Here is a 278,983-nt window from a genome sequence, read left to right on the forward strand (position 1 = left end):
GTTGAAATATAAAATGGAAGAATGGTATAAAGGGTTGTGGGATATAAATTAAGAAGTGCTATTAAAGTCAGATGGAGAAATGATTTTGAGGAGATATGGAAGGCATTTGTTAGATAGCTAAATAGTTATAATGGAATGGTCTCAGAGGTGGGGTGCACATTTTTCTTTATTTTAATTATTATTACTTTGTTTAAATACTACTACAACAACAACAACAACAACAACAACAAACAACAACAGAAGTAAAATTGTGAAAGCCTGTGTCTCTATTATTTATTGTAACCAATAAAGGTAATGGCCACTTTCAACTCCCCCCCCCCAAAAAAAACACCCTGTGAGGTAGGCTGGTAGAACTGAAAGAGGACAGCTCATGGGCAGGAAATGTGAAGATGAGGGACCAAGAGTATTGTTAAAGGTGGAACGGATGAAGACATAAATCACAGGTGATCTCCTATCCTTGCTTTTATTGGGCAGGCTGAGAGGCTGCAACTAAAAATACTTGGAGGAAAGACATGATATAAAGATGGTAAACAAAATAACAGTGGTAAATATGGTCAGAATAAAAACTTTTGCCAATACTGCAAATCACTTGTAGGTCCCGATGCAGCTTTTGCCGATCCCTGGCCTGATTGGCTATTGTGGGAAACCGACAGGCCTCTGTTATGGGGCGCCCGTTTGGTGTAGTGGTTAGTGACGGACTAGGACCCGGGAAAGACCAGGGTTCAAATCTCCCCTCAGCAATCAAGCCCACGAGGCATTCCCTACCTCTCATCCTAACCAGGGTTGTTGCGGGGATTTAAATGAGGAGGGGGAGAACCAGATATAAACAAAAACATTTTGCCAATACTTCAAATCACCGAGAGATCGACCTGTAGATCTGCTGATTGAGCTTTGTCTATTGGGGGGGGGGGGAGGCACAGATGAGCCCTATGTCCGAACATTCAATTCATATTAATGTCCACCTTTTCCCCTGTTGCAACAACTTAAAAATGCAAATTGATGCAGCAGCAGGTTAAGCTCTGCTTAGTTTTTGGCTGTTTTGTTCCTCTCCTCCCCACCCACCAGCTCTCCCTGCGCCCTCTGGGGCCAGGCCAGGCTCCTTTTGCAGGAGGCTCCCTCGCTCGCTCTTCCAGCCCGGCGCTCGGAGCTGCTCCTCCCGGCTCTGAATTATTCATCCTCCCCTTGTCACGCCGGCGCGCCTCTTGCTTGGCAGATCCGCGGCTGCTTCGCGCTTGGGGCGCGCGGAGTCGTCCTCCCAGCAGAGGTCCCTGCTGCATCCGAGCGAAAGGCAGGAGGGAGAAGAGCAGAGGCTGCAGCAGCCCAAAAGACGAACTGGGAGCTGGAAACTCGCCCAGGTCCCGATCGGGGGCGTCCACACGACCGGCGCGAACCTTGGGGGGGAGAGGGCCAAACGAATACACTGAACTTTTTTGGGGGGGTTGGGGAGGGCGGGGAGTCGCCCGCAAAAAAACCCATAGTATATATATGTCATGTGGCCTGAATATTCCTAACTTTATGGCTAATAGTAATATTAATTTATAATTTAAGATGTTTTGAAATCAGTAAATTATATGTAGGAGTTATGCCCTATTAAAATATAGGGTTGTCGATACCATTATGTGAAGAGGAGGGAGAAACAAACATTGTTATTTTTTTAACGTATTTCACATCTTGATGCCTTCATATACCTGGGAGTGAGCTGCACTGATTTCAGATAAGCCCGCATAGGCATGCATAAGACCAACCAAGTGTAATCCTATCCTAATATAACAATATAATGCTGTTCTATAAAACTATAAATACGAAATATATGCTAAATAAAGTGGCTAAACCTTTAGGTAAGCCCCCTCCTTGAATGAAAAGTCCACCAAGCACTTCTGGGCAATAGTTTCGTTAATAGGGATCGAGCTCGTGTAGATTTTATTGAAACAACTTCAATTGGTTTAAATGTTCAAACGTTTCACTACATTTCTGGTTTGCCTCACAAAGATTTCTGTGTATCTGAAGTGTATCTGAAGAAGTGTGCATGCACACGAAAGCTCATACCAAAATATAAACTTAGTTGGTCTTTAAGGTGCTACTGAAGGAATTTTTTTATAAAGATTTCTGTGTAATAATAAACCTGCACGCGCTACCAACTAAAGACGATTCCTGTCACCAAATTTACTTTGTGTGTATGACCATCGAAACAGCTTCTGGCTATGCTAGAAAGTCCCTTTCCCACACAACACATCCCCATCAACTTTTTAAAAAAAAAGATGTGGGGAGAGAAAAAGATTTAAATATATGGAAAGGAGGCCATGGAATTAGCTCTTGCTGGGAGCCTTGTTTCTATTAATTTCTGGCGCCTCGCAAACCAGGAGATCCAAAAGGCTTCTGGTTCAAAATAAGTGAATTGAAATCAGAAACCTTTCGTTTGAATAAAATTAGGGGTGAGTTGCATCCGGTTTAATTGTTAAAAAATAACATCCAAAACATTCCTGCAACTTTTAATTAACGGATTTTAAAAAGAAACACAGAGGTTTTTAAAAAATCCAAACCAATGAAGCTTCTCTTCGGAAACGTGTTTCCAAATTCACGAAACGCTTGTCATTCACAAGTGGAGTTGCGGGTAGTTCTGTTTCTTATAAGGCTGGTCGGCTTACCGTGGGGGAGAAAACAATAAACATATTTTCTAGGCGAATTGTTGCGGCTTTTCAGAGTCCCGAGGCTGCAACACGACAGGAGTTTAACCATTTCCATGGGTCAAGTAAGCAGCCGGGAGAACGTTGTGATTTTAAAAACACAGTAAATAAACTGGGATGAAACACAAAGAAATCTAGAAAATATGCCAGTATTTGTCTAGGGAAGGAAATGGGGAAGAGAAAATACGAAAGAAAAACACGGACTTTCCCACGCTTTATACCGCCATCCTATGCATGCAATATTCAAAAGCAGTCCCCACAATCTGAAAAGTGTTAGCTAGGAAGCGTTGCCAGGGTTGCACAACCTGCTTCACAGGGCTGGGTAAACGAGTGAGGGAATGAGTCAATCTGGACTTGATGGGACTTACTTCTGGGTAAGGATGCTATGGGATTGTGCTGTTGTGCAGATTACGCCTGCAGTCCTGCGCGCTGTTACCGAAGAGTGAACGCCATCAGATAATGGGACACTTAAATTGGCGCCTGCCTTATCCTGGGTCAGATCGTTGATCTCTCTCGCTCAGTACTGTCAGCAGGATTCCTCCAAGATTTCAGGCTGGGGACATCCGCAGCGCTACCTGGAGATGCCCCGGGGGATGGACCGTAGGAGCTCCTGTTAGCGGCCCCACGGCTGTCAGGACGAGAGCACTCTTGCTAAGGAGGACCCTTCCGTCCGGTGTAGCAGGAGGTGCCGTAGGTGAAGCAGGGGTCAATTAAGCAGCCCCCTCGGTTTGGGGCTGAAGGCGGTGAGGGAATCTAGAAATAGCCTCAATCAATTCGACGGGATTGTCAACAAGAAGCACCTTTTTGTTGCTGGGTTCCTTGCTGCCCATTCTAGTTGCACTTTTTAATTGCAAGAATACAAACGAGAGAGAGAGAGAGAGAGAGAGAGAGGGAGGGAGGGAGGGAGAGGAATACCTTCCAGAAGGAAGACGGAGGGCGAAACACTTTTTTTATTCATACCCCCTTCCAATGAATGAGATTTCAAGTAGAGCAGTTGTTCCCACGGGATCTCCTCACTGGTGGGGAACTGGGAATCCGAGGGGCCACCGCCATAGTCCGGCCGGGTCTGACCGGTCCCTCACCAGCAGGAAGGTGCGCGCGGGAGAGACTTTGCGCGAAAGCGCGCCGAGGGACCCCATCTACGCGCCTTTCTCCTGCCAGTCGGCCACCACGTTCTGCGTCCCATTGTTCACTCGGGGCCAATCCGCGCTCGCCGTCTTCTTCTCGGCCAATCGCCTCCGGGGGCTACTGGAGCAGCCTGGTGAGGTCACCGCTCTGCCTCCTCCTCCTCCTCCCCCTCCCCCTCCTCCAGGGCTGGTGGGTGGTCTATGGCGTGCTGACGTCATGCTGCGTATGGGACAGAGCAAGCTGCCCTCCCTGGTGCTCCAGGGTTGGAATAGTTAGTTAGGAACCAGCAGGCTCCGGGGCTAGGAAGCCTTTTTTTAACCCCCCGCCCACTTTCTGAATCATAGCACTTTCCCACATCTCCTTCTGCATGGTGGATATTATTTTTCCTTATTCTTTCCTGGGTGATATGGGGGATCATTCCAAAAGTAAGTGGATCTTGTTCTTTCTCTCTCTCTCTCTCTGGTCGGGATGTTGTGCGTAAAGATTTGGGTGCATTGGAATGTAGTTTCCTGCAAGGGGCTTTGCTTTTGCGAAATCCCTTTCAAGGAGGGCGGGGAGAGGGCCAAAAATAACGAATATTGTAAAAGTGTTCTATCTATATATCTACGGCTATATATAGATATGCATTTATAAGCATAAATTTTCCCCTCTGCTTTACGCCACCGCTTGCCTTTCCGTTGTTGGATTCCTATCAAAACCTGGCAGTTGCAGAACTTGCTGCTGGCTTATTTTTAAACGAGCATGTTTTTATTCAGGGATTTGTCGCCCAACACTTGAACGATCCTCCAGAAAATTGTAGGGAGAATTAGCAATAACTATAAAGATAGCAATTATGATAATACAACGAAGTCATGGAAAGATTCCCAGATTCTCTTTCTCTTTTCATCATTTCTTCTGGGCGTATTAAATGCGTGGCCGTTTGCTTTTATTTTCTGCGGTGCAATCGGAAAACAAACAAAGTTATACGGGAAAGTGCAAAGATGCAAAATCCCCGGGTTCTTCCGTTCTTATTTTTATCCCCTTGCTTTGCTGGGGCGGGGGCGTTGATTTATAAAAGAGGTGCCGCCGCAGCACCCAAACCTCTTGTCGTCACCGGTGCCTGATTTGGGGTTAAATTCTACGGCTTGATTTGTTTTGGTTTTAGACTGATTTTTTTAAAAAAAGGGAAAAAAAGAAAACTTGTTTCCCGCCACCCTTTCCAGAAAGTCCTGATGAGAGATTCTGTCCGTTCTTAGTGTCCTTTGCTCCTTTCCACCGGCAGAGAAACCCGGGATTGCCATGTGCGTGGGCTGCGGGAGCGAAATCCACGACCAGTACATCTTGAAGGTCTCCCCGGACCTGGAGTGGCACGCGGCGTGCCTGAAATGCGCGGATTGTAGCCAGTATTTGGACGAGACCTGCACTTGTTTTGTGAGAGATGGCAAAACGTACTGTAAAAGGGATTATATCAGGTGATGATGACCTCCTCCCCCTCTCGGAGCGGGACGCCCACCAAGCGGAAGAAAAACATGCGTAGCAAATCCAGTTGCACCCACGCTTCCCTTTCGTTTTCTTTCCTCCTCTTCGGAGCCTTTTTTGTTACACAGCCCCCTTTTATTTATTCGATTAATTGTTCGCAAATGTTTGCTTTCTTTTGGCAATTTTCTTCTCCCCCTACCCTCTCTTCTCTATGTTGTAGAAATCTTGCTTGCGGGGGGGGGGGTGTCAGGCCACAGAGGATGGAGGGATTTTTTTTGGTCTTTGAACTCCGGACGGCCGGAAGTTCAGAGAAAGACTCGCCTGTGGAAGCGTCATTTTGCACAATCCTCTCTTGGTGATTTCCCACCCGACATATGCGATAAGAGCGAGACATTTCACATAGAGTTCGGAGGGAAAGCTGGGGATTTCATAGAATCATAGATTTGTAGAGTTGGAAAGGGCCCAAGGGTCATCTAGTCCAACCCCCCATGGAGGAATCGACTACTATCCTAAGCGGTGCCGCTTATTTGTTTTGTTTTTTTCCATTTCCGATCTAGGCTATACCAAGCTTTGCCTGGGTCAGACACGTAGGCCAGACAAATTCCTGGGCATCCTAAAGCAAACTCCAAAGCCAGCTTGGCAAGAAGGATGGCTAATAACCAGTGTGCCAATGAGAAGGCGGAACTGACTCTCCGTAACTCAGTCCGCGAGAGCCGATTCTTATTATTTTATTATTCTTAATTTGGCACCACTCATGTGCAATTTAGGTCTCTGTCTGAAGAGACTTGAAATCTAAATTGTTATTTATCATAGTATACCATAAGAGCTGCCGAGGAAGTTGCCCGTTATTAAGTGAGCGGCTTTGGCAGCCTAGGTCCCCGCCTCGAGGAGCTTACAAATCTTCAAATGCTTAATGATGGATACCTTTACGGATAGCGTTGAGTATCCCTAATAGCAGCCTTCCAAGAGGCTAGAGAAGAGGCCGCCCAGGCTGGTCCTTTCCTTATTATTGCTGCTTATTGTTAAATGAGCGGAGGGAAAAGCTAGGCTCCTGCCCGGAGGGGTTGCGGTGGTAATTGCGATCCAACCCGCGCAGCTCACCCGAGCCTCCATTGGCCGCCATGGGATCATGGAATGGTAGGGCTGGGAGGGTCCCCAAAGGCCATCTAGTCCCTGTAAGGCAGGGATCACAGTCGTCGGTGGGGTGTGTGGGTGTTTTGCTTGGGGATGGCGGGAGCCAGTGGTGCCCCTTTCCCTCCTGCCTTCCCCGCTGACTGCTGCCCCTTCTCCCTCCCTCCCTCCCTCCCACCCCTGCAGGCTCTTCGGCATCAAGTGCGCCAAGTGCGCGGCGGGCTTCAGCAGCAGCGACTTAGTGATGCGCGCCCGGGACAACGTCTACCACCTGGAGTGCTTCCGTTGCTCGGTGTGCAGCCGGCAGCTCCTTCCGGGAGACGAGTTCTCGCTGCGGGACCACGAGTTGCTCTGCCGCGCAGACCACAGCCTCCTCATCGACCGGGCCGGGTCAGCGGAGAGCCCCCCGCGCAGCCCTGGACACCTCCAAGGCGCCAGGCTCGCAGGTAGGCGGTCACCCCCAGCAGACCCCGAAAGCGGCTGGCCGTAGAATTGTAGAGCTGGAAGGGATCCCGAGGCTTATCTAGTGCAACCCCCTGCAATGTAGAAACCTCAGCTAACGCTCCTTCCCTCCCTCCCTCCCTCCCTCCCTCCCTCCCTCCCTCCCTCCCTCCCTCCCTCCCTCCCTCCCTTTCTTTCTTTCTTTCTTTCTTTCTTTCCCTCCCCCCTCCCTTCCACCTTTCACCCTGACTCCTTTCTCACTTCCCCCTCCGTTCCTTCGTTTCTGATTCTCTATTTTCTCTATCCACATCTCCACCCTCCCACCCGCACTCTGCATCTTCTAGCCTACCCGCTTCCCAACCACCGCAACAGCCGAGGGAACTCTTTCTGTCCTAGGAGTCTCTCCAGACAGCAGACCCCTTCTGGACCCTCCCATGCACTCTATACGCACGTGTACTGAGGCGCCTTCCAGACGAACAGATGAATTTAGCTTTAGGAGACCGAATGCAATCATTTCTGCTGTCATCAACCACTCAGGAGAGGCGCAAAAGTACCCCAGAAGGCGAACCAAATAGTGAAGATCCTTTGCCCCCCAAGCGCTTGCAAAATGGAGTAGGACAGAGAAAATAAAAGGAGGAAGCAAAGACCTTTTCTGCTTGGGAGAGACCGTGCCAGTGGGGGGACGGGGGACGGAAGGACTGCAAAACATCCCTGGGGAAAATGTTGAGAATCTTGCCACCTATCCAAAGTTAAAAAGGTAAAGGTAAAGGACCCCTGACCATTAGATCCAGTCGTGACCGACTCTGGGGTTGCAGCGCTCATCTCGCTTTATGGACCGAGGGAGCCGGTGTACAGCTTGCAGGTCTTGTGGCCAGCATGACTAAGCCGCTTCTGGCGAACCAGAACGAAAACGCTGTTTACCTTCCTGCTTGGAGCGGTACCTATTTATCTACTTGCACTTTGACGTGCTTCCGAACTGCTAGGTTGGCAGGAGCTGGGACTGAGCAACGGGAGCTCACCCTGTTGTGGGGATTCGAACCACCGACCGGCAAGCCCTAGGCTCTGTGGTTTAACCCACAGCGCCACCCGCGTTAGGTGGATTAGGAAGTTAGGAAGGAGTTATGTGTAGGGGTCCCAAACTTTTGATACTCTCCAGCTCTGGTCTGATGGGAGCCCCCCCCCCACGCACTTGATCTTGCTTTTTTAAACCTACAGAGAAGTCATTAGGAGGTGATGGTGAACCCACTGACCCCCCCCCCCAATCAAGACTTTGAAGAAAGTAGATCCTGCTCACTTCTGGGGAATGTACTGTGAGTGCATGCGACACATTTAAAGCACTCTCCTTAAAGAATTCCCAGATATTTTGCGGGCTCTGTGTGTGTGCTTTAAATGGTGTGCACCCAGACTTAGGAGTGCTGGGTGAATGGATTCTGCCTGAATCCCGTTCCTCCAGTCTCTCCCAGTGACAAACTTTTGTCCTAGTCCCCCCCGCCCCTCAATTACACACGTGAAGAACAATGTAGGCAGGGGAAGTCCAAAATACAGGGGGGGGGAGAGAGCTTCCAGATTTTGTTGAAGGCGCTGGTTCACGTCCAGTGTTTGGGCCTCCTTGGACAGCCCCATCTCCGCAGCTGGGGGCTTTTTAGGAAAACCAGAGTGGGACCATATCAAACATCCCACTCCAGGCCTGGGCAGGGGGCTTCCCATCTGAGTGACGTCTCTGCCAGCGCTTGAGTTTATTCTAAGGAGCCTTGTGAAGTTTTATTGTGAATGCCCCTGGGCATGTGCGAAGTAACCCTCTCTGTTTCTCTCGCACACCAGCTGAGGGAACGCATCCCTCGGCCACTCAATGGAGAAAAGGGTGCTGCAGAAGAGAGTGAACCAGCAAGTCTGAAGCAAAGTTTATTTTCAGACCTAAACCCCCAAGCAGAGTTGATTCGAGTTGCCAGGCAGGCAAGTCCAACTGAATGGGGCGGGGGACTTGCTTCTTCAGGAAACAGGATCGCGGTGTAAACACAGAAAGTTGTGTCTCGCACTCACTTAATTTATTAAATTACAGATAACTCTGTTGCTCCACGCGGGGCGGGGGAAATTCCAGCTCAACAGCAAGGGAATTCCTTCCCGTGTGACTGTTGAATTAGTCCTAATAAAGGCATTGTTACCCCGCGGTTAGTTTTCGGAATTAATGTATACCATACATACGGTACGTACGCACACATATACTTCTCTTTTAGAATATTGGGATTTTAATTGCTTTTCACACGGGCTACTTAAATTTATTGCTTTAATGTATTTTTTGCAAATTGTCCTGGGATCTTAAATGATTAAGGGGAGGAGGCGGGGTTAGAAACAGACGAAAATATGTTTATTTTACCCTTCTCACCCTCAAAACATCGATGCTGTTCATTTACTCTCGATTTAATCAGAGCCCATGTATCAGGTTTGAAACATAAATTCAAGAACAGCGCCTGACCAGATTTCTTGTTATCTTTAAAACAAAAACACAAGAACAAAAATAGTTTTCAAAAGTTAGACATGATGGGGACTAATTTTACTATTCTTACAGCCCAAACATCCCCGGATTTACTTAGAACTAAAGTCCCCCTATGACAGCGAAGCTGGCTTTGCAACTGAACTGAGCTCTGAATCAACTCTGACGTTTACGCAGAAGGAAATTTCACTCTGCTCCATCTTGAGGCTTACTCTCTAGTAAGTGAATAAAACATTTCAGCCTCGAGTTCTCTGACGTTGGGTTCACTTACAAGGGAGCAAGCCAAATTCAATACAGTGAGGCTTACTCCCAAGTAGACATACATGCATAATAAGATTGTGCTGGCAATTTCTTAACCCTGGGACAGTTCCTTCCTTCCTTCCTTCCTTCCTTCCTTCCTTCCTTCCTTCCTTCCTTCCTTCCTTCCTTCCTTCCTTCCTTCCTTCCTTCCTTCCTTCCTTCCTTCCTTCCTTCCTTCCTTCCTTCCTTCCTTCCTTCCTCTCCAAACCACAGAAACTATATTGAGTTTTTGTAGTTTATTATTATTAATTATTTTTATCATTAATCATCTGTATGTGATGCATTGTACCTGTACGTTCCAAAGACCCGGGTTTAGAATACAGTAGTATAGCAATCTAATAAACAGATAAATAAATAAATGAATGATTTAGTTTTAAAAGCGTTGCGGTGGGATAAGGACGACGACGACGATTCATTTTTAAATACGTCTCTTAACATTTGGCCGCAAAGCGTCTGTCTGTTGGAGCCGGTTCCTCGCCCGGAGGTCGCGGCTACCAGGGTCGGAAAGTGCAGGCAATTCCGTTTGTCTCGGCTTTCCTCTCCCGCCGCCCGGTCGCCCCCCCCCCCAGCCCCGACATCTGTTTTGTGTGACATCGGATGCGTCTCCTTTTCACGCCGGGCTGTCGTCTGAGTCATTGTTGTGCTAAATCCCCCCCCGCCCGACCCCCTCACACGCGCACCTTTTTAAAAGGACATAAATATCCAAGGCCAACATTTGTTTGGGATTTGTTTAATAAAAATAAATCAATAGAATAATAGTAATAATTGCAACGATCGGATTTATTGGTCTAAACTCTCTCTTTGGCGTACCTTGATTTTTGCGCAGTCTGATCGATAGTGTGTGTGTGTGTGTGTGTGTGTGTGTGTGTATGTACAGAGACATATTTTGCGAAATTCAAGGCCGGCCATTCCTGAGACTGTCCAGTCCCTCTCCAACCCTCGGCTTGTACGTTTGAAATGACATCTTTAACATTATTTGGAGAGCCGGTGGGGGTGAGGGTGGGGAAAAACAAGACTACTTTATTTTAATTTAAACATGTTTCTTTCAAGTTGGTCCTTTTCTAAGATTCGTGGTTATTTGTTAGACTTGGCTAAAAATAAAAATAATGCAGGGAGCCCCTGTTCTTTAATTATTATTTTGATCTTCAATGGGAAAGCTTTGCCTGATGTGCCAAGGAGGAGACGGGGCTCCCGAGCGGTGGCGGGGATCGGGTTCGCTGCCTCTTGGTGCTCGGCGGAGCGAGAGGCAACCTCTCCGTTTCCTCCCAGGAGTGGAGCTCAACCGGGAGACGGGAGCCCTCTTCCAGTTGCAGCGGCCGCTTCGGGCCGGACCTGCGGGAACCGAGTAGCGGCTGGGACGGGGAGACTGCGCAAACGCTGCCCAATGGTCTCCCTACACCTTGTTGTGCGTTTTTTTTTGGGGGGGGCGGCGGCATTCCCTCCCAGAGACTTAGTTATGGGGTGTGCAATTATAGTACAACTAAATGACAGTTTAGAAGCTGCACGTGTTGGTTTTGTTTTGTTTTGTTTTGTTTTGCGCCGCGTTTGCCTTCCCGGCCACGAGTTGAGAGCCTCTTCCTACTGCGCCCGCCCTTTGGGGAACAGGGGGCGGTGTAGTAAAATGCCTCTGCTGTCTCTCAAGGAGGAGCTGCCAGTCACTCCTCCCCCCCCCCTTCCGAGAAAGGGCTCAGTTTTGCATTGTTTTTGTTGTCGCTGCTGCTGCTGTTAATTTTTGGCATCAATGTGACCTTCGCAAAGTATAAGAAGGCAGGTTCACTACTAACTAATGATCTGCGAAGAACTAGGAAAAACAATGGCTTTATTAATTATTTAGTTATTTATAAAAATATATTTGTATACCGCTGCATCATATTATGATACAGAAGTATACAAATATTTTACGGTTTACAGGAATAAGAATATAAGACCATACAATAAGACCATTAAAATAAGTTATAAACATTAGCCAAAAATAGTTTTGAACATCTTAAAGAGCTCTCTAAGGCGGTGCATACACAATAAAATTGTAAATAAAACACATCTAAAAGCCACAAAGGGTAACCCAAGAGGGCTTCTCGTCTCCCTATTGCCAGACTTTTTGGGGGACATGGGGTGGCTTGAGCCCCGGAATGCGCGCCGTTGAACTAGCTGGGCGGGCGTCCCAACCTTTCCCCCGAGGGGCGCAATCTTCACTCCCCCCACTTCTGATCAGTCTCTCTCCCCCCCCCCTCCCTTGTGTGGCCTGCCATCTTCCCCTCCCCGCAGATTCATTGCCCGGGCGCCAACCCTCCTTGCGTCCACACGTGCACAAGCAGGCGGAGAAGACGACGCGCGTGAGGACGGTGCTGAACGAGAAGCAGCTGCACACGCTGCGCACCTGCTACGCGGCCAACCCGCGGCCCGACGCGCTCATGAAGGAGCAGCTGGTGGAGATGACCGGCCTGAGCCCGCGGGTGATCCGCGTCTGGTTCCAGAACAAGCGCTGCAAAGACAAGAAGAAATCCATCCTCATGAAGCAGCTCCAGCAGCAGCAGCACAGCGACAAAGCAGTAAGTGCAGGGGGCGCGCGCAGAGGGCCCCCTTCCTTTACTCTGCATTTCTGAATAGCCGTCGCCCTCCGTGGGGCATAAACTCCGGTTCCGCATCTTTGGCGCATTGAAATAAATAGCTAGGTCTTTTCTAGGGGGTCGGGAGAGCCCCCCTCCATCTCGAGAGACCCAAGTCCCCAAGTCAAGGGGGAGGATTTCCTAGAGATTTCGGGGAGAGGATTCGAACTGGCTTCTTGACAGGCCTGATCCACCAGCACGAACCCACGCTTTGCATGGACGGTTTGAAATTGGCAGACTCTGCAATGAACATCTATGGATTAATTGGCGATAGGCTTCGCTTCCTCTCTCCAATCTCTCTCGATTTTGAAAGGCTTCAGCTCGCTGGCATCTGAAGATGTAGGAAGATAAATGTTGTGTACGTGACCGTTGTAGAATCCATTGCTACATCCTTATAATCTGGTCTAATCGGAGCGAAACTCAAATGTATATTTACAGGTTTCCAATTTCATCACAGCAGGTGGGGGGCCACAAACTGGTTTTTCTTTTTTTGCATTTCACATCCCTAGGTCCCCTCTCCCGTCCTGCTTAACACCCCTAGACACTCTCTCACACATAGTGTTTTGGATTACATTTTATTTATGTAGATGCCAGTGCGTTGGTCTTTAAAGTGCCACAAGACTCTCTCTCGTTTTTTGGTACAACAAACTAAGGCCCCCTTTCTCGAAGCTGGACTAGGAGAAGGTTTCATGACACCAGATCTCTTAATATATCCCTAATACAATGTGTCTCTAGACTAGAGCGTCCCTGGAAATGTATTCGGGTGATTTTTTAAAAAAATAATAATAATCGAAAGTTCTTTAAAAAAACGAAGTGTTTTCTGAGCAAAATCTATTGCTAAATTAGTTTAGTTCCGATTAAATAAGCCTGGCGCCCCATCTTAAAAATAGAGCAACAATCATGTTTTTGCTTTCAATATATAATCTATTTTTCCAGGGCGCTTGAAACCCACAAAGGGGCACATTAACAGATCCGGGTGTCACGAACAGTGTAATCCTAGCCGTGTGCACTGGGGAGAAAGTCCTGTTTAGTTCCGTGGGACTTATTCCCAAGTCCCAGGTAAATCAGGTGCAATCCTAACCCCATTTTACCTGGGAATAAGCGCCACTGAATTCGATTACCCAGCTCTACAATTATTTGATTCTCAGAAAGGTTCTCTGTGCGTAAACTACATTGAAATGAATGGGAAAGATGCAATAACTCTCAATGTGTGGAAATGTGGAATAATTACCCGGTGGATTTTGTCATTCCATCGATACTGTTATGTGAAACCATCTAAATGCATTCATTTATTGTTGCATTATAATAGCTGGAAGCTATACGCCGGCTCCCTCGGCCAATAATGCGAGATGAGCGCGCAACCCCAGAGTCGGTCACGACTGGACCTAATGGTCAGGGGTCCCTTTACCTTTACCTTTTATTGTTAAAATGAAGTATATATATAAAAACACAACCACCATTTCACCGCTTTCCCCTTCTAGAATAATTGTTACTTTTTGGCTGTAGTGAAATTGGCGAGTAGAGGGATGAGGGAGAAAATATATGGCTGTACATTAAGACTTCAATGGGCTTTGCCACGTGCCTGTCTGGGAGTAAGGCCCGTCCCCGTTGAACTCAAGGGCGCTTACTTCTAAACAGACGTGCAAACGGGTCTCTGTGAAACGGACGAGCTCGAGGTCCCTCGCTGGAGAGGAGAGAGAGGCTCGCTCAGGGTAAAGGGGAAAGATTTCGGAACCTCGTGCACTTCGCTTTCGTTTTCACGGGAGATGGTTATCGGCATAGCAGGGAACACGTTGCTCCTGGAATGTTATCAATCATACTGTTTTTATTATTGATTAATTAATAATTACCCCGGTGGCATTAAACATTGCATTTTCCCTTGGTGGTTCACCCCCAACCCCCAAATATTTTTAATTGGCTTCAAAACCATGCTCATGGGCGTTGTAGAGAATGACAGCAGGAAGCTCCAGCCCTGAGGGTAGACACGTTATAATCTTAGGGATCTTGTCCGGAGGGAACCCTCTTTTGATTGGGTTTCATGCAAAACCTCCAGGCAAGCTCAAGCAAATGAAAAAGAATGAGAAGATAATGCTATTTTAAACTGCTTCTTGGCTTTTTCTCTCTGTCCAGAGCAATTGTTAGTGCCACCACCCATATAATTAAGGGTCTGCATAGATAATGTCATCATAAATAAATCCTATTACTTTTAATAGATTAAAATAACATATTAAAATTATGTTTGAAAAATGAATTCAAATTTAGCCCCCACCTCTTTTATTGGCCAATTAAACTCTTTTGAAAACTACTGTATATGATTGAGTCAGGGTGGTGTAGAGGTTAGGACTAGGACTGGGAGAGATCAGGGTTCAAATCCCCTTCTTGGTCAGGAATCTCACTGGGTGGAGTTGGGGGTCAATCGCTGCCTCTCAGCCCAACCTACCTTGCAGGGTTGGTTTGGGGCATTAATGAGGAGGGGCAGAACCATGAGTTCCTTGGAGCAAAAAGTGGGATAGAAATGCCAGTGAATAAACAAACTTTTTGCTCTTTCCTATAAATAACTGTGTGAAGCATAATAAAAAAATTCCTTCAGTAGCACCTTAAAGACCAACTAAGTTTTTATTTTGGTATGAGCTTTCGTGTGCATGCAGATGAAGTGTGCATGCACATGAAAGCTCATACCAAAATAAAAACTTAGTTGGTCTTTAAGGTGCTACTGAAGGAATTTTTTTATTCTGTTTTGACTCAGACCAACACGGCTACCTATCTGTGTGAAGCATATTTGATCTGGGTAAGGGGTTTGAGGTGGGGGTGAAAGCCTTGAGAGGAGTGGGGTCAGGAAGGCGGGCAGGAGACTATCTTGAGCATCAGAGGTGGAAGTGTTGCATAATTTCTTTAGAAACCAAATCATTTAATGTTCATTCCATTACTGCCACAGATCAAATTGAGAGAGGGAAGAGCACTTGCTCTCCTTGTGGGATGTGGAAAAACCAACTGCTGCCCTTCTGGAAAAACATGTGATTGATGGTGAAGCCAGTTTTGTTATTAGAAAGGATTTGGATTGGGGCAGGAGGAGAATAAAGAGAAACTTTCTTTCACTCTACTCCCTCCTTACTGCCAGATTTTGTAGGCTAATCCAGCATTAATTAATGATTAATTGCTGATTAGCCCCTCCCCCATTTGGGTTTTTCCACTTCTTTCTGTTGGCCATTCTTCCTGGATTTGGAGCACTTTGGAAGAGAATTCTCCTCCCCCCTAACCTCACACATCCCTTTTGCCATCATAAGCAGCTGCAAGTTGGGGTTTTCCAAAATACACCAGCCTTTCATCTGAGTATCAGTGGGTGAGGTGGGGGGGTTTGAGGTGGGGCTCAGTCCAAGGCTTTGCAAAATACCAAGTACGTAATATGAAACAGGAGATTGTCCCTGAACATGTAAAGAGTTCTTGCTACTGAGCAACCATTAGTCAGCCCCTTTACACTCAGCATCTGTAGGCATGGCTTATCACAAGGGTGAGCTAAAGGTAGAGCAGGATCTACTGATAATATCTCTGAGGTGACTTGCAATGAATCTGAAAAAGTTTCTGACAACATATATGCACATACCCTAGCCTTTCCATGGGTGTTTTGGGAGTGAGGTGGGAAGAGACTCCCATAGATTGATTTCTCACTACATATGAGCCTGAGAAATTGTTTTGCTTCATTGTAAAGTATTGGGACTATATAATTTTTAAAAAGAACCAGGGTGATTTGCTCTTATCGATCTGTAGCGCATGGTTGGATGTGACATTGGGACATGATGATGCATCCAAGTCTTTTATCTGTCACTGCTGCCAGATTCTTCCTCTGGGGGGAACAGGTGGGTTTGGCTGAGTCTTTGCTGACTGTTGCTTTCTTTTCTCTCCTTCAAAAGAGCCTTCAGGGCCTGACTGGGACCCCACTGGTGGCCGGCAGCCCAATCCGCCATGACAGCACTGTGCAGGGCAATGCAGTGGAGGTGCAAACCTATCAGCCCCCCTGGAAAGCACTCAGTGACTTCGCCTTGCAGAGCGACTTGGACCAGCCAGCCTTCCAGCAACTGGTAAGGGACCGGGAGAGTGGGAACACACAGCCAAGAGGACCAGGTCTTCCTTTGAGCCAGCTTTGGAGCAGAGTGGGGAAGGCGCACCTTTGTGGCCCTTGTGGCTCAAGCCTAAGAAAAACATCACCACCTACTCCCAGACTGTAGGTGAACAGTTGAGTCCTCCTTAAATGCTGTGCCCTCTACCACACATGGGGACAGTCAGGTTGTTTTGGGGGCACAGGTAAAGCCACGTGGGGCACACAGCTCTGTACTGCAGCTCCCTGCACTCAGGCCCAGCATCTTCCACCTGAGCCAGCTGCCTCACTCTGCCTCCTGGCTCGGCTGGCCCTCCTCATTCCCTTGACACCCAGATCACCTCCCTGACTGGGACGCATCTCCTAAGCAAGCCTGCTTCAAACCAAATTCTCCTTGGTGTTGACTCAGACTTTTGGGGATCAAAAGGAGGTTGGGAGGACGGTGGTTGACAGCCACAACACAAGAACCCCCCATGCTTTGTACTGCGGATTAAGCACTCTTGAACAATCACTACACTCTGTATAGGATGAGGATCATTGTGGACATAAGTGGGAAGATGGAGAGGGCAGGAATTGAGACCCCTTTAGCACTTTTTCCTACTTTTGTGTGATGGGGAAAGAGCTCTTCAAATTGTGCTCATGGTAATCATTGTGTGCTAAGTGATCTTGAGTGCAATCTCACCTGTGCTAGTATGTTTGAAGTATGTGCTGCTTAAAAGAAATTCAAACTGGCCCTCTGGGTTTATGTACGTATGTGAACAGGTACCTAAGTTTGGGTTCCCATTGCAACATCAGAGAATCCTTTAATGATTTGTTGGAGTACTTGCACCATTAGTTAAAAAGGGGTTAGGATGGAGTTGTATCAAGAACCGCCCCAAGGCAGCATCACCAAATGTGATCCTACGTTGGCATCATGAGCAGATGTTTAGGATTGTGGTGTAAGATGCACTTACCTGTACATTTGGTGCAGAGTCTTCAGGCAATGGTAGATGCCTAGACAAAATGGGAAAGGGGCACAGCCCAGCAGTAGGGCATGCAGAAGGTCCCAGGTTCAACCCCCAGCATCTTCAGGTAGAGCTGGGAGACACTGTCCTATCTTGCAACCCTGGGCTGCTGCTGCTGCCAGTCAGCGTAAACAGTACTGAACTAGGTGGACCAGTGGTATGAATAAGGCAGCTTACTGTGCTCACAGAACTGTGTGATGAAAACATTGCTGGGATGTATTTGAAAGAAAAGCCTTATCATTACCTGAATACAACAGAATAAGGTCATGTTAATGCTTGAGGAAGAGGGATAATTTTGGAGTGAAAGAGACGTAAGTACAAAATGTCAACTCTGTGTTGGACTGAGGCTGCAGTTTTGTCAAATACCGTACTTAGCACAGGCACACTGAAAACGTAAAGGTTAATTCACTTCAACTTGCCTGTTGAGCAGGCATAGGCAAACTCAGCCCTCCAGAAGTCTTGGGACTACAACTCCCATCATCCCTGACCACTGGTCCTATTAGCTAGGGATGATGGGAGTTGTAGTCCCAAAACATCTGGAGGGCCGAGTTTGCCTATGCCTGCTGTTGAGCATGGAGCTACTTAACACCTTGCTAAACTATGCCTACTGCTGGTGAGCTCAGGGTCCTGGGTTCAATCCTGGCATTTCCATGTAGGGGTGGGAAGGATTTTTGCCTGAGGAGCCTTCAGTGTACCCTTCAGTGTAGACCAGTGTTTCTCAACCAGTGTGCCTCCGGATGTTTTGGGACTACAACTCCCATCATTCCTGACCACTGGTCTTGCTAGCTAGGGATGATGGGAGTTGTAGTCCCAAAACATCTGGAGGCACACTGGTTGAGAAACACTGGTGTAGACGGTATTGTGCTGGATGGACCAGTGTTCTGATTTGGTATATATCAGCTGGCTATGAGTGAATTGGCCTCAGTTCATCAGCTGTGATGTTTTGCTGCAATGCCAAAACTGCAGCACGGGATTCCAGTTTCCGTTGTTAGGTGTGTCAGGCTAATGGAAATGAACAGGCTTAAAATAGAGTTGTCCTCCTGCTGGACCATAGCTCAGAAGTGCTGATGGGAGGCCCATGAAACTGTAACGTTAATTACAAAGGAATCCTGAGGAATGTATGCACATCGAAGGGTTCTCCCCCTCCTAATGCATTCTTTCCTGTATCATGATTATGCTTTAGAGGATAATCAAAAATGAATCTGGTGCAATATTTAGTTAAGATAATGGAGAATTGAGACGGGTGAGCTGCCTGCATAATTAAATGGTCATTTGCTAGAAACGGAAGTGCCACTAAATGAAATATGGGTCTTATACATCAGTTTATGAAATATGAAGCCCGGCTCTGCATAGCTGCCACTGGAGCATTGCCTAGACAGAGAGGAGTGTGCAGGAAGTCTGTCAAATTCCTTACAGAACAGTTTCCTCTTTGCAGGAGAAAGGCTCAAGGGGGCTCTGCAACTGGAGACCGTGAGTGAAAGCATCATAACACCACTTTAACAGCCATGGCTTCTTCCCCAGAAACTGGGAACTGCAGTTTCTTAAGGGTGCAGAGAGTTGATAGAAGCCTCCCCTGTTCCCAAGAACTACAATTTCCAGAGTTCATCAGGAAGAGGGATCAGCTGTTAAACCTGGGAGAAGCAGACCATTTGGATCCCTTCCAATCGGGATTCAGGCTTCACCATGGGACTGAAACTGCCTTGGTCGCACTGGTTGATGATCTCCGGCAAGCTAGGGGAAAAGGTGAGAGCTGTTTCCTAGTTCTACTGGATCTCTCAGCGGCCTTTGACACCATCAACCATAACATCCTTCTGGACCGTCTAGAGGGTTTGGGAGCTGGGGGCACTGTCATGCAGTGGTTCCGCTCCTTCCTCCTGGGCCATGTTCAGAAAGTGGTGGTGGGGGATGAGTGTTCAGACCCCTGGGCTCTCACTTGTGGGGTGCCTCAGGGTTCCGTTCTCTCCCCCATGCTTTTTAATATCTATATGAAGCCGCTGGGAGAGATCATCAGGGGGTTTGAGCTGGGTGTTCATCAGTATGCGGACGATACCCAGCTCTACCTCTCTTTCAAATCAGAACCAGTGAAGGCGGTGAAGGTCCTGTGTGAGTGCCTGGAGGCGGTTGGAGGATGGATGGGGGCTAACAGATTGAGGTTGAATCCTGACAAGACAGAAGTCCTGTTTGTGGGGCACGGGGCAGGCAGGTGTGGAGGACTCCCTGGTCCTGAATGGGGTAACTGTGCCCCTGAAGGATCAGGTGCACAGCCTGGGAGTCATTTTGGACTCACAGCTGTCCATGGAGGCACAGGTTAATTCTGTGTCCAGGGCAGCTGTTTATCAGCTCCATCTGGTACGCAGGCTGAGACCCTACCTGCCTGTGGACTGTCTCGCCAGAGTGGTGCATGCTCTGGTTATCTCCCGCTTGGATTACTGCAATGCGCTCTACGTGGGGCTACCTTTGAAGGTGACCCGGAAACTGCAATTAATCCAGAATGCGGCAGCTAGACTAGTGACTGGGAGTGGCCGCCGGGACCACATAACACCGGTCCTGAGAGATCTACACTGGCTCTCAGTATGTTTCCGAGCACAATTCAAAGTGTTGGTAATGACCTTTAAAGCCCTAAACGGCCTCGGTCCAGTATACCTGAAGGAGCGTCTCCACCTTCATCATTCTGCCTGGGGACTGAGATCCAGCGCCAAGGGCTTTCTGGCACTTCCCTCGCTGCGAGAAGCCAAGTTACAAGGAAACAGGCAGAAGGCCTTCTCTGTAGTGGCACCCGCCCTGTGGTACACCCTGTGGAAGGAGAACTTGCTAGAGTAAAGAAGGGAAAGTGTTTTGTGCAGCCCAAGGGCCACATTCCCTTCTGGGGGCCACAAGGCACTGCTAGGCAGTGCAAGAGGGCCCAGTTGCTATATATTCACACCCACCTCTCTATCCCCCCAAGTGGCAGGATCACGCCACAGTCAGGCAAGAGCACTTGACGAGTGTGCAGAGCAGGGTTGGGGTGCAAGCAACGTGGCCTGAGAACAGTCTTGAGGGCCAAATAGAGATCTTTGGGGGGTCACATTGGGCCCCAGGCCAGAGGTTCCCTCCCTTTGTGATACAGTATGGCAAGTTATCTGAATGGGTTGGAGAACACCCCAGACATCTAAATCCAGGGGTATGTCTGCTTGATAAATCTAGCCTGTTCAAATGGACTGAATCAATGTTGTTGGGGTGGGAGGGAAAGACATTGTAGAAATCCTCAATTGCTCTGCAAGCCTTCCACAAAACCACCTGAACAGAGCTCACAGACTACCAGCAACCCACAGACCAAATTTTGTGAACTTCTGACCCTACGCAATAGGTGTGTTTAAGGAACAGTGCTTGAATTAATCAGTTCAAATAATTTCAAGCACTGCCCTTTAATTGCACCATTTGGTGAGCGAGGGTGATCTGGCCACAACTGGAGAAACTCAGGTGGGGAGCCTCATGAATTTTGTTAACGGCCCCCGACTTTCTCCCCATAATTTGAGTCCTTTTAGGAAATATATAGTGGCACACCTGGCATTTGAATAATGAAGAGTTTGGGATCCTGACAGTTTGGGAGAAGGTTCTATCACTCGCAATATTCCTTGGAGAGCCCTTTTGCGCTTGTTCAGTTCCTTTTCATTCCACTGGATTGTGCTCTAAAGCAGCGTGCTCCTGCTTTTCATACCAAGCGCATGAAGGGATGTGAATAGACGTGTATAGATTTATTAGAGATTATCCTTCCTTCCTTATGTTTGTGAGTTCAGCAGAGTGCATCCCTTCGTAGCTTAAAAGTGAAGCTTAGATAGGTTTCTTGTTGTTTAGTCGTTTAGTCGTGTCCGACTCTTCGTGACCCCATGGACCAGAGCACGCCAGAGCACGCCAGGCACTCCTGTCTTCCACTGCCTCCCGCAGTTTGGTCAGACTCTTTTTTTTATTATTAAGGTTAAAATATACTTTATTGGAATTATAAATTAAAAACATACATCATTGATCAAACAAAAAACAAACATATCAGTTATTCCAAACAATACATACAAAATCAAGATCCTACACAGTTAGCCCCCTCCCCCCCTCTGACTTAGAAGAGACCACAAGGGCCATCCAGTCCAACCCCCTGCCAAGCAGGAAACAACATCAAAGCATTCTTGACATATGGCTGTCAAGCCTCTGCTTAAAGACCTCCAAAGAAGGACTTCCATCCAATACCTTATCAGCTTCTGTCCTAAAGCATTATTTCACTATGCATTTCGTATTCTCTTCTATTTCTTTGTACCATTTTATACCTTTTTGTCTAATCCTCATACTTTCCCTCTACCTTCCTTCATATCCCTTAATCTAGGCACGCAAGCATATCGTCTTTCGAGCAGTATTTTGCCAAATAGTCTTTGTAACATTTCCATTTGTTTTTCAAATTTTGCTTCGATTGATTCCTTATTGTTGCCATTAATTTTGCCATAAATAGGAATTCATTTAATTTGCAAATCTAATCTTCTTTCGTTGGAACCTCTGAATCTTTCCATTGGGCTGCTATCACTACCCTGGCTGCAGAACTGGCCTATAAAAATACCTTTTCCATTCCTTTCGATATTTCATCATCTATTAGACCTAACAGATACACCTTGGGCTTTTTGGTAATCGATCTTTTCAACATTTTTAAAATTTCTTCATGTATCGATTGCCAGAAATTTTTAATTTTCTCGCACTACCACCACATGTGGATTAGAGTTCCTATTTCTTTATTGCACTTCCAACACAGATTGGTTTTTGATTTATATATTCCGGCAATCTTTACAGGCGTTAGGTACCAACAATAATGCATTTTAATAAATTTTTCTTTAATATTATATGAAGCCGTAAATCTGATGTTTCTTTCCAAAATTTTTCCCATTGCCCAAGATAGATTACCGAATTGACATCCCTTGACCATTTTATCATTATTTCTTTCACTGCCTCATCCATAAAATCCCAATCCAGAAGATTATATGTTTTTGACAATAATTTCTTTGTGTTATGAATCACTTCTTTCTCAAATTGGAATTTTCTTTCGGAAAACCCTTTTTTTGGTCTGCATTAAATATACTTGTGAGTTGAATATACTGCCACCTATCAATCTCTAATCCTCTTATTTCATCAAAAGGCTTTAATCTCTACTTATCCTGATTTTCCTCTACCAATTGTCTATAAATTGGCCAATTCTTCTTTGTATTTAATTTTTTCATTCCTAAGGCTTCTATTGGTGAGCTCCATAATGGTGTCTTAGATTCTATATACTGGTATCTTTTATATTTATTCCATACTTTATATACGGCCCCTCTTATAATATGGCTGGTGAAATCTCTGTGTACCTTGACTTTATCATAATTCAAATATGCATGCCAGCCAAATCTGCAGTTAAAACCCTCGAGGTCTAGCAACTTGGTTTTCTCCAATCTAATCCATTCCCTTATCCAGACCAGACATTCTGCCTCATAGTATAGCTGCAAATTTGGTAATGCCAGACCTCCTCTATCTTTCCTGTCAGTTAGCAATTTTTACTTCACTCTAGGTTTTTTCCCTTGCCAAATAAACTTTCTGATGTCTTTTCTCCATTCCCCAAAGCATTAATCCTTTATTATAATTGGAATAGTCTGAAACAAATATAACATTTTTGGCAAAACATTCATTTTAATTATTGACACTCTCCCCAATAATGATAGCTGTAATCTATTCCACCTTTCCATATCCTTTTTTTATCTCTTTCCAAATTTTCTCATAATTGTTCTTAAATAGATCAATATTTTTCATCGTTATGTCTATCCCCAAGTATTTGGCTTTTTAAACTATTTTTATTCCCACTCTCTTTTCTAATTCATTTTGATATTTTTCAAATATAATTTTTATCAGAAATTTAGTTTTTTCCTTATTCAATTTAAATCCGGATACTTTGCCAAATTTCTTTATCGGCAAGGTGATGTTTCTGCTTTTTAAGATGCTGTCCAGGTTTGTCATTGCTTTTCTCTAAATAAGCAGCCGTCTTTTAATTTCATGACTGCTGTCACCATCTGCAGTGATCATGGAACCCAAGAAAGTAAAATCTCTCACTGACTCCATTTCTTCCCCTTCTATTTGCCAGGAGGTGATGGGACCAGTGGCCATGATCTTGGTTTTTTTGAGGTTGAGCTTCAGACCATATTGAAAGGTTCTTTAATTCCTCCTCACTTTCTGCCATCAAGGTTGTGTCATCAGCATATCTGAGGTTGTTGATATTTCTTCCAGCAATCTTAATTCTGGCTTGGGATTCATCCAGTCCAGCCTTTCGCATGATGAATTCTGCATATAAGTTAAATAAGCAGGGAGATGGCCATGTTCAAGTATATAAAAGGATGTCATATGGAAGAGGGTGAAAGGTTGTTTTCTGCTGCTCCAGAGAAGCGGACACGGAGCAATGGATTCAAGCTACAAGAAAGAAGATTCCGTCTATACATTAGGAATATCTTCCTGACAGTAAGAGCTGTTCGGCAGTGGAATTTGCTACCAAGGAGTGTGGTGGAGTCTCCTTCTTTGGAGATCTTTAAGCAGAGGCTTGACAGCCATATGTCAAGAATGCTTTGATGGTGTTTCCTGCTTGGCAGAGGGTTGGACTGGATGGCCCTTGTGGTCTCTTCTAACTCTATTATTCTATGATTCTATGAGACAATATACAGCCTTTCCCAATTTTGAACCAATCAGTTATTCCATGTCCAGTTCTAACTGTAGCTTCTTGTCCCACATAGAGATTTCTCAGGAGACAGATGAGATTAGGTAGGTTAGCTTTAGCTTTTTAGTTTAAGTAATCCAGGATGCCTTATGGCAGACTGGATTCTCCTGGTATTCCCCCCTTAAAACAATAATCATACAAACATTATTGTAAACGGTAGAAATAACATTTACTGACTGCACGTTTCTGTTGCAGAATAACAGATACAGCAGCTTTGTTCAGACAGACTTAAAATGGTAATTCAGTTAGATAAACGTAAAGGGACCCCTGACCATTAGGTCCAGTCGTGACCGACTCTGGGGTTGCGGCGCTCATCTCGCATTATTGGCTGAGGGAACTGGTGTACAGCTTCCAGGTCATGTGGCCAGCATGGCAAAGCTGCTTCTGGCGAACCAGAGCAGCGCACGGAAACGCCTTTTAGCTTCCTGCCAGAGCGGTACCTATTTATCTACTTGCACTTTGACGTGCTTTCGAACTGCTAGGTTGGCAGGAAATTCAGTTAGATAGATATGCTAAGTTTAGCATGTCTGAGCAATGGAGCTCAGACATGCAGGTTGTTCTCACCTTTCTAACTTGGTGCTGAGATGAAGAGGTAAGAGTGAAGAGAGGCCAAAGACCCAAGAGGAAGTTTCCAGCCTCCCCCTGTCAGGGCACAGAGGGAGTGTCTCTCTCAGAGTTCTGTCTAGGAAACTTACAGGAAAACTCTGTGATCTTCAGCTCCTATCATGTGCCTGTCTAGCAAACATGCATTGTTGGTTTGAAGAGACTCTGGCAGGTCCCCCCTCCTTCTCAAAGATGGGCAAGCCCTAACTAGGCTTCGGGAAGGAGGACCCTGCCAGAGCCTTATGCTTCCTTACCCAGCTTTGGGAAGGCAGCATGAGGGCTGGGGGAGTGGGCATCAAATGTTGCTGAGTGCTGCCAAAAAAGTTCTCGAGGGTCACATGTTGGACCACCTTGCTCAGCATCAACTGCTCCAAAACACTTTTTGATAGAATTCAAATCCACTGTATCTTCTAAGCAGCTTCTCATTTTGCCTTCAGCTGTGTTTCAGTTTGCCCTGGTATCAAGGAAGGGGTTGGCAATATTAACTGATACCCGTTTTCGGGATGAGCTTTTGGGGGATGGGTACCATAGCATCTGCTTTGCATGAAGGATATTAAAATGGATCAGGTAGCACACTTTGGGAAAGGCTTTCTCTGCCTGAAACCTTGGAGAGTTGTTGTCGGAAGGAGTAAGCAATACCAGTCCAGAGGGACAAATGGTCTCACCTGCTAGAAGACAGAGCCTCCTATGAGTTAAGTTTAAAAAACTAAAGAACTGGAGCAAATAAAGTGCACCCATTGCTGTTCCTATTTATAAATTCCTGCATCCTTTCATCAATAAATATTCTCTGGGTGGCATAAAATCATTTAAACATAAAAAAATAAAAATTAAAGTGAAAGAGCAACAGAGACAGCATAGAGCAGATTACAATCTGAATTAAACTGCCAAGCTCCCTGCGTGAATAAAGACATGTTCACCATTACCTGGTGTTACAAAGACCATAGAAAAAGTGTTGGCTGAGCCTCTTTGGGCAGTCTCTGTGGGATGAGTTTTAATGCAATTAAATTGGAGTTTATCCCTCCAGGCACCTGCATGTGTGGGTTAAACAGAGTTTTAAAATCCCATCCTTGGAGCTGTAAAATCTTGTTTTGAGCAAGTCCTGCTACAAAGTAAGTTGGCTTCCCCATTCTTACTCCACTTAACAAAAAATCAGGCAGCAACTCACTTTATATTATATACATTGGTTCACAGCAATGGAAGCAGTAAAAACTATGCAGGCAAAATGCTTACAGTAAAACCAGCTCCAGCGAGGGGAGGCATGTCTGCTTCTAATGCTAGTCAGAGGAGGGGAGGGGCAGGAGGTGCTCTCTGTTTTTCCCTCTCCAGGAGAGCAGGGCAAATGGAACCACACCCAGCCCTCTCTACTAATTGCATTTCTATGGGCTGTGTGTCTGCCTCTCAGCAATACAGCTCTGTGATATTAGCGCCTCCTCATGCTAACCAGAAGAATATGCATTTGTTAGGTTTTGCGGCTCATCTCCCATAGTCTGTTCTATAACTCAGGTCACCCCCCTTTGCATCTGCCAGCTCCCCTCCCCCAGTGGCATGTGTCCCCCAGAAGTTCTTCTTCTTCTTTGGCGATCACTCAAAGCTGAGTAAGATTGTCTTCCATAAACACGGTTTTAACAATGGGTCCGTAAGTGACTGTGGAGGCCGGTTCTGGATCCACACATCCTTCCACAGTGGGGACATTGTTTTCCAGGTAGGAGTTGATCACGGTGTGGATTTGCCTAGCGTGCCTTCCTCTTAGCACGTTTCTCCCTTGTGTCCTGAGATCGAGTTTCTTCAAAGCCCATGACATCTTTGCTAAAGGCTGTTCTCCAACTGGAGCGCTCGCAGCCCAATGTTTCCCAGTTGTCAGTGTTTATACTACATTTTTTTAAGATTTGCTTTGAGACAGTCTTTAAACCTCTTTTGTTGACCACCAGTATTACGCTTTCCATTTTTAAGTTCGGAATAGAGTAGTTGCTTTGGAAGACGATCATCAGGCATCCGCACAACATGACCAGTCCAACAAAGTTGATGTTGAAGAATCATTGCTTCAACACTGGTGATCTTTGCTTCTTCCAGTACACTGATATTAGTTCGCCTGTCTTCCCAAGTGATGTGTAAACATTTTCGGAGACGCCATTGATGGAATCTTGCGAGGAGTTGGAGATGGCGTTTATAAGTGGTCCATGTTTCACAAGCATATAGTAGGGTTGGTAGTACAATAGCTTTGTAAACAAGCATTTTGGTTTCCCTGCAAATATCCCGGTCCTCAAACACTCTGCACTTCAATCGGGAGAAAGCCGCACTCATAGAGCTCAGGCGATTCTGGATTTTGGCATCAATGTTGGCCCTTGTGGAAAGGTAGGAGAAGTGATCAACATTTTCCAACGTTACACCACTGAGTTGAATTTGTGGCACTGCAGAGGGGTTATTTTGTACTTGTTGGTGCAGCACTTTGGTTTTTTGGATGTTGAGTGATAGGCCAACTTTTCGTAAGCTTCTGCAAAGATATTTAGGGTGGTTTGGAGGTCATCCTCTGAGCATGCACACACTACGTTGTCATCAGCATACTGAAGCTCTATGACGGAAGTTACAATTTACAGTGTCGAAAGCCTTAGTCAGGTCAATAAACGCCTTATACAGGGGTTGGTTTTGCTCTCTGCATTTTTCTTGATGCTGTTGAGCGGTGAAAATCATGTCCACTGTCCCCCTAGAAGGCCGAAAACCATTTTGGGATTCAGAAAGGGTCACCTCGGATATTGTTACCAAGCGGTTTGCTAAGATCCTTGCAAGAAAGATGGGCACCACTTGAGTAATCCCCAACCTTGTCCCCTCTCTCTCCACAACCCACAGGTCTCCTTCTCAGAATCCGGCTCCTTGGGCAACTCATCTGGCAGCGACGTGACCTCCTTGTCCTCTCAGCTCCCTGACACCCCCAACAGCATGGTCCCCAGCCCGGTGGAAACGTGAGAAGAGCCTCCTTTTACCACCCCACCTCCCCATGGACTTTCGCATGCTCCTGATCCCTGCATGAGATCTCCTGAGCTCCGAGCAAACTCAACTCTTTAAATTATTATCTTTTATTTAAAACCCAGCTCCCCGATCATGGCTGTAAGCGGCACCCGCGTCTGGACTGCACCGCCCTCGGGGAGCAGAGCAAGACTCCCGAGGGATTCCGTGTCCCCACCCTCCGTGAATACCTCTGGATTGTACTAGAATGACTTTCCTGACTCATGTAATGGTAGCTTTAGAGTACGTTGGTTTTTTTATTGTTTTTTAACAAACAAACAAACAAAACACTTCATTTGGAAGAAGCAAACCTGATCGTCTTGGAATTGCCGGTGCCATTTGCCACGCTATGCCAGGAGCCTGGACAAATCTTGAACTCCTTTATATTTGTTTGCTGGCCCTGGAAGGGGGGGGAATCTGTCTGTCTGTCTGTCTGTCTCTCTCTCTCTCCCCCCCCCTCCAAGCCTGCATGATTGCTGGAAAACTATCTGCAAGACTTAAAGTATTCCCCCCACTTCTCTTGCCAATGTTAAATTATCTTCTGGATGGAGGTGAGGTTTGTTAGGCCATTGCAGACCAAAGTAAGTTATTGTTATTATTATTTATTGTTACAGCAGATGGTAAAATGGTTGGGATTGATATTTTGATCTTAATAATAAAAACGAACAAATACCTGATGAGAAAGTGCTGGAAGTCTGTGTGAATCATTGCCACACAGGATCAGAAGGCTGGGATTAAGGATCATCACTGCCATCAGATATGGAGGCCACATGAACATTCCCTGTGTGTGTGTGTGTGTGTTTGTGTGTGGAATGAAGCCATCTTAACACGGAAGAGTTTCCCCAGGTCAGACAGACTGGAACTATATGAAACCTGCTTCTCCTTCAGCCACACATGTCAGACTGGAAACTTACCATATATAGGAGCTGGAGGCTCCACCGCCTTCCTGGCCCTGATCAGTCCATGTGTCTTCCCTGTGGAAGGTGAGGAGGCTCCAAGATCCAGCCAGGATCTCACGCAGCTGGTGCCAGAGGCTCCTGGGACAAGAGAGGAGCAAAGTGAGGGTGCTGGTTGAATTAGTGCAGGGACATGGACCCTCAGGCTCAGGGGCCAGATGTGGCCCACCTAGGCTTTCTCTGTAGCCCTCAGGACTTTCTTGCTCCCCAGCCACACTCCCTTCTGAACCTCCTTTGCCCTTCCTTGTACGTTTTTGTCTGGCTGGACTGTGTCCTTGATCATGCCTCTTGTTTGGGTGAAACGGGTAATGGAGAGGGATGTGTGCAGGAATCAACCCTCTGTGCAAAGGTAAATTTTAAATTCCTTGCTCCATGCATGTTTGCCTCTGGCCCCTTGTGTTGCTGACATGTGGTGCCTGGAAGCTTTCTAGAAGGGAATGTGGCACCAGGGCTGGTGCTAGGGTTTTTTGCGCCCTAGGCAAGATCACTTTCTGGCCCCCCCGGGCATCTGCCTCCTCCCTGCAGGCCTGGCCCAGCCTTCACCCCCTTCCCAGCGCCCCTCCCGCTTACCTGCGACGCTGACGGCTGGGTTCCTCTGGCCGCTCTCGGGCTTCAGCCACAGACCCCCGGGTGAAACAGCAGCTGCTCCCGCCTGCCCGAGAAGTAGAGCACGGCGACGGCGCCTGGAGCCAAAGGCCCGGCTCTGGCACATGCACGGGAAGCGGCTGCTCTTGCCCCACATGTCCTCCACACGCTGCTGCCCTTGGCGCTCCGGGCACGCCTGGGCTGCGCCACCGCTGCTGCCCGTCCTGGACGCAGGTAGGTGGCATTGGGGCACAGCGGCCGTGTGGCAGAGCGAGTCCTGCGAAGCCAGCAGCGCTCCCCGTCGTGCCAGCACCCCCTCCATTTTGGCGCCCTAGGCAACTGCCTAGTTCGCCTTAATGGACGTGCCGGCCCTGTGTGGTGCTTGGATTGAAAAAGGGTCCCCAGCCCTGAATTACTCAGCAGTGTTCACAAATTGTTTCGTGCTTTGAAATGCCTCTGAGAAAGCCTAGTGCCAATTTTTAGCAATGTGATGTGCTCAGAACCTGTCTTTTCCAGGGCTGGCTTCTGCACAAGCTGAGTCTACCCGCTCAGGATTTCAGTGGCACTTTCTGAATAGACGTATATGCACTTACTGGTTGGCTTTTGTGTCCATTTCCAGCTGCTCTTTGGATGTTTCCTCTGTCTCTGAGCAGTGAAAGATTCTGGGGTTCTAGGCACTTAGCCAGGGTTTGGTTTCCTTGGAATGAAGGTCAGCGGAGGCTGTGGTCTTTATTTACACATATATGCACCCTCAGTGTGGGATGGAGGGACTCACTGCATCACCACTCCAAAAGATCTTGCTTCTCCGTGAGTTACAGCTTTGGCTCCAGCGCAGAGCAGGCTGGTCTCCATGTCTCTAGCTTCCAGCCGGCTTCCAGCTTAGCTCCTACCTGGCACCTAGATGAGGGGGGTGGAGGAAGACACCATCCCTTAGTTGCAGCATGTCTACTTCTTTTGGGATGCTGATGAGGACACTGTTCAATGACCATTATTTGAAATGCAATTATTTCTTTTCTTGCTATGTAGTCTTTATTGGAGGGGTTGCAACCCTTCTGGTGCATATTATTATTCATTGTTATTGTATTTCTTTGTATACATACCGCCTAGTGCTAAAGCCTCCTCTGTCCTACAATGGAGAAAAATACTGTTGGTCATATTGAGTGCATTAGCAGAGACCTGACCTCCTGCGTTACAGCAAACCTGGAACCAGCTGAGCCATCAGTGTGATTCTCCAAACATTTAGAAACAAAATATGGTTTATTTTTCACACATGCAAGAAATATGCCAAAGTCAAACCAGTCTCAGAGTCATTTAAACCAATTGCACTTTCCCCCCTCCCTTTGGCATTAAATTATTATTTGTTGTTGTTGTTGTTGTTGTTGTTAAAAACTAAGATCATGGCCACTGATCCCATCACCTCCTGGCAAATAGAAGGGGAAGAAATGGAGGCAGTGAGAGATTTTACTTTCTTGGGTTCCATGATCACTGCAGATGGTGACAGCAGTCACGAAATTAAAAGACACCTGCTTCTTGGGAGAAAAGCAATGACAAACCTAGACAGCATCTTAAAGAGCAGAGACATCACCTTGCCTACAAAGGTCTGTATAGTTAAAGCTATGGTTTTCCCAGTAGTGATGTATGGAATTGAGAGCTGGACCATAAAGAAGGCTGATCGCCAAAGAATTGATGCTTTTGAATTATGGTGCTGGAGGAGACTCTTGAGAGTCCCATGGACTGCAAGAAGATCAAACCTATCCATTCTGAAGGAAATCAGCCCTGAGCGCTCACTGGAAGGACAGATCCTGAAGCTGAGGTTTGAATACTCTGGCCACCTCATGAGAAGAGAAGACTCCTTGGAAAAGATCCTGATGTTGGGAAAGATGAAGGGCACTAGGAAAAGGGGACGACAGAGGACGAGATGGTTGGACAGTGTTCTCGAAGCTACGAACATGAGTCTGACCAAACTGCGGGAGGCAGCGGAAGACAGGAGTGCCTGGCGTGCTCTGCATAGCTGTCAACTTTCCAATTTGAAAATAAGGGATCAGCAGCAGCCTCACCTGTCCCGGGGACAGTCTACAGTATATCTAACAATCCAGAATAGCAGTGGGAAACGGCGCTGGAATAAGGGAATTTCCAGCAAAAAAAGGGAAGGTTGACAGCTGTGGCTTGGAACAAGGGAGTTTCCTGCAAAAAAAGGGAGGGGTGACAGCTATGGTGCTCTGGTCCATGGGGTCACGAAGAGTCGGACACGACTAAATGACTAAACAACAAAACAACAACAATCCTTTTTAAAAAAGTGTTGGCTGCACAATAGTGAATAAGAAGAAAAGAAAAAGTGGCTGCTAAGGGGACAACAGGACTGCGGCCTTAGCTCTGAGTAAACTTGTATAAGATCAGGCTGTGCATCCCATGAGTTTCACCTGCAAATGCTTGGCCAGGAGAAATCCTCTCCCTACCCCATCTGTCTAGCCAATTTCACAACTCAATTAGTAGAAAACTTGTCTGTTGGATTTTCTTTGCTCTTTAGGAAAAGAAAAGTCTCAATAGCCACCATCCAACTATTCAAATTATGCAGCAGTAGCAGCAGCAGCAGCAGCAGCAGCAGCAGCAGCAGCAGCAGCTAACAATTGCCTTTAATTGTTAAAGACAAATCTGCAGAATTTTTTTACATTTTCATTGCTTATTACTAAGAAACACAACAAATAGCTGTCTAGGGATTGAGTACAAATTGTTCCAGGAGAGGAAGTAATTAATTAAGGAATTTAAGTCTGCAGTGTTGCCAAGCAGGGAGCAAAGATTAAAACGTCCCTCCTGGCGTCTGATTCCCCGGAGTCTACATTTTCCAGTGTTTCATTGCTCTCAAACATGGAATCTATATTATTCCTCTCCCCTCTTCAATTTTCTTTGTCCAGCAACCTGCAGGGATAACTTAACCCCCTCTGTTAACTCACAAAGACAGCATAACATATTTATTCAAATTCAATTCCTGGAAGAGAGTTTTCAAATACATAAGAGCAGTGCAGACACACTATTGCACAGTGAAGTAGGACAAGACTCCCTTCCTACAGATGTTAAATGTCAAAAAGTGGCTGGGGGAGGAAGTTGGGGAGAAAGATACTCAACTTGTTCTGCAAGATGAAGGATACTCCCACCAATAACAGCAATAATATCATACTGCTGGCTCACTTGGCAAGGCCAGCTGAAGTAAAATGCAATAGCTCAAAGAAGTTGGCATAAAACTAGTCTGATAAATCCCAGAAAAAGGGTCAGAAATAATGGTACCAGCATCTCACCAGGGATGGATCATTAGAAGGCAAGAAGCAACAATACTGGTTAAAAAACCTAAAAGCAGCTGGCCTAGGCTGACATTTTCATTAACTCTAAGATTTTTTTTTGGGGGGGGGGTTTCCCCCAACAGCCTTAGCCCCCAGAAGGCATAGATGTGAATGTGCATCACTCTGCACTTCCTTATGTTGTATTACATTTCCTATCATAATGCCCATTCCCTCCCTGCAATCCCTCCTTGTTCTTACCTTGAAAAATGTGGTGTCCTTGGGACACTTGGCCCCCTCATTGCTCACCCCTGACTTAAAAAGCACAGTTCCAGTTCCCATTCTTGATCCTTGGAGGAACCCACTTCTCAGATCTGTGCATTTATTTCTCCTCTCCCCTAATGGTGGGGGATGTTTCAAAGCCTAAGCACAGAATGTGGGCTGGATCTTACCTAGCAACAGGCTTATTGACACACTCAAAGAACGCTAAAAAGTTCGAAAAGGACTCATTCTTATGGAAGCCAGGTTGGTCCTTCTTCAGCAATACTTGTTCTTCTACGGCATGTGCTTGGTAATTCTGTCTCTAATCCTGCTTTCCACTAGTATTCCTAGAACAGACATTAAGCTATCTAGCCTGTAATTTCCTGGAACCTTCCTGGACCCCTTTTTAAAATTGATGTCACACTGGCCACTTTCCAGGTCTTGGGTATGGAAGCTCTTCTTAGGAGCTAGATCTATTAGATGACCAACTGTTTAGGAATTTTCAGATGGATGCCATCTACACCTGGTGATCTGCTTGCTTTCTAGGCCTTGTCACTAAAGGCCTAGAACTTTGTCTCTTGTCATGACTACTTGCCTCAGAACCTCAGACCATGAGCTTAGCCCAAGGGGGGGGGCAGCTGCCCCCTAGATCAAGTAAAAAGAAAAGAAAAGAAATACTTTAACTAATTGACCAATCACATTGGTCCTGCCCCAACAAAAGTCCTGCCCTCACCCCACAAAAATCCTGGCTATGGCCACAGCCTCCCTTCTTGAGAAACAGCATCTATGGAAGAGCTATTCTGCATGGATTGGTCATCTGATGGCAGTGAAAAGTTGTCACTCAGTGGTAGAGCACATGCTTCAATCCCTGGCACCTTGACTTCTTGGAGAGCCACTGCCAGTGAGATAGCTGGACTTGGCCCGGACTTGGCATGATGAACACCTGTTGCTGGGAATCACAAGCAGGGAGGATGAGGTTACACTCAGGTCCTTCTTGCAGGCTTCTCATGGAGGCACCTGACTGGCCACTGTGAGAACAAGTGCTGGACTAGATGGGTTGTTGCCTTGACCCAGCAGCCAGGCTCTTCTGAGGTTTCTGCTTAATACAGAACCCTTTATTCAGAAGCACGAGGACTGGGATCTGAATTGGATTTTGTGAAGCCCAGTAGTCTAGTGGCTTTGGGAATTGCCTGCCCCAGGTTCGATACCTGGGATCACAAGGCAGGTCTAGGAAAGAGCCCCCTCTGAAGCCACAGAGAGAACGGCTGCTTTCTGTGGTGTCTATAGAGCTGGCTGAACCAGTTGACTGACTTGTCATAAGCCTCATGATCTCTTTAAAACACACACACATAGGAAGCATCCTGAGGCTGTGAGGGACCAGTTCAAGGGCAGAACATCTGCTTTGCATGCAGAATGTCCCAGGTTCAATCCCTGGCCTCTCTGGGCAAGACTCCCATCAGAAACCTGGAGAACTGTTGCCAGCCAGTGTATGCCACACAGAGCTAGATTGTTCTTGAACCTCCAGGGCTCTTGCTTTCCATCAGACAGCCTCACTGATGCTCCATTGTCACCTGAGAAGGAGCCATTATCTGGGAAGAGCCTCAGCAAAGCAGCAACCAGCCTTTTATTTCTATGTTATTTATATAAAAAATAGTTCTATACCACTATATCATACAAATTTATCATCACAATTGCAACAGTATGAACCCATGAAACCAAAAGAAGTTAAGAACAAGTTAAAAGCCAAAGAGTCTAAAAGCAAACATCAGGAGACGGGGGCGTGCGCTCTTGTTTGCCGGCACCTTTGGAGATGCGTTTGGGCATTTGCAGGCAGAGCCAGCCAAGAGACGCTGCCGGCCAGTGCCTGGCGCGAAGCCGCTTCTGCAAGAGGGCGCCAGGTGGGCGCGCCTGGGGGCTCGTGCCCGCCTCCGCAGCGGCCGGCTGCCCTCCGTGGCCCGGCTTGCAGCAGCGCCCACGTCGGGGAGGCGCGGCGCGCTTGGGGCTGCGCGTCCCCGGGGCGTTCGGAGGCCGCGATCAATCTGGCGGCGCTTATTAAGGCTCCTGTCTAGACGGCGGAGGGGCCGGCGGCTCCTTATCTGCGCCTGGCATCACCTGCAAAGCGATCCTGCGGCCGGAGGGGGGGCGGGGGGGGGGGGCGGGGAGGCCCCTGTGACTCGGCGGCTGCGTCTCCCGGGAAGAAGCGCTGCGCCCCGTGGCTTCTCCGTGTCTCGCTGTGCTCGTGGCATTGTTTGTCAACCGCTTGGGGATTCCTTGGAAAGAGCAGCGACATAGCATAGAGATCCAATTCGTCAGTCAATCTCCTGGTGGCATTTCAAAGCGTCCGGCCAGGACAGGATCCCTCCCTTCCCTTCCCTGCGAGGAGAACATTTATAAAGGGAACGTCAGGCCGAGGTTGTCAAAAGGAGTTTCTCTCTGGGCCTTGGGACTCTCCTTGAGCTCTGAAATGGCGCGCGCTTTTGATTCACAACATACCTACTGTACCAAGGTAGAATGCAATTTCAGAGACACACGCAAGGGAGGGAAGCCTTCCGCGAGGACACTACCCTTGCATTGGCCCTCAAGCCTTGCAGGTCTCCTGGCACACATGAAACTGCCACCAAGTTTGTCCATTCTCATCAGTTTTGAGGGAAGCCTCTTGCTACCAGGCCCAGCCTTGGAGCACACATGGAGGGCAGGCAAAACAGGAGATGTCTCCCCCCCCCCTCCCGATTCCTCTTCCTCGCTTAGGGATCCAGGCACCAGAGCTCTGAATTTGGCATCCTGATCGCTGGCCAAGCTTAACATTTATTATTTTAAATTATTTTTTAATTTTTATCTCTTTTAACCACCTTAACCTAACAACTCAACATTTTTGCAGTGGTGCAGGCCTATAGGTGAACTTTGCAAAACCAGAGTCTATGTGCTTCAACACCCCTCCCCCCAAATTAAAATCAGAAAAATATTACTGACATCACAAAGATAAAACTTTGCTGAGCCAAATTAAGATACATAAGGGTACAAATTACCAGAAACCTCAACAAGCTTTGTTGTTGTTGTTGTTGTTGTTGTTGTTGTTGTTTAGTAGTTTAGTCGTGTCCGACTCTTCATGACCCCATGGACCATAGCATGCCAGGCACTCCTGTCTTCCACTGCCTCCCGCAGTTTGGTCAAACTCATGTTCGTAGCTTCGAGAACACTGTCCAACAAGCTATACCTTCAAAACTATACCCCTTTCTGGTGGGAAATCAACAAAGAACTGAGGAGATGGAGTAGAAGCAGTGTCACTTTCTCAAACTAGCCATGATCAAAATAATAACCCTCCCAAAATTAACCTACTTATTCCGAACCCTCCCACTTTGGATCCACTCAACTCCCTAAGTGGCAGAAAAAACTACACTCATTTCTCTTCTTATACAAAAAGCCACCTTCCCTCCTCAAAAGAAAAAGACAGGGAATTCCCATTATAGAACTAGACTACAACACCAACCAAGTGCACCAAATAATCTCATACATCTTACAAGACAAAATGAAACAATGGAGATAGGTATAATTGGAAACACCCCCACCTCAGTGTATCCGTTTCTCCAAAAACAAAGTAAAACCCCATGACACACAACAGGTTCACACAGACCATGCTTAAAGCATGGAAAGAAAAAGTAGGAACATTGTCCCCAGGTTTACCACCCTCGGTTCCACATAGCTTTCAAATGAGGATATGGCAAGCCAAAGGCCTACACCACCTTACAGACTTCTACAAAAATGGCAACCCCATACAAAAACACCGAACGAACTAGGAGACACCCAAATATTCTGGCTGACCCGTCACCAACCACATGCCTTCTTAAACCACCCAGAAACAAAGGCAGCAGATACTAGGCCATTGACTAACTTTGAAAAACTGCTGGCAACAGAGTGACACAGCAATATAAAAAACATAGCTCCAAGACACTACAGGCTCCAATACCACAAACAAAGACCAATGGGAACACGACATAGGATACAAAATAAACTCAACCCAATGGTTGAATCTGTGGACTAAACCACCCTTTAAAGCCCTCTCAGCCAACAGGTGGGAACTCACTTTGAAACTTATCTACAGATTGTACCTAACACCATGTAAGCTAGCAATGATGAACCCAGGAACCTCACCTAGGTGCTAGAGAGGCTGTACCGCCATGGGCACATACCTCCACAATGTGGTGGGATTGCCCTAAAATTCAGTGCTTTTGGATATCTGTCTTATAATAAATAAATCTGCAAAATAATAAAACAGGTAATAGAAACGCCAGAATTGGTCCCACTAAATATCTTCTGAGACAATAACGCACACACTCACATGACAAATAACTCACAAGTCACTTACAGCAGCTCGGAGTGTCATAACTGGAGAGACCTATTGGGGGTGTCCATGGACCACTGGTACCAAACAGTATGGGAAATCGCCATACTAGAAAAACTAGCCAACGAAACCACAGGGACAAGCGAAAGAGAATGCCTTCACCCCGTGGGGCTTCCCTTTTATCACACACACAGGCCAACAAGACAATGACCAATCCCCCCCCAGACAACATACAAATAAATATGGCTAACTGAAGCCAGCAACTTCAAAACACACTGCAGCCAATCAACTGCAAGCAACCATGTCTTAGTCCCTCTGACCTCTTGCTCTCCCAACAAAGATATGACACCTATCCATGTGACGCTGACAAAAAAGCCACTCATATAACCATGTAAAGAATGAAAGTTTACTTACCTTGCCCCCTTCCACCATTTTTTCTCTTTATTTTCTCCCCTCTCTCCCCACTTCTCTTTCCCCCTCAACAAAAATGTCTCAAACTGACTATAACTGACCTAAGTGAAGGATTCTACAATTTGAAAACAGTGACACTGAATGTACTTTTGTTCCTTATGGAAAATCTTTTAATAAACACACATACACAAACATACAATTTCAGAAGCAAACTCATTTTGTCTAATGGTAGGGCTGGCTGTGGAGCTCCACGGACCTGTGTGGAAAGATTCTGACTTCAAGCTTTATTGCACACAAAGATGGGAGCCCCCTTGAGCCCCAGGGGGATGGACTGAGTAAACGTGCTTAAGATTGTTCTATAAACTACTAATCCTGAATCCACTTACTAAGGTGTTTACACCATTACACCATTGGGCTCAGCGGGGCTTAATTCCAGATAAACACACCTATGAATGGGTTATTGTCATGCTAGCATTTCCCAACCTGGGGCTTTCCAGATGCTTCATAGCAACTCCCATCAACCTGTCAGCATGCCTGTGAGGGGGGTTATAGTCCCAAACATCTGGAGGGGCATTAGGCTGGCAAAGGGTGCACCCTCTTCTTCCAAGGTGGGCAGGGAGGGGCAGCTGCTCCGTGAAATCAATTGAAATACATAGCAAACTGAGGTTCTGCCCCCCTAACAAAGATCCTGGCTATGCCTATGTCCCCCTCATGATTCTATCAAGCAATGAGACTTGAGGAAAAATTGCAATCCTGGCGTGGTTTATCGGGAGGCAGCCGTCTTATGGTTTTTTTTTAGCAAACCTATCCTGATCAGAAGTATTTCAACAGTTCGTCTCAGGCCACATCTTGCAGGAAAATGCCACCAGCAGAGAATTCTTGCTGTTATCTGGGTCATCCCCTTTTAAACAAGCCACATGGTGGAAGGAAACTTCTTTGCACAGCTCTGCCCTTTTTCAAAACCGAGCCCAACCTCATAGTGCTGTGAGCAATTAGATGGGCTTAATGAGCTCTCTTTTCCTGGTACAGGATTAAGGAACACCTGCCAGCATCTCTGTCAAGGAGCCGAAAGGAATTGTCGGAATCCCACTTGTCAGTACTAACACATAGGCCCCCTCCAGTCCCTTCCTTTTTGGTATATTCTTGCAGGAAACTATATCATGGATTCTTGATTCAGCCAGGACACTTAACTCCATTTTGTTGCTCATTGTGGCTTTCTGAAGTCGTTTCCTGATAGTCAGAGCCCAAGCTGAAATTTATAGGCATTAAATAAGACATCTTGGGATGGAAGGGCAACAGTATTAAAAGCAAAGCAGAGACTTGAGACGAAGAATGATGACAATTTGCTAGAGCACATGAGTAAATATAATTGACAGACCTTCCTTGCTCTGCAACTGAACGAGGCTTTCAAATTTATGCTAGATTAGCATAGAAAGAGAATGAAAATAATAAAGCAAAGGCTGAATACTACTTTCCTTTTCTTTGATGAGTTTTTTAAATTTCAGACCAGCACAGAGCCAGGAAACTTCTGGTCTATGAACCCAACTAGGTCTTGCGCAGGTCCCAGTTTGGCCCATAAAGTTTTCCTCAAACCACACCCACAGCCTTACAGCTGACAAAAGTGACATCAGGTGTGGAGCAAGTAAGACCTGGCTGCAAAAGAAAAACCAGGAGCTTGAAAGTGCACTCCAGATGGTTTCTTGGCAAGCAAAGCTTGCTGTCTGCTGGTGTGTGTGTGTGTGTGTGTGTGTGTGTGTGTGTGTGTGTGTGTGTGTGTAGCAATAGCAAGCCCCGTTGTTACTGGCTGAGCACTGCAGTGTTTGCTGTAATAACTTGCTTGCAGCAAGTCTTGCTGGGATGGCCCTCACTCTAAGTCCCAAAGAGTCATGCCCACAAATATTTTTCTAATGTTGATTCACCTGGCCTTGTGACGTCAGGTGACTGACAGGTGGGTGGGGACAGGCTTGTCAAAAAAGACCACAGGGCATGGTGTTCAGGAGTTTAACACTTCTTTGCAAGGTAGTTTGTATTTCTAATTAAAAACCAAACGTTGCATTTCAGAGGGTCCAAACTCATTTTTAAAAAGTTGACTACATTTTACAATTTAGATGTGCCACCAAATTCAATGGAGCTTCTCCCCAGGAAACTATAGCATAGGATCACTCTCTTAATCAATGCACTGCACATATCTCTTAATCAATGCACATATCTCTTTGATATCTCTGCCTGCCTGCAGATATGCAATGCATCAACGTGGCTGCATGGGGGGGGGGGCTCTCTGTGGCAGCTAGCACCTTCACTTCAGAATTTACCTCTGTGATACTGCTGCTTCCTGCAGTGCTATTTTGGAAAGATGCACTCTGGTTCTTGCCCCCTACATTGATAGACAATGTTCTGACAGCTGTGATTTCCTGTGAGAACATTCATAGAATCATAGAGTTGGATGAGACCACAAGGGCCATCCAGTCCAACCCCCTGCGGAGCAGGAAACACCATCAAAGCAATCTTGACATATGGCTGTCAAGCCTCTGCTTAAAGACCTCCAAAGAAGGAGACTCCACCACACTCCTTATTAGCAAATTCCACTGCCGAACAGCTCTTACTGTCAAGAAGTTCTTTCTAATGTTTAGGTGGAATCTTCTTTCTTGTAGTTTGAATCCATTGCTCCGTGTCCGCTTCTCTGGAGCAGCAGAAAACAACCTTTCTCCCTCCTCTATGTGACATCCTTTTATATATTTGAACATGGCTATCATATCACCCCTTAACCTTCTCTTAAGGTTAAAGGGTGATATTCTTGCCTTTAAAAAATAGTGCGAGATGGGCCCTTTCCCCAACCAGTCTAAAACATATGTGAAAATGGAAGGAAGTGCTAGCGGGTTGCATAACTGAGATGTTTTAATCCTTGGAAATACTTATATCAGGGAGGAGGGCTATCAATTCATTCAACAAATACAATGGAAGGGAGGATGGTGATTGTGGAAGTGGGAGAGAGGGTCAGAAATAAGGACTCTCTGGTCAGCTGCTGTTTTGTGCTTGCTGACGTGGTTGTTTCTTTTCCAACCCACCCTTCTTCAAGGAACTCAGGAGGCACACAATTCCCTCCCTGCTCCCATTTTATCCTCACAACAACCCTGTGGGGAAGATTAGGCCAAGATGTGGTGACAGGCTCAAGGTCATCCAGTGAGCTTCATGGCCGAGCAGGCTATACAGTAGAAGTTAACATTTTACTCAGGGGCCAGGCATGCTTGAAGAAAGGGAAAGAGCATCTGCTTTGCATGCAGAAGGTTCCAGGTTCAACCCCTGACGTCTCCAGGTCGGGTTGGGAGTGACTCCTGTCTGAAAATCTGTAGAGCTGCTGCCAGTCTGTGTAGATAATATGGAGCTAGATGGACCAGAGTCAGACTCAGTATACGGCAGCTCTCTATAGTCCTACGATGGTCATATTCGACGGTCATATTTCTAATGCTGAGTTTCCTGCAAGGTAGATAACGAGAACAACAACAACGACCTCAACAGTTGTGATATTGCTTTTAATAAGTTTAGTGAAAACTCTTGCCACATACAGACAATTCAGAACAACTGCTGTGACTGTACACATTCTTCTGCAACGTTCCCACAAAATGCAAAGTAATCTGGAAACAAAGCCCAGGAGTCTTAAATAGCTTTGCCAAGCATTTGGGTTAAATTTCCATAGCTTATTTATCTAAATTTAGGATTTTGTGCTTTCTAAGTAACTGAATATACCAGGAGCATTGTATAAAAAGTTATACAAAACAGACAATGAAACAGAATAAATTATTTTATTACAAGTTATACAGAACGCAACCATGGGTATATTCCACTGGGAAATTTTCCTGGCACAAAAGCCCACAGAAATGAACGGGAGCAGGAGAGTGTTAGAACTCTCTAGCACAGTCCCCATTCAGTGCAATGGGATTTCTTGATCCATTGTGCCCATCACCAATATTTAGACACAAATATCAGCAGCTTTACAGACATGCTACACCACAGAGTACATGGTACAAGGATCCTTGATGTGGCACATATTAAGGGGGGGGGAATCACCTTATTTTCAAAACACCCATTAACAGGATTTTAAAGTGTGTACAGTTCTTCTGACTGAAATAGTGCAAATTATATTTTTATATATAACTATCTACAGTATACGCATTTTTAGTATAAAAGGATCTTTAACAAAAACCTTCTTAAAGAGAACAAATTACTTAAAAACGGGAAAAGGTAAGATGCTTTCAAAGTTTAAACACACGCACACCGCTTATTTTTTTTCTTTCTTCAAGAAGAACTGTCGTGCCTCTTCCCACGTCTGGCGAGGGAACCGGTTAGAGAGCTCAAGGTAATCTTGAGAACTGAAGATCTTTTCTGTCAAGCAAAGAACAAAGAACATCATCATAACTATTCTGTTATAAAATGAAAAAACAGGAGGGTAAAAATGCTTGTGTTTATTTTGTTTCTGGATAGTAAAATGACTGGGCATGACTGTTTTTCTCTCTGTCAGGAAATTAAATTTTCATCCCCATTATATGTTGGAGAACAGGTCAATGTTTCAGAAGAAGAAATCGAAGAGAATAGAGGTGCACCTGGCCCACCTCCGATGCCCTTGCAGGTGTGGGTTACATTCAAATAAGTCCACAGTCCTGTAGTCAGTTACCAGATTTTATTAAGGAAACCGATTGCATTCTTTTGGCCTGCATGCATAGATTTTGCACATAGGAGAGACATAATATCTAAAAATTTGACAAACAGATGCATCATCCTTGTGGGTGGTACAAAAATCAATGGGAAGGAAGAAAGCTCCTAAAAAATAAATTATGGATTGCATCCAATGAAGTTGTCCCATTGAATCACAGAACTGTAGAGTTGGAAGGTACCCCAAGGGTCATCTAGTCCAACCCCTTGCAAAGCAAGAATAAATTGGTGCAATGACTTCTGCTTGTTGCAAGACTATGACTATGACACCTCAGCCATGCTGGCTGATGAGAGCTGGAGTCACAGGTTTCCCCACAGCTGCTTTGAAAATTACAGCATAAGCATCATAGGCTGGCTGAGGGGTAGGTAGCCAACATTGTGCCCTCTAGATGTTATGGACTGCCCTAAGACTCAGACAACACAGCCAATGATCAGCGATGCTACGAGTTGGGAATCTGCAGCATCTTGACTATTGGTGGGCCAAGCCCACTGGAAGAAATTCTGTTAAGTCCATGAAAGATTATGCCAGTAACAAATCTGTTAGTCTTCAAGGCAGCCCACAACTCTTTATCCCTTCTGCTGTGGGCTAGTCATTTCCCACACAATGCCATTCAAATCAAACATTCAAATACCACCTGGTAACTCTCTGGCTACACAGTGTTGCTATGTTTTATTTGGCTGACAATCCCTTTATGAAGAGTTCTCCCAGGTTCTTTCAGAAGGCAATGACTTTCCCTCAAGGGCAGAGGCTACATGATCCATGATGAGCAGGATGCAATCAACACTTTGGTCTGTTTGCCTCCTAAAAGCTACAAGGCACAATTGCTATGTAATTCTAAATGGGCCATATTATACTTACCCCTTTGTTGGGAAGACTGGTTATCTGTCTGGCTTGAACTTTGTGTGGAATCCTACAGAAACAAAACCCAACAATGTTCAGTACCACAGATGGGAGATCAAACACCACCCTCTCACGCAATTTTTAAAAAGAGTGATGTCCTCACAGGGGCCAAGTCAATGTCCAAGGGAAGCCTGCAAGCAAGACCTGAGTGTAACAGTGCTCTCTCTCCCCACTTGTGGTTCCCAGCAGCTGAGGATCAGAGGAGTGCAGCCTCCAGCACTGAAGGTAGGATGCAAAGTCATCACGCTGGAGGACATTCAACTAAGAGAGCCAATGTGGTATAGTGGTTAAGAGCGGTGGACTCGTAATCTGGTGAACCGGGTTCGCGTCCCCGCTCCTCCACATGCAGCTGCTGGGTGACCTTGGGCTAGTTACACTTCTCTGAAGTCTCTCAGCCCCACCCACCTCACAGAGTGTTTGTTGTGGGGGAGGAAGGGAAAGGAGAATGTTAGCCACTTTGAGATTCCTTTGATAAAGTGGGATATCAAATCCAAACTCTTCTTCTCTTCTTCTTCTAAGTCCACTGATTTCAGTAGGTATGACAAACATTGGCTATTACCAAGGTACACCATACAAATGTGATTTTCCTGGCTGGTGTACAATGCAGCAGGCCTGAATCACAAAGAGAAGTTCTACTGTAAGACTTCTCAGCTCTGTTTCTCAACACAATTTACGAAAACAACTGGAACTGTCTCCCTTGGGAGGTGGAGGTTTTTAAGCAGAGGTTGGATGGCTATCTGCCAGGGATGCTTCCACTGAGATTCCTGCATTGCAGGGGGTTGGACTAGAGGACCTTATCATTCTATGAGTCTATGTATTTGTGGAGTGACTGAAAAGGTCTCAGTGGTGCTGCAGGAAACAACAGCTTGGAAAGAGATAATCAACAACAAACTGCTTTAAAATGTTTGCAGTGGTAACAGTATACAGCATGTTGCTGCTGTATACGCAGTCAGACCACTGGTCCACCTAGTGCAGGGTGGCCAACACTGACTGGCAGCCATTCTCCAGAGTTTCTGATCAATTAATATCAGTTACAACAGCAGCAGCAGCAGCAACAACAACTGATACCAGGTCACTTTCCTGGCTCATAACCATTCTCCTCATATGGGGCACTGCTGGTCATACCACAAGCCCCAGTGGTCGGGTCTGGCATGCACTAAAACCAGGTGCCGAAGGGTTGCAGCTCTAAGTCATCTGGAATTAGTTACCAACTTAAATTAGATGAGCTCCTACTGTCTTGATATTTAGGTGGATACTGAAGACTTATAACAAGGCTTTACCTGTAGTGTGACCCAGTCATATTAGGAAATATTAATTGTACAACTGTAGATATGCTAATAGTGCTTTTAGTTTAATGTGTCTGTAATATTTTGTACTTTTTTTGTACACTACTTTGGTAGCTTTTGGTTGTGAATTCATTTATAAACCTGTAAACAAATAAACAGCAACAAAAACGATAAGAGTGTCTTATACAACAATTGAGAACAAATGGCAGTGCTTACTGTCCTGAGGGGTTTAAAGATTGAACTGCTGGGTTAAGGCTATTATGGACTAAAAATGAATCATTTCTCTACATGACACAAATATTTAAATATATTATTGTGTTTTCACTGTTTGTGCGCGTGGATTTTTAAAAAATGGTTGATGTTCTTACTGTGAAATCGCTTTGAGATATTCTATGGGAATAGATTCTTAAATGGAATCCAACCCAACAAATTAGCTCAGGGCAGTAACTTCTGACACAAAGAGTGCTTCCTTGAGATGGGATGGTATAATTATGGCACACTGTGCTTTTGCCCTATTTCAGTCCTGTGAAGGCATCTTTACCTCATGTTCTCAGGAGTCAACAGGAGAACCACAATTCTGGGCTTTTAATGCTTAGATTATGTACCTTATGAAGTGTAACTAAGAGACAATGATTCCCTAGGCAGCAGGTGAAAGCTGAATTCAAACATTCTTGCTAAAATAATACAATCTTCTATTTTAATATAAGTAGTTTTAGAAACAATAAGGAAAAAACGGCTGTTGTCACAGACAATGAGAGGAAAGACGCCATACAGCAGCAAGGTTGTGAGGGTGAGGTTTTACTAATAATAAGACATTTATACGTTTTCAGTATTTTACTGCAGGTTTATACTGTACAGCCCCAGATGCATGCAACCAGACCATTTTTTCCTCCCCCATTTCTTCCATATGGTAAACATTTATTTTCCAATCCTGGGGTCAGCTATCTCACATTCCCCCACAGAGGGAGGACTCTCCCTGCTGAAATAAATAGGATATTTGCCTCAGGAAGGCGCACAGATTGTGTCTCCCCATGATAGCAAGTTGAAATTTAAGAACAAATGCATGCCTGTTTTTCATTCACAATATCTGGGGTGGGGGAGGTTTTTTTTGCATTTTCTACAGCCTGTTTGTTTGTTTGTTTAATATTACTATATTAGAGTTTTGTTTCCGATGGCTAAACCATTCTCCCAAAGTCTGGGAGAAACAAACATATATTCAGGCTGCTGAGCTGGATATGTTCAGGCAGACCAGAAATCAAAATGCTGAAGTACCTAAATAAACGCTCAGTAAAATTAAGCTTGATTTTATTCGTGATCTACTTTCCAAATCAAATAGTTGACTGCCAGCTGCTTATTTGGGAAAGCAAAGAACTCCTTATGTGGCCACATAAGGACCAGCACTCCTAGGTGGGGTTTTCTTCTTGCAGCATCTGCTTCTGAACAGTACTATCAGAAGCATTTAAAAAAACCCATTTTGCAAGCTGTTGCTGTTTTATGCATTAAAAAAAGGTTTCAGGAGCTAAAATGTTTCAGTTATGTATGCATATACTACAATTTTCTATAGCCCTAATATCTCGAGCAGTAAAACTATGAAGCTACCTAAAAGCTGACGATGCATTTAGCCTTCAGGCATTTAGCCTGTTTGGATCAATTAACAAACAAGCTTAATTTTCTTCATTTGGCTGCAGTTGTCCAGGCACAACCCCTAAAGTTCAGCTTCCTTGCAAGCACCACTGAGGTGGAGAGAAGCGGCATGAGCAGAGGGCTTGCTCAATGGCAGAGATATGCTATCAGCTATGAAGGAAAAAACACTCCACAGCTATTAATTCCAACAATTCTAAAACATGGCACATTCAGAAATTAGAAAAAAATAGTAATTCTATAATATACTGTAAGTATGTAGCACCTGATTTTAAAATAAAATTACAGGATGCAGAATGATATCGTAAACATGCACAGTGCAAGTAAGCAGAAATGGCTGCTTTCATAAATTAGATTTTAAAAACTCTGAATATTTAGCATAGTCGGTATAAACTGTTGCCAACCCTATCAATAGTCAAAATCTGTGATAAAAAGCATTGTTTCTCTATGTATATATGTACTTCCATTTATCTTTACATTTGAGTCTTATTATATAAAAATGTACACTTATAGGATTGCAGGCTGCAACAACTTGCCCATCCATTATTAACTATAAGTTCCTCAACATTTCACTAGTCCTGCTAATTTTAAATAAAAATGGAACCTTATATTAACATGAGTCCAAAATACTCTGCATATGTTTGCTCCTTATGGGGAGAAACTCTTGGACACATTAGATCTTTCATTTTGGAGAGAGAAGAAAAGAAACCCTGGTTTTATTGTAAGTTAATGCATATTTATTTCATAGGCACAGAAATGGCTAAGCAAAGACACACAACCAAACCACGTACCTGGATGAATGTGGCGAGCAACACGCAGCTCATCTCCTGCTCCAGGATCATCTTGTTCTGGGGGTTATTGTAACAAGCAGCTATTAGCGTTGGAAAGAGCACTTTGATTAGGCGAGGATCGCTGAAGTACTGGAAAGGCAGCTGGCAGAGCTTTTGGAGAACAGTGGGATGGCGGCCCGACTGCACAACCACCTGGAAAATGGAGACGGCACAATGTTAGAGGAACAGGGGCAGATTTCCCAGATCAGCTGGAAGGAGGAAGCTATAGCAAAATAAGGCACAAGGGTGATAGAAAAATGTTAACAGAGAGAAAACCAAGCTGAACATTTTGATTAAAAACAAAACAAAAAACTTTCAGCTCAAAATGTCGTCCTCACAATTTCTTTTCATGTACAGTAACTGCACAGGAGAAACTAATTTTATCTTTCCCCCAATTATATTTTATTAAATTTTCATAAAGTTCACATATACACTCCAATACATAATAATTTTTTTATTTTGTTTTGTCAACTTCCCACCCCGTTTCCCATGGTGTTCTTTTATTTCTCCCTCTTGCTGCACCCTAACTTATCTCCCTTATACCATAATAACACAACAATAACCGAGAAACTAATTTTAGGCAATACATGACATGCTAAAGCAATGATGAAAACCTTACACTTTTTCACTCAAGGTGTCATAAACAAGACAGAAATATTGCAAAGAGATGATGAATACCTGCAGCAGGCAAAGCAAGCTATTGGAGGGCAGGAGACAGGATTCAAAGATGGTCAGAAAATGGGAGCTGCTACTATAAAATGCCTCTCCAGATGTGTGTGGGAGGGGGGGGAGATGAGAGGAGCCTGCGAGCGACACAGAACCAAAAAGGGAAGGAGACTGTATGCTGTACTGCAGTGGGACTCTTACGCACAGTCAGAAAGATCCTCCCATTTGCTCTTTTATCTGAGTTTCTATCAGTGCCATAGACTTTAAAAGGGGAATAGTTTAGATAAATGGAACTGCTGTCATGTGAGTAGGGTTTATAACAGGACACATCTTGAGCCACAGAGTGATGCTGCTAATGGCATCTTCCAGAGAAATTCTTAAGTTACTAGTTTCTTCCATAATGTCTTAGCAAGAATCGTCAACATCAGAGCTAGACAAGGGAAACTTGATATGTTGATGATGATGACAATAATAATAATAATAATAATAACAATATTTTTATTATATATTATTTTATAATAATATAAAAGAGCTGCTTGACCCAAATTTGGCTTTTTGGCATCAGAGGAATCTATTATAATTTTAGGACTGCTGTAAAACCCTATGGCTGCAACCATAAATTGTACTTTGAAAAACCAGCATTTTACAGGTATGCACACTTGGACAGAACAGTACTCAAATTAAAAACAGAAGGGGAAAAAGAAGAGGTGGAGACCAGAGGAACATAAATTACGGGGATTTACAAGTTTTCAAAGAACTTTTAACAATTCACTAAGAACACATTCTCAGTTCGTAATGCAGTTCAGGTCAAGAACAAGATCAACAAAGTAATAGTTCACATTTTTTAGTTCAATAGGCAGAATGAAATTGAAAACCCTTCAGTGAACACAGATAGGAACCCCTTAATTCTCCTAAATCCAAATGGAATTTTAAAGACAGCCAAATATGTGAGCATGCACACCGCATTTAAGGCATCACTCTTCTGACATCCTGAAGGGACCCCCATTGAAGCAGAAGTCTTATTAAAATACTAAAAGTGTTATCTTGAAACAATATTTTGACAAATGTTGCACATTCCATTTTGTATTTTAAATCATTGTTTTGGATTTGATTTTTCATTTCCTTATAAATGTGTAGTTTTAGGGGAGAAAATAACTACTCCCATGGTTAAAAAAGGCATCCTGATTCACAACACTGCAGCAACTGTAAGTGATGAGCACAAAAAGTCCGTCACAATGCCCCAAATTTCTCCTTTTATGAATCCTGAACTCCATTACATTACCTACTGAACCCTAGGCTTGATTTGTAACATTTCCCTAAAACAAGCTCACAGACAACCTGAAAACATGTTTTTACCTTCCCCTCTGTCTCATATTTAAGCCTGGGTTAATGTGACAGTATCGTTACTTGGAGCTAATGTTTAAGAAGGCGTTGGTTTTTGTTGGTCTTGTGTTTTATTGCACCAACATGGCTACTAAAACTGTTAAAGCTCAAAGCATGCAATGGGACAATAACCTTCTTAACAAAGCAATGGAAACAGCGACTCTTCCTCATTCCATGCCAGAGTGGGGGGAAAGTAGCATTTGATCCAAAACACCTTGCCTTGGACTCAACAGTACCTTGAGTTACAGTTCACATTATGGTCCAAATTCTCACTTTCTACTGTAGGGACTCAGATGAAACTAAAAAGACCAAGCAAAGTATACCTTTCAAGATGAAAATAAGGACATGTGTGTGTTAACACCTCTGTTTTCGGAAGAAGAACCACACTAATATACACCACTGGAGGCTTTTTTCCTGGCTGCTGCAAGCTTTTTAAATGCACCTCTCTTTCGGGTGTGTGTTTGTTTTCAGATGAGCACTCTCATCCACTTCAAGCATGTCTCAACGGGTTGTGTGGGCACGTGATCCCAGCCCTTGCTGCCAACGCACCTGCCAAGACAGGCCTTCCCCTGGCCGCATGTTTGGGAACCGTGAAAGAGGATGTCCACATGCAGCTCTCCTCTGCATGGAGATTCACGATCTCCTCCTGGCATGGGGCTGCTGAAGCTGTCACCAGTGGATAAGGGTGTGGCTGGCCCCCAACTCTCTAATGTGTAGCTCTAACAGATGAGGGGGTTCGGCCAAATCTGCCTTCAGAGATTTGACTCTGAAAGACCCTGGAGAGGGAAGCCTGAAGAACAGCAGCAATAGCAACTCACTCCAATATTAAAACATTAAAAAGGCAGCTCCACATAGTTAAAAAAAAAACTCACAATAGCAAGGGAATGGTGATTTACCAGGGAACAGATGATGATGATATGATAGATAAGATAGATAGATAGAATCAAGATTGTTTCTGGAAAAGAGGGAGCATATGAGAGAAGAAAATCTGAGATACATCCCCCTTCACCCCTAAATGCACTTCTTATTATTTCACCAGCCATTATGAATTATTTATCTGTATTTTTTTGTAATGTGGTGTCAGGAAGCAATGTGGTGTCAGGAAGCAAAAGATAGATACTGTGATAGGAAGTCAAGTGATAGGGAATTTGTTTATTATACTTATATCCCACTCTTCCTCCCAAAGGAGCCCAGGGCAGCAAACAAGCGATAGAACAATCACTATATCTTAAAAAACAATTCCAATAAAGACACAGACTGGGAAAGAGATCAACTTAAAAGGCTTGTTGCAAGAGGAAGCTATTCTGTAGTTGCCAAAAAGAAAACAGAGATGGTGCCTGAAGGGGATTCCGAAGGGCAGGTGGCATGGTGCTAAAGGTCCAATTCCTACATTGTGTGAACGGACCTCACCTGCAGAACACCATCTGCCAGGCATCCTGGTCCCCAGCTGCATAGGGCTTTGCACTCCAAACCCAGCATCTTGAACTTAGCTCAGTAGCCACTTGCCAACCAGTTCATGGGGGTTCTGGAATCCTTTGCATCCACTTACTGTGAAGTATTAATGTTTGCCTTTTCTTACTAGAAGTTAAACCCACTGGTTTCAGTGGTGATATTTAAAGCATGGCTGAGTTATACCCAATGAGAAAAAAGCAAAGTTCAATCACTTCCTCATGGTAGGGGCAAATGCCTATGTTGCAACGGGTACTTTAGGGAGGGCCACAGGGGCCCAAGAAAGCTGAATTACTCTGACTGATTCCTCTCACTTTTCAAGAATTGTGGATGCTTAATGAATTTGCTTATCATTATTGAACAAGGACCATGCTAGTTTGTGTTAGCAATTCGAGCACTTTACACCAGAAACTACTTAAAGTTGAAAATGAAGATTCAACTTTTAAAATATTTTGCCTTTGTGGGGGTGGGGTGGGGACCTGTAAATATAAATACAAAGTGAGAACTGGTGTAACATGCACAACCTGAATCCGGAAACTGACGCAGCAGTTAGTATCATAGTTTCAAACTTTGTTCTTACAAGCCCATGGGATCTAAGGGCATGCCAACAAATTATCATTTCCTAAGAAAGGGTTGAGTAGTGTCCTGTGTCAGGGAGTGTCTTTAAAATTATAAATCAACGCTGCAGCCATGACCTAAAGCTCTCACTGGGGCATCTTGGATACTGATGGTACCAGAGGGATGGCATCATTCAGAGGCCTGCATCAGAGTAAAGGGAGCAGCCAAACTGGAGATTCAGATATACTACAAAATCAGTGCCAATGGGTCATGATGGATGTTTCTGCATAACTGCAAGTTATATTCTTTTCATGGCACTGGTTCAAGTATATTTATGCAGTCCTTTGAGAATGACAGGGTTAAAAGAATAGCTTGTAGACACACTTTGCAGTAGTTGCCCCAGAGTTAGCAATGCCTCCTCTTCTTTGTTTTCCGGGATCACATTTGACCCTGTTCTTAAACAATTATTGCACATGCATCCACCCCACTCCACTAGATTACATGGCCCCATATGGCTTGCAGTTCCAGTACCTACAGTAATATTCTAAATCATAGAATTTAGAATCAACCTCCTCTTCCCTTCATGTATTCTATGGTTTTCTTTGTTCCTCTGCCATGAATTTATGTTCAAAGCACTGCATCTCTGTTTCCATTTTCCACTTCTGCCATTTCTCTTTGGCTGCTCCCTACCGTAGCATAGGAATGCTCTCCCATGACAGCCAATGGGCTCCCACAATGGTATTTAAGCCTTATCTTGCTTCCCAGAACTTCCTGGAATTATCTTTGCCCTTCATCCGTGTCCCTTCCCTTCCCCATTCCTATTGCTTCTTGTCCTTAGACTGGAAGCATGTAAGCAGGGATGGAAGAGGAATTCTTAGAATTAACCAGAGGCGGATTTAGGGCAGCACAAGCACTGTAGCAGCACTGGGCACGCAGCTGAGGAGGGTGCCTTCTTAAAGTGCTTGCCCGGTTTTGGGAAGAAGGCATGGCAGCTCTGACAGCCTCTTGACAACCCCAAACCTCTCTGGTCTCATTTCCAAAGCCAGGCAAGTGTTTACCAGGGTTTGGAAAGGAGGTAGGAGGGATCTAGCACACTGCCAGAGTCTCACACCTCCTTCCCAAATCCCAGGTTAATTTAGCACAGCAAGGACTGGGGGAAGGGTGTCAAAAGTTGGCCTCACATAGGGTTGCATATTACCAAGGTCCACCCCTGAATGAAAAAACTTAATTCACCAGTCCCAGACTTCTATGTGAAGCCAGAATACAGCTGTCAATTGGATTACATATTTCTTTGAATATTGCAATACCATTTTGGTTCAAAATATGCTGACAAAAATGCACATTTTACAGGAAAATAAAATGAAAAGCATACACAATGCATTGTCTAGAGCAGGGGTGTCAAACTCAAATTCATCGGGGGCCGCACCAGCAGTTTGGTCACCCTCAAAGGGCCGGTTGTGTCTGTAGGACTATGTGTCCACTCTTTATTATCATAAATTATTGTCACTGCATTCAATTATTGCTGTTTTTTGTAATAATGTAAGCTCAATCCCGCCCCCACGCGGATCACATTCCTGCGTCGTGGCGCGTGTGTAAACGAGGGAAATTTGAACAAAAGGTGGGGATCAACGGCTTCGGGGGGGGGGGCTCAACTAAACCTTCGGCAGGAAGGAGAAAGCCACTGCTGGGATTAAAAACCTGCAGATGGAAAGAGGGCTTCCCTCTCCCGCCCTGCACACACCCAAACTCCGCTAGGCAGGATGCCACACGCTGCAACCCACCCCATGCTTTGGAGAGGGGCAGGAACATGCGGTGCAGCGCCAACTCCCTGCTTTGCTTTTGCATCCTCCCTCCTCAGCGCCAGAGTCCCTTCCCCTCGCACTGAGGGAGGGCAGCGGATTTCCCGAGGAGGAAGGCGGCAGCAGCCCCAGCGGACGTGCATCTTCGCCTCAGAGCTGCTCTTCCCCCCACCTGCGCTGTTGTTGTCTTCGCCGCCGCCTCTCCCTACCGGGACTGCAGGCAGAGGAGGCTTGAAAACCTCCCTCCCCCCAAAAAAATTCCCCTCCCACCTACTCAAACCGCGAGGCGACTCCATCTGGAGCCCTACATCATGAGGGGCTGAGAGGAGGCGGCGGCAGAGCGGGAAGAGCAGGAACCCGTGCCGTCGTCGCCGCCTCCCTCCCGGCCGCCCCCCGGGGAGCAGCTCCGCCGGAACTGAGAAGCCAAAGGGTGGCTCGGGGGTGGGGGGCAGAGCAAAAGCCAGGCACCCTCCCGAGTGTCTATGAGGAGAAAACGGGGAAAGAGGGAAGAGAAACCCGGCTCCATCAAGAGAGCGGCTGTTGCGCTTCGCCTACTTCGCCCTCAGGCTCACTTCGCGCCCCTTTCGCCCGCTCGCTCGCCCACCTCCCGGATGCAGCCGAGGAGAGGAAGGGAAGCGGCGGGCGGCGGCTCCCCAGTGCCGCCTCACTCGCTCTCGGAGACAACAGCAAAGCCCGCCAAAAAAAATCCAGCGCTGCTCCGTCCCGGCACCAACTTTGCCGGCGGCGCCTGTAGGGCTTTCATACCTCCTCGGCGGGCTTCCTCCTCCTGCATCTCACTTCCCCATCTGGCCGCTGTGCCACTGCCTCCCTCAGCCTCATTCGAAATTGAAATTCCCTGGCCAAGGCTGTCAGCGCGGCTCCAGCGCCCCGGACTCCGCCTGCAGCCCCGCCCCTGGTTTTGACCCTTGGCCAATCGCAGGCTCCAGAACTACTGTCAGCGGTTGACACCCATAGTCTAGAGAAAGAATGCATATAAAAATTCATAATGTATGTATAATTTAAATGCATTTTTCCCTTTTTTTAATGTGCCAAAATTGGGATGAAATGGACCCTTGGTTGAGTGCATTTGAAACTGACATGAAATATAAATAAGTTCATTTGCTCATCCTTATTTATAAACAAGGGCCCATCTACGATGTGTCTTTGGATAGCACTGAGCTGGGTTTCAGGTGTTAAACTGATCAACACAAAGCTGGACAAAGTCGCATAGTAACTTTTGAATAAATGTTTTAAATAAAAATAAATCAATACATAAATAAATACATGCAGTTACATATTAGCCACAGTCACACACGCCTTGGTAATATCTAGTATACTTCTGACAACACAATTCAGCATGGGGTTTTGGAAAACCATTTGGAAACCCAGCCAGATGGGCGGGCTATAAATAATAAAATTATTATTATTATTAAATTTGAACACATGCAAAACACTCCTCTTTCAGGCACTCCCTCTCCATTGATGTTGGAGCATTTTGTTCTGTTCTACTGGACCTATGGCTTGCAGAACCTCTTACAAATGTCTTCCCTTTTTGGTTTTGCTATTGGCACATCATTATTACTTTGGGTTTATTATTATTCATAATGGTAAAAATAATTCAATTATTGCAGCTAATGCTGTTTGGTGCAATTTGTTATAATCTCTGAGGCTTTCCTTTAATTTGTTTACTAATTTATAACTTACTGTTTTATGGATGTTTCATAGCCAATAATGCAGAATGCACAAAACAAAACTATTCCTCCCTCAAAAAAGCAATAATAATTACTATTACTCCTCTGTGTGGCTCACTTTTATTTTGGTTCAGTAAAATTAACCCCCCCCACCAAATATGGCTTGTTAGCCACCCTGGTGGGACTGGGAAGCTAAGAATGCTTAATTCAATCTCTCTCTCTCCCCCCTCCATTTAGCCCTGAATGTTTCATCTCAGTCCTGGAGAGATACCAGATAACCGTCCCTCGTTTCAGCCTTTAGTAGATAGCTAGCGCTGCAACTCCAGCTGGTTCTATCAGAGTATCTTGTACTCGGCCCATCTGCGAAAGACTAAAGGAAAGACTATAGGTAGCAGGAGAAGGTTCTCTCACTCACCAGATCTGAGCAGGTTGAAGCAGTGAGTGAGAATAATCTCCAGCTGTGCTCTTTCCATAGCTGCCAAGTTTTCCCTTTTCTCGCGAGGAAGCCTATTCAGCATAAGGGAAAATCCCTTAAAAAAGGGGATAACTTGGCAGCTATGGCTCTTTCTAGAAAATCTACTTGCAAATTAAGGTCAGTGAAGTGACTATCTTCTTTGGGTGCAGCGATTAGTTACAGGGAATACTCCTTCCAGGTCACCTGGATGTCATTTTGGTACTAGGCAAAGGCCATTTTATTTTTCCAGGTCTTTTAGTCCTTTTGAGTTCTGCATGTTTTATCTTCTTATTCTAATGCATTTTACTGTAATTTGAAACATTTTGTAAGATGCCATGCGATAAGGTCTAAAACACAAATAAACAAATCGAGCGCCTGTTTATTCTATCTCTGCCTCCTTTCTCTTTTCCTGTTGCCTTTCCTGTATTGAAATTCTAAGTATAAGCTGCTTGGGGCAGAAATCTGTTCTCTTGTACTTTGTGAAGTGCCTCACACATTAATGGCACATATAAATCAACTATCAGGTAAGGTGCAATCCTATATACATTTCCTCAATTCATAGAATTATAGAATCAAAGAATTGTAGAGTTGGAAAAGGCCCTGAGGATCATCTAGTCCAACATCTGCAATGCAAGAATAGGCAGCTGTCTCCTATGGAGATTGAACCTGCAACCTTGGCGTTATCAGCACCACACTGTAACCAACTGACCTATCCAGGCTGACTTAGGTAAAGGTAAAAGGTGAAGGACCCCTGGACGGTTAAGTGCAGTTGAAGGCGACTATGGGATGCGGCACTCATCTCGCTTTACTGGCTGAGGGTGCTGGCGTTTGTCCACAGACAGCTTTTCTGGGTCATGTGGCCAGCAGGACTAAGCCACTTCTGGTGCAACGGGACACAGTGTCGGAAGCCAGAGCGTACAGAAACGCATTTACCTTCCTGTCACAGCGCTACTATTCATCTACTTGCACTGATGTGCTTTCAAACTGCTTGGTTGCCAGGAGCTGGGACAGAGCAACGGGAACTCGCCACTGTCATGGGAATTTGAACTGCCAACCTTCTGATCGGCAAGCCCAAGTGGCTCAGTGGTTTAGACCACAACACCACTTGTGTCTCCACTGAACTTAAAGACACTTACTTCTGAGTAGGCATACTAAGGATTATGCTAATGAGCTGTACTTTATAAGAAGAAAGCATGTACGGTAATTATGCTTAGGGATTGTAGCATGAATATTTTTAATGCCCTATCCTTCTGGAAAAAGTGGTGAAGACCACAAGATTATTTATCTTTATAACGCTTCTGCTAGCATTTTTGCGCACATGTATCAATGATATGAATGATGTGATGAAGGTGAAGAGCTGCAGACAAGGGAACACTTTTTTCCGTCACCTTTCTCTGAGGCTGGAGATTTTTAAGAGAGTCAAATGTGGCCTTATTTTTTAAGAATATTGATCTAATTCACATCTCCCTGATTAATTAATACATAGAAAATAAGGATTTTGTATTTCTTCAAATTTTGCAACACATTTCCCAGTTTAAAAAGTGCATAAAATAGGGTATTTTAGGATAAAATGCAGTTCAAAAAGTGCACATTTAGATAAAAATGTGGATTTAAATGCTACTTTGAGATAAATTTCCTAATTATGAATTTAGATACAGCTTTCACACAGTTTTACCACACCCACACCCACATAAATGCTGAAATGGGACGGAATAGACTTATGAATGAACACATGCAGAACTGTTATGGAATGGAATCCATTCCGAGTATATCCGCTGTCTTCTGATTCCTCAAAAAGCACTTGCAGAGTTGCAATGTGTATATTAATTGAAATGTAATAATTAGCCGTCAAAAGCCAGATGATCTATGAAAAAAAGTATTTCAACAGTTGGCAGCGGCAAGAGTCTGGTGTCAGAAGAGGAAGCACAAAAACATTAATTTAATCTAATGTCAATACATGGCACAGGATGAAACTTCTAAGTATGAAATCACCAATAGCAATTCTATTGCCTCTGCTAGATCCAGACAAAACCCCCCACAACACATACGTTGGAAGGTCTGTTGTGGTTGAGTCCAGTAATTTGTAATGTGGACAGGGCTGAGAGTTAAGGTACAGGTAATTGTTGGAGCCATACATCCTCAAATGCAGATGGCAGAGCATATAGGTTGGTTCTCTCTGTGACTGTCATTTCTCTTTCGTTACTTGGATTTTTATCCATGTCCAACCATGATGGCACTGGGAGCTGTACAACAATGTAAGCTTTTATTTGTTGGGAGGAGGTTATCACTACAGATACAATGGGCTGAGTTCCGTTAGATTCAGGTTTGTATAAGATGTGGATTATAAATATGGTGGGCCTTCTCGGTTGTGGCACCCGCCCTTGGAATGCCCTCCTACCAGATGTCAAAGAGAAAAACTGCTGGAATGGAGATCTCTAGCAAAAAGAAATACAGACAGTGGACTAAAGATGAGCGTTGGACACTCTAACTAAACATACATACTTGGTAAGGTTCAAAGGGCATTTTGAGAATGAGAATTTGTTTTCTCTTCAAACAGACGATAGAAAAAATGTTCCCACTGTTATTTCAGTATTCTCATTATCTTTTGTAGTTATCAATTAAACAGCTACAGCAGAGTAATTCGCTGGGTGCCTAAAAGTTATAAATGGTGGTGCTGGTCGAATTTGCCGAAGGAAATAATTCCACAATGGGGTACTTTCACAGAAAAGGCATCTCTCTGGTATTCATCCACCTAACTCAGGGGCCAGCAACCTTTTTCAGCCATGGGCGGTCCACCATCCCTCAGACCATGTGGTGGGCCGGACTATATTCTAAAAAAATATATGAACGAATTCCTATGCCCCACAAATAACCCAGAGATGCATTTTAAATCAAAGGGCACATTCTACTCATGTAAAAACATGCTGATTCCCAGACCATCTGCAGGCCGGATTGAGAAGGTGATTGGGCCGCATCCGGCCCCCGGGCCTTAGGTTGCCTAACCCTGACCTAACCCTTGAAGGAGGGGCACCTGGAGGAGGTCATTTGAAGAACTTGATGGCTGAGCAGCTTTGTATGGGAGAAAGTGGTCCTTCAGTAGATGCAACTGGTTCCGTCTGCTGTCTGTTTTTCTAACTTTTATATTCAAAAAGGAAAATCCCTACTGGAGACATTGAACATTTCTATACCAGCAGTTTCAACTTATTTCATGTGGTATAGCTGTTGATTCTTGGGGGGATTGAACTAAATGCTGCAGAAACATATTCTTTGCACCGGAGTTGAATTCTATGTTGAATAAAGTGCCAAAACACGCTCTCTTCTACTCGACTGTGCTCTTTTGCAGCTATTTATTCCCTATCCAGATGCTAGTCTCTTAGGGATGCTCAGGCTAAAAAAAGCTAATGGATCTAAAAGGCCACTGGCAGCCACTCTCAAATCCTGCCATACAAATGGGAACACGACCATTAGGAACAGTTCAGCTGTTGAACTCCCAGTGAGGAGTTTGGGGATTCTGACTATTTCCTTTTCCACATACTGGCTGAATAAAGGATATAGATAGATAGATAGACAGAGAATTTGCAGCAATCACCAGCCACTGCAATTTGTGCAGAGAGCACAGACACAAAAACACAATTATGCAGATAAAACTGCAATATATATTAAAAAAAATAAAACTCATAATCATGGCCATTATTTTTATGGTAGTCACTAGAAATTCTGTGGTCTTTGCTGTCACCAGCTTATTTTGACCCATAAGGGGCAAGTCACATCATAATCAGCTGAACACCCTGGATGAGATAGCAGTGATGGGTGGATTAACTCCTTAGCCCAGGCTTCCTCAACTTCGGCCCTCCAGATTTTTTGAGACTACAATTCCCAGCATCCCTGACCACTGGTCCTGCTAGCTAGGGATCATGGGAGTTGTAAGCCAAAAACATCTGGAGGGCCGAGGTTGAGGAAGCCTGCCTTAGCCTGTGCCAAAAGCAAAGTGGCAGCGCTGGAACCAATGTTTTAGCGTGACCATCATGTCAACATATACAGTGGTGCCTCGCTAGACGAATGCCCTGCTAGACAAAATTTTCGCTAGACGAAAGGGTTTTGCAATCGGAGATTGCCTTGCAAGACGACGAGGTTTTCTATGGCCGTCGCTTCGTCTTGCGAAGCGTGGCCATAAAAAGACGGAGCGGCTGCGAGTCAACCTCTGATCGGAATCCCAAAAGGCATTTGTCTAGCAGGGAAGAGGCAAAGGAAGAGCAGCTGTCAGCGCCTGTCAGCTGATTTTCCTTTGCCTTCTTTCCGCGCTACAGCTGGTTCCCCTTTGTGTTCCGCTGGTCTCTGCCAGTTGCCACGAGTGGTGAGGGGTAACCGGCAGAGACCAGCGGAACACAAAGGGGAACCAGCTGTAGCGAGGAAAGAAGCCGCTGTAAGGCTTCCCCGAGCCAAGGGGAAGCCAGGCGGCGGCTGCCGAGGCAAGCAGCTGTGTGCCAGACGGTGGGGGGAGAAGCAGAGGAATGGATCATTCCTCCGCTTCTGCCCGCTTCCTCGGTGAAGGCAAGCAGGCAGACAGCCCGCCTGCTTGTCTTCGCCGAGGAAGCCGAAGCGCAGGCGGGGTGGGGGGAAAGCGCAGGATCTTTCCTCCGCTTCCCCCCACCCCTCCCAACACATCGGGGATCGTACAGGGCTTCTCAAGCCCCGTATGATCCCCTCTGTGTGACAGGCGCCTTTCCCCCACCCCGCCTGTCACACGAAGATCGGCGGGCGCTGCTTGCCAGGGCTTGTCAACCCTGGCAAGCAGCGCCTGCCGATTTTCGGCTCTGTCCCCTGGAGCTGAAGAGAGGCAGGCGCTGCTTGCCGGGGTTGACAAGCCCCGGCAAGCAGCGCCCGCCGATCTTCGTGTGACAGCGCCTGCCTGCCTGCCTTCCCTGCTGCCAGTCCCCCGGAGCCCATAGGAACACATTGATTAAGTTTCAATGCATTCCTATGGGAAACCGGGACACGCTAGACGAATTTTTCGTAGGACGAATTGAGTCCTGGAACGAATTAAATTCGTCTAGCGAGGCACCACTGTACCATTCTGAAGCACTACTGAAGAAAGTTCTCCTATATTTTAGAATCCTTAGATCCTGTAGACAAGATGCCATTGTATCAGGAGGACCATTTCAAAGACAGTCATACCAGGGAGTGAAAGAGTTTCAAAGCAACAGGAACTGAACTTCAGCAGTATATTGTTTCTAATGGCACAAAACTCCATTTAACAATTAAAATGCTAGAGTCTATGGGAGACTATTTATAACTATAAAAGAAGTTGTTTCTTGAGTATGTCCCTCTCAAGTCAGATCTGCCTTATTTCTTTGCTACTCTATAAACAAATCCCAGACTGTAAGTGTTTAATCAGAAGGGCATGTCACTGCTTAGGTCAAGCTCTGTACCTTCCCATTTCTCTGGCTCCACCATTCGGAAAGCTCTGATTTTCCGGGCGGGGAGAGTTCTTAGTTTTCATCTACTATTTATCTTGTCTCTCCACCCCCACCCCCCGCCCCCATGCTGAGTTTCACAGAACTGGCAATTGTACTATTTCATGAGTTTAAAAGATCATTTAAAAAACTGAATGCTGGTTTACATTTTTTCCCTTGTGCTCAGTATTTTGAAAAAGGCAAGACTTCAAATTGAATGCCGCTGAGAGAGCATGCAGTTGAAAAGTCAAGCTTATTTTCAAACTTAATTCCACCTTCCAAAAAAATATTATATTACCATATTGGCCCAAATATAAGCCTCACTTTCCCCCCAAATTCCAACCGCGAAAAGTTAAAGTGCAGCTTATATTCGCGACCTTAGGGTATGTAGCCAGGAGCATGGGGCAAAGCAGTGTCCGCCCTGTGCGTAGTTCCCCGGGAAGGGGGAGAGTGAGGAAGGGTAAAGGCCACCGGCAATGCAGTATCCCCCCCCCCCGAATGCAGCCAGAAGCAGCGAGGAAGGGAGCAGCTTATATTCGGGTATATTTTCTTTTCCCCTTCCAATTTTAAAGGTGTGTCTTATATTCGGGTGTGGCTTATATTCAGGCCAATACGGTAAGTCACAAAAAAGAAATAGCTATCTATAAATACACTGAAATGCACATCTTTTTGCTCATCTAACCTGCAGGCTCTGTGCACTGAAAGCAGTATCCTAAGCACGCCTACAAGAAAAAACAAACTAATATCAGTAATATTTTAAATAATAATTGGACTAGCCCATAGCACCAGGAGAAAGAGGATGAATCCTTATTCCAGTATCACTATTCCCATTAAATTTGTGTACATTACCCCCAGTCGCTGTTTGGCCCCTAGGTTAGGAGGAACATGGACACCCATACAAGGGTGCTTTAGGGCTAAATACAGGCATTGTGTGTATGTGTGCAATTTTAACTAGGAAAGCAGCATGAGGGGAAAGGAATAAACCTCCCTTCCTTTGTGCTGCAATCCTGATCCAATTCAGCCCCACTCCATGACTGGTATTGCACTTTTTTCATTTAAAAATGAGGACTATCATAATAACAGATCTCCCCTGCCATAGTGAGTAATATTGATTTATTTACCACTTCCACATTTTTAAAAACCATTGTAAAAACAAACAAAGAAAACCAGTATTGAAAGGACCAAATGAATTTCTGTAGAACTTGGCATTCCCAGTGAGTGTGTTTGGGACTCCAGTTAAAGATCGCAATCCTGCACGCAACAGTATGTGCAGGCTGTTTTTGTGTACAAGTAGGTGTTCCTAATTTTCACTGACTTCAAATGGCCTTAAAAGGGGTGGGATTGCAGCCTAAGCCTGTAAAGCAATGAAAACTGTGACACCTTTTAAACGTTGTTTAGATAGCCATCTTAATAAAATTAAAAGGATAAACAGCCCTGCATTTAAAACAGATAAACTAGTTCTAAGAAAAACGGTATATAGATAGGTAACAGATGTAAGAAAATATACAGCCAAAGGGGGAAGGGAGGGAAGGAAGGAGAAAAAAGTTTGGAAATGGACATGCACACACAAAGAGAGAAATATCCCCCCCCCCGGTTCTCCAGTTATAAATGTGGGCAAGGGTCTGTGCCTTCACAGGCTGCTCTGCAGATGTCCTGCTCTCCTAGTTCTTGTGCGAATGCCATGGGAAAAAGCAGAAGGGCCACAGGATGAATTATTTTCTGGCATTAGAGCTGCTTAAACATGAGTGAGCAGCGTTTTCAGTGCCCTAGTGATTTCACTAGTGAAATGTTTCTTGGTTCAGTTTTCTTTCTTGTTGGAACTGTTTGCATTTGGGCCTTCAATATTTCAAAACTCCCATCCATTTTGGACTCCCTTCTCTTTGAGTATTTCTGACCATGGGATCTCACCCAGTAGCTCCTTAAGCTTTTTGAATTCAGACAGCAGGTGTAATAAAAATATACAATCTAAAAATAAATGCCATGCAAATAACGCACCTGACCATAGGACGCACCTAGTTTTTAGAGGAGGAAAACAAGACATTTTTTTTTTGCTTTCTTGAATTGTCCTAGGCATAGCAGCCAACTCTTAGAGGCCTAGGGTGCCTTTGCCCCTCCCCCATTAAATATTTGAGGAAGCTTCTTTTGCAAAGGGGGAAAGCTCCATTTTTGTTAGGATCAGCTCAAAGTTGTGTAGCTGTTTTTGCAAATGGGAAAAGCCCTGTTTTTTTGGGGGGGGGGGTCAGCTCAGTGTTGTGCATCTTTTTTGCAAAGGGGGAAAGCTCCATTTTTTAGGATCAGCTCAAAGTTGCTGAGTTTCCTTGCAAAGGGGAAAAATCCTGTTTTTATGGGGTTCAACTCACAGTTCTGCAGCTTCCCTAGCTTCTCTGCATTTCTACAGTTTCCAGACAGATAATCTGTCTTCAAAGGCCAGTCACATGTCTCCCTCTACAGACAACAATTGAGGCCTAGGCAAGGGGCTGGGAGGGGCCGGGAAGGGAGCTAGCTCTCTTATCTCTCTCCCCGATCTCTTGCAATCAGCTGCTGAGCAGGTTCCTTTCAAAGGGCTCATTCCCTCTTGTTAGCCTTTAGCTCTTTCCTTAAAAAAAAGAAAAGAGCTGCCTTTAGCCCCTGGGCAATTCGGCTCCAGGGACCACGCATTTCCAGGGACATTTCCTCTTACTTTTTAGGAGGAAAAAAGTGCGTCTTATGGAACGAAAAATACGGTAGAGAGTCTATTTTTAAAAAACAGAACAGACTATGGATAGGAAAATGAGCAATTCCAAGAACCGTTCTTTCACAGGGTGACAAAAGGATCAGGTGGAATGGACACTACAGGAGATAGGTTTGGGAGGGGAGGGTCAAAATGGCAACTGGCCCCAACCAGGTCAATAGAGAAGGCCCCAGTGTCTCACTTCCGCTGCTGATTCAGCCATGAAGAATGGCGGTGAATGGAGACAACTCTAGAAAGGGAAGAGCCAAATGGTTCTAGCTAGGTTGTTGGAGAAGCCTCTAAGCACACAGGAATTACCGTAGTGATATCCCAATTCAGTGAATGTGGACTGACATCACCATCAGAAAAAAATCCCCAAATGGTGGATACGTCCATCCATTGTCCCTGAAAATTCGAAATATAGCTTTCTGCAATGCTATTTTTCTAGAAAAAGAGGTGCCGGAACTCACCACGAACACCTCCCTTGTTCTCTTAGAATGGAATTGGCGCCCACCTGAGAGGGGATGGAACTGAGTCCAAGTGAGCTCTGGCTGGAAAAAATCCCTGGCTTTCTGTTGGATTAGAATATCCTAAACACAGAGCAAGTCACTGTTTTTCTGCCTTGCTGAATCCACTATACTCAGAGAGAAAGCCGAAGATTTACAGCCTATAAAGCTGTCACATGGGTCAGAACAGACAGCGGCTCTCATCATCATGTCAGGGCTGACTTTTTTAAAAAATTACTGTTTGATGTCAGGATTACCTTGAAGGGAAAGGAATGACAGGCTTGGTTACAGGCCTAGCAAGTAGAGGCAGGATTATGGACTCCAAACTTTTGAAAATTCTGATATCTCTATGGCGGTTTTTGTTATGTGAATGGTGCTACAGATCCCCTGGGTGGGCTATGCAGATTCCCTGGGGTCCACAGACTACCAAATGTGCACCACTGCCTTAATTGATCTATTTAGTTGTAAAAACTCTAGTGTTCAAGGCTTATCATATTTCCTCACAAGAAATGACATATTCAATGGAATTACAGTGGTACCTCAGTTTAAGAACAGTCCGGTTTAAGAACGATTTGGTTTATAAACTCCACAAAACTGGAAGTAGTGTCCCGGATTGAGAACTTTACCTCGGTCTAAGAACGGAATCTGAACGGCAGAAGGGCACTGGTGACGGGAGGCCTCATTAGGGAAAGCGCACATTGGTTTAAGAACAGTTTCAGTTTAAGAACAGACTTCCGGAACGGATTAAGTTCGTAAACCGAGGTACCACTGTATGCCTAAAAAAGACTGGTTTTTGACACTGCCTGACACTATTGGCAATCACCACTTTCTTCAGAAAGGCTACTAGTAGGCCAGAGTGATTATTAGTTATATCCTGCAGAATAAGACTACAGCTAATGGAAGAAAATATGATCCAATGAAGGTATGAGTTTACATCACCACCTCCACCATTAAAGTTATTTATGCACCAGCTGATTTTAGTGTTTGTTAGCTTAAAGAAACAAGAGTATGCCCATTTCACATAAAATTCAATTTTCAGTTACTTTGTTGTTGTTTAGTCATTTAGTCATGTCCGACTCTTCATGACCCCATGGACCAGAGCACGCCAGGCACTCCTGTCATGCACTGCCTCCCGCAGTTTGGTCGGACTCATGTTCGTTGCTTTGAGAACACTGTCCAACCATCTCATCCTCTGTCGTCCCCTTCTCCTTGTGCCCTCAATCTTTCCCAGCATCAGGGTCTTTTCCAGGGAGTCTTCTCTTCTCATGAGGTGGCCAAAGTATTGGAGCCTCAGCTTCACGATCTGTCCTTCCAGTGAGCACTCAGGGCTGATTTCCTTCAGAATGGATACGTTTGATCTTTTTGCAGTCCATGGGACTCTCAAGAGTCTCCTCCAGCATCAAAATTCAAATGCATCAATTCTTTGGCAATCAGCCTTCTTTATGGTCCAGCTCTCACTTCCATACATCGCTACTGGGAAAGCCATAGCTTTAACTATACGGACCTTTGTCAGCAAGGTGATGTCTCTGCTCTTTAAGATGCTGTCTAGGTTTGTCATTGCTTTTCTCCCAAGAAGCAGGCGTCTTTTAATTTCGTGACTGCTGTCACCATCTGCAGTGATCATGGAACCCAAGAAAGTAAAATCTCTCACTGCCTCCATTTCTTCCCCTTCTATTTGCTAGGAGGTGATGGGACCAGTGGCCATGATCTTGGTTTTGTTGTTGTTGTTGAGCTTCAGACCATATTTTGTGCTCTCCTCTTTCACCCTCATTAAAAGGTTCTTTTAATTCCTCCTTCAGTTACTTACTACTATGTAAAAGTCTAAAATGTAACCAAAATGCATCCTATTCTGTGAGCATCCAACAGTAGTGTAAACACTGGAGGTTGGATCCCAAGAAAGTAACTTTAGGATCCCACCCAGTTTTGGGTATAAATGAGATATGAAGAGGTCTCTCTTAATGAAATGCTTCCATCAGACGTGGTGATGATGCCCAAAGTGTTCCATAGCAGTTCTGCACTGAATTGCTCATTAAATCTAACAGCAAATGATTCTGAATATTTATTCACATTCTTCCCGAAAGATTATTGTATTCCAATCAATATTTTAAAATTAGAATAATTTAGTTAAAAATCTTTTCCCATGCCACTAATTCTGAGTCAGCCTGCATCAAATACACAATTCAGAACAATAACATTTCTGCATTGCATTTCCAGAGTCTTGGAGCTGTAAGGCTGACAAAAAAGAATAAAGCACAAGGTTGATGTTTTATGTTGAAGCACTATGCTGTCAGATTAATGATTTGGGGCACTGTGGGATAAATGAACCGTGCCAGCCATATTTGCATCCTGTCATGCAAGTTCATGTGTCCAAGTACTTCAATCTGCAAAGATTTGCCCAGTTACAAAATATTTGTAATGAATATGCAAAGGTTTATTTCTTTTAAAATTCCCAGTACGGTAATGTGGGGGAAGCCAGCTCATCTGTCATTCATGTTAATTTAATTATCAGACCACATTCAATATAAAATGCAAATGAGTTCATCGGTTGATAACACATACTAATTGTGTTCATTAATTAGATCAGATAGCAAGGAGAAAACCAAAAGTGCTACAAGTTGCAAGGGGGTTGTTAATTAAAGACAACGTTTTGAATTAGAAACTGTAATCCCACAGTAAGCCCCTGATTGGCTTACCCAAAAGCAGAAGGATTACTCTTATTACTCCGGTTTCACTTGTACACCCATCCATGGTATCGTGGGACCTGTTAAGCCAACAGAATTAATGGTGGCTAATAAAGTGGGGAGATTCTGCCAGATTTGCAGGTGGCAGTGTGAAGAAGGTGGAGGAAATCCTGACCACCAAACAGCTGACTTGGGGGCAAACAGACCCTGAACCTTCCCTTTCTCTCTGAAACAATGATGTGTGCATCAGTGTGTGCATCAGTGTGTGCATCAGTGTGTGTGTGTGTGTGCACAAGCGTGCATAGTTCTGGGCTCAGATAATCTGCTATGAGTTGCCCTCCATAGTTGGAGCAGGGCGGGGGGATAGAACACATTTTGCATGCAGAAGGTCCCAGGATAGTCTCTGGCAGGCATTGGCAACCTCCAGCCCACGAGCCGCCTGCTCACCAAGCCGCCCGATCAGCAAGCACCTATGGATCTATTTTCTTTTATTTATGATTTCATTTATACCACAACTTTCCCTCAAGGTGCTCAAGGTGGCGCCTGTGTTTCTCCCCCTCCTCATTCAATCGCCACATTGACCCTGTGAGGTTAAGTTACCCTGAGAGATTGCAAGTGCCCAAGGTCACCCAGTGACCTTCATGGCTAAGTGGGGATTTGAACTCTGTGGTCTCCCAGGCCTTTACATCACACTGGCTCATGGCCTCAGCCAGGGACGGAGCTGGGGGGTGTAGGGGGCGGGCCGCCCTGGGTTCCACTCTGGGGAGGTGATATGAAGAGGTCTCTGCGCCGAGCAAGCTTTTTACCTGGAGACTGGAGGGTCGGGAGTTGGGGAGCGCCGACTGTCACCCCCCATCCAGCTCCAGGGTGGCACCCACCCGCCACGCCGAGCGAGGCTTTCTAGGCTGGAGGCTCCGTTTAGGCTCCATTTTGAAGTTGCGGGGGGGGGGGGCGTGATCCCCCTCTACGTAGCACGCATGTGCAGCGGGATGCTGTGCATGCGTACAACGTAGAAGGGATCACACATCCCCGCGACTTCAAAACGGAGCCTAAACGGAGCTTCCAGGCTCCAGGCAGATAGCCCGCTGGTGTGATGGGTGCGCTGCGCCAGTGCGCTATCTGCCTGGAGCCTGGACGCTTTGTTTAGGCTCCCTTTTGAAGTCGCGGGGGGGGTTGCGACCCCCCTCTACGTTGTACACATGCGTCATTACGTTGCGATGCATGCGTTGTTACGTAGCGACGCCACGCTCCCCCGGGTGCATGGCAATTTGCTGCTCCGGGTGTCGCAGCAGCTTGCTACGCCGCTGGCCTCAGCCCTTCGTGCTATACAGGCTGCAAAGCCTTGCAGCTATACAGCCTCTAGCACTCTGAGACTAAACACAGCCTCAGACTCTGCCTCTTGGCTGCACTCACAAAGGCCATCTGCCATGGTGGCACAATGCCTACTCACAAGGTGGTCAGACCTTTGCCTCGGGGCACAAGTGTCAGCAGTGATGGGCACAGAATGGACTTGTCTTGGGAATCTCTGTTGTCTGCTGTTCCTGGCACGCTCACAGGGCCCAGCCCTTTCTAATGAGCCACATCTGTCGCTAAATTTCTGCCAAAAATAAAATAAAAAAGCTAACCTGTAAGAGGAATTTTGGCACTTCTGTATGCCAACCAGGCCACTTTTATTTTGCAATGGGAATTCAAAGAGTGCAGTCCTGCCTCTTGGGAATTCAACACAAATGCATAACTAAAATACAGTCAGAAGGGTGTGTGGAAGAAGTGGCAGAGGCCTGTTTCTGGACCCCTGCTTCCCTGGAGTTAAATGATGCTCCATATTCCAAAATGCTGCTTTTAGCTCTGGAGTCAGCATTCTGAAGGACTGGTGCCAGAGAAGGCAGAGTCTCAGCTTCTAGTTATTGTCATGCTAAAAGGATGGCGACGGGCTATAGATCTTGAGCTGGGTGAAATAATGTGTTTGGCAAGCAGAAGTTCCCAGGTACAATTCTTCCACATTCACAGGTATTGTTTTATTTTATTTTATTTTTATACTGCCCTTCATCTGAAGGTCACAGGGTGGTTTACAAAAAAAGCACAAAATGCATATAATAATAGTAATAATAATGCCACCTCCTGATATTCATTTAAAATGCCATTGATTTAACAGCCCAAGACTTGGTTGAAAAGGAATATTTTCACCTGGTGCCTAAAGATATGCAATGATTTGCCCAGAGAGCCTCCCTGGGGAGATCATTCCATCAATGGGGACCCACTGCAGAAAAGGCCCCTTCTTGTGTTGCCACCTTCTGGACCTCTTGTGGAAGGGGCGGAGGGCCTCACATTATGATCCCAGAACCTGGGTTGGTTCCTATGGGGAGAGGAGTACTGCAGTCCTGGGCCATTTAAGGCTTTATAGACTAATTGGCAGCCAGTGCAGTCAGAGTGCAGGTAGGGCTGGCAGACCACTGCCTGAAACTATGTAGAGCTGCTGCCAGTCAGAGTAGCTGAGCTAGATGGGCCAATGGTCTTGACTCAGTCTATGGCAGTTTTCTATCTTCCCACACAAATTGCACACATTGCTCCATGTTGGCCTGAAGGTATTGCAGCACCAAAGCAGTTCTCAGGAAAAATTCACTTGTTTCAATGTTTACAGGCAATCCATGCATTTAGTATAAAAGCATTCAGGTGCTGAGGAACTTATGTAAATGAATGGGAGAGGAGAGGAGCACAGAAAAATATTGGCTAACTAAATGCCCAAATACTTCAACACATAAACCAAAAACCATATTCCGCTCTGAGTTAATACATTAATAAACTTCTTTTTTAAAATGGGAACTAGCTATCATATTCTTTGTCCCAGCAGCTCAAGTGAAGGTCCAACCAGAGATCTGCACAGCAGCTTGCAGAGTCTGATCCAATTAACAGTGCAGCACTACATGTGTCTACAAAGTCGGAAATCTCCTCTTACCCTTCATTTTAACATTAAGTGCCAACAATGTGGTTTCAACATCAAGTCAACTTTTCCTCACTTACCCTCCCTATCTTGCTTACCTTTCTGTAGACTCAAATTTCATTGACACTTTGGTTTACATTACAGTCATACCTTGGGTTAAGTACCGGTATGCTTCAGGTTGAGTACTTTCAGTTTAAGTACTCCGCGGCCCCGTCTGAAACGGATTAATCCACTTTCCATTACTTTCAATGGGAAAGTTCGCTTAAGGTTAAGTACACTTCAGGTTAAGTACGGACTTCCGGAACCAAATAAGTACTTAACCTGAGTTACCACTATATTTATTTATTTGAAAATTATACACCATGTTTCAGTTCTCATAAAGATATTGCCCAATTTCAGGTCCCCTGACCTTTTGGGAACCAAGAAGGCCTCCTCTTCTGTTAATGGTGATATTGGAGGTTTCAACGTAGAACAGAATCTTTGGACTAATTCCAAAAATACATTAAATCTTGCAGTTTCCTTCCAATACAGTCATACCTCGGTTTAAGTACGCTTTGGTTTGAGTACTTTCAGTTTAAGACCCGTCTGGAACGGATTAATCCACTTTCCATTACTTCGAATGGGAAAGTTCGCTTCAGGTTAAGTACAGACTTCTGGAACCAATTGTGTAGTTAAACCGAGGTACCACTGTATTGCAAAAAGCATGAAATCCAGTATAAGCCACAGTTACAAGAAAGTGAATGTGAATTCCTAGTCCGTCACACAAAGCGTTTAATTCAACTGATATTTAGGTGCAGGTTTGGGGGCAACCTGCATAAGAAGAAGGAATCTCTCTAAGCGCCATTCTTCAATGTAAGAAAAATAACACGGCATCGTTAGCAATGCTATTGACAAAAACTGGGATCAAATTTATTACTGAGAACCACCACTAAATTAAATCCCAAATGCCCCGTCCTATTGAATGCAATTTGCACTAATACCTGTACTGTTTGTTGGTACTAGTATCTTCTATCCTTTGGGAAACTGTTTAACAACGAAATTCTAACCAGGTTTACTTCTAATACATTCTGTTGATTTTTCTGGGGCTTACCAAGTAAGGAACCCTAAAGAAAAGGCGATGCTATGTTGTGGCTTCTCTAGGACAAGTCTTCTCTGTACTATTTTGCTCTGAGAAAGGCAAAAGGCCTCCTCAGTGGCAACCTCAGTTGAGCTGTAATCTGCAAATGGATGGCCTTACCTGATTATCCGGGTGCTTTACAGTGAAGTAGCCAACACACAAAATGACTTCATGCAAGAGGGCTTCACAGGTGTGCTGGGAACAGTGCCACAGCAAAGAGCTTATAATGTGTCGGAACGCAAGGGACAGTCCTTCAGCGCCCACGATAGACTGAAAAACAAACAAAGAAGAATTAGACCTTTTTGCAGATGCCCAATGAAACCAAAGACTGGTTTTGCTAAAAATCACATGACTTTGCAACCCTTTACATTGGCTTGTGCCTATTAACTTCAGAAAGAACCTTGCATCCCAAACCCTGCAGTGTAGGAGGTTGAACTAGATGACCCTCGGGGTTCCTTCCAACTCAAAATTCTATGAAAAAGCACATTTTGTTACCTCAGAATTTGTAATATGCTCAGGATGTAAAAATTTGATAAACCAGTCATACAGTGCTTTAGGATTTGTGTTTGTTTTTTGGTTAAACGAACCAAAGAGTATCCTCTCAATTTATGTCTCGCTTCCCTCCACATGATATCCCTTATATGCACTACTGTAAATAAAGAGTGAATTTTAATTTCAAAAGGGCAGAGATGACTTTGCTGGCACTCTCGTTAGCATTAAAAACCCAATTTAATCAGACCAATTTAACAATGTATCTTCCAAGAAAGCATACTTCTAATAAAAAAATTTCAGTAAAAAAGTAAAAGAAGAAATACTTTTTTATTTTACTGATGCTGTAAAATATATGCTTAATTACTAATTTGTGAGTGCGCTGAACAGCCACCCTCATATCACATATAAACATTATTACTATTTATTAAATAGCTATACTGCCCTTCATCCGAAGGTCAGAGTGGTTTACAATATAAAAACGCAAAAATACATGAAACGATAACTCCCCAAATTCAGCTGAAATTGCAGCTTATTCTGGCTTCTCCTGAGCTGGCTAGGGGTTTGCTGAGTGTCAAATTAGGCTGCATGCTAAAAATATGGCTTAGTCCAGAGAATGGTCCAAGGAGGTAAGAGAAGAGATCATCACTCTTCACAAAGAAGAAGCAGGATACCAAAGGATAGTGAAAGCACCAAATGTTCCAAGATACCAGTAGTACTTTAAAATAATTATTTGGTAAGGTATAATCAAAAGAATAAGATCCTTGTTAGCTTGGTTGTGTGTGTGCGCGCACACACGTGAAATGATAGTTAGCTGAGGGAGAAGAAAAGGGGCTCCCTGCTTATTCTGGGGAGGACTCTGGAAAAGCCCACTTTATCTTCACAGCCCCCAGCCTCTATTTAATAAACATGTCAGCCAGAAAAAGCGACACAAGGTCAAAGGGGGAACGTGATGTATGAGGAAAGAACATCAAAGTCTACTAGCTTGAATGGAACAACCCTATAGGCCTGTGGGAAAATATCTGCCATCTACAGTTCTTAGCTCCCTGTCTTGGAGTTTGCATAAAATAGATGTGTTTAACCTACATGGCAGAGTGGACACATGCCAGCCCAAAATTCAGCAGAAAGCTGGGGTCTTCTCCCCTCCCTCCTCCCCTCCCCCAACAGCCATATTTGCTTCAACAAGATACACCTTCCATCACCCAAATTAATATGCCATGATAAAACATTTCCTAGTGTAATTTCACAAGAACTTAAGCTCTGCTGGATCAGACAACAGTCTCCCCTAATTCAATATTCAGCTAGATGTCCCCAACAAGATCAAAAACTGGGCATGAAGGCAACAGCCTCCCTCCCTTCTGGGGCCACAGCAACTGGCATTCAGAGAAACATTTCCTCAGAAATTGGCAGTCTCAATCAGGACCATCCTTACCATTAGGCAAAATGAGGAACCCTGTACTGGGCATTATGAAAGAATAGAAAATGGCTAGTTATTTAATGTGGTATTACTGTTGTATTTTTAGTAGCAAAACAGCACTGAGTGGCCCTGAGTGGGATGAGGCGTGACCCATTGAGTAAGGCCCATTGAGTTCAATAGGTATAGCCACCGAAATGATTTGGAGAAACAAAGTTGCATGTTGACAATTTTATTAAGCCCTTCCCCTCAACTTACTGAGTCATTTCACTAAATCTCTTCCAAGTCCCAATACAAGACAGTTGGCAACCTTGCTTGCTTGACCACCATTGGGCTCTGAGAGGGCTACCGTACATGTACTTTCAAAAAGTGGAAGGTGTAGCTCTGAATTCCAGAGCCATGTCTGATAGCATGGTTTCCAGGACAAGGTTCCAGGCTGCAGGTATCCTTGTGCAGCAACTTGACCACTGACTCTCTGGATTTGGCTTCAGGCAGAGGGATCTTTTGGTCTCTCCTGCCGGTTTTTTCTGGCTGTGCTCATCAACCCCTTAAACATCATGGCACTTGAGAGAGTGGTCAGACATAAATGTTGACCACCCAGCAGCCAAAACAAATTTGAGGGCCAACCCCCCTGTGACCCAGGACCAGGACACCATTGGTCACCAGTCTAAGGAGCACCTCACTTCAAAGTCAGAACCAAGCGAGCAGCTGCCTGCCTTCTGAGTAAGCAATAGGACTGTGAAAGATGGAAGAAGCCTTATGTTCTGTTTCTGCCCATCCTTCTGTAGGGGTAGGGTATGACCGCTGGGTCCATGTCTAGCTAGACTGCATCAGGAAAAGCTTTTCTGGCATTCATTTAACTGGTTCTTGCATTGACGTCCCCGGGAGATTGTCTCAGAGTCATTTACTACAGTGTATTACATGCTGACATCTTCTTAGGTTTAGTCCGTTTTCCCCAACACAGGTTCCCATATGTTCTAGTGGTCCATGTTTAACCTTCTCTGATAACAACAGGCACCAGAGTTTGTATATAAATGTTAAAAGTAATTTTTCAAGGAAACAATGTATTTCCCTTTTAACCAGTTTTAATAGCACTTCAGAATCCTGCACTGCTTCTCCCTGACGCCTTCCAATTGTTTAGACTCTGAAGATAAATGGAAAATGTACCTATGAACTTGGGGATTATTTGTGCTTATCTGAATCTTCATACTGCCCATAGTCCTGCACTTGGGCTCATCACCTTTTGAGAAAAAAGAGCTGCTTGCCCCAATTGCTTAGCCAGCACACCCTTAAAAAAAAGAGGGGGAACCACAGTACACATGACTCTGCACCCCCCACAAGTTCCAGGAGCTTTTCAAGGATGCACATGTCTGGCACCAAAGGGGAGATGGGTGTCAGGAAGTCCTGCTTCCAGTTCTATGGATTTTGAATAAACACATACACATAACCAGGGGAAGTCTCACATCCCTCAAGCATTTGGGTGGGGGGTTCAGGTTGAGTGCAAGTGAAGTGTGGGCTGCATTATGTCAATGAGCAGCCTTGGGCTCCTGTGCTCCCCCCGCCATCCAACCCTAGTTTCCAATCCTGGATGGCAAGGTAAGTGGAAGCCATAATTTACCATCTTAGGTAGGACTGAAGGTACATAGTGTGCCTACTTCAGGTTCCTTGCTACTCATCCATGTAATGCCATGCCATGGGTGGTGGGGTCTGAACCACCTCAGTGTGTGCATACGTTGAGGAGTGGTGGAGAATATTACCTGGAAAGCTGGTAGATCCAGAACTGCAAAACTGTTGAAGAAACGTAAACTCTTGAGAGCCACTTGAACAGTGTTCTCAGCGTAGCTCTCTTTTGGGCTAGTCGTGCTCAGGTCAGCAATTGTGCCATGAAAAAGAATGCAGTATAACATGTGCAACACCCCAACCAGGTCTGTAGTCTCAAGAGCGGTTGTTAGCCCTGTGGGATCCTGATGAACACCATCAAATATACTCCAAGACCTGCTGAAGAAAGCAACAAAGGATCTTCTTGTAAACCAGCAATGTGAGCTAGGATTATTTATATCAGGCTTTTCTATTTAAAAAAAGTGCAGTGCCTTCATAAGCTAGGTAGGCTTTAAGAACACAGAAATATATAAATAAAAATATGACATATTTTACAGCGTTTGACAAGCAAAACCAAGGATATACTAGCAAGCCTTCTCATCATTTTATTGCAGGAATGGCTTTGATAACCCCCACCCCTTCCCATTATGCATTGCTAAAAGCTCAACCATTTGAATTACAACATCCACTTGGTGGGTGTGCTTTCTCCTCAGGTGCTGATCTCTCTCTGCAAACCTAACGAATTAAAAGATGAAATGGGAAGGAACGACATTCCTCCCACCTCCTCTCTCCAATCTCTCTAGCGTTCCAGGCAAGAGATCATCCTCACTTCACTTTCAAAGGTGAGAGAGGTGGAAGAGTGTTGAGGGCAATGAGGTCTTCATGGGTGCCATGTTGGGGATACTGCCTGTTGGGGGTGAGAGACCAAATTCGGTGCAGCCAGCTTGGCAATCCCTGAACCACACAGAAATCTTTGCCAGAAGAAGCCGTGGATTAGCATAGTTGACAGAGGTAAGACAGGGGTCAGCAAACTTTTTTAACAGGGGTCAGCAAACTGTCCCTCAGACCTTGTGGGGGGCTGGACTATATTTTGAAAAAAAATATGAATGAATTCCTGTGCCCCACAAATAACCCAGAGATGCATTTTAAATAAAAGGACACATTCTACTCATGTAAAAACACCAGGCAGGCCCCACAAATAACCCAGAGATGCATTTTAAATAAAATAACACATTCTACTCATGTAAAAACATGCTGATTCCCGGACCGTCCGCGGGCCGGATTGAGAAGGCGATTGGGCCGCATCTGGCTCCCGGGCCTTAGTTTGGGTACCCCTGAGGTAAGAGGAAAGCGACAGCACTTGGCAGGCTTAAACCCCATGGATTCCAATCCCGCCTAGTCAAGTGGCATGGGATTAATTCCAATCTGTTGCATCTGAGGATGTGGATGGGCCGCTTGGAAGAGTTAAATCAACCACCTGTCTCCTTGTTCCTTGCACATCCTGGCTCATAAAAGCGAGCTGGGCAGGGCTGGGCGATGGGCTCTGCAGGGTGGCGAATGCTTCCCTCTGTGAGGGAGCGGTTTCCTCACTGTGAGAAGTGAAGTTACAGGGAACCAGCCAGAGGGCGTTCTCAGCAGTAGCGCCCTCCCTGTGGAATGCCCTCTCATCAGATGTCAAGGAGATAAAGAACGACACTACTTTTAGAAGACAGCTGAAGGCAGCCCTGTATTGGGTAGGTTTTAATGTCTGACGTTTTACTATGTTTTTATACATACTGGAAGCTGCCCAGAGTAGCTGGGGAAACCAGCCAGATGGGCGGGGTATAATAATAATAATAATAATAATAATAATAATAATAATAATAATAATAATAAAGCCTCTCTATGCATTGTGCCCAATACCAATAGTAGTTAAACTGTGCACTCCACTTATCTTCCAATACAGATATCAGAAAGACCATTGAATAGGTCCAAAATGCCTTTGGCCCCTTTTTATGAACCAGGGAGTATTTGTGACACAATGCTAAACTCGGATAGTGTGGCTTACATAAATATGATGCTCCTCTGGGGCAGAGGAGCACATCCAAAAGGAACCAAGAGTTCATGGGCATAATGGCTTTCCAGTTGCCTATTTCCCTTCTAAATAAGCTCACTTAATTCTTGCCTGTAGTCCTTAGCATTTGGTGAATATGCTGTCTGCCAGCAAAGGAAGGCAGAACAACCAGTTGTCAAGAAAAATTGCATATATTTTATTTGTCACCCAGCAGCCAAAACAGACATTACCTTAATTACTGAAATAAAACACAAGACAAAGGCAGCCCGTATCCCTTTGATCTTTTTGACCTCAACTTTGATTATTATTACAGTATTTAAAAAAACAACACAAAAAATTCCTAGCACATTCTGGGGACACATAGCCAACAATTCAGCCTCTAGCTTAATGAGCATTCCATGTGCTGCCCTTTCATTACAAAATTCAGCACAGTGAGAACAAAAGAAGAATAACTGTGCTCACTCTTACCGGTAAAGGCCAGGTGGATGTGCAGATATACTATTTGGAGATGTTTTGTATGCATGTGATTAGCTGAGAGTTTTTATTCTGCACCACCAAGCTCTTCCAGTGAAATGCCTCTGAAATGTCCCTGTTTTACGGACACTGGCACACAGATCTTAGGAGGCTTCACGAGAAGCTTGCTAATGCCTCTGGAACAATTCCCACTAACTTCAGTGAACTTTGGAGTGGGCCCAAACAGTGCTACAGCCTTTAACACTTGTGTCTGTTACAGAATTTAACCATCTTCATCCAGGGCTCATAAGAAGCCAGTAGCTTTTTACTTAAGAGGTTCTCACAGGAAAAGGGGGGGAAGAAAAGAAAAAGGTCTCCATTCTCAAAAGCGGTATGACAAGCAGCCCCAGGCCTTCAAAATATATGGGTGAGAAGCTACCAGGGAACATAGCTGCCAAGTTTTCCCTTTTCTCGCGAGGAAGCCTATTCAGCATAAGGGAAAATCCCTGTAAAAAAGGGATAACTTGGCAGCTATGCCAGGGAACTAGACAAGGAAGATTAATTGCTCCCTACGCCCTTCCCAAAAGAGGAAGCTATGATAACTCTCGTCTTCCTCTCACACCTAGAAATTTGGAGTAATAAAGAGGTTAAGGATGCCTCAGAAGATGTGGAAATGATCTTCCTGAAGGTGGGTTACCATACTACAGTGCATACATGCTGCTCTACACCTGTGTATTATTTATCTATTAAAGCATTATTCCATCCTTCTTTGACCTGGGGTCCCCAAGTGCTGTTGAAGTACAACTCCTGCCACCCTGATCATTGGCTAAACTGGCTGGGGATGATGGGAGCTGAAGTCCTGCAACATCTAGAGACCCAGCATTGGAAAACTCTCCTTTCCTCCAAGGAGATCAGGGCACCACATGATTCCTTCCCCCCATTTTTTCCTCACAACAACCCTGTGAAGTGACTTTAGGGTATATGTGACTGGCCCAAGGTAGGGATGAACGATTCTACCAATGACACTTACTTTCAGTTTTTCCATTAAGATCCATTTAGCCCCAGTTCTGTATCAGTTGGCAATTTAAAAAAAAATTGCACAAAAGGTCATGTACATTTTCATGTCCATTCCTCCCAATATAAATATACAGTTTTGCCTAATCTAGGAATTTTTACAAGCAATTTCCCTTGCTATTACACATTTTTGTCTGCACTTTCCCCTAGTGCATGCATCCTTTTGTTTGGAGAACTTCACTGCAAAATTAAGAGATGCATGAATTTCAAAGAATAGTTGCATTTTGGTTTGTATTATTGTGACCCGAGAGAGTGGGGATTGGAACCCTCACCTTCTTGGTCCAAGTCCTAAACTCTACCCATTACACCATCCTCACTCTTGGGACAGAACACAGGCTTCTAGCATACCAAGCAATGAAAACCGAAGCATTAATATACCAGTGAACAAATGGAGGCGCAGGCTTCATCAGAAGCATTAAAGGTTTATCAGCAAGCTATAGCTTAGGACAGTGATGGGCAACCTTTTGAGCTTGGTGTGTCAAAATTCACCAAAAAACCGAGCATAACTCGGGTGGTGTGTCACTTCGAGAAAAAAACCATAATTTCACGATATTTATAGTTTAAATAACAAAAATGTATAATTGTAATATATAACTGTATTTAATAAACCAAAAACTAATTATTTAACCAAACCAAAAAAACCTTTTTTATCACAAAGTGCCCAGAGTTGTTAAGCTTTTTTGGGGGAGCTGCTGATCAAAGTTTTGGAGGTTTTTGGGGGAGTGCAAAAGTTGCTTCGCTTTTTTGGGTGGGATGCCCCAAAGCTGCTGCGCTTTTTTTCGGGTGTGGGGGGGGGGGAAGAGAACAGAAATAAATGACGAATAATACATTCACTTGAACTAACATGCAGCACCGACATAGTCTGCCAAAGCGCCAAAAAACCCCAGCACAGAACGGGTTAAAAAACGAACGCTGTTACACCCAATCATAGTGTGCCAAAACGCCAGGGGGAAAAAACAGCACAGAAAGGGTTTAAAAAACCAATCTCTGGCTACCAGCAGCAACAACAACAAAAAAGGATCCGGGTTTTAACAGCGGAGACAAGCTCTAGCGGAGACAAGCTGTAGGAGGAGTGGGAGAACAAATGGGGGAGAGGACAACAACAACAGCACGAATGGGCCGATGGGGCGCGTGCCAGCAGTGAGGGCTCTGCGTGTCACGTCTGACATGCGTGTCATAGGTTCGCCATCACTGGCTTAGGAGGAGGATCAGTTTTTTTAAAAAATAGTACTGGATTCCAACTTGAATGAATAGACTATTTTGAACTGTTAGTTTTTAGTATTTGAAGTGTGCAGTAGATTAGGCTGATATTTTGCACCTTTGGTGGAATTGTAATTAGCTGGTAGAATATTGGCTAGATTTATTGGGAATAACAGATCAAATAGGCACAATCTTAATTTGGACTCTTTTGTTGTAATGTTTTGAATGATAGGATTCAATCCTCTTTAAAACTGCTTGTTGGAAATCTTCTGAACACTGCAAAAGTTGTATTTGATATTATTATCGGACTCAACAGGGATGCATTTTTCACTGAAATGATCTTTGTGGTCGCAAAACATATTTTACTCCACCCCACCACCCTGCACAAAAGTTTCAATGGGGTAGGGCAGAGGTTTTCAACCTTTCTGAGTCCACGGCTCCCTTGACCAACCACTGGTACATTCTTTCTGCAGCTCCACTTTGGCCTCCGGGGCAGAAGGGGGGCGGATTGGGAACTACATTTCCTGTCAGGCGCGCTTTGCAGGTGATGCAGGTGATGCAGCTTTTGCCATGCGTGGCCACTTCTATTAATATAATCTACGCAATCTATTTATTAAAAGGAGGGAGGGAAAGAAGGAGGGACAGAGGCTGGTGCTGTTCATGACTGCCCCCACCATCATTCAAGGCGTGCCATGGCACATTGGTTGAAAAAAACACTGTACTATGGGGATGGGGAAAGAATGGATCCAAATTCAAATATTTCACCATGTTACGTTTCCCAGATATAAATGGTGCTCCTTCCAACACAAATGATTTGAGAATTAGACTGAAATGATTGAAAACTACCAGGGTAGGATAATGGCACACAAACAAACAAACAGCAGCCACTTACCTGCCATTGACTGCCAAACACAGCTGGCACATCCCATGCAGTACTGCTGTAGAGTTCTGTAAGAAAGTGGCTATTTTGGGGTTTTCATCAATTGGGCCTTGGACGGAGAGGAAACAGCAACACAGCTTTTCAATTAATCCCATATTGACCACATAGCTGGCAAAGGAAAGAGAAGGGGGGGAATGCATTAAAGCAGGTCATGGTGCCCCGATTGTGATATTCCCAAGGAGTATGGCAATTTCCCCCAGTGTGGAAGCACTATACAATGCAGTGACTTCCCGGTGGCAGCACCTTATCTATGGAACTCCCTCTTAGTATATATCTGATTGCCTTTCATGCTGTATTTATTCAGGCATTATCTTAAGACCAACTTATTTTTGTTGGCCTTCAGAGTATAGTGAGAGAGTCCCTAGTTGTCTAATTTGTCTAAAACACATTTATTTCATCTTGAATACCACTGACTGTCACAGGTGACTGTACCTGGATTTTATTGTAAATTGTGGTTTTTATGCTGATTTTTAAATTAATGTTAATAGCTGTCCTGAGCTTGTATGAGGGTGGGATAATAATAATTCTGTGTCGATCACATATATTTTGCCATTATCAAGTTGTTTTATATTTGTAGACCCTAATGTATTACTTCAAGATTAATGGACGTCTTTGTTTTTATATCTGAATAAGTGATTCACAATCGCTTTTGTATTTAAGTAATAGTTTAGAATGAGAAAAATAAACTAAAACACACAAGGCACAATATGATCAAAACACAGTCTTCCCCAAGTCTAGTTTCTACATTCTCTATCTTTTTTAGCTGACAACAAATGATGAACTTCTTTGTTGTTCAAAGAAATATCCTTTCCCCACGGATAAAAGCAGACATTTCAAATCAATCCTAAGGCATAACCTTTACTAAAAACTGACTCCTGAACCTTTCCCTGCTAACTTTTTGCTGCTGTTGGCCAGTATTGTCCTGACAATTCAAATTTGGGAGCATCCAGACTGTCGCTATTTAAGGGTTTGCTTCAATCACATGCTGGCAAATTCAAGGTGCAGAAGTAAAGTTGATGGGGAGAACCTGTGCAACAAACCTGCTTCCTGAAAGACTGGAAAGTTTGTGATATGGAAAGTGACAGGAAGAAGCAAAGGGAAGTGTAGGATAACCCACACTTAAAACATAGTCTAATTGCCCCACAAATAAAAAAGGTACAGGTAAAGGTACCCCTGACCATTAGGTCCAGTCACGGACGACTCTGGGGTTGCGGTGCTCATCTTGCTCTGTAGGCCGAGGGAGCCAGCGTTTGTCCGCAGACAGCTTCTGGGTCATGTGGCCAGCATGACTAAGCCGCTTCTGGCGAAACCAGAGCAGTGCACGGAAACGCCATTTACCTTCCTGCCAGAGTGGTACCTATTTATCTACTTGAACTTGCCGTGCTTTCGAACTGCTAGGTGGGCAGGAGCTGGGACCGAACAATGGGAGCTCACCCTGTCACGGGGATTTGAACAGCCAACCTTCCGATCGGCAAGGCCTAGGCTCTGTGGTTTAGACCACAGCACCACAAGCGTCCCTTCACAAATAAAAAACCTCCCTGCAAAAAAAAAATCAGAGTGAATGCTTAACAAACAGGTTGTCTGGAAGCAACCACCATCTCCCTAAATTGTTCTGATCACTAGAAGACAGAACTAATGTGGGGTCTGAGAGGTGGAGTCTTTTTGCAGGAAAGGACTGTGGAGAAATCAGTTAGATGCAAATTACCTTGCAATAGAGATGTAAGAGGATCAAAAGTCAAGAGCAAACCAGGAGGAAGTGCCAGCTTAGAATCAATTTGGCCTTCAGAAACATGTGGAAACAGCTGAAAACATCAAACACCCAATGTGCTTTAGTGACCAAGTCACTCTACTCAGAGATTATCTCAGGCTGTGGCAACAAGATTTCAGAAAGGCAGATATAGATACACCTTGAAATCCTGATGCTCCAAATATTTCACCAGGTTCAGTCTCCTAGATATAGATGGTGCTCCTACCAATACAAATGATTTGAGAATTAGGCTGCCTGATGCTGAGGGGAATTTATCTGCACTGGACTACGAGAATTAACCTAATAAAAAAATATCACTTAAAATGCATTTTTAAAATCTGCCTTGCCCCTCCTGTGCTCTCTAGACAACTCATTAAAATAACAGGAAAAAACTGAATAGAAAAGAACACATAAAACACATTAAAAATAGTGCAAATACTATTCAGGCTCAACTGTCTACAACCCTTCTGGAATGCCAGCAAAGGCACACTGAGGGGGTTTAGTTCAGTGTTTCTCAACCAGTGTGCCTCCAGATGTTTTGGGACTACAACTCCCATCATTCCTGACCACTGGTCTTGCTAGCTAGGGATGATGGGAGTTGTAGTCCCAAAACATCTGGAGGCACACTGGTTGAGAAACACTGGTTTAGTTAGAGGTGCTAAGCCGCAATCCTGGGAGCAGCCACCAAGAAAGCCCTGCTTCTAGCTGACATCATTACTTACCCCTTGCATTGGTTGAGCATGAAGCAGGGCATTTAACAAAGGGTTTGATGTGGGAGGGAGGCACCTATGGGGAAAATGATGGCACTTATGGATACAGCGGCAGATTCTCTTATCAGCTTTTGTTCTCCTAGAAAGCCCTTCATCTGACAAGAATTCATTAGCTTCCCACAACCTTTTTAGTCATCTCTTGAAGTGATATGCTACAGTCATTTTGATGAAGCTATTCATAGGGGTGCAGAAGTGTAGGAAAATAATAGCTACAATTTCTCTAAAGAGGAAAGGTGTTGTTGCAGTGTGGTGGTTAGTGTTGGACTAGGAGCAGAAAGACCAGGCCCACTTCCTCACTTAGGCCAACTGCCATCTCTCAGCCTAATCCTCCACGTAGGATTGTTGTGAGGAGAAAAGGGTGGTGGGAGAACCACATAGGCTGCTGGCCTGTGTCGAGGAAAGCTGGGAGGCAAATAATGGCAGAAATCGTGTGTGAATGGTTCCCTATTCTCATATTCCCCATTTATATATTTACTTTTATTTATTTACTAGGATCTTTATGAGGAAAGATAGACTAGAAAAATCTGTAAGAAGTGATTAATAAACACATTCATGCCCCATTCCCCTGCTGATACACTTGTCAGGCTTTCTTCTCTTTATGAGTCCTGCTTATGTGGTATGTGCAAATTCTCCACGGATGAGCAATGAACACACAGTGACGTGATTAAGAGGAGAATAGCTGCTGTTCATAATACCATCCTGCCTGTTAGAGATTCCTTCCCGCTGTCCTGTTGCCTTGTCACCATGCCTTTCATTCCCCTGTTGGAATCAGATCCCTCAAAATATCTCTGGTGAAAGTCTCGGCTTGCTTCTCAGGCATCACCTGAGCTGGTGGGGAGCTGGTGGCGCAAGCATGCACTCATGCACTCAGCCTAGTCAGTGCCAGGTGTCAGCAGGGTAAAAGTATCCATAAGCAGACCTCCTAGTTGGAGACTGCAAGAGCCTGAAATGTCACACTCTTTGAAAAACCCATTTGGAAAGGGAGCATTGATACATATACAAAGGTAGCAGAAAGGAACTAGGTCTGGATCTACAGCAGCCACTGGCTTTGCCTTCCTCCTGCAGCTTTCCTCTTCAGCTCAAATCAGCCTTCTTTTATGGCAAATCTCAACATTATTTAAATGCACTAATTTTAAACTGGATGACAAACGTGCTTTAATATCAATTGTTCTAAAATGCACCATCCTTTTCTGATCTGCACTGATAGGAAAATCACCCACTGCTTCAGCAACAGCAGAATCTCTGTGCCCTAGGAACTGTGTGTACTGAGCATTTCCTGCCGCGTTTAGGGAGCAGTCCTTGCTTGTGAATCCTGGCATATTCTATCAGTGGACCTCAGTCATCAACTGCATGAACACAGCCCCTCTGGAAGTCTTGTATTAAAACACTAGCCTGGCAGGCACTGGCAACCAGGTATTCCATGCAATCAAGTGAATGAAATTCCATGCATGTGAGTAAGGGAGCTGGAGGAGAGGGGATGGATCACCTGCACTGCTAACCTGGCTTCCACTCCTGCATGGCCAGCATAGAAAGGCAAGCTACTAGCCTCTTTGAGGGCTAGTAAAAATAAAACAAAACTGCTAGCTAATAACTTCTGTGGGCTTAATTACAAGGCTAGGCAATCCAATAAAGATCTGTGATTGAATGGCCCGTCGCTTTATATTTTTGTAAAAAAGCAGCCACTCTCCCCATCACATCAGCATTGCAGTGCTTTTGGGTTTAACCTCCCTGCAATGCCATTAACCCAATGAACCCCAGGCCCAAACTATTTGCCCAGTTGGAAAAAATGCCAGTGTACCTATTCATTCCCCTGAGTAAAGAGCAGCTTCAGTGGGCTGGTTTTCATTGGGGAAGTGATGTGGGAGAGTCATTAATTCTCTCCCCAAGACTTGCAGCCCCAGCCCCAGCTGGGATAAGAACATAAGATGGCCCACCTAGTCTAGCATCCTGTTCCACAGCCAACCAGATGTCTGTGGAAAACCAGAGCAAGAGTACTTGCCCCTCCTGTGGTTTCCAGCAACTGGGCAGAGCAGAGCCGTCATGGCTGCTAGCCCATGGTCACCTTATTCTCCACATATCTGTCTAATCCTCTTTTAAAGCCATCCAATGGACCTTCACGGCCTTCCAAGAGAGCAGGTTCTATAGTCCCCAGCAGCTGTTTTTGACAAAAATGTAACAACTGGCTCATGAATCCCCACTTTGGCCCTCAGTTGCCTCCCCTCGCTATGCAATCCCCCCCGCCAGGGGTGGCTAAACTGTGGTCTCCCAGATGCTAATGGACTACAACTTCATTAACTCTGTTCATGGTGGCTGGGGTGATGGGAGTTCAAGTCCGGCAACATCTGGGCAGCCAGAGGTCGGGCACCCTTGGGCTGGACATTCACCAAAGTCCTACCTGAGAACCTTTCAAAAGCACTGTAAAATCTGTTGGTTGGAACAGGCTTTCAGGGTTAACAGCAAGATGATGAACTTAATGATATTTTAATGTGATGTTCTGTTTTGTCTGCTTTTGTTTGTTTCTGTTATCTCCTTGGGAGCCTAAAGGATAGGGTGGGCCCAAGATCTATATAAACAGCCAATAACGATGTTTCTAGGATGTCCAAGAGCAGGGATCAGCAATTTTTTTCAGCAGGGGACCGGTGCACTGTCCCTCAGCCCTTGTGGGGGGCCGGACTATATTTTTTTGGGGGGGGGGAAATGATGCAAAAGCAGCATAAGCCCCGGTGGCTGCTTACCTGTCTTGCGAGCAGCAGGGGCTGGCGGCAGCGGAGGGATGATGAGCGGCACATGAAAGGACTCTGGAGACGGGCTTCTTAAAATGGCTGCTGCTCAAGCGCTGCTGCTGCTGGCACCAACAAAGCCCAACCCCCTTCCTCCTCTAGGCAGGGCAGGGAGAAACCAGGAGGAGGGAGGGAGGAGGCGCTGCCACCACCATGTGAGGGAGAGGGAGAGGGAGAGAGAGGGGAAGAACACCTGCACTGGCAATCCATGCGGCGATTCCTGGACCGTCCGCGGGCCAGATCCAGAAGGCAATTGCGCCTGATCCGGCCCGCGGACCTTAGTTTGCCAACCCATGTCCAAGAGACTCAAGGTGTTGTGCACAAATCAACCTGGTTCTAGTGCTGGGCGCTGATTTTATGAAGGTCAAATCCAGTACACTTGGTTCAGGAGGCTAAGTGAGCAAGTTCTTTGTATATGTTTCTCGTGACAAGTCATGCTAGGTGCAGATGTATCATGGAATCTAATTTAATAGATCTGTAAAAGAGAACCACTTTCTAAAATGGAAATCTTCACATTGTCAGTGACATATAAAAGCTGAATGCCTTTCAGTGCCCTAATCCTAAATGAGGAAAGTCACCCTCATAATTTTAATGGGGTAATTTAAAATTCAATATAACATTTTAGTGTTTTCTATTTAAGAGATGGTTAGAAACCTTGAGAAAGAGAAGAATTAGAAATGTAACAAATAATGTGGAACAATGGGTAACATAGTACTTTAAAGTGTGGTTTTAAAATGTATAAAATATCAATTAATTTATTAATTAAGGAAGTAATAATACATGATCTAGCTGTGTATCATAAGGGCTATGATTCCTGGTTTCTTTGCCTAAGTGTTCATTTTATTTCTCTACGCAGTTCAGACATTTCTCCAAGTCATGTTTTGCATTAACCATCGTTTAGAATTGAAATCATTTTTTGAACTATGGTTTATAGCTGCTTGCTTCTTTTGTCTTTTCAACTGCTTGGCACTCCCATCTCAAGAGGTACAGCATATTCTGGCATCACAGTAAAGGCCACATTTTACACATCACTTGGGAAGACAGGCAAACTAATGCCAGTGTACTGGATGAAGCAAAGATCACCAGTGTTGAAGCAATGATTCTTCAACATCAACTTTGTTGGACTGGTCATGCTGTTTGGATGCCTGATGATCGTCTTCCAAAGCAACTACTCTATTCAGAACTTAAAAATGGAAAGCGTAATGCTGGTGGTCAACAAAAGAGGTTTAAAGATTGTCTCAAGGCAAATCTAAAAAAATGTACCGTATTTTTCGGCGTATAAGATGACTTTTTAACCCAGGAAAATCTTCTCAAAAGTCGGGGGTCATCTTATACGCCGGGTATAACTGGACTGGAGAATCTGCGGTCGCCGCATACGGTGGGGGGAGCTAAAAAATGGCTGCGGCCGCATCCCCGTGGTATGTGGTGACCGTATGAAAACAGCAAGGTTGGCGCTGTACAAGTATAGTACATCCACTCACCAGGAGCGGTGCTGTGCCTACGGAGGCCCTTTATCCAGCCATGAGCCGCCCGGTCACCCAGCTGCCTGCTTGGCAAGTCCCCGTGCTGCACCACGCTGCACCAGCGCAGCACGGCGCGGGGACTCGCCGAGTGGTGCCAAAAATGGCATCTGCGCATGCCCAGAAGCAATTTCCGGCTTTTGGGCATGCCCAGAAGCTGGAAATGGCATCAGCGCATGTCCAGAAGCAATTTCTGTTGCCGCACTGCCCATGCCCAGAAGCTGGAAATCGCTTCTGCGCATGTCCGAGAAGAAGCGATTTCTGGCGCCCCAGATTTCTGGCACCGGGAATTGCTTCTGCGTAGTCTTATATGGCGAGTATATTTCAACTTCTATATTTTAACTGGAAAAGTGGGGGGTCGTCTTATACACCCAGTCATCTTGCACTGCATTAGAAAAGCACTCCACATGCACCAAGGTAAAGAAGGAATACCCCTGCGTCTATCTGGAAAAACAGCAAGAGGTGGCAAAAGTGCCAATTTAAATAAAAATGGTATAGCACATAAGAAAGGATGTAGATAAAATACAGAAAGATAAAGAGCTGTGCATTCAAGTGCAGTTCCTGCCATCTAGAAATTAATGTATTGAGAAAGGAATTTCAAGTGCATCTAGTGCCAGAGGTCAGAGCAAAAGGAAGGCCAGGGTCAGTGCAAGGGGCAGAGTGGGGTTGAAGACATGGCAAAAGGTAATTTATTAAGAGAAGAGGGAAATCTCCTTGAAAAATTAAATGTATCCTTTAACGCATCTTCCAGAGAAGGTGGAAGACAGATGACAAAGACAAAAGAAAGACAAATATTTGGGTGGGGTTGGGAGCACTCCCCCAGAATCCTATTCAGAGAGGAAACAGACAAAAGATGATGTGCAGGATGCTCTCCACACCATCCAACTCATGCACCAGACAACTGATTTCCCTTCCCTTTTAGTCTCATGCCGAATATGCCATGTCTTTAGGGGCTGCCTACCTCCCTGGGCATATTTGGAATTTTGAGAAAAGGTCTGTGTAAAATTTGGATCCAGCAGAATTAGAATGGATCCTCCTGAATCTGCATAATTTCACGTGGGCTCACAAAAAAATTACCATCAAATTAAAGCTTTAATTAATCAGCACAATAAAAATCAGCACCGGAAGATTACTGGCACAGATCCTCGTGGATCTTCATGTTTCTGGAATGATCTCCTTTGAGATGCCCCTGGAACCAACATTATTAACTTTAGTCAGTGGCCAAGTATGCACATCCTTACTCAGGCCGTTGAAGATGGATGACGTTTTTAACATGTATTTTGCTAACATGTATTTTGTTTATATTGTGTTTTTAATGTTGGGTTTTAATAGATGATGTCTTATTTTGTTATGTATCTTTGGGATCTAGGGCCATATAGGGAATCATAGAATAGAATCACAGAATCATAGAGTTGGAAGACACCACAAGGGCCATCCAGTCCAACCCCCTGCCAAGCAGGAAACACCATCAAAGCATTCCTGACAGATGGCCGTCAAGGAAGGAAGGATATACATCTGATGAACCAATAGATGGCTTCAGCATTTATTTATTTACTCTATCAGCCATTGCACTCAAGATGGTTCACCCTTAACATGATACGAAAGAGAAAAGAGGAAGGGAAGGAACAGGACAACCAACCTGCTCAGGCACCATGGCCACTGCAGGAGGTGGTTCTGGGAGGGGAGGGGTCAAAGGACTCCTAGTCACAGCTCAGCCAAGAGAGGGGGCCCTGCTGCCGTCCCCTTTCCCTTGGATGCAGCATGGTGGGGAAACTGTGGGTAGAGACTAATCCGGAAGAGGAGGAGCCAAATGGCAGTTCACTCCAGCCAGGTTGATGGAGAGGACTTGATCTTTCATTTTCCCCTATGAAGAGGTTAAAGACATCCAGTCGTTTTCTTACCTAATGAGATCTTGAATCCTGCTGTTAAAGGCTTCCGCTTGTGTGGCCTTGTTCTTTGGTTCTTGAATGAATTTTGGCACACAGATCTGTTTGTTCCCATACGGTATACTGGAGATCAGGCACCCGAACACCACAGCTATGATTCTTAGAACTCCAGTGGTTACACCTTCAAACACTTGCTTGTTGGCAGTTCTTCCTAAGGTAGCATTATGGTCATCTGGAATGTAAACCTGCACAGATATATCAAAGCAAAATAAATTATTAAAAAAAGAAAACACCACCACTCCATTTTCCAAATTATTTGTTTCAATTCTTTCAACAGTTCCGCCCAGGACTTCATCCTGGTCGCCTGCCTCTGGATGCACTCCAGTTGGGGAGGTGAGTCGCCCCAGAGTCTTTTAAGGAGTGCATTAGTAATAATAAGGATGAAGATAAACAGAAGGAGATGTGTCTTAAGTGGCAGACTTTCAACACTGTCCAGAGCTGGGTATCATTCTAGGAAGAAAAAGGTTGACTCCAGGGAACTTTGGAATGAATACCAAAACAAATAAGGCTGCTTTCTAAACTCAGAAATTAATGATAACTCCAAATTGATTTCACTTTTAAAAAAAATGGTATTTACACTTTATTGTACCATAGTGGAATCATAAAGTGCAGTTGCCCCATAGTTGAGTGCTGTATCTCTCTCCGTGGGAATATGGTAACACTTGGCAATGAAGAACATGCACATTTTTTTATTATTCATCAGCTCTGTGCCTTGAGTTGCTACTTAAAATCCGTTGTAATAGTCTGTTCCTGGTAACGAGCCAAGCTAGGAAGTGAGAAGTCTTCAGCTACTTATTCAAGTTCAGTTGAAGAAAGAATACTGTGTTGCATCAGTAATTTACACAGCCTGGAGTAATTCACGCCTGGTGATTTTGATCCTCTACCTAGGTAGATGGAATGTATTTAAAACATGTGTACCTATTTAATTAGCAAGTAAGATGCTACAATTTGAAGGTCATTAGCACAGCAAGCATTCTCTGTACAGTGGTACCTTGGTTCTCAAATGCCTTGGTACTCAAACGCCCTGGTTCTCAAACGCCGGAAACCTGGAAGTAAGTGTTTTGGTTTGCATTTTCCGGAACGTTTTTCGGAAGCTGAACGCCTGATGCAGCTGTCGGCTATTGTTTCCGGGGCGCCTGCACCAATCAGAAGCTGCGTCTTGGTTTTCAAACATTTCGGAAGCAAACCAACTTCCGGAACGGATTAAGTTTGGTGCTTTTGTTTTGGCTATTTATTATGCGTTTTTGTTTTTGATTTATTGATTGTGTGGCTGTGGAAATGGATAAAAGCCCCCCATCCAAACAAGGCCATCATTAGTGTAGGTAAGAAAATTTTTAATTTTTATCATCTACAATACTGTCTTATTTATAGTATACATTGAGAGTATCTGGGTCAAAATTAAGGGAGAGAAAAACAACAGTGATCTCATTGTGGGAGTTTACTATAGATCCCCAAGTCAAACTGATGACACAGATGATGCCTTCCTGGAACAGATGGCCAAGCATTCCAAAGGAAGTGAGATAGTAGTAATGGGGGATTTCAACTATCCTGATATTTGTTGGATGTCAAACTCAGCCAAGAGCATAAGGTCGAACAGATTCCTCACTGGCCTTGCAGACAACTTCATTGTCCAGAAAGTGGGAGAAGCAACAAGAGGATCAGCCATTTTAGATCTGGTCCTAACCAATAGTGATGACTTGGTTAGTGGGGTAGAAGTGGCAGGATCATTAGGTGGGAGTGACCATGCTCTTCTGGAGTTTATTATCCAGCGGAAAGGAGCAACCAAGCATACTAAGGTCCAAATTCTAGACTTTAAGAAAGCCAACTTCAGAAAACTTAGGGAAACGCTGGGTGAAATCCCATGGACAGTAATACTAAAAGGGAAGGGAGTTCATGATGGTTGGGAGTTTGTTAAAAGGGAGATATTAAAAGCACAACTTCAGGCAATACCAATGAGACGGAAACATGGAAGGTGCCTAAAGAAGCCAGGGTGGCTATCTAAAGAACTTTTGACTGAGTTAAGATTTAAAAGGGATATGTACAAAAAATGGAAAAGGGGGGAAATCTCCAGAGAGGAATTCAAACATATAGCCAGCACGTGTAGAGACAAAGTCAGAAAAGCTAAAGCACAGAATGAACTCAGGCTCGCCAGAGAGGTTAAAAGCAACAAAAAGGGCTTTTATGGGTATGTCCGTAGCAAAAGGAAAAACAAGGAAACAGTGGGGTCACTCAGAGGAGAAGATGGTGAAATGCAAACAGGGGACAGAGAAAGGGCAGAACTCCTCAATGCCTTCTTTGCCTCAGTCTTCTCCAAGAAAGAAAACAACGCCCGACCTGAAGAATATGGAGCAGATGATTCAGCAGGGGAAACACAGCCCAGAATAAGTAAGGAGGTAGTACAAGAATACTTGGCTAGTTTAGATGTATTCAAGTCTCCAGGGCCAGATGAACTACATCCAAGAGTATTAAAAGAACTGGCAGAGGTGATTTCAGAACCACTGGCAATAATCTTTGAAAATTCCTGGAGAACAGGCGAAGTTCCAGCAGACTGGAGGAGGGCAAATGTTGTCCCTATTTTCAAAAAGGGGAAAAGAGAGGACCCAAACAATTACCGCCCAGTCAGCCTGACATCAATACCAGGAAAGATACTAGAGCAGATCATTAAGCAAACAGTCTGTGAGCACCTAGAAAGAAACTCTGTGATCACTAAAAGTCAGCATGGGTTCCTGAAAAATAAGTCATGTCAGACTAATCTGATCTCATTTTTTGATAGAATTACAAGCCTGGTAGATGAAGGGAACGCTGTGGATGTAGCCTATCTTGATTTCAGCAAGGCCTTTGACAAGGTGCCCCATGATATTCTTGTAAAGAAGCTGGTAAAATGTGGGCTAGACAATGCTACCATTCAATGGATTTGTAACTGGCTTACTGACCGAACCCAAAGGGTGCTCATCAATGGCTCCTCCTCATCCTGGAGAGTAGTGACTAGTGGGGTGCCACAGGGTTCTGTCTTGGGCCCAGTCTTGTTCAACATCTTTATCAATGACTTGGATGATGGGCTTGAGGGCATCCTGAGCAAGTTTGCAGATGACACCAAATTGGGAGGGGTGGCTAACACCCCAGAGGACAGGATCACACTTCAGAATGACCTTAACAGATTAGACAACTGGGCCAAAGCAAACAAGATGAATTTTAACAAGGAGAAATGTAAAGTACTACACTTGGGCAAAAAAAATGAAAGGCACAAATACAGGATGGGAGACACCTGGCTTGAGAGCAGTACATGTGAAAAGGATCTAGGAGTCTTGGTAGACCACAAACTTGACATGAGTCAGCAGTGTGATGCAGCAGCTAAAAAAGCCAATGCAATTCTGGGCTGCATCAATAGGAGTATAGCATCTAGATCAAGGGAAGTAATAGTACCACTGTATTCTGCTCTGGTCAGACCTCACCTGGAATTCTCTGTCCAGTTCTGGGCACCACAGTTCAAGAAGGATACTGATAAGCTGGAACGTGTCCAGAAGAGGGCAACCAAAATAGTCAAAGGCCTGGAAACGATGCCTTATGAGGAACGGCTTAGGGAGCTGGGTATGTTTAGCCTGGAGAAGAGAAGGTTAAGGGGTGATATGATAACCATGTTCAAATATATAAAAGGATGTCATATAGAGGAGGGAGAAAGGTTGTTTTCTGCTGCTCCAGAGAAGCGGACACGGAGCAATGGATTCAAACTACAAGAAAGAAAATTCCACCTAAACATTAGGAAGAACTTCCTGACAGTAAGAGCTGTTTGGCAGTGGAATTTGCTGCCAAGGAGTGTGGTGGAGTCTCCTTCTTTGGAGGTCTTTAAGCAGAGGCTTGACAGCCATCTGTCAGGAATGCTTTGATGGTGTTTCCTGCTTGGCAGGGGGTTGGACTGGATGGCCCTTGTGGTCTCTTCCAACTCTATGATTCTATGATTCTATGAAAGTGGGCCATCATCTTGTTTGTCTGTTACATTTTCAGGACCATGGACCTGCCCTTTTCTTTCCTCTACCTCCTCTACCCCTACGCATGATGTGCAATAAACCTAACACATATTCTGTAAAGAAAGCAGAAGCCAGACATGGGAAAGAAAAGAGATATACTGGCAAACTGAACTGATGGCTCTTCCCATTTGTTTTCAGCATGCTCTTATTGACTGACTCACAGGACTAGGAGCTTTGCTCCATTCTAATGCACAGTCCTAAAGACACCCAAGAAAGTCCAGCAGGTAAATGCTAAAAAGGTGGGAGGCCTAATCCTCTTTGATGGGCTTAGTGCTTCCAGTGTAAACTTTGCAGACCATTTTGAATCTGTCTTGGCTGGTTCAATCCACAGCTGAGAATCACGGACAGCAGCAACCATCAAGGCAGGATGACTCTGGGCCACAATTGTGCTCTTTGCACAATTCTTCTCAGCAGTGGCAGGAACAGTTTTGCCTATAATACTTTATTGTGTTTCTCTCATAGGTTTGACATTTTTTTCTTGCTAAATTTTGAAGTCGTAATACAGTACCTGCTTAATAATAATAATAATAATAATAATAATAATAATAATGAGAAACTGCAGCAGAACAGAAGAGATAACCTGTTCTCTTGGTTTTTGTGTGCCCCTGAGCATAACCAGTTTGCTTGAGCAGGTGTTGAGGAGCAACAGTTTTGCAGTGCTTGAATGGAGTCTGCAGTAAAGACAGCCTCACAACTGCTATTGTAGGCTAGAAGGAGCAGCTTTGGGGAGGGCAGCTGTTTGCGCTTGGGGAACCAATCCTGTTTTAAAGGCCAGTATTCTTTAAAATGCTACTGGCTCCCACAGTTGTAAACAGAAAGTAGCACTAAAACACAGCAGCACACCAATACACTTCACCACTGTCCCACTAGACGCTGTTCTTTGAATGTCATCCTACCCGGGAAGTGGACAGTGCAAAACAATCTCAAGTGAAACCAAGGGAATATGAAGTTGAGATACACATTCTTTTGGAATTAGTCAACACTTTTGGAATGAGTCAACACTTTTTGAGGAAGCACTTTGCAAAACAAAAACAAAAAATGACCATTTTAATTTTTCTGTTTGAATTGTTGATGTCCCTGTTGCTGTTTTTTGATCAAGATGCAGCTTTAATGTTCATAGTTTTCCCTGTGAATCTGCAGTCCTACTGCAAAGCAAGGACAGGGAATTTTGTTCAGTCTGCATTTTTATTCAACCTGACCCAGTTCACACCTCCTGAACTAATATGTGAATCAGAATGTAATTATCCTTATGATAATGTATTTCCTTCTTTATTTATTAACTAGCTGTTCCCGGCCACGCGTTGCTGTGGCTCATCTGTTAAATGGAAACGAAGCAGAGAGTGCCCCTGTCCCCCCCACCTTCAGACTCCCCCACCCATGCATGTCCCCCACCCCACCCACCCCCGTGGTGAAATCCTGGCCTGCCCGTTTCCAAGGTCACAGCCCACCCCCACTCAGCGTCCCCATTCCTCTCACCCCAGCCGCATGACATCACGACACCCCTCTCTCTGGTTCTCCCGCTACGTGGCGTCATCTTCCTCCCGTGTGATGGCACCCGTCTCACCAACTCCTCTCTCTCCCACCCTCACACCCCATGTGCTTCTTGGGGTGGGCATGCTGCCCTGGCTGGGCTATGCTGAGCAATGCCATGTTATTCTGATGTCAAAGACAGCCTGCAGTCAATGGCTGCAGCTGAGACATCCTCAGCTGTGCTGCTTTGACATCCAGCAGATAATAATAATAATAATAATAATAATAATAATAATAATAAATTTTTATTTATACCACGCCCTCCCCAGCCAAAGCTGGGCTCATTGTGGCTAACACCAAATATAAAACAACTGATTAAAATACAACTCAACAACAAGACTACATACATCAAAATTAAATTAAAAATTTAAAATGTTCTAACTTGTCACAGGTGAGACATCTATGTAATCTAGGTATATAAAAACACTCGTGTACAGTGTGCCAACGTTGTGTCCGAGTTTCAAAGCGATCGGTCAAGCGCTTTCAGAGCTTTTCGATTAGGCCCACAGTCATCTTTACATTTTTTATTTATATAGATAAAATTTCTTTTAAAGAAAAAATATCTGAATCCTCTGATACAGTTCTTGGCCCAGAAAGCAAACTAAAATGTTCACAAACACCCTGACACAGTCATCCAAAGTATCAAAATGGTACCCACCGACTCTCTTTACATCTTAAAGCAATAAAGGGGGGGGAATGAGAGCAGTCCTAAGATGAAGCATCTGACCTTACTTTTATTATTAGCTTAAATCTAAGCATATTATTACTGAATAATATAGAGAATGTATAAGCTGCCTTTTGAGCATAAGCTCTCAGGGAAGGATACAGTTTAAAGAACAGAACAATACAATAAAGTTCTATAGTCAGAATGAAAACACACAAAAACCGGAGTGTTCATTTATTAAACCATCAAACACTCAGTGTGCTAGAATGCCCAGGGGCACAAAAATAACTCTTCACCTGACATTTAAAAGGCAGTAGAGTGGGAACCAGGTCTACAGAGGACATCTTAAATATGAGGTGCCATCACTGAGTAGGCTCTCTAATCTAAGATGATGGTGGGACTTGGAGGAAGAGACTCCAATTAGTTTGTAGTTAAATAAACAAAATTAAGGAAATTTTTCTTGGAGTGGGAGACTCAGGCCCAAGTCAACAGTTCCCACTTACCTTTTAGCTTTTGCTGGCAAAACCTCTACAATTGACAAAATGCATGCCAGAAGAACTACCCCACCCCCCTGGCAACACACAATCTCCCAATTTACTGCCTACTGTACAGAAATCCCTTCTCTATTCTCTCCCAAGTCACAGCTTTCCGCTTCAAACAGCAAGTGGAGAATTTACAACATCTAAAACTTTAAAAGATGAAACAAATATGGGACAAGTAGGCAACCTATACAGTGGTGCCTCGCTAGACGAATTTAATTCGTTCCAGGACACAATTCGTCCTACGAAAAATTTGTCTAGCGAGTCCCGATTTCCCATAGGAATGCATTGAAACTTAATCAATGCGTTCCTATGGGCTCCAGGGTACTGGCGGCGGCATGGGACGGGGCTTCGGAGAAGGTCTCCGCAGCCCTGTTCGATGCCGGCTGTGTACGAGGCGGCGGCGGGGAGAAGCGCTTCTCCCCGCTGCTGCCTCGCCTGCCTTCCCCAGCATGGGACGCGGCTTCAGAGACCTCTGAAGATGCGTTCCATGCCGGCTGTGTGCGGCGAGGAGAAGCGCTTCTCCCCCCTGCCGCCTCGCCTGCCTTCCCCGGCATGGGACGCGGCTTCGGAGTCTCCATGGAAAGAGCAAAAATGTTGTTGGTTTTAATTTTTTCCAAACATTCCCCAGGTTGACCTTAAGGACCTCTTGGCTGATGCGACAGGATAATATTTTGTGACTGCCCTTCCTCTCCAAAGCAGAATCTGTCTCTCCGTGGGTGCCCTCGGGGGACATGCACCAAGGGGTATTGTACACCTTGTCCTGCTATCTCTGATCATGGCATTCCTGGTGTGTCTGAACCCCGTTCTCAACATTGCTGATGTTGCTGCTGTGGTTTCTGCAGACTTTAAAACACCTCTGGGCTTGCCTGAACAGAAGTGCTTTGGGAAAGAGGCACTCCTGGAAAGTATTTGCAGTAAATACTACTGACGTTCTCTCTCTTGTCCCTTAGAAAACCAAGCAATTAAGCTATGGAGCGACTGGCACTGCTTCCTAAGGTGGGTGGTCTGCGAGGTCAGGGTGGAGGCCAATTGCAGGGCGGTGGAAGGGAAGATAAAGCTGACTGGTGTTACCTGGCTGGGGACTAAACAAAGCTTTTAGCTCCTGACAGCTCCAGTCCTTCAGCCTCCAGACAGACAACAAGAAGAAATAACCCAGAGGAGGACAAAAGCCTAGTAAGCTTCAATATTAAAGCAAGTCCCTCTGTTGCAGAGTCAAACATGCAAGTGCCATTACTTGGCTGATAAAAGCTCCTTTCTTTAAAGGTGTACATTTTGCTTCATAATTTATTCAAATCTGAAATATGACATAAGAATCTCCATTCAAGTAATTTAAGCTACAAAACGCAGTAGCAATAACAGAATACACCTTCCTTTAGCTATAAGGCCACTCAAAAAAGCAAAAGAAAAAGTGAAAATAAAAAAAATCAGATGCTCCTTAAGAGTTTACAAATAGAAACAAGAAACAACTAGCAATCAACTCATTTTATTTACTATTGTTAATATTTTATTCATATCTGACACTTTGAAAATAAGGATCCCCAAGATGGCTCTCAAATTTGAAATTCAAATTATACTATCCCAGACTGTGACTCTTTGTGGTATCATGGCTAAGAATGTCACATTAGGACTGGGAAGGTCCACTGACCTTGGGCTTGTCACTTTCAGGCTGACCTCCTTCGTAGGGTGTTGTGAGAATAAAATGAAAGGAGGAGACAAAGAGGAGTGAAAACGGTGGATTCTGTCCTGAGTGTCTTTGAGGAATGGGAGGCTACATTGGCACCCTGGGCTCCTTCGGGAGGAAGGGCCGGATATAAAGCGAATCAAATCCATCAATAAATAATGGAATGCATTATTTCATAGTGACTAAAAAAGAAGGAAAGTCCAATCTTGCAGGAACTGTTCTAAATAATTAAGATTCCTAGATTAATGCAATCCAAGATAAAATGTATGCTAGTCATGCATGGTTTTGTCCATAATTTGGATACAGTTCAGGAATAGGTCCTGTACATAAGAGGCAGCAGAAGCAAGAATGTGGTGGGAACATTTAACCCACGGTGGGCAGTGACACTTCTGAAAGGAAAGCAACTAACTGAATGAACTAAAGCACCTAAGACCAGGTTCAAGGTAAGCTCAGATTGCTTGGTAACTTGCTCAGCTTGTTATTTCCAAAGACATTTGGAAATGCTCATTAGATCTATCTGAGAGCACTTGATTAATAAATTAATCCGACCTGCCCCATAGAAGCAATTTTTTAAAACACAAAAGCATTTGTATTGAAATACATCACCACCACCTCTCCACAACTTAAGACACTGCTAAAAATATTCAGTTTTTAGGTTTCATCATGCAATGCACATGTGTCTTTCTAGGGAAAATGTCAAAAAGTAACTATACATTTTATAGGATGCAGCTTCTTCCTATAGCAGGTCTTCTATAGGAAGTTGCATTTTATAGGATGCAACTTCTTCCTATAGCAAGTTTACTGCTCAAACAGAACAAGTGAGCCTCTCTTACAATAATATTTGATTCTTTCACTAGAGAAAAAAACGCAGCTTGACACCACACTCCCCCAATGTTGGTTTTCTATGCAATAATCTGTACAGTATTACAAAAATGTGGGACACTCAGTGGCTCAATTCATGCAAACAATAGAACTTTCACTGATTTGTTTCACTAAACTTTCCCTTCAGTAACCATGCATAAGTTCACAAAAACCCTACAGGCATTCATTCCGGTGGATGCTTTTTATTTCAGTGGATAAAGGTGCAATCCAATATACATTTACTGGGGCATAAGACCTACTGAACACAGAAGGGCTTGCTTCTGAGTAAATGTGCTTGGGACTGCATTGCATGTCTCTGATATAGCAATTGTCAGCATTAAAGTGGTTAGACGAAAAGAGGACTGTTGAGTCAAGGATAACCACGAGCCAGCAGATAACTGGATGCTGCTCCAAGTGTCAGAAGTCTATTGTCTACTTTTGGAGATGGTCCACAGGATCTGCTGCTCTGATGTAAGCAAAACTGTGGAAGCTCCCTGGTCTAGGCCCATCGGGGGAAAGGGTTATAGCCAATGAGGCTGATTCTTGATGAAGGAACTGGCGTGAGTTCGTTTTTGAGTGGAAGACTTTTGCCTCTTCATCTAAACAAAGGGTCTGAATGCCTATATCAGGAAAGGACAGACTTCAGGCTTATGGGAACTATGTGCCTTTTCCTGGGACCCCAGATCCACCAACCCAAGCCAGATGAAAAAGAGAAACAATTATAATGAATGAAATCTGAGCCCAGGAATAGGCCTTTGACATCAAACCATATTAACTGCTGGTGGATTTCTTTTATACTTTAATCGCTCAAACTGGTATCTTGTGCATTCAGCAGAGGATGTACAACCATACTGTGGCTTCCTACGTACAACCTCAAACTGTACACCTCAGTTCTTCCAGGAAAGAGCTGGAGGAAGGCAAATGTGCATGTGATGAATGAAAATAATAATTTACAAGTTGCATTCAGGTTCCTTTTGTTGACAATGAGGGCTTCCTCTTAAGTGTTTGTCAACTGTCCTATGGTGTGTTGGTTCTAACTGTGCAATGTAAATTATTCACGGCACATACATAACTTTTCAATTAACAAACTGCTTGGCTCATGAAAACATATACACACCATTTATAAGTAGCAGTCCTAGACTAAATATCTCATGATGAGGAGGTTACTATGAATTAAAAATGAGTTTCTAATAAAATATTTAATGACATCTGAAATTAAGTGAAAGTTAAAAGTTTCCCCATTAAAATGTATCTGTCTTTCTCTTCCATCCCTCTTTAATTTGCAAAACCTGTTAAGATGCAGAATAAGTGATGCATTTTCATGTGTTAAAAACAGAATGCAGAATAGCCCATGAGAATTCCAAGACTTGAACTATGTGAGAGGGCAACAAACCTAAGTCTACTCCCAAACATGTAGGAAGTGGACGTTAGTTTTCTTTCAGGTAAATGCGCCCCTGCCCCTAAACTTTTGTCTCCTTACAGAGTGTCTCCTTTTGCCACTTATTCCCTAGCTGGACCAAGTGGAAGCAGTTAGAGGGAAGTTATGCAGAAGGAAGCAGTGAATGTGAGATGGCTTCAACCCCTGACCACGGTGGTGGCCCCTGTCAGTGGAATGCTCTCCCCAGGGAAACAGGCCTAGTGCCATCCTTGTCAGCCTTAGGCACCAGGCTAGGACTTTTATTGTATACCCTGGCTAATTTACGTTGTCTCCTATGGTGGTGCTCATCTGTTGTGGGGTGGGTACGAATTATTCCTATTAATATGTTGTTGGGTAAGCATTTTACACATCTTGTATTGTTCATTGATATAAACTGCTTTATATGCTGTTGTTTACCTTGCCAAGTTGCTTTGAGAACTTTTACTGTATAAACCAACTAATAAATGTAATTACAGTGTTGTTGTTGTTGTTGTTAATAAGGCCTTTCACTCAAATGTCTTTTCCCCCTAAAATGTTGTCTCCTACTTTACAGATGATGGGATTGTGGTTTGAGCCCCTCCTTCCCTTTGCTGCCCTCCTCAAACTTGCAAGCTCCTGATCCTGCTTCTTTTTACATGTCAGAGGAAGATACAAATGTCTGCATATCATAGTGGTAAAATCAAGTAAACACAACATCCATGATGTAAGTGGTCCAGTTATATCAGGTATTTCTAGTCACCACTATGGCACAAACACAGTTAATTAAAGTTAAAGCATTACATACCATTAACTGGTGCATCAACAGGTCAATTAAAAATGTAATCTTGTTGCTGAACAAAACATAGGTGCAGTTTTCCACACAGTTACTGCAGGCGAGGTGATAGGCGTTTATTGTACTGCAGAGTGACCTAAGAGATAAAGTGAAATTTTAATCATCTTAAGGGAAAATTGCCAATCAAGGTGATATAAATCAATAGTTCTGTGGGACATCTTTTGAGCTTGACTTTTATGCCAACAGCAGACTACAGCCAAAGGACAAAGCAAATTCTGAATGTGGAACACAACAGGAAGAAAGAAAGAACCCATAAAATAAAATAAAAATGGTTCTTTCTATGAAAAGTTAACACTGAGAGGACATTATTATTTGGGCAGTATACACATTATGCAAATAAATAAATAAATATTCTGCCTGTTCATGGCAGTCTCAGCAGCTGCCTCATGGCCAAAATTTAAGCATAAAACTAAAACTCTGAAAGCTAAGATTCGTTAAAAGTGCAGCCTCTTTGTACAGGGCATAACAAGGGTGAAACACATGTGGCTCCATATGTATACAAAAGCCCTTAAAGTGATACATTTTTTACAAATCCTTAATAAAAGAACATTTGCAAATGATCATAGCAGACATTTCTAGCATTTTGCAATTGCCATGTAACCATCTTTTACAATAAATGTAGCATTAGGGAAGAGTCAATCAATGGTCAATTTTGTTGAAAAATCATCAGCGACAAGGGTACATGAGCACCATAGTGCTCAGTTGGGACCACTTCAAAAAGGCATCACCTGAGAAGTGGTGCAATGTGACAAAAGAGGCAACAGGGAAACAAAAGCCAACAAAAAAACAGAACCTCGCCAATGCACCTGAATGACATTTGAGAATACAAAAGGTCATAACCAATCACCTTACAGACAACTGGGACTGATTCTATAGTTTAGGGAGCCATTTACACCTCTTAAGAGTGTGGAAAGAACACAAAGGCAGCTATTTTGTACTAAGCTGCGTACAGTTATAAATGACTACACTAGATGTCAGACAGCAGTCAAGCAGAATAAACTGCTATATTATTGTCAACCATTTAGGCCTTCTGAAAACTTTTTTTCTTTTTTGTGGCAACATACGCTTTCTGCCACTTTGGGCACAGCTAATGCAGTAATTTGCAAAGGTCGCAGCAGTTCCTTCAGTTAAAAGGCAAACGTGATGTAGATGAAGGCAGAGGTTGGCAAATTGACTTTGGGGAGTGTGTGCCCCCGACTTTTGTGGCTCTGACCCCACCTGCCTCCTCCAAGTTGTTGACAAAGCTGGGCAGGAAGAGGAGAGACCAAGAAGAGGAGAGATCTTATTGTCACCCTCCAATTTTATCTTTTCTCTCCTGTAAACAGGAACCCAAATCTTTCTATCATCCTTCTGCCATGCTATGTAGTGCCAGGTGGTCAGGTTGGGAGGCGATTGCCACCCCTGAAGCTGAGCATATTCTAGCAATTCTTCTTCATGAAAGAGCAGACATATCCCTGTCAAACAGGAGTATCAGGAATCATAGAAGAAGAAGAAGAAGAAGAAGAAGAAGAAGAAGAAGAAGAAGAAGAAGAAGAAGAAGAAGAAGAAGAAGAAGAAGAGGAAGATTTAAAATCAATGGCCAAGTTTCTGTTTGTGCTATGGCTTCTTGCAGCCAAAAGGAAAGCAGTGTTGGAATTGTTTTACTTTAACCTTGTTGGGATTAGCAAACCTTTGCCTTGTTCATGGGTTTTAAAGATGTTGCAACCCACCCAGAGCCTTCAAGATAGGGAAGGGTACATGAGCGAAGCCAGAAGCGAAACCTTTAAGCAGAGGCTTGACAGCCATATGTCAAGAATGCTTTGATGGCGTTTCCTGCTTGGCAGAGGGTTGGACTGGATGGCCCTTGTGGTCTCTTCCAACTCTATGATTCTATGATTCTATGGTTAAGTATGTTGTATTGATTTACTTGATTGTCCCATGGAAGGCTAGATAGTTACCGTAAGCAAATCTTACATCTACAGTGACCACCAGATATTTGAGCAAATGTGAGGTATATACTTGCTTGTCTGTAGGGAATGTAATTGGATTATTTGTCAATATTCCCATAGGAAAGGTTATGTCCTTCCTTTTGCCCAGTTGCCTTTCTTCTGCCAGACCTGCCAAATTCCTGCCAACTTCAGAGTATGTTTAATTCTGTGTGCCCCCACCTTCCAAGGTAAGCTGGTTGTCAACCAGAGATAATGTCTTGCAACTCAATCTGCTGATTTACCAGGCGACTATGCCATTTGGAAAAACAGCTGCCCTGAAAGTGCCCATGGATGCCACCTGACCTTGGCCTCCCTTAACCCCTCCTGCAAAATCTGGGGACTCCAAGCAGTGCCAAACAGCTGGATCTAGCCACTCTTTTCATTTCCCATAATGGAGTGAACACTGTTCTGCAGCATTATGGGAAATAATGCTCAGCACTGCCTAGAGTGCTGCTGACATAGCCAGGTAAGTCCATCATGGTCCACTGACAGGGAACACTGCCCAGACTGGGCCTGCGCAAACCTGGAGCCAGCTTTGACATTTGGATATTAGGTTAAACGAAAATTCCACAGATGTTTAGGGATATTTAATTATTCCCACTTCTGTGTGGATTTCTGCCTACCATTTTTAAAGTAGCCAGCTTTCATTTTTTACAACATACTATTATGTTAGCATTTTATTTCTGCACAACCTTAGAAATCTCATGCTCAGAAGGCAGGAGAGAAATATTTCATAGAAATTAAATTTGTGAAACAAAAACAAAACAAAAACAAAACAAGGCATTGTTCCAATAGTAACTCAGCAGTGTGGTTATCCAACAGTTTATTTGAATCTGGGTGAGTCAGCTGCACATCAACATATCCTGCCTATAAAGGATAACTAAAATGGTTTGTTCAAACCTAGGCAGATCAAACCTCTCCATCCTGAAGGAAATCAGCCCTGAGTGCTCACTGGAAGGACAGATCCTGAAGCTGAGGCTCCAATACTTTGGCCACCTCATGAGAAGAGAAGATTCCCTGGAAAAGACCCTGATGTTGGGAAAGATGGAGGGCACAAGGAGAAGGGGACAACAGAGGACGAGATGGTTGGACAGTGTTCTCAAAGCTACGAACATGAGTTTGACCAAACTGCGGGAGGCAGTGGAAGACAGGAGTGCCTGGTGTGCTCTGGTTCATGGGGTCACGAAGAGTCGGACACGACTAAACGACTTAAACAACAACAAAATGGTTTGTTCTTAAAAATCATTCAACACTATCAATCAAGATTTGTCATTTATTAATAACTAGCTGGCTCTCCCCGGCGTTGCTGTGGGTTATTTGTGTGATTTCCCCTACCCTGTGCCGATCCATGACGTATCCCTGTGATTCCCTCCCCCCCCCCGGGCTTATCCCTGTGATTCCCCCCTCATCCCCCTCCCTCATCCCTGTGAATCCCCCAACTCTGTCCTGATCCATGACCTATTATGCCCCCTCTTCCCCCCACCCCGGCTTATCCCTGTGATTTCCCCCCTTTCCTCCCCCTAACCCCCCACTTACCCCTGTGATTTCCCTCCTCTCCTCCGTCCAACCCCCTCCCCGGGTTATCCCTGTGACCCGTTCATTTTGCACACAATCATTCCCCCAATGCGCGTGTTCTGTAAAATTTTGCCGTGTCCCAACCCTGACTCCCCTACCCACGTGTGTTATGTGAAATAACATTTATTCTACCCAACGGCATGGCCCTGTAAAAGGGCCATATTCAGTTGATTCTATGCTGCGGCCTATTTGGCCTCCCCCATCCCCCACACAGGCAGGCCCCTAAATCCACTCAGCCCAGTCTGCAAAGCCGAGGCAAGGTACTGTGGAGAGGGCAGGTTTCATCCCTGTGTCTCCCCCCACCCTGTTCTGACCCATTACCTATCCCTGCCCCCTATTTGGGCCCCCATCCCTCCCCCAGGCAGGCCCCTACCTCCACTTGGCAATGTTGGGCCTTGTTGCTGCAAAAGGCCTGTTTTCAGTTGGTTGCTGTGGGATTTTGTGATGTCATCTGGTGGCGCGGCTTTTGAGGCAGCAGTGGGCGATCTGCCTTTCTATTCGATGCTGCTGTAGTCTTTAGAGTTTCTGCTGGTGATGTCTAATTTGGGTGCCACTTTTTGTGTTTAATCATTATTTTAGGTATGAAAGGTTTGCTTTTTGGGAAAAAAATTATGCCAGATCCCTCACTGATGGGCATGGAACGTTGTGGCCAAATTTGTTACATTATAGTTCAGCGGTTACGGAGAAAGGCTGTGACCTCTGTGCACGCAATGCCTACATTTTTATATTTATAGAAGAACCTCTTCTATTTTTTTGCTTAACACAAAAAATAAATTTAAAACACATAGTTTGAAAAATAAATTTATTTGAAAATGTTTTTATTTGTTTATCTTGAATTAAAGCCCACACGTTGGCTGCTTTACTGCAACATTTCTAAAGCCAACTCACACAAGCATCCATTCCCCAAGTGGTAACACTTCAGGAACTTCAAAATCACTCTTATCATGTTGCGGGAGCTATGCTAGACTAACAACCCCCATTGCATAGTTTCCCACAGAAATCCTTATGCGAAGGGTGGGGAGGGGGAACTGAAGTGCCAAAGAGAAAAAACAAAGTTCATTTGAACCAAGGCGGCAAAGGCAAATCCTGCCATTTATTCTATGCTACAACGTGGAGGCAGAAAACCAGCAGTCTAAGCCTGTTAACCTCAGACAGTGATAATTAGAATATATTCAGAAATGTTGTCGGCTCAGGTTCAGAGATACAATTTTTAAATTCAGAATGCAAAGTGTTGGCAGCAGAGCAGGTCCCAGGTGGTTTACAGGGTTAAATGGCAGATTAAAGTCAGCAAACTAATTTCTTAATTTTAATCTTATTAAGGAAACGACAGCTGTCTCGTGTTACCATTTCTGTACAAGGTCCCTGAGATGAGCATGAAATGGTTTATGAATTAAAACAAGACACACACACCCCACTTAAACACAAAGGTTTGCAAAATTCCACTTTCTGTGTATGTTGTTCATAGAATCATAAAAATGTAGAGTTGGAAGGGACCCCGAGGATCATTTAGTCCAACGCCCTGCAATGCAGGAATCTCAACATGCAGTTCCCCATCTAATTTGAAACAATGCTGGACCCTGCATTGGTTTGCAAATATGCTAGCAGTTTTACTGCTGCACCACTGGATTATGATTTATTCAATTTATCAAAAGATCCCAGAGTGCAGTACAACATTAAAAACACATTACAGAACATCTGTGATAAAAACATAGTAAAAAGCATACAGACAGACAGCCTAATAATAAAATAGTTGTCATAATAATAGTCGTGTGTGGCCCCCCCCCCCACTTTCACAGGCCATAGGCCTGGGTAAATAAGAATGTTTTTGCTTGATGCCTAAAGACATGTAACAATGGTGCAACGTGAGTCTCTCTGGGGAGAGCATTCCACAACCAAGCCACCACAGAAAATGCCTTTTCTCTTGCTGCCACCCTCCAAGGCTCTCAGGGAGAAGGCACACAAAGAAAGGCCACAGATGACAAGCACAGGGTCTAGATTGGTTTGTATGGGAAGAGGCAGCCCTTAAGGTATTGAGCAAACGGTGCTGCTTGGCTGCCCGGGGCAGCACCCCCTGGGGACGGGGCGTCGCTCTGCAGCGCGCATGCGCCGTGACATCACAACACGCGCGCCAGGACGAACTGTGCATGTCCGCACATGAGCAGTCCGTCCGGGTTGGCGATGCTGCTCTGCTTGGACAGCACGCTCTGAAGCAGAGCGCGCTATGGAGCGGTTTGCCGGCGCTGCCCAGCAACCCGCTTCATAGTGCACTCTGCTTCTTCTTGCGTGGGTGAAGGAGGTGAGGGGCGGGGGCGCTGCCCCCACCAACCTATGCCAACGCTAACGCTGAGGTTCAAAGAAGAACCAGAGAACTAAAAAACACCTGGTGGATAAAAAAGCTCAAGAGATCCAGCACTTAGCCGACATTCATGATGCACAGAGTTTCTTTAAAGCCACAAAGACCATCTATGGGCCAATAAATCATGGCATATGCCCCCTATGCTCAGCAGACGGTAACACACTTATAAAAGATAAAGAAGCTATTGCACTGCACTGGAAATAACATTACCAACATCTCCTTAACCGCAACTCCCAGCAGAGAAGAAATCCCAGCAGACTTTAGAGATGCCAAAATTATCAATCTCTTTAAAAAAGGTGACAGAACTGATTGTGGAAACAAGCGAGGCATCTCTCTATTACCTGCGGCCCGCAAAATTCTTGCAAGGATCTTAGCAAACTGTCTGGTAGCAATATCCGAGGTGACCCTTCCTGAATCCCACAACGGGTTTTGGCCTTCTAGGGGGACAGTGGACATGATTTTCACCGCTCGACAGCTTCAAGAAAAATGCAGAGAGCAAAACCAACCCCTGTATATGGTGTTTATTGACTTGACTAAGGCTTTCGACACTGTAAATCGTCATGCCCTGTGAACTGTCCTTCTGAAAGTTGGCTGCCCAGATAAATTTGTAAACATCATTCGGCTCCTCCATGATAATATGACAGCAACAGTCACAGATAACAATGGCTCTCAAAGTGAACCATTCACAGTGGGATCAGGTGTTAAACAGGGTTGTGTTATTGCCCCAACTCTATTCATTATTTTCATTGCCATGATCCTACACTGTGTCGACGGGAAACTCCCCACCGGAGTAGAAATCATGTATCGAACAGATGGAAAGCTCTTCAATCTGAGCAGGCTGAAAGCAAAAAGTAAGGTTGCCGTAACTTCCATCATAGAGCTTCAGTATGCTGATGACAACGTAGTGTGCACACGCTCAGAGCATGACCTCCAAACCATCCTAAATATCTTTGCAGAAGCTTACGAAAAGCTTGGCCTATCACTCAACATCCAAAAAACCAAAGTGCTGCACCAACAAGTACAAAATAACCCCTCTGCAGCGCCACAAATCCAACTCAGTGGTGTAACGTTGGAAAATGTGTTGATCACTTCTACCTTTCCACAAGGGCCAACATTGATGCCAAAATCTGGCATCGCCTGAGCTCTGTGAGTGCGACTTTCTCCCGATTGAAGTGCAGAGTGTTTGAGGACCGGGATATTCGCAGGGAAACCAAAATGCTTGTTTACAAAGCTATTGTACTACCAACCCTACTATATGCTTGTGAAACATGGACCACTTATAAACGTCATCTCCAACTCCTCAAAAGATTCCATCAGCGGTGTCTTAGAAAATTTTTACATATCACTTGGGAAGACAGGCAAACTAATGCCAGTGTACTGGAAGAAGCAAAGATCACCAGTCTTGAAGCAATGATTCTTCAACATCAACTTCGTTGGACTGGTCATGTTGTGCAGATGCCGGGTGATCGTCTTCCAAAGCAACTACTCTATTCTGAACTTAAAAATGGAAAGCGTAATGCTGGTGGTCAACAAAAGAGGTTTAAAGACTGTCTCAAGGCAAATCTTTAAAAATGTAGTATAAACACTGACAACTGGGAAACACTGGCCTGTGAGCGCTCCAGTTGGAGAACAGCCTTTACCAAAGGTGTCATGGGCTTAGAAGAAACTCCATCTCAGGACGCAATGGAGAAACGTTCTAAGAGGAAGGCACGCTTGGGCAAATCCACACTGTGATCAACTCCCACCTGGAAACCAATGTCTCCACTGTGGAAGGATGTGTGGAACCAGAATTGGGCTCCACAGTCACTTACGGAACCATTGTTAAAACCGTGTTTATGGAAGACAATCTTACTTGGCTACGAGTGATCGCCAAAGAAGAAGAAGACATGTACTTTGTCATGCAATGGTGAGAAATGGGCGCATTGTATACTGGGATGCACCAGAGCTCCGTGGCAGAGCACATTCTTTTCAGGTAGAGGGTTCCCTGGCTGATCCCGGGCATCTTCCCCTATAAGCACCAGGCTGCAGGCAATGGGGAAAGATTCCTGTCTGAGACTCTGCAGAGCCACTGCCGGTCAGGGCAGACAACCCTGGGAAGGACAGATGAACAGTCTGACCTAGCTTATGACAGTTTCCTACATTCCTAGGATATTTTAAAAGAAAGATTTATAATGAAATTATAACTTGATGTCTGGCAGAACAAGATGTTCTTCTCTACTTGCCAAGCACAGAGTAGCACGGCTGAAGCTACATCAGTGCAAACTCCTCTACATGCCACAGGTGATGGCCGAGACACATGGATAGGGCGGGCTACTGTTTTCCACATGCCTCAGATTAGCAACTTGTGTGAAGCTCAACACATTTATCATCTGCTTATTTTCTCAAGTCAAAGGAAAAGGGGGAGGGGAAAAAGAAAGAAAGTTAGAATTGTAAACCTCATAGAATTTACTATGCTTTTGCAAATTTTAAGTCTGGCTATGGCGCAGTTTGCACATCATGGCAAACCATAGTTAATGGTTTACCGTGAACATGGAGGTTTGCACTTTCCCTAGCATGAACAACAAATCATGATCCTTAGCTTAGTGTTAGGCCAAAACTATGGATCATTGTTTGTTTTGCGCCAACTGCTAAGTCAAGAACAAGACTTGGAAACAGAACATGATTTGGAGTGAATCAAGCAATTATCCTCAGTTTGGATATAATGCTAGGCAGTGATCATGGTTTGTCACTCCTGCTCATGCCAGGGGAGGAGGGAAGTGGATGCAACATGTGTTCATGGAGGTAAACTATCAACTATGGCTTACTGTATGGCTTACCCAATAGCTGCAAAATGCAAAATCATGAAAATATTTTAGGGATTTGTAGCCAATCTTCCGACAAAATCTTACACTAGGTAATAAATGCAAGTATTGTATTCCTTAAAAGTGAATTTCCAAGCCATGCAGCTATAGAGAAAAGGTTTGAATCTTTAGTACTCTACCTTGAAAACAATAATAAAATACAATAAAGTGCTTCTGTTTGCCAAAAACTTGCATGCATATGCACAACCATACACACTCTCTCAAACCTCAATTTAATTGCCTAACATGAGATAGATAAAAAAATTCCTTCAGTAGCACCTTAAAGACCAACTAAGTTTATATTTTGGTATGAGCTTTCGTGTGCATGCACACTTCTTCAGATACACTAGAAACAGAAGAGAAACAGAAACAGAAGAGAAGTCTTCTGTTTCTAGTGTATCTGAAGAAGTGTGCATGCACACGAAAGCTCATACCAAAATATAAACTTAGTTGGTCTTTAAGGTGCTACTGAAGGAATTTTTTTATTTTGCTTCGACTCAGACCAACACGGCTACCTACCTGTAATGAGATAGATAGATAGATAGATAGATAGATAGATAGATAGATAGATAGATAGATATTATAGAAATATGTATGATTTATATGAAGGTTGATTATTTAGAGGTGATGAAGTGATTAAGCACTCTAGCATGCTGAAATATTTCCATAGCTTAACTACTCTAATCTGTCATTTTATTAGCTATATAGAAATAGGCCAGGATCCAAATAATTACTAGTTGGGGTGTCCAATTAGGAGGTGGACCTGCATTGTTTCATACAACTGCCACACATGGCAACCTCTTACTTGGGATTTCAAAAGCAGTTGGGGGATCATTTTTCTTCTTAGGGCGGTGGAGGGAGGGATGGAGGGGGCTTTTTTCTTTTTCTTTAGTAGAGACGTATGGATAGATAGGGGGGTGGACACTCTTTTCTGTCCTGCCTCATAACCCGGGGCCCACTGGTGGCAGAAGAGGACTCTGGGGGAGGGAGGAGGGGGAGGGGGATAAACCCCAACTACAAAAATGGAACACCTCCAACTATCCACCCGGCACGGGACCTTCTCGTGGCAGGAGGGGGCTCGTGGGGGGTGGTGGAAGAGGGTGGAATGAATTTGATTTGTGTCTCCTATGTTTATTTAGTAAAACCAATAAAATTATTTTAATAAAAGGACAAAAAAAAACAAAAGCAGTTGGGGATACAGCACATTGGCTTGCTGTTCAAAGGGGAAAAGATGCCCTTTGGGGCATCTAAAGAAGCTGGCTCTCTGGGTGACAGCCATTTTTCCTACAGCTAGTACTATCGATTTGATAGTGTATGAGTTGTCTGAACCACCTGACTTTTGTGTTTTTAGCAGGAAGCACCACAAGTCTTTCTTGTAGCTGCTTCTCTCTCTCTCTCTCTCTCTCTCTCTCTCTCTCTCTCTCTCTCTCTCTCTCTGTGTGTGTGTGTGTGTGTGTGTGTGTGTGTGAGAGAGAGAGAGAGAGAGAGAGAATGTTGCCTGGAATTATGTGGTGGAAAGGTGGCCTATAAATGCAGTAAGTAAATAAACTGCGTCCACTTCTCTTTGCTTTGTTGTTTCCCGTGTTGAATTTTAGATTGTAAACTTCTTGAGGCAAAGACCTGTCTTTCTGCTTATATTAAGTTGCTATAAGTCACCCTGACATAGGCACTAGAAGTGCAGGATAAATCTAAATATATTAAAGGTAAAGGTAAAGGTCCAGTCGTGACCGACTCTGGGGTTGCGGCCCTCATCTCGCATTACTGGCCGAGGGAGCCAGCGTACAGCTTCCAGGTCATGTGGCCAGCATGACTAAGCCGCTTCTGGCGAACCAGAGCAGCACACGGAAACACCGTTTACCTTCCCGCCGGAGCGGCACCTATTTATCTACTTGCACTTTGATGTGCTTTCAAACTGCTAGGTTGGCAGGAGCTGGGACCAAGCAACGGGAGCTCACCCCTTCATTCGAACTGCCGACCTTCTGATCAGCCCTAGGCTTTGTGGTTTAACCCACAGCACCACCTGCGTCCCATCTAAATTTATTACTCCTAGCCAAATCACAATTCTGCACCAGGTATCTCAATGTTTATCATACAGGTACACACAAACATGTGTCAAGCACACTCAGTAGCAAATCTGAGCAATTTATGAAGCAGCTATGTGAATCCTCTTCTTACATTCATTTGTAGGTTTTGATATGTAGCTCTTGTTGACTTTCTGCACATGCCTCAAATATAACTGTTCATCTCTATGGCTCATAATAGCACAGTATTAAACGTATCCTCTATTTTGTAAGACTGAATGTTTTATTAGATGCGACATGATCAGGGGTCCCTTTACCTTTTAAGGGAACCAACCCTCACCTTTCATGAACAAATGCAACTTTTTTCATAGCACTGTCTATCCTGCTGATCTAATAATACCAGCAAATCCAAAACAAAAGGCATACCGTTAAACCTTTGCTAAAATAAAGCTTTATCTTGTAGACATTGGATTAAGGTTCTGAGCTGCCCCATGCTGCCAGGATTTTGGGGAAAGATATGAGGATAACAGTGCATATAATCTCCTCACATCCACTCCTAAGGGAGACATAAACAGGTGTACTGTATTATTAAAATACCACTAGGGCCTTTTATTTTCTCTTTTTAAAAGGATAATGTGTAACAACAACAAAGAAACCCAATTGAAACAAAAAGAAACAACTAATATCAGGAAAGATTGTATGGGATACATCAACAGGGACAGATACTGAATTGTCTTGCTGACAACCTTCCCAGAGAGTTGGCCCTGCATGCTGATTTTTCCAGCACGGCAGAGGTCTTGCCCAGGCGAAAAGTTTGCTTCACTTTCCTCCCTCCAGAGCAGATTTCGCTTGAGAAATCCACCTGCCTTCTTTTCTTCTTCTTGGCCCTCCGCCCACCATTCTCCGGAGGCCTGGCAGGGCTAAGCAGTATGAAGACCCCTCCAGATGTAAGAGTTGCTTAGAAGCAATAATTTTACAAGGAGCGGCACCAGGCTGAGGTGGGAGGAATACCTTTTAATGGGATAGATTTGGGAAGCAGACCTCTGCCATACAATCTCACACTACGGCAAGTTCCTTTGCCTGTTATTCCTCTCCTACCAACAGCTCACAGACTCCCTGGCTCTTAAGCCATGCCTGCAAGTTGTCTGGAGCTCTCGTTCTGTCTTGGTCCTTTCCTTTCTTCAGCTCCACCCAAGGTGCGCTGGGGGTTCATGTGTCACCATCAGCAGCATGAGAACCACCTTCCCTGAGGCTTCCCATGATGCTTACGGAAAAATTTGTGGCAGGTTTCCACGACCCCCGAAGGCTTCCTCAGCACCCAAAAGCTGCCCTCATATAACCTGACAGTTCTTTCTCCATGGCACGTCACGGTATCTCTGAACTGGTCTTTTTAAATCATTGCGTAAACTGCATAAGCATATCATCTCTATCATATTTTCTTGGAATGTCAATGTAATTTATGACTGAAAAGTTTCTCTGAAAGTTGTTTGTTTTAAAACGGTTTATAAATCTGCCAGTTCTGTGTTATACTTGGCAGACAAGAGCTTACCTTCAGTTATATAACAATGTGGACAAGATGTTTGGCATTTGCCTATTGCTCTTGGTAACCATATTGGAAATACCTCTGGTGATTTTTAGAAAGGTGTCTAATGGAAGCTCCTCTGTACAACAGTCCATCTACATAAGGCTACAGCAGAGAATGTGGAAGAGACTAACCTTAACTAATACTGGCCTGGTTCACCTGCAGTGCTAAGACAAACTATGGCTGAGAGAGAGAGAGAGAGAGAACGAGAGAGACAGCAAAAGAGAGAGAGAGAGAGTGCTTGTGGGTATGCTGCTTCCCTCCTACTCCTACTCCAGCCTCCTCCAGCCTCCTCCACTGCATTATCTGGAGCTATGTCAGGTTTGGTTTAGTGTTTTGTGTCAACTTGGGCTCATGTTTTGTCTTCCTGAAACAAATTGCAAGCAGAAAATGAACAACCAACCTCAGTTACAGCTTGCAAGACAAACGACAAGCCTGGTTTTGTAAATAAATCTAAGCCCAACCATGGCTTAGCTCCAGGCAGCACAGCTGGAAGAAGGAGCAGGGAGTGTAGCGACCACAATTTTTGCTTTGGGTATCCCCACACTAACATATGCCCATTGAGCCAGAGTCTTGCTTCAGTTTGTGTGCAAACTGAGCAGTAGTCACAAATGAGTTTTTCCATTCACATTTGTCCCTCCTAAAGTATTCAGCAGACTCTTGAGAGTCCCATGGACTGCAAGAAGATCAAACCTCTCCATTCTGAAGGAAATCAGCCCTGAGTGCTCACTGGAAGGACAGATCGTGAAGCTGAGGCTCCAATACTTTGGCCACCTCATGAGAAGAGAAGACTCCGTGGAAAAGACCCTGATGCTGGGAAAGATTGAGGGCACAAGGAGAAGGGGACGACAGAGGACAAGATGGCTGGACAGTGTTCTCGAAGCCACCAACATGAGTTTGACCAAACTGCGGGAGGCAGTGGAAGACAGGAGTGCCTGGCGTGCTGTGATCCATGGGGTCACGAAGAGTTGGCCACGACTAAACAACTAAACAACAACAAAAGTATTCAGCTGTTTTCTCTTCCTGACATGAGCACAACACACACCCAGAGCACTTCTCTGTTGCAATGGCAGGGAAAAGATAGGTAGGAAATTGCTGCCCGTACCTTTACAAACTATTTGAATTTTCAGGTACAGTCATACCTCGGGTTACGTATGCTTCAGGTTAAGTACGCTTCAGTTTAAGTACTCCATGGACCGTCTGGAACGGATTAATCCACTTCCATTACTTTCAATGGGAAAGTTCACTTCAGGTTAAGTGTGCTTCAAGGTTAAGTACGAACTTCCAGAACCAATTACAGTACTTCTGAAATGACCTCTGGTGTCTCATGACTGCTGAAATCTCGAGGATCATCATATATAATAAACACGTCATGATGACCCTGTAAATTCGTAACTGCAATGACTGTGAGATATATAGCGTTCTGCACTTGTCTGGATACCATGTAGGCTTCTACTGGAATTACATAGGATCCTTCCTTTTAAGATTAGTTCTTTTGAAGCCCTGAAACTGTGGGCACCACAGTTCAAGAAGGATACTGACAAGCTGGAACGTGTCCAGAAGAGGGCAACCAAAATGGTCAAAGGCCTGGAAACAATGCCTTATGAGGAACGGCTTAGGGAGATGGGTATGTTTAGCCTGGAGAAGAGAAGGTTAAGGGGTGATATGATAGCCATGTTCAAATATATAAAAGGTTGTCACATAGAGGAGGGAGAAAGGTTGTTTTCTGCTGCTCCAGAGAAGCGGACACGGAGCAATGGATTCAAACAAGAAAGAAGATTCCACCTAAACATTAGGAAGAACTTCCTGACAGTAAGAGCTGTTCGGCAGTGGAATTTGCTACCAAGGAGTGTGGTGGAATCTCCTTCTTTGGAGGTCTTTAAGCAGAGGCTTGACAGGCATATGTCAATAATGCTTTGGTGGTGTTTCCTGCTTGGCAGGGGGTTGGACTGGATGGCCCTTGTGGTCTCTTCCAACTCTATGATTCTTTAGTCTTTGCCAAGGTTTATCTATGATTAACTGTATGCCTGTCCTGAACCTGCCAAAGGCACCACAGAAATCCAGCAACCATCACAAAAGGCTCTATTCACACAACTTGGAAAGAAGTTCAGCACTCATTAGGAACTTCCTTCTTTTAAGTTCCACATTTCTCTCATCTGCCTCCCCTCCCCTTTTTGCTGCTCATTTTCTACATACCCTCAGCCTAGATGCCAGTTTTCCCCATCAGTAGAAATGGGAGGAAAACTTGCCTCCAAATTTGCATGTGTCCTCCCTCTTTTCTTCCTACTTCAATGAAAGGGACAGGAGGATGAGGTAGCACTAGAATGAGGTATGGCTGGGGAGTGCAGTGGGGTGAAATGAGACTTGCATATACACATCAATCTGGTAGACTGGAGGTAACCAAAAATAGTTTGCAAAGGTATTCAAAACCTGTAGGGTTTCAAAACCATTGCCCAACACCAAATTATTTCAATGAGTCCTCTAGTTTCAACCAGAATCAAAATTACAGATCACAAGTAGCACAAAGCTTCTGCAACAGATCCCACCAACATAAATAATCAAAGTCAAAAGAAAAGCCCGTGCATGATGGCTTCTCAGTTCCACGGGAGGGGGGAGCACATGATGCACTGGCAGAACAGTTTTTTGGCCGGTGCTGAGGAAGTCTCTTCAGCTGCCAAGCGGTTCCATGTGGGCATAAAATGGAACCTATGGCAAGCTGGTACCTACCATAGATTTGGGGCAGCATCTTCCTATGCTCTTGACTGACAAGATAACTTTCTTTGTACAAATATGTAACTGCAACTCCAAGCGTGTGAAAATATACTCAAAGCCATCTAAAACAATTTTAATATTTTAGTAATTTTAGAAGGGTTGCCTGTGTTATCATCTAGTGACTAGTCCCATCTATTATTTTATCTATTAGCAGTGTCATTGTATTTCTGTGTTTTCATTGTAAGCCACATTGAAAGAGTCTCAAAGGGTGACATATAGACATTTTAAATAAATACATAGCTTAAAAACTTGCTCTGGCGACAGGCCCTTGCACATAAGATTTCAAAAGCAGGACACAGCCATATAAAACCCTCTGCAAACCAACTATCATTTACAGATAAATAAGCAGGAAGGCCAGATAGAACAAGAGCCAGAAAAATAGTTCTAGCCACCAATGATGCCATTAATTTATTGACCACGAAAAAAAGGCAAGCGAAAAAACATCCTACTCACTTCAGAGGGATTCGTGAAACTGCATTCACATTGGCCGAAGTTGTCACAACTTGAAGGACTTGTTCCAGGGCTGTAAATCCCCCTGCCACGTGAAATGCAACCTGGTCTGCTGTATTCTGCATTGAAAACATAAAAAGTAAGAGTAATGAGTCCAAGTATTTTACTGAATTATCAGGCAATGTTTTGTCTGACTGCACAAGTTTACTGTGCAGCAAGTGCTAAATAGAACTCTTGTACACATTTGAATGCAACAAGACCTTGAAAAACTAGGCATAAACTCCCCTTGAGGATGTAAGAAGAGCTAGCTGCTGGATCAGGCCAAAAGAGGCCTATCTAGTCCAGCATCCTGTTCCCACTGTGGCCACCCAGATGCCCCTGTGGAAAACCCACAAGCAGGACCAGAGCACAAGAGCCCTCTCCCCTCCTGTGGTTTCCAGCAACAGGTCTTCAGAAGCCTTGCTGCATCCATCTGTGGAGGCAGAAGCATAGCCTAGCCATCCTTTCTAGGAGTGATCAACATCCCTCTCCTCCTCTGTGAATCTGTCTAATCCTCTTTCTTGGTTGGTGGCCATCATTGCCTTCCGTGAGATCACGTTTCTTCAATGCCTGGTCATGATGCGTGTGTGCCTGATGTGTGCCTGTTGACTACAAATTGTTCCGCCAAGCACCAAGCTTTCCACTGAGCTAGTGGGGTTCTTTGACTTCCAGGTATTGGATCCTCCATGACACTGAAGTCCTTTCAATTTCAAAAGAAGTTTGCCAAAGGACATACAAGGCAGCTATTTGAGCAAGGTAAACCAATCCCTTGGGTGTGCAGAACCAGCCACACAGTTCTGAGGGTCTTAGCCAGATAACTGGGGGAAAGAAAAAGAAAGACCTCTCGCTTTGTCTCTATTTTGAGAAACCTTGGCAACCACTAGTGGGAACTACCTACAGTCAATTCGCTTGTGAATGAGCAAACACACGAACCAAGCCATGCAAAGCAAAGGGACCTTATTACTGCCCCACCCCCTTCTTACGATGATTCATGCTCCTCACTTTAGGGATTGTTTGCTTTTGGTTGTGCCAAGTCTGCGCACAGAATGTATGAACTTAGGTGACATTTGGGCAATTTGACCAGGACACAGAGAACTACACAACTAGTTCCACATGCTCAAAGGGAGGAGAGGCCACACAGGGGAGGGGCCGTAGTGCAGTGGAAGAGGACATGCTTTGTGTGCAGAAGGTCACAAGTTCAATTCCTGACATCTCCAGCTAAAAAGAAAAGAGATCCATGTGAAAAAGACCTTTGCATCCAACTATTGCCACAGCTGGAACAGGCAGCAGCTGTTTCATTCTCCCCCACCCCCAAAATAATATTTATTGATTTACAAACATTTCAAAATACAAAAATTCACAAAAACTAAAAGCAAATAAATAAATAAATCATACATACAAAGGAGAAAAAGAAAGAAAAAACATATCAATTCTTACATTAACTTGACATTGTGGACTTCCTCGATCCCCCCCCCCCCACTGGATCCATTTTTAAATCTAAATTAAGCAACTATCCTCAACCTATAATTCATTAATTAATCCAAATCTAAATTTATTTTCCCATCCATCTCTATTTCTTCCCTTAGCCTCACAATTTATACCCCAAAATTTTTCCATACATTCAAATATTATTTCTTCTATCATAATAACCTTTAACCACTTATATCTAATTCTACCCCCCTTCCCCTGGACTCCGGATCTCCCAGATGCATCAGCCAGCTCCATAAATCATTCCAGTTTTGGACCACCTTAATCAATCAGAAAATAAGCCATTGTTACTCCTCACCCTATTCCCACTCTTTCGCCACCTATCCACCACTCTCCCTTCTTTGTCCCCTGCGCCCCCCAATTTTCTAACTGTAGCACAGTACCATCCAGCTATGTTTCCACTTTTCAGCCCTATCTCAATTTTTATTCCACTTAAGTTCTGACTCCAGTATGGATCCTGCCCTCCCTCTCTCACTGGGAGGACATTATTCCATGCTGGTTCTTCTTTGAGGACTCCTTGAATCGAACATGAGTCTTGTTCCCCCTCTCCCACTGGGGGAACAATGTTCCCTACATCTTCCTCCTCTTTTTTTTAAGTTCAATTATATTGTCCAGGACTCATGGATCTTCCTCCTCTTCTTTAAGGTCAATTACATTGTCCCCGGCTGGTGCTTGTTCATCTTGCTTCTCTTCATTCTCTATTGGAATTAATCCATTTTCACTTTCCATACAGTTCTGTTTTATTTTGCGAATCTGTATATTACTCTGCCGCAATTCATTTTGAAAGTCCAAAAGCAGTTCCAAAAGTTCCTTTTGAAAGTCCAAAAAGTCTAAAGAGCCAGATGATGTTGTGTCTACTGACATCCTGCTCGTCTCAGATTCCATGGGAACTGCACAGATTACAATGCAGGAAGTGACGCAATTCGTATTTCCAAACCTCAGGAACAAAGTTCACATCTGATCTGGTTACCAACTCTCATTTTTAATTCTTGTCCATATTTTTAAAATATTATGTCCATTTCTGAAAAGAGCATTTATCAAACTTCTTCTACACAGCCTTATATTTTGCGCTCTCTTCAAAGTTAACAGTTCTCAGCCTCAAAGAGGTAAACAAATTCCTTCCTATTGTGATTTCATAATGGCGGCTGGCTGATCCCTCCAGGGACCCGACTCCAGTTCCCGGGGGGCTTTCCCCAGTCCAACTTAAAGATTTTACAGGGATTTTAATGTATTCAACCCTTCTCCCCTTTACCCTGCCTCAGGGGGAAGGTTTTAAGTCCAATCCTTGGAGATTAATAAATTCCTGTCAAACTTTTCGGCTGTTGGCAAGTTAGCTGCATCACCGTTCTCTCAATGAGGGAGAAACGCTGTGATCACTAAAAGTCAGCATGGGTTTCTGAAAAATAAGTCATGTCAGACTAATCTGATCTCATTTTTTGACAGAATTACAAGCCTGGTAGATGAAGGGAACGCTGTGGATGTAGCCTATCTTGATTTCAGCAAGGCCTTTGACAAGGTGCTGCATGATTTTCATGTAAAGAAGCTGGTCAAATGCGGGCTAGACAATGCTACCATTCAGTGGATTTGTAACTGGCTGGCTGACCGAACCCAAAGGGTGCTCATCAATGGCTCCTCTTCATCTTGGAGAGAAGTGACTAGTGGGGTGCCACAGGGTTCTGTCTTGGGCCCAGTCTTATTCAATATCTTTATCAATGACTTGGATGATGGACTTGAGGGCATCCTGAGGAAGTTTGCAGATGACACCAAATTGGGAGGGGTGGCTAATACCCCAGAGGACAGGATCACACATCAAAATGACCTTAACAGATTAGACAACTGGGCCAAAGCAAACAAGATGAATTTTAACAAGGAGAAATTTAAAGTACTACACTTGGGCAAAAAAAAAAAAAAGAAAGGCACAAATACAGGATGGGTGACACCTGGCTTGAGAGCAGTACATGTGAAAAGGATCTACCCTGTTTCTCATATTTTAAGACATACCCATAAAATAAGCCATAGCAGGATTTTTAAGCATTCAAGGAATATAAGCCATACCCCGAAAATAAGACATAGTGATAGGCACAGCAGCAATGCCGGCCGCGGCAGGAGGAGGAGGAGGAAAAAAATAAGACACCCCTTGAAAATAAGCCATAGTGTGTTTTTTTTAGGAAAAAATAAATATAAGACATGTCTTATAATATGAGAAACACGGTAGGAGTCTTTGCAGACCACAAACTTGACATGAGTCAGCAGTCTGATGCAGCAGTTAAAAAGGCCAATGCAATTTTGGGCTGCATCAATAGGAGTATAGCATCTAGATCAAGGGAAGTAATAGTATCACTGTATTCTGCTCTGGTCAGATCTCACCTGGAGTACTGGGTCCAGTTTTGGGCACCATAGTTCAAGAAGGATACTGACAAGCTGGAACGTGTCCAGAGGAGGGCAACCAAAATCGTCAAAGGCCTGGAAACAATGCCTTATGAGGAACGGCTTAGGGAGCTGGGTATGTTTAGCCTGGAGAAGAGAAGGTTAAGGGGTGATATGATAGCCATGTTCAAATATATAAAAGGATGTCATATAGAGTAGGGAGAAAGGTTGTTTTCTGCTGCTCTCAAGGAGCAGGGGCGTAAGAAGATAGGGGCGGGCCACCCCGAGCGGCGGGCTCCAAGGGGCTCCATCGCGGGCAGCCGCCCCGCCCCCGGAACACGCCCCCGCCCCCGGAACATGTGTATGCCCCTCCGGGAGGCGCGCCACACCCCCGGAATGCACGCCATGGCCCTGCGGGAGGCGCGCCACAGCCCTGGAACACGCGACCCACCCCTCTGGAGGTGCCCCCGCCCCGGAACACATGGCACGCCCCTCCGGGAGGTGTGACCCGCCCCCAGAATGGGAATCCGCCCCACTCCTGCCCCCGGTGCTGAAGCATGCCACTGTCAAGGAGTGTGGTGGAGTCTCCTTCTTTGGAGGTCTTTAAGCGGAGGCTTGACAGCCATCTGTCAGCAATGCTTTGATGGTGTTTCCTGCTTGGCAGGGGGTTGGACTGGATAGCCCTTGTGGTCTCTTTCAACTCTATGATTCTTGACTGCATGTGGCTTCTTTATTTATCTACCTGACACAGCACCTTAATGGATCTGAATCTGCTATGACTTTAGTGGCAGCTGATAGGATTACAGGCTCCCTTCCAATTCTACAGCTCAGCTACATGCCAGCAAAAAATGACAGCCTAAACCTGAATTACACAGCCTGGGAACCCATCCAATTATTAACTAAAGTAACTGTTATTACCTAACCTAATCAAAGGAGAAGCAGCTGTTAATCTTTGGTGGCCCATAGAGCAGTGGCGGTCAGGCTGGATGAACTGTCTTTGTACTTGACTCTCCCGCAGACAATAATTACGTCCTTTGTGATCAAGGCCCAGACGGGGGTGGGGAGAGGAGCTTCCTTGTGCTGTAGGCAAAGGTAGCAGATGGGGAACCAGGCTCTGCCCATTCATTTACAAGGCAGAGGTGGATCTGGAATCTGTAGGACTGGACAAGCTGAAAATCAGCTGGCTAACTACTTCGTTATTTAAAAAATCCTTGTTTCCTTTAAAAATGTTTCGCAGACTCTTCTGCAGCCAAATTACAAATGTCAGATGCCTTTACCAATCTGTTAAAACTCATAAATGGTTTTAACTGTTTTTTTATCATCATAATCACCACCAGGCTTTAAACCTTTATAATCATATGTGCAGACCCCTGTCCTCTGAAAGGCACATATCTGTTCCTACCACCCGTGGGCAGTAGGGTCTGTGGTCGCTCAGGCTGAGAGAGAGGCAGCCTGGAGGGGGATGATTAGAGGAAAAAGTGGGAAAGGGTGCGGGTGGGGATAAAAACTGGGTGAAATCCTATTGGTTCTTCAAGCACCATTGCGCTGGTGAAAGTATCTGCTTGAAGAGGTGGACAGGAAGAGGCTTTTTATGATTTCCTTTCTGCCATGCAACCACTACAGTTTCCCCAAAACCTGTCTGAAGGTTAGAGAATGCTTTTTCTTGGGGGGAGGGTTTACTGGTGGGAGGAGGAAATTGGCACCTTTAATCATCCGTTAGCAGACACCTCTGATTGGATCAAAAAAAATTGATCTTCGAAATGGCAGCAATTGCCTACAAATCACAGGAAGGATCAAACTGCAAAACTGAAAGCAATTTGAACCCTGCTTCAAAATGTTTACTAAACAATGGAGGTACAAATTGCTTTACACTGAGAGAAAGTACTGAGGTTGTTTCCTGCTTGGCAGGGGGTTGGACTGGATGGCCCTTGTGGTCTCTTTCAACTCTATGATTCTATGATTCCATGAATTATAAATGGAATGGAATTAATGAAATGTAATAGCGATGTTTATTTTTGTATTATTGTAACTATTTGATTTATTACTGTGGATATTTCCAAAAGAAGGCATTTGTAAAACTTAAAAATTAAAAATAATGAATTGCATTACTGAAATAAATGCACTTTTCAACAATATTCTAATTTTCCGAGTTTCACCTGTATATTCCTATGATGTGAAGTGTCTGGGATTATTCTTGGCAGGGATCCTAGACTAGCAGCATTCTAAATAAAACCATCCCCATCACCACATGCACACAAGACTAATTATTCAGTTTTTGTGCCAAGAAAAAACTAAAATTCTCTGCAAAAAACAACAACAAATGATGTAAACTGGTGTATATTCAGAGATGGTTATTTAAAAAAAAATAAAGGTCAATTGGCAAACTTTTTTGCTGGAATTATTTGAATCTTGGCAGAATTTGCAATTCATTCCTACTGCCCCCTCTCCAGAGTGTTTTTTTATTCATTCAAAGCATTTATACCTTCCCCTTTAGCCAGAAAGGCTCTCAAAGTGGCTTAGAAGCAATGAAAGCAGCAGCAGCAGCAGCAGCAGCAGCAGCAGCAGCAGCAGCAGCAGCACCCCTCCAAAAAAATCAGGCTTACATTCTAAAAATACCTGACATGAAAGGGGAAAGGGTTAGGGTTAGGGAGGAAAGAGGGGAAGCAAACTCAACATTAATTACTACAAATGTCACAGGAGCCATTTAATCAGGGAAAGGGATGGGACACGAAGGCCTCTCCAACTGTTCTCCCTAAAAACTTCTCTCTTCCACTGGTCATCACAAGAATGGAAAAAATAGTGCAATCAGAGGAATTTGAGCAGAAGCCTTTGAGGATGTCCAGGTGTTTGCCTATTTTTCAAATGCAAGTCTGCTGAATAAAGTGAGCTTTACTTGTGAATAAAGATAAGGGATTAATCTTCACTGAAGTTGCTGGAACTTGTTTTTTCAGTAAAAGTATGCCTAGGAATAGTCTAAAAAGCCCACTTTTTATTATATTATCCTATATAATCCTATATAATAATGTCCATGTTGTCCCTGCGTCCAGATGTCCCGTGTGTCCCTGGGGTACTGCGCATGTCCCCCAGAGACACAGGGATTGGACGGAGGGACAACCAGGGACACAGGGATTGGACCCGTGCTCTCGGGACACAGGGAACAGCCAACTGCCGCTCCGCCAACCGCCGCTCCGAAGCCCAGTCTCATGCTGGAGGTGCGCGGTGAGGCGGCGGGGGAGAGAAGCGCTCCCCCCCCCGGCAGCCTTGCCGCACACCTCCGGCATGGGACGGCGCTTCCTCGGGGAACCCGAGGAAGCCGAAGCGGCAGCGGGCGCGGAGGGAGGCCCGCTTTGGCTTGGCAGCGGCGGGAAGAAGGGGAGGAATTCCTCCCCTTTTTCCCGCCACCGCCAAGCCAGTCCCGGAGCCGAATTGCGGCGCGGCGGGGTTTTTCGCTGTTTGCCTCCCCCAGGGGAAGGCAAACGGCGAAAACCCCCCGCTGCGGACTGGCTTGGCGGTGGCGGGAACATCCCGCCACCGCCAAGCCAGTCCCGGAGCCGAATTGCGGCGCGGCGGGGTTTTTCGCTGTTTGCCTCCCCCAGGGGAAGGCAAACGGCGAAAAGCCCCCGCTGCGGACTGGCTTGGCGGTGGCGGGAACATCCCGCCACCGCCAAGCCAGTCCCGGAGCCGAATTGCGGCGCGGCGGGGTTTTTCGCTGTTTGCCTCCCCCAGGGGAAGGCAAACGGCGAAAAACCCCCGCTGCGGACTGGCTTGGCGGTGGCGGGAAGACCCGCCACCGCCAAGCCAGTCCCGGAGCCGATTTGCGGCGCGGCGGGGTTTTTCGCCGTTTGCCTCCCCCAGGGGAAGGCAAACGGCGAAAAACCCCCACTGCGGACTGGCTTGGCGGTGGCGGGAAGACCCGCCACCGCCAAGCCAGTCCCGGAGCCGATTTGCGGCGCGGCGGGGTTTTTCGCCGTTTGCCTCCCCCTCAGGGGAAGGCAAACGGCGAAAAGCCCCCGCTGCGAACTGGCTTGGTGGTGGCGGGAAGACCCGCCACCGCCAAGCCAGTCCCGGCAGGCCGCTTCCTCTAGCGCCCGTTTTTAAACGGGCTAAAATCCACTAGTTATTATTATATTATTATACTGAGCACACACTGGAAGACCCCCATTTTCAGCTGTTTTGATTTCAAGCCCAGCCAAAGAGAGCACCATATTCCTGCCAGCGCTGCTCCCTCTAGTGGCCAAGTTGAGGTGTGTGTGTGTGTGTGTGTGTGTGTGTGTGTGTGTGTGTGTGTTTTAGTTTTAAACTAAGGAAAACAAACCAACAGCAGGACATTTATGCACCAATACAGTTTTGCAGCAGAGCTTCCTGGAGAAAAAGAGTTTCAGCCTCCCCAAAAATAAAAACCAAACTGGTGCTCAGATTCATTTCATGAAAGAGGCATGCTGATAGCCGCATGGCAAGATCTATGATGCTACAAAATGCATGCTGGGTCAGTTTGCTGGGTCTTCTGATGTGGGGGCTGTGCAATGGAAGCTACTGGTTGACACAAGTAAGGCCACTCCCCCCCCGAACACAGGTACTGAGTTGCACCCAACATTTTTTGGGGGGGGATGACATCACACATGCAGAGTATGTGACGCCCCATGCATTGCGCATTGCATGCGTGACATTCACCTGTCAGGCTGATGCTGCGCAGTGTGGGGTGGCCTCCCTTCAGGCCTCCTTGCCCCATCCTTGTAGACATGGGGAGGGGGGCTGTAGAGGTTTCAGCCCCAAGGAGATGGTGCTCCTGCCCTGAACTGTTTCCCTACTGACACACAAAGCAGAAGAGGAAGATTCCTCCTCCCAATAAACGTAGAAGGAGAGAGAGAAAATAAGAAGCGACAACACAAACCTACTAAATATTTATGCAAAAAACTCAGAAAAAAGTGATGCCCACAAAGCAGCGTTAATGAATATTGGTGGCCCTCCAGATGCCAGGGATTGTTAGGAAAGGAACTGAATATAAAACTGCCAATATCATCATGCCATTTTACAATTCTATGGTGCAACCACGTTTGGACTACTGTGTAGTTTTGGTAGAATTGGAAAAGGCTCAGAAAAGGGAAACCAAAATGTTCAAGCAGATCAAGTGACTCCCTTATGAAGAAAGCTTTTTATAGTTTAGAGAAGTGGGAAGTAGGAGGTGACATGATAGAAGTTTATAAAATTATGCATGTCATGGAGAGAGGGGACAGAGACAGGTTTTTCTCCCTCTTTAAAGGTAAAGGTAAAGGGACTCCTGACCATTAGGTTCAGTCGTGACCGACTCTGGGGTTGCGCGCTCATCTCGCATTATTGGTCGAGGGAGCCGGCGTATAGCTTCCAGGTCATGTGGCCAGCATGACAAAGCCGCTTCTGGCGAACCAGAGCAGCACATGGAAACGCCGTTTACCTTCCCGCCGGAGCGGTCCCTATTTATCTACTTGCATTTTGATGTGCTTTCGAACTGCTAGGTTGGCAGGAGCTGGGACCAAGCAACGGGAGCTCACCCCGTCACAGGGATTCGAACCGCCGACCTTCTGATCAGCAAGCCCTAGGCTCAGTGGTTTAGCCCACAGCGATAAATCCAATGAAGCTGAATGTTGGAAAGACAGATAAAAATACTTCTTCAAACAGCATACAGTTGAACTATGGAACTCACAATGTTCCATAGTCCATGGACAGTGTTGGCCACCAACTTGGGAGGTTTTAAAAGAGGACTGGACAAATTCATCTATCAATGGCTACTAGCCATGACGGCTATGCTCTGGCTCCATAGTCAAAGGCAGCAATGCTTCTGAATGTCAGTTGCTGGAGGTCACAGGAAGAGAGAGGGCTTTTTGTGTCTGAATCCTACTTGCAGGTTTCCAACGGGTATCTGGTTGGTCCCTGGGAGAACAGGATGCTGAGTTAGATGAGAAATGGGCCTGGCCCAGCAGGCTTTTCTTATGTTCTTACCTCAGAGGTCTTTCCCCACCCAACTACTGGAGATCCCTTAAGTGGAGATGCTGCCAGTTGAGGCTTGGACCTTCTGCCGCTCCCAGCAGGCACTTCATCGCCCGCTCTTACTGCAAAGAGAAGGTGTAGCTCCAAAGCTTTCCACCCTTGTGCATCTTTTTGACCTCCATCCTGTACTCAGTTTTGTAATTGTTGCTAGCAGATGTTAATTTTTTATGTGTTTATCAGGGGTGGAAACTTCTGGACCTCCAACTGTTTGACAAAAACTCCCATAATCCCTCACCATTGGGCATGCTTGCTTGGGCTCATAGGACTTGAAGTCCAACAACATCTGAAGTGCCACAGGTTCCCCATCCTTGATTTAAAGAACCACCCACCATTCACTGCAGTGTACCAAAAAATAAGAGAGAGAAATAAATAAAAACAAAACACAATGTTAAAAAACCACAATCCATTAAAACAATGCTAATTTCATTTGTAAAACCAACAGAAAGAATGCTACCCCATTTCACACTTAGTATAAAAAAGAAAATACATCTCCAAAGAAATTGCAGGAACTCCGAAGAAGAAGAAGAAGAAGAAGAAGAAGAAGAAGAAGAAGAAGAAGAAGAAGAAGAAGAAGAAGAAAAAGAAGAAGAAGAAGAAGAAGAAGAAGAAGAAGAAGAAGAAGAAGAAGAAGAAGAAGAAGAAGAAGAGTTTGGATTTGATATCCCGCTTTATCACTACCCGAATGAGTCCCAAAGTGGCTAACAATCTCCTTTCCCTTCCTCCCCCACAACAAACACTCTGTGAGGTGGGTGGGGCTGAGAGACTTCAGAGAAGTGTGACTAGCCCAAGGTCACCCAGCAGCTGCATGTGGAAGAGCGGAGACACGAACCCAGTTCCCCAGATTACGAGTCTACCGCTTTTAACCACTACACCACACTGGCTCCATATACTACATATGTAGTTCCATATACTACAAAAATCTACTGATATGGGGATTTTGCTTCAACTCTTCTTATATTTTTAAAAGAAACTTTCAGTGTATCCCCCTTCGCCTCAAAGCTTCAGATGGGACAGCCATGGCAGCAATGAGTCACCTGACAATGTGCAGATTCTAGAGTAAATAACCAAGCCGGACTCTGCACTGCTGAGGCCAACCATTCCCGACTGTCTCTCCACTGTGATAAACACTGTCTGCCCACAGTCCCCTGTATTTGAAAGTTACGACAAACATTGGACTGAAATGTAAATATCTGACATCATGACTGGTAAAGCAATGGACGGCAAATTTATCTAAAAAACAGAATGAAACCCCAAAATGTTGCTTGACACCTTGTTTTCTTTAAAAAAGCCAACCGTAGTGGTCACTAAGGGAGCCCTCGGAGGAGGTCAGGAGTGTTGTGCTTTGTTCTTAAAAAAATACACACAGCAAGTGAAGTTGCTTAATGGTATAGACTAAAGACATTTTAAAGCTAAAGAAGCGAGGACTCCTGCAGCAATGCTGGAGTCAGGATATGGTATTAAAAAGGCATCGTGTTTCTCTGCCAAATGAGAATTGCCCTGGAAGTGGGAAAGGAGAAAACAAAACTGTCCACTTTTGATCCATGCTGCTTTCATATGGGTTCCCCAGTCACTCGTACCATCTTGTTTCTGCATCCATCTTCTTAAAAAAAGACATATTCACTGAAAAACTCCATATAAAGTACTATTTCAATGTATTTTCTCTTAAAATATGCATTGAGTGAATGTGTTCTCCCTCAAATATTGCACCTTTAAATATACTTAGACATTTATTTGTGTTTTTGGACTGAGAAAGGGGGTTGATATGTCTGGGAAATGCAAAAGCCAGCGAATAAGCAAGTTCCAATCTGCAAATTAGTCCAGGAGGCTCAGATCAGGTCAGTTTGTATTAAATTTTGCAAAGCTCAAATCCAACAAGCAGCCCCAGGTGGAAGAGGTAAGGACTTAAAACTATTTTTGCAGGGATCGAGAGCTGTCGGACTCCAACTCCCATCATCCCTAACCACCAGGCCATGCTGGCTGGGGCTCATGGGAGCTGAAGTCCAACAGGGTCAAGAGAGCCAAAGGTTCCTCATTCCTGGTCTACAGACAACAGTAGACACACACAAACCTTTATTTTTATAATACAAAGTGTCTTCTAGAGCATAAATACTAACATTTGGCAGCGTTGTACAAGAACAACCACTTGTCTTTCTATCAAAAGGATACTCAAAGCAGCTACAAAACTAAAACCCAACAATCGAAAAAGCCATGTCATCAAACCTAGCACATCAACACATTAAGCATAAGACAGCAGCCAACTACCTGTATATTATTATTATTATTATTATTATTATTATTATTATTATTAATACCCCACCCATCTGGCTGAGTTTCCCCAGCCACTCTGAGTGGCTCCCAATCGAGTGTTAAAAACAATACAGCATTAAATATTAAAAACTTCCCTAAACAGGGCTGCCTTCAGATGTCTTTTAAAAATAGGATAGCTGCTTATTTCCTTGGCATCTCATGGGAGTGCATTCCACAGGGTGGGCGCCACTACAGAGAAGGCTCTCTGTCTGGTTCCCTGTAACCTCACTTCTCGCAATGAGGGAACTGCCAGAAGGCCCTTGGTGCTGGATCTCAGTGTCCGGGCAGAACGATGGGGGTGGAGACGCTCCTTCGGGTATACTGGACCAAGGCCGTTTAAGGCTTTCAAGATCAGCACCAACACTTTGAATTGTGCTCGGAAATGAACTGGGAGCCAATGCAGATCTCTCAGGACCGGTGCTATATAGTCCCGGCAGCCACTCCCAATCAGTAAGAGGGACAAGATTAAACACTGAAGGCCAAAACATTTCCTAAATATAAGACTTTGCTTGGCAGCAAAAGGACAAGAAAGAGGTGAGTGAGTCTCTTCAGGGAGGAAGCTCCACTGTTGGGTGCAACCACTGAGAAGGCTCTCTCTCATGTCCCGGCCAAACAGCTACAACTGGGCGGAGGACTTCTCTGAAAGATCTCAAAACCTGGACAGCTCATACAGACAAAGACAGCCCCAATATTTCCATTTTTTTTTATCAAGGGGTGCAGCATGTCCCCAAAACAAGTTCTCTGCTTTTCAGGATTTGAATGCAGGCCTTACAGGCAGAAGTGCAGAATCCTGTCCATGTGGGAAGAATGTTTCATTCATAAAGGCCATTTTTCACATTATGCAGAAACACAAACCAGGTTGTACTCCAGTCTCAGGCATGTAGCCAGAAATGTTACAGTCGGGGGGATTAGGGGAGGGGAATAATTGTGGCAGAGCCAGAACATAAATACAAGTGGTCTCATTTGTTTTAAGCTATTTTTAAGTAACTTTAATACTGCTTGTGTGTTATCTCTTATAACTCCACAAGTAAAAGGGCCACAAGTTTCAAAGACTTTTAGTAAGTGCGAAGGAGCAACTGTGGTGAACTCTGTTCTCCCTTTGGGCAATGCTTCATCCAGGCCCAGCCATTAGCAACGTTAAATCAATGTAAGCAGTTCCCCCATGGTGACAGCTTATGTTGTTTCCCCCCCTCCTTCCTCCTTAGGGTCTCTTTCTTTCTTTCTTTCTTTTTACGTTCCCCTGGGAAATTCAATTAACAGTGTCAAGTCTCCTCCTCTCAGTCATTGACACTATCAAGATCTTTTTCAACACCCCTGACAAGCAAGATGTGTCCACTGATTTCTTGACTTGCAAGTTAACAAGAGAATTACTGCCCACTTCTATAAATGACTATATATGATCTGTGTCATAAACAGCGTGACAGCTGCCAAAATCAATCTTTCGTGACCCTATTGATTAGGACACTCAGAAATAATGAGACTTCACTAGTAGCAGAATAATGCTTGGGTGGGGAAAGGAGGGAGGAATGTATCTGTTCCTTACAAATGCCGTCGTATTCACCTTTCCTTTGCCCTTTTCTCACTGTACAATCTACAAGCAACGGAACAAGATTATAAAGGCAGCAATCAATGTTTCCCCTCTCTTTCATGATGAATGTGACTTTTTCAAAATCAGGAAAGTATAAGAATCATACAGTTGGAAGGGACCCCAAGAGTCATCTAGTTTAACTCCCTGAAATGAAGGAATCTCAACTAAAGCACCCATAAAAGATGGCCATCCAACTTCTGCTTAAAAACCTCCAAGGTCCACAACCTTCCCAGAGAGTTCATTCCACTGTCAAACAGCTCTTGCTGTCAGAAAGGTTTTCCTGATGTTCAGTCAGAATCTCCTTTCTTGTAGCTTGATGCCATTGGTCCAAGTCCTACCTTCCAGAGCAGAAGAAAACCAGCTTGCTCCATCTTCCAGGTGACAGCTGTTATGAAAAATGTACCCCAAAATGCGTTGCCTTTTAAGAAGGACAGACGCGGGTCGGAAGCTCCAAAATTTGCACTAAGTTCAGCTCCGCCGGGAAAATGACAGAGACCACACGATGCTGTCAGGAAAAACAAACTGATCCCTTTATTGCAGAATGCAAAGCTACAGCTGTAGGGTCCCTGCCTCTGGAAAGAAGGAAGGAACCCCGGGAAATGGTGAAGTCCCCCTATATACCCTCCTGTTCATGCATGGAAATCTCTGGACTAGGAGGGAGGGGGAGACAAGGGCGACGGGGTGCGGAGATGACTCTTCCTTTCAGATGGAGAGATGTCAATCTCTCTTCTCCTGTCGTTGATGGTGCTCCCTGTTGTTTGGCAGGAAGGGCAATCAGTCAAGATGGGTGCAGAGGTGGGGCAGTTCCTGGCGATTTCCATGGGGTGGAAGTCCGCCCGGCAGTGTTTTCCTCCAGGCCATGGAAGGGTGGGCTACGTTGAGGATGGCAATTTATTTGAATAAAGTTGTCAAGCTAATCTTTCTATTGTCCGTGTCTTCCTTCGTTGGGTATGGGACGGTGATGGGGAGGTTTCAGGGGGGCTTGGGGTCAGAGAAGGGTTGCACAGAAAATAAGTATGGAAAACATTTCTAATACATCCTGACGTATACAGTTCTAAAATATAAAACAGTGGTTTTCTAATACAAAGAGATACTAACAAACCTATTTTCTAATACAGAGGAACACTAGTCTAATTAATCAAGAGTAATACTGAGGTTGTGGTTAGGTTCTTAGGCATATAGGGAGGGACGCCTTTCAAGGGATATAAGGGGTTTCTCACATTTAAGGCACATAAGGCCAGCAGACATATAATCACAAGAAGCAAGCATATAATCACGAGAAGGTAAAAGTTCATAGCAAGTTTGTATAAGGTTTGTATAAAATGGTAAGGCTGTATAAAAATGGGCTGCGTTACTTGGTGGAGTTTATGATAATTGTCTGTGATAATTGTCTAGGCGAGGGTTGCATATGCTTGTCCTTAGGCGAAGGGGAAATGCAGAGTTTATGTTGGATTTTAGGAGGTGTTTGAATATGTTAATCCCTGCGGAGGGGGTGCGGGTCTGTGGAGGGAAGGAGAGCCAAGCTGTGGCGGCGAAATGGTGGTGCGAAGGACTCTGGGTAGCCGTAGCTGTCAAGCTGTGGTTACCCCTCTCTGTTCATTAATAATGGTGTCCTGCAACCCCCCCAATATGATTTTATAACAGTGTCCCCTCTCTGAGGCAATATTGTTGTGTAACAACCAATCATTGCCTCATATAATCGACAGTGACGCATTCTCCATTTCACTGTATGCAGCAGTATTCTAGCACTTATGGGAAAAACAAGTGGTCTATGCTTTACATTTACCAGAAGATCCACCAATATTGACTGGAAAGCGTAGTTTGTTTGTTTGTTTTTACCTTTTTGTGTGTTGTCAGGTGTCAAAGCTAGCTCTCCTCTGGTCTCACACCTCCATCATGGCACAGCAGCAACAATCCCTGGTGAATCCCCTTAGGGCTTTCATATCGACCATGTCACCTGGCACTCACCATAGCTGCCACAGGTTTGGACATGTCATGAGAGAGATGCCTTTGCCTTGGGCTTTCTATGGGATTTTTTTATTATAGGCTCTGGTCTTGCACTGTAGTAGGGAGTTGCTCAGTTACTCTTAAAGGGAGAAAGCTACTTGCACCTTGGATTCACTTGCCCAATTAGAACTGACCCAATTATAATTTATACAGCCCCATAAAAACCATTCTGAAAAGGGCACATGTCCAAATTGGTCAATTTAATTCTATAAGGAATCATTCCAGGTAAATCAAGGCATATACACCTTCTTGTATCTGCTGGTTTCATGAATCCTGAAACTGCTTCTTGGTAAAAAGAAGGCTGGCACACTACAAAGTGCCAGGTGAGATAAGGAAATGTGGTCATAAATTGATCTAAATCTCAACAATGGACTATGCAATAGCCTGATCTTTTAGAAAACATGAGTCCTCCATTGGGCGTATAAGGAATAATACCACCATTGGGTGCATAAGGAATGTTACACTATACAATAACTTACTATACATAAAACATGAAAGCAATTACACACAAAAATGCCCCCCCCCTTTTGTGGAAATAACATATACTTGTCAGACATAGGTCAAGGTTTCTGCAGAATATCACGTAACATAAAACATAATTATATATCAGTTGCACAATCTTGAGGGCACAGTCTAAAATAAAAAAAGAAATATCCTTGTAACTCATTCCCCCCCCCTTGTCCGTCCCATTTGACACATTTCAGCATTCCTACATAATAACACATAATGCATAAAACCTTCACATTGTTAAGTCTACACCATTTGTATATCTTGAGGCAATTGGGTGAACTTGAGATAATTCTTGCTGCTTTTGCATGTATTTCCAACCTTGGGCACAAGGGCTTTTCTTGTCTGCCTTTGAGTCACTGGGAGGAAGTTAACAGCACTTCTAAACCTTGCTGAAACATTATAGCTAAGAGATAAAATGCCCTTCATAATTCAATTACTTAGTTTCTCAAGTCTTTTATGGGAATAAATTGTTGCGGCCACTGTGATGCATTGGCAGGTTGGTAAGGTGGTGAGGGGATGGTATTAGCATTTGATTTCCTGTAAAACATCCTTTTGAAAATAGGCCTGTAGGGGGTTGGGGCCTGAAGATATAATTAGTTAATAATAAAGGGGAAAATATTCTATAAAGTTCTTCTTGGGAAGCTGGAAATAATATGTGATCATAGTTAAGCATTTTATTCATTTAAATATTATTATCATTCATATTTAATTACTGCTGTTATTGTCTACTCAGTCTGTTTAATTTACTTCACCTAGTTTGGCTGTGGAGGACAACAATTTTGTTAATTAGGACACAATTGATAAGTTATTAACATTTTCCATGTGTGGTTCTGAATTCTCTTTGAGGTTCGCGTATCCTGTTTGAAAGGGATTATTATTACTATTATTATTTACAGGAAAGAATGACTTAGATGCTACATTCGTATGTACAGGAAGAAAAAGTAGAAATAGAAAAAATGCATAAATAAAAACAAAATGATATTTAGATTACCACTCAAACAGCAATTTTTTTTTTTAAGAAGGACTTGACACAAAAATCTCAGATTTAAAAAAAATTATTATCAAATAATATGAAGACATTATAAAGACCATACAGGTTAATATTGGCATTCCACGTGATGGACTGATGGACATGCCCCAAAATATAACAAAACAAAACACTGACATATGAGGAACCAAAATAAATAAATAAATGCTAAAACACACAATTTCTAATAATGAGCATCTCAAATGAAAATAAAGAGTAGCAATCTAAAGTTGTACAAGTATGGTTAGATTAATTTAATAGACATAATGGAAAAACTGATTTAATAAATGGAAGCAGATTATTTGTAAGCTAAAGAGAAGCGTCAAAGCCAAAGAGAAATAATAAAAGAGGAAAAAGGAAATTACTGTTTGTATCACTTCACTCCCCCCCTTTTTTTTTTGCTGTGGGAGAAAGGAAAAAAATAAACACTTGTTACTGGAGTTTAGTCTTCTTAAAGGTTCACATATCCTTTAGAAATGTTCTTCCTGGGAAAGCTGTGAGAATAATTTTTGCATGTTAGGTTGGAACTTTGCAAGGGGGGAGGTTATGCAGGAGTTAATGCTTGGGGTGAAATGCAAATGCGAGATAAGTATCTGAAGGTGCTTCCTGAATACCCATTGGAAAGGGGGAGCAGACCCTTGGTTTGCATAGTCTGGAGTTTTTTCTAAGCCCTTGACTAAAATCACAATCAGTATCCTGTTGAAAGGGGAAACAAACAACAACAAAAAGTACTCAAGCGATGATGAAAGTACTCAAGCGATGAACTCAAAGTGGGAGTGCTGAGATATTTACCTCTGGAAAGAATTTTGCATATTAGATTTGGAATGATGGTCCAACACTTGACCCTTTTGTTTTCTCAAGTGACCCCCTGGAGTCAAAGACACATAAGGAAATTTAAACAAATTTTCCCCTGCATGGCACAGGCCCTTCAGCATTTGGTTGCTGTTTTTGTTTTGTTTTGTTTTTAACCTCCTTTTTCTCTCTATTTTTCTCTTCAAGCTGGCATAGCCTCTGTGCATGTACAAAGTTCATGATTCAGAAATCCATTGTACCACTTGAAAGTGTTGCTGGTGTTGGCTAAATTACCATTTGAATAGAGGAAGGGAAGGGTGAATAGGTTAGATTTTACACAGAAACCCAACAATTTACACTTCCACCAAACCAGCAACAAAAAGTGGTCAAATTAAATTATTTTTGGTCAGTTTAAATCCATTTCTATAGCTTTTGTGTCCTGCGATATTTCTGACACCTCTTACTTCCTGTTCCTTGCTGCTTAGGAAGCAGGCTTATAAATCTTAAACTTTAAATATATAAAACTTCAACATCCAGACAACCCAATGTTTTCACAGACAACCCAACCCAATACTTTCACAAGAAAGCTGCAATAAAAGTTTGGTCAAATTAAACTCCTTAATGAAGTCATGGCACTGATTAGCCATGTTTACTGTACTATATAAACATCTCATACCCCAGGCAAAATAAATCTTGATTTGCCCCCTTTATCTACAGGGTTCGGGGTGAATTCGTAATTGCAAATGTTTTCGTTTGTTTTTAATTAATTTATTACAGCCATGGCAGACTAAATTCTCTGCCCCCTTATCTATGGGTGATATGGCCAGAGCAGACTTAATGATATTCAACATTCTCACTCATCTCAGCCTCACCATCTTCCAGACTAATTCTTCTGGCCTTTATGTACAGGGATGGTCAAGGCTCATTCTGCTTGATTATGAATTTGTATGTGCTTGAACTGTTGGGTGGAGTTTTGCAGTTAAAAAATAGCTGACAATATGGTGGGGGGGGGGGGGAAACACCAGACATTCATTTCCAATGTATGATATACCATCTCTACCTCTTTCTAAGTGGCACCTCAAACTCTTCATGCCAAACTTTAAAAATCTGTCTTTCCATCCTTCTCCACCAAAGAGTAAAGCTTGACTGAATTCAGGCCATTTCACTAAGCCACCAGAGTTTAAACTCACTTTTCAGTGCTTGAGTAATCTAGTCCACCCCTTCTGAAATATGGGGATCTCAACACTATCACCGCCCTTAGGATACACATACATTTGAGTACAGATGCCTGACTGGGAAGGAAACACGGGCTATGCCCTATCACGGAAGCACACGTGTGTACTAAGGGAAAAATAAGGAAGGGGAAGATTAAAAGTACCAACGTTATATAGAAGCCTTTAGCAAATCTTAAGATTGGATAAAGATTGGGAAATGTTCAAGACTTTCATATGTGCTTAAACTTTAAACCTTAATAGAGAAAGTGATAAAAACTTATATAATAACTCCATAACAACAATGACACTCTTGTTCCAACTCTGAAAACCAATAATCTTTCCTTGCCAGAAAGCAGAGCTGGGCTGAATTTCAACCCATCACCACATCAGACACATTGCCTTTCACATAGCTCTAAAATGGAAGTTAGAAGGGACCCTGAGGTCATTTAGTCTAACCCTCTAAGATACAGGATTCACAAGATTTGAATGAAAATACCAACTTTATACAGAACCCTTTAGCAGATGAGTTTTTTTCCTTAAGAGACTGATATCAGGAGCCCGACAATAACCCTTCTGTCCAACACAATCAAAGTTAAAACTAGACTCAGATAGACAATTCCTGGCTATGGAAGCTCTACTTTTGACAAACAAATCACCTTTATAGGAATAGCTGTTCAATTTTCCTTTAGTCAATATTCCTCTAGTCACTTGGAGAAAGACTCCCCTTTGTAGCCTCTCTCAATAACAACATTTGCACACCTCATTCTCATATTTATCATGTTTAAGATTGATTGGTTCAACATGGTTTCTTTATACTAGAAATTTAAAACAAGTTGGCAGTTTTAACTATGCACACTTAAGAAGGCAGTCTATGGATGTTGTGGCCAATCTAAACACAACCCCACAACATTTCTAAACATTGAGTACATCTCTTATCCACTTATAGCTGGAGTTTATGAAGTGAATATTTTCAAGTTTCGAAATTTTTTCAAAGCATTGAGCAAGCATTTTCAAAGTTACAACTCTTTATTTTCCTTCATCCTGCCCCTCTTTTCTGTTGAAAAATGGGTAGGTACACACACACACACCTCTTTATACTTTTGGAGAGAGAAAAAAAAACCTTCTACAGCCTCTTTAAAACAAACCTTTACACACTACTTCCACTCTTTTTAATATTTGCCATGTTTTTGGGTTGATCAAGCCCTTACATAAAAATTATTTAAGCAAGCTTGCATTTTGTTTTGGTTTTTCCTTTTGTTTTTTTTTTTAGACCCTGAAACATTTCTTAAATACAATTGGAGGCGTTTATCAGAGTTCAGACGGGAAGTAAGCTCTCCTTGGGCTTATTTCTCCCCTGAAGCCTGCAGAGTTGTCTCTTTGGACAGGGGTGCACCCATTTTTTTTATTTTTATTTTTTGCCCTGGTCAGTCTCCGAAGGGGCACTTGCGCAAGTTCTAGCCCTGGGCGGTCTCCGACGGGGCCTTGGGGTCTCTCGGGGTTCACGGGACTCCTGGGGAACCTGGGGCACGTCTAAGGAAAGTGGACTGACTCCGATAGGAAAGTGGACCGACTCCGATAGGAAAGTGGGTTTGGGAAGGTTTGCTAAAGGGCTCTCTAAGGGAAAATGGGGTTTGGAAAGTCTCCTTAGGAAAACGTTCTAGGAAAGTGGACACACTCCGAGGAGGACTCCTTATTCCCACCCACAATTTAATAGTGCCACAGCAATCTCCCTGCCTCTTGCTCTCTAGACTCAGGTCCTACTGAACGCTTGCCTACGCAATGCCAGATCGGACCTGAGGAATGAAAAGTAGGAAAAGGGAACGGGCGCACTTGCAATCTCTGGTCATGGGTCATACCTAACAAAAGGTCGCCATGGCAGAGGGGCGTCTTCACCCGGGATAGCTAAGCGAGAGAAGGGAGAGTTGCCAAGGCTCGCTATCTGGGCAAAACTCCGACGGACAACAAGCCTTGGGGAGGAAAAGGGCAGCCGCAAAACCTTCCAGCCTGGGCAGACTCCGACGGGCTTTGGGTTTTTTTGGCTATGAAAAATAGGAAAGAGTTTGATTGCTGTGACAATTCCCACCCCGAAAAGCCAATTTCCCTATTGATACTCACGTCGCAGCGCGCTGCCTTCTTTTCCTGAAGCTTGGTCACCTCGCAACAATCAGGAGAAGAAAAATCTTGTAAAATCAACCCCCACGGCCGTCTGGATCCTGTTTGTTTTCCCTGTGTGGTCCCGCTAAGGATCCCAGTTAGGCCAGAACTCCAGGGACAGTCGGGGAAGGGGATCCCCCCTGCAAATGGCTGGGTGCGCTTGGGCTCCCCAACCACGGCGCCCCAAGAGTACGGCTAAACGGAGTCTCCTGGCTGGCTCGCCATATTGTTATGAAAAATGTACCCCAAAATGCGTTGCCTTTTAAGAAGGACAGACGCGGGTCGGAAGCTCCAAAATTTGCACTAAGTTCAGCTCCGCCGGGAAAATGACAGAGACCACACGATGCTGTCAGGAAAAACAAACTGATCCCTTTATTGCAGAATGCAAAGCTACAGCTGTAGGGTCCCTGCCTCTGGAAAGAAGGAAGGAACCCCGGGAAATGGTGAAGTCCCCCTATATACCCTCCTGTTCATGCATGGAAATCTCTGGACTAGGAGGGAGGGGGAGACAAGGGCGACGGGGTGCGGAGATGACTCTTCCTTTCAGATGGAGAGATGTCAATCTCTCTTCTCCTGTCGTTGATGGTGCTCCCTGTTGTTTGGCAGGAAGGGCAATCAGTCAAGATGGGTGCAGAGGTGGGGCAGTTCCTGGCGATTTCCATGGGGTGGAAGTCCGCCCGGCAGTGTTTTCCTCCAGGCCATGGAAGGGTGGGCTACGTTGAGGATGGCAATTTATTTGAATAAAGTTGTCAAGCTAATCTTTCTATTGTCCGTGTCTTCCTTCGTTGGGTATGGGACGGTGATGGGGAGGTTTCAGGGGGGCTTGGGGTCAGAGAAGGGTTGCACAGAAAATAAGTATGGAAAACATTTCTAATACATCCTGACGTATACAGTTCTAAAATATAAAACAGTGGTTTTCTAATACAAAGAGATACTAACAAACCTATTTTCTAATACAGAGGAACACTAGTCTAATTAATCAAGAGTAATACTGAGGTTGTGGTTAGGTTCTTAGGCATATAGGGAGGGACGCCTTTCAAGGGATATAAGGGGTTTCTCACATTTAAGGCACATAAGGCCAGCAGACATATAATCACAAGAAGCAAGCATATAATCACGAGAAGGTAAAAGTTCATAGCAAGTTTGTATAAGGTTTGTATAAAATGGTAAGGCTGTATAAAAATGGGCTGCGTTACTTGGTGGAGTTTATGATAATTGTCTGTGATAATTGTCTAGGCGAGGGTTGCATATGCTTGTCCTTAGGCGAAGGGGAAATGCAGAGTTTATGTTGGATTTTAGGAGGTGTTTGAATATGTTAATCCCTGCGGAGGGGGTGCGGGTCTGTGGAGGGAAGGAGAGCCAAGCTGTGGCGGCGAAATGGTGGTGCGAAGGACTCTGGGTAGCCGTAGCTGTCAAGCTGTGGTTACCCCTCTCTGTTCATTAATAATGGTGTCCTGCAACCCCCCCAATATGATTTTATAACACAGCCTTTGAGATATTTGAAGATGACCATCATATCTTGTCTCAGTCTCTTTTTTTCTAGGCTAAACACACCCAGTTCCTTCAACTGTTCCTCAAAAGGCTTGGTTTCTAGACCCTTGATCATCTTGGTTGTCCTCCTTTGCATATGTCCCAGCTTGTCAACATCCTTCTTAAACTGTGGTGCCCAGAACTGGACACAGTATTCTAGGTGTGGTCTGACCAAGGCCAAAGGGAGCGGTGTAAGTCAGTGTAGAAAACACTTGACTAGATGGATAAATGGTCTGACACAGTATAAGGCAGAATTCCGCAGTAGGGCTTTATGCTAGGAACACATGGCAGTCCAATAACAGGCGATCAGCAGTTCAAACTATGCCTCTGCAGCTGCAGTTAGTGAAATGGCAGGCTGTGCAATGTACAGCACCTTAAGGTTTATGCGCAAGCACTCGGTAATATGTCTGCTCCCCACTCCGAATTTTAACCAGGCTCCTGGGGAGGGAGCTGAACCACGAAAAACAACAATCCTAGCGGCTCACATTAAACTTTCTAACAAGGCACCTCTGGAAGGACAAGGTTAGAACAGTGATGTATCAGGGGTAGGGATCAGAAAACACAGGCTGTTCTGACAATCAGGGAAAGATAGAGCCAATGAGATCTCAAATTAACATGGGAGCAATCATACTAATAACTATTGGCACCTCTTCAGTTTTTCAAGCACTTCCAATGCAACATGGTTGCTTAAATTCTGCCCAAGAGCAGTGCTTTCCCCCCCCCCAAAACAAATGTTATGGGATACTCTCATTTTCCTACTCATATTGAAATTGTTGTTGTTTAGTCATTTAGTAATGTCCAACTCTTCATGACCCCATGGACCATAGCACGCCAGGCACTCCTGTCTTGCACTGCCTCCCGCAGTTTGGTCAAACTCATGCTCTAGAGAAGCGGACACGGAGCAACGGATTCAAACTACAAGAAAGAAAATTCCACCTAAACATTAGGAAGAACTTCCTGACAGTAAGAGCTGTTCGGCAGTGGAATTTGCTGCCAAGGAGTGTGGTGGAGTCTCCTTCTTTGGAGGTCTTTAAGCAGAGGCTTGACAGCCATCTGTCAGGAATGCTTTGATGGTGTTTCCTGCTTGGCAGGGGGTTGGACTGGATGGCCCTTGTGGTCTCTTCCAACTCTATGATTCTATGATTCTATGTTGGTAGCTTTGAGAACACTGTCCAACCATCTCGTCCTCTGTCGTCCCCTTCTCCTAGTGCCCTCAATCTTTCCCAACATCAGGGGCTTTTCCAGGGATTCTTCTCTTCTCATGAGGTGGCCAAAGTATTGGAGCCTCAGCTTCACAATCTGTCCTTCCAGGGAGAACTCAGGGCTGATTTCCTTCAGAATGGATAGGTTTGATCTTCTTGCAGTCCATGGGACTCTCAAGAGTCTCCTCCAGCACCATAATTCAAATACATCAATTCTTCGGCGACCAGCCTTCTTTATGGTCCAGCTCTCACTTCCATACATCACTACTGGGAAAACTATAGCTTTAACTATACGGACCTTTGTCAGCAAGGTGATGTCTCTGCTTTTTAAGATGCTGTCTAGGTTTGTCATTGCTTTTCTTCCAAGAAGCAGATGTCTTTTAATTTCGTGACTGCTGTCACCATCTGCAGTGATCATGGAGCCCAAGAAAGTAAAATCTCTCACTGTTTCCCTTTCTTCCCCTTCTGTTTGCCAGGACGTGATGGGACCATATTGAAATACTGCCCCTCAATGAGGCCAAACTTAGATTCACAAAATGTTTAGGGGTATGTGTACCCCTGCGGCCCCCCAGAAAAAAAGCACTGCCCAAGAGTATGCAATAGCAAGATGCACTGGGGTACAATTCTTTTCACAAAAGTCAACTAAAATTCTCAGAAACTTAAAGCTCTTGGTAGCTTGATTATGTAATGTTGAAGGAAGATGGATGTCATTTGGGGGGGAACTGCATTTATATTACTGACAGTTTATTTCCTTTCTTGTTACACTAAAGTGGTCGGTTTTGGCAGTGTCAGTAAATGCAAGAAAAATATCATTTTCACAAAATGTGAAGACCATCTTAACTTTATTCATAAGGAGAGGAAGTTCAGCTATCCATCACTAGTGTATCCTTAAACTGTGTCGATTGTTAAGGGTATTTGCAATACCAAGGAATACTAAAATCGTCCTTTCTGTCTTTAGAAAACAGGCCAGAGTAGGCATTCTAACTTGCCAGATTATTCAATCCTGCTTATATCACATTTCTGTGAGCACTATTGCCCAAGCAGCAACTATGAACTAGCTATCCATCAGTATATTTATTTAAAAGAAGGCAATTTATTTTGGCTTTGATTTTTTAGTCATGGGACCAACAACAATCAAGCAATTGATAAAGGTAAAGGTAAAGGACCCCTGGACGGTTAAATCCAGTCAAAGGTGACTATGGGGCTGTGGCGCTCATCTCGCTTTCAGGCCGAGGGATCCGGCATTTGTCCACAGACAGCTTTCCAAGTCAGGCGGGCAGCAGGACTACACCGCTTCTGGCGCAAAGGAATACCGTGATGGAAGCCAGAGCGCATGAAAGCACTGTTTGCCTTCCCACTGCAGTGTCCAGGCTATTTATCTACTTGCACTGATGTGCTTTGGAACTGCTAGGTTGGCAGGAGCTGGGACAGAGCAATGGGAGCTCATCCCGCCGTGGGGATTCCAACCGCCGACCTTCCAATTGGCAAGCCCAAAAGGTTCAGTGGTTTAGACCACAGCACCACCCGTGTCCCACCAGTTGATAAGAGTTGTTTGACAGTGGAACAGTCTCCCTCGAGAGGTTGTGGACTCTCCTTCCTTGGAGGTTTTCCAGCAAAGGTTGGGTGGTCACCTGTCATGGATGCTTTAGCTGAGATTCCTGCATTGCAGGGGGTTGGGCTAGATGGCCCTTGGGATCCCTTCCAACTCTACATTTCTATCATTCTATGTTCATAAGGATTAATTAATTGCCTAACGCAGGGCAGTCTCTAGGCGACTTACAATCAAATTAAAAGAATGAAAATTCCATCAAGCCCCCAACTGAAGAGGAAAGTCTCAGCCTGATGCTGAGAAGAGGCCAGTGTTGGCACCAGCAGAGCATGCAACCCTCCCTTGTCGCCCTTTCTTCTTTGCACAGCCCAAGCACACACCATGCTGCATCCAATGTGCTCCCTATTATGTTTACACCGAGCCTGCCATGGCTTCAAGAACCAACAGCAGCCAGAAACATCTTGCCTCTCTGTTGTTTCTGCTCCTAGGAAGTAAAATAATTACTCACTTCCAGGCTATCAGTGGAGAGAGGCTTGTTCCTGGGGTGTAGAGGACGACAGCAGATGAGAGCAGATAGTGGGGCACTGGAAGAGACTTTGGCGGGAGGAAGGGCTAATTCATGTTAACATTTAAATTACTTGTTCTGAGCCAACTTGGGAGATCGGAATGCTAGAAAAGCAACTCAAATAACTAACTCATACGACTTAAATAACTAACCACAAAGATGTCACCAGATTAAATCAGAAAGTTCACTAGTAGCAGCTGGTGCCAAGAACACATGAAACAGCTTGGAAACAAAAAGGGGTGCTCACCCAAATTCTAAACAACTAGCTATGAGTGGAAGTGGAGAATCACTTGTAAATGGAAATTAAATTATAGTCAAAGAACATTAGGAAGAACCTCCTGACAGTAAGAGCTGTTCGACAGTGGAATTTGCTGCCAAGGAGTGTGGTGGAGTCTCCTTCTTTGGAGGTCTTTAAGCGGAGGCTTGACAGCCATATGTCAGGAATGCTTTGATGGTGTTTCCTGCTTGGCAGGGGGTTGGACTGGATGGCCCTTGGGGGTCTCTTCCAACTCTATGATTCTAAATTATGGTGTAAGTATCTTGAATATTTGGGTGCCATTCCTCATGTGTACTCACTCTGTTGAACAACTGAGATCCTGCTCCAGGTGCCCCCACCACCAAAGCCCAGCACAACTCTGCCAGGAACAGGGCCTTCTCAATGCCCTCCCCAAGGGGCCTAGGGAGGCCAGGAGGCCTGCCCAACCTCATCACAAACGGGTGCCCACCCCCCCCAAGCTATGGCCCTTCAGTTGTTGTTGGATTCCCAACTCTCATCTGCCCCAAGCAACTCTGCCGACTGTCAGGAATGAGAAGGCGGGCTTCAACATCTGGAAGACAACAGCTTCCCTACACCTTCAGGTGCCAGGAGGGTGACTGATGTGGTTTTAACAAAATAAAAAAAAATCCTTCCAGCAGCACCTTAGAGACCAACTAAGTTTGTTTTTAGTATGAGCTTTCGTGTGCATGCATGCTGATGTTGTTTTGGGGGTGTTATTTGTTTTGCACAGCAGCATCACTATTTTCTCTGCTTATTTCTGCTGTCAAAGTGTGGGTTTATGTTTCATTTCTTACTTATTCTCTTATTGTTAATTTGTTAAATTGGTTATACTGTAATCTATAAATGTTTTGAGTATATTTATAGAGAAATGTCGGGTCTAATTTTTCAAAACAAATAAGTAAAGACAAATAAAGTTTCACGGTGCTATCTTGTGTATACACACACACACCTATATAAACAAAACCGCTTCTGTGCCACTCTTTTTTTCCCTTTTTAAAAAAATTACTGCCTGTACTACCTACAAAACAGTCTCTGTAGTAAAATGACTCGTGAAGAATTTGTGAGGAAAATTCAATAACGTTTGTTTAGGTTACTGCATTACGCCACAATTAGCAATGGTATGATTATAGACAGCATCAGAAATACAACCCACACTGCTTACAAATCTGCCACCAAAGAGAGATACCTACTTGCGATAAGGGGGAAATACTTGTTTGATTAAACTGCAGGCTTGTTTTTAAAAACATTTTAAGTTCATATGTACAATAGTTCCTGAGAAGAGTTAGACCTATTATGCTATTAGCTGATAGATATCAATGCTAGCAACAAGAACCCATGTTTTCCTGTTAAAATATATACACACCCTTGGCTCAAATGGACCAATTAAGAACAGATATTCCTAATACTGTACATATGTTCATTTTTTCCTTATCCGCCCTGAGGCCTAAAGAACAGTTTGCCATCTGTGTAAGATTTAAATTACTTATAGTGAAATGGTGTCCCATTATAGGGGCAAATCTACTGCATTAAACCTTTTGAGTTAGGGAAGCGTTACAAACTGTTCAACTTTTTTTCAAATATCCTCCCCAATTTCATAGAATCGTAGAGTAGGAGGAAACCACTAAAATTAAAATCTATCTTTTGTGTCTTGTGCTTTATTTCCACTGGGAAGGAGGGACATTGCCACACAAAGCCACTTCCACGCCTGGTGTTGTGGGTGTCATGACTGAACTCTCCCGTTGGGGCTGAGAGCTCAGCCCCTTTGCGATGGGGGGGGTTCCCGCCTGCATCAGCCAGGAGCCAACCAATCCGGTTGGCCGGGGGCGTGGCCAGCCGGGTTTTAAGCAGACCGCAGGTGGGAACCCGGTCTCTTTAACCCCAGCTCCCAGCTGCATCGGTTCACCCGCCCGCCCACCCTTTAGGCTAGGCTGACACTGCTATGGACTTCAGTTGGTCGCCTGGTTGGCCAGGGGCCTGGTAGGACTTTTCCCACTTGGGCTAGCCAAGATGGTTTTTTCGCCTACCTCGTAGCAATCCGTCACAACTACTGGTTTGGCGGTTAGGCATTGGATGTTTTCAGTAAAAGATTAATGGGGGGGGGTAGTGCCATCACCTGCCCAAGAAATGGAGGAGTATTCTGTTAAAGGTTTCCAGGGGTGGGGCTTGGTCCAGAGGAGTTTCGGTTGATGTACATCACTGAACTCCTTACTGGTGGTTAACTTCTCCCAGACTCTAACACACGGGTTGGAGTCGGACATAGTCGGTTAGGATCCAATGCCTAAGCCAATACCGCTCAACATCCATAACGAATAAAGTTGTGGCCAGGAAGGACATGCCTAAGCTTGCTCCAAGCTCAGACTGCATGCTCAAAACTATATTTCTGTATTTTGTACCCAAGAGTATTCTAACTGTGTTCTCCTTGCTGCTGAATGCGATAGCGCATAAATCAGACCTTTGGATTTTGTAAGCAAACATTTTTTTAAAAAACCTACTTAAGAGTGGTCTGTTCATTGAGAGAGGGGAAGAAAAGGAGAAACGCTGCAAGCAAACTAATCGGGATATATACAAGTGTCCAACAGCCTATTACTCCCATGTTATATTGCTCCTTGACTTTGTGACCATTTTAAACTTTGCTGGGGGGTCACTCCCGCTGGAGAGTGTGTTAAGCACCGTGCTTTGAATCTAGGCATCCAGCCAATTCTTTTAATTAAAAGTAAAGAACCCCTGGACGGTTAAGTCCAGTCAAAGGCGACTATGGGGTGCGGGTAATTACCCACATGTGGGTCATGTATCTGATTTCCCCCCATAAAAAGCTCTCTCTCCTGTCACTACCTACCTAATCTCAGATTGAAAGGGGGGGGGTTGGAAGGGTAGATGGGCTCCAAAGATTATTGTAATGGTTGGGCAGGCTTATTGAAGAGGTAAGGTAAGAGGGAATTTGAACCTGGGTCCTCCCCAATTCAAGTCCAAACTCTAACCGGGGTTAGCCAAAGAGGTGCTCTCTGTCCCTGACCATTCACCCAAATGGCATCAATGGGTACATATGGAACTTGTTAGCCTTCATTCCAGAACAAATGAAAAACCCCTTCAGATCAGCTTTTCACATGTTGAGAAGTGAACACACATCTTTAGCCAAGAGTCAATATGGTGTAAAGGTTAGAGCAGGTGAAGCCAATGTAGTTCCATCCAGAGGTTGTTCTCTCAGACACAGTCAGCAGGATCCATGGTCAGGGATGATGGGAGTTGGAGTACAAACAACTGGAGGGCCACATGCTAGTCACTCCCTGCTGTAGTCTACCCTGGAAGTTACCAAGGCATGAATAACTGTGTAGTACCCCCAGGGTACATTTTCTCACATGTACATCTCCTATGCTGAATGCACAAATTGCACTCTCCTAGGAGAATGGTTCAGTTGTGCTATGCCACATGTAGAATAGACATTGCACAGTACAGATCTCCCATTTTCAAGTAGATACTTCTACAGCCCATATTTATTTTTCTTCCATTGCTTGTGGTATTTGGATTTCAATGAACCCAAACCAAAGCAGGGTTTGCCAGAATCTGATATTGCACCACATTACACTCGGCGACATGGGTCAGGGAATATTTTGCCTTCTCACTTCCACCAGCTTATAAACTTTGGCAGATATGAACTTACTTATTAACGTCTGTGTGACATGATGCCAGCTTTAAGCAGCAGTCTGGCTGTGTTCTTAAAAACAGGATTGGTAGTTTTTTGTGGGGGGATCCATGTCAACTCCATCCATTTAAATTCTGTTTACTTGTAGTAATGGCACACACATGTCTGAAAAGCTGCTGATAAGCCACACAAAGCTTATGTTACTCTGTTGCTATTCAAAGCCTGAAGTTATTCATCTTTAACCAATAACCAGAGAAATGGTTTTACAGGAGACTGAATCGAGATGCAGTGATTTTCCATTTTGTTTGGTTAAAGCATTAAGGATTTTCACAATGTTAGATGAAATGGGAGAAACACACACTTTGGGAACAGTAAATTAGTTGTAGGAAAAACACTGTAGGAAATCCCTTCTCCTGTTTGGCTCCTTCTCTGTGCTCCAGAACTAGGATCTGTAAGCAAGGCCTTGCTTTATATTCCATCATGCTGTATGGCAGCAAAAGGGAAGCTGTGGTCCTCCAGATGTTGCTGAACTCCAACTAGCATGGCCAATGGCCGGACATGATGGGACTTTTAATCTAACACATCTGGAGGGCAACAGGTCCCCATCCTTGCTGTAAGGTATGAGGACAAGGAGAAGAGGGCCTGCAAAAGAAGCTTACCTGCTCCCAGTGCTACAGTATTTTTCTAGAAGAAGATGTGCTGGAACTCACCATGAACGCCTCCCTTTTCTTATAATGGCAATGGCACCCACCTGAGAGGTGCTGGAACTGAGTTCCGGCTGAAAAAAAGCGCTGCCTATTCCATATGCATACAAGAGAAGCAAGCATTGGTTGTGAAATGTATTCTTCTAGTTTCAGAACAATAAATATATATGCATATGCACCGTTCTCTGATGCTGTAGTAGATTTCTGAGATTTAATGTTGGAGATTTAGTGATATTTAATGAATGCTTGGTTTCTATTTTTTCCATATGATAAAGATATTTGAAAAGAACATTTAAAAACAATTAAATCAACTCAAAAGGATGCAGCAGCTCAGGATGGCATTTTCAACTAGTTTTTCTGTTTTCGATATATTGATAGTGCAACTTTCACCTACTAGCTGTAGAATATAACACATAATCATAAAATCTCTCATTTACACTTCTTGGGATTGCAGCCAACTACATTTTATTCAGAGTAGACCCATTGAAATTAATGGGAGTAAGTTAGTAATGCCCATCCATTTCAATGACTTTTGTCCAAGTAAAACTAGTTGGATGTAACCTTTGTTTATACAACACTTTCAAAAGTCACATGAACAAAACATACTGGGACATGCATGGAATTGCATGGCCAGTCAATATCATAAATGCCACAGATTGATTAATCCACATGCACACATATCTACAGTATACCAACACAAACGTGTGCATGAGAGACAGAGAGCGCCTGTGTGCCTAAGTAACCAAATGATGGCGTCTGCAGTGAGTCCTGCAGAGAAATGGTGAGTTGAGCAACAAGAGTTATGATACCTCTTTTTCCAGGATACGTGAAATCTCTCCCAAAATCCTATCCAGAGCCGAGACTTTGTTGCTGTCTTGAATTTGAAGTTGCTTTAGTAGGTCTTTTACTAATCGCTGCAGCCTTCCATGCAAATGTTGGGGGGGAGGAGAAAAATAAAGATCAGAATTGGGAAAATTACATTCCTGCAATATATCACTGAGACTTGATTAATCATAGCATGCTAAAGAGAGAAACATTGTGAGCCTAGCCACTCCTACTCACAAGTAAGCTCCACCAAGTTCAATGGAATCCCCCCCCCATCCAAATGTGTGCTTATATTACAGTGGCATCCAATGTCGGAGAAATGCTCCAAGGCACAGGGTTGCCTTCTGGGATTCGGAAGCCTCTCTCACTATCCAACCTTCTTCTCTAGCACTTTTAATGTTGACATTAACAAATAGATAGGGTACGAGGGTTGGGGGGGATATCACAACTGAAGAGAGACCTGTGATTAGAGTTTTCTTTTTATCATCCAGGTACAGGATTGGGGGCTCTCACTCAACTACTGTGTGTTCTGGCTTGACATATACATTTGAAAAGAGTCCCCCAAAAAACAACAACAACAACAACAACAACAAACCACAAATATAGTCCGAATTCTGCTGCATTCCTTCTGTTTTTCCAGCCATAGTTAAGTCAAAGGGGAGCCCTATGTTTGGCCTTACAATATTTCCATAATTCTTCAAAGCCCTATCTACCGTGACTTGCATTTCCACATCCCTAAAGGATTTCTCTCTCACATTTCCCCTCATATTGCAGAATATAAAGTTACCTTCTCTTAGATAACTCTGATGGTTACAGAATTGCTTAACTTCTTGGAGAACTATGGATTGAGCAGTCGGTTGACTCAAGGAAAGTAAACATATTCCTTTCTTTCTAAATGCTCATCTAGCCCTCCTATTGATATTGTAGGAACGGTCTGAGAATCTGTCAAATTTAAGACTATGCTGGATTGTGTTGGAAATTCATTCTTAAATCAGTCACTATAAAAAAAACTAGAGGAGGGGGAATTAATTTTGGTTTACTTTAGTTTCCCCCAACGTCATACACTCCCAACACTGCTGCATTTCAGCTCCTCTCACCCGATTGGCCATCCTGGCTGGGGCTCAGGTTGCTCTGTCGTTCAACAGGTTTTGTACAAAAGACTGCTTCTTTCACCAGGCCTCTCACCCCTGGTAAGTGGAGAGCTCTCCTTTTTGCTTTTGCTTTTTTTTTTGAAATATAGAGAAGCATAAAGAACTAGCTTTTGATGACCTGTTTTGTGGGAAAGCCAGAGGAAGCAAGGGGAACTATTTTAAATTTATTTCACAAAATTTATACGCTGTTTGATTATAAAAGGTAAGAAAGGTAAAGGACCCCTGGCAGTTAAGTCCAGTCCTGAACGACTCTGAGGTTGCAGCACCCATCTCGCTTTACTGGCTGAGGGAGCCGACATTTGTCCACAGACGGTTTTCCTGGGTCATGTGGCCTGCATGACTAAGCCGCTTCTGGCAAAACTAGAGGAGCACATGGAAATGCTGTTTACCTTCTCGCCGGAGTAGTACCTATTTATCTACTTGCACTTTTGAACTGCTAGGTTGGCAGGAGCTGACAATGGGAGCTCACCCCGTTGCGGGGATTCGAACTGCTAACCTTCCGATCGGCAAGCCCTAGGTTTAGACCACAGTGCCACCTGCGTCCCTGCTTGATTATAACAAAGCAGATTAACAGAGGATATGGGTGGGGATAAAACCTCCATCATAGAGTTGGAAGAGGCCACAAGGGCCATCCAGTCCAACCCCTTGCCAAGCAGGAAACACCATCAAAGCATTCCTGACAGGTGGCTGTCAAGTCTCCGCTTAAAGACTTCCAAAGAAGGACACTCCACCACACTCCTTGGCAGCAAATTCCACTGTCGAACAGCTCTTACTGTCAGGAAGTTCTTCCTAATGTTTAGGTGGAATCTTCTTTCTTGTAGCTTGAATCCATTGCTCCGTATCCGCTTCTCTGGAGCAGCAGAAAACAACCTTTCTCCCTCCTCTATATGACATCCTTTTATATATTTGAACATGGCTATCATATCACCCCTTAACCTTCTCTTCTTCAGGCTAAACATACCCAGTTCCCTAAGCCGTTCCTCATAAGGCATCATTTCCAGGCCTTTGACCATTTTGGTTGCCCCCCTCTGGACACGTTCCAGCTTTTCAGTATCCTTTTTGAACTGTGGTGCCCAGAACTGGACAGAGAATTCCAGGTGAGGTCTGACCAGAGCAGAATACAGTGGTACTATTACTTCCCTTGATCTAGATCCTATACTCCTATTGATGCAGCCCAGAATTGCAGAATTCATCTGAAGATCCCACAGCGGTTCACAACAGAAAAATACAATAAATAATAAAAACAACAACCCAATAACCACTCCCCCACAAACACATTAAAAAACCCAAAAAATCAGCCAAATGCCTGGTTGATGGGAAACATTTTTGCCTAAAGATATGTAATGAAGGTGCCAAGTGAGCCACCCTGGGGAGCGCATTCCACAAACAGGGAGCCACCATAGAAAAGTCCGGCTATCGTGTTGCCACCCTTTGGAACTCTGATAGAGGAGGCACATGAAGGAGGGCCTCAGAGGATGATTGCAGGAATGTTCAAACATCTCCAATGAAATAGTAACTCTTTAGCCTCGAGGGAAAATATCCTAAGACCTTGAAGACTACATCCTTATCCTGTCAAATAGGTAGGTAGGTAGGTAGATAGATATGTTATTGCCCTCCAATATCAATAATACATCCATTCAAAAGCAGACAGGATGCTGCAAGTATACCGTATACTTTTTGGAGGTTCTTGAAATAGGTGGAAGATACACAACACACAGGTGCAGAGGTGGTAGAAAACAGAACTCCACAGGCACTGCAACAGCAGCACAGAACTGAGATTTTACTTCTTCCTCTTCCTCAACATTCTGCGCTTTCCCACTAATGTATTTTAAAAGACTGCATGGAAGGCTTGTTCCTCCATTTGTATATACTGGCAAAACGCCAGAGAACTTAAGTCAAGCTAGAGAGATTTATACTAGCTGAGGTTCTGAACTAGGGTAGGTTTGCCAGTAGAAGGAAATTGCGAAATACTGTTAAAACTCTATTAAAAAGTTCTCTCTGTGCTTAGCTTTAAATTATAGAATAAACTACATTCAGCCCATTGATAAATAAAATTGTTCTATCCCCTCACCTTTTCCTTCAATACACGAAATTGGATTCATGATCAAAAAAAGTGGGTACTTTAAGCTCCACCTGGCCATAGGAAATAAGCAGCGGGGGGAGGAGAAGGGCCAGGAGTAAGTTTTCATGCCCTTGTTGCAGTGGGTTGGACTAGATGGTCCTCAGGGTCCCTCTATGAGCTACATATACCACCACAAGCAGCATATGCTCCAGATACAAGCAAAGCCCCCTCAAATTCTCATTTTTCAAGCTCGGGAACCAGAGAATTTTCACACTTAAAACCACTAGTAGATCTGAAGTTTTGTGATGAAGACTAATCTGAAAAATAATACCACCACCCGTATTCATAGGATGGTCAATTGACTTATTAGCTATTTATGTGTGTATGTGTCCAAATATTCACCCACATCCATGCTTCTCTGTGAAGCCTTTGCCCAACTTAGAATCATAGAATCATAGAATTGTAGAGTTGGAAGGGACCCCAAGGATCATCTAGTCCAAACCCCTGCAAAGCAGGAACCGAAGACCTCTTGACCCATAAGGGGATTGAACCCATGACTTTGGCATCATTAGCACCATGTGCTAACCAACGGAGCTAACACAGGAAGCTGCTTTTTACTGAGGCAAGTGGTCCACCTGGCCTAGTATTGCCCGCACAGACTGGTAGCAGCTATCCAGGGTTTCAGACAGGAAACTCTCCCAGCCCCAGCTGCAGGTGCCACTGGCGACTTGAACCTGGGGACCTTCTACATACAAGGCAGTTGTTCCCCCACTGCGCTATGGCCCTGCGCCAACTATACACCATATGAGAAAGGGGAGGTGTCAGGGTGCTGCCGACAACTCCTGGCTGATTGCCCAGGAAAGCAGAAAGACAGAGAAAACACAGGCTTTTTTGTTCTTTTTACTATTATTCCAGATGCCAAGGCAAGGCAACCAAGCACCTTTCAGTATCTTAACTTGCTCTGAGTGAAGCTCCACACTTCTTCGTACTTCCCTATTCATCCGACTCCTCCCCTCTCCTGCAGTTGCTGTTAAACTTCCTAGTCTCCATTTCTTATTGCAGAGGCAGGGAACCTCAGACTTTGGGCCAAACAAGGCCTTCCAGGACTCTATCTGGCCCTTGGGACTATACCTAAGTCCCACCCAGGGAGGCCTTTCTTCAGTGCTGCTCGGAGTCCTTCATGCCTGATCTCCCCTGGCTGCAATGGGTTCTTGACTGCAATAATGCCTCTTGCTTGCCTGAATAGAGGGTAGAGGAGTGTGTGTGCGCAGGCATGTGACACCTCTGATTTTTGCATGCTAGAATGTTGCCTACTGAGTCACATCCATTGTTCTGTTCCATTTTTTGCCTCTGGCTCCAGCCACTTGGAAGGTTGTCCAGGGGGGAATGAAGCCCTCGGCCTTGTGGGATGGAACACTGGGGCAGACAAGTCACAACAGTTCCTAGAGTGTCCACTAACAGGAACTCACCTGGAGGGACACCTGACTACAGGTCAGTTCCTGTTCCCTCAGACATGCAAATGAGTTGGATTAGACAAAAGCCCTAGCCTGCAATCACTCTCTCTCTCTTAGCTACTTCCTCCTTCGATGGAACACATCTTCAGAGAATCTCTAGTTAGCATGGTTCTCACTCTAGGCCTGCAGCCAAGAGTGAGACCAAATGGAGTCTTACTTTACTAAGTAGTCTCTAGATATATATATACTTGTAACTTTTCTAAGCAAGCCTGCCTTTCTGAGATTATGCTGTAACTCAGGATGAAACTGTAAGTAAACTCTATCTTATTTTATAAACACTGTGTTGTGTATTTCTTTTAAGAGGGACAAAGGGGACCTTTGCCAGGAAGTGTAATATTGAACTATAAAGTGTAATATTGTTATAGAGATTCTAGCGAATCTAACGCACATGCTTTGCTGCGCACAAAAGGGGAATGTCACTCTGCTAATATTGGAAGCTTGCTAACACAAGCTTGGATAGGATCTATCTAATAATATATCCTAATCCACATCCCTAACATTCCCATAGGCCTGACAAAACAAGGCAAGGGTGGGGGGGACCTTTAAAGTACGGCCTAAGTACATGCAACGGAAATGACCAGAGATTTGTCCCTTGCCTCCTCTGCTCTATTTGTCTCCTCGTCTCATGTTACATCCACAGTCTGTTTTCTGTCACTCCTTCTTTGCAAAGCACCACATACATAGGGGGCCTCTGTATGGCTTTTTATCTGTGGGAATTAGCATTTCCCCTTTTTAGACATGCATTTATGCAGCTTACCTTTCAAACTATGCCCATAGAATATCTGACTGGTAAATGCTTTAACAGGCCAACAAATGACTGTCTTTATGTGCATGGATCAAGCGAGATCAAAGATGCTGTGCATTGTCCTTTATACTATTCACCCAAGGGATAGATTTCTTTATTCATTTCATTAATTTCTAGAAGGTTTCAAAATTAGATGGTTGCTTTCCTGTGTGGGAAAGTTAGTTATCTATAAGGTTGCTTTATATGCACCAGCAGTGAGAGAGTTATAGGCTGCTTTTTAAAAATCTAAAACAGTGCCGACTGCAAAATAGATTTTTAAATTTAAATTATTTTGGAAACTTTACAATTTACTATGTGCAGTTCTGATAATTCAACTTACTCCTAATGGTTTGCTTTTTGTGATTTAATGGCTGACAAGAATGAAAAATGGCTGACCATATTACATGGATTGAACATCAACATCTTCATCTTCCAGTAACACAATTGTATCTAGTGACATATCAAATATAAAACAAGGTCCAAATGCTTACTTTGCTTTGTAAGGGGAGTCACAAGAGCCATTTTTTGCTTCCATTATACTTTCATATTCCTTTGCCCTAAGGAGGAAAACATTTTAAAATATTAGTTATAACTCACACAAGGCACCCTGTAGACTTCATTACCATTTTACTCCTCCCTTTCTTTCATAGCAATAAAAGAACAGAAGTTTGGAAGACGGTTCGGAAGCTTCAGCTAGTGCAGAATTCAGCGGCCAGCTTGCTCACCGTAGCAAGACAGTTTGAGCATATTACACTGATCCTGGTCTGACTGCACTGGCTACCAATTAGTTTCCAGGCCAATTCAAAGTTCTGGTTTTGACCAGAACTTAAATGGCTCAGGATCGCAATACTTCAAGGACCACCTCTTTCCCTATGAACCTACCTGGACCCTGAGACCTTTAGGCGCCAGGCAAAAATGTTCCTTTTTAACCAAGCCTTTGGTTGATTTGATTGACATCCTATGCCCTTTTAAAATGTGGTTTTTGGGGGGAGGGGGTTGTTGTTTTTATTTTGATTATATATTTTGTGGTTTTATATTTTGATTTTGTTATATGAATCACCCTGAGACCTCCAGATATAGGGTGATATATAAATTCAATTTACTACTACTACTACTACTACTACACTAATAGAAATTAGACTAATTGTAAGACCATTTCCCCCATCAACAGCACTAGCTTCCTGATACTAGGAGTAGACACTGGTCCCGTTTTAGTAACTGTCTGATGAAACATTGAAGCATCTATAATTATCATAAGCATTAACTACAAAAGGAGAAAACACACTTCTAGCATTAAAAAGGTGTGTCTTCCAATTGATAACAGAATTATTAATTGGTATTGACAGTGTTTTAATCACTTGCGTTTCATTAATGTTTCGTGGCAGAATAACAGGGTTAGCAATTGATGCAATTACATGAGCCCCCCCATCCCCTGCCCACAGGAAAGCCCTGTATGAATGGTTGTTTCACTTAAGAGAAATGTAAGCAGGAGTCAGAAGTACAAACCTGTTCAGACAATTAAAAGGATTCAGGTTTATGTTGGCGAAATGCCAACACGGTGGAGACAGAGGCAAACGCTCCTTTTGACACAGCTTAACTCTGTTCAATCTGGCTTGGGACAAGATGTGATTCACCAGCCCAGCCAACGACTCAAACAAAGCCTTGGCAAAATTAAATTCAGAAGATACTTTGATGATTTAGGAATGTTTAAATTTTCAGCTCCTGCAAACAAAGCCCAGAGGTGGAACAAATAAGGTAAAAGGTAGTAGCACTTCATTGGAAAAAAAGTACACCAAAAAGGCTAAAAAAGAAAAGCAGAAAAGCAAACAAACCAGTAATTGCATGTGCTATAGTCACGAAAGCAAGTTTTGTAGAACCCTTAGTTGCAAACATGGCCCTATTTACTAGCAACCGTTTCCAATTCTGTGGAATTATTTTTGGTATGGGCTGCTGCTCCCTGTGTTGCTGATCATTGTTCGCTTTTGAGTTTCTGCAGACTGACTGTATCTCTCTGGTCAGGGTTCACATTTGTTTTGATCTACAGTGTTCACTATTGCTTTTATTACTTTTGTCATTACCCACTTATAAGAAACGTGGGGTATACATTTTTGCAATATATAAGCAAACAAAGGAATTATTGCAACACCTAACTGTGACTGAAATGAATTTGCATTTACTTAGTTTTCTCCTGGTTACATTATTATTTTGCCCTTTCCTCCAAGGAGCTCAGGGAAGCTTATGTGTATTCCCCATTTTTACCCTCACAAGAAGCATTTGATTGAAAGTGAGGCTTAGAGAGAGAATGGACTTAAGGATGCTCAATCAGGCATGGATTTAAACTCTCCAATACTAACCACCTCACCATCAAGTGGCTTTCTGCCCAGAATGGAAACTGGGGAAAGGATGCACCAATCCTATAGCTCACTCACAATTACTTAACTTTGGTAAGCAACAGGTTGGTAGCCGTGTTGGTCTGACGTAGTCAAAACAAAATAAAAAAATTCCTTCAAGCAGCACCTTAAAGACCAACTAAGTTTGTCATTGGTATGAGCTTTCGTGTGCATGCACGAAGTGAAGAGGTGTGCATGCACATGAAAGCTCATACCAATGACGAACTTAGTTGGTCTCTAAGGTGCTGCTGGAAGGAATTTTTTAATTTTGTTTGGTAAGCAAGTTGTAGTGCAAGACAGGAGTGCCTGGTGTGCTATGGTCCATGGGGTCACGAAGAGTCGGACACGACTAAACGACTAAACAACAACAAGCAAGTTGTGTCTGCACTGCCTTTATGTTCGGCACGGCTGGAAGAAGGGGACCATTCAGATCCCTTCCAGTCGGGATTCAGGCCTCATCATGGGACTGAAACTGCCTTGGTCGCGCTGGTTGATGATCTCCGGCAGGCTAGGGACAAAGGTGAGAGCTGTTTCCTAGTTCTGCTGGATCTCTCAGTGGCTTTTGACACCATCAACCATAACATCCTTCTGGACCGTCTAGAGGGGCTGGGAGCTGGGGGAAACTGTCATACAGTGGTTCCGCTCCTTCCTCCTGGGCCATGTTCACAAAGTGGTGGTGGGGATGAGTGTTCAGACCCCCGGGTTCTCACTTGTGGGATGCCTCAGGGTTCTGTCCTTTCCCCCATGCTTTTTAACATCTACATGCAGCCGTTGAGAGATATGTAGATGATACCCAGCTCTACCTCTCTTTCAAATCAGAACCAATGAAGGCGGTGAAGGTCCTGTGTGAGTGTCGGGAGGCGGTTGGAGGATGGATGGTGGCTAACAGATTGAGGTTGAATCCTGAAAAGACAGAAGTACTGTTTCTGGGGGACAGAAGGCAGGTTTGGAGGACTCCCTGGTCCTGAATGGGGTAACTGTGCCCCTGAAGGACCAGGTGCGCAGCCTGGGAGTCATTTTTGACTCACAGCTGTCGATGGAGGCGCAGGTCAATTCTGTGTCCAGGGCAGCTGTTTACAAGCTCCATCTGGTATGCAGGCTGAGACCCTACCTGCCTGCGGACTGTCTCACCAGAGTGGTGCATGCTCTGGTTATCTCCCGCTTGGACTACTGCAATCCGCTCTACGTGGGGCTACCTTTGAAGGTGACCCGGAAACTACATTTAATCCAAAATGCGGCAGCTAGACTGGTGACTGGGAGCGGCCGCCGAGAGCACATAACACCGGTCTTGAAAGATCTACACTGGCTCCCAGTACGTTTCCGAGCACAATTCGAAGTGTTGGTGCTGACCTTTAAAGCCCTAAACGGCCTCGGTCCAGTATACCTGAAGGAGCGTCTCCACCTTCATCATTCTGCCTGGGGACTGAGATCCAGCGCCAAGGGCTTTCTGGCACTTCCCTCGCTGCGAGAAGCCAAGTTACAAGGAAACAGGCAGAAGGCCTTCTCTGTAGTGGCACCCGCCCTGTGGTACACCCTCCCACCAGATGTCAAAGAGAAAAACATCTACCAGACTTTTAGAATACATCTGAAGGCAGCCCTGTTTAGGGAAGCTTTTAATGTTTAATAAATTATTGTATTTTATTACTTCTGTTGGAAGCCACCCAGAGTGTCTGAGGAAACCCAGCCAGATGGGCGGGATATAAATAATAAATTATTATTATTATTTTGTGGCTTTTTAAATGTGTTTGTGGGAAAGGGGTTATTGGGTTTTTTTGTTTTATATATATATATTTTTGTATTTTTCTGTTGTGAACCACCCTGGGATCTTCAGATGATGATGATATTATTATTAATAACAATAATAATAATAAGTAATCAATGTAAACAGGGCCCAAACTGCAACATTTTAAAATTAAATTACACATTCAATACAGCAGTTGCATTAATAAACTTAGATATTACTTTCTATCAAATATCATGGGACAGCCATCCGTCATGGATGCTTTAGTTGAGATTCCTGCATTGCAGGGTTTTGGGCTAGATGACTCTCGGGGGTCCTTTCCAACTCTACAATTCTATGATTCTAAATCCAACTAAGTCATACTCACAATGGAGGTAAGTTACTTATCCATTGTTTGGAATGTGTTGATATTGAACATCACTAATGTTAGATAGCCACCAGGGAGATCTGGTCTAAGGCTATGGCTTTAAAAAACATGAATTCATAGTCATCAGTGCCCATTAAAGATATCCCCCTTTGATGTTGCGAAGGAGGAAAAAATCATGTAATTGCACTTATTATTTACTCTCTCTTTCTAGTCATCTCCCAAACCTGTGAGATTCTATCAGCAAATTGGGTGTACCAGACAGACAGGCATGGGTGGGTAAGTAGGGAGAGGCAGAACTATGAAAAGCTCTTAAGTCAAGGATGAAAAGCTTGACCTTTATCTAGCAGGAGAAAGGAAGGATTCAGAGAGAGACATGACATGATTAGAGTGACAAGCAAGGAAGTTGATTTTCAAGTTTGCACAAAGTCAGTGAGAAGTAGCTTTTGTATGTTCTGCAAATATTTATCTTCACTACATTCTTGCCCTGGGCTATCCTTTGCCCCTTAATTATCTTCCTTGATTAGTTCATAGTTTTCCTGTTGCTGGATGGCAAGTGATTTTTTTATTTCTCTGGCTAACTCAAGATGCTAAGCACCATTTTTCAGTCCAACAGCAGAATTAATTTCAAATTTGGTTTGCTATTTTTTCGCATATGAGGTATGCTTTGCTCAGAAGGGCACTATTTCCTGTTTTCCTTCAGTTCATGTTTTACCCCTAAAGGTGAGTACATTTTAGAATGTTGTTTTTAAATACTGGTAAAAGCTGCTTAACTAGAAAGTGGCATCATGAAGTTAGTTCAGATAAGCAATCTATTTCTTCATCAAACCAAAACCGCTTTCAAAATCTTGGGAAAGTAGAAAGTTTTATATCCAGTCTTGCAAGAGAAAACCACAGGCAAATCACATCAATTGACTTCATCAATGCCATGCCATTTGCCTACATTTTAGAATTTAGTTCATCAGTCACCAATTTGCTGTGTGCATCTTGAAGCACTATTTTGATAGCGTCACATACACGTTAATATGGAATAATTTACTTTGCTATATATCAGCAGTAACAGCACCTGCTTAATGGCTTCAGGTTATAAATATTATTAATAAGACCAAGAAAACTTCTTAAGAGAATAGATATCTCATTGATCAAGGGCTGTCCCTTCATTCACCTCTGCCATTACGGGTAGTTGCATATTCTGGTTTTGATTTAAGACCTAACAACTGGGTGCACTTACTTGCTTGTCCTCAATTTTTAATATGTTATGATTTTTAAAATGTTACCATTTTCTTAATTTCTGAAGTGTGCTTAACATTACAAGTTCTTAAACTGGGCAGGTTTTGCTTTATGATGTGTCTTACAATAAAAGTTGCAGAACAGCTACAAATGCATACTTAAATGAATGATGTGGGCAACTCACCTCCAAGCCTATGTTGTAGATGGATTAAGAGCAGGTCTTGCTCTTCAACCTTTTACTTGCCCCAAGCTAATTAATTTCTTTAAATTTGAAACCTAATCAAGTTCCATTTTAACAATTTCCAACTATTTCTTCACCTAACAATTCCGCTTATAACACAGCCCTATGCATCTTTACACAAAAGCAAGTCCCACTTGGTTCCAAGGAGCTTACTTCCTAGTAAATTGTATTAGAATTAAGCACTTCAAACCAAGAAAAAGAATCTCCTCACATTCCACTGATTATTACCTCTTTAATTTACGAGCCATGAGCAATCTCCTCCTTGATATGCACAGCATTTACCATTGCTGCTTATGTGCCAATTAGTAAGCTAAAAGTAGAGCAAGAGATGCGTACAGTGGGACCTCAGTTTAAGTACACAATTAGTTCCGGAAGTCTGTACTTAACCTGAAGCGAACTTAACCTGAAGTGAACTTTCCCATTGAAAGTAATGGAAAGTGGATTAATCCGTTCCAGACGGGTCTGAAAGTACTCAAACCAAAGCATACTTAAACCAAGGTATGACTGTATTTAAAATTAAATGTACGTACACTTAAACCTCCAATCCTAAGGATACACACACATTGTTTAGAGTTAGTTTAAGCCTACTCTTTCAGTTTTACTAGATTCTCAAAGTAGGGTACAATTGAAATATTTTCACAATACTGTAGAACGGAAATTGCAAGCAGAGCAAAATTAAATCAAGGGTCAGCATTGGAAACAACAACTACAGGTAAAAAGCCTATCCAAAAAGGAAAGGTCTTCAAAACCTGTTCAAAAGGGGATTTTTTTTTGCAATTGCCCCACAGTGCTGAGAAAGTGATTCCACAGCTTAGAGGCCAACACCAAACAGGCTCACGTGGCAGCAGCCTTGCGGAGGGCAAGATTGCCAGCAGGTTATTATCCCCAGATTTTAGTGACTGGGAGGGGATTTTTGGAAAGCACACTTAAAATAAACAAAATAAAAAAATTCCTTCCAGCAGTACCTTAAAGACCAACTAAGTTTTTTAGTTTGGTATGAGCTTTCGTGTGCATGCACACTTCTTCAGATACACTGAAATAGAAGTCCCCAGACGCTTATACCGTATGTAGAGAAAGGGTGGGGAGGGATATCACTCAGAAGGGTGGTGGAAATGGGTGATTGACTGACTGATAGCTGTTGATAACTGTAAACGACTGCACATGGTCTTGCATTAAAAAGCAAGGGGTGAGATGGCTGAAGATCGCTTTATCATGTATAATGAGATAAGAATCCAACGTCTCTGTTCAAACCAGGTCTCTCCATGGTTTTAAGCTTGGTGATAAGTTGCAATTCAGCAACTTCTCTTTCCAGTCTATTTCTGAGCTATCAGTCAGTCAATCACGCATTTCCACCGCCCTTCTGAGTGATACCCCTCCCCACCCTTTCTCTACATATAAGGGTCTGGGGACTTCTATTTCAGTGTATCTGAAGAAGTGTGCATGCACACGAAAGCTCATACCAAAAAAAAAAAAACTTAGGTGGTCTTTAACCGGCATCCCCAAACTTCGGCCCTCCAGATGTTTTGGACTACAATTCCCATCATCCCTGACCACTGGTCCTGTTAGCTAGGGATCATGGGAGTTGTAGGCCAAAACATCTGGAGGGCCGCAGTTTGGGGGTGCCTGGTCTTTAAGGTGCTGCTGGAAGGATTTTTTTTATTTTGTTTCGACTACGTCAGACCAACACGCCTACCTACCAGTAACTACACTTAAAATAAATAAGTGTCAACGGGGCTTAATTCCAGCTCAGCTACATATTATTGTATAGGCTACATTTGCTGCTCAAAGAACAAAAATTAATAACCTTACTGGTCACAGAAACTAAAAACAAGCCATGTTATTGCACAGCTGATGGTATATAGAGAGAATATATTTATAATAATTCCCCCTCCCTCCTGCGGCATCCCCTGTCCCTGCCTCTCTGTTCTCAGGGCTTCAGCGGGAGGGGAAATTGCCAAATATTGCTTCCCTCCCCATTTTTACTGATGAAAGACTCACCATTAGTGGAGTGACACCATTGGCTACAACCCCAAGGCTTCGCACTATGGTCTAAACCACCTGTCCCTGCTCTATAGCAGCCTTTGGAAACCTTGTGCCCTCCAGATGTTTTGGACTATGGCTGTGCTACCTGGAGCTCATGGGACTTGTAATGCAGAACATCTGGAGGGCACCAGGTTGGCAAAGGCACTCAAGACTATTAACTGCAGGGTCCTATTGAATGTAACATGCAAAATTACGCCACTGTAAATATCACATTTTAACAGTGAATAGTTGCAAAGATGCTAACTTATCTAAAAGATTTGTGTGCTAAATGATAAGCCTATTCATTGACGTTGGCCACTGAGTTGAAAAAAGAAGAAAACCCTGACATCAGAAGAGCAGCTATGTGAATGCAAAACAATTTTTATTACAATGTAATAAAACAGACAACAAAGCTGCTGAACAGATTCACTGTCCTTTTGACAATTAAGAAGAGCTGTGCCAATATTTCATTGCTTATGATTGATTCCAACCAAGGGAAAGGAATCCTTTAAAGAGGAAGGTATTTAACAAAATTAACAATATCAACTGTGTGTGTGTGTGTGTGTGTGTGTGTGTGTGTGTTGGAGCAGAGATGACCCTCTGATGGGGACACTGTTGCAGCACCGCAGCTCATGACAGAACAATGCCTCTCATTCCATCCTGAAACGCAGATGTCACATTTTAGGCCAATGACAAAGGGCAGTTCTGACAACTCACTTTCCATTTTAAGATATTTCTAACTTTTCCTTGTTGTGGCAGGCAACAAAATGGATTAAACCCAGCCTGGGGTTTTGACACTCCAGCCGACAGGCTTCTATTTGTTGATTACTATTGATTCTCTTTGATACTTCATTTTAAAAATCAATAGCCAGGAAGAAAAATAGTCATGGTTTACACATAATTAAACATACTATTGTATGCTGGAAGAGGCTACAATTTTGGCAGGGCTCTAGCATCCAATTATGAGGAAAGCTCTTAACAGGTGAAAGAAAGGGCTCCAGATCGATATTCAGTTTTCTTCTTCAATCAGAGAAAGTGGCCATAAATTAGGCTCATCAGTGTTATTTTCAAGATGTTCCTGAAACAAATAACTTCAAAAGGTTTTTTTAAAAAATATTTTATAGCATTTTTTTTGAAGGACGAAAGAAAAAACAAGCTTTACATACAGCAAAGCTAGATGAATCTCCCCCAATACCTTGAGTTCATCCGTGCCTTCAGTTTCTTAGCCTTCCTTTTTGATTTCTGTCTCTCTTCACCATCTTTTAAGGGCTCTGCTGGGATTGAACTTTCTACTACAATGTCCACAATGTACTTCTTCAATGACAAATGCTCCTGGAGGAAATAAGGAAGCAGTGTTTAACAGAGAAAATATTGGGGGGTTAAAAAGCAATAAAATAGTATTTCCACTGTATCAAAAAGAGACCATTTTAAAATGTCAAAAAAAATACATGCTTAAAGAAGATGTGCAAGATGATGATGAAAAATGATGGAAGCATTGCAGGCTCATGGCCAGTTCACAAATTCAGTTTTGCTCCTGTGCCATGCGAAGGCATGATTTGTGTTCTCCAGGACCCACATCGCTGCAGGTGAACCATGTACCACCGTGATCATGGAAAATGGACAAGATGTGGGTTATGTAACATTTCCACATGAAAATTTAAAGAGTAACAGTATTGCAAATATCTTTAATAAGAATAACTAATCTATTACAAAGCAATGACCTAGCTCTCAAGTTAACGAACTCTTTCCTCGAGGTTTGAGGTCAGGAATCTGTTGAACCCATTCAAGTACTCATGTTGAATAGATCAAAAGGTACTTCCTCCCAAACGTACATTTATTTATATTTTTTAAAAAGGAAGATTTATAAACCACTTACAGGAGTGCGGAACTTTTTTCACCCTGAGGGCCAAATTCCCTTGTGAGCACCTTACCAGGCGTTGGATACCAGCAATGAGTGTGGGCAGAAGCAAAAACTGTCAGAGCAACAGATGTGACTCTGGCTTTTGGACAGGAGGCCACATTCAAGTCATGCAAATTCAGAGGTTTCCAGTCACACCTTTCTCCCTCTGTGCAAGGAAGAGGCATCATCACAGGCCAAGGACTTATTCTAGACACACAAAGGCACTCAAAGAGGGGGAGGAACAAGACCAGAACTGCAGGCAAGCAGGTGGTCAAGCAAGCCCATTGTGTGCCCCAAGTCAAAAATTGGTCTGGTTCAGCACCTGACTGGAGTCAGCAGCTTTCTGGGAATGGGTGGAACTCAACTGAACCCTCCTGTCACCTGGTCCCTGCTGCACTGTTACCTGCAATACCACCCCTGGCCATCTGCAGTGATGGCACTCCAAGCCAGAAGCCCCCTGTTCCTGCCCCCAGCCAACGGTGGTGCAGAGAGTAAATAGTGGCTGGACTTTGCTGGTTTGATGCCCCTGGTGTCCTACGGACAGCTAGAAACAAAAATGTACACCAGCCCCTTGGGTTGTTGTCAGGGAACTCCCACAGGGTCCATGGGAGGAGGAGGGGATCAGGCTGAGTTACAGGGATCCGAAGCCCCTCCTCTCCAGCAACACCTCTTCCAGCCGAGGAAGTAGCGAGTCGTCCAATGAGGGAGAGGAAATGGTCAGCTTGGAGGAGAGAGGGGTCAGGGATGCTGGACAGGAGCCCCAGCACCACCTCAGCCAGGAGAGCTCTGAAAGGGAGGCGTTACTTCTTCTCCCCCAGCCGTGTCGCGGGGTCAAGCACAAAGAGGGGAGGAGGCGCTTGGGGGTCTCGAACGTCCTATGCTGGGGGAGGAGCAGGAAAGGGGCACTCCTGGATTCTGTGAGTGACTAACATGGACGTGTTTTTGGTAGCTCCACACTGTACATAGTTTGCACTTAATAAACTGTTAAAAGACAGTTGGAAGCCTGCCGTCATTACTCGTGAGTAGCCACCACATGCCATTACAACTGTCAACCTGTAATTAAGCTCCCTGGCATTACCACCTATTTATTTTAGTTTCTTCTGAAAGCAAAAGGAAGGAAATGTTAATCCCCTTCTCTGAAACATATACCTTCACATGTGGGTCACCACTAAATCTAAGGTGACATTACTTGCCCCCCTGCCTCCCCCCCCCCATGGTATGCTCAGCAATAACCGATAAACACTATGCCTGTTAGGTGGAAATTATGAATGAGGTATGACCTCCTCTAACTCCTCAACTGTCTTTCCTGATCTAATCTGAGACCCAACAGACATCTCTATCCGAACGATAAGAATACAACACAAACATTCATTCAACTTAACGGGCGCCTGAACAAAAAGGGGTTTCCCAGAGTCCTCGGCTTTCAGCTACAGCAGGTCAAGATTGATCTTAAACTTCATCTTTCTAAATCAGAAGCAGAATAATAACACGTTGCATCACATCCAAGTGTCACTTCTTTAAGGAGCAGATCAAAGTGGGGGATTATCAGCAGGGGCAGATCTAATATCTAAAGTGGGGAGGGGGGGAGAGAGAAAAGGACACCCAACCAGAAGCTCAAAAAGTATCAAATATCAACGGCAGATTGTGAATCTTGGAGCTGCCATGCAGTGCTATGCTTTACTGGCTATCACGTCCAGCTAAATTCATGGAAATCTACCTTGTGAACACTTCACTTATTGGAAATTTAGCAAATTTCAACACAGAAAAAAATGGTGTCCACGTATGCAAAGTAATTGGAGGTCCTACAGTGGAATGATATTCAATAAACGGTGCAAATCTTCCTCAAGCTTTTACTTAAGGAGAAATATAGCTTGCAAGGAAGTCTCGCGCACAGACTATCTTCCAGATAAGATAGGAGCCGAGACCCAAACAGAATTAATATTGTAGTTTTTTTCTTTTTGTAGAGGAAATCAACAGGCCATACCACCACACTTTTGAAAGTCCCACTGGTTTCAAAATTAGTTTGCCATGCAGAACTGGGAGCAGGGAGGGCACAGTTTGGTTTGAGAAGTCCCACAGGCCCCATGGAGACAAAGACCTGGCCTTGCTGTTCTTGCAATCCTGGGCATCTTTGTTTAATTGTTTATTTTATCACCAACCACACTTATGTATGTAATTTGTGGAAGTAAAAGGAGATAAAACTGAATGTTTAAGTGAGATACTGCTCTACCTGTTCATATTATCATAGCTGTTGACATACAGCTTGTCTGGTTCTGCAATACATGGGTCTTCTGCTAGTAAAAAAAGATGAATGCCCCAACCTCCCATTGAAATCAGGAAGCCGTCAAGCCTTTATCAATCCCACATGGGCACAAGTCGAGCAAAGTGAAACACTTTTAAGTTAAACTTCTGCTTAAATTTCCCATCAAAGTCAAATGTGCTTAAAAGAATCATTCAATGGGAAAGCTATCCTTTCTAGATTTTGCCCTACAAATACCATATATAATGGTCTTAGCCCACATCTAAAGGAAAGTCATTAAATCTAGGTTGATTTTAACCACTGCGTATAAGACTACTTTTTAACCCAGGAAAATCTTCTCAAAAGTCAGGGGTCGTCTTATATGCCGGGTCGTATTTCTTATACGGCGAGTATATCCCAAACTCTATATTTTAACTGAAAAAGTTGGGGGTTGTCTTATATGCCCAGTCATCTTATATGCCGGAATACAGTGGTACCTCTACTTACGAATTTAATGCGTTCCGAATGCACATTTGTAAGTCGAATCCCATAGGAATGCATTGGGAGAAAAAAATCGTAAGTAGAAGCAACCCTATCTAAAAATTCGTAAGTAGAAAAAAATCACATCTAAACCACATCCAAGATGGCGGATGGAGCTCCATTCGAAAGTAGAAACATTCGTAAGTAAAGGTACCACTGTATACGGTATATTTCATAACATTCTTCTTTGTCACTTGACAAAGAGAATCATCCATGTTTTGTTTAGTTTATAAATATTTGCAGAAATACTTCTTGATGCCCTCTTCTAGACATCAGGAAATATACTGCAAAATGTCAGGTTCTATTTCCTAAAGTATTACTTAACATTTATCAAACACCTAATAGACTACTGGGCACAAAAGTAAACTGTAATAGTCCCTCACCCAAAGGCTTACCCTTTAAGACATGCACAGGGCTCGTGTAGCATTTATTATTTTTAATAGTTTTAACTGTTAACTTTTTAACCTGGCATGTTTTGTTGTATATTTCAATTATGGGTCTTTTTAATGCTTCAATGGAATTGTTTTACTGTGATTATGTATGGATGTTATGGTTGATTTTATACTTGTAAACAGCATAGGAGTCATTTTTCCATGTAAGTAATATATTAATTAAAATTTTCAAATTTCAATAGCAGCAGGTAGGGGAAGAAAAACATTTTTGGTTTGTTGGGGTATTAAGGTAGGGATGTGAGTGTTGGCACACTCTGGCACCACCATTATGTTAGATATTTGTCGGATTTTAGCCTGTTTGCTGATTGTTTTAATGGGGTGGGGTGTTGTTTTACTTAGTATGAGTTTGCCTTTTTCTGTTTTCCTTTTTTTAACCTGCACATTTTGTTTGTTGTAGTCATGTGGTGAGGAGGGGGACGGAGATGGGGGGGGCGGGTGAGCTCTATTTTTGTTTGTGTGCTTATTTTTTTGTGTATAGTCATTGGAATGAGGGGTGCATGTGGTTGGGGTGGATGGGTGGAGTTGGAGAGAATGGCGGAGCATGAGATAAAATACAAGAAAAGAGAGAGTGCTATTGAAAATGGTTGGGGGAGTATATGTCTATAGATATATGATCTTTTAATTTGTTTGTGTATTTAGAGGGAGACAAAGAAATGGAAAAGAAGAGTGTAGTAACAGGTGATTAAAAAAGCGGGAGAGGGGGATGAAAATATAGGAAGGTTTAAATTAATTTAATTTAATTTAAAATTAATTTAATTTAATTTAAATTTAAAATTTAAAATGTTGAATCTAAAAAATAAAAGGTAGAAATAAGATGTAGTGATAGTGAGAGAGCAGACTTTTTAATGAAAAAATTAAAAAAGAACAAAAGAGACAAAGCATGTACTTTTGTAAAACAAGAAAATCTTTCAATTTTATTTTTTTTAAAAAAAACATAATATAAGCTGCTTTTATACAGTGGAACCTCGGTTGTTGAACATAATCTATTCTGGAAGACCATTAGACTTCCAAAACGTTCGACAACCGAGGTGCAATGAGCGGCCAACAAATTCCATTGAGAAAAAAGGAGAAATGAACCTCGGAAGCTGTTCGACTTCCGAGGCGTGTTCGAAAACGGAAGTATTCACTTCTGGGTTGTCAGCATTCAAAAGTCGAAACATTCAAGTTCCAAAGCGTTCAACCCCTAAAAGAGGTAAACTTCACATTTTGTACTCCGGTACCATACCCTCCAAAATGTCTCAGATAAAGATACAGTGGTACCTCCGGTTGCAGATGGGATCTGTTCCGGAGGTCGCAACCGGAGAGACTGTTTCTGCGCATGCAGTGGTAGAGCGCATGGCAAAAACCCGGAAATATGCTTCCAGGTTTGCCACTTATGTATCCCGAAGTATACTTAACAGGAGGGATACGTAAGCGGAGGTACAACTGTAATAGCATTCAACAAGGATCCCTTCATAAGCCCCATCCTCTTTGCTACTATACAAGACTGAAATTTATGCCTCCAGAGGATTGAATGCAACAGCCAGGAAGGGTGATGCAATAACTCTATTACAGAGAAACATAAAACTGACCCACAATTAACAGTTCAAACTGTACATTAGCAGCTGTAGTGTGTAAAGCAGCATGGGACCTTCGTGTTCAGGCATGCACACTGACAAGTATGAGCATTAGAGAAAAGTTGCATCCAGCTCCCAGTCTCCATAAACTGTGTAAGGAGCTGAACCCTGAATAATGCACAGGGGATGTAATGTGAAATAGCCACACAGAGAAAGTTGCCCCCAGTTCCAGTCAACACACAGAGGCAGCTTAAGGTCCAAATAGTTTACTGTTGCAGAAACTAACACCTTCAGCAACACAGTTCCAGACACTTACAGACTGCAGATACAGATATAGCTGAAGTACAAAATATTCCTGTTGCTCCAGCAATTCAAGACGTACCACAGACTGACTGACTAATGAACTGGCATGCCTTATTCACTTATATTGCAAGCACAGTGCCGTAACCATATCAACTGGCTTGGCTGACCTTGCACCTCATCCAACGCGTGATTTAGGCCCATGAAGGAAACAAACCCCTTCCTCCCTGTCTAGTTCCTGCAACTGAATGGCAACACTAGCCACTGACACCAATGGCTTAATATGGCATTTTCAACAGGCAGGGTTGGCAGCGACAAGCCCCTGCCAAGGGCCCACATGCCAGCCAGCAGGGTGCCCCCTGAGAGGAGACCCCCTCCGACCTGTTCCTCCTCTTCACCGCTGCAGCCTGCTTGCTGACCTGCCTCTCACTCTAGCCCAGACAGTGGCAGTAAGGAGAAGCAGCAGACCCTTGGTGCTCTGCCTGGCAAGCAAGCAGGTGGTAGCGATGAGGAGAAGAAAAGGAGCAGGAGCAACAGCTGGTGATAATGGCAGGGAGGAGGGCCATGGTATGCGTCCTCCCTTCCAAAGCCTGGAGCCAGGCCAGAACATCCTAGAAAACAGTGACAGTTGCAACATATTCAGGTACCCAAAAGCTGGTCATCTGAAGCTTTATATATCATCTTCTATCTAGTGAAATCATTACAGAAGAGTTCTCCTTGGGACACTGTAACAAAAAATTCCCACTTTCATTATAGCTGGTAAAGCCACAAGAGGAGGAAATAACAACCAGCACCAGCTGACTGGGCCTTTTACTCCTAGTGTAATTCCAGCTGAGATCAGAGTTCATGTGTTCAGAATTGATTTAAAATCAAGACAAATTGTATCACCAAGCCTCTATTTAAATCAATTACTTTAATCAACCTCTCCATTAGTAGTTCATTTTTTAAAGAAAGCACATTCTCATTTGTTCAAACGCTGATTTACAATCAAACAGAACTTCTGCATGACATAAAGTAGAATTTTGTACTATGAATGAGGCTCATGCTTCCACTTTTTATGTGTAATCATTGTGCTGGATGCTTGCAGATTTTTACACTATTAAGATGGTTTAAGAAGATTAAACATAATATTGATTGTTTATGGGCAATCCAGAGTAACACACGTTACCACTGCCCTCTGCTGGGTCCTAGGCCAGGATGCCCTCCATTGCAGATCCAATGTATTTTTGACTCCCTTAAGGAACATGAAATCATAGAATTGTAGAGTTGGAAGGGATCCCAAGCGTCATCTAGTCCAACCCTCTGCAATGCACATGTAGGATGAAATGTGGCTCAAAGCACAGAAAAGGTAAAGAGATACCATATTGCATCAGTTGAAACATGGTGAGAAAGGAAGGTTAAAGGGACCAGGTGATGGGAAATAGCCTTGCCTGTGGCCCTGGAGAGCTGCTGCCAGTCATGGCGGACAATATAGGGCCAGATGGACAAATAGTCTTGCCTAGCATGTGGCAGCTTGCTGTGTCCCATAAAACTCAAACATACTACAGGAGAGTACATTAAAAGAAGAAAATGAAGTTCCAAGGAGCACAAGCTACAATAATAAGATAACGGAGTTTAGGAGAAGGATTCTTAACTGTCACCATTTTTATGTCTCTTTTGTATGGGCTGGCTTTCATCCAGCCAGGAAAACAAGTGATCCAAAACTAATCTAAAGAACAAAATCAGCAATCCTATCCCCCTGCCCTGGATGAAAATCTACAGAACAGATCGTGACAATCCTCAAATGGCATTGCTGTATGATTGCCAATGAAACAACTTTAAAAATCGGCCAGCTCTTTGTCAGTAGATTTTCTCTCGATCAAGATAAATACCACATAATCTGCTGGCTCCTTTGGTAGCTCAGGGAACCCTATGGAAGCTCCCCATTGAGCTGTCTGTCCAACAAAGTGCCTTTTGCTTCTCAGCAGGCAGCTATTATGTGTACAGGGCTTAAAACAAAAATGTGTCAAAGATCAACTGTATGTTACCTGAAGTGTCAAGTGCACAAGGTGAAAGGTGAAATTTCATTAGGTCAGAGGTGGTATAAATAAAAATCTTATATGCCAAAGAAGAAAGGTCATTTAATATGAAGACACTGGAGATGACAAGCAATAACTTTAAGTAGGAATAGTGTGTTCCTACCTTCATTGATTAAAAATAAAATGGGAAGCACTGACAACAAAGCATACCCTCAAACACATTATTTACCCCTGTGCTTTGAAATCTTACCCCAAGTCATCATCATTTTATTTGTATGCAACCAATGCTCAAAATCATGATAACAAAACATGCCAAAATCAACAACTGCAGGAACAGTTTCATAAGAGGAATAATAAAAAGCAACAGAGAACAAATGCAACAGCATTCAAAACAACAACAACATTTCAATACAATATACATCTCAATATAGGCATGTTCGTTCTGAATATGGTTTGCCTTCAAATCTGCCCTGTAGTAATGCTGATGAAAGGACAGTAAATTTGGCAAGGGTAAAACCTCTTCTAAATTTGGGTCAGCTGCTTTGTGCTTCATTTCAGAAGTAAAAGTGATACACAAATATAATCCTTGGATGTGTAAATTATAGGTAGAAATAGTCCCCATTCCCATAGACTCTCAAACCACCCTTATCTATCGATCTATCTATCATGTATTTCTGACCGAAAATTGTTTTACCACCTATTAATTTGGGGGAGATTAGTAAGATTTCTTGAGAAAATATGAACATTTAAGATGACCTTAAAGAGGTGAAAAGAAAAAGGACGAAGACCTACCACTTCTTCGTCTGAAAGCTCCCGCCCTTGGATGCTGCTGTTTTCTCTCACTGCTTGTTGATGCTTTTTCCCTTTAATATGGCTAAAGAGATAGACCTCTGAGGAAATCTGAAAGGGGATTTAAAAAAAGAACCTGAGTAAAAGTACAGTGCAAAGAGGAGTCTTGCATTACCGTAAATTAGGCAGCAGTGTATGTGTCCTCCTTTTCTCTCACACAAGAGGGAGCTGTCCAACATGCCTTCCATTATAAACACATATAATATCTAAAAATGAAAAATACTCCTTGCTTCAGAAGTACTGTCTTACCCATAGGCAAAATTGATTACTCAATCATAAATAATGTTATTAATGAGTTGTTGTTGTTTTTATAAAAAAAACCGAGTTGCATTGCTAGCGGAAATATTACACACAAAAAACAAAAAACAAAACAACCTTAGAACAATTCTGTAACGTAAGTTAGTATCACTGTATTATTATTGCCATCTTGCAGATGACCTGTCTGTGTGTGTGTGAGAGGAGTGGAGAATACAGAGGCTTGCCTAAGGACCAACTGAGGTGAAATCGAAGCAGGGGACCTTCCTGTCTCACAAAACACTTCATAACTAAGCTGCTCTTCTACAACAGTTTAAGCTGTTGCATGGTAATTTATTTATTTAATTCCAGTTATGAATTTCTCCCCTCCAAAATATCTCAAAGTGATTTCCCAATAAAAACATCTGCAATAAAACCAAATTCATATAGCAATAAAAAAATAGTGGGGTCAATTCAACTAAGTTATACTCCAGAGTAGGTGGACTGAAACTCATGGCTCTAACTTAGTCAACCTGCTCATTAATTTCAGTGGGTATACAGTATTCAGAGTAGGACTGTATTGGATACAACCCAATTAAAAGCACTTTCATACGTAAAAACAATTTCAAATCCAATATATACACAGACTGGGATAAATATCTCCACTCAAAAGGTTTGTTGAAAAAGGAAGGCACAGTCTGTACATACTCAAGAGAATTATAACCTCACCAAGACATTGCAGAGGGAGCACTGCTTCTTCCGCTCATACGGTGTGAGCTTAGGGGCGTAGTCCGTATTTGCATGTCTTCCGCTGCTCAGCTCTGCTGCTTTTTCTTTCCTCTGTTCTATTTGCTCCATGTGCCTCCGAATGCTCTCATCATGCTGAGCAAAATCAGAAGTAGTAAACAGTGACGCCAAAATGGTCAAAACCACAGCTAAAGGGCTTGACATCAAATCAGCGTAAATCAATGGTACTACTGGTAATAGCAAGTTAATTTAGAAAATCCTAAACACAAAAAGTTTGGGGGAATTTTTCTCAATGCCACACACCTTCCAATAATTAACGGTAGAGTTTAGCTTTATTTTAGGTTAGTTTTGGCCTTATTTATTCCATCCTGCCTGTCTCTCCCCACTTTGCAATCCTTTTGAATGTTTCCTGTTAGTCCCACCTTCTAGGGCTCTGCTGTGATCTGCTTCCCATCTCCATCTTTCGTCTCCATACTAAATCACTGTTGCTTAATGTGACTTAAATACAGAATCAATATGATGCTTACAACAATACTAGCTTTTAAGGCAGACAAATTGGTGCTTGACTATCTTCCAGCAACGCCTATGACTTCCACACGTGGTTGCTGTACCCAAAAGCCTAGTGTGCCAACACTGGGAAGCAGGTTCTCATGACTCGCTGACCTGTAGACCAAAGACCTTCAAGATTTGACAGTAAAGGAAGAACTAACTTTTCACAAGGAGAAGCCAGAGAAGTTTGACCAAAACCAGAAAACCAGAGAGGGAGCTAGCTAACATGTTTGGGATGTTCTGTAGGCAGCTTTCTTCTGCCACACAACTGGTCCTGATATCACTTTGTTAAACAAAAAATGCCAGAGATAAAGACAGGAACTCCACAAATAGCAACTAATTTTCAGGCTCTACCTTCAGCTGGATCTTTTTCTGCAGTTCTTCCATAGCTTCCTGTTGAGCTGCTGTCAGAGCAGCTAGCCTCTCTTCTCGATCTCTATGCAAATTAGAGGGTGCAGATAGAAACATTTTAAAAGATACAAAGAATTCACTCCATACCTTGTAATATATATAGATGTAGATGTAGATCTCAAAGTGATTTACAATCAAGCAGTGTATAAAGGTTATGAAATAAATAAATAGATAGATAGATAGATAAATAAATAAGAAAGAATGCCAACCATTTCCAAATGGAATAAAATGAACTGTGTCCAATGCAGGAGCAGGTGGGGATGAAAGTGGGGCAAAACACACAACTGGGTTAAAAGCTGGCTGCAGCCTTTATTGACACACTTCTAAATAGTTAGGCAAACAGAAAGCAGCACTCAAGAGCATCAGCAACAGGGCAGCAGATGGCATTAGGCAAAGGCTGACACAGATCAACATCCTCACCTTCCACCCTTATGCTTCAGAATTTGTTTGGGGCCTAAAGGACCCGAAGACCAAAAGAAATGCCTCCCTTGAGGTTTGAAAGGATGCCCAACCTGCTGACCCTTTCTATGCAGAGTTCCTGACAACTGTAAAGAACACCAGCTGTGACAATGAATATTCCTGGCAGCAGATTACCAGGTCAACTCTCAAGAGCTCAGAAAGGGATCCAATAGCTGAGAAAGACTGTTCCTTTCATTGTTTGAGAATTCAAAGACAAAACCTAGTGGACATCTGAAGCTGATGAAAAACAAATACGAAAACTTCTGGTTTCAATAAAAAGTAATATATAAACAACAACTTTAGAGAAAACAAGGCTGGCAACATTAACCCCCACCGTGTGGAAATCCCTTGGAGATGGCTGCAGCGCCTTGAGACAGTCAGGTTGTGTATCCACAATAGTGACCAGAGGAGGAATGGAAACTGGGAGGAGCACAGAGAGAAAAAATGCCATGGTGCATCTGCAGCAGCACAACCGGACACCTTCATCTGCCCCAGCTGCAACAAAACATGTCTCTCCCATATCGATCTCTACAGCTACAGCAGGTGCTGTAACTCTCCAATGGTTTGACTTCAACCTCAAAGGGACACACCTCCAGAATTTCCTGAGACAGATGGGTGCCAACCACAGCTATAGAGCACCTATACTGATGTCACAAACATTTATTAGTGTTGTTGCATGAATTGAATTGACGGGACTAGTATTCCTCAACTTCTAAAATGTTTAGAAACCTTCCTGATAATCAATTCAATGTATGATGTAGGCAGGGGGAATCCAAGCTGGCAGGTTGACAGACAAGACTCCTTCCACAACAGGGCCTTAATTTCCACTAAGGGTGTGTGAACTCTTCCCTGATATTTCTGCCCCACTGAACAGAGAGGAAGATTGTTTAGGACATTTTCTTGCAAGAGCAGATGTGCAAATTTTGCAAGGGGCAGGTTTCCCAAATGATCTGTTCTTATCGCAGCAAATGAATGCATTGTGTCCCGTTTGAAGCCCTGTGTGGCTTCTGATTGCCCACAAATCTGGGCTGTGCTTATCACCATTCCTTGTCTAATTGATTTACTTAGGGCTGTCCCCACAGGCTTGGTATGGTGTATGGTGAGAAGCGATGACTCAGAATATTGGACTACTGCACAAACCATTTCACATTGTCTGCAACTGGCTAGATAAACCCAGCATATGCCTGTCACCATTTCTTCTTCTCTTTTCCTTCTAGAGACTTGTCACTTTATTCCTTTAGTGAATGAAAACCACATATGTTCATTGCATTTCTGCCACCAAGTGCCTAGGAGATATTTGCGGGAATTTCTCCACCCCCATCCCAACAGATCAAGACAGAGAGGTGTCAATTTTGACTGGAACAAATGTGTACCCCTGTCTCCCCATGTCATGTTATCAATAAAGTGCATCCAGGTATTCCCCCTCCCTCACAGGGCAGACAGCAACTGGGGAGCCCTTTTAATTAGAAAAGTTGCACAGCTTTATAAAGAAAATTGTTTGCCTCTTACAATAAGGTTTGTGTGTGGTGGTAATTTAGCCTACTGTACAAATATACAGCCACGTCTGTTACTCTGCAGCAGACTGCACAGACCCCATGAAGATGACGAATCTTAAAGAATCAACTCATGACTTCATCATAAAGAGTCAAGCTGACATAGCTTGTCTGTGACACCAGCATTGTATCCTACTTTGTGATGTCACAAAGGGTCTGGCCACTTTGGATAATGATCATCATCACTGTTAATTGAAATAGCACCATCTATGGACCCAGTACCTTATGAAGAAGAAGAGAGCAATTCCCTGCCCTGAGGGGCTTACAATCTACATATCAAGACAACAGAAGCAACAGCAGAAGGGGAGGGGAGTTTCCAGGTAACTTTCATTTCATGGGAGTCCTTTCATCTCCATTTATTAAAAGCTTTACCTTTTATTTTCAAATTCTACACTGCACTTTCATTTTATGTTTCTGAAAGCATCCTGTGTGACAATGGGGGTGACCAAGATAATCAAAGGTCTGAATACTAAGCCTTATGATGAATGATTGAGAGAGTCGGATATGTTTAGCCTGGATAAGAGGAGATATTATAGCTATCTTCAAGTATCTCAAGGGCTGCCACATGGAGGAGGGAGCAAGCTTGTTTTCTCCTGCTCTGGAGGGCAGGACTTGGACCAAGGGCTTCAAGTTAAAAGAAAGGTGATTTTGACAACAACAACAACAACAACAACAACAACAACAATAATAATATTCATACCCCACCCATCCACCCATGGGCGGCTTCCAACGGAAAAATAAAATAAAATAAAATAATTGATTAAACATTAAAAGCATCCCTAAACAGGGCTGCCTTCAGATGTCTTTTAAAAATCTGGTAGCTGTTTTTCTCTTTGACATCTGATGGGAGGGCGTTCCACCACCACCGAGAAGGCCCTCTGCCTGGTTCCCTGCAACTTGGCTTCTCGCAACGAGGGAACCACCAGAAGGCCCTCGGTACTGGACCTCAGTGTCCGGGCAGAACGATGGGGGTGGAGACGCTCCTTCAGGTATACTGGACCGAGGCCATTTAGGGCTTTAAAGGTCAGCACCAACACTTTGAACTGTGCTCGGAAACATACTGGGAGCCAATGTAGATCTTTCAAGACCAGTGTTATGTGGTCTTGGCGGCCACTCCCAGGCACCAGTCTAGCTGCCGCATTCTGGATTAGTTGTAGTTTCCAGGTCACCTTCAAAGGTAGCCCCACATAGAGCGCATTGCAGTAGTCCAAGCGGGAGATAACTAGAGCATGCACCACTCTGGTGAGACGGTCTGCAGGCAGGTAGGGTCTCCGCCTGCGTACCAGATGGAGCTGATAAACAGCTGCCCTGAACACAGAATTGACCTGCGCCTCCATGGACAGCTATGAGTCCAAAATGACTCCCAGGCTGCACACCTGGTCCTTCAGGGGCACAGTTACCCCATTCAGGACCAGGGAGTCCTCCACACCTGCCTGCCTCCTGTCCCCCACAAACAGTACTTCTGTCTTGACTAAACACCAGGAAGAACTTTCTGACAGTAAGAGCTGTTCTATCATAGAATAGACTCCCTCAGGGGGTGGACTCTCCTTCTTTGGAGGCTTCTAAGTAGAGGCTGGATGGCCATCTGTCATGGCTGCTTTAGCTGAGATTCCTGCACTGAAGGGGATTGGACTAAATGACCCTTGGGGTCCCTTCCAACTTTACAATTCTATGAATTTATGATTCTAGAAAAGTAAATAATAATCCACAAAGGACATCAAAAAAGGCATGTTGTCCACTGATGATATTAACATTAAAATGTTAGTCTAAACAGAAGTGGGCTGGTAAAAATGGGAAGAACTATGATTATTAATGTAAAAACATTTTATCTTGCTCTCTGGCCAAAAAGGATCTCAGAGCAGCTTTAAAAAATGGGTAGTAAAACAGTTTTTGCCCTCAGGCTTACAATCTAAAAATAATGTACAAACTTACTCAGCAAGTGCAACAAGCAAACAATCCTATTTTAAAGAAAGATAATATGGCACCAAAATTCTATCTATTTCCTATGTGAAATCCCTTCGAACATCTGAGCAAATTCCAATCAAGTACAGATGGCTTATATATTTATCACAATGCATATGTCACATAAAATATGCTATGATGCATGAGCTTCTCCTTAGGGTTTTTTATATTGTCCCAAAAGCATGATATACAAAGGTTTCCAACATTGTGTTCCATTATTCTTTTAGTGATCTTGTTGTACAGTGATCTTGTTGTACAGTTTAGTGATCTTGTTTTCATTTTCATTTTTTTTGTTGCCTGTATTTTTAATTTTATTTCAAAATAAAATTGAATGGGGAGGAATGAAAAGGCAAAAAAGTTGGCTTTTTTAATTAGGAAGAATCAAAGTAAATTCAGCATTCACAAAAGCCCCCTAAAGCAGGGGTGGGTGACCCTCGACCCTTGGAAGATCCTCTGCTTAATATCATATTGTCTACTACCTAATTTCAAATGCCTTCTGCAAGCAACTGGTTAAGACCGTTGGCAAGAGAAACCTGCCCCTCCCCCAACTGCCTAAGAGAGGAAGAAGGGGGATGGATGCTCCACCACTGAGACCTTCCCCAAGCATCAAGCACTGCAACCTTGGGTTGCAAGTCTAATATTTTGATCAGGAATGAATATTACATAGACAGAATTTCATTAATGAAGAACAGACACATGAACTACAATACAAAATGGCTGCCACTATTTCTTAGATAAATGGGCTCCATAATCTTCTCCTGATAGGTAAAGCATGTTTACAAGCTAGCAAAATAATGGCCATTATTTGTGTGTGTGACACATAAACATAACACAACCACTTTCTGACTTCCCCCTCTCTAGCCGGATTACTCACAGGGCAGTTTCAAATCAAAACTTAATGTTACATTGGATAGTTCAGGAAGAGAATGTGAAAGAAAATTTCAGTTTCTATGTCAACTAGAACCTTTAAAATACCTTCTGGTACATTATGTTCTACTTCTCCTCTAGGAAATGGGCCACATTCAGATTCTATAGTAGAGCATGTCTTGACTTTATAGTAGTAATGTTGCAAGTGAAACTCGATTCTAGATCAGAATGTTAATCAGATCAGCCTTGTCAAAGCTGAAGCATATCATTCATTTGGGCAATCTGATATTGATGGTAAAGAACTTCAGGTCAACCTCTGTGAGAGACAGGATCCGCATAATGTCAGAAACATGGCTGCTTAGATGGAGGGAGAAAGGGGTGGCCATGGCCACTCTTGGATCTGGCCCATTCCACTGCTGGCTTTGCACCTCACCACTGACAGTATGGTGCCCTGAAATGGCCCTGAGGAGATGCAACCTCTTGACAGAAAAAAAGGTTGACCACCTTAACAAAAACCCAAGAGAATATGTCTCTTACCAAGCCCCATAAAAAGTGCTGAGGATAGCAAAGTTTAAGAGAATCAAGGTTGCTACCTGGCCCTTTCACGAGCTGCATCTCCCCGGGCTCTCTCCTTCTCCTGCCGCTGATGTTCAATCCGAGCTTCCTGCTCTTTTCTTTTTGTTAGCAACTCTTCAACCCGGGCTTGGCGTTCTGCTTCCAAAGCCCTTTTACGTTCCTGGAGAGCAAGCATCTCAGGTTAAAAATCTCAAAACATGAGCACAAGAAGCAAGCAGCTTTTAATAGGCCCATTTTCAAAAAACTTCTGGATGAGCGCAGGGACAGATAGTTCAGCCCAAAGGGGCAGAAGCAGAAGCAGAAGTTATGGCCCTATTTTTACTGCTTGAAAGTATCACACCAGTAAAACAAATGAAACTGCTAAAAGCAATTTTATACTGACTCTGTTATTACTGGTTGCATTTGTAAAGTCCAGCAGTACCTGCACAGCTTCATCACGCGCTTGTTTCTCCTCCTGCCTTCGCTGACGCTCTTCCTGCAACTCGTTCAGCCTTTGCTCATACTCTTTTAGCTTAGACAAAACATCATGCCGCTTATTCTGGGCTTCTAATGTGTTTATAAATGCTATCTCATTTACCTGCAATTAAAGCAAATTTTGAAGATGAGTGATGAAGTAGTCTTTAAAAATTGGGTAAGAGCAGTATATAAAACAACATAAAGACTCTGGACAATTAACAGCAACCAGAAACCTGAAACCAAATCACTCCTTGAAGGTTGTGGCCCAGGATGAGAGAGGAAAGTACAGGAAGGAAACCACTGGCTCTGCAGGTTGGCTTCTTAGATGGCCTCGGCTTCCTTGAGGAAGGACTTATGGCAAGAGATGTGTTGCACCTCATAGCAGTTGGCAAAAATGTGTTTGCTAAGAGTCTCGCGAAACTGATCAGGACAGCTTTAAACTAAATCCTGAGGGAGATGGAGACAATATTACAGAGGACAAAGGAATAACTGCTACTGGGGATAATAGCCTCACTGAGGCACAGGAAACTGACGTGGTGCTCCATAAACCTGCTAACTGACTGGCAGTGAAATCCAATGGTTTCATACAGGGGTCTTTCCTAACCTTGCCTGGAGATGACCGAGATTGGACTTGGGACCTTCTGCAGGCAAAGCATGTGCTCTATCAGACAGCTATGGCCCTTCCCCTACAGAGTACTCTGCTCCTTAGCTGCCTAGGATCATTACTAATCATCCGCCTGCCCAAAAGAACTACTCTTGTCTCTTGGGTCTGGCAGTCATCTTGTTTTATGACAGGCCCCCACAGCAGCCATTTTCTGACTGACGCCCACTGCACTTTCTCAAAATTCCAAATGTGCCTACTGGCCAAAAAGGTTAGACAGCCCTGATGTTGAGGATATCAGCACCTGAGAAATTCCACCAGTAATTTGATGATCTGCATCCAACCCAACTGAACCAGTTCATACCACCAGTTCACTTTCTGGTATGACTTTGCAAGGGCCATATCAAAACCAACCAAGAAAATACGTGCTGCAAAAAAGGTCACCGTTTCCAAATCTGACTTTAACATTAGTAGCAAAAGTTTGATGTTTTCAAATAAACACTTTCCATGTTGCTGACTAATTTTTCTAACTCAGAATTTCAGAAGCCTCAACTGATGGTCGGCAGCCATTTCAGATATTTTAAACTTTGGGAGCAGGCCTGGTGCATGAGCTGGGAAAGCCTCCAACTCTTGGAACAGTCAAAGAGAATAATGGGGTTATGTGACTCTAATTTGGCAAGCAACAGCAAAAGATTAATTAAATTGCTTACAAGGTGTTCTGATCAGCTCTACAAATATAAGGAAAGCCATCATTTCCCTAATGCCAAGTTATCTGAGTCAGTGTTGGAGTGGATTTAAGCTGTAACAGAAGTTCCTATGTGTGTTGTAAGTCTATGGTGTGCTGTCCTTTTTTTTGCTATGTGCCCTTTCCTGAAAAGTTTCCAATAAGCAAAGTTCCTCCTTGTGCTCACCCTGATGCCAGAGAGATATAGCCCCATATAGTGTGTCCTGACATATGAGTTGTGCTCCTTTTGTATGAAGTTTAAATGCTACTGCTGGTAAGCTGTGCTTGGTTGTTAAGCAGCGCAACACCTGTGCTCTGTTGTGGCAACATGGGTGGGGTGGTCGTCCACCTAAGGCAAGCTAATTTTAATTGGGCGAGATGCCCCCAGTAGGGCTCCCTCCTCCTTGCCACTGTCACCATTGCAAATTAGAAATTCCTAAACCCAACCTGGATTACTACACAGAAAGAAATCCACCTAAATTCTGCCCAGAGTAGACCCATCAAAATTAATGGACCTAAATAAGCCATGTCCTTTAATTTCAACAGGCCTTCTCTGAATAGGAAGCAGCAATGTATCTGAATACAAGTTGCTAGAAACCACAGGGGGGGTAGAGGGCTCTTGTGCTCGGATCCTGCTTCCTGGTTTCCCAGACACCTGGTTGTCTGCTGTGAGAACAGGAGGCTGGACTAGATGGGCCATGGTCCTGATCCAGGAGGCTCTTCTTGTGTTCTTATGAGTAACAGTGGATACAACTCAAAGAGTGTAGGAAGCTATTTGAGGCTATTGCTTCATCACTTCACCCTTGTCACTGTTTGTGTGCTCAGAGAAAGCAAGTTGGAGAGAGCCGCACCAAAGTCAGGAGTAGGATCTCAGCAAATGTCCAGTGCTGTCTAGCACTGACACTGCTGATCATTATAATCATTCAAAAGGAACCAAGCAAACCATTTTATATAGAAGGTAGAGAAGGAAGCCTTTTATGTAATGGGAACGGAAGTATTTCATTAAAAGGTAAAATTATTGCAGTGCAAACATTATTACAGCACCATTGCATCTCTTTTACTGCGTGTGTGCATATGCATGCATGCACATGAAAGACCTTTGTCTACAGGGATACTAAATGACCAAAAAAAAGACAGGTTTTCTGCTTTGTTTACTGAGAGGAACACATTTACAGAATGGATTTTGCAGCTCAGTGAGCAGCCATCAATGGGAATTTAAGAGACAAAAGAGGTGGCAGCAGAAGTCCTAGCTTTCTTCCTCTACTTCCTCTCAACTAGTAATTCTGACCCAATTAATCTTGATCTTCAAGAGCAAAGGGACAACAGATATTGCACAGCTTAACATATGCAACACTTTTCACACATCTGTTTAGTTGAGAATTACATTACATTATTTAGTTAATTTGATTACAGAAGTCACACGGGCTTAATGAAACAAGGATGAAGGTAAATCCAGTTAGAAATCCATTCTCAACTAAGAGATGGAAACAGCTGTTACGCCAATGGTGCTTTTCCTTGGAGCTTCAACCACAAGGGCTCTCTCCAAAGATTACATAAAGCAGCCTACTCCAACCTGTTCCTCACAAGATATTCTGGACTCTGTGCTGGCTGGGGCTGATGGAAAGTGCAGGCCAAAACATCTAAAAGATAGCAGGTTGGGGAAGGGTGACATATGGTATTCATTACTTGTACTCTTGAACAGGCTGTTGGCCTTGATGGACAACATAGCAAAATCATATGCATAAAGCATTGCCACTGCCAACACCACAGTTACCAAGGAATGAGTTTATACCAGAGGTTCCCAAACTTTTTTGGCCTACCACCCCCTTTTCAGGAAATATTTTTTTACTTTGCACCCCCCTGAACATCTACCTTCTTTAAGCAAACAGTCTGATCCGCCCCGGGATGGAGCTGGCATTGCAGCCCGCCTACCATTGACCAAATAGGCAGTCAAGCTGCAATCCACTTCTTGGGCATGGATGAGGCTGAAAAGGGTTCACCTTTGCCTCCAGCACGACCGCTAGATCCAGGGGAGGTGTCATCACCATCTCACAACGGCACCCAACCTGGCAGTAAGTATCTTCACAGATGAAACATGTCAGTTTTTCAAAATTTTCTTTTCTTCTCTTCTATCTTTATGCCTCCATTGCCTCCTGAATTTTGTTCCATGCCCCCGCATTGCACCCAAGGCTACTACTGCCCCCTTGAATCATTCCAGCACCCCCCAGGGGGCGATATCGCCCACTTTGGAAAACATTGGTTTAGACCAGGCATCCCCAAACTGCGGCCCTCCAGATGTTTTGGCCTACAACTCCCATGATCCCTAGCTAACAGGACCAGTGGTCGGGGAAGATGGGAATTGTAGTCCAAAACATCTGGAGGGCCGAAGTTTGGGGATGCCAGGTTTAGACAATTACAATGCTTCATAATTGTCCATCTGCCATGATACAGCTTCAATTTGCAGTTACCAGCCAAGCAAACGAAGTAACTGTTGGGCTGTATCCAAACATTCTGCTGCTCCAACAGAACTACTCCTTCCATCAGAGGAAGGGAACTGTCAGAGGTTCTTGCAGCTACTCTTGAGTAACGACACTCCACACCTGCTTGTCTTTAAGGTGTTTTTATTGTGCATCTTATTTACAGTGCAAAGAGTCTGGAAAACATGTCTGCTTAGTCCAAGTCAGAACCTCGCAATGGCGTCTTTCTGTTTCGCGCCCAACATAACAGCTTGGGAACCCCAAGCGCCTCCCTCTCGCCCTGGGGTGCCATGCGCCTCAATTCAGGCGTCGGGGGAGGGGAAGGGCCGTCCTTCTGACTGCTCTCCTGTCATTTCCTCCCCAGCTGCTTCCTTCTCTACTCAGTGTTGAGGCTCTCTCGTGCTGTCAGAGCCTCTCCCCTCCCTCTCTACTTCCTGATTCCTGTAATCTGATCCGCTACTAGACTTGCTGCTCTGAGAGGAAGTCGACCTGATGGGGGTGGGGGCTGTTCCCTATAAGCCCTCCCCCTTACAGGAACCTTTGGTATTTAATTGTCCTTGAACTTTCTATGGAAATGCTCAAGATGATTAACAACAAAAATACGCAATAAAACAAATGGTCAAGTAAGCAACAGACCAATGGATGAACATCAGCCCACAAGAAGGAAGACCAATGGATGAACATCAGCCCTCAAAAAGCGGGAAAGGGAGGACCCAAACAATTACCGCCCAGTCAGCCTGACATCAATACCAGGAAAGATTCTAGAGCAGATCATTAAGCAAACGGTCTGTGAGCACCTAGAAAGGAACACTGTGATCACTAAAAATCAGCATGGGTTTCTGAAAAATAGGTCATGTCAGACTAATCTGATCTCATTTTTTGACAGAATTACAAGCCTGGGTAGATGAAGGAAATGCTGTAGATATAGCCTATCTTGATTTCAGCAAGGCCTTTGACAAGGTGCCCCATGATATTCTTGTAAAGAAGCTAGTAAAATGCGGGCTAGACAATGGTACCATTCAATGGATTTGTAACTGGCTGAGTGACCGAACCCAAAGGGTGCTCATCAATGGCTCCTCTTCATCCTGGAGAGAAGTGACTGGTGGGGTGCCACAGGGTTCTGTCTTGGGCCCAGTCTTATTCAACATCTTTATCAATGACTTGGATGATGGGCTTGAGGGCATCCTGAGCAAGTTTGCAGATGACACCAAATTGGGAGGGGTGGCTAATACCCCAGAGGACAGGATCACACTTCAAAATGACCTTAACAGATTAGACAACTGGGCCAAAGCAAACAATATGAATTTTAACAGGGAGAAATGTAAAGTACTACACTTGGGCAAAATAATAATAATGAAAGGCACAAATACAGGATGGGTGACACCTGGCTTGAGAGCAGTACATGTGAAAAGGATCTAGGAGTCTTGGTAGACCAAAAACTTGTCGAGTCAACAGTGTGATGCAGCAGCTAAAAAAGCCAATGCAATTCTGGGCTGCATCTGTATAGCATCTAGATCAGGCATCCCTAAACTGCGGCCCCCCAAAGCTCTGGTATCATCTCTTCCACCAGGCCATTCACAACCATCTTAAGAGAAATAAAAATATTGAGCACAATCCAGAATGAAGTTTTCTCTTGTGCAAGAGCCACTGAAATGAACAGGAACTCCACAAAAGCTTCCCCAAATTCATGAGGCTCACCTTGGCTTCTTCCTCTTGTGCTTTTTTCACTATTGCTTGCAATTGCACTTCACGCTTAAATTCAGCATGGAGTAATTTTTCCTCCATCATCCTCCGCCTCTGATCTAGCAATTCTTCCTTCCACTTTCGTACATCTTTTTCCTACATAAAGTTGGTAAATAGTAAATAAAGCAACAGATCCCTTGATATCTTTCATTCTGCAAATTTTGACTACATTAACCACAACATACACACAATGATACAGTTCACACATCACAGTAAATCATAGTTAATGGTAATATTAGAGGTTTTCAAGCAGAGGTTGGGTGGCCATCTGTCATGGATGCTTTAGTTGACATGCCTGCATTATAGGGGATGGGGTTGGACTAGAGCAGTGTTTCCCAACCTTGTGCCTCCAGATGTTTTGGGACTACAACTCCCATCATCCCTAGCTAGCAAGACCAGTGGTCAGGAATGATGGGAGTTGTAGTCCCAAAACATCTGGAGGCACAAGGTTGGGAAACACTGGACTAGAGGACCTTTGGGTCATTCTGGGCTGTTTGTTTCCTATATCCCTTAGCAGTACATTCAAACTGAGGATTGAAACCATGATTAGTAAGCCAAAAAGAAACTTAGGCTACAGAATGTAACTTACTGAGAATGAAGAAACCCAGAATCTCAGGTTTAGACATAATGCTAAGTCAGGATCATGGCTTATTTCCTCCCTACATGAGTCAGCAGCAATGAAGCAGACAAGATTTGATTAAGCACAGTAAATCATGATTTATGGCTTACTATAGGTCTATATTGCGTTAAATTCTCAGGATATTTTTATTCCACTTTTCTGCCAACAATTCAATAAATATAACCATTTAAGTGCCATTAGAAATACTGCTTAGAGTAATCTTGTAGCAATGTCAGCCTAACTCAAAACTGAATAGTGAAGATATTGTGAAGTCTTTCAATCAAGGTTGGCATTTATGGCACCAACCATGAGGAAAATGGAGTTAAGGAAAGATGTTATAAATCTCATATTTCATGAGTTGGCAATCATTCCAAGTTTAATGCATGTCAACATTTTAAAAGGTCTAACATAACGCAATACACAACATGACAAAAGCTCTCACTTCACTTAACATAAGAGAAGCAAATGAACCTTGAAACCTCAGGTAATATTTACCAGCATCAATCCCATGCTAGGGAAAATATTTTCATAAGACAGACAAAGATCAGGCAAATATAATTTTACAGGATGTAATCACTTAAGTATCTGAGTAATTTATAGTCTAAAAGCTTAAAGGAGGGTTGGAAGAACAGAAACAGACATTGAAGATGGAGTTGTTTCTAAAGAATACAAATGCCTCACCATCAGGTCCATTAAAACACTCCTCTAAATCATATTATAGGGGGTAGGAAACTAGCCTCAGGTTTGTGTATTACCTCCTCTCTTTATGTTGTGCACTCCAATTCTCCCCTTCCTAGTTTGCACAAAACATAGTTTGCCTAATTTGGACATGAGGGCAAATCATGGTTAGCACAAACTAGGAAGGGAGGAAGCGAATCAGAGCTCCCAAGAGGGGAAGGAAGCATGCGGGTTTGGGGTCTACAAAGTACAGTATTCTCTACAGTGGTACCTTGGTTCTCAAATGCTGAAAACACGGAAGTAAGTGTTCCAGTTTTTGAACATTTTTTTGGAAACTGAACATCCAATGCAGCTGTCTGCTACTGTTTCCAGGGCACCTGCACCAATCAGAACCTGCACCTTGGTTTTTGAACATTTCGGAAGTCAAACAGACTTCCGGAACGGATTAAGTTTGGTGCTTTTGTTTTTGCTATCTATTTTGCGTTTTTGAGGCTTTTTCAGTTAATTTGTTTTTGTGACTGTGTGGAACCCTACTGATTGATTGCGTGACTGCATAAATGGATATAAAAACCCCATTCAAACAATGACTACCGGTAGTATCACCAATGTAGGTAAGAAAAAAAAATAATTTTAATTTTTATCATCTACAATACTGTCTTATTTATTTTATAGTACAGTACTTTGCAATCCAACCAGCATATTTTGGAGAATGCTCTTCTGAATGTGCATTGACCAGTTGTTCCCCAAATCATGAATGTGGCCCAAAGATGTAAAAAAAGGTATGACTATGAGTCACAATGGAGCATGAAAAGCTAAACTACAGCAAACTTACCCGTTCCATTAATTTCTGAAGCTTTAGTGATTTCTCCTCACGCAGTTTCTCTCTCAGCTGTTGAGCTTTCATCTGCTTTTCTTCATGTTTCTTTTTAGATTCTGCTATTGTCCTTTTGAAATAAATATTTGAAAAGGCCAATGGAACAATGAACCAAAAAAAAGGTACGTGGGGATACCTGAAACTTATGTTACTGGACACAATTTAAGAAATCTCGCACAAATTCCTAGTACAGGGACTGAACATAATTTTGGAATAGTTTAAGCTATGGGCTATAACCAAGCATATTCCTGTGCAATGTTTGTAATCTTGCCAAAGGATGTAGGCAGCTACATGTGCGGCAAGTGCAAGTTGGTTGCCCTACTTGAAGTCAAGGTCCAGGAACTTCAGGCCCGTGTATCTACGCTCCAGAGAATTAATAAGCTGGAGCTTTTCTTGGATGCAGCAGAGCACACTTTCTGCACCAAGGAGGAGACAGGGGACATCCCCGAGGAAGAGGTCAGCTCCCCAACACAGGAGCCAGATGTATGGAGGAATGTGACTCATAGAAGTAGAAGGCCCAGGGATCGCTCTGAGGGTTTAGAACTACACAATCAATTTGAAGTGCTCTCCCTTAACATGGAAGACGAAGAACAGACTACATCAGAAGATCTCTCCCTCATCATAGTTGATCAGAAATATGAAGACGAGCAGCAAAGTCAGTCCTCAGGGAATATGCAGGTGTCTTTGGGAGGGACAGCACATGGAAGAATCATGACCTAGCCTATTAGGAGGTGTGTAGTGGTGATAGGGGATTCCCTACTGAGGGGTACAGAAGCAGTGATCTGTGGGCCTGATAAGACGTCTCAAGAGGTGTGCTGTCTCCCCGGGGCCAAGATCCAAGATGTAACAGAACGGCTGCAAGGAATCATAAAACCCACTGACAAATACCCCTTCCTCTTGGTCCACGTGGGAATCAATGACACTGCAAGTCATAGCCTCCAGAAGATCAAAAGTGATTATGAGGCTCTGGGCAGGAAGTTGAAGCACTTAAATGCACAAATTGTCGTCTCATCTGTCCTCCCAGTTGAACGACGTGGCCCAGGGAGAGAGGGAAAAATAGGGGAAGTGAACAACTGGCTTCGTAAATGGTGCAAGAAGGAACGGTTTGGATTCTTAGATCACGGTCTGCAGTTTCTTGAAGATGGACTTCTGGCAAGTGATGGGCTGCACCTCACAAGGGTTGAGAGGAATGTTTTTGCCAAGAATCTCAAAAACCTCATCAGGAGGGCTTTAAACTGACTTATGTGGGGGAGGGAGACAGTGGTCCTGAAGGTAGGAATCTATCAAGTGCTGAAGATGACCATCCAAATGTCAGGGACCAAATGGAGCAAACAGCACGCAAACCTAGTGGTGGGAGGAAAAATCCTTAAATAAGAGGCTAGGGTGGTGGTCAATGGTCTTCAATGTCGGTATACTAATGCACAGAGCATGGGAAATAAACAAGATGAACTTCAGCTCTTGGTACAGCAAACTAAATACGACGTAATAGGCATCACTGAAACCTGGTGGGATCTCATGATTGGAATGTAGAAATAGAGGGATACAATCTATTTCAGAGAAAAAGACCAAACAGGAGAGGAGGAGGAGTAGCGTTATATGTCAGGGATGTGTATACCTGTGAAGAGATCCAGGATTTAAAACTTCAAAGCCAAATTGAGAGTATCTGGGTCAAAATTAAAGGAGAGAAAAATAACAGTGATCTCATTGTGGGAGTTTACTATAGACCCCCAAGCCAAACTGAGGAGTACGGTTGATGCCTTCCTGGAACAGATGGCCAACCATTCAAAAGGAAGTGAGATAGTAGTAATGGGGGACTTCAACTATCCTGATATTTGTTGGATGTCAAACTCAGCCAAGAGCATAAGGTCGAACAGATTCCTCACTGGCCTTGCAGAAAAATTCATTGTCCAGAAAGTGGGAGAAGCAACAAGAGGAACAGCCATTTTAGACCTGGTCCTAACCAATAGTGATGACCTGGTTGGTGGGGTAGAAGTGGCAGGATCATTAGGTGGGAGTGACCATGCTCTTCTGGAGTTTATTATACAGCAGAAAGGAGCAACCAAGCATACTAAGACTCAAATTCTAGACTTTAAGAAAGCCGACTTCAGAAAACTTAGGGAAATGCTGGGTGAGATCCCATGGACAGCAATACTAAAAGGGAAGGGTGTTCATGATGGTTGGGAGTTTGTTAAAAGGGAGATATTATAAACACAACTTCAGGCAATACCAATGTTGTGTTGTGTTTTATGTTTTATGATGGGCGTACAGCCGAATAAACATCTTTGCTTTGGCTCCTCCTCATCCTGGAGAGAAGTGACTAGTGGGGTGCCACAGGGTTCTGTCTTGGGCCCAGTCTTATTCAACATCTTTATCAATGACTTGGATGATGGGCTTGAGGGCATACTGAGGAAGTTTGCAGATGACACCAAATTGGGAGGGGTGGTGTCAGAGGTGCTGATGTGGCTACTCTAGAGTAACGACTCCTCGCAGCATAGTCCTTTTAGACTTTTATTAAGTGCTGATTATTTACAGTGCTCAGAGCGATCTATATACATGCTTACGGTGAGGTGTCAGTACCTCCGAATGGAGATTGGCGCGTTTTCTTCCAGCAAAGAAGCTTTGGGAGACCCAGCCTCTTCCCCCTACGTTTTCGGCGCAATTCCGGAGTTGGGGGAATTGGCCTTCCCCCCGGGCTCCCCCCTTCCTGTCCCACCAGGGTCATGGGCTCCGCAACCTTGCCTGAGCCTCGGACACCACTTCCTGATTCTCCGCTGGAGGCAGAGCTCTCCCTGCTCTCCCCAGCGCTTGGGGATGGGCTGGAACTTAAGATGGGAGGGACTTCCCGGTATCCCTTGTCCCTCACATCCGGCTAATACCCCAGAGGACAGGATCACACTTCAAAATGACCTTAACAGATTAGACAACTGGGCCAAAGCAAACAAGATGAATTTTAACAGGGAGAAATGTAAAGTACTACACTTGGGCAAAAAATAAATAAATGAAAGGCACAAATACAGGATGGGGGACACCTGGCTTGAGAGCAGTACATGTGAAAAGTATCTTAGGACTCTTGGTAGACCACAAACTTGACATCAGTCAACAGTGTGATACAGCAGCTAAAGAAGCCAATGCAATTCTGGGCTGCATCAATAGGAGTATAGTAACTAGATCAAGGGAAGTAATAATACCACTGTATTCTGCTCTGGTCAGACCTCACCTGGAGTACTGTGTCCAGTTCTGGGCACTACAGTTCAAGAAGGATATTGACAAGTTGGAACGTGTCCAGAGGAGGGCAACCAAAATGGTCAAAGGCCTGGAAACAATGCCTTATGAGGAACGGCTTAGGGAGCTTGGTATGTTTAGCCTGGAGAAGAGAAGGTTAAAGGGTGATATTATAGGCATGTTCAAATATATCAAAGGATGTCATATAGAGGAGGGTGAAAGGTTGTTTTCTGCTGCTCCAGAGAAGCGGACACAGAGCTATGGATTCAAACCACAAGAAAGAAGATTCTACCTAAACATTAGGAAGAACTTCCTGACAGTAAGAGCTGTTTGGCAGTGGAATTTGCTGCCAAGGACTGTGGTGGAGTCTCCTTTTTTGGAGGTCTTTGACAGCCGTCTGTCAGGAATGCTTTGATGGTGTTTCCTGCTTGGCAGGGGGTTGGACTGGATGGCCCTTGTGGTCTCTTCCAACTCTTATGATTCTATGATTCTAAGTAAATGCTACTCAGAGTAGGCCCATTTAAATTAATGAATTGAACTTAGTTGAGTCCATCAATTTAGCAAGGATTATCATTGAAACAAACCTCAAAACTTTTTATTCACCATGGAAGTACATGGGAGGGCTTTCTTCTACCCTCGAAAAGCCCTGCTGGGTGTGTCCCATGCAGGCCCTTTGGGATCACAACTAAAGTGATTTATCACATGGTCAAGCAACAACAGGGGTGATGTTCAGGGTGGGAATGTGCAGTGGCAAAAAACCCTCTGGAAATTATTGTAATCACAATAATTCAACTCTCAGATATGTTAAGCTCTAAGGCAGGCATCCCCAAACTTCGGCCCTCCAGATGTTTTGGACTACAATTCCCATCATCCCTGACCACTGGTCCTGTTAGCTAGGGATCATGGGAGTTGTAGGCCAAAACATCTGGAGGGCCGCAGTTTGGGGATGCCTGCTCTAAGGTACCATTTGACCTAGTGTTCTTTCTGTACAACTATACATATGATTTAGCAGGACTTTTTCCCCCAGCCAGAACTCACTGGACCTCAGTTCTGGCCCCTCTCAGGGGGGCACCATTGCCATTCTAAGAGAACAAGGCCCCTCTTTTTCTGGAAAAATAGCACCGTGATTTAGTGAGAAAGGACCGTAAGGTAAGGCTATCACATATTAGGTCTGAAGCAATGAGTGGAGAGATAACATGGGAAGTTTGCCTCAATGGCCAACCAAGTTAGCTCATTATTGGGAGTTGAAAAGAAACGATAAAGACAAGATAAATTTGGTGGGCTTCTCTGGTGGCGGCCACAGCACTCTGAGCAGCCCCTCTGCCTGAAACCTGAAGAAACCCTGCCAGTCAGAATAGGGAAGGACAAATAAATAGTATGACTTCGTAAAAGGCAGCTTCACACGGTCTAGTAATTAATATATAATTCAACTATGGAAGTTGATCCTGTTGAGCTTATTCTATACCAAAAGTTTAAAAATATTAAAGACCTCTTGCGAGATGGTGAGGAGAGTTTCTCATGCATGTGTATTCCATGGCCGGGCGGACGAGATGGTTCTTCTTCTACAATGTCGCCCCAAGTGTTACTTTGACGCCATGATTCACGAGCTGCACAAAAACAGGATCTCTTGTTAAAGTAAAAGCTAGCATATGGGAAGCAAAATATCCTTAATATTGTCTAGTATTTACTCTGGTACATGATCCTACTCCCAACTGGCCATGCCACTCTCAACGAGCACATTCTAAAATTGTTGACTGTTGTAGCACTTGTGCCGTAACACTGGTGACTTTGGTCTTCTTCACACATCACAGTAAATCATAGCTAATGGTTTACCATGAACCAAATAACCTTGGATGCTACTGCTCCCCTCTGAGGCACGGGAGAAACAAATCATGATCCCTGGTTTATGTATGAACCAAGGTTTGAGGTTTGTTTCACTCAAACAAACCATGTTCTGTAAGCTAAGAACAAACCGTGGCTACAGACTGTAGTTTATCTGGAGTGAAAAAACCAAAACCCTTGATTTGGACAAAATGCTAGCCCAGGGCTTGTGGTTTGTTTCTCTTGGATGCTAGTGGGAAGCTGCAACTGATATGTTTGTGGCAAACCATGGTTTAATGTGATGTTCAAACTTGGCCTTTGTTATCAAAAATACAGTAAGGTTTTAAAAACAAATCAAAGGAATAGTGCATGTACAGAATTTGTTCCATTCTGGAACGTAATCAGAATGGAAATGACCAAAGAGAGAATTCTGGAACAATAATATAGTGAAACTGTTCCCTTCTATTATCCCACAGAAGTGTGCATGCACACGAAAGCTCATACCAATGACAAACTTAGTTGGTCTCTAAGATGCTACTGGAAGGATTTTTTTTATTTTCTTTCGACTACGGCAGACCAACATGGCTACCTACCTGTAACTAGATCCATAGTCCCCCCCCCCAAAAAAATATTTCTTGATTTTCAAACATTACAAATTACAAAAATTCACAAAAACAAAAAAAGAAAAAGAAAAACATAAAAAAGAAAAACATATCAATTCTAACATTTTAATTAACATTGTAGACTTCCTCGATTCCCCTCGCACTAGGTCCATTTTTAACTCCAAATTTAAGCAATTTTCATTTATTATCTTAAATTATTCTAATATGTTTTTTCATTATCTCACAACTATTTCTATTCTTAAAAGCATCGACTGTCTTCCACCCTTAATTCATCTTAGTCCAAATCTAAATTTATTTTCCCATCCATCTATCCTCTATTTCTCCCCTTAGCCTCAAATTTATACCCCAAATTTTTCATACATTCAAATATTATTTCTTTTATCATAATAACATTTAAACACTTAAATCTAATTCAGCCCCCCCTCCTCTGGACTCAGGGTCTCCCAGATGAATCAGCCAGTTCCATAGGTCATTCCAGTTTTGGGCCATCTTGATCAGTAAAAAAAAAAATCCATTATTACTCCTCACCCCACTCCCGCTCTTTCACCACCTATCCACCACTCTCCCTTCTTCACCCCCTGCTTCCTCCCCAATTTCCTAGCTGTTGCACAATACCATCCAACTACATTTCCACTTTTCAGCCCTTTCTCAATTTTGGTTGCCCTTAAGTTCTGGTCCCAGCATGGATCCTGTCCTCCCTCTCTCACTGGGAGGGCATTATTCCATGCTGGTTCTTCTTTGAAGGCTCTTTGAATCAAGCATGAGTCCTGTGTCCCCCCCCCCTCACTGAGGGAACAATGTTCCATGCAGCTTCCATGCAGTTTCCATGCAGCTTCCATGCAGCCAGTGGGGTGTAGTGGTTAAGAGTGGCAGACTCCTAATCTGGGGAGCCGGGTTCGCGTCTCCACTCCTCCACATGCAGCTGCTGGGTGACCTTGGGCTAGTCACACTTCTCTGAAGTCTCTCAGCTTCACCTACCTCACAGGGTGTCTGTTGTGGGGGAGGAAGGGAAAGGAGAATGCTAGCCGCTTTGAGACTCCTTCGGGTAGTGATAAAGCGGGATATCAAATCCAAACTCTTCTTCTCTTCTTCATCATCTTTAAATTCAATTACATTGCCCATGGCTGATGATTGTTCATCTTGCTTCTCTTCATACTTTGTTGAGATTAGTCCTTTTTCGCTTTCCGCACAGCTCTGTTTTATTTTGTCAATCTGTATTGCATTTTGACGCAGTTCACTTTTAAAATCCAAAAGCAATTCCAAAAGTTCCTTTTCAAAGTCAATAAAGTCAGATGATGTTGTGTCTACTGACATCCTGGTCGTCTCCAATTTCGTGGGAACAGCACGGATTACAGATTACAGCAGGAAATGGGGCAGTTCGTATTTCCAAACTTCGGAAACAGAAATTATGCCCAATCTGGTTGCCAACTCTCATTTTCAATTCTTCTTCATATCTTAAAACTCATATATCCATTTATGAAAAGAGCATCTGTCAAACTTCTTATTTACAACCTTATATTTTACGCTCTCTTCAATGTTGACAGTTTTCAGCCTCAAAGAGATAAACAAATTCCATCCTATTGTGATGTCATAATGGCGGCTCACTGATCCCTCGAGGGTCCCGACTCCAGCTTCCAGGGGGACTTTCCCCAGACCAAATTAAAGAACCTTTACAGGGATTTTGCGAAGTTCAACCTTTCTCCCCTTTCCCTGCCTTAGGGGGAAAGTTTTAAGTCTGATTTTTGGTAATTAAAAACTTCCTGTCAGCTTCGCGGCTTCGGGCAAGTTAACTGCGTCTCAATTCGCTCAATGGGGGAAATCAACTTCCTTTTTTGATCTCCTCCTGTGTCCAAATCTTTTCAATTAAAATTTTTTAAAGCCTTTTCCTTTACTCACGGTGTCCAATGTTTTCAAATCCTTTGAATCTGGAAAAATCCACCACTCCACAGGCTGCCGGCTTGGAGCTTCACGTTGCGAAGGTAGCAGATTAACTCAAGACACCACGTCTCCACTCCGCTCACTCTTGGCTCCCTTAATAGGGCTCACCGCGGAGCAGATGAGACAGAAAAAGGTGCTGCTGAGCCCCCACATCTCCAGAACGCTCAATCTGGAGCTCTTTTGGGGGTCCGCGGCACTGTCGCGGCTCCCCCCTCCCTCACAGCGCTAGAGAGTCTCGGAGCTCGAGATTCTCCCGCCAGTCAGCAATGGCGGTAGACCAGAAGTCCTAGAGGGGTTTTTTTTTAATTAAACAATTGCATTAATATCAAAACCACTTGCCTGGTAATATTTGCATGGTACACCAAACTTTGGTGACTATCACTCTCACAAATTTATTGTGATTAAAAAGCAAGGGGAATAAAGGGGCGGGTGGGAGAATGAAAGCCTTAAGACATGCACTCTGATATTGTTAATTCACATTATTTCTGGACAAGGAAATTTACCTTCATAGTCTGCCAGGACATCATTCCAGTCCATGGAAATTCCACAGAAAGATATGCTTCCACTGCCCATGCCAGCCTAAAATTCCATGGTGCAAAACAGAAAACAGAAACCGAATTTTCTATTTGGAAAAGAAACCTTTCTTACACTCACCATTCCATGCAAACTACAGTCATACATCATGTTACATCCACTGCAGGTTACGTCCTTTTGGGTTGCGCTCTGCGCCAAACCCAGAAGTACTGGAACGGGTTACTTCTGGGTTCGGCGCACGTGCATGCAGACACAGGTTGTGAATGCTGCGGGTTGCGAACATGCATCTCACATGGGTCACGTTTGCAGCCCGAGCATCCACTGTATATATAAATGCAAAAATAAATCAAATGTTCAAGAGCACCTTTCTTCCAGTCTCCTTTAAAATAGAAGACCAAGACAAAAGGCAGCTGTTGCCACTATTATGGTCCACTTCAGACATAATAGGAAACCAATGTTTTTGCTGTGAGAAAAAGCAGGATGGGCCTCACACATTCTTCCTGCCCTCCTTTCACACCTGTGAGGTATAGCTTTCCATTTTAACCTAACCTCAGTTCTGTTAGGACCAAACTTGGGAACTGAAGGTTTTTAAAACTATGGTTTGAGAACAAGGCAGGATCTGAAAGTATTATTTATCATTCACTGCATTTTTGAACACCTTTTCTATTAAGGCACCTAAGGCATTTACAATTTAAAATATAAACGCACACCAAGGATACAATATCTTCTCAGGTCAACAGCAGTAGCTGATGGCATTAGCTTCTTGGATTGGGCATCTTGGCTTCAGAAGACAACTGCAGTACAGTACTCAGGCAGGTCTATATGGGAAGTGGCGTTCCTGAGCCGTATAGGGCTTTTAAGGTCAAGAAAGGCGCTTTCTTTAAAACATGTGTTTTTACAATGTCCTATACTTACTATGTTTTGGGAAAAAGCCATGGATTATATAAAATATCACTGTGTGGAAAAAGCTAAAAATTTCAGAGGATTATATTCTGACAACTGGACAACGGAAATGGATTCTCCGTGCCCTTACTATGGCCAAAAGACTGATATTGTTGCATTTACACTGAAAAGATAAACATAGGGCTCCATTTATTCAATGGATTGAAGATCTGTTTATACTTGCCACCTATGAGCGGATGGCTTATAAACTTGACTTTGCATGGACAAGTATAATAAAAATTGGATCTCAGTGATAAAAATTGTGATAAAAACCTCAGTGATGAAAACCTCAGTACCGTATTTTTCGCTCCATAAGATGCACTTTTTCCCTCCCAAAAAGGAAGGGGGGAAAGTCTGTGCATCCTATGGAGCGGATGCCAGAGCCAGAGCCAGAGCCAGAGCTGCGCGCAGAAGGAAACTGGCTCTCAGGCTGCTTCCATGACAGCGAGCAAGGCAAGAGGAGAGACAGAAGGGAGCCCCTTCCGCCCCTCCTCCCGGGTTACATCCTTCCTTCCTTCCATCCTTCCTCCCCCCCTCTCTTTCTTTCTTTCTTTTTCTTTCTCTCTCACCCCGTTCTTCCTTCCTTCCTTCTCCCCCTTTCTTTCACTCTCTCTCACCCCTTCCTTCCCTCCTTCCTTCTCCCTCTTCCCTTCCTCCCTCAACTGCCTTTCTCTCTCTCACTCCTTCCTTCCCTCCTTCCTTCCCCCTCTCTCTTTCACCCCTCCCTCCCACTCTTTCACCCCTTCCTTCCCTGTCTCTCTCTTCCAACTGGAATAAAATATTGGGGGGGGGGGCAGGTAAGCTCCACCTCACATACCGTACCAGCCTTTCTCAACCTGTGGGTCCCCAGATGTTGTTGAACTACAACTCCCATCGCCCCTAGCTAGCAAGGCCAGAGCTCAGGGATGATAGGAGTTGAGGGATGATGGGAGTTGTAGTCCAACAACATCTGGGGACCCACAGGTTGAGAACCACTGCAATTGATCTCAAGACAAAGTGCATGCACACTATATGAATGACAATGCCCATTAACATGGGGGGAATGACTTCCTCAAATATTTAATGGGAGGCAAAGGCACCTGGGCCTCTAGGAGTTGGCTGCTATGCCTAGGACAATTCAAGAAAGCAAAATATATTTTTCTTGTTTTCCTCCTCTAAAAACTAGGTGCGTCCTATGGTCAGGTGCGTCTTACGGAGCGAAAAATGCAGTAGGCTAAAAATTAAAATTGTTAATTGTTAATTGCTATAGTGATATTATGTATATTTTCCCCCCTTTCTTTTCACTTCAAAAAACAAATACATTATATGCAAATATGATAATAACAACAACAACAACGATGATGATGAACAGCACCTTCAATTAAGCCTGGAAACTAATTCCAGTCATGCTAGAACCTTTGTTACTTTTTTGCCTCCCTGGCACATCAGACAGTTACTTTGCTACATTGGAAACTATACAAATATGTAAAACTATTGTCAAATTCTAGCCTGTCTTGGGAATATTAACCCAATGCACTATAAATTATTTCAACACATGCAGAAAACTCACGGAGAAGTCACTGTCATTGTCTGTTTCAATGTTTATGTAATTGTTCTCCTCGGCTTCGATTTCTCTGGTTAACTGTTCTTCTTCTGCAATGGCACTTGCAATAGCCTCTTCGTTGGCCTTTTCCAGGCGATCTGCTAACTCCTCTTTTTTAGCAAGAACTTCAGCCATGGACTAGAGATGCAAAACCAAAATCAGAGTTCAGCTGGAAGCCTGAAAATGCTTTACTGCTATGTAAATGATTCTCCCATCATTCATATATCCAGCTATCTGACTTTCCATTCCTCCCTTTCCCAGAGGGGGGATATAACTGGAGTAGGTAAGGTAAAGGGCCCCTGAATGGTTAAGTTCAGTCAAATTTGACTATGGGGTGGGGTGCTCATTTCTGCTTTCAGGCCGAGGGAGCCAGCGTTTGTCCACAGCAGCTGTTCCAGGTCATGTGGCCGGCATGATTAAACCGCTTCTGGCGCACGGTATACCATGCCGAGTGCCAGAGCGCAAGGAAACACCATTTGCGTTCCCGCCACAGTGGTACCTATTTATCTACTTGCGCTGGTATGCTTTTGAACTGCTTAGAATCATAGAATCATATAGAGTTGGAAGGGACCACAAGGGCCATCCAGTCCAACCCCCTGCCAAGCAGGAAACACCATCAAAGCATTCCTGACAGATGGCTGTCAAGCCTCTGCTTAAAGTAACTGCTTTCCTACATTTATACGTAGGCAGCATTTGTATTGGGCACCCCTTCCTGACCTTAAAAACAAACAGATAAGATTCCCCACTGGGCCTGCTAAAAACCAGCCAAACAGCTCTTCTTCTAGTTTCACTCCCAGGTCCTATCAGAAGTGCCACAAATGTTGCCATTAGGAGCTTGGAGATGCACCGATGGCTCTGCTACCATCTTGGAGATGCTAGGAGATTGAACCTGTGACCTTCTACCAGGCATCTCCTTTATCACTGCATTATATCCCCTCATACTTGACTAATACAGCTGTGTTAAAGAAGGGGAAGGTGGCAACTATTTACTGCATGCCATTAAGTTTGGGGACTTGTTTTTAGAACAGATCCTCTTGCCCATCTGCAAGCGCTCACATTTGAAATATCTGCAGGGTCCATTTCACTTTCAATCTTATTTTTTTCTGCTTGGCTCCCTCCATCGCTCCTGGAATCAGTAGAGGTTATTTCTTCCACCTGAAGACTTTTTGAAGTATGTTCAGCCTCTATGAGAACCACAGGCACTTCAGAAGATGGAAGCAGAGAACCACCTGGCAAACTGTTGCTCTTCTCAGAGATCTTGATGTCCTCAAGGACACAGGCTGTGAACTAATATGCAAGATAGACAGAGATAGAGAGATAGATATTGAGCTTCCTAACACAACCGCACCCATACATTTGACCAAGAGCAAATTCTGCTTGAGGGATTTTGTCATTTCTACCCTACATAAGAGTTCATTGCTTAGCATAGCCTGAAATACTTTACACACTTGTAATAATTAAAATCGAGGTGTTTTTTGTTTTGTTTTTTACAAATACTGAATTTACTAAAAGCTGTAGGAGATGCTGATCTTTCAAGGAACATTAATTTATTAATCTCCACCATTAATTTTCTTTTTAAAGTGAGTACCTAATCTTTAATAATTTTACTTGCAATAGTTAGCTCAAAATATTCTTTTGAAGAAAAAAAAGAGTATAACCAAGAAACAACTGCATGTACCTGAGTCCTTTCAGCAAGGGGGTGCTCATATAGACAGCAAGAATCTTGGGGGGCAGGTTCTACAGTTTTAGATAGACTCTCTTCATTTAGCAAGGCCTTCTGTTTATTCTCTGATGGACAAAGAGCTACATTTTCTTTGTCGCTGTCATCCTTGAACCGCAATAACTCTGTACATGAAGTTGGCTTTGTGGCCAAAGCAGAAGACTTGGATCTCACAGGTCTTCCACGATGGACTGTTTCCCATCCTTCAGCATCCCTCCGCTCTACATTGCACCATTAAAAAGCATAGCAAGAAATCAAAAGCAAGATTGAGTACAAATATCTCGGCACACAGAAATCAGGAGTGAGGGACGAGCAGGTTAGTCGGTTTGTGTCATGGAATCATAGAATTGTGGGGGGTTTAGGTACCCACAAAGGTCATCTAGCCTAACCCCCTGCAATGCAGGAATCTTAACTAAAGCATCTTGGACAGATGGTCATTCAAACTCTGCTTAAAAACCTTCATGGGAGGAGAGTCTACATTCTACAACCTCCTGAGTCTTTATGCCTAAGTCAGTTCTGTTCCACTTCCTCATAGTTCCAAAAAAATTAAAATAAAAACTGCAGAAAAGCCGATATTTCAATTTTTCTAAAACACATATAATATATCTTATAATATGCATTTTGATATTTTTTATCTGAAAACTGCATTGTGAAATCCAAAGAATAGCTATGACTAATTAAATAGTATTGTGGCCTTTTACTGTTACTGTTTTGATTTATTACTGTGCCATGCTTTTTGTGTTTTTATATTATAAACCATCCTGTAATCCTCAGATGAAGGGCAGTATAGAATATTTATAGTATATAAATAAAACAAAAATATGTTCCAATTTGTGCATTAGTCCGGGGGGCGCTGATTAGGTCCACTCATATTGAAATTCACAAAGAACTAATTCCTCAAATATTCCTGTCAGGAGGACGTTTTCTGGCAAAGGGGTGTGTGTATCAAGTACCTTAACTAGTTGACTTTCCTGCTCTGATTCTGCAAATGGAACCGCACAGCACTTCAATTTGCATAGGCGCTATGAATTTTAAAAAGCAACAGAGAGAGGCCTGTGGCATGGATTAGAGCCAACTGTGTCCAATATGTAAAAAGGGCCTCAGCTAAGTGGTAGAGGACATGCCTTGCATGCACAACGCCCTGAGCTCCATGCCAGAGACACTGGAGATTTGCTTCCAGAGTGGTGCATTCCAGCTGCTGCTGAAGGAAAACTCCCGTCACCCCTGAACGTTGGCCATTTTGGCTAGAGCTGATAGGAGTTGGAGTCCAGCAGCACGTGGGGGGGGGGGCACCACATTATCTACCCTGAGGCTTGGGCTAGATTTGGCCCATGGTGTAACTTAATAGGAGGCAATGTGTGATTCTGAGCATTGCACATTAAAGGGGGAAATGATTTATCAATTCTAAATGCACCAACAGAAGCTGACTTAAATTAAATTTAAAAGAACACAATACTGGAGGATAAAGTAACATGGGTTTTACTCTACTCAGATTATAAACAAATCTTTATCTGCAGGGGAATTTTACTCTTTAGGACGAGCATGGTTTGTGTGACCTGGGGTGGAGGGGACTTTAAAGAGTATAAAGCACTATTTGTAAAGAAATGCTGTTTAAAAACTGGAACTCATCCATTAGGCAAGGATACTGCCAACACAAACATTAGAAAGTTATAAAAATATAAAAACAATAAAAGAAAAATGGCCACAGGAGGCAAATTCGAATCAAAATTTAGTACCCTAAGAAAGCAAGATGTTAATTATGAATATTTGTTAATGCAACTTTTATATCTAAAAGGTTTTAAAGAAGCAGTTCAATAAGAAATGAGAAGGATCTATAAAGAATAACAAATCACACACAGGAAACTGATAAAAAGCTTGTCGTCCCAATTTGCAAGCAAAGGCCACTGTAACATAGAATTTGAGTTATATAATCATTACTGTACACTAAGTTTTCTCAAGGCTCCTCATGACCACAAAAAGTTGCAAAGTCAAGTAAAAAGCACTACGAAGAAATATTATCTGTAGCAAACTGCTCAAACATGGGGGCAGATGGGAAGGGGCAAAGTGGAAAAGATTTGCCTGAAGGAAGAATTGAGAGAAGTAGTAAAGAGCAGTCACCAAATTGAGAGGGTAAAGGAGCTGCCTTTAATGACAGCCCCAAGCCCCATGCCCTGACTTCCCACCCTCTCATTTTTAACCAAATCATGTCCAGGGTAGCCTTCTAAAAACAGAGGCTATCTGGAAAGATGGAACCAGGGCCCCTCTGGACTCTATCCTGATAAAGATGGAGCTGTGTCCTGGTCCAGGCGCTGCTTCAGAGAGAAGGACTGAACACCCAGAAGAATAATAGAATCATAGAGTTGGAAGAGACCACAAGGGCCATCCAGTCCAACCCCCTGCCAAGCAGGAAACACCATCAAAGTCATTGATAAAGATGTTGAATAAGACTGGGCCCAAGACAGAACCCTGTGGCACCCCACTAGTAAATTCTCTCCAGGATGAAGAGGAGCCATTGATGAGCACCCTTTGGGTTCGGTCAGTCAGCCAGTTACAAATCCATTGAATGGTAGCATTGTCTAGCCTGCATTTTACTAGCTTCTTTACAAGAATATCATGGGGCACCTTGTCAAAGGCCTTGCTGAAATCAAGATAGGCTACATTCACAGCGTTCCCTTCATCTACCAGGCTTGTAATTCTGTCAAAAAATGAGATCAGATTAGTCTGACTTGACCTATTTTTCAGAAACCCATGCTGATTTTTAGTGATCACAGCGTTCCTTTCTAGGTGCCCACAGACCGTTTGCTTAATGATCTGCTCTAGAATCTTTCCTGGTATTGATGTCAGGCTGACTGGGCGGTAATTGTTTGGGTCCTCTCTTTCTCCCTTTTTAAAAATAGGGACATTTGCCCTCCTCCAGTCTGCTGGGACTTTGCCTGTTCTCCAGGAATTCTCAAAGATAACTGCCAGTGTTTCTGAAATCACCTCTTCCAGTTCTTTTAATACTCTTGGATGTAGTTCATCTGGCCCTGGAGACTTGAATACATCTAAACTAGCCAAGTATTCTTGTACTACCTCCTTATTCTGGGCTGTGTTTCCCCTGCTGAATCATCTGCTCCGTATTCCTCAGGTCGGGCATTGTTTTCTTTTTTGGAGAAGACTGAGGCAAAGAAGGCATTGAGGAGTTCTGCCCTTTCTCTGTCCCTGTTTGCATCTCACCATCTTCTCCTCTAAGTGACCCCACTGTTTCCTTGTTCTTCCTTGTTCTTCCTTTTGCTACGGACATACCCATAAAAGCCCTTTTTGTTGCTTTTAACCTCTCTAGCAAGCCTGAGTTCATTCTGTGCTTTAGCTTTTCTGACGTGCTGGCTATTTGTTTGAATTCCTCTCTGGTGGTTTCCCCCTTTTTCCATTTTAAGTACATATCCCTTTTAAATCTTAACTCAGTTAAAAGTTCTTTAGATAGCCACCCTGGCTTCTTTAGGCACCCTCCATGTTTCCGTCTCATTGGTATTGCCTGAAGTTGTGTTTATAATATCTCCCTTTTAACAAACTCCCAACCATCATGAACTCCCTTCCCTTTTAGTATTACTGTCCATGGGATTTCACCCAGCGTTTCCCTAAGTTTTCTGAAGTCGGCTTTCTTAAAGTCTAGAATTTGAGTCTTAGTATGCTTGGTTGCTCCTTTCCGCTGGATAATAAACTCCAGAAGAGCATGGTCACTCCCACCTAATGATCCTGCCACTTCTACCCCACTAACCAGGTCATCACTATTGGTTAGGATCAGATCTAAAAGACAGAGAAGAGTAGGTTGTTGAACCAGCACAAGGCACATTATGTAAAGTGGCAGAGAAAGAGGAGACCCAAGGGACAGTGAGTCTTCTCCTTTTGAGGCAGAAGGCCTGCTTTCCTCCTCCAATTCCTCCCCAGAGGGCCTCCCTCCACTGCCAAGCCAAGCACAGTTGTCACAGGAGCAAACAATCGCCCCCTCAAGGAAGGCAGGACATCAAAGATCCATCTTGATCCAGGGCTACATACACTTAAAATATTGTACTCCAAGTAAAGCCAATGGCCCATCTATTCCAGAATCTTGTTATCACAATGCAGTTCTCAGGTTGTTGTTTTTTTAAAAAAACAAAACAAAACCCCAATGCCCTCCAGGCATTGTTGGATTGCACCACCCATCATCTGCAGTTAGGATGGTCAAATGTCAGGGCTGATGGGAACTGGAATTCACAACATCTGGAGGGCAGCATAAATAGGAAATATGCCTTTTAAAAATGGTGCTTTACATTACATGACTTAACAGAGTGTGCTGTTGGTGCCAATAATACCAGACACACACATTGAGGTTGGATGGGAGTGTCCATACTAAGACCACAAACTGAAACTAGAAAGGAGGTTTTTTGTTTTAGTTAAGTGTGGGGCACTTTATGGGCAAGCCCACACTGGGTATCACAAGCTGGATTGAGTTACATGCCCAGTTTTGGCAATGAATAATTCATTGGGGTATTCTGACAATTCTCTAGTCACATCTGAGCTTCCCACTCTCGGCTTCTTCTTGTATTACACTGAAGTGACAAACCATCTGTTATTGTAAGCCCCCACCACCCCCACCTCCCAAAGCCACTTAGGCTTTATGCCTCCAACATTACTGCATCTGGAAGAACTGTCCTGCAACCCTATCCTGGTCCTGAATGGGTAACTGTGCCCCTGAAGGACCAGGTGCGCACCCTGGGAGTCATTCTGGACTCACAGCTGTCCATGGAGGCACAGGTCAATTCTGTGTCCAGGGCAGCTGTCTATCAGCTCCATCTGGTACGCAGGCTGAGACCCTACCTGCCTGCAGACTGTCTCGCCAGAGTGGTGCATGCTCTGGTTATCTCCCGCTTGGACTATTGCAATGCGCTCTACGTGGGGCTACCTTTGAAGGTGACCCAGAAACTACAACTAATCCAGAATGCAGCAGCTAGACTGGTGACTGGGAGCGGCCGCCGAGACCACATAACACCGGTCTTGAAAGATCTACATTGGCTCCCAGTACGTTTCCGAGCACAGTTCAAAGTGTTGGTGCTGACCTTTAAAGCCCTAAATGGCCTCAATCCAGTATACCTGAAGGAGTGTCTCCACTCCCATTGTTCTGCCCAGACACTGAGGTCCAGCACTGAGGGCCTTCTGGCGGTTCCCTCGTTGCGAGAAGCCAAGTTGCAGGGAACCAGACAGAGGGCCTTCTCGGTGGTGGTCCCCGCCCTCTGAAACGCCCTCCCATCAGATGTCAAAGAGAAAAACAGCTACCAGATTTTTAAAAGACATCTGAAGGCAGCCCTCTTTAGGGAGGTTTTTAATGTTAAAAGATTATTTTATTTTATTTTTCTGTTGGAAGCCGCCCAGAGCGTCTGGGGAAACCCAGCCAGATTGGCGGGGTATAAATAAATAAATTTATTATTATTATTATTATTATTATTATTATTATTATTATTATTAACAAGACTAGTGCGAAAAAGGGTCCCTTTGCACTATGGTAAGCTGTTGGTTCCTGATATAAAGACATCTCTTGCCGATCAGAAGGTCGGCGGTTCGAATCCCCGTGATGGGGTGAGCTCCCATTGCTCGGTCCCTGCTCCTGCCTACCTAGTAGTTCAAAAGCACATCAAAGTGCAAGTAGATAAATAGGTACCGCTCCAGCGGGAAGGTAAACAGCATTTCTGTGCCCTGCTCTGGTTCGCCCGAAGCGGCTTAGTAATGCTGGCCTCATGACCCAGAAGCTGTCTGCGGACAAACGCCAGCTCCCTCGGCCAGTATAGCAAGATGAGGGCCGCAACCCCAGAGTCGTCTGTGACTGGACCTAACGGTCAGGGGTCCCTTTACCTTTACCGTTAGTTAGCTCACACTCATTGAGAATATTTTACTAGAACAAAGACAGCCAGCATGGTGCTCACCAGATATTGCAGACTCACTCTCCTCAGCCCTGACTACTGGTGATGCTGGTTGGGGCTGAGGAAAGGTGGAGTTTAAGATCTGGAGGACACAACATTGGCTACCCTGTTCTAAAGGACCTGTTTCAGGGCTACAAAAAATCACAACCTTATCCAGCAGCTGGCAGATGTCACTGGTAACTGCAAAAGGGAAACAGGCTCATTTCCTGCACTTTAGCCCACTCTAATAGGAGTTGCAGGTAGAACAAATAGCTCTCCACCAACTTGACCACCCAGGGCAAGTGCTCTCTCACTACCCTAGTAGAGTTCCTTGAGTGTCAACAAGCATCAGACAGAGGTTTACTTGGACTTTCAAAAGTCTTTCTACAAAGTGTCTCATCCAAGATTCCCAAGTATGCTTAGGAGTCAAGGAATAGAGCGGAATAAGAGGAAAAGTCCTATTGTGGATCAGGAACAGGTCCACACAAGGGCAGGACCCCAAATTCAATAAGAGTTAAATAAGGTTCTCAAAATGAGTTGGTTCCAAACAGTCTATATCTCAGTGAATTCTATATTTCTCCTAAATCCTAAACTGCTGCCTTCTGTTCATGTGAGGGTTTTCTGAGGTCCAGCGTGACTCCTGTGCCCTTCTTCCTGATTAATTAAGTCCCTCCTCAGAGAGGAGTGTGAGCCCTGGAACGAGCTGCCTGGATGCCTGTGCAAACACTACCCCAGGGATTCTGATCCCAGCCAATAGGCTGGGATGTTCAAATCCCAAAATCCATGTTCTAGCTTGTTGTTATTTATTGTTTGTAAGCAGCTCTGTGATTCATTTGAATGAAAAGCGGCATGGAAATATAATGAATGAATCACTCACTCACTCAATCAATCAATCAATCAATCAATATTTGTGTTAAAATTTAAGTAGTACTTTTATGATTACTTAAATGAATGGCTTTTTTAAATGAATGGTGCTACATTTTTTTTTATCCAATAGCACCCAGAGAACCACAAGTTTTCCACCCTGTATGTAGAGTGTTCATATTAATACCAATATTAATATCTGAAGAAGTATCTGAAGAAGAGGTATCTGAAGAAGTGTGCATGCACACGAAAGCTCATACCAAAATAAAAACTTAGTTGGTCTTTAAGGTGCTACTGAAGGAATTTTTTTATTTTACTATTGAGTAGATATTGAATTAGGTCACTAATAGAACACAAATAAGGAATTAACCTGTTAAGGCTCTCAGTACAAAATCCAGAGAAACTTTTAAAGCAAGAGAAACTACAGCCAGATAGGATTCCACCTGTACTCAAATAACAATTCATCCATTATCTTTTAACATTGTCTCTACAGGCACATGATCTACCTATTGGCTTTTTCTTGAAAATATTAGCCAAATGCTGCTCTTGTGGGGCCACTTGTCTAAACCTGTGAAACTCAACACTTTTTGGGTTGTTTTTTTTATAGGGGTCCCTGATGCCTATGATGATGTATAAAGAGTCTATGCGTCTATTTTAGAACGGGGGGGGGGGGGAATCCAGTACTTTTTACCATAATTATGTAAGGAAAAAATCTTTAATACTCTTCTAATTCTTTATATTTAGGTTAGTAGTCAGCAATGAAAACAGCAAGGAAGCTTGTGGCATCTTAAAAACGAACAGACTTATTGTGGCACAAATATGCACGCACCAGCATCCAGGCCACAATAAATCTGTGAGTCTTTTTAGACTCTTACAGCAAAAACAAACTAACAGGCCTACCCCTCTGAATTAGTCAGATGGATTACTAAGCTATGTCTTTTTTTAACTTGTCCAAACAAAAGAAATACTTAGTTTTTAATGGATAAACATAAACAGTAACTCTTGGCACAAACATTGAGCAATGCAGCTCCAACTGTTGCTTCTTACAGGGTCAGCCTTGTATTTTCTTGCACCTGTCCCTGATAAATCACTATTCCCATTTTTGTGTGTCCAGTTTACGTATGATCTTTGTCTACACTGCCCAATTAACCAAGATTTTCCAGTGATTGAAATTATTTTTTGAAAAAATGAAGCAAAATTGATAAATACAAACTAAACTAACAATAAAAATCATCAATACTAAACCAGTCTTCACCAATCTGTGATTTCATGTTGGGGCTAATGAGAGCTGAAGTGCAAAACACCTGGAAGGCATCAGGGTGGGGGAAGGCTGGACTTAAGTAACACCCAAACAGCCGAAAGCCATTATGGAGCAGCATAAAATCAATATGAAAATAGCACTTAACAGCACTTGTTAGCCTGAGTTTCTAAAGCTGTCATTTCTCCAAGTTTGGCAGCTTCCACAGTATCTCTAGAACAGGGGTTCCCAAAATGTGGTGCGTGGACTGTCTGTGGCATGCTCAAATTAAATATTCATAGTTTTTTAATTGTAATTTTAATGCTTCTTTAATGTATTACAATTTGAATTATATGAAATGCTTATACATATCTATCTATCTATATAAAAATGTGAAGGGTCCATGTTTGGAACTTTCCACTTTTCTTGGAAACCGCTTGACCGATTCGTTCAAATTTGGACACAGCGTCCAGTACCAATACGTGAGTGCCAACACAACCTTAGATTCCACACATGCCAAACCTTTGGCAGGTAAAAACAGAATTTTCTCAAAAAACAAACAAACATAGCGCCCTCCACTGGACGTCAAAGGAACATACACCTCACCTGCTCCATTGGCTGCATACTATCAGTGACATCACAACAGAACATTCCAACCAAATGAATATGGTCCTTTAACAGAAAACAACACCAATGCGGGGGAACCGGCCAGGCTGCAGGGGTTTGCGAGGGGGACAGGGTGGGGCCAATCACAGGGATGACCCAGGGGTAGGGGGAGGAGGGGTCGGGATAGGTCATGGGTCGGGACAGGGTGTGGCCAGTCACAGGGATGAGCCGGGGGAGGGGCAGAATAGGTCATGGGTCAGGACAGGGTAGGGGGAGTCACAGGGATGACCCAGGGGTGGGGGGGGAGGGGCCAGGATAGGTCATGGGTCGGAATAGGGTGGGGGCAGTCACAGGGATGAGCCACAGCAATGCGGGGCTAGGACAGCTTGTGTGTGTGTGTGTGTGTGTGCGTGCGTATTCTCATTTATATACATTACAACAATTATTCAACCACAATTTTAATATTTCCAACTTCGAAATACTAATTGTAATACAATGAAAGAAATAAAAGCAGCAATAAAAATACAATTAAGAATCATAGAGCATCTAGCACAGTGCATTGCAATTGCTATGTTAGGCAGGAAAATCATTAAATGGTCCATCAAGACCATCTGCAACTTTCAAGTGGTTCATGAGGGAGAAAGGTTTGGAGACCACTGCTCTAAAAGAAGTCGCATCTTGCTATGGATGCATCTTTGCCTCAAGTGCACATGCACATAAATGTATGCACATGACCATAAAGTACATTACTAATCAGGTCACTTATAGACACTTGCCATTTCTCCGTGGAGTTTTCTGCACTGGTGTTGGTATGCATTTTTGTGTTGCTGCCATCTCTGAACTGGTAACTGTTGCTATATGGTTTGCTTTCACTTTGTCTGCCCAACTTACACCCGCTGGAGCCAGACGATTAGAAGTCACTGTTGCAGATGGTGCCCTAAGCAAAGAAAAAAGTCACACACCTAGCATTTTCATTAAGGACAGCTTGATACCTTCTATGTATTCTTAGACTTTCACTTTTTCAGTTCCTCATGGTTTCTATTGGCTCAACCTAATCATTAATTATCCAAAGCACAAAAATGAACCGTGATTGCACTACTCAACACCACTAATTAAAAACCTGAACATATAAAAATGCAGTCACATGACTATTCCACCCCAATAGGTTGATTTTATCAAAGTGCCCAGAATCTGGGGTCCACGGAGAACCATACAGAACACGTTTGTGGGAAATGGTCTAGAAACACGGCAAAACAAAATGTTGAGCTTTGCCAAACATATGTATGCTAACTTTCACTCATGTTGCCTCTTCCCATGAACTACTTTTCCATCTAGTTCTCCACTGCAAAGAGAGGCAAACTTCCTCTATTTCTTACACTGGAGCAAATTTCACATTTGAAACTTGCATCCCCAAAGGCTCTAGCATGAGTTTAGCTGTGTGCATGAATACAGTAATATTTATTTTTAATTTTAATCATTCCTTCTCATAGCAAACACAGAAAGCGAATGCTGAGAGACTGCTCAGGGGAACCTCAAGGTTTGCAGAGCAACAACAACAACAACAACAATCATTCCAAATTGGGGGGGGGGCAAACAGCCCAACAATGATTTGAACATACTCAGTAGCTAAGCTGCAAAAGAAAAATAGAAAACTGATGCAAGTTAAGTTTAGTAATAAAAGCTACAGTGAGAAATCTATGCCAATGAACAGATCTTTTCAAAACATCTCAGTTTTCACTCTTGAAATAGGAAAGTGTTATAGTTTCCATACCCAAAGTTCAGACTTCTTCGAGCGTTTGATGTTACACTTATTCTGTCAGTTGACGGGCTTGGAATTACATGGCGTCCCGGAGACATCTTCTTTACCTCCCATGCTAGTGAAGTAGGCCTGCAAGTTCAACGTGGAATACTAAGTAAAAACTAGGCACGGGTATCCCTCCTTGTTCGCACTTAAAGCCACAATGTTGGGTGCTGTAAAAGTGCACAATGCACAGCCTGCAGACTGTATCCAGTGGTCTCCATGGAAGCACTCTCAGACACCTTCCTTGGTGCATGAGTTTATCCCTGATACCTGCCACATATGGAGAGTTCAGGGGTGGATTAGATGAACCTCGTGGTCCCTTCCTATTCTATTATTCAGTCTGTCTAATCCACGCTCCTGCTTAGAGCAGTAAAAGCCCATCAGCAGAGCATGAAGGCAATGAAGGCCTGTTGTTTGTCCCTCCAGCAACTGGAATTCAGAGGTTTATGATTATGAAATCTGGATGTTTCATTCAGCTAATGTTGCCAGAGGCCATTGACAGAACTGTTTTTGACAGAACCATGAATTAATTGAATCCCCTTAGTTGAGCCAGGAGACAAATGGTTAATTAAAACTTTAGAAGCATATAAATTAAATACACACAAGGCATAGCCTCAATTTGAATGAATGAATGAATGAATGAATGAATGAATGAGAAAAACTCCTTTAAACCTGAACCCTGCTGGAATGGAATCACTATATATAGGGGAAATGTTTCTTTTAGGTGATGTTCTCAAATTTAACCATTCATAATAATTTTGATCTAGAATCTACATGATACAGAAGATAAAGTTGCATGAGCAAGAGCCTCAGATGAATTTGGGAAGGGGCTGGGTGGAGATTACAGGACTCCATTATACAGAACCATCGTAACATTAGCCTTAAAAATGGCCAGAGAGAAATGGTTTACACAATCCTGGCTTACAAACCACAATACATCTGCTTACAGCTCCTTTACTCCACACTTCACATAAACAGGAAAATAAACCAGGAACCCACAGTTAACCATAACTGTGCATAGAGTTTGGTTCAGATATAACAGCCAAACCATGGTTTGGGGTTCAGGGTAGTGCCTTGAAGTGCTATGCTCCATCTTCCCCACTTGCACTGAGTTGCATCTCCCTCACTTCTGGTTCAACGTAACAATAGGTTTGCAATAACCTCAGATCAGACAAACTTAGTGAGAACAAACTGCAGCTTGCCTCCATACCTAGTTCAAATATGCCTTCCCATTCTAGTTTAGATGCAAACTATGGTTTACAATAATAATTATTTACCTGATTTCAAACTACAGCTATTACAAATGAGGAAGGGAATTGAAGCACACACAGAGAAAGGAGTGCACAAGACTGACTGCCAAACTCTGGTTTGGCCACAACATGCTAGCATTTGGGACACTATCTAAAATGAAGTGCCTACCATATAAAGAACAAGCATAATAAAAACAATTATTATTATTTATTATTATTATTATTATTATTATTATTATTATTATTATTATACCATCTGGCTGGGTTTCCCAAGCACTCTGAGAGGCTCCCAGCAAAATCTCAATCTCTCTCTCTCTCTCTCTCTCTCTCTCTCTCTCTCTCTCTCTCTCTCTCTCTATATATATATATATATATATATATATATATATATGTTAAACATTAAAAACTTCCCTGAATAGGGCTGCCTTCAGATGTCTTCAGATGTTGTTGTTTTTTATATCCCCTTGACATCTGATGGGAGGGCATTCCATTAGGAGGGTGCTACTGCCAAGAAGGCCCTCTGCCTGGTTCCCTGTAACTTCACTTCCCACAGTGAGGGAACCACCAGAAGACCCTCGGAGGAGGACCTCCGTGTCCAGGCTAAATGATGGGGGTGGAGATGTTCCTTCAGGAGTACAGGGCCGGGCTGTTTAGGGCTTTAAAGGTCAGCACCAACACTTTGAATTGTGCTTGGAAACATACTGGGAGCCAGTGAAGATCCTTTAGGACCAGTGTTATGTGGAAAGTTATATGGAAATATTTTCCCAATTACCTGCTCTGGGCATCAGCCTTCTCCAGCTTTTCTTGAAGCTGTATCCAATCAATCAAAGCCTTGAAATCTCGTACATAGTTGTCTAGCATCATTAACACCTCCTACAATATAAATTTATCAAAGGATCATACCATATACAAACCAAGAACAGCAATGAAATAGAACAAACAAGAACCAACCCAGCAGCAAATGATTATGAGAAAACACTGTTTTTAAAACACTATTTATTCTATATAATATTTCATCAGCTATATCTAGACTAGCAGAACACACCTGATTTCCATTGTTTTGCAGCCTTTGGGGACAAGGCATTTATCGAAGTTAAGAGAACAATGACAGTATTTTGGAGTTGGTGAAGCTTATCGACTAATTCCCAGGAAGATGCAACAACAATAAGGAATAGTAGAAGGTGAAACAGCAGCAGAGCTGGTTGGTGTGGTGGTGGTGGTGGTGGTGGTGGTGGTGTAGAGGTCACCAGTGCCCCCCTATGCAGGCATGGACTTTAGCAAATGCTCATCAATGCTGAATCCCTGGCTCCAGCTCTCACTTCAATACTTAAAGGCCAAGCTCACATACGATCCTAGGAAGCCACCTTATACTGGTCCATCTGGCAGAGTACAGTTACCACAGCCTGACTGACAGTAGTTCCCCAAGGTTTCAAACAGGGTTTCTCACAGCCCTACTGGGAGCTGCTGGGGATTGGACCTGGGACCTTGGGCATTCATGTGCTCTACTACTGAGCTAGAGCCCTTCCTAAAGATTAATGGGTTTAGCCACCCTTGACTCTGAAACCAGTGACAATGGTACAGAAAATAAGACAGTTCAACAACAACAACAACAACAACAACAACAACAACAACAACAACAACAACAACAACAACAGAACAATAGACATAATACATTACAATGAAGTTTAGATGCATACAAAATATACTCAATAGGTCAAATAACAGTGTCCAATGGAATCATCATTATGTCCAGCTTAAGCAATCCATTCAGTAGTTCATACTAAGAGACATAGCAGAAAAGGAGGAATGATTTTTTAAAAACTGAATTTCCTTAACACTCTAAGCAAGCCAGACTGCTATACCACTATATCAAAAATACAGCCCAAAATGTCCAACTGAAAGCCCCACTTTCGCTACAAGAAGGTCTGCTATGGGCAATAAAGTTCAATTTAAAGGCTGCAATTTACACTATTAAGAGGGAGAAGGAGAAAAAGGTCTGCCAGAATTATGCTAATTCACATGTTCTGAAGAGTGCCATTTCGTATCCGTGTGTGTTCTTCTTCCTGTGGGGAAAAAAGGGGGCTCACAAAGGGGAGAGGGACTACAACAGCCCTGGAGCTGCCATATTAATTTCCCTTTCCATGGAGACCAATGAGAGGCAAAATTTGAAAGAAACAAAAATCTGAAAAACCAAACTATGGGCCTATGGAAGAAGGAAAAAAGGTGTGAGCCCAGATAACTTGGGATTTGGTGATTTCACCATCTTAGGGTTACCATGTGCTCTGATCTGCACAGGAAAGTCCTCTATTTGAAGGGACTCTCTATTTGAGGGATGTCAAAAAATCATAAAGAAAGGAGGGTTTGTGGGCCTCAAAGTTGCCCACCAACACTTAGTAGCACCTGGTCAGCAGAGTTTGCAGGGATCTCCACCATGGCGAGGTGTACTATATTTCTATTTAAATTATCGCTATTATTTCCAAATTTGTGTCTATGCATATGTTACTATATGCAGCTTTAATGCAAATTAACGTAATCTTTTATCCTCTGCTTTGCTGATGCAAGTCTTTGTTGGTAACATGCAACTGGCCACCCTCTCTTTAGCTGATTAATTATGAAGAGAGGTGCTGAGAGTTTAGGTCACACTTCATTATTCTGAAGAAACTGTATCCATTCTGCCAAGATGGTGTAATAAGGACTAAAATGAGACTATTAAAGATAGCCTTCCCTGCCAAAAACTGAGTGGCAGTTTTTGTTTATTAAATTGCAAAACACCTCCAGCCTCCCTTCCATGTCTAAAAAAAATACATAGAATTAAATTTATGGGATCCATTGCCACAACATCACAATCCAATTTCCAACTCCCTTCCTATTTAAAGGTGCTGAATCCTGGACAGTAGCGTAAAGGAGATCAGCTTTACGGTAATTTAAAAGGCAACCAGATAAATTCATGGAGGATCTATCAAGTGGCTGCTATCCATTACGTTAACAGTGACATCTGGGGTGCTTATGTGAACTTGCATTTAATTTTAGAAGGAAGTATGATTGTATTTTCAGTGTAAGTCGACAGTCTGTGTTGTGTTGTTGCCTCTCCTTTTTGAAGAAAAAAACTTGGTTTGTGTGTGTGTTTTTCTTCTTAAATTTGAAACATAACAAGAAGTGGCAAAATGGATTCCTGGTGTTCGCAGGCCACTGAATATCAGCTGTTGGGAAGTGTCAATCTGCCTGGGAGGGGAGGGCTATTACCACCATGCCCTTGCTTGAGGGCCTCTGATTAGCCACTGCACAAAGCAGGAAGATGGACCCAGAATGGCTCTTTTTAAGTAGGTATTAATATTAAATAAAAGTACATTTGCACCAATTATTTGTTTAAAAAAGAGATGATTAATACACTAAATCTTTAAATCAGCTGCAATAACTAGCTCTAAAAGAACCTTTTCTTTTCCTTTTTAAAGGGAAAGGTGGACACAATAGATAGCTGTTTGCAGTGCCAATTCAGCAGGTAGTAAGACGCGTTCCACAAAATGAAATATTAGAGCTGGCATCCAGTCGCAACCTTGCCAATGGCAGATCAAGTCTCCTTCTCTTTCAGGTGGCCATAGATGGGAGCGCAGGCCACATGAAGCAACTCGCCCAGAGAACACGGCTAAGAAATGAACTCTCAACCTGAGGATTTGCCCGTTCCTAAACATCCAGTCAACTTGAAAACATGACATTTTATTTCAAGAGATGCCTAGCATGCAGAAATTACAGTTAATGGCTTAAAGGAGCCTATTTCAAGAAATGCGTAGCTCTGCTGTTATCCAAAATTATCAGAGCAAGTACCATGCAGCTGTAATCTGAATCCTGTCCTACGAACAAGGGAATACAAACAAGACAAGCAGCTGGAGCAGCCCCATATCCACTGATGCACATCTTACTCCCTAAAGCTATGAAGGCCATTTTGTCCATCAGGAGGCAGCCGAACAAAAGTGGCTCTGAAAGCGTTGTTACAGGCAGGCACCCAGATAACTACATATAGATGTACAGCTAAAATTACCAATTAGTTTACCAATTGGCTGCAACGGATTCGATTGGTTTGTAATTAATTCTAGTTACTGGCGCACACAGCAGGATGGTTGGCGCCATCCCTTTGTCCTACTGACACACAATCCTTGCGCGCAGGGCCCTGGGGTCTTGGCCATCAATACAGCTCTCCAGTTCACCCACAGTCATGAGTGCAGCAGCTATACGCTACAGTGCTGAAGCAGTGGAAATATGTACCACTTGAAAAGGTGCTGACAAAAAAGGAACCTTTATGGGGCAGTCTGTTTCTGTGCTATTGTCATGATCGTTTAAAAAATCCCATTATTTTTCAAGGGCAAGTGCATCCCTACAGCAATTTTTAGGGGAAGAAAACTTGATTTATAGGAGCTGAGATGGGGTTGTATTTATGAAGCTGGCTATTAACAGTACAACTCCATGCAAATATGCTCAGAAGTCAGCCCCACAGAGCTCAATGGGGCTCCAAGTAAACAGTTAAACCATGGTTTCATGTTACAAGGACGAGCCTGGGTGAACTTTGGGCTTTTGAGATGCCCTTCCCCTTCTCGTCATCCAACAGGAACACAGGGAAACTTGGAAGCTTCTACTTTCACTTTTGATTAACCATCGCTGATTAATCGCAGCTTAGTGTAATGCTCAACCCTAAAGTGTGCTTAATCTTAGCTAAGAAAACAAGGCAGCTTCATAAACCACAGTTTGACCAGATGAATATGTCTGTAAGCTGCAGTTAGTTTTACAAAGGAAGAAAAGGTTTTGGACCTTTCCTTGTGGCCATGCCAGATGAGAGAGGGAAGCACACAAGCCCAAGGCCTACACAGACATGTTCTCGTAACATTAAGCCATGTTTTAGTGGTACATGCAAATACAGCCAGAGGGTTGAATCCAACTTGTGCAATGGAACTTCCACCTCCTTTCCGGAAGCCCTCCCCAATGTATGCTCAAAATCTGCTAGAGGGTTGGGTGACCAGACCAGGGTAGGGAAAGAAGAGGAAGGGAAAGTTCGGCTGCATGAGTAGAACTCCATAGGGCGGCTACTAGAGAGGGGAAACAGCCTGGATGGCTGGATGGCCACCTGTCCTGGATGCTTTAGTTGAGATTCCTGCATTGTAGGGGGTTGGACTAGATGTCCCTTGAGTCCATTCCAACTCTACAATTCTATGATATGTTAGCCATCTTCAATATCTAATGCGCTGTCACATAGAAGATGGAGCAATCTGGTTTTGTCCTGCTCCAGAGGGAAGGTCCTGTTCCAATGGATTGAAGTCATAAGAAAAGAGATTCTGACTAGAAGGGACTCCCTCAGAAGGTGGTGGTCTCTCCTTCCTTGGAAGTTCTTAAGCAGAGATTGGATGGCCATCTATCATAGATGCTTTAGTTGAGCTTTCAGTATTGCAGGGAGTTGGACAATTCTACGATTCTGTGAGTCTGATTCTTGAGCTTCAAAGTTTCATACAGTATTTTCAAAACAGTTCTACAGATTAAATGGTAAAAGTAACGCTAACGGTCGCAAAGAGTCGGACACGACTAAATGACTAAACAACAACAACAGTAAAGGTAAAGGACCCCTGGACGGTTAAGTCAAAGGCAACTATGGGGTTGCAGTGCTCATCTCGCTTCAGGCCGAGAGAGCCGGCATTTGTCCGCAGACAGCTTTTCTGGTTCATGTGGCCAGCAGGACTAAACTGCTTCTGGCACAACGGAACATTGTGATGGAAACCAGAGTGCACAGAAACGCTGTTTACCTTCCCACTGCAGCAGTTACCTATTTATCTACTTGCACTGGCATGCTTTTGAACTGCTAGGTTGGCAAGAGCTGGGACAGAGCAATGGGAGCCCACCCCATCGCGGGGATTCAAACTACCGACCTTCTGATCAGCAAGCCCAAGAGGCTCAGTGGTTTAGAACATTTAAATACAATTTAATTAAAATTATTAAATCAAAACAATCTAAATAAAATATAAACAATCAACGTCCCCCCCTCAGCGGGCAGCGGTAAAATTATCAAACGTTGACTGGTCCGCGGCGATAAAAAGGTTGAGGAGCACTGGTTTAGACCACAGCACCACCCGCTATCCACTTGAGTAGAATACCTCCATTTGCTAGTTTCTTTAGTATGGCTTCTGCGTAGTTTATAAAATATGTAGGATTGCTCTGTAAAAACTCCTAGAGACTTAAGCCACATTTAAGGGGGGGACAAAATGTCTACTGCTAAAAAGAGCATTGATGTGGAATGCCACCAATGTAAAGTAACTTGGGAGAAGCCCTGAACAAATCTTATGCATTTTGTCTCCCTATCCCACTCATCTGCCTCAGACACCTCAACAAATGCAGGAGAAGAAACAAGGCTGTTATTTAAGGCTGCAACTCTGTACACAACCATTCCTGTTTAAGTCTATGGAGGTTGGACAGCGAGAGAAAGCCCAGATCCCCTGAGAACTTAGTAATTTGATTCTTGTCTCTATGCTGAAATATTCATTCGTTCAGTTCTGTGTGGGCTAGCACTGAAAAAGAAATGCTGGAGTCTAGGAATAACTCACCAAAGGCTCCTGAATAAGTTTAGAAGTTATGAAATAAGAGGAGAATCAGTAACTAGCTAAAAATCAAGAAGCAGAGAGTGGGAATAAAAGTGCAGCTTCCCCACTGATAGAAAGCAGATTTCTTTCACAGATTAGTATTAGGACTTGTGCTTTTAAACTTGTCCATTAATCATCTAGAGTTAGGGGTGAACAATGTACTAGCCAAATTTGATTATGCTACCAAATTGTTCAAGGTGGTTAAAACAAAAAGGGATTGAAGGAGCTCCAAAATACTCTCTTCAAAATTGGTTAGACAGTAAAAGCAAATGCAATTCAATGTTAGCAAATGTACACTGCTGCACATTGGGGCAATTAAAAAAATTAGAGCAGATGCTAAATGGAATCTGAAACACAGGTGACTGAAATGTTGACTTAGAGTGCAGTAGCTGTAAAAAAGGTGAATGCCATGCTAGGAATAATTAGGAAAAGGACTGAGCCCCAAACTGACAATACCATAAAATGACACTACAGTATATACAAAATCTATGGTAAAGACACACTTGGAATACTGGTTACAGTATTCAGAAAAGAGACTATGGAGCTGTATCTTTTTGAGAAAAGGTTGAGAAAAGTGCATAGAACATGATGCCTATTGCCTATGTTCTACCGCCCCTGCTGGAAGCAAGGAGCCTCTGAATATGAGTTGCTGGGATTCACATGTGGGGAGAATGCTGCTGCATGCAGGCTCCCCTTATGCGCCTGGTTGGCCACAGTGAGAAGAGGAAGCTGGAATAGATGGGACTTTGGCCTAATCCAGAAGGGATCTTTTTGTGATACATGTGCAACTCTAGCAGAATGACATCCTTAACGGCTTAGATTTAGAACTGCTGTCAGTTCATACAACACTGCCTTACCTATCAGATTAGTAGCCCATCTGTCTCAGTCTTGTCCTTTCCAGAGTGGAGCCCCTTTTCCTGTCAGGGGATGCAATGCCTTGGGTGTAATCTGTTGGGCGCTGCAGACCAAGGAGGGATAACACTGGCTTCCCCATCCTTGACACCCTCATGACATTTGGGTCAAGGGTCACATGAAGCCTCAAGGCCACAGGTTGCTCACCTGTAGTCTACTCTGGCAACAGTGTTCCAGAGTCTTGGAGTAAGACTCATCCTTTCCCATCATCTAGCTATTAACTGGAGATTGGATTTGGAACCGTCTGAAGACAAGCAAAGTGCTCTCTCACCAAAATATGACCCCTCCTCTTGAGGTAAAGAGGGCACTAGTTCAACCCACATCCTTCATTAATATCTATAATCAGACACTTATAATTATCCTAATTTAAAAAATTCCTTCCAGTAGCACCTTAAAGACTAACTAAGTTTGTTATTGGTATGAGCTTTCGTGTGCATGCACACTTCTTCAGATACACTGAAACAGAAGTCACCAAACCCTTATATATAGTGAGAGGGTGGGGAGGGGTATTACTCACAAGGGTGGTGGGAATGGGTGATTGGCTGATAGGAGTGGTAAACCTGTTGATGACTGTTAAAGACTATTAACGATTGCAATTGGTCTTGCAGGAAAAAGCAAGGGGTGAGATGGCTAAAAATAGCTTTATCATGTATAATGAGATAAGAATCCAATGTCTCTATTCAGACCAGGTCTTTCCATGGTTTTAAGTTTGGTAATAAGTTGCAATTCAGCAACTTCTCTTTCCAGTCTATTTCTGAAATTCTTTTGTAATAAGACAGCTACTTTGAGATCTTGTATAGAATGTCCTGGGAGACAGAAGTGTTCTCCTACTGGTTTCTCTGTCTCGTGATTCCTGATGTCAGATTTATGTCCATTTATCCTTTGGCGTAGGGTTTGGCCTGTTTGTCCAATACAGAGAGCTGAAGGGCACTGTTGGCATTTGATGGCATACACAATGTTAGAAGATGAGCAATGAAATAGTCCTGAGATGGTATGTTTGATGTTGCTGGGGCCAGTAATGGTGTTCTCTGGGTGCATGTGGCAGCAAAGTTGGCATCTGAGTTTATTGCAGGCTCTGGTACCAGTGTCCATGTAAGGTCTGGTGGTTGTGTTATTGTGGGTGAGGAGTTGTTTAAGATTGGGTGGCTGTCTGTAGGCAATGAAAGGTCTTCCTCCCAGAGCTTGAGAAAGAGAGCTGTCATTGTCTAGGAGAGGTTGTAGATCTCTGATGATGCGCTGTACTGTTTTAACTTGGCAGCTGTATGTGATTACTAGTGGTGTTCTGTTATTTTCTTTTTTGGGTCTGCCTTGCAGCAAGTTCTCTCACCCATTCCCACCACCCTTCTGAGTAATACCCCTCCCCACCCTCTCACTATATATAAGGGTCTGGTGACTTCTGTTTCAGTGTATCTGAAGAAGTGTGCATGCACACGAAAGCTCATACCAATAACAAACTTAGTTGGTCTCTAAGGTGCTACTGGAAGGAATTTTTTTATTTTGTTTCGACTATGGCAGACCAACACAGCTATAATTAGAATTAGCCTGTTAGAATAATCGCTGCACAGAAATAAAGTTCCTTAAAATGAAAACCTTGATAAATCCAGAATGCAACTTTGAACATACTTGGAAATTCCATGGATTTCAATAACATATCTCCACCATATATATATATATGCTTTCCCCTGGATTTGCAAACTTCATTTCATTAGTCACCAAAACACACAACTGCTGGAGACAGCCTGCTTTAACTAGATGTTCCTGTATTCCAAGCCATGAAAAAATGGCATGTGCATATTGCAGCTTAAGAAGAGCCACTATAAAAAGAAGAAGAAGAGCTACTATGATTGCAACCTTAACACAAGAAAGCAAGTCCCACTGAACACAACACTTACTTCCAAGTAAATGTGCATAGGTTTGAGCTGTAAAATACAAGTGTCCTTAAGGCAAACTCCAAAGCTTGGCGAGATTACCAACAGCTGATTTTCTCACAAGCCTGTTTGCATCACCATCACAACCCTTCTGTCTGCAGTTTCAACCGCAAACAGTCACCAGAGCCCTGTTTCATTCAAATACAATAAACATTATCCTCAACAACACTGTAAATCAATAATCTGGCCCACTCCCTCAATGCACTGCACACAGACATTCCAATTCCTATTATGTAAAGACTCAAATGTAATGATTGCTCTTTCTTCATTTAAAATGAATTCAGGGGGTATTCTTTTAGGAAGGCAATAAATTGCTTTAAGAATATAATAAATATTACTTGTTGTGTTTGAATAAATATCATTTCAAATTCCAAAAATGCAAACAAACTTGACCAGATATTCCACAGATGAACATACAATTGTCCTTTCTGATATTACTTTAAGAAAAATGATAAAATCCGTCAGTTGCAGCAGAAAAATTAAAAACAATTAACAGTTAAAAGGGATTTTGTATCATTATTTTCATTCAGTAAAGATTTATAGTACACTGAGAAGACTTCAAGTAAATTTATGTGCTTGGCTCTCCATGTTTCCTTACAGGGATGAAAACCTAAATGCTGACATAACCATTTGCAAAGGGAAAAATATTATTGAAAGTACTATTTGCAAGGGGAAATTGAGCCCCTTTCACACACTTACATGACAGCACATGTGCACTTCACATTGGATCATAAGCAAAGCCAAGATTTTTGTTAGTGGCGGCAGAACCTCAGTTGCTATGTATTTTTATTGATTTTTATTGATTTGGGGGGAGGCAGCTGCTCCTCCCTGCCCCCCTTGGCTACGCCCATGTATTGGATGCATTTACACATAACGACAATCCAAGGCTGTTGGGGCTCCTGCTTCACTCCTCCTGTAGAATGAGGAAGAAAAACAAATCCATAGAGCTTGGCATGCCTGTGACATCTGAACCCTGGATCCTAGTTTGTTCCTCTCCTAACGAGTCAGGATTTCTAGTAAGCCTTAAAACATGGTTTATTGTTGGATTATGAATCCTGGCTTACTTTGAAATGTGAACATGGCTGTTGTGGGTATATGATTCAGAGAGCAGCAGGTAGGTTATAAACATAGGCGTCTATAAATATGGATTGCCACATGCACATGTGATGTTTTCACAGGTACACAAGCATGTTTTGCATATGTACCTGTTTAAAAAGTAATGTGTGAAGCAGCCCACACATTTTTCCTTTCTCCTTTTAAAGACACAGTGCAGTGTCACAGTAACCATCATTATTTTCACTTCAAAAAGAAAGCTACCGTATACTTTCTTTTGCAGTGGAATATTCCCCACCCCAACCAGGTAACAGGTAAAAGGTAAAGGACTACTGAATGGTTAAGTCCAGAGACCAGTCAAAGATGACTATGGGGTACCGCGCTCATTTCGCTTCAGGCTGAGGAAGCCAGCATTTGTCCACAGACAGCTTTTCCAGGTCATGTGGCCATAAGGACCACATGACATCGTGACGGAAGCCAGAGCACACAGAAACACCGTTTGCCTTCCCACCACAGCAGTACCTATTCATCTACTTGCACTGGTACGCTTTCAAACTGCTAGGTTGCCAGAAGCTGGGACGGGAGTTCACTGAGTCATGTGGATTCGAACTGCCAACCTTCTGATTGGCAGGCCCAAGAGGCTCAGTGGTTTAGACCACAGCGCCACCTGTTCTCTGCTCCCACCCCAACTAACACATAGCTATAAGCATTTTACAGGGTGCAAACATGTACACACCCCACACAATAAAGTAAATAGAGATAATCACTCCTGCTAATATTGAAGTCAGTGGCCCTGTGCCAACAGAACTAGAGGCAAAATTATTATTTTCACACTTTTTTGCCACAGCAACCCAAAGTGAATGACAATATTTGTAGCAAAATAATAAATACATATATACATTAAACAAGGTCTGTAAGAAACAGGAGAGAAATTAGCATCCTCAGATGTACACAAACACACACCCCACAAAAAGGGAAGGTGCCAAACAACCCACAACACCTCAATAGGCCCAAACCAACTATGTGGCTCTCCAATAACGTGAGATGAGCGCCGAAACCCCAGAGTTGGTCACGAGTGGACCTAGTGGTCAGGGGTCCCTTTAGCTTTAAGAGCCACAATATGGAGTATCAAAAAAGAAAGATAGGAGTTGGAGTCACATACTTTTGGACGGCCCCCATGTATAAGAGTCCCCCATTTTGAGGGACTCAATTTTAAGATAATGAGGGGAGATGGCCCAGAGTTGTTGAGCCTTTCCCCCAACGCAGCTGCGGGCAGGAAACACTCCCTAGATCATTTACCGTGTGCAGGTAGGGAGTGCTTCCTGCATGCAGTTGCATTGGGGGAAGCTGCGTGCCACCAGCCAGCGCCCCCAGACAGGGGCGTATTAAGAGGGGATGGTGGGCGGTTCGCTCCAGGTACCACTGGGGGGGGTAACAAGATGGCACACTGCCTCCCCCCAGCTGTAGAGTGGTAGAGGGTGCGCATGCAGTTAGTATGGTTGCCGCTCGTGCAGCATCCATACAGGTGACCGTACGGGCTGCCGCACGTGTGCAGTCCCTATGGATGCTGCGCATACGCCGCCAGGCAGTTCGCCCCACCCCTCGGCATCCCACCCCGGGTGCTGGAGAGGTTTCCTCCGCCACTGCCCCCAGATCACGCCCTGCTCGCTGCGGCATCGGGAGAAGCTGCACGCCAGTAGCCAGCACCCCCAGATCGCTCCCTGTGCGCATCTCCCCCCCCCCCATGCTACTATCCGTGTAGTGGAACAACCCCAGGTATTTTACATGATTTTTGTGTCAAAAAAACCTCGTCCAATACACGGAAAAATACGGTAATTTGTTTGCCTGAGACTGTAACAGCTGTACCTAAGAGGAAAGTGTGATTGCCTGACTAGAAGCCTTAAGAAGGACACTCCTGTTAGGCCTTAAGGATACGTTGCAATATTTTGCTGTAGGTCCCATTTGTACTTTCTAAAGCATAAATGCGATAACTGAAGTGGACACGGATTGCCACCAATGCATAAGACTGAACTAAAGCTCCAGTGGCACAATAAAATAGACCTCTTTTTTTTTTTTTTGAAAGGCAGGAATTCTATACAGTTTTCTAATGTTTAGGGTTTGTATACAAATTATTCATTGGATAATTACACTGCTATCATTTAACAACCTCAACTCTTCTGTAAAATGAATGTTTGGGGGATTTTGTGTTTTAGTTTTAAAGACGTTTTGGATATATAATATTTCCTTCCCAACTTAGCATGAATGGTATGACCGGAATTCTGAATGCAGTTTTGGATCTATGGAGATGTCATACAAATAAACTACTGTTCTTTCAGCCACAAAAGTTTAGAAAATCATAATCTGATTACACTGCAGGGAGTATCAGGTCTCTTTAAAGTGGGTGGGTAGGGGATCTTGGGGGAAATTTCCTGAGCAGGAAGACAGTTCAGTTTAGTTCAGTGTTTTGTTTTTGTGTGTGTGGTGGGGGGAGTTAAATTGTGTTAAACCAACAGACAGCTTGGAAACCTCAAGCCACTGTTTGGTTTCAGAATTTGCTTTTTTCCAGCTCTAAACCTAGAGTCAGTGCACTAAACCTAGAGTCAATTTGGTCATATTTTGTTTCAGCAGAAAACAAAATATTCATGACCAGATGAAAGTTCTCTTTACATGTCATGGGCTAGCAATAATAATGGTTTCCAGGATGTGATGAATATTTTCAATCAAAGTTCATAGGAAAGTAATTTGGATACCCTCAACAGTTTCATAATGTTAAACTTCTCTCTCTTGCTTGCCATGTATTTCTTGGGTGTGTGTGTATGTATATATTCAAATTGTTTTACTTATTGTAAAACTCCAAGGAGTAAATTTGATGTTATAAAGAAGGAAGCCAGCTTCCTTTCAGTTGAGCTGGCGAAAAATACACTGGGTCATGTGTCTGTTTTCCATCTAAAATTATATGGGGAAAGCCAACTTATGACTGCGACCCACCCAGACACTGTTTATACTGAGCCATCAATCTTCCATAATTACCACCAGCAAGTCAATGAGAGGAGCGATAGCTATCTCTGGAGAAAGGGAACAATGTGTAATTAAGATATTAAACAGGAAACGAAAGAATGTGAATTCAGGCTGAATCTCAATAGTGCCACCTACAGGATTGATTACCGAAATACTGTACAGGTATTGGGGGACTTGCAGGTAAATCAATTACAATATATTCATATACAGTCTACTGTGTGTTAATATCACTGCAATGGGGGAATCACATAAATATTAAATATTGTTTGATGAATAATTTATTTCAGAGTTATTCTTTAATTAGAGCCCTTTAAGATTTCTTGTGCCATACATCCTGGAGAGTGAAGTCAAATGGGCCTTAGAAAGCACTGCTAATAACAAGGCCAGTGGAAGTGATGATATTCCAGCTGAACTATTTAAAATTTTAAAAGATGATGCTGTTAAGGTGCTACACCCAATATGCCAGCAAGTTTGGAAAACTCAGCAGTGGTCAGAGGATTGGAGAAGATCAGTCTACATCCCAATCCCAAAGAAGGGCAGTGCCAAATAATGCTCCAACTACTGCACAATTGCGCTCATTTCACACGCTAGCAAGGTTATGCTTAAAATTCTACAAGGTTGTATATTGTCTCCCTGCTTATTTAACTTATATGCAGAATTCATCATGCGAAAGGCTGAACTAGATGAATCCCAAGCCGGAATCAAGATTGCCGGAAGAAATATCAACAACCTCAGATATGCAGATGACACAACCTTGATGGCAGAAAGTGAGGAGGAATTAAAGAACCTTTCAATGAGGGTGAAAGAGGAGAGCGCAAAATATGGTCTGAAGCTCAACATCAAAAAAACCAAGATCATGGCCACTGGTCCCATCACCTCCTGGCAAATAGAAGGGGAAGAAATGGAGGCAGTGAGAGATTTTACTTTCTTGGGCTCCTTGATCACTGCAGATGGTGACAGCAGTCACGAAATTAAAAGACGCCTGCTTCTTGGGAGAAAAGCAATGACAAACCTAGACAGCATCTTAAAAAGCAGAGACATCACCTTGCCTACAAAGGTCCGTATAGTTAAAGCTATGGTTTTCCCAGTAGTGATGTATGGAAGTGAGAGCTGGACCATAAAGAAGGCTGATCGCCGAAGAATTAATGCTTTTGAATTATGGTGCTGGAGGAGACTCTTGAGAGTCCCATGGACTGCAAGAAGATCAAACATATCCATTCTGAAGGAAATCAGCCCTGAGTACTCACTGGAAGGACAGATCCTGAAGCTGAGGCTCCAATACTTTGGCCACCTCATGGGAAGAGAAGACTCCCTGGAAAAGACCCTGATGTTGGGAAAGATTGAGGGCACAAGGAGAAGGGAACGACAGAGGACGAGATGGTTGGACAGTGTTCTCAAAGCCACCAACATGAGCCTGATCAAACTGCGGGAGGCAGTGCAAGACAGGAGTGCCTGGCGTGCTCTGGTCCGTGGGGTCACGAAGAGTCGGACACGACTAAATGACTAAACAACAACAACAAGAAGATTTCTTATTTTACAGCTTCCTCTGTTTTGAGAGCTTCTGGTTTAATTGGATTTCAGTGGTTTACACTGCTATAATATTCTTGTTTTTAAAGCAGTTTTGACCATACAGGGTATAAATAAAATAAAATAATGATTAATCTTCTGCAAACAAACAAGATTAGAGAGTTTTAAACAGCCAATTTAAAAAATGACAATTGCTCAAAGGTTACAGGTAGGTAGCCGTGTTGGTCTGGGTCGAAGTAAAATAAAAAAATTCCTTCAGTAGCACCTTAAAGACCAACTAAGTTTTTATTTTGGTATGAGCTTTCGTGTGCATGCACACTTCTTCAGAGGGTTTGCTCAAAGGGTTCGTTAACTTAGCATGTTACAGTCGATACAAAGAGCAAACTGGAATCCAAAGGCAACTTAAAGAATAAGGAAACTATCCTAAGCTCTCATGAATGTTAAAGGTTCATGTAGACCCTGCAGATTTGTTATTTCATTTCAGTTTTTAAGCAATTTACAAAAATAACATATACTATAGAAAAACAATCAAACCAAAAACCTGTAATACCAAATAAAGCAACAAACTTTTCTGAAAAGAAAAAACACTGAACATTTTGAAAAGTTTTTCAGAGTCAGGGATCCCTTCCATCTCATCCTCCCTTCTTGCCCAAGCAGACCCTGATTTACAATACGTTGCTCTGACCCCGCCCCCACTAACAAGTCCACCTTACACACAAACACGCCATCCACCCAATTGCTCCAACATCTCCCTTTCAACCACTATCATCCACTCCATTGAAAACTTACTGCAAAAGACAGCAGGAGACCATGAAACCACCCAACAGAACCATATAAAAATACATTGCAGCTGATCAAGCTCCCTCTCAGTGTGCTGAGAAGAAGGTCTGCAGCCACAGGCCTTCCCAAATGTGGCTGTGGACATTAGAGCTGCTGCCACTGACCCACTGGTGCTGCCCTGAATGCAGTGGGTCCAGGGAGGCTATGGATCTACAAACAGGCCCTGGAGTCAATGATTTAATTTTCCTCTCAATGCTGTCAAGGGGAAATACAATTTTGGGGGCCAAAGGAACACAAAAATAGAAAAAGCCACTCCAATCACACCCTCAACTCTGGCCACAGCTCACCAGCAAGGCCGTGGATGGGGCAGTGGTTTCACCACAGATCCCAACCCCAATGGAAGTCTGAATGTTTTGTAGCACATAAGCGTTCAGAACCTAAAGTCTGGAGTGGCAGACGACAATGTGGGCTCTAGTCTATGAAAGCTTAGACCACAGTATATCTGCCTACCCATAAAGAACAGAGCCACAAGATTCAAGAGTCCTGCAGTACTTTGAGGATTACAAGTAACAACCAAGCATCATCCAGGCATGTGCTGCACTACCAGAAGAGCTTACCTTGCATTCTACTACACTCTGATCTGATTCACAGGTGACATAGATTTCATCAACTGCACGTCTTAAGTTGTCAAAAAGGAAGGCCCAGTATCGTGCTCGCAGATCCACTTTCCGAGGCTGTCTTGTTTTAGTCGGGCTTTTATCAAAGTTTTTTTCTCCAGCTGCTGATGTTATTTTGCAGTCTGATGTGGTGCTCTGCAAAGGAGGGGCACAGCTTGAAATGCAAAATCCAGCAAGTGTGGCCAACAGTTGGCGATTCACAGGACATGCATTTTGCTTTAGCCCAAACACTTTTAAAACAAAGCACTGAAAGTATCCAAATAGAATCAGTGCTTTTTTCCCTTAAAAATGTTTAGGGGTACTCTCATTTTGACTCAAGAAAATCACCATTTTATAGTTCAAATCGGGAACAATAAATATAGTAAATGGACAAAAGTACAAAGATTCACAAAATGTTTAGCCCGACCATTGGCTATAATGTCTGTGGTGGGAGGGCCTGGAATCCAACAACAAATGGGGGGACTCAAGGGTTTGAAGGATGGGGAGGAAACCCTATGCTCATGCACTCCCTAGATCACATAACTTTTTGGCTTGATCAACTAGGAGCAAATTACCCTCTTCTCTTCCCCTACCTCTCTTCCCCCCTTATACTGTATACAGCATCAAAGTCTCATATCAAATATAAATGATCTGTAAAAAGAACTCTGTGATCTGAAAACAGAGGTGATGTTTGCACTTTTATAACCCAAGAAAATCTTCCATAAAAACAATTTTAAAAAACACACCAGGAGTAAATTGTGCTTTACAATCTTAGTTTGGAGGGCTCACTCAGATCATAGGTTGCCGATTTGAGCAAAGCAGCAAAGTACAGTTTGATCAAAGCAGGAGGTTACCCACTGAGCCACACTCATGGGACAGAAAGAAGGAGCATATCAAGCACAGTGAAGGAACTTTTTAGTTGGTTCTCATAGACATTGTGTTAATGGCAAAAATTAACATTCACAGGTAGAATCTACAAAGCACTTACACACATATTATTCAATAGAATTACAGTAATACTCTTTAATGACTCTAGCTAGAGAATTCAATATATACCTATGAGGCATGTTCAGTTCTCTTGTTGTATAATGTGCCCTCTCCTAGACATGCGCAAGCAGCTTCCCATCCACTCCCACAAAAAAGCCCTCTGCCAAGCATTTTGCTGTAGTATCTACAAGAACAGCCTAGGAATCCAGGGCAGCACAGGAGACACTCTCCTCCATTCTTTGGCTAACATTCCTTCTTCCATGTTTGCTGGCCACCCAAGCTGCTCCTAAAATAGGGATGGAGAAGCTCTCTTCCTCCAGGTGCTGCTAGACAACAACTTTCACCATCCCTGGCCATTGGTTTCCCATCCCTGTCCTGCAGAGTAGGTTAACAGCATTGGTGGTCAACCAGCACACCAGGGCACCCTGGGGATACTTAAGGAATGTTCAGGGGAGCCCTAGGGGGCTGTCCTTTCATTCACGTTCAGCCCATGTCTTCCTGTATCATTTCTCTTTCTCTCTGAGGAACATTTGGGGAGCTGGCAGGGGCAGAACGGGGTGGGGCGGGGCGGAGCGGGGCGGGGCGGGGGAATCTCCACTTACGCACATCCTGTAACAAAACCCCACGATGAGCTGGAACCCACAAGGGAGCCATAGAAATAAAGTGGCTGGTCAAGGGAGCGGTGGACTCAAAAACGTAGAAAACCACTGATGTATATTGTCTGGGCTGCAATCCTAAACACACTTACTAAGGGACTAATCCTATTGAGCAGAGTGGGACTTGCTTCTGGGCATGAATGCATTAGGACTGCTCTGTGAAATACCTTTAAATGAACTATATAAGAGTTGTTGCTTTTAATATAAAACCTATGGAAATTAATCTTGCCTTTGCCAGTCAGCTCTGGTGTCAAAGTGACCGAACAGCCCCAAGAGAGAAAGTATTAAGTTTCCATTAGTGATATCTGACTATCATTTTACATCTATGCTTCTCCATTTTGTGTTTCATAAAGCCTCATTATTGAAGTGGAACAGTTGGGTATTTGTGTTAGTGTTGCCCTTTTTAATCTCCAGGCGGTTTGAAATATCAGTGTAATTTGCTGTCTCCCCCAGAGAGTGAGACAGACATTCATCACGTCTGGATGTTAGTTTCACCCTCCACTTGCTCTGCCCAGAAGAATTTTCTATTTGCTGAGCATCTAAAATCTATTTCTTGTTCGCTCTTCAGCAATATTTTAGCATACCTGGTACAAAAACAGAATTGAAATGAAATGTGGCTATACTTATGGATTTTCTCTTTCTTTCTTTTTATTTTTTAAAAGAAGCCTGTGGGAAACCAGACCAGCAAAATAAACCCTTAAAGCTCAGGCTACAGATTGTCAGCAAAATAAATGCAATCTGTATGTTCTTGATATTTTTACAATATGGAAAATAAAATTAAAACTTCACTTAGTAATCATCAGATAAAGTGCCTGTCCTAAAATAAAAGTTGGAGACAAACAATTTAGGTTCATTAATTTCAATGTGTCTACTCTGAGTAGGAGTTAGACAAATACAACACTTTGTTTTCATCATTTTAACTATCAATACCACCTTTTTCTTTAAAATGAAAAATGGGGCCATGGCCACGTATAACTACCCCACTTGGTTAGCTACATTACACTCACCATACCATACATTACACATACAAAGGATCTGACCAACACATGTGGCAACTGAGATGCACAGACAGGAGACATGTCCCAACTCCAGGAAGTTATCAAAGACTTGCAAAATTTGGGGTTGGAGACAATATCTTCGGTTTCTTTCATGTGTTCATATCAAGCAGGCTTCTACCAGCTACCCGGTAGTAAGTGGGACTGCAGACAAGATTAAATGCAGAACTGGGGGCTGGGAGGGTAAGGAAAAGTTCATTTTAAATCCCCCAGTATGAGTCACTCCCGAAATGTTTGTCTAAATTCATCACAGTTTACCATTAGCCAGTCATGATAATAAGTTTTTAGAAGGAAACACTGTACCAACTGGTGGCATTTCACTTCCAAGGTCAGCTTGAAAAGGCTCACAAGGAAGAGGCTGATAACCTACTTTGACTGGTGACAAGTGTTTAAATCCAACAATTGGCTTTAGCAGCTATGACAATGTGCATTCACAATGACTGCCTATGGGCCATTAACATACACCTGCACTAAAAACAATGTTTGTGGGTAGGACATGACTTATCTGGGTTGCTGATTCCACCTTCTGTGATGCAAAGCTCCTCATCGCCCAAGTCTATCACTTAGGTAAAGGTAAAGGGACCCCTGACCATTAGGTCCAGTCGTGACCGACTCTGGGGTTGCGCGCTCATCTCACATTATTGGCCGAGGGAGCCGGCGTATAGCTTCCAGGTCATGTGGCCAGCATGACAAAGCCGCTTCTGGCAAACCAGAGCAGCACATGGAAACGCCGTTTACCTTCCCGCTGTAGCGGTTCCTATTTATCTACTTGCATTTTGACGTGCTTTCGAACTGCTAGGTTGGCAGGAGCTGGGACGAAGCAACAGGAGCTCACCCCGTCACAGGGATTCGAACCGCCAACCTTCTGATCAGCAAGCCCTAGGCTCAGTGGTTTAACCACAGCGCCACCTGGGTCCCACTTAGGAACTGCTGAAAAACTAGCCTCAAGGCTAACCAGGTCAACCAGGAGGTATCGCCTCCAAACCCCAAGATCTTAGACGATGATGAGAGAAGAGTTGTTACTGGAGGCAGCCTTGAGCCTGAGGCCTGCTCCCTGGTTGGCATCCCAGGAGACACTTGTCTCTGTAAGCCTTGAGCAGTTGCTCAGCTGGCACAAACCCACCACATAGGATTAAGGGAAGAATAAAAGGGAGATAAGGAACACAGAGAACACTTAGCATGGCAGGTGCTAAAAACTATTTTTAGAAAATTAAGAAGAAGAGTTTGGATTTTATACCATACCCCACTTTATCACTACCCTAAGGAGTCTCAAAGTGGCTAACTTTCTCCTTTCCCTTCCTCCCCCACAACAAATACTCTGTGAGGTGAGTGGGGGTGAGAGACTTCAGAGAAGTGTCACTAGCCCAAGGTCACCCTACAGCTGCATGTGGAGGAGCCAAGACGCAAACCCGGTTCCCCAGATTACGAGTCTACCGCTCTTAACCCGTATACCACACTGGCCCTAAGGGGTTGGGTTTCAAGATGATCGTTGACGCATGCCTCTTTTCCCCACCCAAGGAGAACATCTGTAATTTCACAAAGTAAGCATAGTAGAATCAAGAGAACACTAGGCACTCAGTGATCATTATTTCACAGAAATGACTTTCTCACAAATGACAGATGAAACAACAATCCTGTGTATTGCTTCAGACTGTGAAGGCAGGTCACATGATTAAATATTATCCAATACCTCAGGTAACATGATTTTATTATTTATTTCATTTATCTCAAGGTGGACTATATGGTTCTCTCCCTCCTCCTTTAATCTCAGTGAGACTGAGAGGCAGTGACTATCCTAGGGTCCCCTAGTAAGGCCAAGTGGGAATTTGAACCCTGGTCTTCCAGGTCCTAGTCCAGGCATAGGCAACCTTTGGCTCCCAGATGTTTTGGAACTACGACTCCCATGATCCCTAGCTAACAGGGCCAGTGGTCAGGGATCATGGGAGTTGTAGTTCCAAAACATCTGGGAGCCAAAGGTTGCCTATGCCTGTCCTAGTCCAACACTCTAACCACTATGACACATTGCTTAATATACTTTCTTGTTCCACACCTTTCTGGTTTGGGTAAAATGGAATATCAATAACAAAAAAATTATTTAAACCCCGCCCTGGTTTGTCTGATGGCTCATGTGAAGAGGCTGCATGCAGATCCATAGAGCTTAAAAAATTGGCATATTTTCCAGACACAATGCCAGCAAACCAAACACTGAAATAAAACTGCTCTATGGAAGGATGGAATGGCTTAAGATATATTTTATCTCCAGTACAGTTGAACAAAACATTCAAAATGAAGCATATTAGTTTTTCTGGTGTGGTATGAAAAGCAACCCAATAAGAAAACTTGCATGTACCTGTTTAGTAGTTTTATGAGTTCCCTGAGTTGTTCTCTTGGATTTCCCTCCTACTTGCCATTTTGGTTTTCCTGTGAAGAGAAAACAGGATTTGAAACAAGAAATAACCCCGCAATGCTTACATGGGATATGGTAAACCTGTGGTCCTCCAGATGTTGCTCGACTTTTTAATCACACTCTGTAAAAATGGCAACTACGTAAGACATGTCAGATGTCAAGGAGAACACTCCACTCCATAATTAGAGCACTAATTTGGGGGTAGACGGTTTTACTGGTGCTCAACCTTTTCTTGATTTTATAGTTCTAGCTGCATGCCTTATTTTTGGGGGGGGGGGCTGACAGGCATAATAAGAATGTAGTACAAACCAAAGGTCCATCTAGTTCAGTGGTTTCCAACTGGTGGACCCAAGAGGATCTGCATAACCCACCCAGGCAGTCCATGGCACCATTCACATAACCTAAACCACCATAGATATATAAACATTTTCAAAAGTAGGGGGTCCATGGCTTGGCTTTTGTGAAACACAGGGGCTGCAGTATTTAGCTAATTGGGAACCACTGGTCTAGTCCATTATCATCCTGTGTGACAGTGGCCACTCTCCAGATACATCAGAAGCAAGACGTGAATGTGGCAACCATCTTCTCCTGCTGTTGCCTGCCATGCCCAGCAACTGGTGTCCAGAGGCTTACGACCTCTGAACATGGAAATAGTATACAGCCGTTGATAGACTTTTCCTCCATGACTTTATCTAATCCCCCTTTAAGCCATCTAAAACAGTGACCACAACTAAATCATGTGATGGCAAATTCCATTAAGTTAAAGTACACCACATCTGAACTTTCCTTTGCCTGTCCTGAACAGAATGCCAATCTGTTTCACTGGCATAATTATTTGCTGAACATAAATATGATCCATGGTTAATGCATACCATCATCCTCTTTGCTTTCCAAGGGCACACTCCATGCAATTAGGTTCCTTGCTGTTCGACCCTCTTCAGCCACAATTTTTCTGACCTTGTCATGACTATTTGAACGCTGGAAGGAAGCCTGAAAAGAGAGGGAAATTGTTTCACTAACAGCACAATAATCCTATCCATACTATACCTTGTTCAATGAGGATTACTCTAAAGGGCATAGGATTGCAGACATTGGATTGGGTTGGTTCCAATTCAATGCTAAACCATGGTTTGAGATAACCTTCCTTTATCCAAGTGTTGATTCATGTTCCAGCTGTACAAGAAAAATATGGTATATGCCCTCCCTAAGAATACCTAGATGCCATCCTAAACCTAAACTGCACCCTCCATGGGCTGAGCAATGTCCCAAGGCATGGTTTGTCAGCTGAGACACTTTATCAAAAACCACAATGTGCCCAAACTGGGGTTTGCAAATTACGGTAGCTTTAAAGCATTATTTTATAACCTGATTTAGCAGCCATTGGCAAATCATAGTTTACTGTTACTTCTGAACCATCTCTTAAGTCTTTGGTCACTAATATATTTTTTCTAATCAATAACAAAACCACACACAAAAGGTTTATATAACTGTTACTAGGTGGCCCAGCCACGCGTTGCTGTGGCTCATCCCTGTGATTGGCCCCACCCTGTCCTGAGCCATGGCCTTTCCCGCCCCCTTCTCCCCCCATCCCCCACCCAGGAGAGCCCCCACCTCTACTTGGCCTAGTCTGCAAAGCCGAGCCAAGATGTTGTGGAAAGGGAAGATTTCCTACCTGCAGTACCAGTGTACTAGAGGCCGCTGTTGTGCCTCTCCTGTGCCCCCAGCATCCCTGGCTGTCTGGGTTTTGTGTTCGGAAACAGTGGGTTTTACCTGCCGTAGGTGTGACATCTGTCTACGCAAATGGTATGCAAACCCTCGGATATTTGCATGTGAAATTTCAACGCAATCAGTCAAACGGTTGTGGAGAAAGGCCATAAAGCACAAACATGGACCTTTTACATTTTTATATATATATAGATAGATAGATGGATGGATGATAGATTTTATACATCATCCACAACCTTAAAAGATCTACAATGGGTGGCTAACCTGTGGCCTACAAGATGTTACTAGACTCCAATTCGAATCAGTTCCAGCCAGCATAGCCAATGGCCAGAGAAGCTATGAGAGCTATAGTCTAATATCTGGAAAGTCACCAGAAATGATCTTTAAGAAATAAATAAGAATGCAATGTTTTCTCTTCTTTTCCAAAAACTTCATACTGAAAACCTAGTATCAGTCTAGAAAGCAATCAAAGAGGGCCTTTATAGCTATCCAGCGGCCATTTTTCGATGGTATCTGAAAACTGTTCCAGTTATTTAACAAGTTAATAATTAAGGCTCAAGCAAATACATTCAGATACGTGTAATGAAGCAGTTGCACATATAAACCCCTTCAGCAAGAGACTTTTCCAAGCAATAATGGATGGAGTGAAATGCAGAATACGAAGAGGACATACAGTGCTATGTTGATAATTTTTATATTGTATTTCACCTCCAATCATTTTCTAGTGTCTTGATTTCAAAGCCACAGTGTGCCATCTAGTGTCATGTAGAAGAACTCAAACAGGCATCTATGAGCTGCTTATTTCGCAATGTTTTGCTTTCCCAAATGTTTGCAAACAGTGGAACTGTCACGATTCACAATTCTGCACATTTTCGATATGCTTCTCAAGTTTCTTAATATGAACTGAACCACCTCCATCCAATATTTCTCCCCCAGAAGGAGAGCACTGTAATAATTTGACAGTACTCTAAACACCAGGCATCTTTGTTGCCCAAAGAAAGAACATTATATTTGGTTGTGAAAGCAAAATAGGCACAAATAGGTTAGTGTAGTGCAACTGCTGGCTCCCAACGAACCACTGCACCTCAAGAGTCATCTAGTCCAACCCACTTCAATGCAGGAATCACAACTAAATAATTCCTGGTAGAAGGCCATCCAACCTCTGCTTAAAAACCTTCACTGAAGGACAGTCCACCACCTTCCAGTTTCATGGAAGACTGGTAACTACTACCCACATATGTGGAAACTTAAACTGTGAACTGGGACAAGCCAAACAAGTTAAGATCCTAAAATACGGCCATAGTAGACATACAACTTACCATCATGTTATAACTGTCTTCTGCATCAACCGGTTCATTTATCACATTTTTTGCTGACCCCATGAAGTCATCATAGCTGTTTAATATAAAAGAGAAACATTTAATATTCAAGTCACAAGCATCAGGAATTTCTGAAGTTGCAAAGTCAACTAACATTTACACCCAGGCACCAAATTCAATTATACTGCTAGTGGACCACAGTTTGCTGGCCTAGCAGATAATTCCTTAGACTAGTCACACTGACCGCCATGCTAGCAAGACTATGGTATTAGACTAACAAAGATGGGGCACTACACTGCTGTTACAGAGACAAACATGTATGAATGATGCATTTTATTTGTTAACAACCAGAGTAATCACCACTACAAAACTACAACTTGGGAAAGCACAGATATAAGAAGATTGCAAACAAATAAGCATCATGTTTCAATTCTTACATTTCAAATATCCATGACAATGTCCTACGTTCATAACACTGTCCTAAGCCACCTTTAAACCAGGATTAATATTGTCGTGTCTTGAGAACAGTGGGTCTGTTCTTCTCACTACATTTTAGTTGCTTCTATAACTGAACAGGATTAAAAAATATTTCTCCTTGCATTGTATGATTTTATCAGAAGAAACTCCTAATATGCAAATAGACAACCAAGGATAAATCAAGAGGTGGTAGCTATCTTTATGAAAGGTAAGAGGAGAAACTTCAATTCTACTAGTGGGAAAAGATCATCAATTGTGGTGGTGCTGAGTACAACATACCTAGCAATACCCTTAAACAAACTAGTCACCTCAACCCTTTATTATAATCATTATTTTGCGATACATCTTATTATTTTTATTTCCCCCATCCTCATGACATTAGGCCTAAATCATCCCTTCTGGAATAAGTGGGATTTACCAAACATTTCCATCTCTTTTCTCTTAAGGACTGTTGTTGATTCCAGAATGGATACAACAAAGAGATCTATTGTTGAATTTAATTTATGCTAGTTTACATTTCTGAAAACTTAAAACAAAACAACGGGACAGCGTGGCCCAGGGATGCTGCTAAAACTTTAGGTTTTCAAAACTGCAACTGCAATAAGCAGTTGTGTACAGAAATCCTACACCGAATGTAAATTGCTGTTTTGCTTTGACTACCATTATTTCCTTGGCATACTCCAAAACAGTAAGATTGCTTTATCTTGGACTTTTCTTGGGGCAAAAACACACAACGAAATGGAACGCAAAACACTAAATCCTAGTTCCACGAAAGCAACAAAACTCCTCATTTTGCTCAGGAGGTATATATTTGAATCATTCAACTTGGTGCAACAGACTGAACCATACAAGCAAACACAAATTTGGCCTTAATTTGTTTCATTTTTCCTCCAATGAATTGAAGAGGACACATAGCTGCTCAATTCACAACGTGCATCAAACGAAACAGGCTTTTGCCCATGAAAGCACATGCCATGGAGCAGCTCAAACATGAGGCAGGAGAAGCCCACAGGGGAGGGGGCAGCCAAGAATGAGAGCATGTCCAGAATTTGACACACTGATTGCAGCCGTCACAGCTTTATCCCATTATCTCTCCTCTGGTGGAAAGGTACAGTATACTAAGGTGGCACTATTACCTGAAAGCACCACACTAGAGAACCCACATCATCTTTCAGGCTCTTTTCGGCGACAGTCTTCAATACTAGCATCACAGTGCCAATCTACAATAAAACAGCATCTCAAAAAGGATATTGTTGAGCTGGAAAGCACTGAGAAATAACCAAGGAGCTAGAACAACTCCCCTATGTGGAAAAGTTACTACTGGGGCTTTTTAGCTGAGAGAAAAGGTCAGTTGGTCCTTTTCCACACAGCACATAGTTAAACTATGGAATCACTACCACAGGATAAAGTGTGGGCCACAAACTTTGACGGCTTTAAGATGGGGTTAGACAGATTTCTGGAGGATGAAGCTACAGTATCAATGACTACTACCCAGGATGGCTGTGTACTACCTCCAGTATTGGAAGTGGCATGCCTCCGGGTATCAGTTGTTGGGAATCACAAGTCAGGAAGGAGAGTGGTCTTCCCCTCAGGTCCATCTTTCTTTCTTTCACAACATTTATATATAACTGTTTAAGGAAGTTTTTAATGTGTGACATCTTAATGTATTTTAATCTTTGTTGGAAGCTGCCCAGAGTGGCTGGGGAAACCCAGCCGGATGGGCGGGGTACAAATAATAATAAATAATAATAATAATAATAATAATAATAATATTAAGCTTTATTGTAATAAAATATCTAAGCGGTTTACAAAAATCAACTTGATGCTGAACTAGATGGGCCTCTGGTATGATCCAGCAGGGGTCTCCTAACATTCTTAAGATGCTGCCAGACTCTCAGATTAGCCAGGGTCTTTGAAAAGAATTGGTCATTCTAGGAAGCTGTAGAAGCGCCTCCCAGGATAATCTTCCACCAGACGAGACAGAAGAGAGAGTGGCAATGCAGGTGCATCATGTGGCAGGCTGGGCTGCGGAAAGTGACAAGGCATGGGAGCAAGGAGACAGTGCCTGTGACCACTGCTAAAAACATGCAAGGAGCAAGGGCAGGGGCTGACCAAGATGTATGAGGGAGGGTGCCGTGCAACAAAACATCTAATGCCTCCCTAGTCATGCCATGATGAACTAAGACAAACTTTTAAGTGCCACAGCACTCTGTCTATAGGAGGAAGAGGAAAAGTGCTGTTCATACCATGAAAGGCAAAGCTATGTCCATTATGGGACTTTTAGTCCGGATAAAGTGTGCAGCCACTTTCGGAGAAAGAAAGAAAATATATACATATAAAGTTATAGAATGAAAACATTTAGTGTGTTCCCACCCCCACCCCCCTCAGGTAGGCATTGCTTATGTGCGAAGAATCAGCAGTGCCTCAATAACAACAAAGGTATTAGCATTTATTTATTTTTAAGAAAGGGAAACGTGCAGAACAGTATTCCTCAGCAACTCAGTTATCATGGCTTCAACCACCACCTTCAGCATCTTTCCTCGAGCAGCAACTGAGTCTGAAAGTACCAGAGGCCGCTGGAATAATCAGTCCAAAAATCACACAACCATTTCAAGCACTTTAATGATCACTCTGGAATCTCCTTCTTCAGTTAATGCACATTTATCACGATTCACAAATTACACTTCCCCCATTTTAGCTGGAGAGGTTGTGATGACATGTAATGCAAGGGAACAGTTCCATACTTGTGTACCTAGGATGATGAACATACTGTTCTGCAGCTGGTAAGAAATGCAATCCCATGATGACATGTTTGGTGATAGGGCATAAGCTACTTTTCTGTGTTACCTACTCTCCCTCCAGTTGCTTCATCATTCCTCTTTTCTAATCTCCAGTAAAATTGCCAGGCAGGACTGCGGGGCGGGGGGGGGGGAGGAGATGTACCTTTTATCAGTGCAAGTTTCCCTTCTGGAGGAAATTTACAAAAGCCTTACCATTTTCACCAATGCCTCAAGAGTGTTTCTTTCTGAAAACACTGTTTATTAAGGGAACAAATACATGGACCACAAAAGGAAGCGTGTATACACTTTTTTATTAAAAAGAATGGCATGGCTTTCACTCAGCTGTGACCATTTAATGAAAGATCACAGAATGTGGGAAGGTGAATGAAACGCTTGTTCACATACACTCTGGATCATAGAAAAAAGCAGGAGGAACTGGGTTAGGGAGGCATGTCATGGCTATCAAGCGGAAGCAAAGTCCTATGGTTCCTCTGACATTTTTGCTTCCACAGACTAACAAGGCTGCCCCTCTGAAATATGCCCCCATTGCTTATGGCACCCCCGGCATTCATCTAAGCACGGCGTGCCTGTCATGTCTTAACCGTCCACAACTGGATAGACCATGCCCACAAGGCTCTTCGGTTAGTGTTTAAGGTGCCAGAGGGCGAACTCTTCTCCTGGCACCGACAACTGCGCTTGTGCCTCTTTTGCCGAGGGGAAGGGGCTCAAAGGCCTCTCCGGGAAGCGGCCCTGAGTCCGGCCTCTGGGGTTGGGGTTGGCTGCGACGACAACTCCTTCTTAGTTTTTTGAAAGGGAGAGAGGGAACAGGGGCTGCCTCAGCCCCGATGAAGGCAAGGCAGGAGTTCTCCTCCGACACCTGTCAGAAGACCCTCCCTCCCGCCCGCCCGCCCGCCTGCCTGCCTGCCTCTGGGCCTCAGCTGCCTGAGGCCCCTCGGCGCAGCCCTCCCAGGGCGGCCCGGCAGAGGGACCGGCGCGCCGCCATCTTGCTTCCCGACCCCTCCGACTCCGCCCTCCCCTGCGGCGGCGCGGGGCCACTTACACTCGCCTCCTCGCCGCGCCGTTCCGCCTGCGTGCGTCCCGCCGCTGTGACGTCATCTCGTCCCGCCGGTTGCCGGTGCGGCGACGAAAGGCGCTCGCGGGGCAAGCTCCTGCCCCTCCCCCAGGCTAGAGGGGAGCCGACTGAGCGTGCGCGGCGAGCTCTGCGCGTGCTCTGTGGAGGCTGCCGAAGCCGCCTCGGACTGTTCTTTCCCGCTTTCCTTTTCTCACTTCTGCCCTCACAGAGCGTGCGCGGCTGGTTTTCCGGGCATGCGCGGCAGCGTCGACTGAAGGCGCGCGCGCCCTCCACTCGCTGCACGAGGGAGAAGGATTTGATCGTAGGCGCTACGCCGTGGCTGCAGGATCAGGCAGCTTACCGGCCTCTGAGAAGCGCTCCGACTCTCCCGCAGGGGACCCGGGCGAAGGCTTCGCGGGTGGCGCCGGGCGGGAAAGCCTCCGCTGGGCTGCGATCCTGGGGGCCGACCGTTCTTCCCCCTTGTTCCCCCGGCCGGCGATCTTCCCTCTCGCCCTGCTGGGTCCTCCTGCTCCGGTGCCAACGTCTTGGGCCGGCCCCGCGCTTGCCTACTCGACGGGGTGATGTGCCACGGCAGAAGCAACCTCCGCGGTGCTGCCTGGAGGAGCACCAGAAGAGCCCGCGGCCGCAGGATGAGGCCCTCCCTCCATCCACGGGCATTCAGAGGCATGGCTGCCCTTCAACTGCACAGGCAGAGCCACCCTGGCCAGGCAGGCGTCTCCTCCTCCATGAATTTGGCCAGTCCTCTTTTAATGACATCTAGGTTGGCAGCTAACCCAGCCTCTGGTGGGAGCGAGTTCCCTTAGTCTCTGCCCATTAACAGAATGCTCTTACCTGGAAGGAGGGAAAGGCGTGGAAGGCCACAGGGAGGGACAGCTGATGCTTCTCTTCGCCGCTGCTGCTGCCGCTGCTTCATCCATCTCTAGGGCTGATTGCCCCTCGTGCAGGAAGCGTGGCAGGAATGGTGGCTGGGGGACGGAGATTACGCTCAAGAGCGACAGCCATTTGACTTTGGGACCTGTGGCAGCAGCAATGGTGGCATGAAGTAGAAAGGGGAGGGTTCAGTGGGTTACCATGGGGAAAACAGGGGTGGGCGAGTGCTTCAAGCAGTGGGGCAGTCTCTAATCTACCTACCCATGTTTGTAATGTGATCAGAGGGGTCAGAAGGAAAGGAAATGCAAAGACACATAGTGGCAATTATATTATAGCTAGAAGAATGAGTGCAAAATAAGTACAGTGTCTCTTACAAAAGCAGTAACCGCCCAAAGCTGTGGAGGAAACTCGCTGAATTAAAAATTGACCAGCGCTTACTGATTCTGATACAAAATCTATACTCTTTCAATACCTGTCAAGTCAAACTTAACACCAAAGGTCACCTTTCATCAGATATTCCAAACTCGAAAGGGGTGAAACAAGGATGTATTGCCCCCTTTCTGTTTAACTTATTTTTATCAGACTTGCCAGATCACCTCCAAAAATAGAATCACATGCCCCCAAACTTAATCAGAAACCAGTTCCTCTCTTATTATATGCAGATGATGCTGTCTTACTATCATTAACGAGCTTGGGTCTGAAACATCTTATATCTTCTCTGATCCTGTACTGCGAATCTCAGGCCGGGCTCTAGGGATAGTCTCAGTGGCACGCTGCGCCTGCCCACCAGGGCGGGGGCACCGGAGCAATCTCTGCGCCAGGGCGCCCGACCTGCTTGAGACGGCCCTGGCGAATCTAACAAACTATAAATTATGAGAAGACAAAAATTTTGGTCTTCTCGAATGTTTGGAAATTAGAGAAATGGAAAATAAAGAGGGCAAGAAATCCAACAAGTGAAAATCTATAGCAGGCATCCCCAGACTTTGGCCCTCCAGATGTTTTGGACTACAGTCCCCATCTTCCTCGACCACTGGTCCTGTTAGCTAAGGATCATAGGAGTTGTAGGCCAAAACATCTGGAGGGCCGCAGTTTGGGGAAGCCTGATCTATAGGTATCTGGGAATTTTATTCCAGAGCAATTTAGGGTGGGCAAATCATCGTACAAATGCCATAAAACAGGCAAAGTGCACCTCGTCAGCAGTTGCCCGTTTTTATTATCAGAAAGGTAATCAATTTATTCCTGCGGCCAACCAGATATTTCAAACAAAAGTGCTATCCCAGATATTCTATGGAATCCTGCTATGGGTCCAAGCATATAACAGTGATTTTAAAAAGATTCACTCCAGCTTTCTGAGATGTATTATTGGACTCCCAATTGTTATCAAATATGAAACAATGTGTGCAGAAATAGGCATACACACAATGGAATATATGGGTTTGGTCCACCTCAATAAAATACTGGTTATGCTGCCATTTTCGCTGCTCCCCATCAAGTCTGCTCGCTGATTTGCTCAAAGACTCCTATAAATCAAGATGGTATCAGCACCTCGAAAAAAAGATTGACTCTATAGGCATCGAGTTGGAGCCCCTGTACAATTCTAGCAAGCAATGCATTTTCCATAATATCCTAACTAGACTAAAGGATGTCGAGAGACAAAAGATTGTGGCAGCTGTAAACAAAATTTGCTCCCCTATATTCTATGATTTAAATATCCTAGATAGCAGAGCCAATTACGTCACTAAATTAATAATCCCAGCCCAACGTAGGGCTTTTATGTTGGCCCGTCTGAATGTTTTTCCCTCAGCATTTGTCAGGGGGAAGATATCAAAACATTCCTAGAAACAAGAGATTCTGCAGATGTTCTATGAATGTCCCGGACACTGTAGTAGAGCATGTTCTCTTTCATTGCCCATTGTAAAGTACGCTCCGTCAACATGTGCTGTCCCCTCTTTTGGGTGGTCTGGAACCCAAGCAAGGTGAAAGTGTGGGATTCTGCCTATCTGACATTGACCAAAGGGTAACGGCGGGGGTGGCCGAGTTTTTGGTAGCAGTCCTCCAAGGAGCAGGTTAACAGGGAAAACCCCAGATTCTAAGAACACACACACACATATATATATATATACGCGCGCACACACACATACATACATACAATCAGTCTAATACATACAATCAGTCTATGTAGCCAACTGCTGCCATACATATATATATATATATATATATATATGTATATATATATATATATGGATCTTTTACTGTATGTGATTTTCTCTTTTATGGTTTTATTTGTAAAATGCCTAATAAAGGTTTGATAAGTAAGTAAGAGAAGGCGATTGGGCCTTAGGTTGCCTACCCCTGATTTAGCATGTCACTGAACATCTGTTCCGTAAAGGCACATACCACTCTGACATGACTAGTTTGCAGACCAGAAATATCTCTTCTAGGTATTAGGAAGTCAATTGCTCCCATGATGTAGAAGAGGCATTGAGATCCAGAACTGCTTTAGCCTTCAAAGTGCAGGCAATGGTTTCCCTAAAAACAGTCTTATCACATACAATTTCTTTCTTCATTCAAAACCATCACCCTCCAACTGATCCATCTAAGGCAGGCATCCCCAAACTGCGGCCCTCCAGATGTTTTGGCCTACAACTCCCATGATTCCTAGCTAACAGGACCAGTGGTGGGGAAGATGGGAATTGTAGTCCAAAACATCTGGAGGGCCGAAGTTTGGGGATGCCTGATTAAGGCTATAGGTAAAGGGACCCCTGACCATTAGGTCCAGTCATGACTGACTCTGCGGTTGCGGCGCTCATCTCGCTCTATTGGCCGAGGGAGCCAGCGTACAGCTTCCAGGTCATGTGGCCAGCATGACTAAGCCGCTTCTGGCGAACCAGAGCAACACATGGAAACGCCGTTTACTTTCCCGCTGGTGCGGTACCTATTTATCTACTTGCATTTTGACGTGCTTTTGAACTGCTAGGTTGGCAGGAGCTGGGACCGAACAACGGAGCTCACCCAGTCACGGGGATTCGAACCGCCGACCTTCTGATCGGCAAGCCCTGGGCTCTGTGGTTTAACCCACAGCGCCACCCACATCCTATACTGAGCTACAAAGGCTGCCCTGATGCTGAAGGGACAGGCTGCCCAAGATGGGACACATTGGAAAACATTAACCACATTGTAATCGACTGGAGAATCAGCTCTCTGCCTTTGTGAGGCTGACTCCTCTATCTGCTGGTTATTAACAGGAAAAGCTTGGAACCCAGTGAAGATGAAATTGCCTCCCCCCACACACACTGCATGCCTGTCAAACTGCTTAAGCAGTTTGGAACTGACGAATTTTGAGGCAAAAAAGGTGAGGCTCTGAACTGCATTGGGTACCAGGCGCGTAGCAAGGGAGGGGTGTAGGGGGCAGGCTGCCCCTAGATCCACACTAGCTCCACTCTGATGGGGGCAGCGCGCGGGGGCAGTGCCCCTGGCCCGCCCCTCGCCTCCTCCACCTGAGCAGAGAGCACTATGGAGCGCCGGCACCAGCAAACCACTCTGTAGCATACTCTGCTTCAGAGTGCGCTGGCCGAGAGCAGCAGCGCCAACCCGGACAGACTGCACATGTGCGGACATGCGCAGATCGTCCTGGCATGTGCATCCGTGATGACGCATGCACGCTGCAGAACGACGCCCTGCCCCCAGGGTGTGCCGCCCCGGGCAGCCAAGCGGCACTGTTTGCCACCGTCAGGTACTGCAGACATTACTGCTGGTTCCTGCCAAAATCACTTGTTCCCTTGTGCCTGGCATTTCTTTCTCCACCCTGAATGCAAACAACAGCAGGCAAAGTAGGTGCAGGGATCTCGATCAAATTTTTATTAAGTTTCTCCATAAATGCCTCCCGTCATGTGAGTGCTGAATTGGGAAAATGCACAGCTTGGTCCTTGATCCCCACCCAGAGTAAAGAGTACCCACATACACAAGTCTGCTCTGTGTCATGACAGGAAGCAGACGGGTCAGGAGACAGTGTGGCACAGTGGTAAGAGCTGAACTAAGACCTGGGAGACCAGCATTTGAATCCCCTCAGCCATGAAGCTCATCACCAACTCTCAGCCTAGCGTATCTCGCAGGATTGTCAAGTGTGGATTAAATGAACCATGTATGAACCATGAACTATGAACCATGTATGCCACCTTGGAGACAATGGTGGACTCTAAATGCAGTAAATAAACACAACAATACAGTATAAATAAAAGAGAGGGTGGTGGAGGAAAATAATGGACAAAGGTGTGTGTTGTGCAAATCTCTCAGTTTTAGTCATTAACTGAACCCTTCCAGTAGCCTGCTTACACAGTGCTGAAGTGCTGCTTGATTTTATTTTAAAGAATCTTTTCCTCCCTCTCTGAGTATTTACTATGTATTTTGAAATGTTTGTTTGTGAAACATTAAGTCGCCTCTTAAGATGTCATCACTAAATTCTGTTTCATGCTTCTTGATATCAAGGAGCAGCAGGTTTGGTGGATACAATTGGACACCATTTTCAATCAAGAGGGCTGACTGAACCTTTCTGAACTGCGCTGCTTTTAACCAATTTTTGCATGAAGGTTCCCGAGATGCAGGAGCAGGTCTTGGTCTATCCCAGTGATGGCGAACCTATGACACGCGTGTCAGACGTGACACGCAAAGCCCTCACTGCTGGCACGCGCCCCATCGGCCCATTCACACTGTTGTTGTTGTTGTTGTTGTTGTTGTTGTTGTTGTTGTTTTCCCCCCATTTGTTCTCCCGCTCCTCCTCATGCTACAGCTTGTCTCCGCTGTTAATACCTGGATCCTTTTGTTGTTGCTGCTGCTGGTAGCCAGAGTTTTTTAACCCGTTCTGTGCTGGGTTTTTTGGCGCTTTGGCAGACTATGTCTGTGCTGCGTGTTAGTTCCAGTGAAGGTATTATTCGTCATTTATTTCTGTTCTCTCCCCCCCCCAAAAGCGCAGCAGCTTTGCGGCATCCCCCCCAAAAGCAAATCAACTTTTGCACCCCCCAAAAAACCTCCAAAACAGCAGCTCCCTGCAAAAAGCTCAACAACTCTGGGCACTTTGTGATAAATAAGGGTTTTTTGGTTTGGTTTGGTTAAATAATTAGTTTTTGGTATATCAAATACAGTTATATATTATAATTATACATTTTTGTTATTTATATTATAAATATTGCGAAATTATGGTTTTTTTCTCAAAGTGACACACCACCTGAGTTATCCTCGGTTTTTTGGCGAATTTTGACACACCAAGCTCAAAAGGTTGCCCATCACTGGTCTATCCATTGGGATACAGCTGGGTGCCAGATGATGTGGGGAACATTTCAAAATGGATTAAAAAAACCCTAGGATTTTGTAGTTTTGCTTTTTAGCGTTCCCGTGCAATGCAGGCAATTCGTTCCCCTATTCCAATTAGGAATTAGTTCCAAAGGAGGGTCTACCGTATACCGAAAAACCTATGTATGTATCTGAAAGGGAACGTGGGGTATGCGCTGTTTCACCGTTTCTCACGAGACGTTTATTTGCCGCGTTTAAACGGCGCCCTTGCTTTGCGACGGTTTAGGCGCGCCTTCGTTCCCGTGAGCGGCTTCCAGGCCCTTCCCTCCCGGCGGGGAGCGGGGCGAGGGAGGGAGGAGCCCGGAGGCTGGAGCGCGCGGCGCGGAAGGAGGAGCCCCTCGCTCGGCAGCCGGGAGAGAGAGAGAGAGAGAGAGAGAGAGTCATGCGGGCGCCTCGGCTGGCTCCGCTGGCCCGGCTGCTGCTGCTGCTACTGCTGCTGGGCTTGGTCCTGGGCGTCGCGGCCGAGAGGCAGCAGCACTACGGCAGCGGCGGCGAGCACCGCCCGGACTACGACCGCGAGGCGCTGCTGGGAGGCCAGGTGGGTCGCCGCCGAGGGGAGGCCGCAGGGAGGGAGGGAGGGAGGAGGGCAGGCCGGCCAGGCCAGGCTGGGGTCCGGTCTCAGGCAGGCAGGGGCCTCCCTCGCCGCCGCAGAGAGGGCGAGGAGGAGGAGGAGGAGGAGGGAGGGAGGGGAGGCGCGCTGGCTCCGGGACCGGCCATTCCGCCACCTCTGCCATCTAGCAGCCCAGGCAGGGGAAGCTGCTCTCTCTCTCTCGCTCCTGGTTCGCAGCAGCAGAAATCGAAAGGGCCATACAGCACAGTATAAGCATTTCTAGAGAAACCTCGCCTCCTCTCGGGCGCCCGCGGAGAATCAGCCAAGCAAGCGCGCAGCCACAATTCATCAGAGCATCACTTCAGTTGCGATGGGAGCAAGGCCTGCCGAATGCGCTGCCACTTACTAAGAAATAGATTGCCATGCGTGGTCTTACGTTTTGGACTGAGCGAAGTAGGCAAACAAAGGAGTGCATTCTTAGTTTTCGTCAGCATGCGTTTGCATCATCTAGAGGTCCCGTTGTGTTAAATTTTTGTGGCAAGCCACCTCCCCTCTACACCCAAAGAAAACACCCAGGCCTGTGGCATAAAGACTATTGACGGTGGCGGGAAGGGTTTGTGGACCCGAGAGCCTTGCTTTCTCATACTGTCTCGCCAGAGTGGTGCATGCTCTGGTTATCTCCTGCTTGGACTACTGCAATGCGCTCTACGTGGGGCTACCTTTGAAGGTGACCCGGAAACTGCAATTAATCCAGAATGCTGTACTGTTTCTAATATTCGGTTGGAAGCTACCCAGAGTGGCTGGGGAAACCCAGCCAAATGGGCGGGGTATAAATAATAAATTATTATTATTATTATCAGGTGCACTAGCATCCGTGTGCACTACAGAATTGTGCATTCCTGCACAATGTCACAAAAGTCCCTCTGAATTCAGTGGGCTTTCTACGGTAGGTGAGTGGGAATGTGACCCCACATACAAAGATGATGCACCAACCCTCCCACCCCCAAAAATTCAGAACAAGGCACTCACAAAAGGCAAAAATGAGGACAGTGACCCCCCCTCCCTTTGGGATAGGTAACACAAAGAATTGGGACATAGTTGTATATGCTGTGGAAAAAGAAACAACCCAGGTACTGGCTGGGGCTTCAAGTTGCTTTTGGATCTCAGCAACAGGATGCAATGTGTTTTCTGTGTGAAGAAATGGATGTTTAGAACTGCTTAAATGAATGCTAGTTATAAACCAGTCTTTCTAGATTAATTAATAAGAAGTCAATAATGTGAATTATGATAATACTATATAGCACGTCTAAAGTGTTCAAAGTGCTCTTCTTGACTTATGTTTGCATCAACCTTATAAGGAAGGTGAACATTGTGCTCTTGCACAGTTCCTATTCGTGACAATGGAGCTTGTTCCAGAAAACTTTCTCTTGGGTTGTGTACTTTGGGATCAGATTTCCCCACCAGATTTGCCTACCTGAGGTTGCTCCTGCATCTTGCCTTGGGGTGGATCTGCCTCTGCATAAAGATCACTGCACAAATAAATGTAAGTTTCCACCAAATATCCTGTAAGCCACAAGTGAGGCACCTATCACACTCCAGATGTTGCTAGATTACATCTCTGTTACCTCCAAGGATGTGGACAGGCTGCTAGGATGAGTGAAACAAACCACCTGTCTCCTTGATCCTTGCCCATCCTGGCTAATAAAAGCAACCTCAGATATGCAGATGACACAACCTTGATGGCAGAAAGTGAGGAGGAATTAAAGAACATTTTAATGAGGGTGAAAGAGGAGAGCGCAAAATGTGGTCTGAAGCTCAACATCAAAAAAACCAAGATCATGGCCACTGGTCCCATCACCTCCTGGCAAATAGAAGGGGAAGAAATGGAGGCAGTGAGAGATTTTACTTTCCTGGGCTCCTTGATCACTGCAGATGGTGACAGCAGTCATGAAATTAAAAGACGCCTGCTTCTTGAGAGAAAAGCAATGACAAACCTAGACAGCATCTTAAAAAGGTCTGTATAGTTAAAGCTATGGTTTTCCCAGTAGTGATGTATGGAAGTGAGAGCTGGACCATAAAGAAGGCTGATCGCCAAAGAATTGATGCTTTTGAATTATGGTGCTGGAGGAGACTCTTGAGAGTCCCATGGACTGCAATAAGATCAAACCTATCCATTCTTAAGGAAATCAGCCCTGAGTGCTTACTGGAAGGACAGATCCTGAAGCTGAGGCTCCAATACTTTGGCCACCTCATGAGAAGAGAAGACTCCCTGGAAAAGACCCTGATGTTGGGAAAGATTGAGGACACTAGGAGAAGGGGACGACAGAGGACGAGATGGTTGGACATTGTTCTCGAAGCTACGAACATGAGTTTTACCAAACTGCAGGAGGCAGTGGAAGACAGGAGTGCCTGGCGTGCTATGGTCCTTGGGCTCACGAAGAGTCGGACACAACTAAACAACTAAACAACAACAATTTTAATGTATTTTAATGTGTGTTGGAAGCACCTAGAGTGGCGGGGGGGGGGAGACCCGGCCAGATGGGCGGGGTATAAATAATAAATTATCATCATCATCATCATCATCATCTCTGCCCATTACCCATGCTGGCGGGGGCTGATGGGAATGGGAGTCCTGCAATATCTGGAGGTTCACAGATTCCCCACCCTTGTGGAGCAACTCCTCCCCCCGGGACACACAAACTCCTCATTCAAGTTCACAAATGCATATCAGTTACCTCGGTTGCCATTCAAAATCAGGATGGCAGGGCAATCAAAATACTGCTTTCCCCACACTGCACTGTTTCAGTGTATGGTTTTATGCAAAGAAGGATTTCTGGTGTGTGATGTGCAGGATCAAGGCATTGACAATTGCCTATTAATTTGGAATATCCTTGAAATATCCTCTTTCCTTTCCATACTGTACATGCTCTTTTGGTGATGCTCTTGTTCCAAGCCTTAGTGTCTGCTAGATCCTTAAGCCCAAAAGAGATTGGTAGTGCCCAGGTGGCAGTTGCCATTGCTGGAGAGCACTAGGTGCCAAAGACTTTTGGACTGCCCCTTATCTGGCTCCTCAAAATAGGACCTTCAGATGATGATGATAAAAGAGGGCATGTTTGTGTAACTGTAACTGGTAAGATTTCAGATGGTGAAACAGTTATTTAAACTATTTCTAACCAGTTTGTTGCCTACTTGGTAGAATCTCTCATCTCCTCCCTGTGCAATTATTAGGCTGGATTCTGAGTCTTACAGCAGCTAAAATTTTAGATGAACCAGCTGGAATAAAGTGATTTATACCATAGCTTTACTCATGTTTACTGAGAACAGACTCCCACGAGAGGTGGTGGACTCTCCTTCCTTGGAGGTTTGTAAGCAGAGGTTGAATGGCCAGCTGTCATGGATGCTTCAGCTGAGATTCCTGCATTGCAGGGGGTTGGATTAGATGACCCTTGGGCCCCCTCCAACTCCAAAGTCTCACTGAGAGCACGGGAGTAGCCAAGCTCCCCATCAAGTAAAACAATAGAAATACTTAGCTGACCAATCATGGTGGTTCTGCCCCCCCCCACAAAAGTCCTGTCCTTCCTAACAAACATCATGGCTATGCCCGTGGCTGAGAGTCCTTCTTACTCCCAAGCACAGGGTTGAAGCCTTAGCAGTCAGGCAACAGTAGCTGGTCATTTGATGGTAGGAGTAGAGCAGGCATGTCAAACATGCGGCCCTGCAGATGTTTTGGACTACAATTCCCATCTTCCCTAACCACTGGTCCTGCTAGCTAGGGATCATGGGAGTTGTAGGCCAAAACATCTGGAGGGCCGCATGTTTGACATGCCTGGAGTAGAGGATCCAAAAATCTAAGATGTTTTGTCTGCTGAAAATACCTGTTTGACAGCACGCCAAAAGTGATAAACCCACCCAGATTATGTGCTAATTTTAATGATTTCTTGTTCCCTCCAAAGGAAGAAGTGGAAGAGTTTGCCAGACTGAGTCCAGATGAGCAGCAGAAAAGACTGAAGGGTATTATTAAAAAAATTGATGTGGATGCTGATGGCTTTCTCACAGAAGGTATGATGTTATGAAAAGAGTATTTACCAATAATTCATGAGAAAATATTGACATTGTACTATATATAAAGATCTTTACGTTAGCTTGCAGAAGATATGAATCATTACCAAACCACATAATTTGGGCTTCTTTGTGGGCCTGCAGTCTGAGTGCAACTGGCAGGTAGACCACTTCACTCTGGCCAGTTAGAATATTTCCTGAACTTCCAACAACTGTTCAGCAAATGGCTGAAGGAAGAGAAGGGAGAGGACAAGCTGGCAGGTGACCAGTCCAATACAGGTGCCTCTGTATGAATGCACTACATAAGTTTGAGTTGGTCCAAATAATATATATGGGGTGGAGGTTTCAAGATGGCCCTGACCTCTGAGTCTAACACACTCACACTAACTGCAACTCACCAGATGAGAAAATCCAGTTGAGAAACCATTGAGAAAACTGCTGGGATATGAGAAGTGCTGGAATGAGAGAAACACTGGGTGAGTCAGTGTTTTACCAATAAGGTGAGGAAGAAAAGAAACGAAAGAATTAACTCCCCTCCATTTCATTGGATGTAACTCTTTGTGGGACGCTGCACAAGATTAAGACTTAAGGCTTTGCTCCATTCTCTCCCTGAGTGGTTGACCAATATGGTGTACACAAGGAAGGCATGTAAAGTCCTGGGAATTACACCAAACTTTACAAGTAGCTCTCATGAACCTCAGAGAAGACAAAGTAAAATCACAGTTTTTCCTTCAGGAGTGTAAAAAAGAGTTGAGCAAGCTGATACAAGATGAAGTATCCCTTATACTTCCTACGTTGGACTGGTCAATAAATCTTAAAGGGGACATGCAGGAACCTAGGAACATAAGTCCCTCAATAAATTTGGCCCTAGAATTGGCCTTGGCAGAGGACATAAACAAGGCCAATTTGAGAAATAAATTGGGGCTAACCGACGAACTTATACAGAGGCATTCTTTTGAACTAAGCAAAAGCCCACGCAGACGACAAGCCATTTCTAAATGCACACAAGCAGAGAATCATAGAGTTGGAAGAGACCACAAGGGCCATCCAGTCCAACCCCCTGCCAAGCGAGAAGAGAGACACTGACCTCCAGGATCAGCTTCATATTATTATTATTTATTATCTATACCCCGCCTATCTGGCTGGGTTTCCCCCGCCACTCTGGGCGGCTTCCAACAAATACCAAAATACATTAAAATATCACAGATTTAAAACTTCCCTAAACAGGGCTGCCTTTAGGTGTTTTCTAAATGTCAGGTAGTTGTTTATCTCCTTGACCGATGGGAGAGCGTTTCGCAGGGCGGGTGCCACTACCGAGAAGGCCCTCGGCCTGGTTCCCTGCAGCTTTGCTTCTCGCAGTGAGGGAACCATCAGAAGGCCCTCGGCGCTGGATCTCAGTGTCTGGGCTGAACAATGGGGGTGGAGACGCTCCTTCAGGTATACAGGACCGAGGCTGTTTAGGGCTTTAAAGGTCAGCACCAACACTTTGAATTGTGCTCGGAAACGTACTGGGAGCCAATGTAGATCTCTCAGGACCGGTGTTATGTGGTCCCGGCGGCCGCTCCCAGTCACCAGTCTGGCTGCTGCATTCTGGACTAATTGCAGTTTCTGAGTCACCTTCAAAGGTAGCCCCACGTAGAGCGCATTGCAGTAGTCCAAGCGGGAGATAACCAGAGCATGCACTACTCTGGTGAGACAGTCAGCGGGCAGGTAGTGTCTCAGCCTGCATACCAGATGGAGCTGGTAGACAGCCACCCTGGACACAGAATTAACCTGTGCCTCCATGGACAGCTGCGAGTCCAAAATGACTCCCAGGCTGCGCACCTGGTCCTTCAGGGGCACACTTATCCCATTCAGGACCAGGGAGTCCCCCAAACCCACCCTCCCGCTGTCCCCCAGAAACAGTACTTCAGTCTTGTCAGGATTCAACCTCAATCTGTTAACCGCCATCCATCCTCCAACCGCCTCCAGGCACTCACACAGGACATTCACTGCCCTCACTGGTTCTGATTTAAAAGAGAGGCTGGATCTCAGTGTCTGGGCTGAACAATTGGGGTGTAGATGCTCCTTCAGGTATACAGGACCGAGGCCGTTTAGGGCTTTAAAGGTCAGCACCAACACTTTGAATTGTGCTCGGAAACGTACTGGGAGCCCATGTAGGTCTCTTAGGTGTTATGTGGTCTCGGCGACCGCTCCCACTCACCAGTCTAGCTTCCCAATTCTCCTTCAGCTAACAGCCTTCACCCAAGTGATACATACTGAGGACTGCTACCAACCCTTCCTAATGCCAGCAGGAAGAACTTACTGTCGACCCAAGTGGACCCCTCATCTAAACCAAATGGTAACTGAACTACTGGCCTCAGATTGCCTACAGTGCCTTTGGTCTCCTGATGCACTCTTGGAGAACTGTAACACCCTTATGCAAGAGCTCCACCAGCACCTAGCCTGGAATAATAGCGCACCCTTGAGACAGCAACAGCACCACTCCAAGCCATGCTTTGACAAGGACTGTGGTAATGCCAAAAAAGTTCTTGCTGCCACTTACAAGGCTTATGTATCCAAGACCAAACCAACAGCTGCAATGGTCCTCCTCCAGCAGAAGAGATACTACAAGCATCTGCTGGTACGAAAGAAAAGGGTTGCCATGAAGAACACTTGGACACGACTTATCCAGGCAGCCAAATCCAGTGATTCAGCCACATTTTGGCATATTACATCCAGCCCACAAAGCAGTGGCCCAAACATGGTGGGCTGTCACATCCCCCCAGGGACCTGGGAGGCTCACTTTCAGGAACTCTACTTGGACACCTCTGCTAAAAGTGGAGGCTCTAGTCAAACAATAGAGAATCTGCCTATGTGGGCACCAGTGACGGTGACAAGAGATTAAGAACCTGGTAGCTCAGCTAAGACTGGGGAAGGCCCCAGGGGAAGACCTAATTCATCCAGAGGCCATTAAAAACAATATGGACTTCTGGGCCCCTGTTCTGGCCTCACTCTTCACCTGCATTGACACCCATAGCCGAGCCCCCAAGGACTAGGGGCTTGCAATCATTGCCCCTGTATATAAAAAGGGGGAAAGGATGATCCTGCAAACTACAGACCAATTAGTTGTCTTAACGTAATTAGCAAACTTTATACGCAAGACACCTACAATGGAAATTCCACGACTGATTGGAACAAGAAAATATACTTGCAGAGGAGCAAGCTGGCTTTAGGGAAGGCCAACCCACTTGATTGACCAGTGCCTGGTACTCCATCATCTCATTGAGAAGTACTCCTCCTGCAACACAATCTCCCTCTATGCTGCTTCTATAGATTTCAAAGCAGCATTTGATTCCATACCCAGAGCTAAACTGGAAAAAAATGAGGCCATCTCAATAGATCCATGTCTACTCCATTTAATTTGTATGTTGCATGAAGGTACCTCAAAAAGTAAGATGTAACCCCTGGGGCCGTCTCACCAATGCCGTTGAAACTGAGCAAGGGGTCAAGCAAGGCTGCATACTGGCCCCACTCTTGTTTAATTTCTACATCAACTTTATGGTGGCCAAAGCTCAAATTTTCACTCCCCAAAACTTGCTGCCTGTTCTTCTCTATACAGACAATCCAGCAATGCTTTCAAGAACACCTATTGGCCTCAAAAGAGCACTGAGAGCACTAACACAGTATTGCAAGGAGGACCAGCTAGAACTTAACTATCAGAAAACTAAAATAATGGCATTTGCCAAAAGACCAATGAGCCGCTCTTGGAGCATAGATGGCCACAAGATTGAGCAGGCCTCCTGTTTCAAATACCTGGGGGTAGTTTTTCATTCTGCTGGCAGTAGGAAAGTCCAGGGGGATTGTGTTGCTGAAATCGCTCAGAGGAACTCATCTGCAATTCTTAATTTTTTTTTAAATGAGGTGGCCACTATATACCAGCAGCACTCAAAGTATTTGAAGCCAAGCCAATAGCACAACTTCTCTATGGTGCCCAGCTGGGCCTCTTCTCCAATTTTGCACCACTAGAATTTGTACAATCCAAATTTCTAAGATCAGCCCTTCAAGTCCCAAAATGTGTCTCTAATGCCAATCTCAGACTAGAGACAGGCTTCACAAAAGTGGAGGCTAGAGTGTGGGTGACCATACTCAACTATTGGCTCAGACTATCTTTATTTCCCCTTGGCCTTGCCCTGCTAACTATGAATGATGATTTTTAATCCACATGGAAACACGCAGTGGCAACTAAAATCTCATCCCTGGGCTTCTCTCCAGGTCTTCTACTCAGCATGGGATGTGATCAGGCCAAAGCACTCATTAAACAACATGTAGCAGACACAGAGCGCCAATTGGATCTAGCCAGGACTCCAACTTTTATTGCCAATGAATCCATCAGGTACTCTGCCCCCCCTCTAACTAAAGTCCCTAAGCATCGGAGGACTTTTACCCTGGCATGATGTCACGCCCGCCCCCGCCCCCCAGCTGTCATTGAAGGTCGATATAGGAGGATTGCTTACTTGGAGAGACAGGGCCCCTGTGATTCTGGACAATTAGAAACAATAGAGCATGTGCTTCTCCATTATAGAGACTATTAGCCTCCTCTCCCCACTACTCCATAAGTACTCAGGACGCACAGGGCAATTCTATACCTCCCTGCTGCTTTCAGATACCAACCCTGCTACAACATACAATGTTTCCAGGTTCCAGGTTCTGTATAGCAGTGCTCAAAATTTGTTGTGCCACAAACTAGATTTAATGAACACTCACATCAGAGTGCTCTGTAAATTGATAGCCATAGCCTATTCTATACTAACCATTTATGCTCTTCCGCATCCATTTAATGCTCCCAACCCTTCTTTTAGATTCTTTCAGCCTCTTACGGTATTTTATATATACCTTCTGTTTTAATAATTTTAGTTTTCCAAAACGTTTTACAGATTTTAAATAATTGTTCCCCACCCTACGTATGCTGCTCTATGACTGTAATAAAGATTTGATTGATATATATGGGGTGAAATAGTCTTACAACATTTAATCAGCAAACTCTGTGCGTGCGATATCTTTTTTCAGTCCAAGGGCTCATCTGCACTATATATTTAGAGCACTGTTATCACTTCAAACAAGGTTTGTTAAGGGTATTGAGAGTTGTAAGGGTGCCCCTATTCCCGTCACAGAACCACAGTTCACATCTCGGATGAGGAATTGATTGTAGAGCCACACTGGGAATTGTAGCTTTGTGAGGGGAATAGGGGCACCCTAACAACTGTCAGCACACTTGACAAACCGCAACTCCCCAGGATTTCTTCAGGGAGGCCATAGCAGTTGATTCCCTGCCTATTGAGAGCAAGCAGGTGCCTTTCCCATACTCTCTTCGGCACCTGCTATAACCATTCTTGTTTAGACAAGCCTACCAAAATGCTTGAGGGACGCGGATGGCGCTGTGGTCTAAACCACTGAGCCTAGGGCTTGCTGATCAGAAGGTTGGCAGTTTGAATCCCCGCGACGGGGTGAGCTCCCGTTGCTCGGTCCCTGATCCTGCCCACCTAGCAGTTTGAAAGCATGTCAAGTGCAAGTAGATAAATAGGTACCGCTCCAGCAGGAAGGTAAACGGCATTTCCGTGTGCTGCTCCGGTTCGCCAGAAGTGGCTTAAGTCATGCTGGCCACATGACCTGGAAGCTGTACGCCGGCTCCCAAGACCAGTAAAGTGAGATGAGTGCCGCAACCCCAGAGTCGTCTGCGACTGGACCTAACGGTCAGGGGTACCTTTACCTTTACCAAAATCGTTAGAAAGTTGAGGCAATTTGAATCTGTTTGTACATTTTAAAGTATGGTTGTGGTTTTTTCTTGATTTCTGTTTTACCTTTTTAAAACTGCTTTGAGGGTTTCCCCTACAATCAAGCAGTGTATAAATTTTATTTTGCCCAATAGTTTTTATTAGTTTTCCAAATTTTTGGTGTATAAATCTTATGAAATTAAAATGAAACATGCTATAATAGTATTTTAAATGTTTAGTGCAGGTGGGGCACCATTTGTTATGGAGGTGGCATGAGGGTTGCATGTGTGCTTAAAGCAGTCTAGAAAATGCTGGCTTCCTCTTAATATTTATGGCAGGGAGGGGAGGAATCCGTTTACCTCCTTATGTTATGGGGAATCTCCACAGGTGAGCTAAGTTCATGGATCCAGCAATCTTTTAAGCATTATGTTGTAGAAGAAGCGAAGCAACAGTTTGGTGAATATGACAAAGACGGAGATGGATACGTATCCTGGGAAGAATACAATATTCAGATGTATGATCGTGTAATAGACTTTGATGATGATACGACTTTGGAAGATGCCGAAGAAGAATCTTTCCGGCAGGTGAGATGCCATGTACTCTCCTGTGGCTCCAGCCTGAAACATATTTTCTTTGCTTTCTGTTGCCTGCCTTGGTCAAGGCCAGCCCTGTGGATGAGAATGCCACAAGTTCAGAGTATGAGAGATCCTCTCTAAATTTTCTAACCATTGCACTAATTCCCCCTTCCTTGCCAGTCGGCTTGACACGAGGAAAAAACTTATTATAACTTGCATGGAAACATTCAGGTAGTTTAGTTAATTTTAAAAAGATGGTCATTGGTTAATCAAGAGACCTTTTGATTCAGGCAGCATTTAACACATTTATTTCCATTTATTTGAAATAGAAACATGCAGATGGCAAGTGCCATCTTAGAAGAAATATTTTGTCCTTTGTGTAAAAGTACCTTGTGGGTTAAACCACAGAGCCTAGGGCTTGCTGACCAGAAGGTCGGCGGTTCAAATCCAAAACAGGGTGAGCTCCCATTGTTGGGTCCCTGCTCCTGCCAACCTAGTAGTTCGAAAGCATGTCAAAGTGCAAGTAGATAAATAGGTACCAGTACAGCGGAAAGGTAAATGGTGTTTCCGTGTGCTGCTCTGGTTCACCAGAAGCGGCTTAGTCATGCTGGCCACATGGCCTGGAAGCTGTACGCCGGCTCCCTCAGCCAATAACGCGAGATGAGCGCCGCAACCCCAGGAGTCTGTCACAACTGGACCTGATGGTCAGGGGTCCCTTTACCTTTTTATCTATTCTGAAATGTATGCATCATCGAAAAGCATATTTTCTTTAGGATTGTTGTTGTTCTTTAACAAATGTATGCAGATATAATCAAGTTTACAGTTCTTCAGTCAGTTGCAAACCCAGTTTACAGCTGATATATGGCCAAAGGGTCAGGCATCACAACTTACCTTAAAAATGTGGCTAAGGTGGAATATTTAGATATGTGATCAAATTGACATGGTATCTCCTTACAGTATTTTAAATCAACCAGGGTAGTGGCACCCACCCTGTGGAATGCCCTCCCACTAGAGGTCAAAGAGAACAATTACCAGACCTTTAGAAGGCATCTCAAGGCAGCCCTGTTTAGGGAAGCTTTTAATGTTTGATGGATTTCTGTATTTTAGAATTTCTGTTTTTTTTGGGAAGCCGCCCAGAGTGGCTGGGGGAACCCGTCCAGATGGGCGGGGTATAAATAATAAATTATTATTATTATTATTATTATTAAAACTTCAGTTCACCAAGAGGTGGCGTATGCAGTCTGTTCTTTGAGTCATACAGTCCCATAAACAAGTTGCATTTGTAGCAATTCATAAAGGATAGCAGCAACTTGTGTTTTTAAATACTTTACTTTTTTCAAGAGTAAGTCACCCATTGTTGGGGATTATTTCTTTCTGAAGCTTAGCAACTATGCCCTTAAATTTTTAATGTATTATGCAGGAATACATATAGTTGATATTTGAACTTCTTTTTGAAATAATCTTGGGATCCAGGAAAGTACAGCTGATGTCGGCCAACACAAGAGTTTTCTGACTTGCTTCATTCTCAGCTGCTCACTTCAATTAATTCCTAGCATGCTTTTTCAAATCCTAATTTGACATGAAAACTGGCTACTTTTGCAGCCATCTAGATAAGTCGTTAATATGTACAGTACTGCAAGCGGTGGCAAAAATGTCTTTATTCCTAGCTTTCAAAAAAGTAATCATCATCTGAAATTTGGATTGCTGCTCTCCTGATAGAAGGTTATTTTTCCTTTTCTATCTTCCAAACTGTTGCCTAAATACATTCACAGCATGTCTGGTTTTAACACATCTTATAATGTAGACTACCTGGATCCTACCTTTATCACCTGAGGCTCTCCTCAGTGTGCATCCACAGCCTGACCCACTTATTGTGGGTGGCAGCTGAGAGTGGGCAGGCACCTTTTTATATATATAAAAAAATTATTGAATTTTCCACTTTAGCCATCCAATCATATCACATTAAATATTCCAAATTATACAAATACATATCAATTAATTCAAATATTCTACCAAATTATATATTTTTTTACTTCTCATGCTTCAAGTTCGGAGGGTCTGATCATCTCTTAATTTACTGCATTTCATAATCATATAATTATAATCATTTCCAATAGTTCTGATGTTATCCTTCATTCTTTCACAGCCTCTTGAGTCGTTCCCACAAGCAAGTTAAACCAAAACTGTATATTTCTGTGTGGCTTTTATGCCTATGATTCCTTTTCATAAGTTCACAATATCTTCTCACATTGGTATTTCAGCCGAATCAATCCAAAAATCTTTTCGCTGCTGTCAGCCGCCATCTTCACAAAGTTCCAATAAATCAAATCCAAAGGTCTATTCAGTAATTTCTCAAAACCGGTTACTTCAAACAGTCTTTCCAGGGGAGATTTGCCACAACAAAGCTGGAAGTCCAAATCTAATGAGATATTACTTACTTATCAAACCTTTATTAGGCATTATGCAAATAAAACCAGAAAAGAGAAAACAACATATAAAAGCCTAGAAATATATATAAAAAGGCAGCAGTTGGCTACATACATACATATATATATATACATACAGAATCAGTGGTTTTCCTTGTTAACCTGCTCCTTGGAGGACTGCTACCAAAAACTCGGCCACCCCCGCCGTTACCCTTTGGTCAACGTCAGATAGGCAGAATCCCACACTTTCACCTTGCTGGGGTTCCAGACCACCCAAAAGAGGGGAGAGCACGCGTTGACGGAGCGTATTGTACAATGGGCAATGAAAGAGAATATGCTCTACAGTGTCCGGGACATTCATAGAATATCTGCAGAATCTCTTGTTTCTAGGAATGTTTTGGTATCTTCCCCTGACAAATGCCGAGGGAAAAACATTCAAACGGGCCAGCATAAAAGCCCTACGTTGGGCTGGGCTTATTAACTTAGTGACGTAATTGGCTCTGCTATCTAAGATACTTAAATCATAGAATATGGGGGAGCAAATTTTGTTTACAGCTGCCATAATATTTTGTCTCTCGACATCCTTTAGTCTAGTTAGGATATTATGGAAAATGTATATCCTATAGTTAGGATATTATGGAAAATGTAATGAGATATTTAAGGCCCACCTCCCCCTGTGACTATTTACAGTGGTACCTCTACTTACGAATTTAATGCGTTCCGAACGCACATTCGTTAGTCAAAAAAATGTGTAAGTCGAATCCCATAGGAATGCATTGGGAGAAAAAATTCGTAAGTAGAAGCAACCCTATCTAAAAATTCGTAAGTAGAAAAAATCCTATCTGAACCGCATCCAAGATGGCGGACAGAGCTCCATTCGTAAGTAGAGTTATTCGTAAGTAGAGGTACCACTGTATCTGTAACCCGGACTTTCTTGAACATGGCGGATTTCCCAATTAAAACTGCATCACATCCCACAACCTTTCAAGGAGACCATCCAAGATTTTTGCAAGGTTCCAGCGGTAATAAGATCTGCTTCTATTTGATGTCAACAGATTAAAGTCTTTTATCATTTTGCAAGCAAATCAATTAAAAGCTTTAATTATATATATATATTCATTTCCACACAGTTATACTTTTAAAAACCATATTATATCAATGAATTCCAAACTTTCCAATCTTGTAAACGGTTCTTCGGGGGGGGGGGGTTTAAGTAAAATGATATAAAAAGTCCCCCCCCTTTTTTTACGTTCCGTTCCCACATACCAACTGTCTCTGATGTAATCCTTCTTCAGTTCAGTTTTTTCATTTCAGTGGCTGGGTTGTATTGCAGAGTAATTCCTCCCTCCTCGCCTGAAGGATGTCCAAAACTTAAATCCAATTTTTCATCTTAAGTAATGGAACTTGCAGGGATAGTGTCCAGGAGAGCCAGACTCTCTCGGGGGCTTTCCATCCAGTGCCCCCAGCCCCTCCTTCCTTCCGAATTTGGGGCTGGGTTGTTGGGCATCTGCGGATGAGGCTGCATATTCCCTTCCCTGGGAAGATTTTTGGAGGCTGCTTACTCCTATCACAGCCTCTAATAATTACCCCGTGAGAGTCAGAGAGATGGAATGTTCGGCCATCTCCTATGGTGCCCCAAGTGGAAGTGAGAGTGGGCATTCCCACTCTTGAGGCCTGGTGTTGTCTGGCATCGGCTGTGAGAGCAGCTTGTGATCCAGCAGATCCTGGGATGGCTCAACCCTGCCTTTGGAAAACCCCATTGGGGGCTTATCTGCCTGGTGTGTGGAACACGGCTGGGCTGCCCATTGAAACATCTGGCAGGCAAGATGGAGAGTTCTAATATGACAAGGGTTCCATAAAAGTTTTTGCCATAATAAATCTGTTAGCCTTTAAAGTGCTTCAGGATCTTTTGGTGCAACAGACTTAACATATTTACTCTGGGGAAACAGTTTTTTTTGAAAAGTTACTCATCTGTGTGAAGCTTTAAAAAAATTAAGCACTATGTATACTAATATGGCACATTGCACTTCATAGGTTTCCATGACAGATGTGGCATTTTCTTACATAATTTTGTAGTTTCTGCATTTGCTCATTTTACATCACTAATCACACTCTGACTAGAGCCTTTATCAATCCTCTTTTAGCTAGATATAAATTATGATGAACTTCTAACTCTTCTCAGTGTATATAAGATTGATCTTGTAATGTGTATTTAAAGGAAAAGGAAAAGCAGGTTAGGTTTATGAAGCTTGAAACTAATGAATACAATATGACTTCCATTCATGTAACTGTTATTCCCCAAACTGTTTTCTAAGCTCCATTTAAAGGACAAGAAGAGGTTTGAAAAGGCTAATAGGGATGGAAGTTCTGGTCTGAATCTGGATGAATTCATTGCATTTGAACACCCTGAGGAAGCAGAATACATGAAGGCAAGTTTTGAGAGAAAGTGGCTACCACGGGGAATGCTGTTTGTTCATTCTTCAGATCCTCAGGGAAGCATTTTTGTACATCTCTATAGGGATGTACAACATACTAATTTTTCTGAGTGTAAAACAAGCTTCTCCATAGCATTGAAAATCCATCACTGGGCTTTTACATACCGGTGGTGGCTATGATGTTTCTTAAGACTGCAACCCAGTGCTCAGCCACTGGAGGCGGGATTTCCACTGAAGCCAGTGAGACTTCTCTCTCTACACAGGCTGGTGCTGTGCAATGCTATGTAACAGCTGAGGGCAAACAATCCTGCGTTTACCACATTGAAGTGAATGGGAGAAATGAAAGAACCCTCATTTCAATATTTATTTCTGATGCTGTCAAATTATAAACCCTTACAGCTGCTTCACGTCAAAAAGTGTGTGTTCTTGAATGGCCCTTCCTTTCCCCTCCCCTCAACAAATTTTAGCATGGGAAATTATTCAGTATCTTCTACACCATTTGTGCACCTTTTAGTTCTATCTCCCGTGCTCCCACACTTCCTTAGGACAAGTTATGCCTACAATGGTTGGACTTCACTAACAAAATTATTTACCTGAGTACACAAGTTCAAACTGTTGTCTTAGTGCAACTTGCTCACTTATTTGGATGATGATGAAACACGTCCTAAGGAAAATGCAAATACCAGAATGAGCATTCACTGTGTTGGTGAGAATTTGACCAGCTACACAGTGCGTTCATTTTACTTGGAACTTAGTGCCCCTCATCTAAATTAAGAATCCTGTGAATTTCTGCAGGCGCTTTTGTCTGTTAAACACTCTTAGTTAACTGACCAAAGTTACCCAACCTTTTCTCTCGCCACTAGGAGTTTGTAATTCAGGAAGCTTTGGATGAACATGACAAGAATGGCGATGGATTTGTGAGCCTTGAAGAGTTCCTTGGTGACTACAGAAGAGATCCAAGTGAGTGGGCAGGGAATGAAATTAGAAGTGTCATAAATTATTTGCATTGCATTTGCAAAGTACATCTGTCAAGGCCCTTAATTTTACACAGGTTTTCTCCATACACTTTCCACTCATCTTCCCTTTGGCAACTGGTTGTTTTCTGAATAGCAGTGACCTTGTGTGCCTTGTAAATGTGGGAAGGAGAAAGGAGATTTAGCTTCTGCAGTTCTATGACTATTGCTGTTCAGTTTGTAAGCATTTAAATAGGAATCTGTCCATCTCCTTTTCTATGGCAGTAATGCTCTTTGGCCCTGAATCTTTGGAGTAATGTGGGGAGTTAATAAAAGCTGTCTGGTTTTTTGATATAGCAATACCAAATGGTAGCCTTTTTGGCAGATCCAACATTTAGAACATATAGTCAAACCTCCGTTTACGACCACAATCCATTCCGGGTAGCCGGTCGCTCCCCAAGTTCGTCGTAAATGGAGGCGTTCTTCTGCGCGTGTGCGAAGCGCCAATAGAGCACTTCTGTGTGCGCGCTGCGCAGATCGCTTCTGCGCATCCGCACTCGCGGAACCCAGATGTAAACATTTCCGGGTCAGCGGCAGTCACGCCCTAAGTTCGTCGTAAACGGAGGCGGTCGCAAACCGAGGTTTGACTGTAGTTTTCATTTTGTTAATAATTGCTGGGACAGCATTTTTAAAGTTTCTTCTGATACTGTTTCAGAAAGCATGGTTGCTTTTCCAGTTCCTTTATTTTAACTGATGGTATACAAAAGAAGGAGACTTAATCCATGTAAAAAATTGTGTTTAGCTGCCAGTGAAGACCCGGAATGGATACTCGTAGAGAAGGATCGATTTGCAAATGATTACGACAAGGATAAGGATGGGAAACTCAACCCTAAAGAGTTATTAAGCTGGGTAGTACCTAATAATGAAGGTATTGCTCAGGAAGAGGTAAGAGTTTTGAAGAACTTTATGAACTTGATAGCCAAACTTCTTCTTTTTTTCAAATAATTTTTATTCATTTTCCAGATACAAAATCACAAAAAAAACCTCAAAAACAAAAAACAAAACAAAAAGAAAACATAGAAAAGAAAAACATCTCAGATCTTATATTGTTTACTTAACATTGTTGACTTCCTCAATTCCCCCCTCCTCACTGGGTCCATTTTAAAATTCCAATTAAGCAGTTTTCATCTTATGTCTTAAATTATTCTAACACATTTAATCATTAACACTCAAATATTCTATTCTAGAATCACCATCTATTCTCCACCAATAATTAATCAGTTTATCCAAATCAAAAATTATTTTCCCTTCCTTCTATCTTCTATTTCTCCCCTTAGCCTAAAAATTTTACCAAGAACTTTCCATAAATTTAAATATTAATTCTTCTAGCATACTAACATTTAAACACATTAAAACAAATTTAGCCCCCCTTCCCCTGAACTCAGGGTCTCCCAGATTCTTCAGCGAGTTCCATATGTCATTCCAGTTTCGGACCATCTAAATCAATCAAGAAAGTTACATCCATTATTACCCCTCACCCCATTCCCACCCTGTCCCAGCCTACCCAGCATTCTTCCTCAATCATCCCCTGATGCCTCCCCAATTCTTTAAATACTGTAGTACAAAACTATCCAGCAATAATTCCATTTTCCAGCCCTTTCTCAGTTTTTATTCCCTTTAGGTCCTGACCCCAGTATGGATCCTGTCCTCTCTCTCTCAATGGGAGGACATTACTCCATGCTGGTTCTTCTTTGGGGACTCCTTGGATCAAACATATGTTCTGTCCCCCCCCCTCACTGGGGAAACAATGTTCCATGTATCTTCCTCCTCTTTTTTAAATTCAGTTACATTGTCCAAGACTGATGATTGTTCCTCTTGCTTGACTTCATTCTCTGTTAGAGTTAATCCTTTTTCTCTGTCCAGACAATTCTGGTTCCTTTCACGCCATTCACACAAGTGTATATTACTTTCACATAACAATATATTATTTTGCCGCAATTCATCCCTCAAGTCCAAAAGCAATTCCAAAAGTTCCTTCTGAAAGTCCAGGCCATCAGGTGATGTTGTGGCTACAGGCATCCTGTTAATCTCTGGTTTCATGGGAACAGAACAGAGCAGGAAGTGGAACAGATTGTATTTCCAAAAACATCAAAGACCGAGTTTATATCCAAACTGGTTATAGTCTTATTTTTTAATTCTTCTTCATATCCTAAAATTCTTGTGTCCATTTATGAAAAGAACAATTGTCAAACTTCTTATGTACACAGCCTTATATTTTACACTCTCTTCACAATTGACAGTTCTCTGTCTCAAAGAGATAAACAAATTCCTTTCTATTGTGATGTCATAATGGCGGCTTGCTGATTCCTCCCGGGACCCGACTTCAGCTTCCAGAGGGATTTTCTCCTGTCCAAATTTAATAAAAAAAATTGCAGGGATTTTAATAAAGTTATTATTAAATAAATTTCTCCCCTTTGCCCTGCCTCTGGAGCAAGGTGTTAAGCCCAATCCTTGGTAATTAATAGATTCAATTTTCCAGCTATAGGCAAATTACCTGCAGCTTCGTGCCTCCAAGATAGCTATGCTCCTCTGCACCGCATTAGCTCAAAACCCCCTGCTCTCTCGCCGCCCGAAAATAGGCTAGCCGAGGGAGGGGGGAGCTCGCTTCTGGCGTCTGCTGGATCCATGTCCCCAAAACGCTTGATTCGGGGTTACTTCTGGGGGCCCGATGCGCTGAAGCAGTCCCCCCCCCTTGTCTCGGGAGCACCATGTTCTCCTCAGCTGAGGAGAACAGCATCCGCCATTGCTGTGCGATCGGCCGGAAGTGATAGCCAAACTTCAATCACAAAGTCACACAAGTTCTGAGTCCTCCCTGGAATCCATTACACTTGAACACACCTAATTGTCACTCAGCATTGTAATAGCCTACTCTAGCAGTAGTGTGGAAGGCCTCCCCCATTTGGCCTGCAAGGCCATTTTGGACAGCCTGTGCCCATCTGGTGTGGAGCAGTATACCTGAAGGTGCGTCTCTACCCCCATCGTTCAGCCTGGACACTGAGGTCCAGTGCCGAGGGCCTTCTGGCGGTTTCCTCACTGTGAGAAGCCAAGTTACAGGGAACCAGGCAGAGGGCCTTCTTGGTAGTGGCACCTGCCCTGTGGAATGCACTCCCATCAGATGTCAAGGAAATGAACAACTATCTGACTTTTAGAAGACACCTGAAGGCAGCCCTGTTTAGGGAAGTTTTTAATGTTTGATGTTTTATCATGTTTTTAATACAGTCAAACCACGGATCCCAAACACCTCCGTTTTGGAACGTTTTGGCTCCTGAACGCCCAAAACATGGAAGTAAATGCTCCAGTTTTTGAATGTTTTTTGGAAGCTGAACATCCAACGTGGCTTCCGCTTGAGTGCAAGAAGCTCCTGTAGCCAATTGGAAGCTGTGCCTCAGTTGTCGAACATTTCGGAAGCTGAATGGGCTTCCAGAACAGATTATGTTCGACAACCAAGGTTTGACTGTATTCTGTTGGGAGCCACCTAGAGTGGCTGGGGGAACCCAGCCAGGTGGGTGGGGTATAAATAATAAAATTATTATTATTATTATTATTATTATTATTAAGCAGGTGAAGATGTAGTTTCGTGCCGAAAGTGGGTTTATCTGATCCTTGGCCCACTGCACAGGCAACCATCAAATTGCAGCCCCCGTGTCTGCAAAACCTTGTGTCATAGCTTGAGTGATGGCAAACCACATAGGCAACAGAAAACGCCTCACCTGACAACAGGTGATTGATGGGTAGGCAGCCGTATCCGCCTGTTAAGATGGCCTGAAGAGATTGGGGGAACCTAAGCATCCGGGTCTCCAGCAAAAAAAAACTTCCCCAGCTCGGCACTATAGATTTCTTTACTCCCCGCTGCAATATCTGAGCAGAATAGAAAGACTTTTGGAGGGTGAGACTTTAATCTGGCAATCCAACCCCTACCCTTGGCAACAAGCCAGTGTTATATGGACAGCCAAAAGAATGCAGAAACTTCTTGGACGCCTCCTTTCCATCACATGCATTTGCAGTTAAATGTTTTTATCATATTTACACAGCAGATGATATATTATTTCTATGAAACCCTTTACTGGTACTGTACAGTTTTTTCAAATATGAAAGACAGACAGAGAAGAGATGAATTTGTGAACTACTTTAATGCTTGCTAATTTTATTCTCTAGGCTGTCCACCTCATTGAAGAAATGGACTTGGATGGTAACGGAAGGCTGGCAGTGGCAGAGATTCTTGAGAATCCAGATCTGTTTCTCAACAGTGAAGCCACAGATTATGGCAGGCAGCTGCATGATGAAAGCTTTTACCATGAAGAACTCTAGTTTCCAAGAGACTATTCTTTGTTCCAGAGTCGGATTTTTAAAAAATGCGTTTAGCTTTGAAGACAGCAACACAAATTGCGTGTGGCAGTAATATACTGGTGTCTGCAGCAGTTTTTGCATCCCTGGGTTTAGATGTTTTAGCCTCCATAATTTCGGTACTACAAACCTATTGTGCTTTTAAAGGGAGCAGAAACCTTCTCCAGCATTTCATGTTTTAGTACTGCTTTTTGAAACATACTTGAAAAAATGCAAAGATGTGACTGTGTGATAGGATAGAGAATACCACTAGTTTGTATTAGATTTTGGGAAAGAGGAAAAACTATTACAGTGTTTGTTTCATCTTTGTAAGAATCTTTCTGTATGAATATCCAGAAGGACTAAAGCCTTACATATTTGTAAGGTTTCTGTGTATATTAACTTCTGTAGATGGTGTTTATAATCTGAGAATCTTATTTTTGCAGCTAGATAGCAATTATTTTTACTGTAATGATAATCACTTTAGAAAGTGTATTGTATTTAAGTAAGAAACAAACTTGAAACACTAAAGATTAAAAACTCAAAATGTCCTCATTATTTCTTGTCATTCTTGCTATGACTCCCTTAACTAGGGCTAAATGAATACATTAGACCCACTATTCTCCCAAAAGCACACAACATGGTTTACATGAAATAAATATAATGCAGGGAAAGATACAGATACAAGCTTTAAAAGCCAACATCAGTTTGAAACAGCAAATCAAAATTCTTTAAAGTCCTATTAACTACATGCCTCTGAAACCCTTGTTTTCTCCAGCTGCCTAAAAGAAAGTGGGGAAGGGACCAGATGAATCCCTTAGGAGCCTGTTCCATGTCCACAGTAGCACACTTCACTGCTGCTATGTACTCCATGTCATTTGTTGGGATCCTAAATGCTTAACTTGAAAGTATATTTGTATCAAGTCAGGATTGCATTTCCCAGTGATTTATGCTAGATGTATGTGCATTTTAGAAAACCCCACCTGCTAAATACCAGGCAGGTGCAATACCTCTCTTTCCAACACCTGTCTAAGATCTTCCCTTTTCCATCAAGCCTTTTAAGTGGCGGTTTTTATCCCAGTTTGTATGTGTACTGGATTTGAAATTGTTTTTATTGTTAAAATTGCTTTGGGTTGCTCTGTGAGAAACAATAAATGAAATAAATAACTTCAAAAAGAAAACATGAATCAACATGGAAGTGCTGTGGAAGTCTGGTGGGCACCATTCACATAGTGGCTGCTGTGGGGGACATGGCATAACACAAGCTGGCTGCTGCGGGGACATGGCTACCACAACAACATCAGGCTTACCCTGGGAAGGAAGCCCTGTCCTGCCGGTCCTGATTGTGGAGGTATTGGTTCTGTTGCTGTACAGGAAAGAGTGTACTCTTATGCACCCAAAGACCACAGACACGCATGTCTTTCTCACCCATACATTTATCTCTGCCCAAGAGCACAGACCAAGCAGGGAGATAGATGTGTTTTCTTTCTCACCCAACCACCTGCACCCTATCACCCACTAGAAGTCTGCACTAATTTCTTACCAAAAAATGAGAGAAGTGGCATCCTCAATTTGCCTTGTATCTCAGGTTATAAAAAACTTTAGAAATTTAACTTTTTCCAGTGGAATCTGGAGATTATGGTTGTTACTGGGGGCATCAGATAAGGTCTCAGTGGTCCCCAACAGTGGAAGGGAAGGGAAAATACATATAGTACAGATCCAAGTACTTAGAGAGCTGTTGATAGAAATATTTAACACATTTGCACAAATTCCTTCAGTAGCACCTTAAAGACCAACTAAGTTTTTATTTTGGTATGAGCTTTCGTGTGCATGCACACGAAAGCTCATACCAAAATAAAAACTTAGTTGGTCTTTAAGGTGCTACTGAAGGAATTTTTTTATTTTACTTCGATCCAGACCAACACGGCTACCTACCTGTAACATTTGCACAAATAACCCTCAAATAACCCCATGTCAAGCACCCTGACATGGAAGTAAGGTCCATTAAATAACTGGAATGGCTGCGGAATAAACCTGCATAGGTTTGTGTTGTAAAAGAGCTTTGCTTCTGCAGTGAGAATTAGAGCTGATCGCTTCTATCTTTGGCCAGCCTGAAGGGGAAGGGAGTGCAAGAGAGGAGGGCTCAAAAGCCAATGCTAGAAATTGGGGCAGGGGGCAGTCTGTTCAGGGTTATGATGGTAATAAGACCCGTAGTAGAGAAGAAGGCATCAGCTTGTTTTTTTCTTGTCTCAACTGTTGGGAACTTCAGAAAACACCAAAGGCAAATTTAGCATTTTAGAGTAAATGTGAAAACACTTGTAGATTTGTGGTATAAAACCTCGCAAACAGCTTATTATACCTTTCACCCTCTTCTACATAGAGGACGCATGCTGATAATTTACCTCCGGTATATGGGTCATATGCAACTATAGTGGTATCTCGCAAGACAAAATTAATTCGTTCCATGAGTCGTTTTGCGTTGCAATAATTTCGTCTTGCGAAGTGTGGTTTCCCATAGGAATGCATTGAAATTTAATCAATGCGTTCCTATGGGGGGGGTGCAAAAAAAGGTGCCGACCCGCCCGCCAGGTTTTTAAGGCTCTGGGGAGGGGGAAGCAGGAGGAGGGCCAGGGAGAGGCTCCTGATGGGATTTCACCATTGGGAGGTCCAGCCGGCAGCTCCCTCTTCGTCTCAGTCCCGGTGATTCCCATGGAACACGAACACGACTCAGGGTCTCAGCAACCTGAGCACGCAATCAGCAGAGATGCCCACGCAGTTTCAGCGGTTGCAGCGGAGATGATAAGGCAGCAGCAGAGAGGCATTTTAAAGTGGTTTATTTACAGCTATATTACAGCATGAAGAGAGAGCGAATGATGCTTTCTCTCTTCCATCAGATCAAACAGTTCAGAACAGAACTCAGAACAGAACTGAAAGTAAGAGTCCATAAAAGGATATACCTAGACATGTGACATATATCAGCAGCAACATGCCTAAGTCTTAAGGTGGAACTGAATCTCCTGACATCACTCCCCCATTCTGTGAAACCTTAAGCTCAGCAGTTCCAAACTGTAGCTTTTGCATATAACTGTGCAACTGTTCTTTATTTACAACCTTGGACAACATATCAGCCGGAATTTCATTACCTGGCATGTATGATATTTGGACCAGTCCTTTCTTTATGCATTCCCTGGCACGATGTAATTTTATCTGCAAATATTTGGTCCTCTGCTTGCAACTCTCAGATGCTAGCAAAGCTAAACAGGACTGATTGTCTTGATATACCTGAATAGGACAAGACACATTAACTCCAATATCCTTGAACAGTTGCAACAACCATTCACAATCCATTAAGGAGAGTGAGAGAGCGTTGAGCTCTGCTTCACAGGAACTCTGACAAACGGTTGTCTGTTTCCTGCACATCCAATCAAAAAGACAATGGTTGTATACATAACAAACACCTGAAGTGCTTTTGCTATCTGTGACATCACTACCAAAACTTGCATCTGCGAAGATTTCCAGACCTCCAGTCTTTTGACTTGTGAAACGCAATCTGTAGTGCATGGTTCCTTTTAAGTACCTACAAATGCGTTTCAAAGCACGCCAATCCTGAACAGTAGGATTGTTGGCACGTCTGCTCAGCAAATTACAGCTAACAGCAATGTCAGGTCTTGAAACTCTTGCAATGAAGTTTAACTTACCTAACACACATCTATACAGTGTAGTGTCGGTAAATGGTTCTGCATCATCATCAACTTTATAACCTTGTACCATAGGTGTGTCAACAGGATTTGCGTCAATTAAATTCAATTTGTTCAGCACATCAGTAATCTTTTGAGTTTGGTGTACCAGAAAAGTACCTTCTTTGTTTCTCTCAACCTGTAGAGAAAGATAATTGGAAACCTCACCTAGGTCTTTCATATTGAAGTGTTCCTTCAACTGAGCAAGTGTACTCTGGTACAACTCTTTGTTCTTCCAGAAGAACAGCAAATCATCAACAAAACAAATACAATATAGTTTTTGCTCCCCCTCTTGTTTGACAAATACACACGGATCAGCGATACCTTGCTTAAATCCTAAGGAAAGCAATGTTTCTGTAAGTTTGGTGTTCCAACACCTGGCACTCTGTTTGAGCCCATACAGTGATTTCTTTAGTTTGCATACCATTCCCTTTGGTACATCCACACCAGCAGGGGGCAGTAAAAATATATCTTCTTGTAAAACCCCGTATAAAAAAGCTGTATCGATATCATGATGGGCGACCTGAAACTTTTGTTCAGACGCAAATTTAAGCATGAGTCTCACCGTCTCGTATTTCACGGTAGGAGCAAAGACTTGGTGAAAGTCCTCCCCCGGTACCTGCGAAAATCCTCTGGCGACCAACCTTGCTTTGTGTCTCATAATCTTTCCATTCTGGTTAGTCTTGGCTTTAAACACCCACTTGCTGTCAACAAGCCTCATTCCCGGGACAACTGGAACTAGCTCCCAGGTTTGATTTCTATCTAAGGAGTCAATTTCAGCCTTCATGGCTTCCAGCCATGGCTGAGCCTGCTTTGGGTTCAATTCCTGAACCTCTTGGAAACTAGCAGGTTCAAAGATTTTTTCAGAGGTACCAAGAACAGCAACAGCTGTCTTTGCATATTCATCAGCATATCTCTTGGGCGGTTTCCCCTTTGTGGCCCTCTCGGACCTTCGAACAGTCCGTTCTTCATCTTTACTTAACTCCTCCTTTTTAGGAGAAAAGCGACCAATGGTGAACAGAGGTTCTTCTGGTTCAGTGTCAGACGCATCTGATGGTCTGATTGAGGCTTTTGCACTTAAATAATCTGCAGTGTCACTATCAGATGCTGATAGTGCACCTGCGCCTCTTACTGAATCAGAATCAGAACCAGAATCCTGCTCATCATCATCCTCAGCTTGTGCTTCTTCTTCTTCATCATCAACAGGATGAATCTGAAAAATCCCCACATTTCCCCCCCATTTGGGATTGCACTGGACACTCTTGGTGATTCTTACAGTTTGAGTGTTTTTCATCAACACTCTGTACGCTCCATTTTCGTATCCCAAGAATATACCAGGTTCACCTCGTGTCCCCAGCTTACCACTTTGTGGGGTGTTTACCCACATGTCAGATCCAAAGATCCTCATGTGTTTGATGTAAGGCTGTTTGCCAAACATCTTTTCATAAGGGGTACACTCAATCGCTGAATGCCACCTGCGATTAAGAGTGTATACAAAATTTGATAGTGCTTCGGCCCAATACTGTTCTGGCAAATTGGCATCATGCAGCAAGGTTTTAAGTCCCTGTTGTAAGGTTTGTCCTGCCCTTTCACACAGACCATTTTCCCAAGGACTTCTGGGGCATGCCAGATCGTGTTGAATTCCCTTCTCAGACAGAAAAGCTTTAAATTCATGAGAAGTGAACTCCCCTCCATTATCACTGAATAGGCACTTTATCTTTTGGCCCCTGGCATTTTCAAGCCATGCACAGAAACCCTTGAACTTTAAAAAGGCATCTGATTTCTGTTTTAGCACAAACACGTGGACATATCTGGTGTAGGAGTCTATTAGGATCATAAAATACCTAGATCCACTCACAGATGGTGAAAGTGGACCTACCAGGTCTGCATGGACCACCTGATAAGGCTGGGTTGCCTTCCTCCCAGACACTTTCCCTTTGGGTGCAACTTTCACCTTATGTTGTGCACAGGAAACACACTTCATATGATACTTGCAGGGTTTAAGCTTCAGGCCCTGCACAACCTTGGGCATCTTGGACACTGCTTGCCAGCCTAAGTGTCCAAAAATGCGATGGTATTCGTGAATACAACCTGCATGAAGAGGCCTATTAGTTGTGTTAGCAACATAAGCAACATTTTCATCAGGTTCACCCTCAGACACTTTTACATCATCAAAAGTCATCAAAAACAGTTCATCAACCTTTTCAGCACGTACGTATTCTTCATTGTTCTTAGTGATAATGGCAATGCCATTCCTGAAAGAGATGTGAAAACCCTTTCTGTCCAGCTGTGGAACTGAAAGTAAATTATCCTTTGCTTTTGGCACATAAAGCACATCAGCAATCTCTAGGTTTAGAGATTCTAACACAATTGTCCCAGATGTCCAAAGATGATCCACCTGCCTGTAAAATCTTCCCCTTAAAGGCTTGAAATGAAACAAAAAGATGTCGGTCTCGGCAGATGTGGTTTGTGGCACCAGAATCGACAACAAAGAAGTTATTAGCCTTTGAAGTTGCTGTTATCTTAGCCAGCATAGCTTTACGCTGTCCACTTGGCTGCTTTCCACCGCTGCCACCCCCCTTTCCTTGTTTGCCTTTGAAATTTGCAGCAGCTGTCGGTCTTTGCTTATCTTGCTTCTTTCTGCAGTTTTGCTTTACGTGACCCAAACCTCCGCAACCATAGCACCTGATCGTGAAGGCTCTAGCGTTATCAGCTTGAGATTGGCACGTAGCAGCTGGCTCCTGTGATTTGCAACTGGCGCCCTCAGCTCTCCTCCGATCCCACTCATTTTGCAATACAGCAATTACTCTAGCTGCTGTTAAATCTCTTGTGGGGAGGGCTGCTAACTGGCTAGCAATGGCATCAAAGCTGTGGTCTAAAGAGTCCAGAATCAACACTGCAAACACAGCTTCTGGCAAAACAAATTCACGATTCACCAGTTCCTCCCTCAGCCGCTGCATTTCAAGAATGTGGGCACGTAAATCACCTCCCGGCTGGAGTTTCATGTTGTGCAGAGTCCGAAAAAACAATAGAACTGACCCTGCCTGTTTGCGTTCATGGGCTTCACGTAGTCCCTCCCACATTAATTTCGCAGACGCTTTTCCAGCAAGGGTAATTAATTCTGTAGCTGAGACACATCCAATATCAAACCGCGAGCTTGTGAATCACATTGAGCCCAAGCATTCGTCATTGGCACGGGGGGGGGGGTTCTCATCAATCACATGCCAGAGCTTTGCAAGTCTTAACTTGCCTTCTACATATATTTTCCATGTATGATAATTAGTCCCATCCAGAAGAATTATCTGGTTAGAGCTTCCAAGCATATTCTCCATTTTTCCAGCCACCCGTTACAGGCAATCACTTTGGAAAAATGCCTCCGCTCCAGCTCTATCTCACAGTCAATTAATCACTGGGACAGGTTTACGACTGTCTGTTTCAAAGCTTTCTCCGGCAGCAGCCAGCAGCTTGCTGAATAAACATTTTGCTGCCTATCGCTCTCCACACATACCTCTCAATTGCTCCGATGTTTTCAGCACTGATCAAAGCCGCATTCGGAACACACTGCCTGCTCCTGGATCCATAACTGGCTGGTCCAGAGACCACCAACCATCTCCTCTGGGCTTGACGACCCTTGTACTTCTGGGCCCATAACCCTTTTGATGGGATTTCACCATTGGGAGGTCCAGCCGGCAGCTCCCTCTTCGTCTCAGTCCCGGTGATTCCCATGGAACACGAACACGACTCAGGGTCTCAGCAACCTGAGCACGCAATCAGCAGAGATGCCCACGCAGTTTCAGTGGTTGCAGCGGAGATGATAAGGCAGCAGCAGAGAGGCATTTTAAAGTGGTTTATTTACAGCTATATTACAGCATGAAGAGAGAGCGAATGATGCTTTCTCTCTTCCATCAGATCAAACAGTTCAGAACAGAACTCAGAACAGAACTGAAAGTAAGAGTCCATAAAAGGATATACCTAGACATGTGACATATATCAGCAGCAACATGCCTAAGTCTTAAGGTGGAACTGAATCTCCTGACAGCTCCCTCCCTCATTCCCCAGCAGCCGCTCGCGCCCAACCAGGCAGCCAGTGGGATGGGACGGGGGTGGATGGAGTGCTTTGGCAGCCCGCGCTCTACTCAATGATGGCCACTCTCCTGTTCACGCGCCTCCGTGCAGCCAGTGGGACTGGACAGGACGGGAGCGGATGGAGCGAGCCCAAGGGTGAGAAGTAAGCGCGTGGCAGCGGTGCTGAGGGGGTGATCCCGGGCCAGCCTGAAGGTGAGGAGAAAGCGCATGCCGGCGGCGCTGAGGGGGCCGGTTCTGGGCCAGCAATGGCAGTGGATCCCCGAGGGTGAGCATGGTACGGCAGCGAGGGCAAGGGACTTTACTGTAATGCGTCCCTATTCATCCTGCGAAGCACGGCCATACAGTGGTACCTCGGTTTATGAACACAATTGGTTCCGGAAGTCTGTTCATAAACTGAAGCGTTCATAAACTGAAGCAAACTTTCCCATTGAAAGTAATGGAAAATGAATTAATCCGTTCCAGATAGGTCCGCGGCGTTCATAAACCGAAAATTCATAAACCGATGTGTTCATAAACCGAGGTTCCACTGTATAAAACTTTGTTTTGCGAGACGCCTCGCGCAACGCAAAACGCTGTCTTGCAAGTTTTTCCTTGCACGAGGCATTTGTCTTGCGGGGTACCACTGTACTTTCTACTCAGAGGAAGTCCATGGCAAATAATGGACCTAAGTTAGCTATGCATTCATCTCAGTGTGTCTACTGTGAGCATGGCTACCTTTGGATTTAACCCTCTATGCCAAGTGTGAGGAACATTTGGCCCTCCAGATGTGGTTCAACTACAACTCCCATCATCCCTGGCTATTTGCCATGCTTGCTTGGGTTGATTGGAGTTGTAGTGTTCAGCAACATCTGGAGGAGCAATGATTCCTGGCTGCTACTTTATATGACTCTGAGAGGAGGCTTTATTTTGGCTGGCTCAGTTTAGTGTGGTAAAGGGTCTTCTGCAGAGGAAATCTAACCCTAGAAGAAGTCTGGTTCTCCAGAGTCCAAGCAGGCCCAGCACAATTCTGGTAAGACCTGAATTAGACATGCACCTTCCCTTTATACTGGTATGTACAGCGGTGTTGGGCATCGCTAAACAGCAGGGGACTTTAGCCCCCTCAATAGTTTGAGGCAGAGGGCCCAGCACCCCCCAATATTCAGGGAGCCGACATCCCCAGCCACCACCAGGCTCCCTCCGTATACCCCTGCCCCTGTCTGGGACCTCAGGAGCCGGGAGGGGGCTGGGACAAGTGGAGCTGTGGCTGGGGGTGAGGAAGATGCTTCAGCAGCTCACTTGCACCCCAGAGCCAGGCTCTGATGGGAGCCTGTTGTGGGGCACCTAGTCACACCCCCTCCAGAAGATGCACCCAGTCCCCAGTCTAGCTGGTGCAGGCTCTTCCTACCTTGTTGCCTTCACTTAGCTGCCATCCTGCACCCACTTACCGTAAAAACTCAGGGAACAGGCAAAGCAGGTGTGGTCTCTTTGGGTCATGGTAAGCACCTGTGATGTGGCTGCTTCTAGGCTAGAGAGAGCAGGGGGCAGCAGCAAGAGGATCCTCAGCAGGGAGTTCTGGTGCTCAGCCTGGGCTCTCCGCAGGTGCCCAACCACACCTGCGGTGGAATATTCATGGAAAGGAGAAGGGAGAGGCAGCAGCTGCTGTTTTATGTGGATTAGCAAATTCTGCTTGCTACATTTTCTTACAGCTGTAACATGGGAAGAAACAACCCAGTTCCTTATTTCAGGAGTTGCCAGTAGAGAAGGCTTGCAGGCACTGCTGAATAGACTCATTGATTTCATTGGAGTGACACTGGAGGAAGTGGGTTTGCATGACTGGCTGCTAGAGGAATAAGCTCTCCTCGCTAAACAGCCTCCACCCTTCCATTTGCAGGTGAAGCTACAGACCTTTCAGGCTGGTCTGGAATGGAAAAATATTTGCTACGCCCTAGACCAGCCTTTGCCAGTCCGCTGTTCTGGACTAGGACTCCCATCAGTCCAAGCCAGCGCAGGAACTGCAGGCCAGAACATCTCTGGAGGGTGCAAGGTTGGCAGAGGTTCCCCCAGGCCAAAGCAGCCCAGATCCCCCCTGGCTTTTCCTACTTAGGGAACAGGATGGACAATAGGACAGAGTGAGATTAGAAGAATATATACTCACAGATGAGATTGGCTTCTTGAAGCCAGCATCTCTCCGTCCAAGGCACAACTTTTCCTGCTGCTTCTCCCACTGAATTGGCACAAGCAATTTGGGAAATGGGATGTGCTGTGGAAAAGGAGGGTGGTCAGACTTCAAGTTTGTGGAATCGACTTTGTTTTCAGGGTGCAAAGCAGTGGTGTGGAGGAAATTCCTTATTGTACCCCATGACTGATACTCAGTTCATGCCAGGGTAGTCAATGCAGGGCACTCCAGATACTGTCAGATTAGAACAGGCATAGGCAAACTTGGACCTCCAGATGTTTGGGGACCACAACTCCCATCATCCCTAGCTAACAGGACCAGTGGTCAGGGATGATGGGAGTTGTAGTCCCAAAACATCTGGAGGGCTGAGTTTGCCTATGCCTGGATTAGAATTTCAACCATAGCTGCCAAGTTTTCCCTTTTCTCGCGAGGAAGCCTATTCAGCATAAGGGAAAATCCCTTTTAAAAAGGGATAACTTGGCAGCTATGATTCCACCCCCCCCCCTTTGCTGACCGAGGCTGATAGAAATTGTGGTCCAGCCACCTCTGGAGGGCACCCCTGAGTCAATCCAGCCTCCACTAGTGAAACTGAGCACTTCGATTTAGAGCAATTTATATGCATATAATGTGCTTACATTATAAGCACATTATATGCATATAATACTTTGGCCACCTCATGAGAAGAGAAGAATCCTTGGAAAAGACCCTGATGTTGGGAAAGATTGAGGGCACTAGGAGAAGGGGACGTCAGAGGACGAGATGGTTGGACAGTGTTCTCGAAGCTACCAACATGAGTTTGACCAAACTGCGGGAGGCAGTGCAAGACAGGAGTGCCTGGCGTGCTATGGTCCATGGGGTCACGAAGAGTCGGACACGACTAAACGACTAAACAACAATGTGCTTACAAATGGGAAGGTGGTCTTGTTAAAGTTAATGAGAGGCAGGGAATATTACAACTGATGAGGCAGGTTTATGTTCTGCTTGGATTCTTGCCCCCAGTCTTGGGGTGCCACGTAGTGCACAGAGATTTCCGGCATCTGTGATAGTGCTGGGGGGCTCAGCAGTCACTGTGGTGGGTGAGCATCATCACCGGATTTCTGTATTTTACTGTTTTGTGGGAAGCCGCCCAGAGTGGCTGGGGGAACCCGGCCAGATGGGCGGGGTATAAATAATAAATTATTATTATTATTATTATTATTATTATTATTATTATTATTATTCCTGCTCAGTGAGGGATTCTGGGGTGCAACTTGCAGAGCATGTGATGCACCCACTTCTAGTCACTCTGAAGCACAGGGTTTTCCCCCCAGCATAACCCAAAATGAGTTTTAAGCACGACACCAAGCCATATCATGGAGCAGGGCCAAAACTAGGATGAAGCATGTGGAGCATCCCTTATTGCCTGCTTGCATTTTCGCCAAAATTTGTGCTCCTTTCTGTTCTCCTCAGTTGGATAAGGCTTCCATTTTCTAGGAAGCCTCCTTGCATCTGATAGCATTTTTTACTCTGCTAATTAACCATGCAGGCATCCTCATGGACCGAGCAGTCCCTTTCTTGATCTAAGGTATACATTAAAATAAATATTTAAATAATGTATTCTTGTTGTTTGTCATTTTATTACAACTGCTGTTAATTTTTTACATGGCAAAATGCAGGCTTGGCTTAGGGGCATGTTTCATGTTGTTTGTCCCAAGGGGAAAAAATCTCTAGTTCTGGCCCTGATTCTCTGATGGAGGCCACTATAGCTATTTTGACATATGCAGGCACTACTGGCTTTTCAGAGCGTCTGATTTTGTTCCTTCTCAAGCTGTTCTGGTTTCTAGTGCATTTCTGAGCCCAGTTCAAAGCACTGGTTGTTATATTGAAAGCTCACCATTAACTACTTCAAGAGCTGCTTCCTAATGGGCATGTATTTTGTACATTGAATTAAATTTCCCTTTAAAGATGCTTTGGAAGTTTCTTTGTTCTGCTGAACAGCTAACTATCTTCTGCTCTTTGTTTCCAGCTTAGGAGCAATGAAAATGTTTGCCATTTCACTTGAAGAAAGTGCTCACCAACTAAATAAGCCAGGCAACAAGCAACCTCTGCTACGTTTTATCTGCAAATGGCATAACAGAGGAAATGATGGTTCTCGGGTCCATTTGCAAATGGCAATGGAAATGTCACATTGTGAAACTTCTCGCCCAGTGATATTGATGGGAGAAGGCTCTCTATTAGTATTCCAGGGGCATTCCTTGTGTGCTACCACTTCATTCATATTCACAGTTGCAATGAATGAACACAGCACATCCAAAAGCTACATATTGATCCAAATAGGCTAAGCCGAAGCAAGTGCCATCTACCCATTTCCTTAATTTTTAAGAGAATTAGAAAATACTTGTTATTGCAGCAATTGCTGAGCCTGCAATGTCACAGATCTGCTTCCTGTGGGTATGATTTGAGCCCAGCACAAAAGATTACCAAAAAAAACACGCAAACTGCCTTGCCTCGAGAAATGCAGCCTCCGTGGTCAACAGAATGGGCCTGCTCTCGGTTTTCTTCCC

General features: G+C 43.9%; 3 protein-coding genes across 7 annotated transcripts; 2 read left to right on the top strand and 1 right to left on the bottom strand.

Moving 5' to 3' along the window:
- Window positions 1-4,179: 4,179 nt before the first annotated feature.
- Window positions 4,180-27,697, top strand: ISL2 (ISL LIM homeobox 2). The gene is made up of 6 exons (XM_035113196.2): window positions 4,180-4,237; window positions 5,074-5,263; window positions 6,588-6,847; window positions 11,899-12,182; window positions 16,148-16,315; window positions 27,532-27,697. Exons 1-6 carry the CDS (start codon window positions 4,180-4,182, stop codon window positions 27,646-27,648), a joined length of 1,077 nt encoding a protein of 358 aa, XP_034969087.2. The 3' UTR covers window positions 27,649-27,697.
- Window positions 27,698-41,023: 13,326 nt separating this feature from the next.
- On the bottom strand, window positions 41,024-239,265 carry SCAPER (S-phase cyclin A associated protein in the ER). 5 transcript variants are annotated; one of them, XM_035112173.2, is made up of 33 exons: window positions 239,080-239,101; window positions 237,486-237,544; window positions 234,763-234,838; window positions 232,591-232,708; window positions 231,662-231,732; window positions 226,575-226,769; window positions 210,898-210,998; window positions 208,846-208,962; window positions 207,851-208,011; window positions 198,414-198,676; window positions 197,792-198,022; window positions 196,703-196,873; window positions 194,181-194,256; window positions 190,785-190,902; window positions 186,032-186,143; window positions 183,858-183,998; window positions 178,323-178,478; window positions 177,919-178,061; window positions 172,428-172,509; window positions 171,507-171,659; window positions 170,487-170,594; window positions 161,885-162,021; window positions 153,193-153,258; window positions 147,175-147,286; window positions 115,385-115,500; window positions 99,771-99,894; window positions 88,222-88,451; window positions 79,456-79,611; window positions 73,942-74,182; window positions 70,402-70,551; window positions 46,838-47,029; window positions 43,078-43,129; window positions 41,024-41,891 (listed from the first exon to the last, which is right to left on the bottom strand). In XM_035112173.2, the coding sequence occupies exons 3-33, from the start codon at window positions 234,823-234,825 to the stop codon at window positions 41,788-41,790; spliced, it is 4,260 nt and encodes a 1,419-aa protein (XP_034968064.2). In that variant the 5' UTR covers window positions 234,826-234,838; window positions 237,486-237,544; window positions 239,080-239,101; the 3' UTR covers window positions 41,024-41,787. The 5 variants fall into 5 exon arrangements, with proteins under 5 accessions (XP_034968064.2, XP_034968063.2, XP_034968062.2 ...); XM_035112172.2 differs by lacking the exon at window positions 237,486-237,544 and having other exon boundaries at window positions 73,942-74,179; window positions 239,080-239,265; XM_035112171.2 differs by lacking the exon at window positions 237,486-237,544 and having other exon boundaries at window positions 239,080-239,265.
- Window positions 239,266-245,674: 6,409 nt separating this feature from the next.
- Window positions 245,675-267,017, top strand: RCN2 (reticulocalbin 2). Its single transcript, XM_035113268.2, has 7 exons — window positions 245,675-245,866; window positions 249,832-249,937; window positions 256,078-256,274; window positions 261,007-261,120; window positions 261,990-262,086; window positions 262,882-263,024; window positions 266,295-267,017. Exons 1-7 carry the CDS (start codon window positions 245,711-245,713, stop codon window positions 266,445-266,447), a joined length of 966 nt encoding a protein of 321 aa, XP_034969159.1. The 5' UTR covers window positions 245,675-245,710; the 3' UTR covers window positions 266,448-267,017.
- Window positions 267,018-278,983: the final 11,966 nt, after the last annotated feature.

This window comes from Zootoca vivipara, chromosome 9, assembly GCF_963506605.1.
Source record: "Zootoca vivipara chromosome 9, rZooViv1.1, whole genome shotgun sequence".
Classification (NCBI taxonomy): Eukaryota; Metazoa; Chordata; class Lepidosauria; order Squamata; family Lacertidae; genus Zootoca; species Zootoca vivipara.

What these genes read in the sequence shown, in the direction of transcription:
- ISL2 (XM_035113196.2), top strand. Translation starts at nt 4,180, where the DNA reads ATGGTGGATATTATTTTTCCTTATTCTTTCCTGGGTGATATGGGGGAT. An exon ending in TATGGGGGATCATTCCAAAA is followed by an intron (nt 4,238 to 5,073) that starts GTAAGTGGATCT and finishes TTCCACCGGCAG; the next exon opens with AGAAACCCGGGATTGCCATG. An exon ending in TGTAAAAGGGATTATATCAG is followed by an intron (nt 5,264 to 6,587) that starts GTGATGATGACC and finishes CCACCCCTGCAG; the next exon opens with GCTCTTCGGCATCAAGTGCG.
- SCAPER (XM_035112171.2), bottom strand. Translation starts at nt 239,135, where the DNA reads ATGACGTCACAGCGGCGGGACGCACGCAGGCGGAACGGCGCGGCGAGG. An exon ending in ACAATGACAGTGACTTCTCC is followed by an intron (nt 194,257 to 196,702) that starts GTGAGTTTTCTG and finishes ATGGAATTTTAG; the next exon opens with GCTGGCATGGGCAGTGGAAG. An exon ending in TCCTCACCATCTCGCAAGAG is followed by an intron (nt 186,144 to 190,784) that starts GTCTTTAATATT and finishes TTATTTCAAAAG; the next exon opens with GACAATAGCAGAATCTAAAA.
- RCN2 (XM_035113268.2), top strand. Translation starts at nt 245,711, where the DNA reads ATGCGGGCGCCTCGGCTGGCTCCGCTGGCCCGGCTGCTGCTGCTGCTA. An exon ending in AGGAAGCAGAATACATGAAG is followed by an intron (nt 261,121 to 261,989) that starts GCAAGTTTTGAG and finishes TCTCGCCACTAG; the next exon opens with GAGTTTGTAATTCAGGAAGC. An exon ending in AAGGTATTGCTCAGGAAGAG is followed by an intron (nt 263,025 to 266,294) that starts GTAAGAGTTTTG and finishes TTTATTCTCTAG; the next exon opens with GCTGTCCACCTCATTGAAGA.